The sequence below is a fragment of the Sminthopsis crassicaudata genome, chromosome 5, assembly GCF_048593235.1.
Source record: "Sminthopsis crassicaudata isolate SCR6 chromosome 5, ASM4859323v1, whole genome shotgun sequence".
NCBI lineage: Eukaryota > Metazoa > Chordata > Mammalia > Dasyuromorphia > Dasyuridae > Sminthopsis > Sminthopsis crassicaudata.
In genome coordinates this window covers 67,880,269-68,168,626 of record NC_133621.1, presented here as the reverse complement: position 1 = coordinate 68,168,626, position 288,358 = coordinate 67,880,269, and the positions used below count along the sequence as shown (strand labels likewise).

The window sequence follows — 288,358 nt, the reverse complement described above, 5'->3', positions numbered from 1 at the left end:
AGAGGACACTGTGTTAGGTGGGGAAGGTACAAAGATGCAAATCAATAGTCTTTGCTAAGGTTGTCAATCAGCCTCTATTTCGGATCGATTTCCCTAGTGTTCAGGTAATAATCACTTTGAGCAAAATAGAACTCAGAAATCATGAATACCAAAACCAATATTTGATAGATGAAGGAAGAAACTGAGGTTTCTTCAATGGGGTTAAATGAGTTAATCCAGTGGCAAGTAGAACAGTCAAAATTTGACTCTAGGCGCTCTGAAGTCCAAGGAGGTGCTATTTCCTCTGTGAAACACACAGCCTTATCAGAGACGTTGATTACTTCTTAGATTAGGCCCTAAAACCTAAGGTGGTAGTTGTGGGAGTGGAGAGAAGACTGAAATTTGAGATACTGCCAAGGCAGAAAGGGCCAGATTTGGCAACTTATTGCATATGTGGGCAAGAGAGTGAGAAGTTGAAGATAATACCAAAATTAGGAAACTAGAAGACTCAACGGATGGTGGCACTTTTGACAGAAATAAGGAAATCTGAGAGAGTTTAAGGGAAAATATAATGAGTTTTATTTGGAATAGATAGAGTATAAATCTAAGATAGCCAGTTTGAAATGGCCCACTGAGTAACTGATGGTGGGGACTAAAGCCTGGAGCTGGATAGAGAGATTTTGGAATGGTCTAAGTTAATCAGAGTTTACACTCTCAAATGCATCTTCTTTTCACTCCCACAGATATCACCTTAGCTTAGACCCTCATCCATTCCTCCAATTACTATGATCATCTCCTAATTGATCACCTCTGACTCAAGTCTCTTTCCATTCCAGTCCATCATAGACAATGCTGCCAAAGTCTTTTCTTTTAATTAAATCTAGCAGTACTTCTGCTAGAAGTAGAACTACTTCTAAATAACATAGAGACTAGTACTAAAGTACATAGAAAATTCTTATAGAAATGTATAGATTTATTACAAATTACAAGTGCTAATTGGATAATAGCTAATAGAGGCTGGTTTAAGTTGATTGATTTTTTTTAATTTTTTTTTTTTTTTTGGAGACTGTGGTTAAGTGACTTGCCCAGGGTCACACAGCTAGGAAGTGTTAAGTGTCTGAGAGCAGATTTGAACTCTGGTCCTCCTGAATTCAAGGCTGGTGCTCTATCCCCTGCGCCACCTAGCTGCCCCCCAAGTTGATTGATTAAAGAAAATTTATATGGGTCCTGACTTAACTTTCCAGCCTCTTTAGATATTATCCCCCTTCCTGAATACTATCATCCACAATACTATGGATCTCCCATCTGTGTCTTTCTCCACTTGTCCCATAGGCCTGAAATGCACTCCCTTCTTACATCTCCTCCTTCCTAATCCCTCCAACTACTAGTTCCCTCCCTCCCAAACTACTCTGTAATTAAGTCCTATATACATATACACATATATATATGTGTATATGTATATATGTATATATATGTATATATATATATATATATATATTTGTATTTATTCACTTCAAAAATATAAATTAAATGCATAAAATATGTAAAAGTGTTAGACCTACTTGTTAACTCATCCATTAGCATGAAAAACTCCCTAAACCTGAGACTGTTTCACTTAAATTTGTATTTTCAATACCTAGCACAGTGCTTGGTTATACAATAGGTATTTTTAAAAGTATCAACTAATGATTATGATTATAGATAGGTAACAAGAGCATTTATTAAGCATTTACTCATCCCAGGAACTATACTAAAAGTTGGAAATTCAAATACAAGCAAAAATAAAACAGTCCTACTTTTAAGGAACTAATATTCTAACCAAAGAAGACAATACAGAAAAGGTAGTGGGGCAAAGCTAAGAGCAATAAGGATTTGTATTTATATAGCATTTTGTATTTTGCAAAGTACTTTATGAACATTACTTTGAGCCTCACAACTACTCTGTAAGGTAAATATAACTAGGCATGTTTTATCGATGAGGAAACTGAAGCTATTTAGCCTGGAATAGTAGAAGAGATGGGATTTGAAATCAAGACTTTCTGGTAGGAAGGGCAGAACTCATTCCAATACTGAAATTATTAATAAATAATAATTAATAATAATAAATTTAATATCTAATTTCATTCCTGGATCAACTGCAGAATTGCTTTGACAAATGAAGCAATATCAACCCTAAGAATTCAAGTACTTTCTGACTACAGATTCAACACTCTCCCACTTCATATTCTCTAGGGAGGAAAAAAAAAAACTATCATAGAATCAAATGGAAAACTACTCCAAATCCTTTCTCCAGTTCCTGTAATTTTCTGACAACTCTGTTTTAAGATAAATCTGTCTTTTTTCCAAATCACCCATTACACAGTGTGCCCAGAAGCCATAGGGTGCCTCTTGATGGGAGAGAAAGGTCAGGAGGCAGTCAAAGTCACCGATTTCAGTTACTAAATAAACTAGGGCTGTGACTTGCAGAATGTCATAACAACTTCCAGAGCACCAATTTGTGGCTTTTCAAGAAGGACAAGTAGGTGTGGGTTTCAAGGGTGGCACAACCACCCCCCAAAAAAAACACCCTGAAATAACCACACAGATGTGTTGTGTTTACTGGCCGCTGCTTGGTGATGGCAAACTGTTTGCTTGCAACGAAAACAAGCATTCTCCCCTCACTTGCAACATAACCCGGGCATGCTATTATTTTCTTTGTAAAAAAAACAATGTGCCACCGCATGCTAAATTTTAACCAAATTGCTTCTGAAGCAAGGGTTGGACATTAGGGGAAAAGAAGAAGGAGCAGCAAGACATCAAGAAACAAAATTAATTTAATACAGTAATTTCATAATAGCACATCATATAATAATTCAACAAATATATCTATAGATAATATTAATGCCATTATATTATAATATAGTATGTTATTATTACATGTATTATTTAAATATATTTAAGTTTCTGATAGTTATCTGGTAATACAAAGACAAAAAGAAACAGTTCTTGCCTTCAAGGAACTGATAGTCTAAAATTTTAATCTCTGAGTTTGGATGTCAGCTTCCCTATATTAATATATAATATTATTATATGTAATATATAATATCAAATATAACAATATGTAATTATAATATTTATTACTATATCATTACATGTCATGTTATACATAAAATTACATATGATAATATGTGCTATTATATTATACATAATATATTATATATAATAGCATTATATATTTTATATTATATGTAATATTATACTATAGTATATATAATAATGTTATGTATATTATATAATAAATTATATATAAAATATGATATATAACAAAGCTGTGTTTGCTGAATTTTAGGCCATTCATGTTTAATTGCTGGGATGGCTTTTGTAAGGTGGTTTGCTTGACTCTCACCATGTTGACATTACGTCTGTTCTCCTTTCTTTCCCTTTGGCACTGTTTTCAAGTATTGTTCTTTCCCTTGTACGTGGGGCCAAGTAGCCTGAAATGCTGCCAAACGGTTTGTGGGGCAGAGCGCAATAAAACAATCTCCGGGTTGAGGGATGTCCAGCATTTACCCATATAAATTTCAGCAGAGGAGCCGGACTGACATAGTTCCAGTAAAGAACACTAGATGGCAGTCAAACATCATTTTATTGACAGCCCAATTTATTGACTAATATTAAAGCACATTTTTAACACATATTAGTTATATAAAACATCTTTTTTTCTTAATTATTCCAAGAACCTTGCATGAATCTGTAGGTGTTACCTGGTTAGTATTTGACATTTCAAATAAAAATGAAATACAAGTATATCAACATTCAGAAATGAATCATACTTTTCATTTCAATATAAAAGGCATAGTTTTGGGTGTGTGTGTGTGTGTGTGTGTGTGTGTGTGTGTGTGTGTGTGTGTGTGTGTGTGTGTGTGTGTGTGTGTGTGTGTGTGTGTGTGTTTTTAAATAACACAACATATCAAGTCTGGGTTCGAGCTTCTTTATCTTATAACCCCAATTAAGAAATAATGTATATTCCTGGTATCCCACAACCACCAGACGGATACATATCTAAAGATCTCAAAGTGACCTTGAGAGTGAAAGCTATTAATCATTGCCTCAGAGATCTAGAGAGAGAAAGTAATCAAATCCAAAACCTTCAAATTACCAAAAAAAAAGGCCCCAGAGAGGCAAAGAATCTTTAAAACTGCTTTGAAATAGTGGAAGGATATTCGCTTATCTGTCCAGTTTAAGTTTCTCAGAAGGAGAGGATAGGAGCTCCACAGCCCACTGAGCACGCCCTAGGTGGGCAATGCCTTAACCTACCTAGTCAAGTCTCGAGTCATAAGCAAGTCCTCTTTTACTTCCATTCAAAGTGCCTTATTTATTTGTTATTCTAACATCGAACCCACAAATCTAAGGAAAACTGAGAGCTTCCAAGCCATCAGAACTGCTTTCTGCTCAGCCATCGCTGAGAGGAGAGAACGTGAAGAAGAGGAGTCCCACCTTCCTCATCACCACGAGCAAGAGCTGCTGACTAAGAAGACTTAGGTGCTCCATGTCTGGCACGTGCTCCTTGTGAGCAGTCTATCTCCAGAGCTTAGTAAAGTGCTTTGCACATATTAAGTGCTTCAGAAATGCTTTAATCATTCATTCATCCAAATCTGCAAAACGAATATGGAAGCCTAGCCATAATTGTCTGATAAGGTATCTATATTTCTTATTTCAACTAAAGTAAGAGAAACCTAACTATAATTATTTTTTATTAAAGCTTTTTATTTTCAAAATATATGCATGGATAATTTTTCAACGTTAGCCTTTGCAAAACCCTGTGTTTCAATTTTCCCTCCCCTTCCGCCAGCCCCTCCCCTAGATGGCAAGTAGCCCAATATATGTTAAACATGGTAGAAATACAAATTAAATCCAAAATATGCATACATATTTATACAATTATCTTAGCTATAATTATTTCAAGCAAGATGGGTGACACTGTACCCAGAAAGCTGTTTTTCTGCCTACTCTTTATTCTCTGAATACTCCCGGCTTTCACTTTCACTGGAGAAAATGTGTACTTACAATAGTATTTCCACATATTGTATCAAGCAATCAAGCAACAAAGAGTTGTTAATTGTTTACTCTATACCAGGCGCTACATTGAATGCTGGAGATACAAATTCAAAGAAATTAACAATTACTACTCTCAAGGAGGTGCTTTCCAAAGGAACAATGAATTATGTTAAATAATAGAACCCTCCTTTTTCGTCTATCTCCCCCCCCATTTCCTCCACATACACACACATAAAATAGTGGGGAAAATTCAGGGTTTGGATTAGAAAAGGAGAATTCAGATATTTTCTCTATCACTGTCCGTTTGAGTTTGAGTTTGAGTTTGAGTTTGACCAAATTACTTAAATTATTTTATCAGGGGGATTATTCTGGGGCCCTCAAATCTCCAACGGTCTTATAAGTAGATTTCAAGGACACTTCAAGGACATCGTAGATGAGGAAATTAATTCCCAATTGATAGTTAGCATTTCCTTTAATTATTCAAAAACGTGATCCTGACAAGTGGTCCCTGGGCTTCAGCAACCTGCCAATAGGGACAAAAAAAAATCATACACACATATATCTACATATTAAGAATTCCTAGCTTAGATGATCTCTGTGTCCTTTTCTATTTCTATATTTATAATTTTCCCTCCTTCAACTTCTCACATACTTTCTTTTTCTACTTGAAACAAAATCAATTGTTTTATACTGACATATATTGAATTATTAGACATGATTGTTAGAGATCATTAGCTACCTCAAGCTCAGATGAGGAAGCATTTCACGACAGAGAGATGCTCCGCTTCATGCTACAGAAGTGGGGAAATACAGGTGAAGAATATTGCATTTGCTGTCAGAAAAGATCATAGTATTGATTAATTTTGCTTAATTGCTTTTCCCATTACATGAGAGGATTCATCTGGCGGGTAGCTGGGGGAGAAGTATGTTTGGAGACAATTTTGATGCAAAACCAGAAGGCAGAACTTAAAAATAAATAAATTAAAGCTTGAATGAATACCTGTCTATCCTTATTCCATAAGGCAATAAACCTTGAAGGCACTGCTGGAAAGAAAGATTTAAGCTCAACTGTGCTGCCCCAAAAATGACCTTCTGTAACACCATTCCCAACAACACCAAGGCAGTGAGGGTTAAAGTTCTTTGGCAAGGAAAGTGAGCCAGTTGGTTTGTTTTTTTTTTTTTTTTTTTTTTTTTTTTTTTTTCTGTAATAATCATAGGTCCAACTGGGAATAAATAAAATTTCTGCATGAAGATTTAATTGCTCTTGATAACCTGGCTTCACTGGTATAACACAAAGGGACCTACAGTTATAAAACTTCTGTTAAGATATCTCTACTCTGGCTTTACTAGCTAAGCAATTGGCTTGAGTTTCAGCACCATTACCATATATAGATAGAAAGCTGCCTCACAAGAAACAGTGAAAGATTATAAGGTCTGAGTCAGTATTTGGGGCCAGGGAGGGGCCTGCATGAATGGATGTTGCTGGGGTCACCAAATGAAGCCTGTTTTTATCAAACATTATTACTAAAAGTGTGCAACTACAGATGATTCAAAAGATAAGTCAGAAAAAGGAAGTGTTGCAAACATTGGAGATTACCGAAACTCCAACAGAAAGGGAATAACTATATCTTAAAGTTCCTTCAAAGATTCCAGTGAACTCTAGAAAATAGATTTTTCTTTCCTTTAATATAGGGATACTCGACTGTTTGTCTGACATTGACCCCTATGGGATTAAAGTTAAACCTCAAGACCCTTAAATATTTTTTAAAATATATAGGATTGAGGGCAGCTAGGTGGCACAGTGGATAAAACACCAGGCCTGAAGTCAGGAGGACCTGAGTTCAAATCTGGTCAAACACTTAACACTTCCTAGCTGTGTGACCCTGGGCAAGTTACTTAGCCCCAATTGCCTCAGGGGGAAAAATATATATATATATATATATATATATGTATATACACACATATATGTAGGATTAAGATGAAAGCCAATTATATTAAAATACAGTTATTAAATATAACAGTCATGAAGAGCCAAACACTACTAAATGACTAAACAACAACAAAGGACAATGTTATCTGGTTGCTCCTGCTAGACTTATTCCCTGTTAGTTTCACATGGATTATCTATTTTTGCATGTGGACATAGCATACGGTCCCTATTGGGCAACCTTCTCTGCTGATCTTTCCTAGCCACTGATCAACATTGCTCCACTGACCTCTTGACCATTAGTCGTGACTGCCAGGTACAACTCCACTGAGCATGAGATTTATAGAAGTATAAATTCAGCATTAAAGGAGACTCAGGTTATCTAATCTAACTGTCTTATTTATACACATGTTAAGTGATGGTGGTAGTTGGCCAAATTGGAATTTTGAACCCGTCTTCCCTTGTTTCCAGTGCACTAGATTGCTATCTCCCTGTCTCAAGTGTTCAGCTGAGGTGGTACTTTTTCGTCATGGGAGGAGGCTGTTACTATTTTAGTTTAAAACAGAGGCCTTTTGCTGCAATCTCATTAGGTCACAAGCTCATGAGTCTAGTGTGAATTCCTTAGGACAATCCAGAGAATGTCTCAGTCTTAGTATCTCCAGCAGTACCTAGCACAGAGTAGGGACTTAATAAATGCTTTGTGACTTGATTTGATTATCTTTTTTTTTTTTTTAAGAAAGAGAAAACCCAAAAATGTCAGTAATTAGATTAGAAGGATCGCTAAGAAATTTTTCTTCCCATATGAAAGATCGATCTGTTCTCTGACATGGATATTACCTCTCCAGAAGGAGATTCTTCATCCTGGACACCAAGTTTTATGTTGTTTTATTTTTGTAACTATAAAACAGTTGAAAATAATTATACCTTAAAGCTGAAGTGTATTTTTTAATCACTATTCCTGTTTCCTAAGGTCAGAAGTCTCATAGTGATATAGGGTTAGAAAATCCTCATGGCTCCCTGTTTAGTTGATGGTTGCTAAATGGAACAGAATCAGCATTCTTTTTGAAGCTAGCCTGCCACCAAATTGCCAACTCTCTGGGTTTGGGCTCTACAGTTTTTTTTAATCCCGAGATCTTTAGGTCTCCCATGAAAGAGAGGAAATGAACAGGAAAAAAAAAATTAGTAACAATCTCAATATCATGATCTCTCTAGCCATATTCTTAGTTGTCTTACTGTCTTTGATAAGTATATATGCTGCCAACAATGAGCCAGTCCATACGTTATCATTGTCTCCATTTTGCATTCATTATCTCTATTTTTCAAATAAAGAAACAAAATAATTACTCCTCAAGATGATAGAGGGCAAAGCAAAAAAGCTCAGAACTCTAAGCAACCACTCCAGCAAGGATTAAAAAAAAAAAAAAAAAAAAAAAAGATACCAGATCCAGTAGTATGAAAAAATTCAAGGAAAACTACAATAAATTCATTTTGTCACCGCAGAAGGGATTAGTTAGTCAGAAAAGCTTGGCCCAGAAATATAGCTTAAGTAAGCTTTACACTTTGGGAACAGGAAAGCCAGTAAAGGCTAGAGGCTAAAGCTATACACTAGGAACACAAAAACAGAAACTTCAAATAGGTTCTATCTAGCCAAGAATATCTAGAATTCTCCTGACCCCAAACTAAGGTTCTGGAGTATTTAAGGCTTGGACTAGAAGGCTAAAAATTATGGCTTTTCTGGATCACATTGCCCCAGTACAGTCTGTCTCTGATGCATTCTGGATGGAAATGCTTTTAAGGTTCTTGAAGCATACAGAATTTATGATCCAAGTGCCCTATAATAAAGATTAGAATCCAAGAATGCCCTACCATTTGTTTGGTTATACACAGAGCCTAGCCCTGATGGAAAGTCCCAAGTCAGGAAGACTTGGAAAATGAATTACCTTTCTCTAAAAGGCTGCCTGACAAATTGAGGAGTAGCTAAATAAGTTTTGTGCTAAAAGAAATAGATGGTTTCAAAAAATACAGGGAAAGACATAAATTGATGCAGAGTGAAGTGAGCAGGAAAACAATTTATATTATAAACAACTATATTATTTTTTAAAATTGAACAGTTTTGAGGACTTTTTAAATTGATGAAAAACAATATAGGAAGAATCAAGAGAATAATTTATAAAATAAATAACATTGAAAAATGTAAAACTTGTGACCAATATAATTACCATTCATGATTCCAGAAGACCAGTGATGAAACATGCTATCCCTCAGAGAAGATGGAAGAAGGTATAATCTAAAGAGTAGAACAAAAAGAAATAAATAAAGGGTAAGAATTTATGAATGGGGCTTGGGTGAGGTAAAAATAAGAAAAACATGAAATTGAAGTTGTATCAAAAATAGATTTCTAATATTGAACAAATTCTTCATTCACTAAAATCCACTTCTTTGCAAAGAGTAGGATGGGGCTAATGAGGGTAAAATGTATAAAAGTATAAAATAAAAGGAAATACACAATTAATGAAAACAAGTGAACATGGATAAGATGAACTCACTCATAAAATGGAAGAGGATAGGAAAATGAATACAAATCAAAATCAAACACTATAATTTATAAGAAATACATTGGAAAAAAATAGGAAATATTAAAATAAGGACAAAGGTGTGTGGCAGGGGATGGGGAGGGGGGAAATGCATGCATTTGATAAAAAGGTGGAGGGTAGTAATCATGACCTCAAACAAAGGGATAGTAAAAGCAGACTTAGTTAAGAGATAAACAAGAAAAATATATGATGCTTGAAGGATTATAGATAATGAATTAGCATTAATATTTAGCATATAAGCATAATGTGTAAATGCTTCCAGGATTTATAAGAAGAAATTATAAGACAATTAATCTAGGTGGCACAGTAGATAGAGTGCCAGATCTAGAGTCAGGAACACTTGTCTTCCTGAGTTCAAACCTAGCCTCAGATACTTACTAGTTGTGTGACTTTAAGCAGGACACTTAATCCTTTTGCCTCCGTTTCCTCATCTATGAATGAGCTGGAGAAGAAAATGGTAAACTACTCTATTCTCTTTGACAAGAAAACCCCAAATGGAGTTACAAAGAGTTAGACATGAGAGAAAAATGACTGAAAAACAATAACCATACACCTTCTCCCATGGACAAATATAACCAAAAGATAAATAAGGATCTGATAAAACTTTTTTTTTCTTTTTTCTTTTCCTGAGGCTGGGGTTAAGTGACTTGCCCAGGGTCACACAGCTAGGAAGTGTTAAGTGTCTGAGACCAGATTTGAACTTGGGTCCTCCTGAATTCAAGGTCGGTGCTCTATCCACTGCGCCACCTAGCTGCCCCCTGAATAAAACTTGAAAAAACTGATTAGAAAATGGACACTATTGCTCACTAGTTATAAATGAGATTAAAAAAAAAAAAAAAAAAAGAATATACATATGAATAGCAAAGACTTGTTCATGGCATTCTCACAAAAACAACATGTAACAAGATATAAAACTTCACAAACTAATATAAAAAAGCAGAAATGTTAAATATGTTTTTACTAACCATGATGTATAAAGTCATGTTCATTAAAAGGCATTAAAATCAATTGGAGACTAAGTAACTTAATTCTAAAGAACAAATCTTATAATAAATAGAAAATTTTATCAAAAGAAGTGAAAATCCAAAACATCATATTGGTAGATAAAACTAAAAACTTTTTAACCAGCAAAATAGAGAAATCATTAACTAGTCTGATTTTTTTAAAAGCAATAGGAAAAATAGATTGTTGTTCTAACATGAAAAAATAAATTATATAAAAAAAGAAGAAATAGAGGAAATTATTAGAAATTATTTTGTCAAACCATATTCTAAAAAAGTAACAATTTAAATTAAATGGATAAATATTTATAAATTATTCTTTTAAAAAATGATTGACAGTAGAGAAAGAAAATTTAATTAATTCAGATTCAGAAAAAGAAATTGAATGAGCTATTAGTGAATTTCCAAAGTGAAAAAAGACCAGATATATTTACAAGTAAATTCTATCAAATGTTCAAAGAATTAATTCTAATATTATATTAATTTTTTGCAAAAATAGCAAAAGAATGAATTTTGCCAAATATGATATTAATACCTAAACCAATAAGAGACAAATCAAATTAAAATTAGTAAGTATGAATAGTAATGCAAAATTTATCGAAATGTTAATCAAGTTTATAGCAATAATCAAACAAAAATTTTACCAGGGATCAAGGGGCCAATCAGTGACCAAAGAAGTGACAAAAAAAAGTTCCTAAGTAGCCCCAGCACTTCCAGCTTTGGTAAAATAGAAAGGAGACATAAAAAAAGACAAACAGATTCTATTATTAGGAAAACTATAATTTTTAAAAAGTCTTCTGTGAATTTGAGAAAAGCAATTCCTCCAACCACAAGTAAGTTCATTTCTATGAACATCTTTCTTACATTATATATCTTTTCTTGCTCTATATTTTCTTGCTTGGGATATTTGCTTAGTAATAGTACATGTTGAAGTACTTGAATATTTTATAGTCATAAGAATCATTAAACTAATTCTCCACTAATGGTGAGTTAAGGCAGCTGACTTCTTACAGCTCTTCCAGTGAGATTTCCCATCTTAGAGCATATTTACTAGCTTGAGGAGGGCATGGTACTTTAAGATTGTTTTTATCTGCAATTTCTCTGATTTTCAGTGATTTTAAAGTATTTCAAATATTGATTGCATTTCTTATTTTTAAAATTATTTAAATGATTAAAGTAATTATTTATTGGAGAGTGGTTCTTATGAATTCCCTATAAATTCAAACATCAGACTATTATCAATGATTTTATGTAAATACTTTCCTCAGTCCATATATTTTATTCTAATTCTAGCTTCATTGGCTTTATTTGTGCAAAAGTATAGCTACAGAAATAGATTTAATTCTGTCTTCCAAGAACCAAGCTAGCTAAGTACATAGATTCACCACTAGTATGCTGGTCATTTGATGATTAATTAATTCCTTGGGCATGGCAACTTATGAAAGAAAGAAAACTAGGAAATGTCCCTTAGTCCTATTCAGATTCCTATTCTTTCATGTGATGATGACATGATGGCAAAAAAAAAAAAGGAACAGAATGTGCAAAGAATTCATTTTAGACCATCTATAAATAATAATAGCTGTCACTATAAATGTAAGATCTTTGTTCTATAATCAGTAAGGGGACATATTATTATAAGAACTGAATTGCATAAATCATGAAATTCTTACTATAAATAAACAAAAAGACTAAAGGAAATCACAGCTAAATTGGAAGGATGGCTCACAAACTCTCCTTGGAAATGGAAATACATAAATGCAAAGACTGAGTTAGTTTATTATGCATCCAAAGGCTACAAAGAACATCCTTTCATGGAACGTTTGACCCTCTCATAAATGCAATTCTTGTGACAAGTATTTGCAAACAAAACTAACATGAAAATAATTATGGTTTATTCAACAAAATCTATTGCAGAACCTAAACCTAAGGTAGAAGAAAGTCTATGAAGACCTTGGTGAAGCCCTCCAAGCTTAAATTATATCTAGTTTGAGACCTTAGTGAAAAGGTCAAAGAAGTCAAAGGGAAGGCTAGAAAAAAAAATCATGTTGCAATATGGTTCAGAAGAAGGAAATGGTAGAGGCCAAAAACTTATAAACCATAGAATGATCTCATGCCTTTGCATCAAAAATACCATCCTAAAGAAAAGAATTAGAAGGTCCTGGATATGCTGATCACTATATGGCATCATAAAAAAATGAACCAGCAGGAAATGACTCATTACTGAAGTGGAAGATACTCCTGAGTCAGCTGTCTGTTTTTCAGGATCCAGTCTGGTTGGGTATAGAATCAAATAAATATAAAGCTAGAAAGAATAATAGTGAGAAAAAGGTAATTAAAACAACTAAAACAACTCTAACTTGACTAATTTAAACATCTTATTGATAATTAAAAAATAAGAAATGTGTGGAAAAGAAGACATCAATCAAAATTATCATACTTGCAAATCACAGTTTAACATATGGATCATTTGCAATAATTAGACCAAGAGAACCTAAAAAGTTCTCTAGCCAAAAAACACAAGATTTACTCATCAGGTAAGGAAATATAGAAGCCAAGGCAACACTGATTGAGAATATGAAGTCGTTTATAAAATCTTACAGAGATAGATTATAGAAGATTATGAGTGTGAATAGAAAAAAAGGGAAAGCCAGCTGAAAGAAAGCTTTGCAAAATAAAGAACTATGAGGATTTCTGTAATAAATTTCTTCCATCAATGATGGTGAAGCCAGGACATTTCGACTCTAACTTTAAGTTCCTGGTGTGCTGTAGGAGGAAGTAGAAAGGACAAGAAATAAAATGAAGATGCAAAGAGTAGTTGGACCACACCAAGAATCCATAAAGGTCTTTTCTGGAGGAAGAAGAGTTTTGAGGCCATTGAAACCCTCAAGAAGAGAATGGGAAACAAAGTACTTTTAGAGGAAAATGAAATATTTTTATTTATATGTCTTCACCCAACCACTCAAAAAAAGATATCTGAGGAAATAACTACTTTCTCATAGGCTTCTTTCCTATTTCTACAAAATCTTTATAAGAATAACTGACCAAAATCAAGGATGAAGATGAGAAGAAAATAGAATTTCAAAGGGAATATTACATAGTAGAGCACATCTTTGCCATCATAAGATTTAATAGAAGATGCTCTTATTGCTTATTTTGGTCAAATAAAATGGAGCATTAAGCAATCACCCACATGAATTTTGCCCTTCAAAAGAAAAGATTTGGATAAGAATAACTCTCCAATCAATAAAATTTTACTTATTAAATACCAGGAAAAACTTTCAGTGTTATTATGTGTGTGTACACACAAACACATACATACACAATGCTAATTAAATTTTCTTAAGATTTAAATCAAACTACATTACAAATTCAATAAACATTTATTAAGAACCTACTATGTGTCAGGTACTATGCTAAATGCTAGGTTTACAAAAAAGAAGTAAAAGAAAATTCCTTCCTTCAAGGAATTAACAATTCATCCTTAGAATTTTGAAATGATGCTTAAAAATAAAATGCCCATTTTTCTTTTCATTTTTTGATTTTTTTTCCTTTACATTCTGAAACTACTGTTTACATTTGCTGCTGACTTTTTGCTTATAGAAATAATTTTGATAAAAGACATTTTGGATCCCATGTAAGGTTGTGTCCCTACTAGTACTATATCCCAAGAAGCATACTAATGAGCTAATTTCCCCTAGAAGGCTGAGAACTTGAAGTTCACATTGCAAATGAACTAGAGGAACCTAAGAGTGAGACCTCAGTGTATCTGATTTGGAATGTTTAAGATAACTTGACCACTATGTGGCTGTTGCCTACTTTGTCCAATAGGAATAACAACCACCCCATATCTGGGTCTTCCCACTGATCATCCCACACTTCCTTCTTAGGCTTGCCTATAACTTAAACACCATCTGTGAAGCCTTTCCTGATCCCCCAACTGCCAGTGTCCTCCCTCCTAAGCTAACTTGTATTTAATTACTTTTACATATCTTCATGTTGTTGTTATTCTATCATTCCAGTCGTATCTGACTCTTTGTGACCCCATTTGGAGTTTTCTTGGCAGAGATACCAGGATAGTTTGCCATTTCTTTCTCCACATCATTTTACAGATAAGGAAACTGAGGCAACAGGATTAAATAATTTGCCCAGAATAACATAGCTAATAAGTGTCTGACTTTGTATTTGAATTCAGGAAGGTGAATCTTCCTAACTCTAGGCTCAGCATTCTATCTACTATGCCATATAGCCACCTCTTAATTAAAATTAAGCCCCCGTAATTTAAAGACTTTCCTTTATCACTTATTACTCCATCATATTTCTTTCCAACTTTGTTCCCATTTCTAGTCTTCTACTTTCCCTCCTGTTTTCCTCCAATCATTCTTCTACTAAGTGTTTCCTTATGAACAGGAATCTTATTTCTTAGCTCAGTAATAAGCTTACTTACATTACTAAATGTTCTCATAGGTCTAGAGCTTGAGGAATATGGGCTGGTAATTTCTGATCAAAGTTACTTTGACTATTATTTTCCCAGAACCATACATAAGTAAAGAAGGATGAGTGTTAGGATTCTTACAAGGTGCTAAGTCGGTTGTCTAATTTAGCATGGTATTTAACAGTTCTCTACTTCAGGGTTCACACCTCTCACTCCTTTAAAAGAGCACATAAAAGGACAAGCCCACTGGAAGCTCGAGGAGATTCAGAGTCAAGATTCATTCCCACTTCTACCTTTGTGCTGGCTGGAGACATTCCGACAAGAGCTCTCGGGAACCAAGGAGAGGAAGGCCTCCAGAAAACTAGCTGAGCCCCAAGTGAAGGAGATAAGATTTTGGAAGAAACAGTAAAGGATTTGGACTTTAACTCCTGGCTGCATTTGGAGTAATTATTGAACTGAACTGAAACTAAGGCTGCCTCCAGAAGCTCCCCAAGAAACCATTTCACAGAGAACGATTATAATTTAGAGAAGAGAACATTACAGATGAGTTTAGATGAAACTAGGATGCAGCTCTCCCTACAATTATCCCTGCATGTGTACTGTCTTTCTGCTTATTTTTAATCATGAATGGGTATGACCTGAGTCCTGTTGAAGACCTTAGATTACAAAGGCCAAAGTCTCCCATTGCATGCAGGGCCATCTTCAGTCTTCTTATCTATCTCTTGACACTGGACCCAAATGATTCTGGAAGGGAAAGTGAGGCAGGTGACCATGCCCAGCCCTCCCTCACTGAAATCCAATTCATTTGCATGTCATGGTATCACATCCCCGCCTCCCTCCATGTCATGGTTCTCTTGGAGGATAAGAGACAAACAACAATTCCCTAGAACATCTATGCTTCTCTTAGTATAGTGGAAAGGATAGAGAACCTCCCTACTCAGTACTCCAAGCTCCTTATTGCCTTTGAGATTAAGCACAAAATCCTATTTGTCATTCAAAGCCCTTCATAACTTAGCCCTCTCCCACCTGTCCAGTCTTCCTACTCTCTGCTATGGATTCTTCAGTGCAGAAACTAGCCTCAAATACAGTGTTCCATCACTGGGCTCTGAGTATTTTCTCTGGATGGACATCCCTACCTGGAATGCTCTCTCCCATCTCTGCCTCTTGACTTCTTTGGCTTTCTTTAAGTCCCAACTAAAAGCCTATCTGCAACAAGAAGAACCCTTAATTCTAATGCCTTCTCTCGTTTATTTCCTTCCTATTTATGCTGCATATATGTTGAACAAATTTGTGTGCTTGTTTCCTCCCCTCCAGATTGTTACTCCTCCAGAACATCTTTTGTCTCTTTTTGTATCTCCAACCTTTGGTATAGCTTTAGGCACATAATAAGTACTTAATAAATATTTATTGACTGATTTTGAGTGAGGAAGAAATGGGTTCTAACCACATCTCAGATGCTTACTAGCTGAGCGATCTTGGAAGTTATTGTCTCTTTATCTTTACCTTTAACCTTTTTATCTTGTATTGATCTTTTGGGGATCCATTCAACATGGCCTTCTTTCAGATCTCTTGGCTTCTCTATGGAATGGAATCACAGTGAAATATCATAGGATCCCTCAGGTCAATAGAGGGGTATACAAGAGGAGCTACAATATATTGCCACTTATGAATTGCATAGTAAAAGTGTCATAAAGGGATATATCATCAGAGATATGTATTTTGGGAAAAAACATGGGTCAGCCAAGTAGCAGGGAAAGACAAATGTGCCAGTAAACTATTAAAATTCAAAAATGACCTAATTTCACACCACTTTTTATACACTTCCTTATGACAACAATTTTGCTAATAAATATTTCTGTGGCTTCTAAAGATAAATACAATTGTCAGTCATAAAGTGGCCATCATAACCCTCTGGAAAGGAATTCTGAGTTACAACTAACCACTTCCTCCTCCCACCAGAAGCCTTAGTTTTCTAGGCCATGGATAATAAGATGTTTTAGGGATATTGAACCTCATTGATTAAAAAATTGTTTTCAAGAGACATTTAATATAAAGGCTAGGAAGAAAATAGACTTTCAGGAAAATATCTAAATCTGTCAAAAATTATAAACCCATTAAAAATGACTTTTACAAATTGAGAAAATAAAGTTTAATTTAAAAATTGTCTTAAGGATATGATAAACCTACAGTTAAGATGTCTATTGTGGAGGGGTAGAACTTGACAGAAGATCATGTCAAATTTCCCTACTACTACTATTACTACTACTACTACTACTACTACTACTACTACTACTACTACTATTACTACTACTACTACCTATTACTACTACTACTACTACTACTACTACTACTACTACTACTACTACTACTCTATTCCTCTCCATCTACTACTACTACTACTACATCTACTACTACTACTACTCTATCTTCCTCTCCTGAGTTCAAATTCAGACACTTGCTAGCTATGTAACCCTGGCTATCTGCTTCAGTTTCTTAAACTGTAAAATAAGGATTAATACTAACACCTACCTCCCAGGATTGCTGTGAAGGTCAAATGATATGATATTTGTAAAATGCTTAGCACATGGTAGGTATTTCATAAATGTTCTTTTCCTTGCCCCTTGACACTGACACTTCAAGGGAATCCTGGGTAGCTGTGAGACCTCAGAGCCTTGGGTACATAGCTGAACTTTTTCCAAATTCTTTTACACATTCATTGTTATCCATTTCTCCAAGAGGTCTTATTTCATTTCATTAGTGAGAGGGAAGAGAAAGTTCTTTTACCCCCATTCCATGGGATCAGAAGCTATGAAAGTGACAATTGACTATTAAAATATTGCCAAGAATAGTTAAGTACGCTGGCTCCAAAAAATCAGTCAGCTGATCTGAGATAGGACTTTAGCCTAACAGATCTATTTGATGAAAGGCATTGCATGGTCACAGAGATTGTCCACAGTAAGAAGTTCAAGGAAAACCCAGCTGAGAGCTGATTCCCAACTAATCTCCCATAAGCATGAGTATTTTATGAAAACTAAGTCAATAACAACAACAAATAGTAAGTGAAACAAGACTATAATCAATATCTCTGGTAAAGTCTTCTGGGAAACTAGGCTTAGCCCACTTTTTAAGATTTTTATCAATAATTTGGGTAAAGGTACAAATAAAATATGTATTGAATTTGTAGAAGACACAAATTTAGGAAGGATATTCAACGTGGAGGATACAGAATAAAGGTTCAAAAATCTATATATCTCAACTTGCTAGCATAGGGTGAAATCTAGTAAGAGGAAAGTAAAAAAAAAAAAAAAAAAAAAAAAAAAAAAGGACAAAGGTTTTTTATTAGCATTATGACTGCCATTACCTACTGCTTTTCATCTCATATCAGCAGGGCAAGCGGAACATCTAGGTAGAAAAATGGAGAGAGTGTTGGACTTGAGCCAGGAAGGCTTGAGTTCAAATTCTACCTGCAGCACTCACTAGCTATGTGACCCTGGGCAAGTCCTTTCATCTCTCTCATTCTCCGGGTCCTCATTTTTGAAGAGATAGAGATTGGATTCAATACTGCTTTTGCAGTTCTAAACCTATGATCCTAGGATTTCGAAATCTAAAGTGTCTGTTAGAGGAATCATCTTCATTTTTCTGCTTGGTTCCCTTTGCCCTTCATTCCCAGGCCCCCAGCTGCCTCAGAAAGGAAACATCTGTTCATCCTGTATTCTTCTGAATGCTTTTCAGGGAGTAAATCAAGGTCTAATTTCTTTCATTTCTTGTTGTCACCAATGTCACAGATAATGTGACTATTTTAAAGGAAGGCTAGCCTGAGCCAGAAACATTTCATTTAAAGACACTTGGTTTCCTGATGCAGTTTGAAGCTTGGACCCAGGGCAGGAAGTTTGCCTCTCTCTGTGAACTCTGTGGGCTGCTGTGGTGATTGGGGTGGAAGCTCTGTCCCTTGTACACTTCAGTCGGAGCACTTGGGTTCTTTCCCTGAGGACCTAAATGCTGAGGTCGTGAGAAGTCTTCCAGAGCTCTAACATCTCTTAGAAGTCTATGAATGGAAATTCTTCCCCTTTCTATCTCCCTCACTCCACCCACTTATCCCCAAGCTCAGCCATGGAATACTTAATACGGAAATGCTTGTAGGGATAGAATTTCGCCTTTGGAAATCATAGGAATTTAAATGTCAACAATTTAATACAAGTCTCTGTGAACCTAGAAAAAACAGAGATAAACATTCTGTGTGTGTATCTGTGTGTGTGTGTGTGTGTGTGTGTGTGTGTGTGTGTGTGTACTGGCAATTACTGAGGACTCACAGCATTGTAGCATAAACATTGCCAAAGGACACAACTTTAACTCCTGGCCACGTGGGCCCTTGATCAAGTTCTTTGACCACTCTAAGAGGGTTGGTTTAGATGACCACTAGGGTCCCTTTTAGCTCTTGACCCAGTGACTGTAGGATCCTCCAGGAGGAATAAATTTGCTTTTGGTTCCAAGAAACAATTTGTCAACCCAAAGTCCAGGGTATCAAGTATTTATTGAATCATCAGGATCATATCTACTATTACTGTTACTATCAGCTCACATTTATAGAGGGCTTTAAAGCTTTTTCTCTTTTGATCCTTATAGCAAGCCTGTGAAGTAACTGCTATCATTATCCCTATTTTACAGCTGAGAAAAATGAGGATCAATAAGGTTAAATGGATTGACCAAAGTCACATAATGAAGTATCAAAAGCAAGATGTCAGCCTAGGTCTTTTTGATTCAAGATCAGTGTAAATTTACTATTCAGTTCTTTCTTTCAAGGCAAAGGTATGCTTTGTTTTGGTGAAGATATTATTAGTATTGATGAAATCAGTGATTAAAACCACCCCCTCCATGGTCCCTTCACCAACTCGTATTCACACAGAAGTTTGAGTCACTCAGGAAAAATTAACTATTATCTTATCTGGAATTCAGAAGCCCTTCATCTTGTGTTTTCCTTAAAATCAGTCAGTAGGCTTAAATGACTTTTAGCAAAGGCATTTACTCAGATAATATAGGGGAAGGAAAAGGAATAAGCTTATATAGTGCCAGGTATTATGCTAGCACCTCACAAGTATCTTATTTATTCCTCATAAACTTCTGTAAGGTAGTACTATTATTATACCCATTTTACAATTGAGTAAACTGAAGCAAACAGAGGTTAAGTGGTTAGTCCAGAGTCACACCAGTAAGTAGCTAGTCACACAGCTAGTAAGTGTCTGAGGCTGAATTTGAACTCAAGTCTTCCTAACTCCATGTTCATTACTCTATCCATAGTACCACTTAGCTATCAAGAACAGTTGATATAAAACATTCTATCACAATTCTTTTCCTGAAAACATAAGGTCCTAAATTCTTCTCTGGTGGAAGGGGTCACCCTCATTGATGTTGTTGATCAGTAGTCACAGGCTCTACAACCTGAAGATGATCCTATAACTGAAAATTTGACTATTTTATTGCTGAACTGAATCAGCCGTTGAAATTCCACTGAAAGGCCTCAGTGCTGTTGTTTGCTTGTTTGAGAAGAATTCACATTTTATAAAGAGATCATCACTTTGCTTATACATTAAAAACTTCATCAGATATAACTAGCTTTAGATTTAAATATCCTTAAATTTAAATTATAAATATCTTTATAATTATCAGCTGACGTTATGGGGCAACCCCTATTTTACATTAGAACCGTGGATTTAGGGCTGGAAAGGGCTTTAGAAGACATGTAATATAATTATTACAAATGAGGAAAGTCAAGGTAAAAGAGACCAAGTGACTGGGCCAAAGTAATATGGACAGTAAGTGGCAGACCTGGAATTTGAAACCAGAGTCTCTCACTCCAAATTCAGCACCTTTTGCATTGTACCCTATTACTCCTTTAGAAATATTGTAGTAATAATGAGAAAACCATAGGGATTTATGCTCAGGGCCTCTAGTCCTAATGAGTAAAACACCCCTCTATGTTTACAAGGCAAGGACTTACAGATAAAGAAGCTCAGCACAAAAAGAGCCTACTAAGTGACTAGGGAGAACAGTGAGAATAGAATCAGAAGCTAAGGCTTCCTAAGTAGGAGCAGTGGTAGGTAATGGCAACCAATCAGTCAGTCAACAAGTATTTTTTTTAAGTCAGTCTTCCTATGTGCCAGGTGTCTGCCCAAGCAAAATATTTACAGCTGTTGGGGAAGTGGAAAAGAGCTATGAAGAAAAATCATAGTTATTTTACCTTGTCACAGCCCTTTCCCTGAAATATATAAGCCTTCTCTTAGGCTGATCTCCCTTCTTGTAGGAGCACATGGGACATTAAAATCTTGGGGACCTGAAAATAATGGGGCTGCAAAGGTCTCGCTTAGATTATTCCTTTTTAAATAATGATATTGTGGCGCAGGAGAAGCATAAGACCATGACAAGCCAGCCATGTGCAAAAGCTGTGACTAGTTGACGCCCTGACTCCCTAGAATGGAGTGTATCAGAATGGTGATCTCACCAAAGAACTCCAGCCCTCTCACTCACCTCAACATGACAGTTTAGAGAGGTGCCAGAGCAAGCAGAGCCGCCCAACCCTGTGGAAGGATGACACACCTCAGCTCCTACTAAGACATCTGTCCCCTAAGGCAGTGGATTTCTGGAAATGAAAGTGTGATGAGCAGCACAGGACAGAAAGCACTGAAGCCAGAGGAATTGGGTGCAAATTCCACCTCTGACACTTCTTCCTGGGACAAAGTCATTTGTATTCAACTATTTCGTACTTATTCTCTATGTACTTATATACATTCTTGTAAAATATAGTCGAAGATTCGTTTCTCATGCTTGCATGGAAAGCACCTAGTATAGTATCTGGCAAATGGTAGGCACTTACTAAATGCTTGCTGATTGATTGATTGATTGATTAGCAATGGCTAACAATATTCTCATCTGTAAAATGAAAGTTACAACAGACAGCTTCTGTCAGATAATCTTTTACAGAGGTCTCTTTTTTCTTATGTCACATGCCAGTATTTAAGAGTTTTGAGACCCACCATAAGCAGGCTGGCATGGAAATGGATACACAAAAAAGGGGAAGAGCAAGGTTTATATTTCCTACAAAATATGTCTCGAATTGAGTTAAATAAAAAAATACAATCCACCAAATTTCTCCAAGAAAAACTTAAAGGTGGGGTGTACATTTCAGACATGGCAACTGTGTGGGTAAATTCGTCTTGCTGAACAATGATTTTTTTTGTTACAAGGGAAGACTTTGAGGGTGAGGGGACAGGCAAAAATTAAGTTAGGGAGAACTAGCAATATCAATGTCAAAAAAATTTAAGTGTTTCTTCAAAAAATAACATAAAATGCACAGAAAACAGTTCAGAGACAAACAGCTGAAATTGTTCATTTGGAATAAAGTTTTCTTTTTAAATAACAAACCATGTATGTAAGTGAAGCTGATAACTTCATACATGTACTTCTCTTTTTCTGTTCTTCTTTGTATATGGAAATGATCATGTTTATTAAAGTCTGTTGACACCAAAAATGATTTCTTAAGTGAGAAACTTTGCCGGGGTGAAGGGGAGATGTGTGTCAGGATTCACATGTGATAGAAATAGGACTCAAATAATGAATTAATGAAGAAAGCAAATGTACAGAGATACTTTCATTAGGGAGAGGTCTCTGCCACATTCACTGCCGATGAGTCATGTCTTTTTGCCCCATGGAGAGGCTAAGGAACAACTATTCCTTTTTTTCACGGTGGATATGGGGGTGGGGAAGTGAGAATGAGAGCCTAAAGAGCTGGCACAATTTGTATCTTACAGAAAATATAGACATAGTTCCCTAGGACAAAAGTTCTGAGCCTTTTTTTTGTGAGTAACAAGCCCTCTGGCGGCCTGATAAAGTCTATGACTCCTTTTTGATAATAATAGTTTTAAATGAATAATATAAAATAGTTAGGATTACAAAGGAAGTCAACTATGTTCAAGTATACTTATCAAAATGATTTTTTAAAAATTCACAGCCCTCAGGTTAAGAAACCTCTGGGAATGTTGTAGGAGCAAACAGATATAACAGGTCCTTTAGTGATTATGACCCCAAATGAGAATAGTTTGTAATCTTATTTTTCATTTAAATACTAATAATAATAGCCCATCTTTATACAGCTCTTTATAACTTGTATATGAACAAGGCCTCGGCTGAAAGATTATGGAGGCAATCAGTGCCTGAAGAGGCTATGGCCAAACCAGTACAACGTGTATATACATATATATATATATATATATATATAGTCTTGCTTTTCAGTTAGATCAAGATAATGTCATGTCAACAGACATTTATTAAACACCTACTATGTGTCAAGAATTGTGCCAAGTCCTGTAGACCCAACAAAATGACATTTTGCATTACATGGCATTTTATATCTACCAGGTGTTACATATACATATTTCAGCTAATCCTCAACCCTGGGAAATAGGCAGTAATGATTATCCCATTTTATGCAAGAAGAATTGAGACTTTGAACACCTAACTTTTCTCAAAGTCACATATCTAACACATAACAGAGATGGTCAAAGAACATAAGCAAAATACCTTCAAAAGAAAACTGCAAACTACCAACAATTGTAAGAAATAATGCTTTAAATCATTAATAATAAGATAAATATGAATCAAAAACATCTCATGTTTCACTTTCCACAAGCAAAGTGGCAATGATTACACAAAAGATGGGGATGGTCAGCATTTGAGAAGTTTGGGGAAGATAGAAAATTAATGCATACTACAAAATGAATACATGGAGGGGTTGGGGAGGAGTAATAACTAGGAAACTTAGGGAAAGGTTCTTGAAGAGGTACCGACTTGAGCTGATCCCAGAGTAAAGCTGACAATTCCAAAAGTGGAAAGTGAGGAGGAAGAACATTCCAAACTTGCAAAAACATAAGGCAGAAAGAAATAAAATATAGTGTATGAAGAACAATAAGCAAGCTAATTTGATTGGAGAGTAGTGTGTGACCAGAATTAGGTTTTGGTTATCAAGAACAGGAAAATGACCAAAAGTGTCATTGTCATAATAAACAAATATGGATGGAACTTTTAAAGGACTCAAATTAACAAGGACATTAATCATCCATGATGCAGTTTTTAGCCTTACAATTATTTTCTAGCCTAATCTGTGATTTCATTGCCACAGAGAATTCCCAGTGAGTCAGCTCCCTCAATCAATGCATTTTCTCTGCAACTTGTCCTCTTAGAGAATTCCTGGAACATTGAAAAGTAAAATGATTCATCCAGGGTCACATAATCAGTATATGTCAGGGACAAAATTTGAATCAATATCTTCCTATCTTTCAGACCAGCTCCCTATCCACATATATCTATTGATATATGTATACAAATCATCAATATGGCCTTACAACATAGAGCCACAATTTGTGGTAGCTATATAGGCAGTGGAAAAATAGTAGATAGATAGATAGGACAGACAGATAGATAGATAGATAGATAGATAGATAGATAGATAGATAGATAGATAGATAGATGATATAGAGATATATGCTAGATAGATGAATGGATGGATAGATAGAGAGATAGATGGATATATGGATGGATGGAAAAATAAATAGATAAATAGATGGATACATGGATGGATGGATGGATGGATGGATAGATAGATAGACAGACAGACAGATAGATGTGTGTGTCACACACATATATTGTTCCCCATGGGTTTTTTTTAATTTATAACTAGTATCTCTAGCACAGATGAAGCCTGGGAAAAGAAATCCAAGAGTAAAGACAGGAATCATATGAGGCTGAGTTTTGTAGCTGGTAATGATTCTCTTGGGCTAGATTGCACACCCCTTTATCAGCATGCCTAATTCTCCATTGGACTGATTTTTACCTCCTCATTCTTCAGCTTAACTGTTAATTGTAAAGATCCCTCTTAATACAATTTGATATTTGATTCTAGTCTAGTCAGAGAATAGTTTAAACAGGTTAAATCATTAAACTGAGATTCATGGTGAGTCATCACAAAGGATTGAGAATTCCCATCTCCCCTTCTACCATTCTTTTGAATAGCCTCACTCAATATAAACACGCATTACTAAAAATAAAAAATACCAAAAGGGGTGTCTGTCTAAAAGAAGTAAAGTTATTATAATCAAAGGTCAGAACAGAGAATCCCCTCCCTTCCCTTCCCCCAGAAGAACACTATTAAAATAACTTTTGTAGCTTATGACAGTACTCCCTTGCAAGTATCATTCAACTGACATCTGAAACCAATATAAGTGGGGAGGCTAATGGTTCAGAGGAGCTAATTCCGTAGCATATCCAAAGACAAGGGTGTCCACTGGCTAAAATCACAAAGATGCAGTGTAGAATTTATCAAGAATCTCACAGTTGGCAGTCTACTCATTGTGGGACATGCACCTGTGAAATTAAATCCCGGTGGACATTGCCAGTAATTTGAAGGTAATATTGGAGGTCTTAGCTAGAGTTCAGAGATGAACAAGCACTTCAGGTGCCTAATCAGGGTGGGACTCTCCCTCTGATGTCATCTGGCATAAGATGAAAATGAAGAAGGAAAAAAATGCAGTAAGGGAAAATTACAAATATAGTAAATTCAGTATCTAAGAGTTTTCTGAAGTCTTTGCAAGATTGAACAAGACCCTCCAAAAAGAAGGGTGGGAAGAAATAGGGAGGGGATGGGAAGAAAGTTATAAATAATGAAAATCTAATTAAAATAGCATTTCAGGCAGGTCTGAACAATCAAATTAGCAAAAATTAATCATCATAAACTAGATACTAAATTTTAACTTCATGTTATGATGAAAAAATCAACACAAATATTACAAATATATTCATAAAAATTACAGAGTAATTAATATTTCAGTGCATTTTTTTATTTCTTTAGCATGATGTGGAAGAAAAATATTAATCTATTGAAGTGAATTTGAATTGATTGAACTACATCAATTAAAAGGCTAACCTCCAGACTTCTTCATGAAGCTATCAAAGAGTGTAGAAAAGGAGTGTGTTATATATTTTAGGGGTTTGAGGCAATATCCACCTAACCAATTCCACGAGAAAAAAAAGAGTAAAAAAATCAATGCTTTTATATATACTCAAAAACATCCTTACCTATAAAATGAGAATGTTAAATTAAGTAAACCTTGAGGTTAAGGTTTCAGTTTTAAGTCTGTGATGATATACTTTATGTTGTATATCTACATTTTTTCAGCTAATTGAGCCAAGAGGTAGGCTAAAAATCAGTATCAAAAGAACATAGAATGAGTGGTTTATGGGGAAAGTCAGAAAGAAGGTTTTTGCTTCCTGAAAAAAAAGAACATCTATAGGTAAAATATAATAAAAATGAATCAAAACATAAAATACAAGAAGATAAATGAAATAATATTTATATTAATATAGCCAAACTAGTCTTAATCTCTAAGAATATATTGTTTTTAAATATCCATTTCCTAAAATCTAAGGATTTGACATTATACCAGTAACATAACTAAAGCACAAGATAAATCTAAATTTCTAAATTAAAGTACTGTGAAATTCTCTATTACCAAAGAAGAGGCTTTGTATATTTGCAGATTCATAATCCTTTAATTTCTTCTTGAATTAGAATGAGACAAATACTCAGATTTAAATATTCATTTGTGGGAAAAGAGGGATCTATGATCTACTGTTGTCAAAGACCTAGTTCCCACTGCTTCCTGATCCCTAGCCAGCCAAATCCCAAGGTTTGGTTTCCTGACATCCAAATGTTACCATTTCATCTCCTGGCTTGGGTCTTTGCAAATTGGCTTTACTTGCCAAAAAGAAAATGAGCTTTTCTTTCTCCCTTACTCTAGTTCTCTAGGGAGAATACAAAGTCCTTCTTGGTGAGTGTTTTTGTTACTGGCCTAAAGAAAGAAAAGGAAAATCTACATGTGTAGAGAAGTCTTAATCTAGGTTTTAATATCTGATCATACTTTCTTGTTTTTCCAAGTGAACCCCTTTGTCTTCAAAAGTCAGTGGGCCCAAGGTCTGGATTATAAAACTTTAATTAGGAATTCCTGTCCCAGGGAAAATTCAATTGGATGTATAATCATGTTTTGCCCAAATGCAACTGGGCCATCAGAGAGGAAAACTATCTCCCAGAGAATCTGACCCATATCCTGGTTGCAGAGACAATGGTTTTCAATATCCTCCAATTCCAAGAAGAAAAGAAGAGCCATTGAAAGAGAAAAAAAAAGAAGCAAAAGGAAAAAAAATCCCAAGCAATGGGATACAAGGGTGATTGTGGCACAGTGTCAAGAAAAAAATCACATGCTTAAAGGAAGAAATGTGCCCACTGGTGTCATGCTTGGGACAAATTCTTAATTGCCTCACCCTCATCCAGTCTAGGTGACTGGATGATAGAGCAAACATTTGGCTTCTAGCTAAAATAGCTATGGTTTGACAATGTCTACATTCTGCCTGGTTCCTAAGCCTCCACCCAGGTGCTATAGCTTCAGGTTCATATCACACTTCCTTGTTTGTCCCTCTCTCCCAACAGGTCAGCTCCAAGGTTGGAGACCAATTTTGATGCAAATGGTTAGGATCCTAGTAAATTTCCATCATGACCCATTGGATGTCAATCAAAAAAAGCCCTTTCCCATCTCCCATTCAAAGGTTCCTCCTTAAGATTCCTCTGGCACTAACCAAGCAGCATTGTGCTTCATCATCCTAGAAGATTCAATGACCTTTCTCTCTTGGCCTTCACTCATAGCTCCTGGATGGTTTTTCTAAAGCAAAGTCACTAGTAGTGAATGTTACACCTGGTTCTGCCCTTTGTGGTGGAGCTGGTTTCTTCATTATACCCCGTGTGTTAAGGGCATTAGAATTGGACTAAAAAGCCTTAACAAATTGTGACTCCACCACTTAATGGGTTACCAAGACAACTTTCCCAGAGTGATTCCTTTTTGGCTCTTCTCCAATTCTGGGCAGCTAGGTGGTGGAGTGGACTTGGGGCTAGCAGAGATATGGCTTCATATCTTACCTCAGTCACTTATTGCGCGAACCCGGATAAGCCATTCCAGCTCTCTCAACTTAAGTTTCTTCATCTGTAAAATGGGGCTGTTATAATAATAGCTCTTAGCATACAAGGCTGTTGGGAGGATCAAATGAGACAATTTATGTAAAGTGCTCCCCAAATTTTAAAGTGTGATATGACTGTTAGCTATTATTATTATTATTCAAACTTGATCCCCAGGAGACATTTCTACAAGTTCCTCTTTGGAGGTCTTTAGGTCCGTCCCCAGCTCACCTAGCAGAACTCATATAACAAATATATCTATAGATTTATGACAATTGATTCCCATTTCAAGACAGTTAGTTCCACCTTTCCCACATATTCTCAGGTATATCAATCAACAAGCATTTATTAAGCACCTATGTTCTAAGCACTAGAGATGTAAAGACAAACACTGTTCTATTACTCATGCTCTCTCTCCATGGGAATGGCGTTAGAATTCCCATCTAATTCAGGTTTATAATAGAAAAATATGTTTAATGTACAGCCAATAATGTTCCTCTTGGTAAGGTAAGGTCATGATGCCACAGAAAGTCACTTGAAAAGTTAAATAATCTTTCCCAGACAACAAGCAATTTCCCCTAGTCTGTATTGCTATTGACCTTTTAAATTAGGTACTAAAAAAATTAATAAGCACTTACTTAAACCTTCAAGGAATTAAATTTCCTGTCTTTATTTTATCAAGGCTATTCTTGGAGACAGAAAATTGAATTTATCCACATTAACTTTAGCCACTCTCTTTTAGCCTGTTCAACTTGCCTTTTCTGACCAGTAAGTAAATCCCTTTGGAAAACAGGAGAGGCTGTAGCAAAACCCGACTGAGGCATAAATTGGGAGCAGCAGACTTTCTCAGTTCCCCAGGCCATCCCCAGATCTCTCTTATAAGCTTGACCTGAGGAAGTTCTCTTGGTTTTCATCTTAGTGAATTATTCTGCTAGTCTCTGTTTCATTTCTGCTTCTGGTTTGATGTTCAGTAGTAACTAAGCACTAGGTAAACCTGAGACTTGGTTGTGGTTGGCTATTGAAATTTCTACCCCACTAGCAGTGGTATGTGACATTTCATCTTCCAATTTGCAATAGGGAAGCAGATTCTAGTACCCCTGTCCTTGTCCTCTGAGTGAAGAATGCAGTTGTATATAAGTTCTTTTAACTTCCAGAAGAGCTTAGGCAAATAGTTAAGGAAAATGGACCCAGTTGGAATACTTATCTTAAGTTCCTATTCCACAAACAAGAAGAGCAAACTATTGTATGATCTAGCCCACTAAATAAACCAGAGAATTGCTTAGAATCCCTCAATTTGAGAATTCACTGTGAAATATGATGATGGAAGATGCTAGGCACCAGGAGGGAGTCCCTAGCACTGGGAGGTCAGCAGCCCACAGCTGCAGGGGCGGGGGGGGGAAGGTAGTCTTTCTGTTAGTCCATTTGTTTAAATCAAGCAGCCTAGTTTCCATCTTGAATGCAACAGGAAATGGAAACAGGATGAAATGTGATATTATAGTAAAATAAGAGCAAGTATTGATGTGAAAAAAAGAATTGGGCTCTAAGACTACTTCCTATATTTTCTTGTTGTTCCATCAAAAATAATGCAATGTCTTTGAGCCTCAGTCTCAATCATTCCTCAATATTCTTTTTGGGGGTCAAAAATAATTTCACTTCTCTTATCTTCTTTATAGATCTTACCATATTTTGTACCATCACATGTTTCCTGGCATTTTTCAAAGGATTCAAAACTATTAAAGGTATAGAAAATCAACCTTCTCGGGGAGAAAGTTTAAAGCTAATTTAGACTAGAGGAGGAAAACAGGATGAAAAAAGCTATATTTAATTATTTTAATAGCTATCATATTCATATCATCAGAAAGATGTATAGAACATAGGACCCCTCTATTTTTGGTTCCAGATTTGACACTACTTAGCTGCATAATCTTCAGCATGTCACATCCATTCTTTAGACATGTTTATAAAAATATACCTTCCTTTATTGTTGCAAAGATCAAATGAGATCATATTTGTAAAATTTGCCTGGGATGTAGTAAATACTCTGTTAATGATAGTTCTTGTTATTATTAAGTATCATCAGTGTATCTAGTTATGTTGTTGTGTTCGTTATTTAGAGGGGCAGTTTGTATTATATGTATCATAAAAATTCACACTTCTTTGTATATGCCATCCCCCATGAGAAAAGTAACTCTTTGAGGGCAGGAACCATATATTTGCCTTTCTTTATATTGCCAGTCCTTGGCACAATACGTGGTACATAGTAAGCACTTAATAAATGTATGTTGACTGGTAGAAAGAATAGTAAAGTTAAAACTACAGGTATATATTGTATCTCAGTTTCTCTGAGTATCAGTTTCCTCATTTGTAAAATATAGGTAATCACCCCTGCCCTACCCTCTCCACAAAGGTTATGAGAATCAAAGGAGCACATGTGTTCTCTAATAAAATGCTCCTCTGATGTGCCATCAGGGCATGGAGGTGAACCTGAATTTGGGGGGTTCCTTCAACAAAGCAAAAACTCTATCAGGTCCAACTTTGTTGGAAAATATTCAGGAATAGGTCCTGTGACCCTAATACATTATGGTGGAGCTGTGAACTGATTCTGGAGAGCAATTTGGAACTTTGCCCAAAGGGTTATCAAACTGTATATACCCTTTGATCCAGCAGTGCTCCTGGCTTGTATGCCAAAGAGATCTTAAGATCTTAAGAGGGAAAGGGACCTGTATGTGCAAAAATGTTTGTGGCAGCCCTTTTTGTAGTGGCAAGAACCCGGAAACTGAGTGGATGCCCATCAGCTGGACAATGGCTGAATAAGTTATGGTATATGAATGTTGTGGAATGTTGTTGTTCAATGAGAAATGACCAGCAGAATGATTTCAGAGAAGCCTGGAGAGACATGAACTGATACTAAGTGAAGTGAAATGAAGCAACAAGATTTTGTGTTGATCAATTCTGATGGACGTGGCTCTCTTCAACATTGAGATGATTCAGACCAATTTCAATGGTCTTGTGATGAAGGATTTTCGCTCTTTCTATTGTTGTTTGCTTGCATTTTGTTTTCTTTCTCATTTTTTTTCCCTTTTGGATCTGATTTTTCTTGTGCAGCATGATAATTGTGGAAATATGTATAGAGAAATTGCAGATGTTTACATATATTGGATTACTTGCTGCCTAGGGGAGGGGAGAGGAAGGAAGGGAAAACAATTAGGACACAGGGTTTTGTAGGATTGAATGTCAAAATTATCCATGTATACATTTTGAAAATAAAAAAGCTATAATTAAAAAAAAAAGAATGGGTTCCATGATGGACTCTGCTGTCTGAAAACTAGTCAAACTAAATTTGGAGAAACTTGGTGCCAAACTGTCTGTAGAATGATGAATTTTTTGGCCAAGCAGTTCTTGAAGATTACCTAAGTCACTGACGGATTTTAATTTTGTCAATACAAGAAATAATCACACTGACCAAGTTACATTTCTGATCTCTTACAGAGGCCAGCCCTAAGAAGTAATCCAGGAGCTTCTCCTGGGTGGCCACATTCACCAACTCAAACCACATGCCTCTTCTTACATCATCCTCGAACTGCCCTTCCACATTGTGACTTTCCCCATCATGGTTACCATGTGTGATGGGTTGGTTTAAGAAATTAAATGAAGATTTGGAAGGAACTTCGTGGAAGCCACAAAGGGAACACAAAGGACAAAAGAGGACACAAAAAAGTTTAGAAACTAAAAAATGCATAAAATATGACTATATAGCATTATATAATATCAACCCAAATTTTACAATAAGGTACTATAAACAGCCCATAAAAGAAAAAGAAAAATTCAGATTTCTTTTCGAATATGAAGGAAGAATCAAAAGGTTTTATGTGGATTTTCCAGATGACAGAGTTCTTGCTCTCCTAATCCCTGCAATGTAGAAGGGATAACCAGACTTCTCTATGTGTTGCCCCTCTCCATTATAAATTAGCTTCCTTTTGCCTCTCTTTGTATCCCCAGGGCTTAGCATGTGCTTGGCATACTGTGGGCGCTTGTTTCTTAAATAGCAGCAAAGCTTTTGGACCATTCTTAGAAATACAGTAGATAGCAATAATAATTCAAATGTTTACATCAATTAAATTTTTTTCTAGAAAATTATCCTATCATCCCCCTGAAAATGATATTGTTATCTCCATTTTTGGTTGAGGAAACTAGCTGAGAGAGTACCCAGGGTTACCCAACTGGTAGTGTCTGAGCCAGGCTTCAAAGTCAAGCCTTATGACCCCAAGGCCAGCAGTCTTTCCTTTTCAAAAGAGTTTATAAAGTAGTTTTGCTCTACTTTGTAAATGACTATAAGTCTCTATCTTACCACTGAAGACAAGACAAAATGAAAAAAGAGGAGGAAAAGAAGGAGAAGTTAAGGAGACAAAAAGACAGAGAAGCAGAGAGAGACAAACACAGAAAGAAATGGAAAGAGATGGGAAGACAAAGAGGGAATGAGGAAGAGAGAGAAAGGAGAGGGAAGTTAGAAACAGGGAAGGAAAAAGAAAGGGAAAGGAAAGGAGAAACAGAAAGAGAGAGAAAAGGAGGGGAGGAGAGAAAAGGAAAGAAAGTAGGAGTGAAAGATGAAGGACAGAAAGAAAGGGGGAGGAAAGAAGAGAGGGAGAGAGAGGTAAGGGGAAAGAGAAGAAAAGAGAAGGAAGAAAGAAGAGAGGAAGAGAGACAGAGAGGAAGGGAATGAGACAGAGAAAGAGAAAAGGAGGGGGAAGAAGAGAGGGAAGGAAAAAGGGAGAGAGGGAAGAAAAAAGGAAAGAGGGAAGGAGAGAGGAAGAATAAAAGAGAGAGGATAGAAGAAAGAGAGAGACAGAGAGAGAACAAGAAAGAGAGAGAGAGAGAGAAAAGGGATAATAGGAGGAGGAAAGGAAAGGAGAGAGGGAGACAAATTTACCATCATTAAATAGCAAGATGGGATAAAGGTCTAAATGAATGTCAACAACCTTGAATATGCAACCTTCAAAATGCAGCGACTATGGAATTCTGACAATATTAACAACAACCATTTCCTTCTTATGCCACTTTAACATAACATGCTGGCTCTTTTGCCACAAGTCACGTTAATATTTGACAAGGTAATACTGATGTACATTACAGCGCTGTTTCTGATTAGTCATCCAGCTTAAAAAGCTGTAGCCTCCAAACTATCTCAGCTTTTTAGCCAATGATGTCATTAAGTATTTCTTGTAACATCTCAAAAGGTCTGCATTCATCTCTGCCACTGTATGGCAGCCTAACCTTCCCTCCTGCATTAACTCAAAGAAGAAAATTGCATTTATTGTCTTGTACCACTTAAAATACTAAAAGTCTCAGTAGTTCTAAAGATCCTCCAGGTAGTTCTTAGATAGATAGATAGATAGATAGATAGATAGATAGATAGATAGATAGATAGATAGATATAGATATGTATCTCTGTGTATATATATGTAAAAGTAATAATACATATTTGAAATGTATGAAATGAAAGCAATAATATATATTTAAAGCACTATGAGGAAAGTGAGAAATGAAGAAGCTCTTCCAAGGTCACACAGGGCCAGGATTTGTATTATGTACATCCCAGGCTCTGTCCACTGGAAACATGCTACCTTTTGGGTTACATTCTTAGAGCTAGAAGAAAATTATTTCCTTAAAAGGTCAGACGGACTTACACCATTCCTTATGTTCAAAATCTTTAGGGAAAGATCCAGCAGCTTAATTTAGGCTTTTTGTTATTAATTTAGCAAGTTGATCAAGGAACCAACCCTTGATGGAATTAAGAGGAGATAACCATCTTGAGAGGAGAACTGATTGTAGCCAGTTAGAGAGGGACATGCAGCAGAGCCAAGAGCAGACCTGGGCCTAGTCCCCTTCTACATTAGGGTCAGAAAAACATTTCAGTTGGCATGCGTTCACAACCAAAAAGTATCTGGGGAGGATGAAGCCACATGACCCAGCTTCCTGCTTCTCTTTCCACAGAAAAGGAAGCAACTAGAGGAAATTCATTTCCTTAGTTCTGTCCTCACCTGAGAGGAAAATATCTACTAAACTCCTCTCTAACAGTCCATTTAACCAGTATATGGAGAAAACCTGGGGTCAGAAAAACTCATCTTTCTGAGTTCAAATCTGGCTTCAGATACTTACTGTGTGACCCTGGGCAAGCCACTTTACCCTATTTGCCTCGATTTTGTCATCTATAAAATGAGCTAGAGAAGGAAGTGGCAAATCCCTCCAGTAATTCTGCCAAAACCCTACATGGGGTCATGAAGTCAGACATCACTGAAATTATGAACAACAAGAATAATAACAAAATGCCAAGTTAGAATTCTGCCATTCTTGACCACTCTTGGTTTCCCCAAATTTCTGCTGGGTTATCTACTCTATTCTTTCTCTTATTTTTGCTTTCTTCACTGTCTTTTGCTTCTTCTTTATTATAGTTTAGTATATTGTTTCCTTCACTAGCATCCTATTCCAGTGCTTCATCATAGTATGAAGACAGCCCTGTGCCTTCAAAAGCTATGCTCACAGAGAGTAAGACCTGGCAGGTTTTATCAAGATGGAAACATTTTGAATTCAGGCCTGGCAAGTAACTTAGCTTAATTAAGTTTATAGAGGCTGATTATGAGGCATATTTTTTGATCATAGGGACTCAGAACCATATACTCAATATGGAGGAGATAAGATTTATATAGGCACAGGATTGGCTCCCACCAGTGACATAATAAATTCAAAGACTGATTTTATCCATATCCTTTTTTCCCACTGGGTATAGGTCTCAATATTTGCCACATCCAAATTTGATGTTTACCTATATGCCACAAAATTTAAAAAGTTAGATAGCAGTGCTATTATATATTAATCCTTTACATGCTTGAAGCCTATTATTCAGGAACCACTCAGGTCTTTCTTCCCCAGACTCAATAATTCTAGTTGCTTTGATCTTTGCTCATTGATCTCATTACCTAATCCTTTAATCACTTTTGTGGTTCTCCTCTAAACTCTTTCCAAGTTTACCAAGTCCTACTAATTTAGAGGTTCTCTGGACTGCATATTCTATATTCTGCCTTTTTTTTTTTTTTTTAGACCTGTAATTTCAATGGCATAGGGAACTCCCCACTAGGAGCTTTTCTGCATGGATGTGGATTGCCAAATTGGTTGTAATTTAGCCTTAAAGAGTTTTACTGTGGAGAATTGAGAAGTTAGGTGAGTCACTGTGCCCCAGAAAGGATTAAATGCAATAAATCTTCTTAACTGGCTCTAGGTACAAGGTCTACCCAGATTGTCATTGCAATAGTCCTAACTAGCTCCAAGGGCCATAGTCTCAAGTCTCTGACCCTTGAAGGTTTCTAAGATATATAGGTTAGAATTGTCTCTCCAGAATTTCCCAGACCAAAATAGTCCTTTCTGGCAACCAGTTTTCCACAAATGTGAGGCACTATTTATTTTATTAATATAAAGTTAGGTGATGTAAAATCTAGGTGATGTAGTGGTAGAGTGATAGTCTTGAAGTCAGAAAGATCTGAGTTCAATATTGCTTCAAAAACTTACTTGCTGTGATGTTAGGATTATTAAGTGAGAACTCAGGTTTTCTGGACAATTACAAGGTGAGAACTCAGGTTGACTTGATAGAGGGGGCAAGCTCATTGGCTGGGGTGGTTCTTCCCAGAAGCCCTTGCATTATCCCACGCCCATTCTCTGGGAGAATAAAAGAGAGGACTCTCAGAGAAAGAAGAAGACTCTCTGCATTACATCAGGCCTGACGGGGCTCTCTGCAGGAAGGGAAGTCACTTCTTTGGACAAGAGTTAACAGCAACTGCCTGGAGACAACGGTTCGTTACAGGAAGAAGAATCTGTTGGAGAGATTTGAGTAGACACAGCAGATCTCTTCCCAGAGAGCGATCCAGCAGCTTCTGGAGACGACAGCTCGCTACAATTGGCGCCCAACGTGGGGCAAGGACATTTGCTTATCCTGACAAGAAGAGCTAGTCCAGACCTTTGCAATTTGGCGCCCGAACAGGGACAGACACAGTCCTGATTCCAGTGGAAAAGCTTCCGATCTAGATCTCAGTCTCTCTGACCCAGAACCGTGAGTAACGAGGAAACTTTGTTAAAGATTAAGTGAGTGTGCTAATAGATAAATAAGGAACTTAACTTGTTAAGGGCTAAACCAGGAATCTCTTATAGTGAAATGGGGCAAACACCTTCTGTTCAAGGAAAATGTTTAGAGAGCATCATCAAGGTTATGAAAAGCCAAGGATTGATTATAATTTTGGAAGAGATTACTGAACTTTTAAGAACTGTGAAGGTTATATGTCCTTGTTTCTCTCTGGAAAAAGAATTGGATCCAGATGAGTGGAAATTAGTAGGAGAGCAATTAGGTGAACACTACAATTGTCTTTGTGACATTTTACCCTTTGGTTCCAGACCAAACTCAGTTTCCAAAGATACAATTCATACCTACAATTTAATCCAAATGGCTTTAAAAAATGTTATTCTAAAGGAAGAGATGAAGGAGCAAAATGGGGAGGTGTCAACTAAACTAGGTGAAAAGGATGAATCAGATAACAATGAAGTTAAGTACAATTCTGAGCAACAGCAACAGGAGCACCTCCCATCTCCTCCCTCAATTAACCCTTCAGGGGTGGAGCAAGAAGGAGGAGAGGAAGAAGCAGAAACACAAACAGAATTGCCTGTGAAGCAGCCTAAGCCTATGACAAGATTAGAAAAAGCATTGGTTAAAGCTAAGAGAGAAGGACAGGATATAAGTGATTTTATACATGCATATCCTGTGATTGAAAATACTGACTCTGTAGGTAAAAAAAGGAGAAGATATGCACCTTTAGATTTGAATAAAATTAAGGATTTGAAAAAAGGTTGTACCCTTTATGGGGCTACATCAGCTTATGTCAAAATGTTACTAGATGGTTTGTCTTATGAAGTCCTAACCCCAAATGATTGGGACTCCTTTTCAATCCACTCAACAGAATGAATTATTTGCTATCATGCTAGCTCTCACTTATTACCCAGGAGACGTAAATATAATTACTGATTCAGCCTATTCAGTAGGTGTAGTACAAAGAATTGCCACAGCCCAAATAAAATTTGCAGCCTCCAATATTTATCAGCTCTTTAAGGAACTTCAAGAGCAAGTGAGAAAACATCCAGGCAAGATTTATATCTTGCATGTCCACTCACATAGTGGACTTCCAGGTCCCATTTTTGATGGAAATTCAAAGGCAGATAGCCTTCTAACCATGTTAGCCAGTAGTCCTTTATTTCAGGAAGCACAAGAATCTCATTCTAAATATCATCAGGCTGCTCGAGCTTTACGTTTACAATTTGGAATCACAAGAGAGGAAGCTAGGAGCATAGTAAAAAGCTGTACAGCTTGTCTTCCTTTCCACGCTCCTACACTCCCTCCAGGGAAGAATCCTCGTGGTTTGAGACCCAATGAAATCTGGCAAATGGATGTGACCCATTATAAATCTTTTGGTCGTCTATCTTTTATTCATGTTGTGGTAGACACCTTTTCAGGATTCACATTTGCAATGCCAGCAGCAAAAGAGACAGCCCGAGTGGTCACTGAATTCCTTATACAGGCTTTTGCAATTATGGGTGTGCCACAAGCAATAAAAACAGACAATGGACCTGCATATACGTCCAAACATTTTACACACTTTTGTGCACAGTATAAGATTTTACATACCACGGGCATACCCTTTAATCCTCAAGGGCAGGCAATAGTAGAGAGAAGAAACAGAGATATTAAGACACTCCTCCAAAAACAAAAGAAAGGGGGAGCCACAGGTAGCCCTAGGGAACTTCTAAATTTAGTTCTCTATACCATTAATTTTCTAATTTTTGACAAAGATGCACTGGCTCCAGCAGACAGGTTTTATAACCCACCAGAAGGGCAGTGTCCAGTGAGAGCATCTCCACTGTCCTTAGATAATCGCCAGGTGATGTGGAGAGATCCAGAAAGTGGTGAATGGAAGGGACCAGATAGGTTAACTGCCTGGGGGAGAGGGTTTGCTTGTATTTCTTCAGCAGGAGAAGGAATCAGATGGGTGCCAACAAGTCATATTCGCCTTGTCCATCAGAGAGAGACAGAAAAAGAGAAAGACCTCAAAATAAAGGAGAAGATCTAAGAAACATCTGACACTGAAAGAGCATGGATAATAAGAAGACTGTTAAAGAACTTTAAAACCAGCAGGAATCATTGGACTTCCTCACACAAGATGAGACTAATGGACAATGGACTTATGGACATTTATAAATTTTCAATTATGTTATATACTTCTAGCATGTGTTATGTTACTATGTTACTATATGCTTATGTAATTTATGTAATTATCTGTAATACTTCCCATATTGATGGATTTATGTTTCAAGGTCATGACTGTCCTATGTTCTAAATCAAAAGAAAGGGGGAGATGTTAGGATTATTAAGTGAGAACTCAGGTTTTCTGGACAATTACAAGGTGAGAACTCAGGTTGACTTGATAGAGGGGGCAAGCTCATTGGCTGGGGTGGTTCTTCCCAGAAGCCCTTGCATTATCCCACGCCCATTCTCTGGGAGAATAAAAGAGAGGACTCTCAGAGAAAGAAGAAGACTCTCTGCATTACATCAGGCCTGACGGGGCTCTCTGCAGGAAGGGAAGTCACTTCTTTGGACAAGAGTTAACAGCAACTGCCTGGAGACAACGGTTCGTTACAGGAAGAAGAATCTGTTGGAGAGATTTGAGTAGACACAGCAGATCTCTTCCCAGAGAGCGATCCAGCAGCTTCTGGAGACGACAGCTCGCTACAATGTATGACCATGAGTAAGTCATCCATCACTTCTGTTTGCCTCAGTTCTCTTATCTTTAAATGGGGTTAATAATAGCACCTTACCACAAAAAGTTGCTTTGAGTGAGGATCAAATAAGATATCAAATGCTTTGCATATCTTAAAGTATTATAAAAATCCTAGCTATTATTATTATCATTATTAAATTAGCATTGTTATTCTATTTTGGAGTATAAGCTTCTTAAAGGCAGAACAATCTGACTTTCTTAAAATATGTATCCCCAGCACTTATCACAATGTCTGAAACATAGCATTTAGCAAATGCTTTTCATTTATTCATTCAAGAAAAAAAGTTTATATAACAATTCGAGGTGACTAAAAAAGATAAAAACATGCCTCTTTGAAGCTATGGGAAATTTTACACATTATGGACATCTTGTTAAGGCCCTGCTCTACTTGGGCAGGAGCTGCAGTTGTCAGATAAGATGGACTCTTATGTGCCATAATGATTTTTTTAAAAATGTGTTTGTTTTTAGTAGTTGTTCAAGGCTGAGTTTTCATCATTTGTATTCTTTTTGTTCTTGTTGAGTTGCTTCAGTCATGTTTGAATCCTTGTGATCTTTTTGGTAAAGATACTACAGTGGTTTGCCATTTCCTTCTCCAATTCATTTTGCAGCTGAGAAAACAGAAGCAAACAGGGTGAAGTGACTTGCCTGGGGTCACACAGCTAGTAAGTGTGTGAGACCAGATTTGAAGTCATGAACATGAGTCTTCCTGATTCTAAGCCCAGTGCTCTGAGCACTGTTTTAGCTAGCTGCCCTAAGTGTGCTCTTTTCTGGCTTATTTTAATACAACATTTCCATAGCATTTCAAAGTTTACAAAGTGTTTTTCCCTCAACAACTCTTGGAAGTAGGTAGGGTAGATACTTCTATGCACTTCATAACCAAAGAAAACCTAAAATTATCCCAGAAAGATGAGGTAACCCCAGTTATCCTCCACCACTAACACATACACAGTCCAGATCTCAGTATTGAGGTGTCATTGGTCTTTATGATGTAAAGAAAGAGAAACTACATTTGGAATGAAAATCTGAGTTCGAATTCCAGTTCTACCATTTGCTAGCTCTATAACCTTGGATTTTGCTAACCTTCTCTTGGCCTCAGTTTTCTCATGGGTAAAATGATACACAGTGATTAGAATGTTCTACTTGAAGTCAGGCGAATCTAGGAATTCAAATTCTGCCTACAACATTACCTCTGTGACCCTGGACAAATCACTGAATCTCCCATCCTCAGTTTCCCCTTCTGAAAAATGGAATAGCAACAGTCCCTACCAAACAAATGACTGAAAAGATCAAATGAATTAACAAACCAGAAGGGTTTTGAAAACCTTAAATCACCTCAGAGATACTAGTTATTGCTTTTGTTGTTATTATCTATGGTTCTTTGTGGTTCTAAATCTTATAACTGCTACTATCTTTTTTACAAATGAAAATGAAAACTCAGAGAAATAAAGTGACTTTCATAGGATCATACAGATTGAAATCATTAGGAGCAGGATTGAACTGGGATCTCTTGACCTTAAATATAATATTCTATATTATACTACTACACTGTGAGATCTCTACAATCCACACGCCTATTTTTGTCAAATGTGAATATATCTCAATAATCCTCCATTGTTGGATTAAGAGTTTCATGAGCAACAATCCATGCAAATCTAAACTTGACAATATGAGCCCCTTGAATTTATGTAAAAGCTACCCCCTAATGCTATCTATCTATATTTATTTACTTTAGGAATGGCACAGGAATTATACTGTTATTCCCCTCTTAGCTAGACACTGATATCCATCTCTATCCAACACTGTTGAAAGGAGTCCACTTTTACTTTGTTCCAATCCTTAAGTTAACCTCCTGCATTTCAAATAATCATTGAGCCCTCCATTCTCTTCATCAAAAAGGACAACCACCTTTAAAGCATGCTCTTGTACTTCTAGGCCTTTCTGTCCACATTATTACCACACCATCCTTTAAATGTTTTCTCCATCAATTAGAATGTGAGCACTTTAAAAATAAGACCATAGATAGGTAGATAGATAGACAAATATATATATATATATATATATATATCCCAAGTGCTTAGCACAGTACTTGGCAGATAGTAAGTTCTTAATGAATTCCTTTTTCATTCACTAATTTATATGAAAGAGGCAGAGAACAGGAAATAGAGGTAAAAGAGGAAGAAAAAGTGAGATAAAGAAAGAGAGCCAGAGAGACTTGTATTAAAAAGGAAGTAGAAGCATTCATTCCCTATTTATTCATTTAACTATACATTCATTAATTCAGACTCATTATTATTTAACACTATGTTCCACTGAATACAGAAATGGTACCCATGGATTAAATCATAGCTCTTCTAATACCTGTGTGACTTTAAGTGAGTCATTTAACTACTATAAATCACAGTTTCTTCATTTGTAATATGGTGAAGTAGGACAACAACTAACCACTGGTCATTCTAACAAGGTTAAAGCCTCTCAGTCATTTCTTTATTTGTGGTTCTGTGTGAGCTAGTATTTAAGTCAGATGGCTCATCTGTTATCTATCTAAAACCTAGCACATAATAGATGCTTAATAAATACTTTTTAGTTCATTCATTCATTATTTTTGGCTTTAGCCATGTCAGTTATCCATATAAGGAATAGGAATAGGAAGAGAATAAGCATTTATTACTGTATACCAAGCACTGCATAGTATACAAGTACTTTACAACTATTATCTTATTTGAGCCTTACAACATTGCTGTGATATAAATGCTATTATCTTCATTTTTTATTTGAGGAAACTGAGGCAGATAGCAGTTAAATGCCTTGCCCAGGAGCACACAGCTAGTAAGTGTCTGAGGCTGGATTTGAACTCAGATCTTTCCAAATCCAGACTCAATGCTCTATCCATTGTACTATTCACTGGCCTCAATTACATGTATTAACTGTTGTTCAAATTTCATCTATCTAATTTTTCTGCTTTTTAAAAACAAATCTAGAAATCTCAAAGATGATTAAAATTTTAGAGTATTTAAAACATGATAGTCACTAACTACAGAGGTAAGAAACAGATGTGTTAATGCAATAGCTCTTATGATTACTGACAGGAAATTCAATATACATTTACTCACTATGCATTTATTAAACATCTACTTTGGACAAGAATATGATACTGGCTGGGGAAAGAAAGAGAAAAAAGATATAACTTCAAGAAGTTTTCATGCTATTTTAACTTTTTTTGGTTATATTTTTGAAGTACTTTCCCCATCAATTATTGGATAAACAAGATCTGCATATATGAGTTACTGTCAAATTGCTGGCCACTGATTTAAATTCTTTGAATATTAGAAATAACATTCACATCTCTTTGTAATCAATATCAAATTGCGGTACTTTAGTCCCTGAAATAAACATTGCATTGACAATAAATTCTGCTTAGACATAATGACTTGTGCATGATCTTACTTTAATAGTTGTATGGTCTATTTAAATTGAAACATATATTGAAAGATACAGTATGTCCTAGTTGAAAATTCAACTTAATTAGTATAAACCTTCTGTGATTTATTTGGCAAATTGTTTAAGGAAGTCTTAACGTTTGTAATCTTTGGGAAATGAGACTACTTCTTGGAATATCATAATGTGTTCTTGTATTAGTCATCTCCTTTCCCCTAGATTTACATTTCTCCATTGTATCATTCTATGATTCTTTTCTGACTCAAATACCATAAAGTGTTTGTTTCTGGATAGTGCCCAGCACTGTGCTTATACACTTAAAATGACTATTGAACAGTTTAGTTGCTTAAAATTATTTAACATCTAAGACTAGGCTTTCATCTTAAATGTTATGAGTAACTTGATGATCCGGACCAGTAAAATAGCTGGTCAGACCAGTTCCAGTGGTTTGTTTTCATGATCTGACTGCACTGAACAAGTATACTGATTCTTTTATTCTCAAATGGGCACAGACTTAAGAGACCTTGGATGACTTTATGGATACTTGCAAGTGATACCAAATTACTGTTAATTAGAATTTTCTGAGACACAACATATTTGGCTTATTAAATAACTCAGTGGTTTCTAGGATTATTGGTAATGAGATCAAAATCATTCAGATCCCCATTAGATCTCTGATTAAACTAGAAGTAATTAAATAACATTTTCTTTTGTTTCTAAGGAAAAACAAGTATCTTTAGTCTTTAATATTTTGTTCCAATTACAATATACAAATATACAGAATACAAGTAATTACAGAATGAGGATAGGCCATAAAATGCTTAACTTCTAAAATGTAAGCATTTCAGTTTTTAATATTACATATGATGAAATTCACCTCAACCAAACAATGCATATATTTTAAGAGAGGCATTTCTATCAGTTAAGATTCTGACTTTATAAGAAAAAAGGTTTGAGTAGTATTGCAAAATTATAGGAACCATAGGTCAATCATAAAAGAGTATAGCTTATTGGGGCAATATACAAACTTGGTAGTCATATATATATATATATATATATATATATATATATATATATATATATATATATATATATATATATATATATATATATATATATATATATATATATATATATATATATATATATATATATATATATATATATATATATATATACATATATATGTAAATTTAATCTAGGAAAAGAAAAAGAGAAGAAGTGTAATGAAATGGAATTCAGACCATTTATGCAATCAATATGTAAAGCAACACATATAACCAAAAATCAGAAAACTCTGAAATTCAAATTAGTAATGATACAGAGTCCTAAGAAGCATCAAATAATTGTGTTTCATGGAAAAACAAAAACAACAACAAAACAAAATCCATGACATAACTCTACAATAATGTAGAAATATTACCTTGGAGTTCCAAAGACTTCTGCCTACTGGATGCCAACATAAAATCCTTTATCAATATAATCTATAATTGGTAAAAATAAATAAATAAATAAATAAATGAAATAAAAAAACCTGCTCTTCCAGAACCCTGAAAAGTACTTTTTTCTTTGCATTTTAAAATTTTTATTTGTAGAATAAAACAAGCATTTCTATAACATAGTATAATTTTAAAAGTGATTGCCTATGAAACTATAAATCTATTATGTACAATTTATTGTTTCTTTTAAATATATAATAAAGCTGTCATATAAATTTCTTTCTTTTTTCCCTCCCCTGCTAAAGATGATTACAATGAGACACAAATATGATGTGTTTACATATGTATATGTGTGTGTGTGTATATGTGTATATATAGAGCGATGTATATATATGCAAAATCATTCTATATATACTTCTATTTATCAGTTTTTTCTCTGAATGCAGAGAAATGAATGCACTCTTTCTTCACATGTCCTTTGTGGTTAATTAGGTATACTTAATTATAGCCAAGGTTTATATTCTTCTCTAAAATATATTGTTCTCTGGGTGTAGGTTTCTTGAGGGGCTTCCGAAGGTGGACTTCGTTTTAGTTCAGTGTAATCACCCCAAATGCAGCCAGGAGTTAAAGTCCAAATCCTTTATTGTCTCCTTCAAAGTCTTATCTCTTTTGCTGGGGCCCATTTAGCTTTCTTAGAGGCCTATCTCTCTCCTTGGTTCCGAGAGCTCCTGCCTTTAGTCCTTTGCTTCTGCCAGCTTCTGTCTCTAGCTCCCTCCAAATGTCTCTGAATCCAAAGGTTTGTACTTCAGTCTCCAGCCAGCACAAAGGTAGAAGATGGAATGAATCTGTCTCTTCCTCCGAGAGCCTCTAGTGGGCTTCTATGTCTGGCCCTGAGAGCTTCTTGCTTATATGTTGCACACTGAGTACACACCAATCGTTATATCACTAGGAAATCATTATTTGTTGTAGGATTAAATCAATGCTAAACTAGATTAACCACTGTCTCCTCAATTCCACTCAGTACCTTGTTTCAAGTTCTGGCCCACAACATCTCCTTGTAGGATCAGATCAATCATACTGAATCATGCTAAATTAGATAATTATTGTATCTATCAATTCCACTATCTTAGTACCGTATAAGAATCCTTAACACCAAGGGATACTTTTGACTATCCTCTGAAAAATTTGAGATAGTTTCTGATGAGAATCAGATTTAGAATCAGATTTATAATAATCTTTATATGTTTTCAAGTGTTGGTACATTAACTAGAAGTGTGAAACTGAAAATTCTGGGGGGGGGGGTTTAAGTTTATTTTACTCTAAAAAGAAAACACATGCATATCACACTTCAGTTTTGTGGTTTCAATAGAGATGCTAGTACTTTTTTCTTTCTACCTACAACAGATCAAATAACATTATAATTAAAATTTCAAAATAACAAAAAGATTGTTAAGTCCTACATTGTAACTCTCTTCTTCCAATCAATAAGTAATATGACATTTCAGTACAATATGAAAGTTTAAATAAGCTCTTGAGTCTATTTCAATAAATAGAACAATTTAAGGGCATATGTGGGAATAGCATAGGATTAGAGTTCAGATAGCTATTACTCAATTTTCTTTTTTTCTCCTCTTTCAAATGTCTAATCTTATCTGAGGTACTTAGCAATATGACCCTGGGCAAATATCCTAATAATTCTGAGTTTCCGTTTACTAATGGTAATTACCATGATATTACAAATGGTAAAAATAATAATAATAATAAAGATTTACATAATCTATATTTTAAGGTCTACAAAGTGGTTTAAATTATCTGGGAGACTACATGGCATAATGGATAGAGATCTGATCTAGAAGATTGAGATTCAGGTTCTACCTTTGATACATTCTGTCTATGTGACTATGAGCAGGTGATTTAACCTCTCAATGCTCTCTATATAAATTCTCAATGACTCTAAGTCTAAGTGAAGCCGATGACCTACATTGCTGAGGGAATGTCCCAATCCAGAGTTCCCTATGCTAATAAAGTCAGAGGTATGGTTCTTTTCCCTCTGTAATATCTACCCTTCCTAAATCACAAGTTCTGAGGGTCATAGGAGAATGCTTAAGTGAAAAGTTGCAATCCCCTTAAGGCCAGGGTCTTTGTTTTAAGTCATCTTCATAAATCTAGCCAGCAATGTACCTTGCACATGAGCAGCACTTAATAAATTTGTGCTGAACCAAATTGAATTGAAAGCATTTTTATACTCTAAAGCATCAAAAAAAGAGAATTGTATTATTTATTACCTCTTGCCTAAAGAACTTAACTATCCTTTCTCTAACTCCTGACATATGAATTCTAACAGCCAAGTTATTGTTAACAGCAGCCTTTACCATTGCTCAGTTTCTTGAGTTACTCAAAATTAGTTAAATGAGCAGAGAAATGATATTAGTTTATAAACATTAACCACAAGCTCTCAGCAAGGCCATCATTTCCTGTACTCAGTGACTCTGATTTCTAATAATAACTCCTGTGCTATTTGGCTGCTTATGTCTGGCATACTCTTCATTCTTATTTGGGAAGGCACGCTGCCTTTTACAGCTAAAGAAACAGAAAGTCAGGAGACCTGACTGAAGGAGCTGGAGTGTCTGGGCTGCTGGAAAGGATTTCCATCTGAAAGTGGAAAAGGAATGTTCATGCCCAGTGTAGACAACACCCTCCAGACTAAGGAGGAGAAAAATGGAGAAGCTATTCATGGAAAGAAGGGAGCAGAGACATTTGGAGAGGTCTAACTACATGTTGCTCATATTTACAGCCAGAATTCAAACAGTGGTATACAATTAGAGATGGAAAAGTTCTAGTAGTGGCCAGGGGCATACCAGGATGTTCTTCTGTGGTTTTTTCCCAAATTACTTTTAAATAACTAGACGAATGACAATTTAACCACGCCTTGGTGCAGGTTGGTCCTATACACTCAAAACTAGATTTAAGCTAGATTGGTGTCAAACTTCCGCAAACTTCAAAGATTTAAGATTCAAATATCCAAGGATTTCTTTTTTCAGCAAACTTAACTCTGAGTGTTCTATTGATTATAACGGTATGCTGAAAATATCATTAAATAGACACTTCCCCACATGCAAAAAATCCAGATGATGTCCCTTCACTTCAGGAGTTCTTAATCTCTGAAGTTAAAAAAAATTAATAATTGTATTTCAATACTATTGGTTTCCTTTGTAATCCTATGTATCTTATTTTAAACATTTGAAAATATTATTCTTAGAAGGAATCCAGAAGCTTCACCAGATTGCCAAAGGGGTCTATGATACACACAAAGTTAAGAACTCCTGCTTTGTTGTTTAGTAAATTCAAAATGAACAAATCTTCTGCTATTCTGCTTGCTATACCTGTTACAATAGGGGAATTGGCCAACAAGGGCCAGTTTGGGGAGCCTGCATAAAAGGTAATCTACCAACAGAGCCTATGTGAATGTTTAGGAAATCTGCTTCTGGAAATTTGTGGTAACAAGGAATGGAAAGACCTGAGTCTCTATTTCAGAGCGTGCTCAGATATTCTGTGGTTATTTCTTAACTGCTTATTAGTGAAGAGACTGCTTTTAATTGACCACTGAGCCAGAACTAAGTGCACATATAAAAAGCACCAACCAGGTACATTTTGCTCTACTTCCTGGTCATGATGAAAATAAGAACTTTTCTAAGCTTCCAAGTATGAAGAGAAATGGAGTGTTCATCACTTTATATACATATAACCCCAACCCATTATCCGATCTCAGGACCTCATCATCCCTTTCTTGGACTGTGTTAATAGTCTCCTAAATGATCTTGCCTTTAGTTTCTCCTTTATCCAATATATCTTTAGGCAACTGCCAAAATAACCTTGCTAGGATGATTTCAGAGAGGCCTGAAGAGACTTACATGAACTGATGCTAAGTGAAATGAGCAGAACCAAGAGATCATTGTACACAGCAACAACAAGACTATGATGATCAATTCTGATGGATGTGTCTCTAATCAACAATGAGATGATTCAAGACAATTCCAATGGTCTTGTGATGAAGAGAGTCATTTGCACCCAGAGAGAGGACTGTGGGAACTGAGTATGGATCACAACATAGTATTTTCACTCTTTTTTTTTTATTGTTGCTTGCTTGAATTTTGTTTTACTTATCCTTTTTTTTTTTCTTTTTGATCTTTTTTTTTCTGCAGCACTGTAATTATGGAAATATGTATAAAAGAATTACACATGTTTAACTTATATTGGTCTACTTGCCATCTAGGGGAGGGGGTGGGGGAAAGGAAGGAAAACTTTGGAACACAAGATATTGCAAGGGTGAATGCTAAAAATTATCCATGCATATGTTTTGAAAATAAAAAAAAAACTTTAATAAAAAGTGTGAAAAAAATCTTGCTAAAACATAATTCTGACCATGTCACTCCTACCTCTTTCAAAGACCTGCATTAGTCTTTATTGTCTCTATGATACAAACTCCTTAGCTTGTTATCTAAAGCCCCTCCGTGACCTTGCTCAGAGCTATCTTTCTAGGCTCCTTAAGGGTAGGAGTTATTTCTTTGTATTTATATCTCTAGCATCATAATGCCTAGAACATAGAAAGTGCCAGATATATACCTGTTGATTTATTTATTGGATTTAGGGCTATTTGGACATTTAAGCAAATTCATATTAGTTCAATTCAATAATTAAGTTTCTACTATGTGTGAAGCATTATGTTAGGAATACAAAATTGAAAAAATCTACATAATCTGTGACCTCAAAAAGTTTACAATTTACTAATTTAGATATTATATGTTTAAAGACAAGGACTTTTTGTTCAGTTTTATCTGACTTTTCATGTCCCCACTTGGAGTTTTCTTGGCAAAGATACTGGAGTGGTTTGCGATTTCCTTCTCCAAGTTCATTTTACAAATGGGGAAATGAGGCAAATAAGGTTAAGTGATTTGCTCAGGGTCACACAATTAGTGTCTGAGGCCAGATTTGAATTCAGGAAGATGAGTCTTCCTGACTCCAAGCTCAGCACTCTATTCCCTGTGCTACCTAGCTGCTTCTATTGTTATTTTACAGATGAGGAAACCAAGGCAGATGGAGGTTAAGTGGCTTGCCTAAGGTTACAAAGCTAATATTTGAGGTCAGATTAAATTCAAAGTCTTCCTGACTCCACTCTGTGCTTTGTCCACTATCACACCTTGCTACCTCTGAAAATACAGGGAGAAAAAGCCTAGGACCAATCTCAGGGAGGGAAAGGCAAAGAGGATCATATTCAGGGAGCAGGAAAAAACTGACAAACCAATAAAGAATGGTCAGACAAATAGGAGAAGAATTGAAAGGAAGGCTGCAGATGCCAAGGGAGGAAAACATATCTAGAAAGAAGGAATGCATAGTTAGCAGTGTTGGGTGCTTCTAAAAGTCTAGGAAGGATAAGGATTTAAGAAAAGACTATTAGATTTCTCAATGAGGTCACTTGTAAGCTTACAGGGAGCAGTTTCCATAGAGAATGGGTTCTGAAACCATGCCATGAGGAATCTTCATCAGGCTGCCCTACAGATATCTTAAAATCAACATAAAATCATCTTATTTTCTCCCAAATCCAAGCTTCCCCACGTCCTTGGGCATTATCAGTCTTCCAATGACCCAGGTTTGCAACCTTGACATCATTCTTGACTTGTCTCCATCTTCCACATCTGGTCATATGCCCATTCTAGAGTACTGTCTCGCTTCTCTCACAAACATCTATCATCTTCACTATACTCATATGCCCTCTATGCTAGCTCAGGCCTTCATTACTTCTCTCTTAGACTATTACGAAATCCGTTTCCTGATTTTCCTGCTTTCAATCCCCACCACTGCCCCCATCTTTAATTCATCCTTCACAAAGCTGCAAACTGATATTGCTAAACCCCAGATCAGACTATCTCACTTCCTTACTAAAAAAATCTTCAAAAGTTCCCCAGTATCATTTAAGATCCAGGACAATATGGCTTCCACTTACCCTTTCAGTCTTAATTTCATTGTTCTCTTTCCTGTACTCTCTATTCCATTTAAAGTGGTCTGCTTTCTGTTCCCCATAAATAACATTCCACTTCCTGCCTCAGTGCCTCTGCATATGTCTGGAATGTGCCACTTCTTCAACTCTTCCCCTTAAAATTCCTATCTTCCTTCAAAGTATTGCTCCATGCTTCCTATTAAAAGGCTTTCCCAATTCTCTCAGTTGTCAATATTCTCTTTCACAATTATTTTGTGCAATGGGTCTGTCGTGTAGTAGGTATTTAATATTTCTTTGTTGACTGACTATATGGTTTTCTGTGGGTAAGGATCTTTGTATCCTTGACATCTAGCACAGTGCTTTGTTAAATAGCTAAAAATTGTTTGTTGAATGGATGCTGTTGAATGGATACTGAGGAATTGACAGGAATGGTAAATACAGATAGCTATATAGATAAGTAAATTCTTGGGAATTCTTCAGTGAAAAGAGACAATATAAGCCAATAATCTGAGGAGATGGCAAATCAAGGGAAGATTTGGAAGATTAGTGGAGACTGGATACTTTTGTGGACAGCAAAAAAAGGAATTAGGAGATAGGGAGAGATGTTAGACTTTTAGAGAAAGAAAGAAGAGAATTAGGACTAACTTCCTTTCTCTGATAATTATATGGGCTGTTCATGAGCTCTTTCCCATGAGCTTCAGAATTTCTGGGTGATATTGTCCCAACCATTGTCATTACTGGGAGTTTTCTAGTATAGCTGCATGCCAATATAGCCCTGAATGACTCACTAAGAAAGAAACTGATAAGGAAAGCATAAAAATTTGGTATCAAAATCAAGGAAATACAGAAAAGAGAAAGATGGGGAAAGAAAGGGAGAGAGTGATTAGTGGTTAATGGTTCAGCACAGCTCCAAGATTCCTAATAGACAGACCTACTCTGGCTTCAGCTTTAGAACACTAAGAGTCTTTTCCTCAGTGCCATGAATCTTTGCCATGTTAAAAGTGACACTTTTCCAGTATCATGGAAATATAGTAAGAAAGATCAAACTGGAGATGCACCAAGGAGAATTTGTGATTCCAGGATCATTGAGGAGAGAGCTGCTTCTGATGTGCTACTCACCTTATAGACATATGGAGAACAACTAACATGACTACAATGCACCTCAGTTCCTGTATGGTCATCCTGCCACTAATGATTGTGTTATTTTCTCCTCCTTTACAACAGGAGGTTGAAGGAAGGTTTATCAAGCAAGGAAGCAAATATTCTGATTCCCTCTTACAATTCAGGAGGTGCAGGTAGCTGGTTTGGAATTTCATTCGGGGAATGAGGAAGACCGTATAGACAGATGAAAAAACAGCTCAGCTCTTTGAGCCTGCTGCTTCATCCCCATATAGACATTTGTTTACTACACTATGCATTCTGAGACATCTGTTAAAATGCCTAAAAGAAGGGAGCTTTCAAAGAGAAGAGGAGGAGCTAAGAGTAAACTAGAACTGTAGTAAGAAAAAACACAGAACTGGGAAGACTGGGCATGAAGACCGTCATAATACTTGTAACACTCTTTAACTCTCAATAATCTGATCGGAAAAGTAGAAGGATTGTTTAAAGACAGCATCTTGATTCTTTAAAAAAAGGAATAAGTTGAATTAAAATTCATTAATCTTTAAGAAAATTAACAGAAATCCCTAAGATTTCACAAAACACTACTTTTGTATTCCAGTTAAATCTCAAAAAGTAACACCCCACCCCTTCCACTGTTGGAGAGCTAATGTGATCTGTGTTGCAACTAATAAAAGATAAGGGAAACTTTCTTAACACATTTGTCTGAGGTTCATATAGCATTAAACTAAACATACTAGCATTGGGCAATGTACATAGAAAAACATGGTTTCACTACTTCAGTCCAGATGTTCACTGCTTCATAAATTGCTAGATGATCTCAAGTTCGTTTTATTTATTTATTTTTAACACGACTGCTTTCAAGTTAGAGTGGGGAGACCCTGGATCCTGGCCTTCTCTGGTGGGAGGTTTTCTCTCCACACTGTACACTTCAATATAGCACAGAGAAACAGTTTTGTCATGAAACTAAACTTTACTATAATGTGAAGGAATTTCATTGTATAAATTTTACTCAATTGAGGGACTATAAATACAATTTCAGATTATTCAGTCAGAATAACCCAAATTTAAAGCATGTAATTGTACCATTGCCTCTACAGATGACAGCATAGGTGAAAAGTATTGGATCTCTATGCTAATCATTCTCTTTCCAGTTGCCACTTATCATCACTTCCTATTTTTTTAAGTGTCCTATTTGGACCCCCAAATCAACAGTTTGACAGAGACCTCTGACTCTAGTACTGTGAAGTCCTATCTTCTCACCAATATTCCCTATAATTTTAAAAAGTTAATTGGGTGACTGCTCTATGAGCTGGAAACTAGGCAAATTAAGGATATATAAATAAAGTTTAGAATTAAAATTAAGCAAAATTTCCAGCAAAAATAATTTTGCATCCCTAAGGTGAGAAGATTACTGTATCCTTACTGTAGAATTTGATACTTGTGGGATTTTGAATGAATTACTTAGCTTCTCTGTGCTTTACCTCATTCAACAGCAAAATATAAAGGTGTTAATAGATAATCTTTGAGATTTCTTCTAGTTCTAAAATGCATGATCATTGTTATTGTATATGTTATACATAGAAGTAAATTTGGTATTGTGGGTCTGTGATTACATCAGTGTAGGAGAATTACTGTTGTATAAATGCAGAAGGGCAATACATTAGGAATGAATGTACATTATTAAGTACTCGCTTATAGGCCAAGCACTGGGCTATGTGATAAGAAAAGCAAAAAAGTCCCTGTTCTCAAGAAACTTAGGGAAAGGCAATATATAGAGAGGAGTAGTGACCAGAAAGATATGTTTTGGTTTAAAAAGTCACAGGAATGGTGAGTGAAGACACAGAACAACTGATAGATCCCTTCCAATAATCTGTTGATAGATTATTTTTTCCCAGAACTTCAGGTAATGAGGAAGGGGGAAAATGGTAGGAAGCTGATATCCATAGGCAGGGAATCAAAGAAAATAGGTAAAAAGGAATATGCTGAGCATGGGTAAAATTAGATATGGAGAACTCTCATCACTTAGGAGCCCAGGGACTAGAGATCAGAGCTGGAGCACTTCACATCTGAGTCAGAGACTGCTCCTAGTTTGCATGAGGCCATGAAAAGTTAAGTGACTTACCTGTGAACACATTATGTGTCAGAGGCAACAGTAAGACTAATGCCTACTTGAATCCAAGGCCCAGCCCTCTACATACTAATCCATAAATGAAAAAGATTTATATTTTAACATAGCCAAACCAATCCTTTTTCCTATTAGCTAAAAGAAAAAAAAAAAGTGACCCTTATCAATATATAAAAACTTTTTTTTTCAGTATTATAATTATCTCACTAAAGCAGATTCAAGAAGTTTCCTTTCCTTTAGTCTAGCACCAAGGGAATGGAAATTTATGGGTGGAAGGGTTTTAAGAAGGAGATAAAAAGTAATTTTGGAACACTGGTCACTGTGGAGATACAGCAAGGGGAGTGGAATGGGGAGATGTCACATGAGTAGGGTTTAGACAAAGACAAGTATTAAAACACTGAGCCAAGGGGAAGAGATCTAATTCCCCCAAAAAAGAATTAATATTAATTATCCACATTTTAGGAAAGGCCTAAGGTTTTTTTTTTAGTGATTTCCCTGGAGTTATTCAAGAGTAATGCATAAGATAGTGAGAGAAAATCCTGAAACCTCCCTTAGGGCTCAGGCTCCTTAGGGATGAAACCAGATACATGTAAGACCAAATTTGGAAAACCTATCTGTGATTTTACTTAAAAGGGTCCCATCACCTCTTCAATCCCCATTCACTCATTCTTTCTTATGTGCTCTAATTAGATGGAAGGGATGTAGGATAAATGCAAATTTGCCAGTGGCCTGGATCTATGTGTATGCCGAAAACAGACCACCTAGGCTCCAATAAAAAATAAACTAAAACCAAGCTTGTTGTGATTTAGTATGATTTAATCTAAATAGGCCCATTAGCTCCCTTTTCTGATTACAATGGAGATTCCTTTTCAGGTGTAGGTTTAACTAAATGGACACTGAGGTTCCTTCCCACTCCATATTCTATAGTTTTCTGTGTAGTAAACTATTATTACTAACCTCTTTACCTTGAATTCACCATCTTTTATTTCCCTCTAACTTCTGGTTTTATTTATTGATATTTCGTGTTTATCATCCTTATGATGGCATTTTTCTTTTCATGAATGCTAAATCACTTTGCATTTTCTAAAGGTCTTCATCTATCTATCTATCTATATCTATATATGTATTTATATATTGCAAATACTTTGACTAAAATCTATCATCACAAAATTTACAGATATTGAAATCCTATTGTATACCAAAGGCCACTACACAAAATAGTGGATTATATAGCCTTCTATTGACTAAGAAATATTTTGTATTTGAATATCAAATATGTAAATGCAGAACATAAAAAAGTATTTAAAATTTGGTTTAACATTTTTATCATTGATTTGGTTAAAGGCATAAAGAACTTGCCTATCAACTCTGCCAATACTAAAGCTTAAAAGGGGGGAGGTAACACATTAGAAAATAAATTCAAGATTCCAAAAACACTTGAAAGGCCAGAGCAATAGGCTAAATCTAAAAATATGCATTCCATAGGAATACATGGAAAGCCTTAAGCTTGGATTCAAAAAATAAGCTTCACAAGTACAAGATGGGGGAAGCGTGGTAGGTCAATAGTTGGTATTAAATATTTGAAGGTTTAAGTGTACTATAAGGTCAGCATGAGACGGCAGTGCATTATGGCAGCCAAAAAAGCTTATGAAATCTTGAGCACAGTTTTACAGAAGTGATAGTTCTATTGTACTCTGAACTTGTCAGATCTTCTCTGGAGTATCATATTTGTCCTGGATATTACAGTTTAAGTTCAGTATTGATAAGCTGGAAAGTATCCAGAGAAAGGCAACTGTATAGTGAAGGATCTTTATTTCCCATCAGATCAGTCAGCTAATAAACTTTTGTTGTTTATTATGTGTTAGCCATTGTGCTAGTCACTGAGAATACAAATAAGAAAAAGAAAGGCAGTCTTTGCTCTCAACAAGCTTACAATCTAATGGGGAAAGATACCATACAAAAGGAAGCTGAAAAGAGGAATTTATGGGAATGTTGGGGGGAAGAAGTTGATCTATCTGATTATGGAGAAGTATGGTAAAGTCCAGTCCAGATACTGCATCTTATAGAAAATGAATTGCTGCCCTGGGCACACTCTTTAAATGGAAACTTCCCTGGGAGATATTCTTTACTCTGGCTTTCAGCCCTCTAATCAGAGGGATAGACAATACTGAAGAAGTGAAATTACCAACGCTGATGTAATCTCACAGGATGACAAATCTCCAGGTGATAAAGTTTTCTGAAAGCATGATCATGGTAGAGTCTAGTAAGTGCATTTGATAAAAAATGAATTGATAGATCTAAGGAACTCGACATATTAGCCTAAAGAAAAAGAAGGCTAAAGAGGATATGACATCTGGTTTCAAGTTTTTTAAGTGATTTCACAAGAGGGAAGGATTAGACCTGTTTTCTGTAATTCAGGAACAATTGATGGGCATTTTAAAGAAACCAGTGTTCTTCTCAACTTTCTTAGTTACTTGTTGATTCTATGTTTGTTAATGGTTCCATCTTTCACCTAGCTGCACGTGGTCATTTCTGACTCCTCTCACCATTCTTCCCTCCACAATCCAATCAAGTACCAAGTCTTATTAATCCAACCTCCACAATATCTCTTGAAGCTATTTCCTCCTTTCATATGGCCAATTTTCCTGCTCAGTTTCCCAGCAGTAATCTATCCTGCACTCTATTACCAGATTAATCTTCCCAGTGGACAAATACAATCAAGTTACTGAACCACTTTAAAAAACAAACAAACAAAAGATAGCTATGATTTGCATGCCAATTATAGTTTAAACTCTTATCCTACTATTCTGTCCCCTCCACAGTCTAGCACCAACCTGTCTTTTCAGTCTTATCTAATGGTACTCCCCTTCTTCATATACTCTAAGTTCCATTTAATATCTGTAGTAGTCAACAACCCACAATCATGTTCTTAGCTTTCCCTCTTCTGCGCTTTTACCCTATGACTAGAATGCCCATCTCTTCCATTAACAATCTTAGCTGCAAGTAGTAACTGTCACCATTGAACCTGATGGCTCTTGATCAAAAATGACTTGAAAGTTGATACTGTTGTAGTGGGTAAAATGTGAATCTGAATTAAACTTCAAAATATAAACATGGGGCCATATTACTGAACTTTAAATTCATTCTGTTTTGTGATATTATGAAAGGTATAAGAGAATATTTTATAATAAATTTAAGGGAAGAAGAATTTGTGTCTGAATCTGTTAAGATATAAATTCGTCCTTTCTTCATGCTTAGCTATAGTCTCGAAATTTAAGAAATGTACAATATATTAACAGAGTGAAACATAATGTAAAGAACATTGGACCTGGATTTATAAGACAAGGTTCCAAATAAAGATAGATCTAAATAATCAGAGAAATAATTGCTTGTGGGCAGGTTAAGCCATGTAACAAAAATGAAAATGCTATTTCAATTAATTTACTAATTTAGTACTGCAACAAACTATCAAAGGATTACTTTATAGAAATGGAAAAAACCCATAAAATTCTTCTGGAGGAATAAAAGGTCAAGAATCTCAAAGGAATTAATGAAAGAAAAAAGTGAGGGAGGAAGGGTCTTGCAGTACCAGGTCTTAAATTATTTTACAAACCCCCAACCAAAAATTAAACTCGAAATACAAAAATTAAAAGGAGAAATCAATAAAATTGAAAGTAAAAAAACTATTGAATTAATAAATAAAACCAAGAGTTGGTTTTATGAAAAAGCCAATAAAATAGATAAACCTTTGGTAAATTTGATCAAAAAAAAGAAAGAGGAAAATCAAATTGATAGTCTTACAAATGAAAAGGGGGATCTTTCCACCAATGAAGAGGAAATTAGAGAAATAATAAGGAGTTACTTTGCCCAACTTTATGCCAATAAATTTGATAACTTAAGTGAAATGGATGACTTCCTCCAAAAATATAGGCTCCCTAGATTAACAGAGGAGGAGATAAATTGCTTAAATAGTCCCATTTCAGAAAAAGAAATAGAACAAGCTATTAATCAACTCCCCAGGAAAAAATCCCCAGGGCCAGATGGATTCACATGTGAATTCTACCAAACATTTAAAGAACAATTAGCCCCAATGTTATATAAATTATTTGAAAAAATAGGGGATGAAGGAGTCCTACCAAATTCCTTTTATGACACAGACATGGTACTGATACCTAAACCTGGTAGATCGAAAACTGAGAAAGAAAATTATAGACCAATCTCCTTAATGAATATTGATGCTAAAATCTTAAATAAGATATTAGCAAAAAGACTTCAGAAAATCATCTCCAAGATAATACACTATGATCAAGTAGGATTTATTCCAGGAATGCAGGGCTGGTTTAATATTAGGAAAACTGTTGTGGGTCTGCTTCCCTGCAGCTTCACTGGAAACTGAAAGTTTCTTACTGCGCGCCTCACGCTATCACCAGCCTTCGGACGTCTCCGGCCCCGCTCCGGAGACAGGAGCGGGGAATAAGCAAACAGAGAGCCAACGTGTAGCAGAACTGGTCCTTATTGTCTGCACCCAAAATGTCTCCCCGAGTTGCCGCTGGCAATTCCTCTTATAGAGGTTCTCGGACCCTCCCCGAAACCTCCCATCGTGGGCGGGGCCAGCTCCCTTATCAATGCCTAGTCGGGTTTCTCCTTTTATGGCCAGGCGACTCATAGCTCTACGCATCCACAGACACGTAGCTCTATTAATCAACCCGGAGCAATATTCTGGAGTTGACTGACATTAGGGCGGCTCCCTTCCGCACAGAGAAGATCGGTTCTAGGCCCTTTACAATTCCCCCTTTTTGTTTAAAAAGAGGACGGTCTAATACAGCCATCACAACTCGGAAGGACATAGATGGAGGTAGAGCACCAGGAATATCAATTATAAAAATTATCAAAATGGAAAATATTCAGAGCACCAGAAATCGAAACACAAATAGATAATATCGAAATACATATACAACATTAGGCTCATTGATCAGGGGTTGATTACAAATCTCCTTTGGCATTTAAGACATTAGATGCCTTCAGTTCTGTCAGAGACCGACGTAGTGCAAAAAGTATGGCTCGAATCATCAAAGGCAAAAAACACAACATAAACAGTACAAGGACGAGGGCAACACACCCGAGAATTAACCAGTGAATTACATTGTGATAGTCAAGCCCATTCAATCATGCCATCAACGAGGAGGTCGATTCCTCCCATTGCTTATTGAAATCAATTGTCACATTATCCAATCCATTTATAATTTTGTCAAGGGCCATTAATTCATTTTGTAAAGACGTTTGCATAGAAGCATTACGTAAAAGACGTTCAAGATATGCATAATCAGAGGAATTATATAACACAGGTAATATACGAGGCACGATATAAAAAGCTACAAGTAAGTTTCACATATTGGGACAACAAAGCTTGTTGTTTCACTAACTCCAAGGAAACATATTGCAGTTGAGTTATTTGAGAAATCAGCATAGAGTCTATGGCCTCCTGGTGTCTCCAGGCCAAGTCATTTTCAGTCATGTACTTCTGCAGCTTCTCCGCCACAATAGTTAATTGTGTATTCAGTTCTCTTATCTGGAATTCCTCTGAGATACTCAGAGCTAAGGCCGCCAGTGATAAAAACATACTGCCACCTTCCCGTTTTCCTCTGTGGTGCAGATTTTTCAACAGTCCTTGAAGAACCCCTTCTGCTTTGGTTATCTTATAGTTTGAGTTCAAACATATCAGGAACAATGCATTACCCAGAGTCCACAATTGTCCTTCAAAGCTATAACACAATGTACTATTTGGAAAAACTCCCCCTCTGCAAGTGGAGTTCTTGTTGCTAAAAACCCGATGCCATTGGGTAAAAGTCAACTCCCTGTCCTGATTATTAGATATATGTAACTGCATTTTTATCCTATTTGTAACTAATCCCACTTTCCACAGATGTGGCTGCAGGACATGATTAGAATAGAATACAGGAGCAATTAGTTGAGAGTGAGAATCGGCATTCCGATCCCAAAACGTCAAGTTCACAGTGCCATCTTGCAAAGATATGCTTTTCCTCATTAGTCCTGTACTGTATTCCCTTAATTGTCCAAAAACTACACCCAACTTTGAGTCTATACAACTCGGCAAATCAGTACGTTGCTGTCTCACAGCATTCATTGTATTTTTCCCATGTATTTCCTTCATCTGAACCATCATACTGGTACTTATATTATTTAACTCATCATTACTGTGTAGCAGATGACTTCTATTCAGCCTTTTCATGGTTGCACACCAATCATTCCCTTGTCCCTCAAGAACTATGCACAGTGGCAAGTGGGTTGTCATAAAAGTTAAGCTGTCTTTACTTTGTTTAAACATTTGAGGTTGTCGTTCTGGGAACCCTGAGTAAATATGTGAGCCTACCAAGAATGAGCCATTACCAGTCAATTTTAAAGGGATACTTTCATGAACCCATGTCATCATTCGTAATTTGGGAAGATTAGGAGTTATAGCCCAATGAGTTGGTGCCTTAGCCGCGTGTAGAGTATACATTGGAATCATACCCTTGCCATCTTGTTTCTTACCCTCCGAAGGAGGGCGTGGGGTGATAGGGGGACTCTTCAATAAAAATATAACCCCGCTGTTAAAGGCTAAGGTCTTTTACCCAATTTCATTGGTGATAATCGCGTCATAGCAGGATGCCCTCTAGGTATCATTGACTCGCTCAACTGACACTATCAAACATAATAAAAAGGCTGCACCATCAAATGACTGAACTCTACCTTTAAAAGGGAAGCAAGTCTGAATCTGATTAACCCTAGAGTGTTTAAAGCAGGTAGTATTTTTCCCTAGTAAACTTCCAAACCTTTCTCCAAAATCCTTCTTCCAAACTCTATGCGGCAGCACCAGCAGTTCGGTAGGATGTTCATGTAGAGGAACATTAATTATAACTGAAATATTCGTAATTGCTAGTGTCAGACCTATCTTCCATAGGTGATTCTGAATATGCCCTTCCACTATGGGTGTTGGTGCAACCAGTACCGGTGCCTCATCTGTCTCCCCATTCTAAAAGCTGATATTAACTTCTGGCAAAAAGGGCCCTTTACGAAACACGCCCGTGGACAAAGGTGAAAATAAAGGCGAGTTCATAACCAGGGTACAAGGGGGAAGGGGACTTTCAACTTTATCTTCTATCTCATGTTCCACGTGAGGAACAGCCAACATTTCAACTATCATCTCGCTAGTCAAGTCATTTAGGTCGCTCGTTTTGAGGGATGATTGCTTAATTCTAAAAGGTTCCAGCATAATGCATGAACTTATCTTTAAGTTATATGTCAGGCATAAAGGGACATCCTGAGTAATGAAAGTGAGCTTCTTAAAATGTTCCTTCCATACTTTTGATTCTTTGTACGCCCCCATCCCTTCCAAAAAGGAAACATTTCCTAACGTGGCTAATGGTATAGGCTGATGATGCCAAGTGACCATTTGAAAACTAGACAAATCTGCAATCATATTTCTCTCCTCACTCTTCACCCCTCCTATCAGGCTACTTAATCCTAACAACATGCATGCAATTTGATTCATTTGCATTTGAGTTTCTCGTCTTCCTTCTCTTCTCTTTGCTCGTTGGGTTCGGTTTTTTCCATTTCTCCTCCTTTCTCCTCTGCCCCGATGGATTCGTCTTCTTTTTCTCGTACCAACCTGGTCCTTCTGATCGGGATCCATCTTTTCTCCTTTTCCCCTGTTGAGACACAAACAAATCCTTTGCCTCTCACAATAACTTTGTAAGGGCCTTTCCAAACGTTATTCTCATCTTTATACATTATCTTTTCCAATCTTAATTCTTTGGAATCATTTTCCGATTTTTCTGTCATTGATTTTCTTTCTGGTTTATTACCCATGGTATTTTCAACTAAAGCCTTCATGGCCGGGGTTAATCCCTCATCGTCAAATTTCAAAAAATTGATAGTGAAGAGAGCTTTATCAATATCTTGTTGAGTTATTTTCTTGCATCCCATTCCCCCTTTTTGTTTAATGAGCATAGTTTTTAAGGTTCTGTTCATTCTAGTTAATTTTCTTATCATGTCTATAGACAAAGAAGGATTTTTGCCAAAAATTTATATAAGGGTTTGGCACATACATCTGTGTAGGTGCGGGGTACGGAAGGGCTTCACTAGTTGACTCGTTCCGTATCGTCTGTATCTTGACAGTTCTTTATTAATTGTCTATGCCCAGAGAGGGAGCCACTCTTCTCTGGAGCACAAACATCTCTAGGAATGGCTAGTTCCTAGCATCTAGTGTCAAAAATATACAGAGTTCATGGAACGGTCAAGTTCCCATAATTTGGAAGCTGAGGCCTGTTAGATTTGAGTGAGCTTATAATCCTAATATGAAATTTTTAATTTCTTAATCATTTGGCCTTAAGATCACGAAAATAATAAGAGGACTGAGCTAGTGGGGTGAAATTAGAGTAAATTAATTTCATTTTCCAATACATATGACAATTACACATACATAATTACAAAAAGAACAATAATAATAATATGGGTATGGCTAAACTATTAAAATAAATGGTAGCGCTACCTGATCTAAATAAGAAATCATACCAATGGTGGTTAGTATCCGATGTTACTAAATGAGAGGCCTCGATAAGTTGTCCTGCAGCTATAAGAGTCTGTATTTGATGTTCATTTAATGCGCGCTGATTAGACTCTAATAGTTTCTTCATAACTTAAGATCTGTTTAGGATATCCATATATATGAAGTAAAGCAAAGTAATCAGGTAAGACAAAAGGTAATACATGAAATTAACACATAACAGCCCATATCTTAACTTGACAATACACAATAGTTCCAGTACACCAAAAAAAAAGTACACATAGCATTTTCAGGTCATTGTTTTTCCATGCTTCTGGTAAATTAAACATATAATCCCACATTGCAACAATCTCTGAGCATTTTCTTTTTGTATCTAGGTATACATATTTTGTAAAGAGCATTTGGTCCACTTAAATAATTTACTAATATTTCCAGTAAAACCCAAACTAGTAATAATACTATCATCAAAAATCTGTAGAAATTGGCCTTGATATTATAATGTATTTTGGTGGAGTAGGATCGTCGTGGGCAACTATTTGAGCATTTACAGTCAAAGCCTGAGAAACATCTTGTCCAGCACTGCGCAGTCTGCTGGCCAAGATCTCAAGGTCTATTGAATTAACTATACCGAAACCAGTTCCAGCACCACCAAATAAAGTGTCATACCAGGTTCTTTTCTTTCTAACACAATTCATCAGAGGAGGAAAAGTTACATTATTGGTACAAGTTTTAGGAACTCTTATGATTGATGGAGGATGTTTTGTAGGAGGGGGAGGTGTCAGTAATAGATATTTTATCTAATAGTGAGGTTTCAATACCTCTATCAAGATTTTACATGCACAGTTTATCAGTTGCTTTTCAATGTTTGTCTCAGCTTGTTCTCTGCATTCAGTTGGGAAGTCCACACCCTCAGAGTCCACTCTCTTTCCTATGTAGCACTGCTGTATCTGGATCTGGAACAGTCCTTTCCAGCTCAGGGTCAGCTTGTCCTCCTTCCACGTCCTAACCAGGACCCCTTCTCCAAGCTAGAACTCATGCACTGTTGAAACCCTAAGGGAGAAGTCTGAGCAATAAGCCTGTTTAGTTGTAAAGTTTTCAGATGTTAAAGTAAAGACATAACATATTTCCTTAAAAACAAATCCTTGGTTTCAAATATTGGATATAAGGAAGAATTTTGAATCCCTTTAAATCAGTTTGCTTTCTTCAACCAGAAACAGCTGCAGCTTCCTATTGCTGCTCTAGCCCTGCAAAAATACGTTCCGTCTCACAGTCACCTCTCCGTGACTACCTTTTCCAACAAGTTCCTTCTTTTCCCCACTGATTTCTTCTTGAAATCATTTGCTCCCACTAATAAATCCTTCTTAAATCACCTCTATTCTCCTGTCCCATCTCTCTGTTTCTCTCTTCCCAATGCCTACTTGCTCAAACTTTCTCTGACATACTTTAAACACTTCCAAACCAATAACTCTTCTGACTAGATGCTTCATTTAAACTATTAATTAATTTTGCAAATCAATCTCTCTTGTCCCTTTTCTTTAATCACCTTTTTTTTTTAAACTTTAAACTTCAAGATTCATAACCCATAATGATAACAAGTTACCCAATGTTTCAGAAGCAAACCAAATAGTTTTTTTTTTTTTTTTTTTTTTTTTTTTTTTTTTTTTCTTCTGCCTGAGTGCTTCAAGGCCACTAGTAAGAAGCTTCCCAGGCGGTATTAAGCAGATAAGATTGTAATGCCATTACTCCCCTTTTAGCTTTGAAAATCTGCTTTTCAGAGAAAACTTTCCCACCAGTTTAAAATAGTCAAGTTTTTTTTTTTTTGTTTTACTTACAAATTGGTACAACAGGTTAAAAAGTTTAAAATCACAAACAATTTTTAAGACCAATACATTTTGAACCACTCTGAAAGAATTACTATTCTGAATGAATTTCAATTTCCACAATTCAGCCTGTTATTTTTCTAAGCCTGTAACACAGAGGCTGAATTCTTATCTCTTATGAGCTTGCTAACTTTTAACACAGAACAAAAAATTCAAAGCAGACAAACATACACAGACAGACCAGAGCTCTATTTTTTCTATCCAGGCTCTGCATGCTTTTAAGTTAAGATCCACTCCATTCTTTTTACGGAGTTTATATAGCTATGAAGCATATACTCCTGAATCTGTTGGCTCGATATGGGCTTTAACTATTTTTTGTCCCATGCCTCATCTAACTGCGTCTAAGCAGTCAGGCTGTTTGCTTCTTCTTGATTCTAAAAATCAAGGAGCGCGTCTTTTTACTTACCTTTCCTTGTTCCAGCGAATACACTGCCCAGGTCCCTGTTCAAGGTGCCACTTGTTGTGGGTCTGCTTCCCTGCAGCTTCACTGGAAACTGAAAGTTTCTTACTGCGCGCCTCACGCTATCACCAGCCTTCGGACGTCTCCGGCCCCGCTCCGGAGACAGGAGCGGGGAATAAGCAAACAGAGAGCCAACGTGTAGCAGAACTGGTCTTTATTGTCTGCACCCAAAATGTCTCCCCGAGTTGCCGCTGGCAATTCCTCTTATAGAGGTTCTCGGACCCTCCCCGAAACCTCCCATCGTGGGCGGGGCCAGCTCCCTTATCAATGCCTAGTCGGGTTTCTCCTTTTATGGCCAGGCGACTCATAGCTCTACGCATCCACAGACACGTAGCTCTATTAATCAACCCGGAGCAACATTCTGGAGTTGACTGACATTAGGGCGGCTCCCTTCCGCACAGAGAAGATCGGTTCTAGGCCCTTTACAGAAAACTATTAATATAATTGACCATATTAATAATCAAATTAATAAGAACCATATGATCATCTCAATAGATGCAGAAAAAGCATTTGACAAAATCCAACATCCATTCCTACTAAAAACTCTTGAGAGTATAGGAATAAATGGATTATTCCTTAGAATAATCAGGAGTATATATTTAAGACCGTCAGTAAGCATAATATGCAATAGAAATAAACTGCAACCTTTCCCAGTAAGATCAGGAGTGAAACAAGGTTGCCCACTATCACCATTACTATTCAATATAGTACTAGAAACGCTAGCCTCGGCAATAAGAGCCGAGAAAGAGATTCAAGGAATTAGAGTAGGAAATGAGGAAATTAAACTATCACTTTTTGCAGATGACATGATGGTATACTTAGAGAACCCCAAAGACTCTGCTAAAAAGCTACTAGAAATAATTCAAAATTTCAGCAAAGTGGCAGGATACAAAATAAATCCACATAAATCCTCGGCATTTTTATATATCACTAACAAAATGCAACAGCAAGAGATACAAAGAGAAATTCCATTCCAAACAAATGTTGAGAGTATAAAATATTTGGGAATCCATCTACCAAAGAAAAGTCAGGAATTATATGAGAAAAATTACAAAACACTTGCCACAAAAATAAAATCAGATTTAAATAATTGGAAAGACATTCAGTGCTCTTGGATAGGCCGAGCGAATATAATAAAGATGACAATACTCCCCAAACTAATCTATTTATTTAGTGCTATACCAATCAGACTCCCAAGAAACTATTTTAATGACCTAGAAAAAATAACAACAAAATTCATATGGAAGAATAAAAGGTCAAGAATTGCAAGGGAACTAATGAAAAAAAACTCAGAGGAAGGTGGTCTAAGTGTACCTGATCTAAAGCTATATTATATAGCAGCAATCACCAAAACCATTTGGTATTGGCTAAGAAATAGACCGGTAGATCAGTGGAACAGATTAGATACAAAGGACAAAAAAGGGTACATCTATAGCAATCTAATCTTTGACAAACCCAAAGATTCCAACATTAGGGATAAAAATTCATTATTCGGAAAAAACTGTTGGGAAAACTGGAAATTAGTATGGCAGAAATTAGATATGGATCCACACTTAACACCATATACCAAGATAAGATCAAAATGGGTCCATGATTTAGGCATAAAGAGGGAGATAATAAATAGATTAGAGGAACAGAGGATAATCTACCTCTCAGACTTGTGGAGGAGGAAGGAATTTATGACCAGAGGAGAACTAGAGATCATTATTGATCACAAAATAGAAGATTTTGATTACATCAAACTAAAAAGTTTCTGTACAAATAATACTAATGCAAACAAGATTAGAAGGGAAGTAACAAATTGGGAAAATATTTTTAAAAACAAAGGTTCTGACAAAGGTCTCATTTCCAAAATATATAGAGAACTGACCATAATTTATAAGAAACCAAACCATTCTCCAATTGATAAATGGTCAAAGGATATGAACAGACAATTCTCAGAGGAAGAAATTGAAACTATATCCACTCACATGAAAGAGTGTTCCAAATCACTACTGATCAGAGAAATGCAAATTAAGACCACTCTGAGATACCACTACACACCTGTCAGATTGGCTAAGATGACAGGAACAAATAATGACAAATGTTGGAGGGGATGTGGGGAAATTGGGACACTAATACATTGCTGGTGGAGTTGTGAAAGAATCCAGCCATTCTGGAGAGCAATCTGGAATTATGCCCAAAAAGTTATCAAACTGTGCATACCCTTTGACCCAGCAGCGCTACTACTGGGATTATATCCCAAAGAAATACTAAAGAGCGGAAAGAGACATATATGTGCCAAAATGTTTGTGGCAGCTCTTTTTGTTGTAGCTAGAAACTGGAAGATGAATGGATGTCCATCAGTTGGAGAATGGTTGGGTAAATTGTGGTATATGAAAGTTATGGAATATTATTGCTCAGTAAGAAATGACCAGCAGGAGGAATACAGAGAGGGTTGGAGAGACTAAAATCAACTGATGCTGAGTGAAATGAGCAGAACCAGAAGATCACTGTATACTTCAACAACGATACTGTATGAGGATGTATTCTGATGGAAGTGGAAATCTTCAACATAAAGAAGATCCAACTCACTTCCAGTTGATCAATGATGGACAGAGGTAGATACACCCAGAGAAGAAACACTGGGAGGGGAATGTAAATTGTTAGCACTAATATCTGTCTGCCCAGGTTGCATGTACCTTCGGATTCTAATGTTTATTGTGCAACAAGAAAATGATATTCACACACATGTATTGTACTTAGACTATATTGTAACACATGTAAAATGTATGGTATTGCCTGTCGTCGGGGGGAGGGAATAAGGGAGGGGGGGTAATTTGGAAAAATGAATACAAGGGATAATATTATAAAATATATATATATATAATAAAAAAAAATTTAAAAAAAATTATTTTACAAAGCTGTAATTATTAAGGCAATTTGATAGTAGTTATGAAATAGGAAGGAAGATTAGTAGAGCATATTCTATATACCATATATTGAAATAAAAGCACAGTAGTCTAATGTTTGATAGATAAAAAGATCACTAGTGAGGCAAGTACTCACATCAGGAAAAATGGAAAATGGTCTGATAGAAACTAGGTATAGATTGTCAAACCTCATAAAAAGTGATATTATAAGCAAATTAGAAGAGCAAAGAGGAAATTATCTATCCTATTTATGGATATGTGAAAAATCATGATCAGACAAGTGATGAGAAGATCAAAGAAGGTAAAATGGACAATTTTGGTTATATAAAATTTAAAAGTTTTTGCAGAACAAAACTAACTCTGCTAAAATAGAAAATAAGCAGGTAAATAAAAACATTTGTTTCAAGTTTCTCTAATAAAGGACACATTTTTTAGATTTGTAGATGTGAGCATAAAGCCATTAAAAGGCCAATTACAGAGGAAGAAATCCAAGCTATCACTCGCCTTATGAAAAAAAATGTTTTAAAACATAACAGAAAAATACAAATTAAAACTGCTGAAATTTTACCTCACACCCATCAGATTTTCAAAGTTGAAAAAAAGAAAAATGAAAAATGCTAGAAGAGCTGTAGGAAAATGGACATATTAAATGCATTGTTGGTAGAAATGAAAACTGGTTTGTCTATAGTGGAAAACAATTTGGAACCACACCCCCAAAGTACTAAACTGTGTATAACCTGTAACCCAACAATACCACTACTAAGTTGATACAGAAAAGAGATCAAAGATATAGGGGAAAAGCTTTTTGGTACCAAACTATTTATAGCAACTCTTTTTGTAATGGCAAAGAACTAGGAACTTAGGGGTTGCCAATCAATTGGGGAAATGGATAAACAAACTATTATACCACAAGAAATTATGAAGGGAATGATTTCAACAAAACTGGGAAGACATGTAGTTTGATTCAGAATGAGCTGAGAAATTAAAAAACAATAATACATATAGGCAAAACAACTTTGAAACACTTAGGAACTCTAAAAACAATAACTAACCACAGTACCAGTGCAATTATAATGAAATATATTACCGAGAGAGAGATAGAGAGAGAGAGAGAGAGAGAGAGAGAGAGACAGAGAGAGAGAGAGAGAAGAGAGACAGAGAGAGAGAGAGAGAGAGAGAGAGAGAGAGAGAGAGAGAGAGAGAGAGAGAGAGAGAGAGAGAGAGAGAGAAGAGAGACAGAGAGAGAGAGAGAGAAGAGAGACAGAGAGAGAGAGAGAGAGAGAGAGAGAGAGAGAGAGAGAGAGAGAGAGAGAGAGAGAGAGAGAGAGAGAGAGAGAGAGAGAGAGAGAGAGAGAGGACTCAGCACAGATTGAGCTAAATTTTGGAGGGCCATGGCCAATAAGAGAATTGTTTTGCTTGACAAAACTTTTTTAAAAACATGTCTAGCTAAAAGATTCCAGTTTCATAACTGTTTTTCCTGTGCTGTTAGTGTTGTTGCTAATTTTGTTTCAAAATCTTTAAATCCAAGGATCTATATTCTGGTAGCTTTACCACTGGGACATATATTTGCAAATGCCATTTATTCTCTTCTAATAATAGCTGACATTTTACAAAGTTAAAGTTTGCAGAGTACATTGTATACATTATTGCAATTGTTCCTCAAGACGAGTCTCCCCATTTTATGGGAGAAGAAACAAACTGCTGCTGGAAAGTTTAAATCATTTGCATAGTTGGTATTTCTCAGACATAATGAACCTACAAGTATATGACTCCATTCATATTACATAGCCATCAGAGCTCATTCCTAGTATTCTCATAAGATTTCCATTTTTTAATGCATTTAAACAAAGAGTTTTTGTTTTTTCCTGAGGCTGGGGTTAAGTGACTTGCCCAGGGTCACACAGTTAGGACGTGTTAAGTATCTGAGACCACATTTGAACTCGGGTCCTCCTGAATTCAGGGCTGGTGCTCTGTCCACTGCGCCACCTAGCTGCCCCTAGAAATTGGTTTTCAAAGTTTAGGAGACAGCGCAAGAAGGCCACGACTCTCCAAATAACTCAGCTTCAGTTCCGCGGGATGGTCTCGTGCCAGGGCGATAAGTTTGGAGTAACTGTTTCTGTGTGACCTTGGAATTCATTCAGTTTCAGTCCCTTTATCTAAAATGTATCTACCAGAAGTCTCCTAATGAATACTATTTCCTTGCTTTTTGAGAAACCGACCTAAGGATTTAAAAAAAGTAATAGTTTGGACTGAGGAGAGGACACAGAACTTTTTCTTGGGTCACTCGGTGAGTCCATGAGCACTCATCAGGAGCTAGCACGGGGCGAACCTCCATGGGAGGGGGAAGGGAGACAGGAGTTTCCTATCTGTCCGAACGTACAATCATTCCCACTAGGGTTGTGGGGGAGAGCGCGGCCAGCAGCTGCTGCCTCCGGCCTCAGTTTCCCCATCCTGCTTTAGAAGGGGCCTGGAGCCCGGGTCAGAGCCCTCCGGCGCCTTTATTCCGGGGCTAAAAGGGGCCCGCTCCAACCTTTCTCCCATTTCTCTCTTTTTGACTCCAGCTCCTCAGCCCAGTTAACTCCCAGTTCTGACACGGACTCAAGCTGAGAGGCTCTGGCTTCGGACCTGGCGCCCTATTTCGGGGCCAGGAGCCTCCTCCGCTGCTCCCCGAGATCCGAGCCCGTTAGACTTTGACAGACGGGGAAACAGAGGCCGGGAAGCCCGACGCGGCCCGGCAGAGTGGGAGCGGCCGCTCCCTCCCGCCACTTCCTTTGTCCGCCCCCCCTCCCCCCCGCCGGCTCCTCCTAGTCCTCCTCCTAGTCCTCCTCCTAAGCCTCCGGCGGAGCGGCTGACGCGGCCCGGGAGGAATGTGTTTCCGGAGGGAGAGCGGGGCTGGGCCCGCGAGGGGAGGGGGGGCGGAGGGAACAGCGACGGGAAGGGGGCGGGAAGGAGGCGGGAGGACGGAGGGGAAGAGAATGCGGAATGGCTGGTGGAAGGAGGAGGGCGGTGCCCGGGGGGAAAGGGGCCTCGAGGCGGCGGCTTCCTGAGGAGGAGGTGGCCGAGGGAGGGACTCGCCCCTCCCCCCTCGCCCTGGAGGAGGAGCCGGAGCTGGACCCCGAGCTGCCACCACCGCCCGCCCGCCCGCCCGCCCTCCGGGAGAGCCGGGGAAGCTGCTCGGAGCGGCCGTGGCAGCGAGAGAAGCAGGCCGGGCCCGGAGCACGCGGCCCGCCGCCCGAGCCTGCGTGTCCCACAGAGTCCCGCGTGGACGGCGGCGAGGTGAGCGGAACCCCGAAAAGGGGGGAGGGGCGGGGAGGCGGCGGGCAGCGCGGAGCTGCCCCGGCCGGGCGGGACCGAGGGAGAACTGCCCCGGCCGGCCGCGCTCTTTGTGTGGGGAAGGAGCGGGCGCTGTGGGGGTGGGGACTGCCGGGCCTCCTCCGCATAAGGCAAAGAATTCCTGCCCTGGGACCGGGAGGCGAGCCTGCTGTGCGCTGGGTCCGGGCCCCGGCCTCCGCCCCTCCGGACTCGTCCTGCTTCTCCTCTGCTTCTGTCCACCTTCTGCCTCCCTCTCCCTCTACTTCTCCCCACCTTCTCCCCTTTTCCTTTACTTCTCCCCCACCTTCTCCCTTTTTCCTTTACTTCTCCCCACCTTCTCCCTTTTTCCTTTACTTCCCCCCCACCTTCTCCCTTTTTCCTTTACTTCTCCCCACCTTCTCCCTCTTTTCCTTTACTTCTCCCCCACCTTCTCCCTTTTTCCTTTACTTCTCCCCACCTTCTCCCTCTTTTCCTTTACTTCTCCCCACCTTCTCCCTCTTTTCCTTTACTTCTCCCCACCTTCTCCCTTTTTCCTTTACTTCTCCCCACCTTCTCCCTCTTTTCCTTTACTTCTCCCCCACCTTCTCCCTTTTTCCTTTACTTCTCCCCACCTTCTCCCTCTTTTCCTTTACTTCTCCCCACCTTCTCCCTCTTTTCCTTTACTTCTCCCCACCTTCTCCCTTTTTCCTTTACTTCTCCCCACCTTCTCCCTCTTTTCCTTTACTTCTCCCCCACCTTCTCCCTCTTTTCCTTTACTTCTCCCCACCTTCTCCCTTTTTCCTTTACTTCTCCCCACCTTCTCCCGTTTTCCTTTACTTCTCCCCCACCTTCTCCCTTTTTCCTTTACTTCTCCCCACCTTCTCCCTCTTTTCCTTTACTTCTCCCCACCTTCTCCCTTTTTCCTTTACTTCCCCCCCACCTTCTCCCTTTTTCCTTTACTTCTCCCCACCTTCTCCCTCTTTTCCTTTACTTCTCCCCACCTTCTCCCTTTTTCCGTTACTTCTCCCCCACCTTCTCCCTTTTTCCTTTACTTCTCCCTCTTTTCCTTTACTTCTCCCCCACCTTCTCCCTTTTTCCTTTACTTCTCCCGACCTTCTCCCTCTTTTCCTTTACTTCTCCCCACCTTCTCCCTTTTTCCTTTACTTCTCCCCCACCTTCTCCCTCTTTTCTTTACTTCTCCCCCACCTTCTCCCTCTTTTCCTTTACTTCTCCCCACCTTCTCCCTTTTTCCTTTACTTCTCCCCCACCTTCTCCCTTTTTCCTTTACTTCTCCCTCTTTTCCTTTACTTCTCCCCCACCTTCTCCCTTTTTCCTTTACTTCTCCCGACCTTCTCCCTCTTTTCCTTTACTTCTCCCCACCTTCTCCCTTTTTCCTTTACTTCTCCCCCACCTTCTCCCTTTTTTCTTTACTTCTCCCCCCACTTCTCCCTCTTTTCCTTTACTTCTCCCCACTTTCTCTTTTTTCCTTTATTTTTCCCTCACCTTCTTCCTCTCCTGTTTCTCCCTCCCTCCCCACATCTTTTCCTCTATCCCCTCCCTTTTCTTTTGGTCATTTCCTCTCTTATCCACCCCCATTTTCTTCCAGTTTTCTTCAGCTCCCACATCATCTCCCAGTCTTTTCCTTTTTTCCACGCCCATCCCCCCTCCCCCAGTTCCCTGTTTTTTACTCTTCCTCTTTCTTCACCTCGACTTCCCTTGGACCTGGAGAACTCTTGTCAAAGCTTCTCTGTTCACTATGTCCCCTGCCTAGGGAATTGAGAATCTTCCCCGTTGGCCCCCTAGGATAGAAAGACCTGATGCATTTTCCCCTTTTTATGCTGAGATGGGTCCCCCTGGCCTGCTTAGTTGTAGATGATTTTTGTGGCAGTTTTGCTGGGAGCTGTAGACTGTGGTTCCTGATGAGCTCTATATAATAAAATGTGTCATTTATAAAGATCTTTTTGCATTTTATGGTTTAAGATGCCAACATTGATTGTCCTAACTGGACACCTTTTGGATTTAAAGTAAGATTTTTGGACATGCTCAGATGAGAGGTGAAATCAGAAATTAAAGATTGAAGAATTTTTTGCAAAGAACTTGATGTCTGTGAAGTTGGTAACTTTATTACCTTGAGAGCTTAAAGTTTAAGCAGCCTTAGATCTTCTTGATATACTTTTCATTGTCTCCTACTTTTATGATTTAAAAAGTTCTTTGGCCTAGAAAATGTCAGCAGTGCTGAGGAAATTTACCCTTAAAATTTCCAATGCCTTTATTTATTTATTTATTATCATGGGCCCTAAGAGTATATGAATGTTTATATGGGTATAAGACTAAACCTGACACATAAAAAGTTAATAGATAATGAAGATGAATATTAACAACAACTTTGGCATGTTTTTGCAAAATTAATTAGATTTATATGCGTAAGAATACAAACTTTGTTTAACTGTAGACAAAAATAAGCACAAACTTTGCTAAACTATAGTCAAAAAAAATGTCAGTAATGGATTATTATACCCAAAACTTTCATAATACTAAATTTTATTTTGTTTTTGGTACTGGGCTATGATTTCATCAATGTGAGAACACCCTCCACTGAAACAAATCAGCAACTTCTCTATAATTTATAATCTTTAAGTATTGTATGGAGACTGAGACTGTTAAATGACTTGCCTGAAATTGCTGAGCCAGTATGTGTCTGAAGCTAGACTTGAACCTAGTCTTCCTGAAGCTAAAGCTGACCCAACTCACTGAATGTTCCATGTTGCTTTCTGATCTTAAAATGTAGGATAGGGAGACTTAATTGCTACAAACTTGCTATTACTTGAGTCACAATTTCTTCATCTATAAAATTAAATTGGACTATCTGATATCAAAGGTTCCTTTTAGCTTTATAATATACTGTGTTCTTATTTGTATATGTCATCCTTCCATGCTCCCTTAGATTATCAATTCCTTACAATGGGAACTGCTTACTATTCATTTCTTGTCATTGTATCACAACCAGAATTGAATACTTTTAAGTCACAAAATTGGGCCCATTTTTTGGAGTTTCTCAGAAAAAAAAACTTTCAGACTTTTTTTTTTTAATATCAAAGTAATTCATAAATAATGGTTTCCTGAGTATACATTTTACAAACTAAAAATTTTTGAGTGGGAAGGAATTGCTAGATTGTTAGTATCTATCGTGTTTCAAGACAAAATAATACTTTTCTAAGGGATTTTTTTTAAAAATAGTGTTTTTCCCCAATTATATGTTAAGACAGTTTTTAGAATTCATTTTTACAAGATTTTGAGTTAATAATTTTTCTCCCTCTTTTTCCCCTCTGCTTTAACTTTAGTTAAAGCAATTTTTATTAGGGAAGCAATTTGATATAGGTTTTACATGTGTTGTCATGTAAGACATATTTCCATATTAGTCACAGTTGTGAAAGAAGACATAGTCAAAAAGAAAAAAACCGGGAAAAAGGATAAAGCAGGTGAAAATAGTATGCTTTGATCTGCATTCAGGATCCAGAAGCTGTTTACTTGGATGTGCATAGCATTTTTCTTCTTGAATCCTTTGTACCTGTCTTGGATCATTATATTGCTGAGTATATCTGAATCATTCATAGTTTTAACATCTTCACAATGTTGCTGATTCTCTGCAATATTTCTGCCTATTTCATTTTGTATCAGTTTGTACAAATCTTTTTCCAGGTTTTTCTGAAATCTGCCTGTTTATCATTTCTTATTGTACAATACTTTCCATTACATTCATATACCACAGCTTGTTCAGCCATTTCCCAATGGCATCCTCTCAATTTCTAATATTTTGCCTCCCTGAAAAGGGCCATTCTAAATATATTTACGCATGCTGGTCTTTATTCTCCTTTTTGGGGGGAGGCGGATTTCTTTGGGATAACACCCTAGTAGTGGTGTTGCTGAGTCAAAGAATATGCAGTTTGGTTGTCTTTTGGGCATAGTTCCAAATTCTGTTCACAATTCCACCAACAGCATATTCATTAGTGTTCCAAATTTTCCACATCCTCTCCAACATTTTATATATATATATTTTTTGTCATATTAGCCAGTCTGAAAAGTGTGAGATAGTACTTTCCGAGTTGCTGTAATTTGCATTTCTCTAATCAGCAGTGATTTAGAACATTTCTTCATATGCCTATAGATTTGATTTCTTCATCTGAAAATTGCCTATTCATATAAATTTGACTGTCAGTTGGAGAATAGCTTGTATTCTTATAAATTTGGTTCAGCTTTATATATATTTGAGAAATGAGGCCTTCATCAAAGATACTTGCTGTAAAGATTGTTTCCAGCTTTCTGCTTTCTCTCTACTCTTGGTTGCATTGGTTTTGTTTATGTAAAAACTTCTTAATTTAATATAATCAAAATTATCTATTTTTCATTTGGTAATGCTTTATCTTTTGTTTGGTCATAAGCCTGTAACTTACTTAATTTCTTTAAGAATATGAATACTATGCCACTTTGTGTATTTATGTTTATTATTGATATTATTTTTAGTATGTTTAGTATTAATATTGTCTATGGCATTTTCTAACAAGATGTAGGTTCTTTTCTCATCTGCTTTTGCTTTATGTGAGATCAGTATTGCTATCCCTGCTTTTTTTACTTCAGCAGAAGCATAATAGATTTTGCTCCAGCCTTTTCCCTTTACTTGGTGTGTTTCTGTTTCAAGTGTATTTCTTGTTAAAAACAAACAAACACACACAGGATTCTGGTTTTTGATCCACTCTGCTATTTGCTTTCTTTTTTTAATGGGAGAGTTTATTCCATTCACATTTGTTTGTCCTCTCTCTTCTTTCACCCATTCTTTCAACATTATTTTCCTTTTGAATACCACTTCCCCAGCCTGCCCTTTCTTCTCCCCCTTACTTGATTCTCTTTCCCTCTACTTCTCCTTTACTGTCTTCTTTTCCTCTACTTTTCCCTCTTCATTCCTTTACTTCTTCCTCAGTTTTTCCTTCTGTTCCTCTACTTTGGGTAAGGTAGCTTTCTGTAGTCAATTGACTAGCCATTGCCCACCCTCCCATTTTCCCCTCCTGTAATAGTATTTTCACACCTTTTCATATGAAATAATTTACTCCACAGAAGGGTGAAAATAGTTCAGCTCCTTTGAATCCCCTATATATTTTCTTTTCTCTTCAGGTTTCTCTTGGGTCTTGATATTGGAGATTGAAATTTTTGTTCAATTTTGGTCTTCTCTGTATGAAAGCTTGTTTCTTTCTGGCCACTTGCAATGTTTTTTCCTTGACCTGAGAGTTTTGTAATTTGGTTACAGTATTCCTTGGAATTTTTATTTTGGTATCTCTTTCCTACATTGATTGGTAGATTCTTTCAATGCTTTTTTTTCACCTTTGTTTCCAGTATATCAGGGTAGTTTTCCTTGATCATTTCTTGAACGATGCTGTCCAGGTCCTCCTTTTGATTTTGGGTAGTCCAGGGATAATGACATTAGCTCTCTTGGGTGTATTTTCCAGATCAGTTATTTTTTCAGTGAGGTATTTTACATTTTCTTCCATTTCTTCAATTCTTTCTAATTTGTTTGATTGATTCATGTTGCTTCATGGAGACATTAGCTTTTACTTGTCCAATTCTAACTTTTAAGAAGTTATTTTCCTCAATTAACTTTTGTGCTTCTTTTTCCATTTGGCCAAATCTGCTTTTTTGGAATTGTTTTCTTCAGTAGATTTTTATATATCTTTTTTCATTTGGTCAGTTATATATACTTTTTAAAGCAGTTTTCTTTTTCTGAGTTGTTGACTTTTTTTCATAATTCTCTTGCATCACTCTTATTTCTTTTCCTAATTTTTCTTTTACCTCTTTTATATGGTTTTAAGTTCCTTTTTGAGCTCTTCATTGAGTTCTTTCTGGGATTCAGGCTATTTCTCATTTTCATTTGGGGAATTTGCCCATAGATGTTTTGACATTGTTGCCTTCTTCTGTGTTTGCGTCTTAATCTTGCTTGCCACCATCATCACTTTCTATGATCAGATTTTTTTGTTGTTGCTTTTTACTTATCTTTTTCTTTTCTTTTATTTTTGAGCTCTGCTGTCAGGAAAGAAGAGACACTGTTTCAGGAGTGGTCCTCAGACTTTTTAAATAGGGGGCCAGTTCACTGTCCCTCAGACTGTGGGAGGGCCGGACTATAGTAAAAATAAAAACTCACACTGTCTCCACCCCTCAGCCCATTTGCCATAACCCGGCGGGCCGCCAAAAAAAAAAAAACCATCCTCAGCACAGCATCTGGCCTGAGGGCCATAGTTTGAGAACCCCTGGTTTTAGGCATCTTGTGCCATGGGCCATGAAGTGCTGACTGTTTACCTAGTGCTACCCTGATGTTGCCCTGAGGCCGACAGGGGGACCCTTGTGTCTGGTGCTGCACTGAGGGGGTGAGGTGGAGGGTGGCTAGCACTGTTGGAATCTGTAGGAGTCTGGCAGCTTACTAGGTATTGAGTTGGAGTCCTTGTGGTAATGGTGTCTAGCACCCCACCGTGTGCTGAGGCCAAGGAGTATTTCAATGTTTTCCCAGGGGTACACTGAAGCATGTGGCAGATTGGACCTGGAAGCTGCCTGTTTGGTTAGACACCTGGAGAGTGGCATCTACCTGAAATACATCGAAGTCTGGCTATGGGAGGTTGCTTATTTCTCCTTATTGCCATTTATTTCTCAGTGATGGAGTCTCTACTGTATTTAATTCAATTCAACAGCAAGAAAAAAAAAAATGAACCAAGGCATTTCTAGGCACCAGGAATACATTAATCAGTCCCTAGCTTTTAAAAGTTTTACAATCTAATGGGAAATGAGGAATAAAATGAGATAGGATATATACAAAATCTAAGAACATGAAGTAAGAAGGAATCTTAATTTTGAGGTAGTCTAGCCTTATTTTATAAAGGAAGAGAACTTTCCCAAGCTAGCAATCTTGGAATTTACCGGCTAGATTTCTTTCTTAAGGACCATCCCTTAAGCCAGGATCTTCATTTCTTAACTATCCCTCATCACTGAAAGAGTTTGGCATCAGTCAAACTGAAACCTAGGAAAGACCTTAGCTTAAAAATGCATTGTTCTCCCACTTCATCCAGGGCTATCTCCAGTTGTCCTCTCTCAATCTGGCCACTGAACCCAGATGTCTCCAGAGGAAAGAGTGAGTGAGGCTGGACTTTGCACAGCCCTCCTTCCCTTAAATCCAATTCACTTGCAAATCATGGAATTACCTTCCTGAAGTCTTGGTGCTCTTAGAGATGAAAGAATTAACTACACAGGAAAAAAATAGGTTAAACAACTTGCCCAAAGTCACAAGCTAGTTTATAGAAGAGAGGTTTCCTGGTTCCTAGCTCAGTTCTTCACAATTTTGGCCACTTAAACAATTTTAAATGGCTCATATAAGGAAATGTTTAAAGTGCGAAATTGACAAGTACAGTTATTACAAGTCACTTTTTAGGATCCTAATTAAGCTGATTTTTGTAAGATTGAAACTTACATAAAAATGTTATTATTTGATCTTGTTGGAATATTAAATGGTAAACAGACAAGCAAAAATATAGTTTTAATTCCATTTGATTAGAAATGTAGGAAAATACATTTGCATGGCTTGGACTTGCTTCTAGAGATAAAGAAATATTGTTAATATTTAATTTTACAAAGATGAAATTTTTTTCCTTCAGAATAGACACGTGGTTTCCCTGTAAAAATTTAGACCACCTGAAATAACAGGAAAATTAACCATTATCACCTAGCTTAATAATCTTAATAAGTGATGTAGATTTCTTCATTCTTTTCTCTTATAATTAATCTTCATCCTTAAAATTACCAATGCAGAAAAAAAATAGTTCCATTCTATGTTCCTACAATGGTAGATAAAAGGGGCAATCTAATTGTTTTATTGAGGCAGCTGAATTTGTTGCTTCAAGTGCTAATTTAGAAAATATATCTCTGTAGAGATTGATCTGAAATAATGCACTGATTTTTCTATGTATTTGGAACAATGGAAATGACTTTGTAGTTAGTAATCTGAATCATTTTAAAATTTGGATCTCGAAGTCAAAAGTTTTCTATCACACCCTAATAAATTAAGTACTTTCTTTAAATTTAATCCTTAACTTCACAGTTTAGAATTATTTTTAGCTAATTGTTACTTTGTAGAAAACTGTGAAGTTACGAAAAATAATACTAATTGTATATTTTCATATAATCTTGGGACATTGTTCCTTGTTTTAAAAAAAAAACAGTATCAAAGGGAAGATTATTGTACACAGACAAAATTGTTTCTAGGAATTATCTTCAAAATTTAGGAATATGATGAGTTTTTTAGGCTCCAAAAAATTAAAAACAAAAGAGGGAGGAAAAAAGACAATCTAGTTGTATAGAACAATGATCCTCTTCCAAATCAAATCAAGATTCAAATTTAGCAGATAGCCAAGGAATACAAAAAATGCATACCAAAAAAAATATGGAAATACTGGGGGGGAGGGAGAACTGAGTAGCTTTTGAGGCCATTTACCAGGTGTACAGAAGCCTGGATGACTCTCAGCTTTTTTCCCTACATTATCCATTCCTTTCACTTTTCTTTTTTATTAGTCCAGTAGTGGAATTCAAGTTAAAAGCTGTTGGGTTTATGATGCTTCAGGGTTCTTATCACTGCTCATATTGAGTAGCACTAATGCTACAAATATTTTCTTTTTTTTTTTAGAATAACATAAATTAGATACTTTGAACATATAAACAGGTTATGAAATAACTTGAAATGAAACCTTAAAATTCAAATTATTTACATTTTGATTAGACAAATTGATACAAATTTCAAGAAAATTACATCAATTTAATTTCTGTATCAATAGGTAATTTCTTTTTCTTTGTTTTTTTGACATATGATCATAGGTGATTTCCTTTATCTTTTAAAATCTTCATATCTGCTTTTAACATGCTATAATTTTTTTAATCCACTTCTCAATTATTGGACATTTTGATTGTTTCTAATTTTTACTATTACAAATGTTAAAATCTGTGAACATTTTTGTATGTAGTAACCTTTTTCTTTTCATTAATATTCTTAGAATATTATCACAAAACAGGATCATAAGCTGAAAGAAAAAATAAGTTCTAATTTAACAAATTCTGTGGAATAAATTTTTAAGTTATAGTATCAGAAGAGAATAAACTACTTTCCATAATTAGGTCTGTAGTTCAATAAAGCATGTCATTCTTAGATTTCAAATAACTTATGTGAGTACTTTTATGCCACATTAACTTTTTAAAGTATTAATTATGTACTTAGTACTTAGAAAATGTTTCCTTAGAGTTTAGAATGTTACCTAAAGAACTGTTGGAGAACAAAATAATAATTTAGGTTTATAAAGCATTTTGTTCACAACAGCCTCAAAAGAGAAGTAATTCAAGTATTGTTATCATTTCACATATGAAAAAACTAAGAGCAGACTTAGAATTTTCTATATCTTGCCCAGGCTCATCTACCCAACTAGTTGTGTTAACTACAATTCAGGTCCTTCTGCTCCAAGACAATGCTCTTTTTTTTACTCTACCATATTTTCTCAGGAACAATGCAGATTATTAACTAAATTAGCCTTTTGTTAATTGAAAAATAAGTAGGTCTAACTGTATTTCAATAAGCAACATATAGGACACAGTCAATTTTTTTTTAGTCTGTAGAAAGAAGTTAAACCTAGGGTGAATATCTGAAAAATAAAAGCACTAGAGAATATGCCATCACACTTGAAAAGTCAGTATTCTCTACTCTTGACTCATAAAAAATGTAGTTTTTAAGTAATCTGTCTCAAGAGCCCTCCTTTTGAACAAAACAGTATCATTTATTATAAGTTTAAGTCAAAATTCTTTTAATTAATGGCAGTCAATTTATATGTGGTTAAATTTAATATAAGGTGCTATTTTCACCAAGTATACTGCCTTAGCTTGCTGTGTATATTAGGCATTTCAAAATAGAAACAAGTTAAGATGCCTTTATATAGGAAAAAAAATACTTTTCTGAAATATGTATAATTGAGAACTGCCATAAGAATTAATTTGAAATAGTTCCTTATTTAGTAAGAAGAAAATAAGGAAGATATTCCTGAAGCTTATGCCTACATGTTTTTTTCTTTTCCTCTCCTCATCCCTTGTTCTCTGTTCATCTTTCAGAGCTCTTGCTCAGAACTGCCCATTTCATTCAGATCTTAGGACCAGTCAAGAGTGAGGGTCTTCTTCCCTGAATCACACACTTAAACCTTCTGTATCCATTTGGTCTCTGGGTTCCTCAGCCCTAGTCCCATCTTGCTCTTAGACCTTACATTATCCCCTCTAGTGAGAAACTCATGGACCTACTCTTAATTTCTGTCCTGTACTATAATCAGTGAAGGAGATGATTGTGGGTATGGGTTTCTTCTAATAGACAAGTAAATCTTTAATCTTTTACATGCCAAGTCAAGGTTTCTCTTCCTATGGATTACTGTCCTCTAGAAGTATTGATGATTCACTAAAACATGTATAACTTAACTTCTACTTTTATTGATTCATGATTTCATAAGCATGACTATTGCCTTTACTGAAATAGATAATAATACAGAAGTGCCTTTTTATGCTACAAAAGAGATTTTTGTCCATATTTTCCATGGATCAATAGTAGACACTAAAGAGCTTCCTCTGGTTCTTTTAATTATTTATCATAGAATAAAGATCTACAGGCCACAGAAAGCACTGCCTTCTGGCATTAAAAGCAAGTGCTTTTTGGTTAAAAATAAAGATGGTGAGAGGTAGAGCTAAAATGATCACATAGTATTAAAAATACAGCATAAAACTCCTCTAAATAGCTTTAGAAAATGCATAAAACCAAGTCCTAATAAGAAAATGTAAGAAAAAGATGCAGTGAGCTATTTTTCCAGTTTAGTAGGGAGACAGGTCTGAGACAAGGTCTGGCCAGAAGAATGGGGCCTTCCCTACATGAACCATTCCACCACCCTGATACTAAAAAGACAAGAGATCCTAAATCTATACCAGGACCTTGTATAAGATGTGGGAACAGATGCCAATTAATGATCTTGGTTGGTGCTTACTATCAATTTCTGGGTCATAGATCCCCAGGGTATATTGAGGAGGGGACCTGTACTCAGAGAAGGAGTGTGGTACAAGTTCAGATCTGCTTCAGATCCTAGCACCAGAGGGTCCCAACTTGTAACTCATTCTAAAAAGCCTGCAAAATAATCAGAGTAGGTATCCCAGACCAAAAAATCTTATAGCTCCCTTATTCTGAACCAGCTATTTTTTAGCTGGTTCACAGTGGTTAAGTCCAGCAATATTATCATGCCTACATTCCTGTTGCTCAACCCTTCCCAAGAGAGCAGTGATCAGACTTGAAATAAAAGAGAAAAAGAAATCAAAAAAGATATGAGAACCATAGAAGAGACGATTGGAAATAAAATTAACAACATAGAATATGAGAAACAAAATTTTGCCCAAGCCATAGATTTCCTGAAAATTAGAATAGACCAAACAGAAAGCAAATGAGATAACAAGAAATGCTAAAATAAAATTAGACTGAAAAAATAGAGGAAAATATAAATATATCTTACAGCAAAAACAGTTGACTTGTTAAACAAATTGAAAATGGATTGTTATGGGTCATTTTAGATCAATAAACCTGAAAGTTATCACAGAGTCTAGACAGGTTTAAAAAAATCTGCCCACATCTTTTAAAACAAGAGAGCACCTTAGAAATAAAATATATTCCTCACCTGCTTAAAGAAACCCAAAATGAAAGCATCCAGAAATAACACAGACAAAATCCAGACTTTCTGGTCAAAGAAAAGCTATCACAAGCTTTCAGAAAAGAAAAAAATTCAAATACTTAACATAGTTCTGGTAAGTATCACAGGCTTTAGAAGTCACCACTTTTGAGGAAAAGAGTTTGGAATATATATATATATATATATATACACACACACACACACACACACACACACACACACACACACACACACACACACACACACACACATATACATATACATATATATACCAGAAGGCAAAGAATATAGACTTAAAAACAGGAATGAGTTGTTCAGCAAAACTGAGTATAATTCTAATAGGAAGTAATGATATATGATTTTCCTTTTGAAAATTATTGTCTTCAAGGATCATAGAGAGTGTCTAATTAGATAGAAAGCTCCACAGTGGATGTATTATATATTCATGACTTTAAAAGGAGAATGGGAAAAGAGATGAAAGATGTTCCCCCAACCCCTTCCTCCTTATGTGTATAGACTTCTACTTGGTTATGAGATAATTTTCCCTAACTTGACTTGTCATTTGAACTGGTTAAGGGAAGGAAGGTTACATATATACATGGGAAAGGGTGAATTAGAGGGAAAGGTAAATTAAGGGGAAAATAGCAAAACTAACTCTAAGAATATTGTGTGTGTTTGTGTGTGCACACATATATCAGTCACAAAGATTTGGGAACTGAGAAACTGCTCATCATTTGGGGAATGACTGGATAAGTGATGGAACATAAACATGCTATAAGAAATGTTGAAGGAAATGATTTCAGAAAAAACTTGTGAAAACTTATTTGAACTGATGCAAACTGAAGTGAACAGAACCTGAAGAACAGTTTATGCAAAGAAAACAATATTGTAAAATTAAATAACTTTGAAAGACCTGGAAACTTTGATCAATGTAATGACCACTCAGGATTTCAGATGAGACATACTACTTCCCACCTAAAAGAAGTGAAAGATACAGAATATAAAATGAGGTGGGGTTTGTTTGTTTTTTCCTTAGAGAAAGAGGAAAATAAAATTTTTGCTAGTAGAAGAAAAGAACTATATACACATAATAGGCTTTTAATGTTGGCTTGATTTAAGGGAAAACTTCATGATAATTAGAACTGGGCAAAAGTGAAAAGGCCTGCATTGGGAGATAGAGAGTTCCTTTAAGGAGGTCTATAGCAAAATGCTGGTTAACCACTTGTCACATATATTATGACTAAAATTGTTTGAACTAGATGACTCCCAGGATGCCTTTCAAGTCTGAGATTCTAAGTTTTTTGAATGTGCTCTTTAATTTTAATGAGTTAATGCTAATACCTAGTTTTGTATTGCCTTCATTTGTATAGTCATAATGGCTATGTATATTATTCTTTTAGTTACACTTTCTTAACTTAGATACCTAACATTTAGCAAGTATGTGTAATGGTTTCCACTGTAAGCTTACTGAAATGAATTTGTGATCTCATCTGTGTGAATCCTCTTTTAGTGATGCAGATTGCAGTCTATCAATGCCTGCCTATTCATGCTCTCTTGTAAGTTCACCTGCTTGTGCAGTGATCCACCAGGCTGCTGAGTAGCTTTTTTCCCCCTTCTTCTGATACTTGGAGGATACCAGTGGAACATGAGTTATTCTGTTTTGTTTTCATATGTGACCAGTTCCATCTTCTTTTTGATCATATATTTTTTCATGATACTCTTTACTCTTGTTTTTATTTAATTATTGTGTTGCTGTCTATTGACATTTATCATGTCTCTCATTTAATTTTTCAGAGATTGTAGTATTAAGTGAGTTGGAGCCACATAGCAATCCAGTTGTAGGATGTTAGTACCACAAAGATAGGCTTTTGTTTCAAGAAGTTTGAGGTTATTAACAAAATATTTTTCCTCCACGACAACCTAATCTGATCTCCTGTTTAATTTGGAGCCCAATTTATTGAAGGTACATATGCACTAATGAATTAGTTGTATAATGACCATTATACAAGCATATGATGGACTAAGCATTCATTCATTTGATAGTTGAAGGTTTTTTTTTTTTTTCAGGTATTAAGAAGGTTCAAAATTTCTTCCACATCTTTGGTATAATTCCTTTCAGATACTTTTAATGAATTAATTAATTGATTTTTCAATATCCTCATATCACAGTTGTCAATTCCTGCTTAGATCTTGTCTAGATGCATTTCCATTAATCTCGCAATATCTTTTTATCTTGATTCTAACTAGTTTTATCCCAATTATTCTCTTCTGTTTATTAGGCAATACTACTGATAATCTTCTAGTGTCCTTTGTGTAAGATTTTATAAATAAGTTTTTAATCTGTTTTCTGTAACTACTGTAACTTTCCACTTTGCGAGTAAATTGTTTATTTACTCAAGCACTTTTTAAAATTCTGGCCTATCCATATGAAATTATTATAAGTATGTTATTGATCATATTCCATTTAACATTGTCAATAATGTACTTAAATAGGGCAGGTTGTGGTTGTTTCAATGGTATACTGTTTCTTAGGTAGATCATGGATATTGAGCTGGAAGCCTGAAAGAAATAAAGGGACATGTCCAGAAACATGCTGATGATTAATGGAAAGGCCAGGATTGAATTTAGGTCATTTAACTCCAAATTCAATTCTCTTTCTACTACCACTTGATGTCTTCTCTCATTTTCATTTTTGTTCTTCTAGTTTTGTTTTTTAAAAACTTTTCTAGTTTTTCTCTAACAAGTCAGTAGTCTGGTTATAAAAACTGATTCAGAAATGGCTCCTTGATCAGTAATGAATGGTTTCCTGTCTGTAAAAATGTAATCATTTTCAATTTTTTTATGCTATTCAGTGCCACTTGTTTCTGTTTTGTGTTGTAAAGAAAATACTAATGATATGTAGGCATTTGGCTTCTCTAATTTAGAAGTTTTTAGCCTCTTTCATGCCTTATTCCTAATCTGTAATCTGTATTATCTCCATCAGCATTTGTTCTTATCTTTGCATTGAAGTCACCAAATATCAATGTTGATTTAATTTAGAGGATGTTATTGAATTCTTCATAGAATTTCTTTATTTCTTCATCCTTTACAATAGATCTTGTTATATAAGGTAGAATTATTTTCACTGGGGTATTTTTGTGAATATTAATTATGAGTACTAAAAATCTGAGATGACCAACTATCCATTGATAAGATATTGCTTTTTGGCTTTGGACACATGATGAAACTATCTGCTAACTACCTTGCCTTACAAGGAGAAAATAGTATTTCCAAAATACTATAGTTACAGCTATTTACCTATGATAGAAATGTTCTTCCCATCCTCCTCTCCCATTCTGTTCCATCCTTGCTTATCTTTTAAAGTCCAATTTAATTGCTACTTATTTCAGAAAGACTTTTCTGATCCCCCCAATAGTTAACAAATGTTTGTTGAATTGAATTTTATCCTATTATAGATTAAAAAGGATTTTGTCGGTTGGCCTAAGAATCTAATCATTATGTATAGTATTTCTTTGGGAAAATTATGAATTCCACATCTTATTTTTAAATTAACTTTTGGGAAATGATTTTTTATCATCAGTTTAGGATTAGCTATAATGTGGTCTACTGGGCATTAACATATGAGAGCAAAGATTGAAAATTAACTGGAACTAGAGGTGTTTAACAAGACATCAAATTTCTATCATTGTTTTCAAAGAATTTGGAACTAAGAAGAGACTTGAGTTGTCTTGCTTAAGCCTGTGTCCTCTTGATGGCTAAAACAAAGCTTTTCCAACCACGCCATGATTCTGAAAGTAGGAAAGGAGACTACTATGGTATAGTGGAAGGAATGTTGGCCTGATAGTCCAATGTGATTCATTTTTGGACCTTGCATGTCCAAAGGAAGTCCTTTCCTTCTTGGAACCTCAGTGACATCTTTAAGATAAGGAACTGGAACTATTGATTTTTTTGGTCCCTCCCAAATCTAGTCATCTATGAAGAATTAAATAAATTTATCTACACATTTCAGCTAATTAGGAAAACCTATTCAAGGAAGTGGGCTTTCTCAAGCTTTTCAATTTCTTAGGCTTCTTATAACTGAGAGTTACAAAGGAACATAAGATATATGGTCCAAGGGGAAAGACTTCTTGATTCTCTTATTCTCTCATAAATGAAGAAAGAAAATTTGCTGGTGAAAGAAAAAATTGGTAGCTTTGCATAAATAATGCAGGTAGTTGATTTACATTGATTTTGTCTTTTATTGATTTCTAGATTAGATTTGTGGGACCTAAAACCTTTTGCTTAAATTTGTCTGGTTCTTTGGGCAAGAGCCAAGAGCTAGTTCCATTTATGTTGTAGGTTCAAAAGTACAGTCAGGCTTTATAAGTTACATATATAAGTTTACAAGTCATATAAGATGTTTTAAAATAAAAGGACTTTAGTGAGCATCTAATCAAATATCTGCATTTTGCTAATGAGAAAATTGAGTCTTAGGTTAGGAAAATTGTTCAGTGATAAATATGGAATATGTATAGAAGAATTGCACATGCTTAATATATATTGGATTACTATCTAGGTGAGGGGATTGGAACAAAGGAGGGAGACACATTTGGAACACAGTTTTGCAAGAGTGAATTTTGAAAACTATCTTTACATATATTTTGAAAATAAAAAGCTATTATTAAAAAAAAAGAAAATAAAATTTCTCAGCATCATAAAAGAAGTATCAAAGAGATTTGAATTCCTATTTCAACTCTACATTCTGTTTCCTTTTAATGATGGTATTCAAATAGGCCACAAGATGGTGATATTAAGCCTTAAGAAAAAAAAAAAAAAGTAAAACCTTTTTTCTTAAAATGATTTGTGATTATAAGCTTGAACTCTGAACAAATAAAAATAAGCACTAGACTTGAATCCCAGAGAAAACCATACGCCACAGAAGCAATTTTATTGCTGTATTCCAATTCCTTTTCCATGTCCCCATGAAACTTTGTTCTTTTGGTGGGTTTAGATACATATACACAAAAGGATATGTGTGTTTACCTCTTTCTTTACAAAAATTGAATGTAACATTTCCCAGTTTTTCCAGAACAGGTTTTTTTGGAGGGAGGGGGTGTTGGGGGAAGTGGAGGAAGGGGAAGGAACAGTTACTAGTGAAAATAAAGGAATAAAGAATTTCAAAATGGTTGATGTTTCCAAAGATAATATATAAATCAAGAAATTTTTGTAACATATTCTATTCTTGTCCACAGATTATTTAGACCATCAGTAGCCTTTGAAACTTGTGCCTCCTCCAAGGCACAACAAAGGAGATAATAAATTAGTGGCACAGCCAGGACTATCCCTTTGAAAAACTGGAGGAAATAAAGGATTTCAAATTAGAATTGTTGAATTCAAATGATGATCCTGCCACTTGTTATTTGTATGATCTTGAGCTCTATACCTTTCTGTGCCTCTTCATCTGCAGAATAAGGATATCTGAAACGTTTCTTCTACCTCCAGTTATATGCTTCTATAACAGATAGTAGTTAGGTGGCATAGTGTCAGGAAGACTGGTTCAGTTCCAGCTTTAGAACTTACTTACCAAGGGTTATACAACAATATAGCAAATATACATAGACAAGCAGAACAAATTCAGTGGGATTGCATATAGTAAATTGCTTTTTATGCAATTCGCAATTGATTTTCCTTCTGCTCCTCTAATAGACCAGACATTTCTAACATAGGATCCATGATTTTTTTTTCTCGATAGTATTTTATTTTTCCAATTATATAATAGTTTTCAGTGTTCATTTTTATAAGATTCTGAGTTCCACATTTTCTCTCTCTTAGCTTCCCTTTCCTCAAAAAAGCAAGCAGTCTGATGTGGGTTATATATATAAACAATCATTTTAGGTATATTTCCGTATTAGTCATGTTGTGAAAGAGAATTCATAATAAGAGGGGAAAAACCAAAAGAAAGAAAAGGTGAACAACACAAAAAAGGTAAAAATAGTATCAATAATAATAATGCATTGTCTTCATATTTCTCTCATGAATCTAAATAAATAAATAAAAGATTAAGAAGCCCTGTTGCCATGCTAAATTTGAAAAATAAGTATTTTTAAAATTTGATATTTTGGTCAATATTTTATTTCTTATGCCTGGCACATAATTGGTACTTAATACTTGTTTATTAGTCATTGATGTACTACCATTATACTGCTTAGCTAGCTGCCTGTCAGAGAAATATATTGAAGGGAGTAAGGAAGAGGAGAGAGGATTTAGAAGTTATAGGATAACTATCTACAAGTACTTGAAAGACTGTCATGTGGAAGACCATATACTTGTAATGGTTGAAAGTTAAAAAGAGAAATATAAGTTTGATGAAAGGAAAAAGAAAACTTTTAACCCCCTTTTTTTTTTTAAAAGGGGGCTGTTTACCAGTGAGTGGGATAAGTTGAGTTCCCTTCTCCCTGTTCTCCTGTTTGTTGTCTGGATGATTTTTTTCTATATTTGGCTGGATTAGATAGTGTCCTTTCCAGCTTTGAAATTTTGTGATTCTGAGATCATCCCAGCTCCTTTTAAGAACTGTTTTATGGATGATATTTTTTATACCAGAGCAAGCCTGTGGAAGAGAGGTTTTAGTCTCCCTTCCCTTCTCCCTCGACTTGCTGATCTCTCAAAATCTCTGACTTCCAAGACTGTTCAGTTGTAGAACAGGTGCCAGTCTGCATTAAATTGAAGAAATCACAGGTCTTTACTAAAGAAAAATCTTTTATGCTTTTTGTTTACATGTAAATTGTGGTTAGTAATGTATTATAGCCTAATTAATTAAGCATAACATTCAGCTCTACTCTGCATTTTGAATCTTCTCCAGTTTTCAATATGCAGAAAGTATTCTTTTTGAAGTTTTTTTGTTTTGATTTGAATGTTCACTCTTATGCACATATTTCTGATCATTTTTTGCTTATGTATCGTAGTTTTCTACTCCATTGCAAGTTCTAAGAGAACGTGTTTTATTTGATTTTTTTTTTTCTTATCCCCAGTCCCAGGCATAATATGTTCTGTAATAATAAGTACTTAAGAAAATTGTTTTGAAGTTAACTTTCTAACTATCCTTTTTAACATTGTTTTAGTGGGGAAAAAAGTGTATATTTTATTTATGAGCCACATATATAAGTTTAAAGACAGGCCTGCTTTTCTTGGGTGATAATTTTAAATTAGTTGTCTAGGTAATGCTGTCCATTCCTTGAATGGAGAGAAGAGCAGGGAAGAGTTCTAAATGTTGCCACATTAGAGAAGGGCAAGGTATAAATGATCCATGTCTTCACAGTATAGCTTACTTATTTTGTTTATGATGTTATTAGATACTAAGGTTAACTACTACCAACTACCACTTATCTTTTAAATGAAAGTCTCCTGTAAACAAAGGGCTTAATCCAAAGCAATGCTCTGATGGAAAGTTGATTGTGGTTAATTTTGGGGGGATATGCAAATTTTTTTGAGTTACTCATCATACATAGCCACAGCTCCCTTCTTTAGAACCTATTCCTGCTTGCTGGATGTTTGTGGAAACCTTCACAGACCAAAAAATGGCTTTCATCCATACAAACAAATTCAAATTCATTATTTATTTAGAGTTGAATGGATACAGAAAGAAAACTAATGATTCGTTAAAAATTCACTTTCATTGGAAATAAATGGATGCAAAGTGATGAAGGGCATCCACTATGAGTAATCACTAACATTCAGAAAAACAAATGTAAGTCACTTAATTTAATATAGCACAGTCCTGATTTGCTTATTAGGATTTTCATATATTGATTTATTGATAGCTTCTTTTGCATAATAATCTCTTTTTAAGTTTTTGCAAAAACAGAAATTCTTGCACACAAGTATCTTATGTCTTTGGGGGTAGAGGAATACAGAATATATGTAAAAGAAACGCAGTGGTTGAGGGTGGATTGGAAGAATCAGGAAAGTCCAAATGCAAAAGGTGGCCCTTGATGAATCTTGAAGGGAGTAAGAGTTTCAAGAGGCAAAAATAACAGGAAAAAGTATTTTCAACATGAGAGGCAGCCTTTTCCTGCAGATTAATTGAGGCAGATGATGGAATGTTATACTCTAGGACACCAAGGAGATCTCTTTCTTGGATCTTAGAACATGTTTTGTTTTTTTAAGTGTGATGTGTAATTAATCTAAACATAAAAAAAAACTAGAGGCAGATTATAAAAAGTTTTAAATGGCAAACAGAAGAGGTTTTATTTTATCCAAAGTCAATGAGGAGCTGCCAGAGAATCTTCAGCAGGGGAGGGATAGGATCATACCTGCTCTTTAGGAATATCAGTTTGGCATTTGCTTGGAGCATGAATTTTTGATTATTGGTTGCAAGGATAGCCATTAGGAGTCTATTGCAATTTCGATTTGCAACTATTGCAAACTTCTCCAGGGGAGAAGTAGGAAAAGCCATGATTTGGCAGTTGATTGTATGAGGGTAGGGAGCAATGACTAAGGGAGAGTGTAAGGATGATCCCTAGGTTGCAAACCTCAATAGCTAGCAAGAAAATGGCACCCTTAAGAGAAATAGGAAATGTAGAGATGAGCTTAGGGGCTAAGATCAAAAGCTTCGTCTTACACACATCATTTGAAATGCCATAGGACATCTGGGGATATGACACCAGCAAGTAATGGATATGTAGTGCTCGGGTAAGAGATGAGGAATGGAGATGTAGATCAGGGAATCATCTACATGGAGATGAAAGTTGAGTCTAGGGGAGCTTCCCCAGTGGGGAAGAGTATGTATAAAGAGAAGAGTTAAAGGGCCTAGGACAGATTTCAGAAATGTTGTATCTTCAAGTACTTAAAAGGCTCTCATGGAAAGAAGGATTTTACTTATTTTGTTTGGCCCCAGAGGGTGAAACTAGGAAGATGTAAAGAAAAACCATTTAACACTGAACTGCCCATCACTAAGGGTCTTCAAGCAAATGGGGAAATGTACTACAATATAGGCTAGACTAGATTGAGGAAAAGATTTATTACAAATAAAAAAAAATTGTATGATTCTCTAGTCCCTTGGGGTTTTCAACTTAGGTTTAAAGGTTTAGTGTGGGAAAGAATGCTTTGAGTTTTAGACTTTTACTTTTATACTTTAAAAGTATTAGTTAGTCATTAATTGACAATTCCACTGGCATGTAAAAGTCACCTAATATTTATTCTTGGAGAGGAATAGCATCAGCCCATCCCAAAATATTAGAAAGGTGGGTTTGTAAAGATTTTTGTGACTTCCCCTTATATCCTGCAAATCAGTCTAAGCTTTTTGCTTAACCGGGTCCTAGTTGAGCATCATATAGATAAAAACAATCCTCTTCCAAATAAACCTAAAAAATGGAGAAAATTACCCTAAAAATTAATAGATCAAATTCCTGAACAATTCCTCAATATTACAAAGATTAGTGATAACAATTTAAATTGATGCCAACAGCTTAAGCTAATAGAAAGTTTTAACATGAACATACCCAACATAGAACCTCATAGGACTTATATGACTCTTTTATTTCTATATAGTCATCTCCATCTGCCTTTCTCTACCCTCTTTATATCTATCTCTTCCACCACACTTATCTATATTGTTTTCTCCCACCTATATCCTTAACCACTACTAGTTTCTCTTCTCCAGTTTCCCCCACATCCTCCTGTAAATTCTCTATACATTTTTGCCCATGTGCAAATATATGTGTTTGCTTATTTTGAGTATCTTATGTATCTATTTGGGTTTCTCTATTCTTGGCTTTTTTTTAATGTCATTAATCAAAATTCACTTGCTTTGATTGCCTTGACTTCTTCCTCTGGGTCTTTTAGACTTTGAATTAATAGTTGTTAATGTTGTGCTACAGTGAATCAATCCAATTATTCATTATTTGTTTTATGTTTGGCATAAAGTATATAGAAAGAAACTTCAGGCTATCTCTTAGTAAGCTAAAGACAATAGATTTAATGGGTTGTACCATCACAGGATATGAGAAAAAATAATAAAGATTAGTAAATTTACCCATAGTTTCTCCAGAAGTTAGTTTTATTTACAAAATTAAAAATTAGCTAGCCTAATATATGTATGAATGTAGAAGAAACCAGTAAAGAAAAAATGTTTATGTAAGCATATTTTACTTCATTATAGAACGCAAATATGAAAAGCTTAAATTGCACTTTAATTTATCCTAAGTGAAAAAAAGGCTTTATAGAGTTGAATGCAGAACCAAAATATCACTTCTGGAAAATCACAGGCTTCTTATTTTAAAACCTAAGTAAGTGAATTGTTGTTCACTTGTTTCAATTACGTCCAACTTTTAATGACCCCATTTGAAATTTTCTTGGCAAAGATACTAGAATGATTTACCATTTCCCTCTCCAGCTCATTTTCAAATGAGGAAACTGAGGCGAACAAAGTTAAGTGACTGGCCAGGGAATCACTAAGGCTAGATTTAAACTCAGGAAGAGAAAATTTTCTGACTCTAGGGCTGGTATTCTATCCACTGAACCACCTAGCTGCTTTCTAGATGAGGAAGTCTTTAAAAAAAAGTTTAGTCCTTTGTTTTTGAAGAGGATTGATGACATCACAGGTGATTTCTTGATTTGTGCATGAATTGGATTTAAGTGAGGCAAAGTTACACAAAGTGGTCAGTCTCACTCTGTCTTTCAGAATCATCACAGGCCAATGATAAGGCAAAAGTTCTGAGAACTGGTAATGGCCAGGAATGTGGAGATGATCTTGGTATTTCTGATGCCCTTCACAGCATCTTCTTCAGCTGCTGTCACAGCTGTTGGAACAAATTGTTCAGTTGTTCATTTCACTGGAGGGATGTCTTTACATGTTGGTACATCTCCCTAACTTCTGATAGGTTTGAGGCCTGTTGGTTGCCCCCAACATGGTTTAGCTCATCTGCCATGATGGGTTTTATCCACTATGGCTACTGCATATGCTACTGCTTCTTGGAACCATGGGTGAAATTTGGCTGAAAGAGTATACCACAAGTGGATTTGTCAAAGGATAATAGGATCATAAATGTAGAATTAAACTTGGGGACCTTCAAATTTAGCCTCTCCATTTTACAGATGAAGAAAGGTTACAGAGTATCTTAGAGCACTAGGCTTGGAGTCAGCAAGAGTAATCTAAATAAATAGAAAACTGGCCTCAGATACTCACTGGCTGTGTACAAATATTCCAGAGTTTATCCCAAAATATCAGTCAATGACTGAATATGGCAATTTAATACGTATCTGCCTCACTTTAAACAAGGGATATGTTTTGGAAAGTTGACGCTACACCAAATCATCTTAAGGACAGCGGAAGAGCTTGGTATTTAAAGGAATCTTACAGTGAATTATTATTATTGGGGGGGGGGGAGAGAAATAGGGGGAGATCATAGCACTCTTTCAGTTTTTGAAAAGTGTCATGGGGATTGGATTAGATGTGAAAAACTTGTTGGGTAAATGAAATAGAATAGAAAAAGGGGTCATAAGGGTTGAGGAACTAAGTTGCTATGAGAAAAAGATGTTAGTTAATATTTAAGACCATATGAAGATTGAAAGTAGTATTATTTCCATTTTGCAAGTAAAGAAACTGAAGGTAACAAAAAATAAGTGACTTGCTTATGGTTATACAGCAGTAGGTATTGGAGCTGGGACTTATTCCTTTACTTCCTTCAGCCTGTTTCCTCATTTGAAAAGTGAGAAGGCTGCATCCTGGGATCTCTGAGGTCCCCCACAACTTTGGACTTGTCCCCTTATCATTCTACACAGGAACAAATCCGCAAGCCTAAAATCTAATGGGTCAATGTTCCTTATTACAATATTTGCTCTCTGTGCTCTGAGGACATGAGTTGGTAAGCAGGATGTCAAAAATAATCTCCTAGTCTAAGAACATAGTATCAATACCCTCCTCAACTAGGGAGAAGCAGTCATGTGAGAGACAGGGAATCATGACACAGACTTCATTACTTCCTCAGGACAGAGTGACTAATGTTTGGTGGAATGGTCAGGATTCCAGTCATGCTTATAATGAGAAGACCCACCTAATCATTGAGCTCCCAGAGAATTAGAGCCTCTTGCTAACGTTCACCTGTAGGTTTGGGTCTTTGTTTGTTATTGAAGCACTGCAGATCCATTGGAGCTATTTCTGCCCCCCAGAGTATCTGGAATAACAGTGTAGTAGGGGTCCCTTGGAAGGGGACATTCTCCACTTTGAGAACCAGAAAGTGGCCTTCAGTGAGGTGGTTTTGGAGGCTCTGCGTAGCAAGTGAGATAATAAGACCTTTGGTGGCCCTAAGCCAGGTAATAGAAGCCTTTGTGGCCTTGTCAAAGGCACCAGCCAAGTTGACAATCCCCTTCATGGTAATTTCCATTCCTTAACAGGGAAAAGACAAACCAAAGAAGCATTCCAATCTACAGATGGTATAGTAGTTGTAAGTCTTCCCAGATAAGGGCAGATATTTTAGATGCAAGGATGAATTATAAAAATTGACAAAATGCATAGAATAAAATAAATATTTTAGCAGTTTATACAGAATAGTTAGAAAATAGGATATTCTAGTTAGCCAATTATTCATTTAACAAGGGTTACTATATATAATATGTATTATCAGAGGATTTTCAGAAAATTAGAATGAAAAACATTGTAGCTACAGCACATCATTTCTTGGTATCCTGTAGTGTCTCAAAATCATTAGTTGGATTATCAATTAATAAAATTTTTGAGTATTATGAATAGAGATAATTGAATAGTGTCTGTGCGGTCCTTTTGCATAACCTGGAAAGTGTTCCTTTTTTTTTTTTTTTAATAGCTTTTTAATTACCAGATATATGCATAGGTAATTTTACAGCATTGACAGTTGCCAAACCTTTTGTTCCAATTTTTCCCCTCCCTCCCCCATCCCTTCCCCAAGATGGCAGGTTGACCAATACATGTTAAATAAATTAAATACAATATATGTATACATGTCCAAACAGTTATTTTGCTGTACAAAAAGAATCGGACTTTGGAATAGTGTACAATTAGCCTGTGAAGGAAATCCAAAATGTAGGCGGACAAAATTAGAGGGATTGGGAATTCTATGTAGTGGTTCACAGTCATCTCCCAGAGTCCCTTCCCTGGGTGTAGCTGCTTTAGTTCATTACTGCTCTATTGGAACTGATTTGGTTCATCTCATTGTTGAAGAGGGCCATGTCCATCAGAATTGATTATCATACAGTATTGTTGTTGAAATATACAACGATCTCCTGGTCCTGCTCATTTCATTTAGTGTCAGTTCCTGAAAGTGCTCTTTTAAATAAACATGTTATCAATTTGTTTAGTTACAATATATCTTAAATTGTAAGCCTTTAGGAAAGTTAATACCTGTGTCAAATCCAATTCTGTGCATCCAGTGTTCAGGATAATTTTTTTTCTACTCCTGTTTTTCTTTGTATCATTTATTGACCTTTTTCCCATCTAGGCAATTGAAACACTTTGGGAATGATATATTCATCTTAAATATTCAAGTTTGCCAAATCAGAATTGTGCTTTCAAATAATTCAGCTGTTTTCAATTACTCTGTCTTATGAAATCATTAGGAGAGATAATAGAATGGGAGATTTTAAAGAATTTTATTATTTTAGCCTATATTATTACTTATATGATTTACATTTTATTTTACAGATGAGTTTACAACTAATTTTCTGGGTTGGACTGGTCAGTTGCTCAATCTGTCAAGTACTCAGCCAAACAGGTAAGCTAATCTATTCTTTATTTCACTCCAGAATTTGACTAAAGAGAACCGCTTTTTTTGGAAACCCTGTTTGAGCGCTTGTTTCATTGACACACAGGATCCTTCTCCTCCCAGCTTTTTTCTCTCCTTTCTGCTTGACATTCTGTCCCCTCCCCTTCGCTGGCTGATTCATCAGCCAAACTTCTGTGGTCTCTGATCTTCTCAGCTCTTAGGTTTTTCTTCTCCCCATTTGTGATATACTATGGGACTTGCATGTCTCAGGCTTTTCCATTTCTCTCTAGTAGCATGATGTTGTCTTTGGAGTTGAAGGACCTGGGTTCAAATCTCACTCTTAATACCACTTAGGAAACTTAGGGGAAGTCAGTGATTCCTAGACTGCAGCCTTCTCATTTGTACTTCTAGCTCTACATGTATAACCAAATGACCCCCTGCTTCCTCATGCAGATTTCCAAACTCCTTAGTGGTCCAGTACAGCTTTCTCCTAAAAAGTGACCAACCACAGTGCTTCCCAGCCTGGCCTGGCTCAAACCCTAGAAATAGCACAATGTAGTAGAAAGCACACTCTGAAATGTAGGTAAAAGTATTTATTAAGCTCTGTGATTCAGTCACTATGTTGAGTGTTGGGACTGCAAATACAAGCAGAAAGACAGTCTGCCTCCAAGGAGCTTACACTTTACTGAAGACAAGATGTGGTGCAGGAGGAAGAGAAGCAGGGAGAAAAGAAGGTGCCTAGGAGAAGAACTTCAGTCTCAAGAGAAAAGAAAGCATGCTTCCCTGAACATCCTTACTAAATTGGAGTTTCAGGGAGGAACAAGCCAATCAGAGGGAGGAGCTACAAGAGCAAAGGATGACTCCCAGGGTGTGAAGTTCAATATGAGAGTGAGTTTCCAGAATTAAGCTTCTGGGACATTGTAAAGAAAGATCAGGAGTGCAACTTGGAAAGGAATTATGTACATGGGAGATATAAGAATAAAATACTACAATAAGAAGAAAGTAAGAAGAAAAGAGTGAAAGAATATATGTTCAGGAGAAACTGAAAGGGAAGAAAAACAAAAAGAATTATGTGAAGATCATATTATCACATCAAGAAGCCAATCAAAATCTAGGTCAGAAAGTATCCTGAGACTAGGGAAGTAAAGATCAGGAATATGCCTGGGTCCACAGATATGAATAGAAATCCAAGTTGGTGACTATGAGTATGGTTTATTTCAAATTTTAAATATCCTTTTTCTGCATATACATATATCTGGTCATTGCTCTGTAGAGAGTTTTAAGAGCAAAATAAACCATATTTATAATTATGGAAAGCCAACATTCTTTCATTAAAACTTCCCAAGCCTTACTTTTAGATAATCATTTCATATGTTTTTCTTCTAGTTCTGTTTACTTCATCCTGCACCAACTCATACTTCCTTAATTCATTCCCTCTTATGCCAACCATTTGTCTTTGTATTACTCATGTTTTGTCATTTATTATATTCTTATGGCATAATTTTTGTATCCATTCCTCAATCAACGTCTGATCCTTAATAAGTGATTACTTTAAATTTTTTCTAGTTTTTGTTTTGTTTTGTTTACCATAAATAGTGTTGCTATGAGTACATTGGGATCTGTATTTCTGTTTTTGACCTCTTGGCTAATCTGTGACTAGTCCCGCTAGAAGAATGTATTCATAAGGAAGTGGTTGTTTAGAAGTATCTCTTTAGTGTCTTAATCCTGAATCAAGTTTTTCTCCTCTCCCTTCTCACTGAAGCTGCTGAATATCAGTACATATGCCCATTGGGTTTGGAGGATCTTAATATTTTTTTTAAATTTATTTTATTTTAAAAAACAGAAAAGAAATACAAAACAAAATTAAACAAAACAGAAGAGAACATTGTCATGTGCTTAGAACATCAGGGAGAATTCAAAATTCATAACAACAAATTACCAGATCAAGAAAAGTACAGATATTAGTAGAAATTATTATTCATGAATGTCCATCTTTTCTTTACTTCCTTATAAATTGTTCTTTTGTTTTATGCTGTGCACCTTTTCTACCTTATTCTTTTTTTCTTCTTTTTATCCCCACCCCCCCCACCCCTAAGCAGTCTATAACTATAAGGATAAGAAAGTATATATTTATGTATACATATGTAGTTATATATGCATACACAGCACCCCCTCCCACCTACGCATATATCTCTTCTGCCTCTGCTGACTTTGCTTTAATTCTGCTTCTAAATTGCCTTTCTATTACTTAATCTCTCTCCACTCATGGATCCCTTCCCTTGTTTTTTCTCACCCTTTGCTTTCCTCTTCACCCATCCCTCCCCCTTTACTTCTTATAGATCTTGGAGGATGCTATACCCTTCATAGTATAAATGTAGTGTTGCCTATTGAACCCATTCCCTATGTGAGTAGATTTTCACCACTATAAGCCCTCCTCCCTCTCCCCCTCCCGGCAATGGCCTCGGTTTATTCTCCCTCTGCACCTTATTTGTATAACATGGTTACAATTTTTACCTTAATTCTGTCCCCAATCTTTCTTTTAAGCTACCCTATTGTTGATATCCACCTTAAACATACATTTCCCATGTTAAAAAAATTAATAATTTGTCCATGTTGAGTTCCTTGAAATTGAAATATGTTAAATTTTCTGTATTAAGCTTGGGTTTGGTTGATAGAAAGTCCTGAAAACCTGCAAGCTTGTTGAATGCCATTTTTCTTCATTCAATATTATAATTTTGCTGGATATAATATTTTTGGCCATAGGCTTAGTTCTTTAGATTTTCAGTAGATGTGATTGCAGAACTTGCAGTTTTTTATTGTAGTTGCTAATAAGTCTTGTACAATTCTAATTGTAATTCCAGCATATTTGAATTGTTTTTTCTTGTTTCTTCTAAAATTTTCTCTTTGATCTAGGGGCGGGGGGTGAAGTTGGGCAATAATATTCCTATGTGTTTTCCACAAAGGATTTCTTTGAGATAGTGATTAATGGATTTTTTCTATTTCTACTTTGCTCTCATGCTCTATCTATTACTCCAGGACAGTTTTCTAGGATTATTTCCTGCATTATTGTATCAAGGTTCTCTTTTTGGTCACAACTTTCAGGCAGTCCAATTATTATTATATTTTCTCTTCTTGATCTGTTGTTTTTCTTATAAGATGTTTCACATTCTGTTCTAGTTTCTCATTCTTTATAATCTGTTTTGTTATTTCTTGATCTTGCATAGCTTCACTGGTCTTCCCTTGCCCAATTCTAATTTTCAAAGAGTTATTTTCATCTTTGAGACTCTACCTCCTTATCTAATTAGTTAACTTATTTTTATTTAAGTTTTTCCTCAATCTTTCTTATTTGATTTTTGAATTCTTTTTTGAGTTCTTCAGTAAATTCTCTCTGGGCAGGGAGCCATTTCACACTACTCTTTGAGATAGAAGCTTTTTTCACTAGTGTTCTGCTCTGAAGATGAGTTCCGATCTTTCCTATTCCCATACTGTGTTTCTATGATGGGGTTCTTTCTTCTTTGCTGGTTCATTTTTTTTAAAATAAGGGGTATTAATGTCCATATGAGCCTCAGGGCTGCCATGTAGTTGGAATCCCTGTTGCACTCTTTCCCTAATGCTCTCTTCCTTTCCTTTTGTTCATCAGTGTCTAATGCAAAAAAGTCAAGATTTTCTTTCCGGAGTGGAAGGATGATGGGGAGGGCATTTTAGAAAAATCTCTTTAGCCTTAGGGATCCAGAGACAGAAAGCAGCATACTTCTCCCTTTCTTTTACCCTAGTCCCTTCCCATACAGGTTTCTCCTGATGGGTCTGAGTAAGATGAACATCCCCTCCCCCATGTAGATATAGGGGGGCAGACAAGGATTGTGGGACAGAAGATTGCAATGTGGCTACAGACCCAGGCCTTCTGCTCAGCTTGTACAGCCCTATCTGGAGGTGGAAATTGATGGAGAATATGTGATAAGGGCCTTAGGGACTAGCAGTTTACACTTCTAATACACAAAGGCTTCTTGTTGTCAGAGATTTCATTATTTGTTCTGTGGATTTAATTATAATTGGTAAATAGCTGGCATAGAATTCTTCCCTACATAACATCTTCTTTACCAGTCCTGCTAAATAAATTATTGGCAGTAATATGCTGCACCATATTTTTAGCCAGCAAGTTCCTTTGAATAATGTGAAAGATTTGAGACAGGGTTGCTTCATGATTTTAATCCATACACCCATGACTACTTAAGAATTACCAGAAAAATATTGATGTTAAAAGAGCTGTGTCAGGAAACAGCATAGAATAAGGGAATTGAGAATCCATAGTTCCTGGGGAAAATAACAAGTTCGTTATCTCATTGTGACATTTATCCTTGTAAACTAAATTCATCTTATCGGAAAATCATAGACTCATAGATGTCAAGCTGCAGGAAATTCAGAGACTATCTAATTTGGCCCTCTTTTTTGAGGAAAATGAGACCAGGGAGTAAATGTCAGCTCTGGGATTTGAAAACAGATCTTATAACTCTAGAGACAAGGATGGTCTTTCCATTGTTCCATTCATAATCCAACATTATTGTAGTTTTTATTTTATAATATTTTAAATTAAAATGACTTGGGTTCTTTTGGACAGGTGGAAATGATTGCTTAAAAGCAAATGCAAAATCATGTGGAGAATGTATACAAGCAGGACCAAATTGTGGATGGTGTACAAACTCTGTAAGTAGTATAAATTGCAATTAGTTTTTGACATGAAACATGAATTATAGTACTTTCATATATATATATATGTGTATATATATTCATTAAGCTTGATTTTTTTTTTAAATTTTGTTTTTGTCTTTGTTTTGGGGGCAGAAGGGAGATAACTGCTACCATATTCCTTGTGTAGACATTAGCTTTGTGTGCCTCTAAAATGACATCCTTTCTCGGTATGTCTTGAATATTCCTTCTGTTCTTCAGCATAGTTCATATCTTTTACAATAACTTTCCTTCTAACTAAATTTAATTATGAACTCTCAGAAATCTCCAACTTGGTCAATAAAATTATCTATTAAATGTGTATCCATATCTGGTCAACTATTAAGTTTTCATAGAGCATTTTTTTTTTATCTCTGCTTTGTCCCCATCACTTTTTATCTTGTTTTATTTATGCTTTGTACGTGGCATGAATATAATAGATGAATATAAATCACTAAAAGGAAGGATCTTCTCATTTTTTTTCACCTTTATATTGCTAGCACCTAACATTTTGCACAGGGCAGATGTTTGATAAATGTTTCTTGAATTTTAACTTACTTAAGCTAATAAGAGTATATATCCCATGTAGCATAAAACCCAAGATTTATTTGCATTTGACTTTGAAATATCTTAGATATTTTTACTTTTGTTACAAATGAAGGATCCTAATTACATTTGATTTGCTTTAACTGAAACTTAATTTTCATTTTCTATGTATGCAACATTAATGATGAAAATATCAGTCCAGAAGTGGGATAAAGCAGTAGAAGAAAGCTTAAGGGTTGCTAAGACCATATTACACAAGCACATCACACCAGATTGCACGCTTTGACTATTGTAAACATAGTTACTCAAAGAACCTAAATCTTTTTACCCTTCGCTCCACTTGGTAAAACTGGGAATGACATGGAATTTATAGAAGGCTGGAGTTTTCTCTAGTCCATCATCCCAGTATACTTGTGAGCATATAGTTTGGTCTTCCTTTGCCTATCCTGGCTATAACAAGCTATTTCTAAAGGAGCCATTCTTATTCTCTAAACCTCCAATTATTTCAGGCATGTATAGTTGGAAACTGCCCAGAACCTTGTTCCTCCCCTGTTGAGAGTACTTGTGGCAACCAACTGTTTATCATTCACAGAGTGATAGTTTAAAGACTTAGCATATTCAACACAATTTACATTTTTTATTATCCAGTCTCCGTAGGACAGGAGAAGCTATAATTGAGGATTATCCCTACCAAACTATTTCTGAAATAATTCACAGTTGGTTATTGTTAATGATATTAAATCATTAAATCATATTTCAAAGAAAAAAGTCATTTTTTTATGAGCTATGTATATAGTCTTAACACTTTTATGTGTTAGTGTTTTGAAAACTTACTTCACCAGTGTACTTTTTTGCTGTGGAGGATAATTATAGTGTGATGATGCCTAGAAAAATGGAGGTTAAGTTTAGCTGACCTTCTGTTCTTTTAATTATGTAGATATTCTTAAACCGTCTCTCCTTTCAAATTCTATTTATATTCAAGGTTTTTTTCCCCCATACAAACTAATTCGTAAAAGCTAATCTATTTTGCCTTTTCTATTCTCTGTGATAGTTCTGCCTCAGTATGCCTTATGCAGTGATATATTTTATGGATGTTTAACAGATACTATTAATTGATAATGATGATACATTTATGTAGCACTTGCTATGTGCCAGTGTTTTATACTTAGTCTCTCATTTGATCTCAAAACTCATGGGAGGTTAAGATGCTATTATTAACTCCATTTTAGAATTGAGGAAAATGACTTGTTCAGAGTCACACAACTAAATATCTGAGGTCAGAATTGAATTCAGGTTTTCCTGATTCCAGGCCTGGCATTGTTTTTACAGTGCCACTTAGCTGCCTCATTGAATCAGTAGGTATTAGAAAACAATGAATCTAAGATTTATTTAGGTTTTATATTTCTAGAAAAATAGAAAATGGGAATAGGATTGTTAAAAACATATACTAATCTTTGGAATGCTATATTTTTAAATTCATACTTTCTATGGAATAAATAGACATTTTTCTTTTTTTAGGTAAAAAGTTTTGCTGATTTTTTTTTAATGTTGCTGGCATTTACTAGTAAATCCTGTCCCCAACCTACTCAATTGAATGTTTTTCTGTTTGACAAAATTTGCCTCATTCACACTTGTAATTAACTATTTCTCTGCTGAGAAAAGAAAAATAGTCCCCTGGAGCCAAGATTGGTCAATGCATTGGCTTGAATTTTGATGTCTTTTCTTACTACTTTTCTTTAATTTATGGTTCATGTGTATATTCTCTTGGTTCTGCTTACTTAAGTCAAACTCTTCAGTTTGCTTGAGACTTCTGAAGATTTTCCAAATTTGTTATTTTCACAAGAATTATTTTCTTTCTCTATCCAAAGTACGGACATTCATATCTGGGGCGGGGGAACTTGTTTAAAAGCCAAAAAATTAAGTAAACAGTTACAAACTATTGAATCTTTTGTGTAATGATTAATATCACAGCTTGTGATTTTTACTCTTAATTCTTAAATATTCATTTAAAATATTATTTTTAGTCATTTTTACAAGAAGGAATGCCTACTTCTGCTCGGTGCGATGACTTAGAAGCATTAGAAAAAAAAGGCTGCCGTCCACAGGATATAGAAAATCCTCGAGGCAATAAAACTATCCGTAAAAATAAAAATGTGACAAATCGCAGTAAAGGTACAGCAGAAAAACTCCAGCCTGAAGACATTACCCAAATCCAACCACAGCAGCTAACTTTGAAGTTACGTTCAGGTACGTGAGTCTTTAACTCCAGTGTCATTGAAATTTTCATTGCCATCCCAAATTTATAGGTGCTGCTTAGGATTAAAATCAATAGTCAGAATAAAATCAATAAAATAAAATGAAGTGAGTTGTCATTCATTTAGGGACAAAGAACATACTGAATTTTAGGAATTAAGGCACTTAATAGATTCAATTCAGAGATCTCAGTAGCTCTTAAATTTAATATATCAGAAGAATATTTCTTTTATCAGTAATATTAGTATTCATGTTTCAATGAAATAGATCCCCTCTCTTAGATACAGCCTTACTACCATGCCTTTAGTAGATGGCTTTATGATTTACTGTTACCAAAAAAGTTGTCATTCACTTAATTAATTTATTGGACTTTTCAGTTCTGCTGATAAGCTTTCAGAATAAGCTTTGGAACATCTTCATACCACAGTAAGATGTCCAACTCTGTAGAGAAGATAATAAATAGATTTTACAGGGAAAGTGTAAAATGAGTGAATCATTCTTCCCTCAGGGAGTTTATGGTTACTAAGAATTTACTGCTGTCTTTTTACAGAGTCACTTTTTTAGAAGTGTTTTAATATCTGTATTAGTGACAGTATTAAAACTATAAACTTTCAGTAGAAATGATATATTTGATATGAAGTAAAAGTAATATTGATTTATCAAATTATTTTCATTTTTCCTTTTGCTATACTTTGGGTTTCTAATAACTTGAATTGATTTCTTTTTATAACATTGTTTTATTAGGAGAACCACAAACATTTGCATTAAAATTCAAGAGAGCTGAAGACTACCCTATTGACCTCTATTATCTTATGGATCTCTCTTACTCTATGAAAGATGACTTGGAGAATGTGAAGAGTCTTGGAACAGATCTAATGTATGAGATGAAAAGAATCACTTCAGATTTCCGAATTGGTAAGAAAGTCAGAAAGGTAAAAATAAGTTTGATTTTAATTCTGCCATATAGAAATCATGCTTCTTTTCATAGTATACCTATAAAATCTTTTGGGTTTTTTTGTTTGTTTGTTTGTTTTTGTTTGTTTTTGTTTTTTATTAATTTTTATAATTATAACATTTTCTTTGACAGTACATATGCATAGGTAAATTTTTTTTTTTTTTTTTTACATTATCCCTTGTACTCCCTTCTGTTCTGAGTTTTTCCCCTCCTTCCCTCCACCCCCACCCCTAGATGGCAGGCATTCCCATACATATTAAATATCTTATAGTATATGCTTGGTACAATATATATATGTGCAGAACCGAATTTTTTTGTTGTTGTTGTTGTTGTTGCAAAGAAAGGATTGTATTCGCAAGGTAAAAATAATCTCACCCATAAAATCTTAAAAATAAACAGTGGTACTTTTTTCACCAAGACAGAACCAGAATCCTTTTACCATGTATCTTTTAGTGCTCAAAATTCTTACCTATTAGACACTAAGATACCTTTCAGACCTAGACTTCTATTTCACAGCAATCTCATTTCTGATTTGTCATATTTGCCACTTCACACATTCATTTTATGTCTTCCTAAAATTCTTACTTCCATACATGTAACTGGAGCACCAAGGATCATATATTATGTTGCCAACCATTATATTGCCAAAATACATTTTAAAATCTCACAGCAGCGGTTTGAAAAATCTAACTCTTGTCTGTCTGTCTGTCTCTCTCTCAAAATGTATTGATTGAGGAAATGCTATTCTTCCAAAAAAATTTTTTTTTCCTGATTAAAAATCTGATGGATTTGGGATAAAGTAGGGCTGAGAACATTTGGAACTAGCTATCCATTTTTGCTTTTATCATATAGCAAACATTATTATTATACACAAGATCTAAACTAAGCTTTTTGTGATGAGAAAACCAAGAATTTCCCAGATTTTCTTGTTATTTTTTTTTAAAGTTTAGACTCACATCAAACAAAATTCATATTGTAATTTAAATGTAAAAACACATTTCCTCACCAGTGTGCATTTCTTGTTGATTGGCTGGTTGTTAAGAGGCAGGGACATGTTGACTCAAACACTACAGGTGGTCCCTAGTTATTGTAAGGTTTAGACCCATGGACATTTTCCCAATAGGATTCGGCTCCTTTGTGGAGAAGACCGTGATGCCGTACATCAGCACCACACCGGCCAAGCTCAGGAACCCCTGCACGGGCGACCAGAACTGCACCAGCCCCTTTAGCTACAAGAATGTGCTCAGCCTTACAGACAAGGGGGAGGTGTTTAACGAGCTTGTGGGGAAGCAGCACATTTCCGGCAATTTGGACTCTCCAGAAGGGGGATTTGATGCAATCATGCAGGTTGCAGTCTGTGGGGTAAGTAGTTAAGTGTCTATAATTAGTTACTGCTCCATTCTCAGTCAGCCAGAATAATAGAGGTGCACCCATATTATACCTGGGCCTTCCTGGGATGGGTACTTTTGGTGCCATATAGGTAGTGTGAGAAGAGCATCCTTGTAGCTCTTTTTTTTTTTTTTTTTTTTTTTTTTTTTTTTTTTTTTAATAGGCCCAGGTGTCCTGATATTATGGAACTTCTTCCTTTCTGGCTTTGTGATATCAAAAGAGCTTTGGAAGAACAAAATCTTTGCGACTTAATCCTTAAGATTAATTTTTATTTTTATGTGTGTGCTATAAGAAGAATCAAAGTACCAAATAATACTTTGTACCTGATATCTTCATAAATCAATAAAATCTTTTTTTTTTTTTTTTTTTTTTTTTTTATACTTTGTGTGTGCCTGTTTGTATGTTTAATACTGTTTTGCTTTTGGGGTTGTTTTTCTTTTAACAACTATATGGTCTTTGTCTTGTTTGTTAGTAGGATAGGAAAGGCACCTGGGAATGAAGGGGAAAGAGTAGAGATGAAGAAAAAGCTCAAAGAACTGAAAGTTTTAAACATGTATGTTGGGTTATTTTTTGTTTTGTCTTAAACATTCCTTTGCTTTTTTTTTTTCCTTTCCAAGTCATTAATTGGCTGGAGAAATGTTACACGACTATTGGTTTTTTCCACTGATGCCGGTTTTCACTTTGCTGGAGATGGTAAACTTGGTGGAATTGTTTTACCAAATGATGGAAGATGTCACCTAGAAAATAATGTATACACAATGAGCCATTATTATGTGAGTGCTGAATTTCTTATTAGATTTGTTGACATTCCATTTAAGAATGTTTGCATGGATGGTGGGCAATGTAAATTATGGATTTTTATATTTTATATATGTATAACATATATTTTTTTATATATAGATACTAAACTAGAGAATTTGGTAGAATTACCTACATTGAGCTGATACTTTACATATCATATATCATATAATTTCTTTCTTTCAAAAATTAGTGGAAAAATCAGTATGAATTAATAGTACATATTAACCAAATACTGATCCTTTATTTTCTAGGATTATCCTTCTATTGCTCACCTTGTCCAAAAACTAAGTGAAAATAACATTCAAACAATTTTTGCAGTTACAGAAGAATTTCAGGCTGTTTACAAGGTAAATACGGAGTGGTTATGTGTGCTTTATATAAGTTAAAATAAGGTATATATGATTAGCTCTTTATTGTAAATTAAACTGTAGGAAACTACATTTAAGGCAGACTGGATAAAGCTACAAATTGTGACTTAGTCACCTTTTCAAAAATTCTTTATGTCTGGCTTCCAAATATTTAGACTATTCATCTGAGTTAATTCTCCATGGCATTTAGTATGTATTCAAAACAGGTGTTAGATGTTTTTAGTACATAGTAGCATAATAAATGCATTTATGCTTTACATATGTTTTATATTTTACATTCTGTTCCCTCTCTGTTAAGGAACTGAAGAATTTGATCCCCAAGTCAGCAGTAGGAACATTGTCTGCAAATTCCAGCAATGTAATCCAGTTGATCATTGATGCATACAATGTAAGTAATTGAAATTAATTTGTATTTATACTCATTTCTGGGGTTATCACTTCAAAAACAAAGAAATTCCTCTCATCTCCTGTGTCTAAGATAAGAAGACTATAGAGAGTCTGGAAAATTGAGGCACTGTCAAAACACTTGGGGGAAAAAAAAAATCGATTTCCTCAGCTTAATCAGTATTTCCTTAGTCTAACTGTAGTAAAAATATCAGACAAAAGTATCTTTTTTTTTTTTAAGAATAATTACTCAGGGGGGAAAATCTGAGTATTTAAAGATTGGCATTCTTACTATCAGTCAAGTACTAGAAAATACAACTTTCATTCATATTCTAGCTTCACCCCAAAGGATATTTGCCTTCAGCTTGAAATAAAATGTACTTCCTGATTCTATTGAAAGAAGACTATGGAAGGGATCTTTGTCCAGTTCTCCTTTGCTTTTTTACAGAGGACACAGCTTCCTGTTTCAAAGAATTGTTATGTCTCACCTGTACCTTTTGTTTTTGCTTTTGGGAGAAGATTGCTTTAAAATGGAAAAAAAAAATTTCTTCTTTTATGGTTCTGTTCCACATCCCAGTTCCAATATATTTTTTAAGGATATAATAAACATGGTTGCTTAACAAATATTTGTTAATTAATTAATTTGTAATCATTGATAGAAAACAGCAATAGAATAGAAATATATTCTTTCAAGGAATCCCTTTTAGTTAGATTTCAAATAATTTGTGGAAAAGGATTTTTTTTTGGTGAACCAAAATCCATTGAATTTAATAAATTTGTATATATCTTTGGTTATACATTACACTTATTTTTGGCTAAAATTTATCTTTATTTTAGTCCTTATCTTCAGAAGTCATTCTGGAAAACAGCAAATTGCCAGAAGGAGTAACAATAAATTACAAATCTTACTGCAAGAATGGAGTGAATGGGACAGGAGAAAATGGAAGAAAATGTTCCAATATTTCCATTGGTGATGAGGTGGGTGAGGATTACTCATTTAAAATTGGGTATTGGTTAGGTGATAAAATAGACACACAGCAATGACATAGTTATTCATTCTTCCCCTTATAGGTTCGATTTGAGATTAGTATAACATCCAACAAATGTCCTAAGAAAGACACGGAAACCATCAAAATTAAACCTCTAGGTTTCACTGAAGAAGTAGAGATTACACTTCAGTTTATCTGTGAATGTGAGTGCCAGAGTGAAGGCATTCCAAATAGTCCAGAGTGTCATGAAGGAAATGGAACATTTGAATGCGGGGCCTGCCGGTAAGTAGAGGCCTGGTGTGGGAGAAAAGCTGGTGGGGGATGCATACATCTTTCTTGTTTCTTGAGAAGCAGGGAATCTTTCATTTTTGGCTTTGTGTCTCTAATACTTTGTAACAAGTGCTTACTAAGAGCTTGTTGAACTGAATTTATTTGTTGAATTATTACTCTTAAAGCTATTCACATAATATTCTGTTTGTCTGTTTCCAAAGAACATAAAAAAAACCCTATGGTGACAATAAGTAGTTTACTTGGCTGGGGAAATACTGTTACATATAAACCAATTAACTAATAAAACTACTTTTATAGTTTGTATTTCTTTTCTGGATTTTTTAAAAATTGAGATAGGAATGAGCATTTTCTCTAACAAAATAATGAGTTGAATTTTTGGAAACCATTTATATTTATATGTGCATGTATGTATGTATATATATGTAAATACTTATACTAATTGAAAGAAAACAATAATTTTCTTATGAAGCTCATTAGGTATTTTTTAACTCAAAAAAGCAAAGCTCTTAGGAAGATGAATATATTCTAAAATCAGTTTGTATACTTAAAATATTAGAAGTAGGAAGCATCAGTAAATCAGCAAGGATTTATTAAATGCCTAATAGATGCCAGACACTGTGGTAAGTGCTGGAGATACAAATTCAATGAATGAAATCATTCCCACTCATAAAGATCTTACACATTCTATTAGGGAAAACAAGTACATAAATAAGAATATAAAAAGAATACAGAGGAATTGGGGGAGAGGGCATTCCAGACTGTTAGGAGAAAAAGTCTTGTATAGATGGTTCTTTAGCCACTCTTGAAGGAAGATAAGTCTCTGGGAGACAGAAAGAATGAGGAACGAGAGCATTCCAGGTAGAGGGATCTTCCAGAACAAAGGCATAAGGTAGAAGATGGAGTGTGATCTGGGAGGAATAGAGAAAAGACCTGTTTGACTTAGATCAGTCTCATTCTAAACTACAAATATAAGTGATAAAAACAAGAAAGAAAAATATTACTTCTATAATTTATCCTCATATTTTTTGAAAGCATTGTAAATACACTTTGAATTTTCAGAAATATGGCATCTCATTTCCAGTGATCTGTAGGTATTATAAATTTTGTTATTTACTATAATACTATTACTTATAGCAGGCAGCAGCTTAGACATAAAATTGTATTACTTGGGAAATATTTTCATTCTCATGCTTATCACTGCATTATAATCAAACTTCCAATAACTTTAAGCATCAGTGGCAAAAAAATATATATTGCTTATGGTTTCAGTCTGACTTTAAAATGCTGATACATTCTATATTTGATTTCCTTAGGACTAGGAGTAAAAGACTTGTCTTGATTTGTAAGACTGGTCTAAATAAAGAGGATCTCAAAGAAGATCCTCTCCCAGAGCTACTGTTAGTGTTATTTCCCACCATTTTAATTTCCATTATCATCGAGACTTCTACATGATTCATTCTTAAATAAATTCTTCTTAGAATTTTTTATTTCATAGAGTTTATTCATGGATACTATTCTTTCTTTAGGTGCAACGAGGGACGTGTTGGTAGACATTGTGAATGTAGTACAGATGAAGTAAACAGTGAAGACATGGATGCTTACTGCAGGAAAGAAAACAGTTCTGAAATTTGCAGCAACAATGGAGAATGTGTCTGTGGACAATGTGTTTGTAGAAAGAGGGATAATACAAATGAAATTTATTCTGGCAAATTTTGTGAATGTGACAATTTCAACTGTGATAGATCCAATGGATTGATTTGTGGAGGTGAGAATGACTTCTGGAGTTGTATTCTATAATTGATCTTATTTGAGGGGACAATAGAGGTGCTTAACTTGGTAGAAAGGTGGTAGGTTCTCTGGGATAAAGGTAACTTTCTATATTGGTTAAACTCTTGCCTTCTGATGTCCCTATATAGTGGCAATGGACAGAAATCTTTTAATGCTTGTGTAATTGTAATACTGTTATGTGAAATTTTGAATTGCAGGAAATGGTGTTTGCAAGTGTCGAGTATGTGAGTGTAACCCCAATTACACTGGCAGTGCCTGTGATTGTTCTTTGGATACATCTTCATGTATGGCATCAAATGGGCAGATCTGCAATGGCCGAGGAATATGTGTATGTGGTTCCTGTAAATGCACTGATTCTAAATTCCAAGGGGCCACTTGTGAGATGTGTCAGACTTGCCTTGGTGTCTGTGCTGAGCACAAGTGAGTGTTTCTTAATAAGTGTAGCTCTTCATGGGTTCTGTCAAACATTCTTATCACTTGAAATAAAAGGTTTAAAGTTAAAGATTAGATTAAAAATTAGATGTGTAAGACCAATCTAGAATGCTTATCTAAAGTATTCTCCTTAAATTATTTTCCTCTAATTTAAAGGTAAAGTAACAAAATAACACTATAACATTTTGGTTCCATTTCCCATTCAATCAGAGCAGCCACATAATTTGAAGTTAAAAACTTTACTTATACACAGAAGCTGAAAACTAATATAGTTTTAAGATAGTGCCAGGTGATCGTGTATGCCACAATTCAGCAGTTTACATAACACGTGATTCCCTTTTTTTTTATTATTATTTATTTTAAGCTTTTTATTTACAAGACATATGAATGGGTAATTTTTCAACATTGACCCTTGCAAAACCTTCTGTTCCAGCTTTTCTCCTCCTTCCCTCTACTCCCTTCCTTAAATGGCAAGTAGACCAATACATATTAAATATGTTAAATACAATATATGTATACATATTTATAAAATTATCTTGCTGCACAAGAAAAATCGCATTTAGAAATAAGGTAAAAACCTGAGAAGGAAAACAAAAATGCAAGCGGGAAATAACAGAAGGAGTGGAAATGCTATGTTGTAGTCCACACACATTTCCCATAATTCTTTCACTGGGTGTAATTGGTTCTCTTCATTACTGAACAGTTGGGACTGATTTGGTTCATTTCATTGTTGGAGAGGGCCATGTCCATCAGAATTGATCATTATATAGTATTGTTGTTGAAGTATAAAATGATCTCCTGGTCCTGCTCATTTCACTTGCCCTCAGTTCATGTCTCTCCAGGCCTTTCTGAAATCATCCTACTGGTCATTTCTTACAGAACAATAATACTCCAGAACACTCATATACCACAATTTATTCAGCCATTCTCCAATTGATGGGTATCCATTCATTTTCCACATGATTCCCTTTTAAAAGTATGCATCATTGACTTTTTTTTTTAGACAAACCATTGGCTTTGCTCGTCAAGGAACCTACCAAGGATGATAAGCACTATCTATTTTAACATTAATTCCTTTTCTGATTAAGCTAAAAATTTTAAAATTCAGAAATTTCAAATTATTATTCATATTTGAGGAGAATTTTTTCAAATATATTTAAAATATTACAAATTTGTGTCTTCACAGAGAATGTGTTCAGTGCAGAGCTTTTGATAAAGGAGAAAAAAAAGACACATGTGCAGAAGAGTGTCCTTACTTCAACATTACCAAAGTAAAAAGTCGAGAAGACCTACCCCAGCCTGGCCAGCGGGAGGCTCTGTCCCACTGTAAAGAGAAGGATGTTGATGATTGCTGGTTCTATTTTACATATTCGGTCAATGGAAACAATGAAGTTGTTGTTCATGTGGTGGAGACACCAGGTATGACTCATGGTTTCAGAAGGTCACTCTGCATTGTTTCTCATTTTTCATTCATATTTGTCTGTTACTAGATTTTTCAGTGTTCAGAGAAGATTCCCAAAATATAGTTTGAAGGGGATTTTTTTTGTGCAATTCTTTTTTTTTTAAAGGTTTGTAAAACATTTTTTTCTTTATATATATATATATTCATTTTTTTCAAAAATATTCATTTCTTTATGAGTTATTTTGGGAGAGAAAAATCAGAACAGAAAGGAAAACCACAAGAGAAGGGAAAAAAAACACAGAAGAAAAAGGAAAAAAAAAAAAAAGTCAAATATGTGTTGATTTACATTGTTTCCATATTTCTCTCTGGATGCAGATGCCTTCAATGTTAAATCTTTTTTTCCCCCATTTATACCTCTGTGTTGAGTATTGTTTCCTTAGATTTCCTTCCTTCTCTATTGATAGAAGATATAAAGGGACCAATATTTTCCTCCCATCACAACAGACGAGTCTTTTTCCTCCATTTTCATCATCAGTAGAATTTTGAATGAATGAATGAATGAATGAAGCAAGCACAACACTGCTAAGTGTTGAAGATTAAAATGGAAAAGTTAGTCCTTGCTCTTATTAGATACAAAGGAAATCCCTGTATTCAGGCGGTTGAATGCTTCAACCTCATTGTTACAAAAACTCACCCTGAGAAAGGAAGATTAAAATTCAAAGAAAGGAAAAGTTTTCCATGGCATTTTCATGTTGTAGCATAACATTCCTGGCTTTACTTTGATCTCCCCCCGCCCCTTTCTTTTTCACTTTGTAGAGTGTCCCACTGGTCCAGACATCATTCCCATTGTAGCTGGAGTGGTTGCAGGAATTGTGCTAATTGGTCTTGCATTGTTGCTGATTTGGAAATTGCTAATGATAATACATGACAGAAGAGAATTTGCTAAATTTGAAAAGGAGAAAATGAATGCAAAATGGGACGCGGTGAGTTGAATGCTATTCATAAAGTGAATCTTAATATTTCTAAAATTATTCTTTACATATTTGAAATTTTATTCCAAAATATCTTTTTATTCTTTAAAAAAAAAATCCATAACTTTAAGGACAATTTATATTTAGAAATGACCAAAGAATACATTCTATTGTAATAAACAATGAAAGTTTGTCTTTAGATTTTGATTAACCAATTATCTTATATTGTGCTATGTAATAGTGCATTTTCCAAAAATGCCTAATCCTGAGTATATTAAAATTAAAAGGGAGGAATGTCTATTAAAAATATATGATCTTAGAGATTTGTCTTTTTTGGGAGGTGGGGATAAACAAAACATCAAAATTGGGTTTTGATATAGACCATACAGAGAACTATGTTCAGGAAGACTCATCTGTTTGAAAATCAAAAGAGAAAATTAGTCTGGTCATTCTGACCTGGACTCAGAGCACTGGCTGGGGAGGGGTATTGAATTGCCTTGGCCTTCTGTGAAATATGCAGCCACCATTATAGAGGGTTATAATGTAACTTTCATTTCATTATCTTGTTAGAGAGTTTGTATTTTTGGTGCTCACTTTAATATGTTTTCGTATGTAGTGAGACTTTTCTTCCTGTGATATTTGAGATTGTGACTTTATTTTCTTATTATTGAAATCATTAGAAATTGACTTTTTTTTTCACTTCAGCAAGAAAATCCGATTTACAAGAGTCCTATTAATAATTTCAAGAATCCAAACTATGGACGTAAAGCTGGTCTCTAAATTTCCGTTCGTATTTTCTTTCTATTTTCTGCCTTTTCTTTGCATGTGAAATTGATTCTGACTTTCACTGCACTGTGTGTCCTCCTGTCACTCTTCAGGCCTTTGCCAGCGTGGCTTTAACAGTCCTGATGCTTTTCTTTTGCCCTTTTTGGAAGGTGTGTGTGCGCCAGAAAGCTCTCACAGGCTTTATTCCTAATTGCAAATTACAATTTAACTTAAAGATCAGTGATATACTTTTTGTAAATGAAACCACAGGATTTAGAAGAGATCTTCAAGTAGGTCTATTCCCTTATTATATAGACAGGGACAGCGGGGTAGCAAAGTGAATAGAACTGGAATTAGGAAGGCCTGTGTTCAAATCCATCCTCAGAAATGTAACGGCTGTGGGACCGTAGGAAAGCCACTTAACTTCTGTTTAAGTTCTTCATCTTTAAAATAATAATAGTACCTGCCTTCCATGGTTGTTGTGAGGTTCAAATGAGATCATATTTGTAAAGGACTTAGCACCATATCTAGCACATCATAAGCTCTATGTAAATGTTAATTATAAATTGGAAACTATCAGTTGAAATTGTTTGGAAAGGAATCTTTATAATAGTAATTTGAAAACTTTGTGTTTGTGTTTGTATGGGCTTGAGATGGATTTCATTTGATACATTCTTTAAATCCAGGCAATAACCAAGGCAAGCTCCGTTAGTGAATTTATTTTTCACTTGACTGACATATTTACTAAATTTTAATGTAAGCTTTTAAAATTCATGAACATATGCAGCTTGCTCTGTACACTCAGACTATTAATTATATGAGCTAAAAATAGAACAGTTATCTTGAAAATATCACACTCAATTGAGAGAGAAAACATGCAAATAACTTTACAGACAAATTAAACATACAGGATGAATTGAAAATCAACCAATAGAAATAATTACAAAGAATTGGGAATGGTTTCTTATAGAAGATTGGCTTTTAGCCAGCACTTACAGGAATTCTGTAAAGGAGGTGGGAGAGTATTCCAGGTATGGGGGACAGCCCCCAAAAATGGCCAGAGTTGGCCAGTGGAGAATTCTATGTGAGGAGCAGCAAGGAAACCAGTGTCACTGGATTGCAAAATTATGTGGTAGGTTGCAAATATAAGAAAAGGAGGAAAGGTGAGCGGGATGGAGTGAGCAAGATCCCCTTATTCTGGAACCAATGTTTTTTCTGATTCACACGCTACCTCTTATGGTCAAGGACAGAAAAAATAGGTTTATGTATAATAATAGATCTTGTTGAAAATTTGTACCTAGATCAGAAAAATATTGATGGGGCAGCTACTGAGATGTAGAAATAGTTTTCATATTTGTACCCCCTCTTGTATGGTATTTTGATTTACCTGTAGAATGATAAATTAGCAGAAATGATTGTTTAATAAATTCTTATGAATTTTTTGTTAGCTATATTGAAGTATCAATTTGTTAAAAGTAATTACTTCTTAGATGTTTCTTGAGTTTCTCAGCTAGTTTAAAAATTTTTCAGATCAACAACTTAATCTTGGTAGTAGAGAATTCTTTTCAAGTTCATACATTTCAATATGTTTTGTTTCTGTCATATAATTTAGTGGAAAAAAAAGTATCAAGCTGGGATTTAGGAAAACTTAAGTCACTAAACATTCTTTTAACTCAGGGGAAGACACTACATTTTTCTAGAACTTAGATTTTTGAGGCTCAGATTTCAGAGTTAGAAAGGACTGAATGTATAGTACTTTGAGAAAATAATAATTTTATTTATAAGTAGATCAATACACAATCTTTTGCTTAAAATGTTCAATCTATAGAATTTGAGAGTTCTTTGATTTTTGTTTGTCTTTTGATTAATGAATGTAATCTTAGCAAGTGACTATGTAAAAAGATATTCCTAGATATCATTTCTCAGACTAATAGGAGCAACAGTAGAAACTGGTAGGGGACATCAAACAAGTAAAGAGAAAGAGAATAGTGAAGAACTTTGTAAATATAGAGCCAGAATGTCAAGAGTGTTTTGAGGGAGTTGTGAAGCTTCAAGAGAACTATGTAAAGATCCACTATTAATCAAGATATAGACTCCTAGAGTTTGGGTGGAACAGAGAGATCAAGAAGTTTTTCTTCCCTGGATAGATTTTATTTAAATAGAAAAACAATGTAAATCAATCCAAGTGGCTGGTGTAATTGTTTTTCACTTATTCATTCAAAGAAAAAGAATCTTTATTGTAGTACATTGCCAAGAATCTTTGGTTTAATTTTTGTGATGTTAACATCTTGTTCCCCATTTCTACCCATCTGCCTTTCTTTCTACCTAACAGAAACTAGTCTGGATTATTTTTAGTTTTTTTTGAATTTAAACCAGGCCTAATGGTTTCATTTGGACAGGCATGTGCTCTTAGTTTAATTTGACCTGCTAACTTTGCATGTTAGGTTTTTTGCTCATTTGGCTTTACCTTGAAAATATTCAGCGAAATGTTTGACTATGCAATTACTTTTTCTTGTAAGGCAAGAAAACTTCACTAAACTGTTCCCTGTGAGTCAGTCAATATTGTCCAAATATGATTTAACTTTTCTATGAAACATTGTCAGATTACCAGTATAATTATAAATGGACTGGAAGCAGCTACAAAATAAGTTCTTTGCTTTGTGATCTGCTATTTTTTAAAGCTAGCATATTTAAAACACTGAACTATATTTTTCTTTACTAAAATAGATTTTTAAAATATTTTGGGGTTTTTTTATGATTTAAATTTCCCCTGCATTATTTTTTCCTCTCCCAGAGAATTCTTTAAAATCAATATAAATTAGCAAAAAAAAAAAAAAAAAAATTTGATAGTATATTCAGTGTGGAACCTTCTATCTCTGCACAATGAGAAAGGGGATCAAATCTCTTATTTGGTACCAACTTTTTAACTTTTTTTTTTTTCTGAGACAATTGGGGTTAAGTGTCCAGGTTTACACAGCTAGGAAGTATTAAGTGTCTGAGGCCAGATTTGAACAGACTTCAGGGCTGATGCTCTATCCACTGTGCCATCTAGCTGCCCTGAACCTTATTTTTTTTAAGTTATTAAATTATTATAAATGAGATATTGTATTTATTTGTTTTTTGTTTTTTACAATATCTCTGTAAGAAAAAACAATCACTTTCCTTATTTGCAAGAGGAGGAATAGGAGAATAAGTTTAGATAATTTGGACAAAATAGCTTGGTAAAATCAACAGTACTACTTTGGTTTTCTAACTTGCACAGTGTAAATTCCTGCCCATCCACTTCATTCTTTGTTAAATGGTATTCTATACATATACATGTATAGAATACCATTTTTATAAGGACCTTATTAAATACATGGTCTGACTTTGAATGTCTATGACATGTTAACTCAGCTACTCATCTGAATTATTGTGGTTGATTTCATAGACTATTATAGATTTTTTTTGATGATTGTGTGTGTGTGTGTGTGTGTGTGTGTGTGTGTGTGTGTGTGTGTGTGAGTACTATCTTTTTATGTCATTTTCCTGTGTATCTAATCTTATAAATTCCCAACTCCCCATGTATTCATATATCATCTTGCAGATTTGTCACCCAAAGAGACCTACATAAACATTTCACTGAAATTACCAAAACAATATTTTTTGAAGTTATTTCTAAACACATTTTTTAAAAAACAATATCTCTATTGCTTCTAAAGAGTACATTCTACAGCATTAGAAACCATGTGCATCCTCAGATAACCCTGTGGTCTCCAGTTAGTCTTCTACTACTTCTCAAAAGAAAAGAGCAAATCTATGCACAAGTCTAATTGAAGCTACTGTTTAAATGGGATCCATGGTGTTTCTTCTTCTTCATAAAAATGTAGTTGCCTGTGCATGCTGGGAGTTCCCACAATTGGGAAAATGTGCCAATATTGTGATTTTTAGATCTCTTACCAGGATATGACTATTAAAAAGAAACACTTTAATAAATTTTATGAAGAATGATGTAATTATCATCATACTCGCCTTTGTAATCCAGTGACATTACTTAGTCTTTATGATTTTTAGGGTAGATTTATCCTAAAGTTTCCTGAACTCTCTAAACATATTGGGAAACTCTCATTGTCCCCCTCAAAATTTGAAGGAGTTTCTTATCCTACAGGTGGAGGAACCATTAATAATTTAGATGTCTCTCCATTCATTCACTCAATAAATGTTGATTGAGTGAATCCTATGAGTAGGATTCCATGTCCAGTAATAGTATAAGCACCAATATAGTCATCCAAACCAAGTCATGCATAAAAGAGGCCACCGAGGAAATACTGGCAGGAGGTACATTTCTTGCTCATGATACTTAAGTATACCCCTTAGGGAAGAGTGAATGAAGTCTGAATGTGTTTGAAGTAGCATTGATTATGTTTGAATGCCTTTAAATTGTTTTAAATTGATGTTTAAAAAAAAAACTACCACTGTCCCTTTTCAGTACCAGCTTCTAACCACCCCCAACACTGCCACCAGTGAAATCTTCCCTTGATACAAGGGACAGTTAAGGCAAATCAAACATGGGGGACATAGAATATACCATCCCATATCCATTGTCTGCCTCTTTACTGGGAGGAAGCAAGTATGTTTCATCATTTGTCGTCTGGAATCAAAAACTGTTATTACATTAATCTGAATTCTGATATCTTTTAGTATTCTCTATATTTTTGTGATCCTTATGTATTGTTCCCTTGGTTCTGCTGCTTACTTTATTCTGCACCAGTTTGTGCCTCCAACAAGTTTCTTTAAATTCTTTACCTTTGTCAATTTGAATAACTTTTTATTCAACCAACAGAAAAAAGCTTTGGTTCTGTTATCTTTTATTAATGCTCATTCCTGATTAAAGAAAATGTAACAGTTGGTTTTATGTGGTGTCCTAACAAATAGCTTAACTTCACAATATGATTAATTTATTTTCTCCTCTTTCTTTTTTAGGGTGAAAATCCAATTTACAAGAGTGCAGTGACAACTGTGGTCAACCCCAAGTATGAGGGCAAATGAACACGCTTAAGCAAGTCCACAATCTTGTCTGCAGGGGCAGTTTTTATAGTCACAATAAGATAGCTTTAGAGCAATACCGCAGTGGTTTTACTAACTCATACATGTATGTGTTTCCTATGCAGGTTCTGAAAATGTACAGTATGTATAATTTTTTTTTCAAATAGTTATAATCAGTGCCAGGGACTGACAGAAAACTTGAGATAGGATCTTGATCCTAGTCAGCTGAGGTCACATTGTGCCTTTTGACCTTTTCCCTCCTGAGTAACATGTTGTCTTTAGGAAAAATAAGATACTGCTAACAATACTTTGAGAGGGAATTGGTTAAAGTTATCAGCATGATGAGGTCTATCCATTAAGTATTAAATGGAATTTTAGCTTTACAAAAATATCAGGGCTTGAATTTGCAAATACATTGAATCCAAAGTAATTACTTAGCTATTAGCTTAGCTAGAAATATTGCTTTTGAACTTATCTTATTGAGATTTGCCTGTGAGGTGCCTCTGATTGATTATGTTGCTGGAACTTAAGTAAGTTGAGAATCAAATGCCTAAATTTTTTTTTTAATATTTAATTAGTATTTTCCTACTGTCTACAGGAGAACTAAAAAATGTGGAATGAATTGGAAATATTAGAAAGGGGAAAAATAGCTTTAAAAAAAATCTATGTGCTTTTTTCAAGAGTTACTGGTGCTTGGTAACTTTATGCCTTTATTTGTAAATTCAAGCTGGGGCCTATTTACTGCAAACTGTCCTGCAAAGCAGTCCTTGAAAAATATTTACATAAAGGCCTTAATTCATGTGGTGTCTGCTGACTGGGGACTTTTTAGTTTAAAATGCTTTTATTTTATTTTATTTTGTTTTGTTGAAAGCCTGGTGCTTTTGGTCACCATTTCTAATCTTTTAATGTATTTGATTACCATTTTTTGTAAAATTTTGTATTGACACTTTTCTTTTGCCACCTGAGCTGTAAATTCTGCCTTTTCAGCAAACACAAGAGGTTTTACTGTGATGCACAAGAAGATCATTGCTCTCCTCTCTTATTTTTCACAAGTGCCATAACAGAACATTGTACATTTGCTCTGGTCATTTGAATTGCCCATCTTGTTCCCTACTAGTCACGTTCTTGTTTTAAGTGCCTTTTTGTTTTAACAGTTGTTCACTTTTTACAGTGCTATTGAAGTTATTTATTGAATAAAAATGCCTAAAATACCCAAATTAGGTTTATTCTCTTTGTATCATATGTTTTTCTCTCTCCCACCCAAAAATGTTTGACAGGTTGGACAAGGGGAGATAGTGTTAATGCCTAAGAATGCATCCTGAGGTTGTGTTACTGGGGTACTGCAGAATGAGTTCCCAACTTGCTTTGTAAGTGTTGTGTAGACCTGGAGTAGGAAACAAAGCAGTTTTTCAAGCTGGCACAGATGCACCCCCAAAAGGAAGAGTGACCCTTTGTGTTCTGGGACAACCCTGCTAACTTTTTGCAAGGTATTCAAATGGAGCAGATTGAAGAAGAGAGGAAATGGGGAGAAAATCCTGGATAGGAGAAGACAAAAAGGCAAATGGAAATTGTGAGCTCATCTGTCCAAGAATGTTATAGAAGGCATTCCTGGCATCGGATGGGAGAAAGGATTTAGATGACATCTAAAGTTCTTTCCAATTCTGAGATTCAACATAACAGCTGTTCTGTGTCCAGCTGCCCTCTTTTTCTTAAGTGTAGCCTATTCATCAAATGTGCTACAGAGCATACGGTTTATGAAGTGTATGCCACAAGAAGCCATGAAGGAGCACTCCTCAGAAAATCTGATATGGGGATGAAAAAAAAAAAAGGTTCAGCTATTTCACTCTTACGCAGCAAAGCATATGGTGTGAGATGTTCTTGTAAAGCCTTTTCTAGCTATGTTACCAACCTTTCCCCCAATTATGTTAAATATTAAATTCTTTGCCTCGTTTTTATTTACAGGCTAATCAAACGCTAATCTTATTACATGTCTGGTTGAATATTCATTGTATCTCTCTTGGACATGTTTCTCTTTTTCTTTCCAATGCAAGTGGTCTTGATACTTTGTTATGGGAGGTAAATCACACCTCACAAATTGATAGTTTGCTTATTTTTCTAAGTAGATTGTAGGATTTTATAAAATTCTTTAATGTCCTTGGTTTTAATTTTTCATTTATGTTAATTAATTTAGAAATATCACTTTTTACTATATCCACTATATCAACTTTGAATGTTCAGTTATTTAGATCTGCCTTTGTTTTGTTATTTTATAGATGTCCTCCTATTGGTCCTGTATATTTCTGTATGTTAATTCCCAAATACTTGATAGTTTCTGTTGGTATTTTTTTTTTAATTTTTATTAGTAAGAATGTAGATGATTTTATATGTGTTTATCTTATATTCTACAACAGCCTCTCTTGATTTTAGGGTTTCCTACTTCATGAGCCAGTGTCCTGAATTGAGGCTAGGTCAACTTCACTGGACGGACAATGCTTTGTGCTGTTCCCTCAGGACTTGTGTCTCCACAGGGTGCCTCTGAACATTGGTGTAGGGTGGGAATTGGGAGGGCCTGGAATCGAGGTAAAAGTGGTGGCCAGTCTTGTGTTTTGATTAAGTAGAGGCAATAGGTCATGTAAGCCAGGGGTCAGGTGCTTCAGCATGTGGGCCAGGCTGGAAGCCTTGCTGAGAACAATCTTCTGTCTCAGCCAACTGAGGCTGGCTGCCGATAGAGCCTGAGTCAGAGCATGGGCCCAGGCCTGTGGCTGCAGGACTCCCCTGGGGTCTCTGTGTACCCGTGTGATGTATGTAAGAGGGCAGAGCTCCCAGTGTGGCCAGCATGCCGAGTGAATCTGCAGCTCCTTAGTGATCTGTTGGTGGGGAGCCTAGTTCCTGATGACCAGCCGTGGTCAGCCAGCACCCACCACGTTTGTGTGATCTCCCAGAGCTAAGCATAATGGTGTTTTCGGTGCCATAGCAATTGCTTGTGGGCGTTCTCTGGTATTGCTTTGTTCTCTTCACGTAAGTTTTCCAATTTTCCTGAATCGTTTCTACTTGTTGTTCATTATGGAACAATTAATAATCTGTTACGTTTAAATATCATATACTAATTCAGCTATTCCCTGCTGTTTTGGACATATACTTTATAATGCTGCTATGTATGTTTTTACATATAGAAGGCCTTTCTTAATGCTATCACTTTCTTGGGCATATACATGCAGTAGTGAGATTTCAGTATAATCAGATGGTAGTTAATTAAGTTAGTACCTTTTTAAAGTTTTTTATTGATACCTCCTATTTCTTACATCATAGTTATACCAAATATCCTTTCCCTTCTCTCTCCCAGAGACCCATCCCATTTAACCAACAGTAATTTTCAAAAAAGAAAAAACAGTAAAACCAACTGATAAATTGAAAAAGTTCAAAAATGTATGTGGTGTAACTTGAATGATACATCTTACAGCATAGTAATACTCCATCACATTCTTGTACCATAATTTGTTTAGCTATGCCCAGTTAATAGGCATCTACTATATTTTCAATTTAGGTATCATAAACATTTTGGAGCATATGGAAACTTACTTACTATCAAAGGCATCCTTAAGTCCAGCAGTGGAGTCTTTGGTCCGAAGGGTACGGACATTTTAGTCACCTTAGTTGCATAATACATCACTGCTTTGCAAAATGGTTGTACAATTTCACACTCCACCACAAATGTATTGATGTGCCTATCATTCCATTGACTTGTATTTCTCTTATTAGTAGTAACTTAGAACATTCATTTATTTGGTTGTGAAAATTTTTCAGTTCTTTTTTCTTCATAATTTAGCCCCAGTTTCCAGCACATATCTGTTAAGTGTTTATTGAACATTTCAACTTCATATTCCATAAGGTATCTCATGTTCAACATGGATAAAACTGAAATAGCTTTTCCCTCCAAATCCCCACAACAACCATTCCTAGTCAGTCACATAGGTTCACAAACTTATCCTTGATGGCACATATCCCGTCAATTACCAAATATCTTCCCCCCTTTATAATATCTTGCATCTGTCCTCTCTTTTATATTCACATGGCCATCATCTAGTTTAGCCTAATCACCTAGATTACTGTAATAGCTTATTGGGGGAGAGGGGTTGTGTGGCAGTCAGGGTTAAGTGACTTACCCAGGACCACAAAGCTAGTAAGAGTCAAATGTCTGAAGTTGGATTTAAACTCAGGTCCTCCTGACTCCAGAACTGGTTACTCACATTCTGTCAGAAGAGACAGCTTGCAGCCCAGTCCCGAGTATAAGCAAAAGACAAAACCGATTTGAGGTAGATTTTGGGGGCAATGGTATTAGCATGTGTAAGGGCAAGAAAAACTTCATATAGATGATGCTTCAACAAAATTTATAAGGAAACAAAGGATTCTAGGAGGTAGAGAGAAGGCAGGGACATCTAGGTATGAAGAACATGAAAGTGCAAAGGCCCAGAGTGTGGGAACACAGCAAGGCAATCATTCTGGCTGCACTTTGGGAAAGGGAGCAAATGCATGATATGAACAAAGGAGGCTGAAGTCAGGTGGTAAGAGCTTTAAAATTTAAAGAGGAGCTTAAATTTTATATTTGATCCTAGAAGCAGTAGGAAGGCATCAGCACTACCTGAGGAGAGGGTAAATAGATCAGATGTGATTTCAGCTTTGGTAGCTGTGGAAACAATAGACTATGGAGAGAAAAGAATGACTTATGGTAAAGTGATTTGAGTCAAAGGCTATTACAGGGAGCAGCTATGTTCAAAGCAACTTTTTTGTGTGTGAGATTTCTCATGGGGTGGGAGGGGGGTCAGAAAGTGTTTTTGTTTTTCTTTTTACTTGGTGTTTGGAGATTACACTTACAATTGAATCAAGTCCCTTTGTGCCCAGAGTATGAAGAGCTGGGATATGTGCTTCTTGTTTATAGATGGAAGTATTTCTCTAACAAGGGTTTTTAGAAAACAGACCTGCCATAAAGGGGAAGGGGACAGCTTTTTCCATATAATCTCAGAATAATAAGCATTAAGATATTTTTCTTTTGTTTGGATAAAGAATAAGAATAAAACAAGTTTTTTAAAATGTCATTTGAGAGCCTAGATGAGGTAAGTATGATACTGAGGGATTAAAAAAGAATTGAAAAGGATGCTTCCACATCCCTGGACTTTCCTGAAGAATTGACAGCTTTGTCATTTTTTTAAAAATTGCTCTTATTTCTTTCTTTAATTATTTTTGCTGAGGCAGTTGGGGTTAAGTAACTTGCCCAGGGTCACATAGCCAAGAAATGTAAAGTGTCAGATTTGAACTCAGGGCCTCTTGACTTGAAGGCTGGTGCTCTATCCACTGCCACCTAGCTGCCCCCAGCTTTCACATTTTTAAAAAGATTTCCTTTTTTTCTTCTTAATAATTATCCTCATTGCTTAATACAAGTTAAAATCATTTTCCATGATTATTCCCATTTAGCTTTTAAGCTCTTTCAAATAAAGAGCCATGAGTTTCCTAGTTTTACTCAGTTTAGGAGGGTATTCTGCAAACACAAATTGAGAATTTAATATTTAATATGTGAACAAAATTGGGCTTCTAATTTGTGTATTTCCCCCTCAAGGCAAAACAAAAAAACAAAAACCCTAACCAAAAAACCTTTCAAAATTACTCCTAAAAGTACAAGCTTATCATTGTTGATAATATGACACTGAATAGTGGCATTTCCCAAAATATATTTTCACAGATATTATTTCACAATTACACCTAATAGATTTTAATAGTTTATACTTCCTCAAAGTACAACAAATCTGATGATGTAAACTACATAGAAGAATGACCATTTGAATATTTTCTCAACTGTAGTATACCTTGTCTTTTGTGGCATGCAGTTTTTTCCTGGAAGTAAAATGTGAATCTGAAAATAAAGCAAGAGGTAGGTAGCTATGATTTTTGAAAATTCACATTCTAGGATCTTTATCAACATTTAAATGTATGTTATTGCTCATGGACAAATTAGGTATTGTTTCTTGAGATTTTGCAAAGCCCTCTTAAGTGAACTTCCACTCTCAAATATAAATCCTTTCTTTGGAAACTACTAAATTCAAATATTTCTGTCAGATATTTAACTAATTTAGACTTGTAAATAATCACATATCTGCTAACAAGAAGCTATCTAAAACACAGAACTGGCAGTGACTCCTTTAAAGGTTCTATGATCAATACAAGATCAAGCAGAATTCCTGTATATCCCCAGTAATTTACCACCTTCTCATGTCCTGGCCACTGTTATTGGTAAAACTTATCATATTATGTAATTATCTAATTTTTGTAGCTATTTGCTGCTTTTCTTGGTGCTATGATGAACTTGAGGGGCCTAATATCAATTGATAGCTTGTCCTTGAAGAGGACCAGAAGTGCCCAGAAGCCACTTGCATTTATCTAGAAAGTGTTCTGTGAATGTTTAGTTAATGAATGTTAAGAGCTCTGGATAAAAGTTATCTTCTAAATTACTATCACTGATATCCTTTTGAGTGTGAGGGTGCTGAGAGTTGCCTCTACTAACCAAGTTTTTTGTTTTTGTTTTCTCTCCTCACTTCATATTCTTAGTCTTCATGTGCTGACTCTTACTAAATACTTTCAGATCATTTCAGAAATAGAAAGCTTTTATGCATGACCCTGCTACAATGCAAGTAAAATTGCTGGAAAGATCATTTAGAACTATTATTTCCCCGTAATAGAAAAGTTTCCTGAGGGCAAAGACTGTCTCCTAATATAATGGTATCATTAGTGCCTAGCACATAGTAGGTATGTAATAAATAAAACACTTAGTGATTGGTTGGTTGATTCTTTTCCCAAAGTTTATATTTCTTTTGGTGATACCAACATTCTTCCAGGATCTCCACCAAGAAATCTTGGGATCATTGTGGTTCTTCCTTCTTGTTATGACAGAAATAATCTGCAACAAGTAGTGTCATTTATTGCCTTGAAACGTCTGCAAGATTAGTTTCTTCCCTTCTGCTCACAGCTTACTCCCAGGTCTCCATCATTTCATGCCAGATTACTTCCTAAGTGATCTCCTATCTCTTCTGCTCTTCTCTTTAAATTATGCTTAATTCTTTTCCCCGTTGTGCCCTTTTTTAATCCCTTGATAGAATTCTTCTTTATTTTGTTTTGTTACCTACCGTCACTTCCATGCCGTAATGATACTGAATGAAATAGGACTTTGTAGAGGATATCATATTTCAAATTAACAAATTACAGAATGTGGCACACTTCCCTAAAGGTTAGGAATTAATGTCTTTTCTAAGCAAAATTACTTTGATGCAATAAAGAAATAATTTTCAAATTTAAAATGCCAAAAAAGAGTTTAATTTTTAAGGATTAAATTTTCACTTTGGTTGATATTTTCTACTGCCAATAAAGTCTTACTAAAAATATTCTGCCAACATTATTTGATTTAACAAAAAAATATCATAAAGATTTCTGGAAAAAATGCATTGATCTCAGTACTATAGTTTCAAATTACATGCCTTGGTGTTTCGTAGTTTAAATTTCATTAGCATATTTAGCAGCAATATATGAAACAGTAGTTTGTTGATATCATAAAATAAATATAATTACCTGAGTATATCTCCTTTTTCCTACTGAAGGAATTGTTCACAGGAGTAAAATATCTCTGGCTGTCTGTAATTTGGATGGTAATTCACTTCCCTTTTCTGCTTATAATTAAAAAAAAAAAAAAAAGTACATTGTCATTACATTAAAAGAAAATAAACCAACAATGGGGAAGAGTGTTCAATTAAGACTTTAAATCCTTTGTGACTAATAGTCCCTTTTTTAATGTATCTCAAACATTTTTTAAATAACTTATTTCCCCCAGTTACATGTAAAAATGATTTTAATGGCATTTTACACATACATAGTTTTCAACATTCACCTTTGCAAAATCTTGTGTTGCAGGGTTTTTTCCCTCCCTTCCCCTTTTCTGGTCTCAGACACTTGACTGTGATCCGAGGCAAGTCCTTTAACCCTGCTTGCCTCAGTTTCCTCATCTGTACAATGAGCTGGAGAAGGAGTGGCAAACTACTGCAGTATCTTTGCCAAGAAAGCCCCCGTGGGATCATGGAGAGTTAGACACAAGTTAATATCTGAATGAATAATAAAGGATCAATCTGAAAAGCAGAATAACTTGTGGCAGAGCATTTCTTTACATAAGGAGACAAGCTTTTCATCAGGATGTTAAAATTTACAGCCCAGATATAATCTATCCAATCCTCCACTTCACTTATTCAATTCTGGTATACACAAAAGTTAGTTTACCAAGCCAATAACAAGGCCTATTTAACCCATGATGAAGATGGTAAGTAATGCTATTATTACCATAGAACCATATCCAGTAGCATTGTTTCCAATGAGAATGTGAAAAGAGGCCTATTTGAGATGCCAAAAACATCCTAATATACGAGGATCTTCTTTGGTGACTTCCCCATCTCTGAGCTTGGTGCCTTTCATTGTAAAAGGGGTTTCAAATATTGGGAAAGCAGAGGATGGAAAAGGGCAGCAGCAGCCAGCCAAAGAGAATTCCTGCCTGAATAGGATGATAGTATTTAGAACCAAAAAGGACCATAAAGGTATAGAAAGAATGCATGCAATTCAGAGGCATGTGTTGTGCCCTTCAGAAGGTGAGGAAGAGAGGAATTGAGAATCTTCTGCCACTGTAACTCATCTCCAGCTTCATCCTCCAAATCATCTTCTTTTATTCCCTTTTCCTTCTTCCCACAAGCTCCAAGGATTGGTAGTCTGCTTCCCACCTTTCCTATTCCTCCATAGAAAAGGATGGAACCAACACTCTCTAAATCCCCTTCCTCTTCTGTCTTGGAAACCATTACACAGATCTTCATGTATTTTCTAAGTTTTTATAGCTTACCCAACTGGGAACAAGGAGTTAAATGGTTTTCTTTTGTTTTGTTTTTTTCATGTTATTGAAAGAAAAAAGGTTTGAAAGTGCCTCTGAATGTGGAAAAACTGGGACATGGTTGGTGGAGTTGTAAAATGATCCAAGCATTCTGGAGAACAATCTGGAGCTATGCCCAAAGGGCTACAAAACTGCATACCTTTGATCCAAAATTATACTACTGTCTCTGTGTCCCAAAGAGATCATAAAAGAGGTAAAAGGACCCACATGGGCAAAAATGTAGCAGCCCTTTTTCAACTGGCAATGAACTGGAAACTGAGTGGATGCCCATCAATTGGAGAATGGCTGAATGTTATGGTATTTGAATATTATGGAATATTACTCTCTAAGAGAACATTGTACATGGCAACAACAAGAAGTGATGATCAATTGTGATGGACTTGGTTCTTTCCAACAAGGAGGTGATTCAAGGCAATTAGACTTAGGATGGAAAGTGCCATCTACATTCAAAGAACTATGGAGACTGTAGATCACAGTATAGTTATTTTCAACTTTTTTGTTGTTTTTGCTTTATTATTTTCTTATTTTCTTGTGCAGCATGATAAATGGGAACATATGTTTAGAAAAATTGCACATGTTTAACTGTCCAGGAAAGGAGAAAGTGGGAACAGAGGGAGAGGAATATGCAATACAAGTTATTGCAGGGATGAATGTTGAAAACTCTACTTGCATGTATTTTGAAAAAATTTTAAATATTATAAAGAAATAAAGGTGGATCTGATAAATTAGGATAGGCATGGGGGGAGGGGAGAGAGAGCATATTCTGCAGAAGCAGATTTCATAAGGATTAAAAGAGAATGCTTGGGGTATCCCAGCTGGGATGGCCATTCCAAAGGCTCATGTAAGTCAGATGAACCTAAGTCACTATATTTATGTTCTCCTTTACACTTATCAATCACAGGAATGAGTACATGACATTAAGGCTTACTACAAACTAATTTTTTTGTTTCTCCCTAATTAAATACCTTTTCACAATATCCCAATATCCCACAATATAAAATATTATATTCTAAATTACCTGCCAAGAATTAATGGAGGAAAATGCCTGTCCCTGAGGCAGTTCTTTCTGTCCAGCTGAGGTGTTTTCACTTGCTGATTTATAGTGAAGCACTTCAAGGAGGAAACTTGTTTTTTTTCCTTTGGAAAAAATTGCTCTATAGCTTCAGATAGAAAAATAGGTGAAATGAGACATTCCATTTTGTTATGATACTCAGTCAATTAGTTTTATCTAAAGATAGTTTTGAGCAAGAGAAAAGAAAGGAGATATTGGCAAGGGGGTAGCTGCATCTTTTCCTCACTGGTTTGCGAGCCTGGGCAGACACAAAGACTGGCTGCCCAAGATCTGGACTCTGGCTCACTGTTTGGGAGAGAAGAGGGGCTAATCAGAGTACACAGCAGGTTCCGCATTTTCCATCCCAGGGGGTCAGGCCACAGGATCACAGACACTGGAGATCAGTGGAACTGACCTACTCCCAAACCAAGAACAATCTGGGACTCTGGGAAACTACTTGTATCCTTTGCTCTTTAACTCCAAAGAGTTGCTGGGTCTTAAAAGCAAGTACATATCAGCAAGACTAGATTATGGAAGAAACCTCTAAGTATAAATGCCCCAGTCAAAATTTATAGAAATAAATCACTGAAGATATATAGGATGATGCTTCAGTCATAGTGTCAGTGAGCTTACAAATATTCCTTTTCTATCTATAGCTGCTTTGATAAGATAATATTTACCTTTCTTATAAAATGGAAATGAAGGGCTCTTTTTTGCTCTGCTTGTATATGGTGAGTTGTGCTTAACCTGACTTTCCCTTCCGTCTTTCAGTATATCTGCATTGATGGATAAAGGAGAAAAGCAAAGTTGCCTGGTGTCTTCTCTTTGACCCTGTCCATCCCTAGCACCCTAGCATCCTCCACATCGCTGACTTGTACTTTCTATCATGTGTCCTCCTTGCCTCATCCATATATATATATATATATATATATATATATATATATATATATATATATATATATATATGTCTCTTTTCCTATGACCTCATGGAACCTCAACCCTGGGAACTCTTTGGTTCGAGTGCTCATTCTGGCCTGTGCCGGGGTCAGACACGAATGAGGAGGAGGGTAGCTATCCTTCCAATACCTGCCTCTCAGGACTGTTTGGAGAGGACAGCGCAAGTGAGTGCAATGTTTAATGTCATGAATTCAAATCCTGCCTTGGACATTTGCCAGATGTTTGACCTGGACTAGTCACTTAACTTCTCTCAGCTTCAGTTTCCCCACCTGTAAAATGGAGATAACCATAATCTCTATCACAGTTTTGTTGCAAGAGGTCAAATAAGGTGGTGTTATCTGAAATGCTCCACAAGCCTTTGATCATTATGTAAATGTAACTAATTGTTCATCAATTTATTATTAGCCACTCTTTGAGTAGTTAGTTGGAAGAACTGCAATATCTAAGAATATTTCTGCCTTAGGAACTATTAAAGATAGCCCCTTCTAGGCCCCAAAGTAAATCAGTTTAGTTTTATAACATATAAATTTATCAAGCACTTATTCCATGCATTTGCTAAGCTTTGGAGATACAAGTATAAATAAAAACAAAAACAGACCCCCTCAATCAAGGAACTTAAATTACCTGCTCATAGAAGGAGACAACATATATAAGGAAGCTGAGAAGCATGAGGGCAGGGAAGAAAGTCACCAACCTAATGGAGAAGTTCAAAATCATGGGCTGCCTAGATAGAATTCTGATAATGCCCAGAGGAAAAGTATCTCCAAATAAGAAAGGATAAAGGAGAAGGGAGAAAATTCTAGGCAGGGAGGATAGCAAAATGTTTGGAGTGAAGAGATAGATTGTCTTATATAAACAATAGCAGGCCAATGGACAGCAGAATATGTGAGGGTAAGGGAGAAAGAAGTAGCGTGATAAAAGGCTTTGAACACCAACAGATTTTATATTAATCCTGAAAGTAATGAGAAGGGAGTGTAGTTTTTTGAGTAGAGAGGCAATACAGAAAGAATCGCACTTTAGGAAGATCAGTCTGATTACTGAGTACAAGATGTTCTTAAATGGAGAAAGACTCAAGGCAGAAGAGCTACCCAATGGGCTACTGCAAAAAGTTCAGAAGTGAGATAATTAAGGGCCTCCATCAAGCTGGTGGCAGTGTCAGAGGAGAGAAGGGGCTCAAAAGGAAGTGGTTGGGTGGAGTAAGAGGGAGGAAGCAAGGGTTAAATCAAGGTTATGAATCTGGGTGACTGGAAAACAGTAAGAAAGGATCATTTTGGGGGAAGACATAAGTTTACTTTTGGACATATTCAGTTTAAGACAGAAGTGTATCAGAAGAAGTGTACTACAACAATCTCAAACCAGCTCACAAGCTGTTTAATTTTCAGTGTGAGTGTTTACACCTTGGAAATTGGAATTTGAGATTGGATTTATTGTTTTCTTGATTGCCTAGAATTAAGGAAATGAGAGAGAACACAAAACTAATGCAAATTAAACAGAGAGCAAGTTGTTAAATATATACCAGCACACTCCTGGTTTAAGATGTCTGTATGTTATCCAGTTCAAGATATTCAACAGGCAGTTGGAGATGTGAGATTAAAGGTCAGGATAGAACTTAATGCTAGATAAATAAATCAGAATCATTTGCTTAGAAATGATAATCAAATCCATGGAAACTGATGAGATATCTCATCAATCAAAAAGAGAAAGGACAGAGAATCAGGGAACACCCACAGCTGAGGGGCACCACACAGAAGACGACCAAGAAGGAAAGATCTGATAAGTAAAAGGAGAATCAGGAGAAAGGGCGCCCTACCAACTAGAGAGAAGAGAATATCAATTAGAGGGTGAGTAGCTAAGTCAGGGACTTGCAGGAAGGCAAAAAGGACAAGGACTGAGAAAAGGTCATGAGAGATGGAGTTTAAGCTATCTGCTAACTCGGGAGACAGGGTTGGGAAGCCAGAGTAGAGATTTTAGGAGAGAGGGGAAGGAGGTCTTGATAGCAGATGACCTTCTCGAGGAGCTGTCACAAAAGGGAGGAGGATAGGGGATGACAGCTGGTGGAGACGGAGGAGTCTTGGGCAGGGTCTCAACCAAGCCATGTCCTCACTGGGTATCATGAGCATCCCAGTGACTGGGAATGGTTGCTGTGAGATCCTCAGTTTAGGAATAATGGGAATATAATATGCTTACAAGAAGAGATATGAGTCTAAACTAAAGGATACAATGTATGAATTTTTTTCCAAATTGTTTTCATTATGGGGGCCTAGGAGGTCCCAGGAAAAGTGAGAAAAATCCCTGCCAAAGGGGCGGAAATAGGGCCCCATTTTTTTTGACTCAAGTCTTGGGACCCCAAGGGGCTACCTTTGTATTATCAATAAACTGTACCAGCTTCATTAAACTCTGACCAATTATTCAAAGGTTGATATTTTTTATTCTTGATCCAGGAAATATTTTTTCCTTTACTTACCCTGTAATTGCCCCTTTTTAATGCACTCATTTTCTTGCCATCTTCCCACTCTTTTCTATTCCCTTTGAAGTTTCTTCTATTGTAGTGATTGTTAGCTTAAATGGATATCCCCACTTCTAAGTGGTGTCCTGATTATCACTTTTACTAAGAAGGGGCTGGATGGTCCCAAGTCTGCCCTCTTTTTTTCCAATTTTTGCAAGGAGTCATCCTAAGCAGCAACAGAAAGTTTGGGGTGGGACAGGCAGGAAAATGAAAAGAAACCAAACCTGAAAAATTTCATTTTCTCTTCTCCTCTCCTCTCTCTCTCTCTCTCTCTCTCTCTCTCTCTCTCTCTCTCTCTCTCTCACACACACACACACACACACACACACACACACACACACTCATATCATTTTATATCGTGCCTACTGTGTGCCAAGCACAATACTAAAAGCATTTTTACAAAATATTATCTCCCTCTCTCCAGAGGATTTTTCCAAAATCTATATATCTAGACAAAATTGTCTCTTCTGAGTTTCCATTTCTGGCTTCATTGCCTGCCTGCTGGGACATCTCTCCCTGGAGAGCCCCACTGGCTCAGTCAAGCTCAGTCGAAGACAGAATCTCTAGCTTCCCTTCTAGAGCTGACTTCTAAATTTTCTCTTTCTGCTGAGAACACCTTTGTCCTTTCAGTGATCCAAGTTCTCAGTCCAGGAATTGCTCTCAATACCTAACTCTCCCTTAGTCCCCATTCTAGTACTATCTGATGTTCTAGCTCCTTATCATCTCTTGCATTATCTTCTCTGCACTTTTGTTGTGCACTTCTTTCAGTCATGTCTGTCTCTTCATAATTCCATTTGGGGTTTTCGTGGCAGAATTCCTGGACTGGTTTGCCATTTCCTTCTCCAGGTTATTTTTCAGATGAAGAAACTGAGGCAAACAGGGTGAAGTGACTTGCCCAGGGTCACACAGCTAGAAAGTATCTGAGTTCGGATTTGAATTCAGGTGTTCTTGACTCTAGGCCTGGTATTTTATCTATTGCACTAATTGCTCCTTCTCTCCACTTACATGACCAAAACCCTTATTCAAGCCCCAGCCTATCCATCTGATTAATGTCCCTTCTTCCAGCCTATCTTCCCTCTAACTCATTGCTCACACATCTGCCAAAATAATTTAAGATAGAGTAGAGCAGAAGAGGCATAGCATATTAGCCAGACTAAGGAAAGGGATGAAGGAGAATTTTATTTGGTGGGGTTTATTGAGGACATCTGACCATACTTGTGAGCCGTTGAGAAGGAACCTGTGAGGAAAGATTGAAGATGCATAATGAATTGCTAGTGCTAGATCAGAAGGATATCTGATCAAATGAACAAAGAGAATTAGTTTATAAAGATGGGAAAGACTGGATGTTAACAGGAAGGAAGAGAGGTAAGAAGGGGAAGAATTATAAAGATGTTTTAGAGAGTTTTGGAATTGTAAGGGTCAGATTTTGAATTGGGGAAGGGAAATGTAGTTAGACTTAAAGAGATCTTCAATGTACAGGGAATCATATTCATGCCAGACTTACTCTTTCCTAGTATCTGAAGTCATACTCCCTCAATCCTTGTCCAAACTCTTTGTACCACATGCATCATGAACCACCCCTAAAACCAATCTGTTGTCAAGTCTTGTGTGTATACACTGTAATCCAGAGATATTGGCCCACTTTCTAATCTTCACTAATCAGTGACCATTACTCTTCCTTACCAAATTTCTTTCTTGGCGGAAAAGATTCTTGGGATACATCCATCTGTGATAATTTTGCATTGTCTTTTTTGTCCTTTAGTAAACCTATATTTATTTCCAAAGAAATAAAAGGAGATATAATTCAATGCTTTAAAAAGTCCAGTCTTTCATTAGTGGGAGTAGTTAGACCAGTATATAACTTCATTGCTTTATTAGAGTGTGTCTTCATGAATTTCTGTTGCTGTTGACTAAACAATTATTCCAATACAACTTAACAAAGTTGTAACTAGTTCTTTTTAAAATAATAATAGCTTTTTATTTTTCAAAAAACATACAAAGATTCACCCTTGCAAAATTTGTGTTCCTAAATTTTTCTCTCTCCCTTCCCCTTTCCCCCCCTCCCCAAGATAGCAAGCAATCTGATATAGGCTAGATTTGTGCAATTCTTCTAAATATATTTCCATATTCATCATGCTAAGCAAAAACCAAAAAATCAGATTAAAAGGAGGGGAAAAACCATGAGAAATGAAAAAAACAACAACAAGCAAACAACAAAGAAAAAGGTGAAAATACCATGCTTTGATCCATACTCAGTCCCCATAGTTCTCTCTCTGGTTGCAGATGCCTTTTTCCATCACAAGACTATGGGAACTGCCCTGAATCATGTCATTATTGAGAAGAGCCATGTCTATCAGAATTAATCATCACATAATCTATGGCTGTGTACAATAATCTCTTGCTTTTACTCACTTCACTTAGCATCAGTTCATGTAAATCTCTCCAGGCTTCTGAAATCATCCTGCTGATTATTTCTTATAGAACAATAATATTCCATTACATTCATATGTCATAACTTATTCAGTCATTCCCCAACTGAGGAGAATCCACTCAGTTTCTAGTTCCTTACTACTACAAAAAGGGCTGCTACAAACATTTTTGCATATGTGGGTCTTTTCTCCTCTTTTATGATCTTTTTGGGATATAGACCCAGTAGACTGCTGGATTAAAAAGAGAGTTTTATAGCCCTTTGGGCACATTCCAAATTGCTCTCCAGAATGGTTGATCAGTTTACAATTTCATCAACAATGTTTTAGTGTCCCAATAACTAGAAGTTCTAATCTTTGTACTCCTAAATCTATCTTATTTGAATTTGTCTTACAATTGTCTTCCTATCTACTGACTCCCTCACTACTGCCTACAAACATACCCATCTCCAAACAAAACCTCATTTGATCCTTCCTCCCCTCACACTAGCCATCATGCTATATCTCTTCTGTCTTTTATGATTAATTTTGCTGAAGAAAAATGACCGTAATAAGTGCCTCTACTTTCTCATCTCTTTCTTCTTAATTCACCAAAATCTGAGATCCAATCTCATTATTTAACTATTCAGTGATTTCCTGTCAAATCCAGTGGCATTTTCTCAATCCTTATTCTTGATCTCTGCAGCCTCTGACACTGTTATACTCGGTTCTCTCCAGATTATTGGGACACTGCTTTCTCTTGGTTCTCTTTTTACCCTTTGGATCACCCTTTCATAGTCTCCTCTGATAGAACCTCACCCAGGTCACATCTGAAAACCAACCATAAGTATTCTACAAGGCTCCATCTCCTGGCTTCCCTCACTTCTTTGAAGTTTCAGTTAAGATCCTACCTTCAAAAGGAAGCCTTTCTCATCTATCTAACCCTATCAATTCCAATATCTTCTCTCTTAATTATTTCCTATTTATCCAATATAATCTTCTTTGTACATATTTGTTTATTGTTTCTGTAATTAAATTGGGAATCCCTCAAGGTCAGGAACTGTTGTTCATCCCTTTTTTTTTTTTTAGATCTTAGTACAGTGCCTGGCTTGTATTAAAAAATACTTACTGACAGTCTCTCTTACCAGAGATTTTATTTTGTTGAAGAAGCTTTGAGGAAGGCACAGTTTTTGTTGAAACATCTGTCCATGCTGGAGTTAAAGTGACTTCTTTTGTGTCCTTTAATAAATCATCTATGCTTATCTCTAAAGAGATTTAAAAAGGGATTTCATTCAGTACTTTATATGACTTCATTGGTAAATAAGACTTGCCGAGACAGAATAACTCCAATTCCTCCTTGGCTTAGTAGCCAGCTTCTCTTGCCTACCAATAATTTCAGTCACAATTTATCAAGGCTACACCTGGAGATGTTCTATACTTTGACTTTTTGAATGTATTTAATTTCTTTGATTTGTATATCATTTATTTTTTGTATATTTCTTAACACTACCTCCTAGATTATATACCTGTAGGTGTTCTACACAACTAATCTTATCACTTTATCATCAAAACATGAATCACAACATTTACTGAAGACCAGGAGTGGTCATGTAAACCTAGTGTCTGAAGGGACCAAAAGTTAGACATCATTTAGAAGCCATGCTTCCCCCTAGATTAGAATGTTCTTGTCTGAAGTAAAACAAGCCTTTAGAAGTATTGCTGTTCTTCAACCATTAATATGGAAGGAGAAGAGAGAGAGATGGGAGGTAATAAGCTTCACTCTACTCTGCCTTTGTTAGAATTTAATTCAAGGATCTGTATTTTAAAAAGGTATATGAAAACATGCCATAGAAAGTACATTGAAAGAATCAAGGCTCTTAGTGACATGAAGAAAGGGTTTGTTGGGAACATCATATTTGTCATCAAATACTGTTATGAAACACGATTTAGGTATCTTATATGGCCCAGAGAACTAAAATCAGTGAATATAATTTGTGGGTTGGTAGATTTTAGCTCAGAATAATTCTGATTTAAGCCTAAAGCAGAACTATTAAAAAGTGGAACTGACTGCTTCAAGAGGAAATTAATTCCCTTCACAGAAAACATTCAAGCAGAAACACACAGAGATGTCAAATAGGGGATTTACGCATCCAGGAGAGAATTAACTAAACTCTACATTATCATGTTTAAGATTTTGTGAAAGCAACAAACCTAGGTCTAGAATCTAGTTCTTTGCTTTTTTCACAGGTTGCACCTTTCAATATATTATAAGCTCCATAATGAAAAGAAATTCACTTTATCTTCTATTTCTCCCTCCCCCCCACATAAATATTGCTGTTTGATTAATTATTAGGAAATAAATCATTCAAGAAAAAAGCCAATGCTTTTTGTTCATTTTTTCATTATTAGTTTAAAAAAGCACTATACTTTTCATTCATTTCAAGTTCTAGATCTTATTTTGCCACCCTTAACTCTAAATGAATTTCAAAATTGTACCATTATAATTCCCTACTTACCAACTACTCTGTCTAAGTCTAATTGTTTTATTAGACTTGTAATTGAGGGAATCACATCTGGAATTCTTGAAGGTTCTTCTTTTTCTTTATCAGCTATGATGAAAGGAAAAAAGGAAATTGACATTGTCAGAGATGAAACAAAATTATTAACTGATTATCTACACACCTTTTAACTTTTACATAAAAGCATGTATGTATGCAAACAAATCACGACACTAATTGACCTCCGTGAAGTTTCATTACTTGTATTTTTTATAAAACAACAAATGATATTAAATCAGTAAGCTCCTAATGCATAGCCCCAGCTTTGTCTTTATTTTGTGAAATTTAGGGTTCATAAAGGAGACACTTTCTAGGGAACAATCAAGTCATAAATCAGAAGTAAAACATAAGGGCCACAAAAGAACAGGAAAAGGAAGAAAAAATATCCAGTTTCTATTGGCCACGCTGTGCAGTGTAAGGTAACAATTATCTAAGGTTGAGGGGCAAAAACTATGATAAATATAACTGATTATTTAAGGGGAGTTTTGAGGACTGGTGTTTTAAGTGACAGAAAAAAAAATCCTTATGAAATTTCAGGCAACTTCAAGCAATGGTTGAAACACACAAAGGGAAAAAAAAACATATTTCAATTGTGAATTCAGTTAATTCTATGATTTTGGCAATCAGGAAATTGGTTTGGAGATTAAGGTTTTAGCTGACTCATTTTATGCCTGACCCACATAGAATGATGAGATTAAGGCTTTGAATTAATGAAATAGAGGGGTCCGAAGAACTTGACAAATCAGGATAAGAGGCTGTAAGTCTTTACTCAAAAGACCAAGGGATGGCTTGACTCTGACTTCAGTTAGAAAGAAAGCTTGGCAAACACGCTTTCTAAATTTTCTATTTTTATTCATTTTAATCCTTTAAATATGTTTAACTTGTTCAATATGGATTTAATAGATTGTATAATATGATGGAAATTTGAATTTGAAAAAAAATCAAAACTGAATATGCTTCAACATTTGTAGTTTAGATTAAAATGATAAAGGATAGAGTTCCATTGATGGCTATGAGTGTACCACTTCAAAGCTGGTACCTATTGAATTTGATGTATCCTCATTGAACTAATATATTGTAAGATACTGACCTAAAAGAACTATTTCATATGAATGACCTGAACACCTATATCTGGAAAACAATGGAATTCTTAGGTGGGGGGAGGGGGGAACCATTAACACATCTGTTGTGAAAACTGTGAAGAATCAAATGTTTTCTTCCTAATTTGTCCATTGATTTATTTTTTTTCTCTTATATTAAAATCCATAACTGAGTATCCAACCATATAGTCTCTCTAATATTTCTAACTTGTGAAAAGATGATATTCTGTGCTAATAGATCACCTAACACAAACTAAAATATCTATATTAACTATTTTCTTTCTATGTTTGATAGATTATTAAACCCATGGAGATAAGTTGTATAAAGATTTTTACTCATAATTTGTAGACTCAGAGGAATAAGAGAGAGCTCTTATCAAATTACCTCTTATTTTTCTAAGGATATTACAAACCAAAGGAAAATATAATGGTTAACAAAAACAATATTGATTCTCATTTATGCACCAAAAAATAAACTTCTAATTAATGCATTTTAAACTATTTAAGTTTTTATTAAAATCATACTTACTACTACTTGTGCTAGGTTGATTATCTTGATCTTTCCACTCTGGCAAAAGGCTTTGGCCTTCAAACTCACCCGTTTTCTTGGCTATAAGAAATATATAGACTCTGAGTTCGATAACAGGGGGAAAATCCCTGTCTAAACACATCTACTATAAAAACTGTGGAGAAGAATCAGAAGTTTTCTCCTTAAATAAGTCCATTGACTTATTTTTTTTTCCTCTTAAAAGTCTTTAACTGAGTATCCAAACATAGCCCCTCTAATATTTCTAAGTTGTGAATAGATGATATTCTGTGTTATTATATCACCTAACACACACCAAACCAAAATAAGCTATCTTCACTATTTTCTTTCAATGTTTGATAGGCTATCAAACCCATGGGATAAGTATTATATAAAGATTTTTACTCATAATTTGTAGACTCAGAGGATCTGAAAGAGTCCTTATCAAATTTTCTCCTATTTTTCTTAAGATATCTATCCCACACCAAAGAAAACATTCATGGTTTAACAAAAACAATTAAGATTGGTACTTATTTTTACATAAAAGAACAAACTTCTTATTAACATATTTTAAACTATTTAAAATTTTATTAAAATCATACTTACTATTTATTGTGTCAAGTTGACTATCTTGCTGTTTACTCTCTGGCAAAAAGCTTTGTTCTTCAAACGCACCCATTTTTTTGGCTGCAAGAAATATTCATTCTGAGCTCAGGGTTGGAGAGGTAGGATAGGTGGGGAAAAGAGGATAGTAGAGGAAATCTGTCTAAATACATCTACTGTGATAATTGGAGAAGGATTAAGTATTTCACCCTTCATTTATCAGTTGACTTTTTTTTTTTTTTCAAAATCTATAACAAAGTACTCAGCCATATATGTCCCTTTAATATTTCTAAGTTGTGAATAGATATTCAATGAATTCTATGAATCACCTGAAATAGGTATATTCAAATTTTTTTTCAAGTTTTCTTAGGTTTTCAAAGTCAAAGCAAATTTACAGGAACAATATCTTGAGAAAGATTTTCACCTGTGATCTCTGGACTCAGAAATAATTGTACTTGGAAAAAGATCACTGTCAAATTTCTTTCTATCTTTTTAAGACTATTCTAAACCAAAGAAAAATATTAAGTTTTAATAAAAAATAAGAGTGGTATTAATTTATGCACCAAAGAACAAACACCTTTTGCTTAATATCTTTTAAACTATTTAGGATTTTATTGATATACTTACTAATTGTATTATGCTGAATATCTTGCCTTTCCAAATCTGCCCTTCTTTGGCCTTGAGTCTCACTATCCATTTCATTGTCTACAAGAAAAAGTCACTCTGTTTATTTAACAAGAAAAATATCTAAATTAACTGTGAAAATTGTGGAGAAGAATGAAATGTTTTCCTGCTCATTTATCAACTGGTTATTTTCTTAAACTCTATAATTGTGTTCTCAGTCATAGAGCCAATTCCAAGTTGTAAATGGATTAAATTCTACATATCATGAGGCATTAGTATAGGATACATTGTTATGAGAGAACAATATAACTATAAAATATTAAGATGAACTTTTTCTCTTTTTATTCCAATTTATTTCTTTTTCAGTTCCAGATTTCTCTTCTCTCTTTCCATCATCTCTCTATTTAAAAGAACCCATTATGAACAATAAAATCTTGCAAAAAATTCAGCATTAGCCATATAAAAAAAAAAAAGAAAAAAAAAAGAAATTAGAAAAATATGCTTCAATTTGTATTCTGAGTCCATCAGTTCTCTATCTGGAGTAGATAACATTATTCATCATGAGTCTTTTGAAATTGTGATGGGACATTGTGTTACTAAGTTACTAAGTATTTCACAGTTCAATGTATTTACAACATTACTGTCACTATGCAAATTTTTCTTCTGGTTCTGTTTGTTTTATTTTGTATCAGTTCATATAAGTCTTTTCAGGTTTTTCTGAAACCATCCCCTTCCGCATTTCTTATAGCACAATAGTATTCCATCACAGCAGATCTCTTCCCAGAGAGCGATCCAGCAGCTTCTGGAGACGACAGCTCGCTACATAATCATGTACTATAACTTAATCATTGTCCAATTTATAAGCATGCTCTCTCAGTTTCCAATTCTTTGCAACCACATCCTTTTCTTTATTTTAAATTGTAGATCTATGACAATGAGACACAACTAAGCCTAGCAAGTAGCTTAACAATAAAGGAATGATTTTCATGGGTAGCTTGAAGTATGAGATTATAGTCAATAGCTGAGAAACAAATACATTTTTCCTACTCTTCAGGGGACATTTTCTGTCAAAGTAAAGCTTAAAGACTAAAATTCACATTTATTAATCAAAGAAATAAATATATTTCTTGTAGTAGTGACTACATCATCTTGAGCAAACTAACTTGTTTGGCTTTTATATAGCTCTTTAAAGTTCATCTGAAGGCAATCTTTGGCCTTTCCCTTTTCCTGAACTACATATGAGATGCTTTAATTCACCCAACAAAAGTAAACTATGTTAACATGACTATTTTGGAAAAAGCTGAGACATTTATTTCCTCATTTTATTTGTCTATCTTTTTTCCCTTCTGAAAACACATAACTGAGCACCCAGAAAGGTCTGTCCTCACTTTTTTAAATTTATGAATACATCTGATGAGAGATAGCATGGAGCACTGGACAGAGCTATGATCTTGGAGTCAAGAGGTACATGGAAGATTGGATGGAGTAATGATCTTGGAATCAGAAAAACTTCAGTTCTATTCCTACCTCCACCTTGGCTAAAGAGGTGGGAGGGAACAAGCATTTTTTAAGCACTTCCAATGTGACAGGGACTGTGCTAAGAATTTTTCAGATAGAATCTCAACTTGATTTTCACGTAGGATATTCTATTATCATCCCAATTTTATAGTTGAGAAAACTGAGGCAGATAGAGATTGAATGAAATGCAAGGATCATAAAGCCAGTAGATATCTGAGGCTGGTTTTATATTCAGATCTTCTAATAGACTCCTGGGCCATCTATTCACATGCTTTGGGTCATGTACCTGCTTCTATATCACTGCTCAGTATCCCAGGCAATTCTCTGAGATTCCAAATTCTACCAAAGTTTGGCTCTGTCCTGTTAAAAGGAACTTTCTCACCAGGACTCGCTATATTTATGAAATCATTGCATATAATTGAGCATGCATGGTTCAGTCTTATGACTTTCTGGCCATATCTGAAGGACATATTAGATTCCAATTTTTTAATTTTTTCTAAGCTATCAAAGACCAAGGTACACCTTCAAGATAAAATAATGATAAGGCTTTGACACATTAATGAGCTAAAAAAATTCTCTCAATATGATTTGAAAAGATTGACTGTTATATACTTACTAATTAGATTAACTTGGCTGGGAAACAGGTCAGGCAAAGAAATTTTCTTTTCAGCATCATCCTCTGCATGCCCTACAAAATCAGGTACTTTTAGTCAATTTGATAATGAAAAAACTCTTTAAATAAGCCTATTGTGATAAGTTTGGAAATGGATGAGACATTTCTTTTTTTTCCCATTTAATCAATTTGTTTATTTCCTCTTTTAAAAATATAAAATTCAGTACTCTGGAAGGTTCATCTGATCATTTTAGTGTTTACACATGTTGCAAGAATATTGACAATGAAAACTCATCAGAGAATGTTTGACAACAAAGTAAAAAAAAAGAATTTTCACGTGTCTGATGAAATCATATAGCAAATGTTAGATGATTTTCAATTGTAGTAGCAGGCTATCTTGACATCTGTTGGAGCTCAAAGCAAAGCAACAAACAAACTATGCCTTCCTTACAGATAACTTCATTCTTCAAAATAAGAAGGGAAGTGATGAGTCAAGAACTAGTTAATGAAATAGCAGAGATGAGGATACCTGGAGGGAAAGTCTTCATTCTACTCTTTATTTTCATAATAGAAAAGAGAAAAAAATATACTCAATATTCCATAAATTTTTAGAGAACAGATTCTTAATGGTAAAGAAAGGCTTTCTAGGACTCCATGGAAAATCTACAAGAGAGACAAAACTAAGTTGGTGGAGTAGAGGCAGCAACCCAGCTGAAATCTCCCAACATTTCTCTCCAAACAACTTTAATATAATTTCTCAAACCAAATTCTGGGACACCAGAACCAACAAAAGGTCAGATTGAGACATTTTCCCATCCTAAAACAACTTTAGGAGGTTGGCAGGAGAGGTGGCTGTAACAGGTGCAGCTTCAGGAGCTCTCAGCCCAGAATGGTAAGGGGGTCAGACAACTGGTAAGGAAAAAAATTACATGGACTCTTTACTGATACTTGCTGCAGGATGTGTTGCTATTTGGCAACTCTGATCTCATACAAAAGTTCTAAGTCAAAGTTATAGGTCTAAGTTCCAGGGAGGAGAAGAGTGCTTATGATTGATCACAAAGGAGCAGGGGCCCCTGGTAGCAGTTCCAAAACCATAAGAAGCACTAGCATTTGTGATTTTAGGAAAGAAGGGGATCTGATCATAGTTCCAAGGCAGAGGAGAACATTGTACATAGTAACAGCAAGATTATGTGATGACTAACTATGATAGACTTAGTTCTTCTTTGCAATACAGTGATCTAAGACAATTCCAACAGACTTGGGATAGAAAATGCAATCTGTACCAGAGAGAGAACTATGAAGACTGAATGTGGGAAGTAAACATACCATTTTTACTTTTTTTTCTGGTATGCTTTTTTTCCTTGTGGTTTTTCCCCTTTGTTCTATTTTTCTTTCATAACATGACTAATATGGAAACATGTATAACCTATATCAGATTGTTTGCTTTCTTAGGGAGAGGGGAGTTAAGAAAAGGAGGGAGAAAAAATATAACTCAAAATCTTACAAATATGAATGTTAGTTTTCAAATTTTCATCTTTACATGTAATTGAAATTTTTTAAAAATGAGACCAAGAAATAATAAAACAAAATTTTGTTCTTTATGAACAAAAATATAGAAGATAATGTAAGACATATCATAAAAGAAACAGATCAAAAACCAAAAAACCTAAACCAAAAAAAAATCTTGACACAATCATTAATACAATAAATAATTCAATAAAATAATCCTAAAGTATTAGAACCAGAGAGAAAAGTAGAAATTAAAAAAAAAAAAAACCTCAATCACCACCTGAAAGAGATCCTATGAAGAAAACCTACGAAGAACATAACAGCCAAATTCCAGAACCCCCAGGTCAGAGAGAGAATATTATGTGCAACAAGAAAAAAAAAAATCAAATACCACAGAGCCAAAATTAGAATCACATAAGACCTAATAGTGGTTACATTAAGAAACTGTTGGTCTTGGAACACTATATATTGAAGAGCAAAAGAACTGAGGTAGATGAAAATCTCATACCCAGCAAAGTTAAGTATAATCCTAAATGAAAACAAAAAAAAGACATTCAACGAAATGCTTGACTTTCAGGATTTTGTTGCAAAAAGACTTGAATTTAATAAAAAATTTGACATATAAAATCCAAGAGAAATATAAAGCAAATACCAAATTACAAGGGATTCAATAAGGACTAGCCAGCTATATTTTTTATGTGGAAATGTAAATCACATATTTAAGATTGTCATTAGTAATTGAGCAGTTTAAAAGAAAGACTGAGGTAGAGCTGAGTATGATGTGATTCTAAAATGCAAAACCTTGTAGGAAAAAGTAAAAAAAAGTAATTATCATATATAAATGAGGTACAAAAACTGACACTGAGGAATCAGATGAGGGTGGAAGACTGGTCCTTCTGGAACCCTACTTTAATCAGGAATGGATTAGAGAGAGATGTGCATATATAACACACCCAGAAATGTGTAATAATGGGAGTAGAGTTAGGTTAAGTAATTATGATGTTCTATTTCTGTAGATCGTTTTCTTGGGGGCAGGTTTCTTGGGGAGCTTCTGGAGGCAGTCTTAGTTTCAGTTCAGTTCAATAATCCCAAATCCATGCAGGAGTTAAAATCCGGATCTTTTATTGTGTCTTTCAAAGTCTTGAATCTTTTCCTGCGATCTGGCTAGCTTTAATAGAGGCCTATCTCTATTGGTTCCCCAATGAGCTCTTGTCAGAATGTTTCCAGTCAGTTTGAAGGTAGGCATGGGAATAAATCAGACTCCACCTTCAAGAGTGTGGGATTGTGGGTTTCCCAGAAGTCAATCCTAGTTGTGACTCTCCCGGAAGTCCATGAGCAGACTTTTCCTTTAGACTTGTAAATCTCCTGGACTTCTGAATCCTGGCTCTGAATGTCCTTGAGCTTCCCTGAAGTTCTCCCCTTTACTCAATCTGGACTGACTCTCCCCACTGAATCTTGGCTCCTTATAACTTCCCAGAGAACGGGCTTATAGGTAATCCCTGGGCTTGTGGGAGCTCCTTAAAGGACCAATGAGTGAACTCCTTTAAAGGTATAAATTCCTTTACAGGTGTGAACTAAGAATCCTAACATCTCCCCTTTTCTTTTGATTTAGAACATAGGGTGGTCATAACCTTGAAACAAGTATACATAAATCCATCAATATGGGAGGTATTACACATAATTACATAAATTACATAAACACATAGTAGCATAACACATGATAGAAGTGATGTAACAAATAACATAAATCAACATGAAGAATTTATACATGTCCATAAGTCCTAGAAATAGTCCAAAAGGAATCCATTGTCCATTAGTTTTTGTGCCAGGAATCCAATAATTCTTGCAAGTTTTGAAGTCCTGCAATAATCTTATCAATAATTTTTCATCTCAAGGAATCCAATGATCCCTGCTGGTTTTCAAGTCCTTTAACAGTCTTATCTTGTGTTAGGGAATCCAATGATTCCTGCAGATTTTGTTCTCCTTTGTTTTCAGATTTTTCTCTTTTTCTGTCTCTCTCCAGGTGCTTGTTGCCACCCATCTGTTTCCTTCTCTGTCTGTTAAAATACAAGCAAACCCTCTCTCCCAGGCAGTTAACCTATCTAATTCCCTTCTAGGAACTGTTTGCACTGGACACTGCCCTGTTGGTTTAAAAAACCTGTATTCTCCCCAAGTGTAATCCCTTTCTGTTGTCTGATTACCTTTTGGCTGGTTGATCACATCAGAGTCCTGACCTTTTAAAGGAACTTTGGGTATAACCTCAGCTGCCATCATGCCCCATCTATCTTTTGACTGATATCTTGGAGCTGGACTCCACCTCTCATTTCCCTGGGTCAATCTGCATTCTGAGGCCCAGTGGAAATCCTTGTGGCATTTTGGACATGGAGTTTTAGGTCTTCTCTCAGCCTGTCTTCTCACTCTATCTCCATATCTACACTGAGCTCTTAGATGTCCAACTTTTCTACATTGAAAACATCTATGAGTTTTTCTAGAAGTCCCTTGCTAAGAGGGACCCTGTCTTTCCATGTTCATTATTGTCTGGGTATAATAAGCATTTGTGCCTACTGTGGCACAGCATCTTATGATCTCCTCTAAAGAAGCATCTTTGTGTAGTCCGCAAATAATTCTTTTGCAAACCTCATTAGCATTTTCCATAGCCAAATATCTAGTTATTATTTCTGTAGATGCATTCTCTCCAGTGGTTCTTGTGACAGCAGTTTGCAGACATCCCACAGAATCCGCAAAAGGTTAATTGGGACCTTGTTTTATTTTTGTGATGGCTTCCCCTAGATCTTTCTGTCCGGGGAGGGAACCCCAAGCTTTTATTGCAGCCTTAGAAATTTGCTCATATACTGTTATGGGATAATAAATCTGTTCTGAATTCTCTCCATACCTTCCTTCACCTGCTAATTGGTCAAAAGTTAATTGTGTGTTAACTCCTATTTCCCTATTGGGTCTGACTTGAATCCTACATATTTCATGATACTCCAAAAGCCACAACAAGTTTTGTCCAGGTTCTAAACATGTCCTTGCTATCAATTTCCAATTATTCGGGGTTAGGATTTCATAACCTAGACTATCTAGTAACATCTTAACATAAGATCATGTAGCCCCATAAAGAGTAAAACCTTTTTTAAATCCTTAATTTTATCCAAATCAAAAGGAGTGTATCTTCTTTTTTGACCAGAAGAGTCAATCTCTTCAATCACAGGGTATGCATGTATAAAATCACTTACATCCTATCCTTCTCTCTCAGTCTTAACCAATGCTTTTTCTAATCTTGTCATAGGCTGCTTCACAGGCGATTCTGTTTGTCTTCCCCTCCTCCTTCTTCCTCCACCCATGAAGGGTTAATTGAGGGAGGAGATGGGAAATGCTCCTGTTGCTCAGAATTGTACTTAACTCCATTGTGATCTGAGATTCATCCTTTTCACCTAATTTAGTTGGATCCTCCCCCTTCTGTTCTTTCTTCCTTTTCTTTAGTCTAACACTTTTTAAAGCCACTTGGATTAAATTGTACATATGAAGTGTATCTTTGGAAATTGAGTTTGGATTGAAATTGTAATGTTCACTTAGTTGCTCTCCTACTAATTCCCACTCATCTAGATCCATTTTTTTTCCATAGAAAAACAAGGACATATGACCTGCACAGTTTTTAAAAGTTCAGTGATCTCCTCCAAAATTATAATCAATCCTTGGCTTTTCATAACCTTGGCAATGCTCTTTAAACATTTTCCTTGAAAAGAAATAGAAGGCTGTTTTCTAAAAATTTGCTCCATTTCGCTGAAATTCTACTTTAGCTCTTTAACAAAGTTTCCTTGTTACTCACCCTTATTTCTGGGTCAGAGAGACTTTTCCACTGGATCAGGATACTGTCTGTCCTACGTTCTAGTTGTGAATCTCCTGGAAGTCCATGAGCAGGCTTTTCCTTTAGACTTGTGAATCCCCTGGACTTGCAAATCCACTGAATCCTGGCTCTGAATCTCCTCAAGCTTCCTGAAGTTCACCCCTTGACTCAATCCAGACTGACTCTCTCCACTGAATCTTGGCTCCTTATATCCTCCCAGAGAATGGGCTTGTGGGTACTCCCTGGGCTTGTAGGAGCTCCTTAAAGAACCAATGAGCTAACTCCTTTAAAGGTGTGAACTAAGTGTATAAGTATCTTGTAAGAATCCTAACAAGTAATAGGAGGGCAAAGTAGCAGGTAGAATCTTAATTCTATATGGGGGGTCAGAAGAAATAGGGAAAAGATAACACAAACTAGGAAAACTACATTATATTTCCACCATATTAATCATTATTTTAGACTATTTAAAGTAACTAGACAGTATAAAGCTAGAATATTGCTATGATATAGGAAATGATGAGTTGGTAGAAAAATATGGGAAAACCTGGACTTTTGAAGGATAGTATTATCCACCTGTTGAGAAAGAGTGAACCAACAAGTATAATACAGTCCTATATATTTATATATGAAGGTATATGTGAGAAAAATCAGATCATTGTACACAATAACAGCAATATTGTAAGGATGATCAAATGTAAAAGACTCATCTACTCTAATCAGTTCAATGACCCAAAACAATTTTAAGAGAATTTTATAATGAAATATATTATCCATCTCCAGAGAGAGAAGTGGTAAATTCTGAGTGCAATCTGAAGCAGAATTTTCTTAAAAGGATTGGATTGGAAAGAGTTGCTATATAAATGCTTATTCCTTCCCTTTTCCCTTCTCTTCTAATTAGCACCCATTTGTATTATTGGAATCAGTTCTTAGTGCCACATTTTAGAAAGAACACTGTAAAGCTAGGGAATATCCAGAAGTGGTGGCCAAGATAGTGACCAAGAAGGTGACAGTTCTCAAGGTCATACTATATATAATAATCAGTTAAAAGAACTGGAGCAATTAAGCCTGAAGAAGGGAAAATTTATGGGAGGATAAGATAACTTTCTTCAAATATCTGAAGCCCTGATAAATGGAAAAGACACAGCTTGTTCTGCTTAGTTCCAGAGAATTACCAAGAGCAACATTAGGAGATGCAAATTAAAATCTCATATAAAGAAACGTTTCCTAACAAACTAGAACGCTCCAAAAGTCAAATAAGGTATTTAAGCAAAGGTGTAATCACTATATATAAATGTCATAGATAGGATTCAATCTAGTTGACCAGATCACCTCTGAAATCCTTTCTAGTTCTGAAATTTTGTGAATCTGTAATTTAATCTCATTTACTCAATTTTTAGTCTGATAGTCCTAAAATATTCAAATTCAGATGCAAAACAAAGGTTAATAATGACAGAGTTGAATCATGAAACAAGATGTCAATAAAAAGTTCTTGATTAATACAGTATAATGAAGGACTATTCCCTATTCCTGAGTAAGTTCACTCTGTCCTTTAGTTGACTTCTCAAGGAAAGTTCTTTTATATTTGGCTTCTAAAACATATGAGTCATTTGTGATAGCTAATTTGTACTTTAAAATCTCACAACATATTAATACATAGTTTAAAAACTTTTAACATTATTGTACTTACAACTGATAATTTCTGTTTGGTCATCTTCACTTCCTTGAGTTTCCCGTGATTTGTTTCGTGTCAATTCTAGGTGGATAGGAAAAAAACTTTCATTATTAACTTTTAACAATTTCCTGATTATAAAATTAATAATCATAATTGATACTTATATAAAATTTCAAAACTTGGAAAGAATTTTTACAGATATTTCATTCAACCCTCATAACAACACTCTGAAGTGCTACAAAATTTATAGTATTAATTTTATAGCTAGGGAAACTAAGGCTCAGAGAGGCTTAGCAACTTGCCCAAGATCAGACAGCTAACTAATTAAAGTGAAGAAGAATCTTAATTCAGGTCTTCCTGATTCATAGCCACTTCTCTGTCCACTATACTATGCTGTCTCATCCTTAGAGAAAAAACTTTTCAGTTTAAAATTACCACCATATTCATTACATTAGATTCAATTAGCATATTCAGGAGAAAAAATATTTAAATGTTTGTATAGTGGAAACTCTAGGGGGAAAAAAAGATGCTTCTCTCTTCTAAAATTTTTTTCTCATAAGATACATATAATTTACTCAGAAATACTTCCATTAACTTGTGAATAGTGACATATTATATCAGTGACAAACAAGGTTCATCTGTAAAATATGGGAATTGGGACTAAGTGAAGCAAGATGTCTGTCTGAACAAGAACTCTGGATCCCTTTCATCAATCTTAAGGAAGCAAGAAATGAGCAAAAGTAAAAATATATATAAACTAAAAGAAGAGAAAGGAAAATCCTAATTATAAGGGGCCTTTAAATGGGCGGACACAGTGCATGGGGAGATTGAGTGGTCCGGAAGTAATTTCTGTGGATATTAGGACTGCCCTTGGGTGGGATCCTGGCCATATTGAGATAGCTTCGTAATGGGTGACTCTCTCGCTGACTGGCTGTGTGTGTGACCTCACAGGCCCTATGTAAGCCCACTGTAGGCAGCAGTTGCTCTCTTTAACCTGGCGCTCTTCACCCTGGCTCCCTAACCTGGGTGGCCAAGCCAAGATGGGTAGCCAAAAGAGGTAAGGAGTTTGGTAGTGAACACGTGGGTCTTCTGACCAGGTGTTCACTTGGGAACCAACAAGTCAGGGCATCAGTCAGGGCATTATGTGAGTAGGTATAATAAAGGCTTTTAAGATTACATGTGGCTGTTCTTGAGCGGGCTACCAGTTATTAAGCTATAGATTCAAGAGATTGTGGCCAGAGACCTTTGAAGGCCTCAGAGGAGGCGAGCTGGGTAGAGTTCACACTGCTAAGCACAGTGGTCAAAGGTACTCTGGTGGGTCTAGGACAGACTAGTAATTGTAACTGCCAGGAGAGCACGTTATACCTAATTAGAAATTTTTTTCCTGAAAAAACCTAAGAAACTGAAGAAATGAACCAGCAAATGAAAAAACATATAACTATAGTAAAGTAATACTTTATAATAGTAAAATAGTAAAAAAAAAATAGTAAAGATAAAAGATTGCCAGCAAAAATGTCCACAAGATGATGATAATTCTTAACTATACTAGAAGAAAAAGAATAGCGTCACGATTGTTCAGAATTGGAAAGCCTTATTAAAGATTTGGAGCACAACAAACAAAATTGGAATTCTTAATGAAAAATCTAAAAGAACACAAGCTAGAAAATTTTAACAAAGAAATAGATAATCTAAAAAAATGAAGGAATGGATCTCAAAAATGCAATCTAGCACAAGATCAGTGATGCAAAACAGAAGTGTAACACTGCTTCTAAAGTCATAGAATTAAAAACAGCGGTACAGTGGTTAAAGTACAAATCCTAATGTCAGAAGGACTGGTGTTCAAATCCAGCCTCATTGTGTGAACCTATGCAAATCACTTAAGCCTGATTGTCTCAAAAAAAACAAAACAAAACAAAAAGATAGGATCATAGGTTTAGAGCAAAAAGTGACCTTTGAGTCCAACCTTCTCATTTTACAAATAAGAAAATTGAAAGCCTGGGAGAATAAGTAGCTTGCATGAGGTCAAATAAATAGCATCAGAGACAAGAACCCAGAGTTCCTAACCTTAAAATAAGTACATTTTCTACTGTAAGCCAGGACTCAGAAAACTTAAGACTCATTGGCTTCTTTAAAAAAAAAAAAAAAAAAAAAAAAAAAAAGAAGAAGAAGAAGAACAACAACAACAACAACAACAACAACAACAACATAATAATAATAAAATAAATAATTATGCTCAAGGAAATCAAGGAAGGGAGGCAGAACCAAGATGGCAGAATAAAGGCAGGAACTCACCCAGTCTCTCCCCCAAACTGCTCCAAATTTCTTTAAATAATGACTCTAAACAAATTTTAGAGCATCAGAACATCCAGGAAAATGGAGTAGAACATTTTCCAGAGAAAGAAACTTAGAATTTCAGCAGAAAAGGTAGGAGTCCACTGTGCAGCCCCAGACTCAAACTTGATCTCTGAATACAGCAGCAGTACTGGTGCCTTCCAGACCTCTCAGCCCAGAGACACCAAACAGGAGCTGCAAGGTCAGCAGGAAAGGTCTGTGAAACCAGAATGGGACCCAGAGCACAATCCGAGTGCAGGCCCAGGCCCAGGCCCAGCCCCAGCCCTAGCTATAGCTCCCACCCAGATCCCAGTTTCAGCAAGGGAGGACCTCTGAAACAGCAGCAGTGCTGGAACTCTCAGTCCAGGAACACCAGGGATGGCTCAGAAGGTCAGTGGAGAGGGTCTGTGGCAACAGGGTGTGAGTCTGGCGTGCAGTCCCAGTGGAGCTTCAGCCCTAGAGGTGGGACACACCTTACAGCTCCAAGGCAGAAAAGAGTGATTGTGGTCTGGTCACTAGGAAGGATTTCTGAAAACAGCTGCACAAAACCCCGGAAGTCTAGGACAATGCCCCCTCCACCCTGGAAACAGAGCTCTGCTTTAACCAAGAGATAAAAGCAGAGTAATAGGCTAGGAAAATGAGCAGAAAACAACAAAAGTTTCTGATCAATGAAAGTTATTATAGTGACAAAAAGGAACAAGACATACACTCAGGAGATAACAAAGTCAAAGCTCCTATATCCAAAGCCTCCAAGAAAAATAAGAATTGGACTCAGACCATACAAGAGCTCAAAAGGGACTTTGAAAATCAAGTAAGAGAGGGGCATCTAGGTGGTACAAGTGGATAGAGCAGGAGCCCTGAAGTCAGGAGGATATGAGTTCAAATGTGACCTCACACACAACACTTCCTAGCTATGTGACCCTGGGCAAGACACTTAACCCCAATTGCCTCAGGGGGAAAAAAAAGAGATAGAAGAAAAATTAGGTAATGGGATGACTAGCTGTAAAGAACTTTGGTATTCTCAGTAGTACAAGCATCCACAACTACTATGAAGGACTTATAAGGAGGAGTCCTATCCATACTCAGAGAAAGAATTAATTGAGTCTGAATACAGATTGAATCATTCTCTAATATTCTTCATGTCTCTATTTTTAAGTTATTTTTTCTTGAGTATAGGAAATCTACGTTTTCTTTCTTTTAAAAAAAATATTTACTTATTTGCAAAGCATATGCATGGGTAATTTTTCCAACATTGACCTTTGCAAAAACCTTTTGTTCCAAATTTTCCTCTCCTTCCTCCTATCCCCTTCCCCTAGCTGGCAGGTAGTCCAAAACATGTTAAATATGTTGAAATACATATTAAATCCAATATATGTATACATATTTATACAGTTATCTTGCTGCACAAGAAAAGTCAGATCAAGAAGGAAGGAAAAGAAAAACTGAGAAAGAAAACAAAACGCAAGCAAATAACAACAGAGACTGTGAGAATGCTATTTTGTGTTCCACAATCTGTTCGCACTGTTCTCTCTCTGCGTGTAGATGGCTCTCTGTCACTGAACAAGTGGAACTGGTTTGAATCCTCTCATTGTTGAAGAGAGCCATGTCCATCAGAACTGATCATTGAATAGTCTTGTTGCCGAGTATAATGGAGATCTAAGTTTTCTTTCACAACTTTTATGGAAATATTTTACATAACTTCACATGTGGTTTCTTAATTGTGCATGGGTATAAGGGAGAGAACTTGGAACTCAAAAATCTTAAAAACAAATGAAAAAAATTGTTTTGAATGTAACTGGGGGAAAATATTAAAGAAAAATAAAGAAAAAAAGGAAATCAAAGAAGAAAATTCTCTAGAAGTATCAGACTCAAAGGGTAAAAATTCAATAGAATTCATATGATAATAGAAAGGTATCTAGTTTTAGCTCACTGAGAAATATGGTATTCAAGCACCAAAGTAATCATGTTAAAGAAAAAAATATTGCAAGTGACAAAGAAACAATGACTCATGTAAAAAGGAACTCCAGGTAGAACTGAGCAAAACTGCTCACCAAAAGGATAAAAACAGAACTAAGATATATGGAAAAGCAAAGGAAAATGTCTTGTAACCAGAGATAATATTTTTTCAAATTACATGTAATCATACTGAGAAAAAAAACACTACACATTTCTTTCCAAGGGAAAAAACTGATTTGGGAAATATCTTTAATATGTAAATGAAATATACAAAAGAAACTCATAAAGGACAAATAATTTTGAACATCCAAATAGGTGTTTATATACTAAAATGGGAAGACATAAATACTGTCCTTTGGGTTACAAACTAGAGGATAAAAGCAGGAAGAGGCTTAGTCTTTCCTGAAATCAAGACATCACAAGTGAAAGTGTTTCAAATATAGAGATGGGGGGCAGGGAGGGAGGATAAGAAAAGAAGAGGGTAGCTCATAAACTACACTTTAATCAGGGAGGACAAGGGAAAAATAAAGGGAGAATGAAGGAATGAGGATGCTAGACTGAAATAGAGAAGTGAAGGAGCTTTGGAGTCAGAGGGTGAGATTAATTTCAAAAGAAAGAGAAGAGAAATCCTTTGATTTAGGTCTGAGCTGAAATTATTGAAACACAAAAGGAAAGGTAGGAGATTAAAACTGGATTATTCCAAGCAACAAAAACTACAGGCACCCAGAACTAATTTCTTAGAGAAATGTTATGACAGGGTTTGTGGAAGGAAAAACAAGCATTCCCATTAATGTGAATTTTAATAGGATGGTGTTGCCCATGAAGAGAATAGCAGAATGGGTTAGAAAGAAAAACTTGATTTGATCTAAGAAAGAGATTTACAATATAAAAATTCACAGACACTTGAAACAAAGAGTAAGCTTTAAGCTAAACAACCATGGCTAAACAATCTACCCTCGAAAATTTCAAGCTGAGGCTGAAGACAGGGGGCAATGTCCATAGGAGACTCTGCATCTGGTTAAGCGACCAGGCAAGCAGCATCTGAGAATGCAGCCAGCGTCTGGTTGGACAGTCTCCAGAGCAGCACTGCCGGAGAGCCGCTCCACCATGCTCTGTTCAGGCCCATTCATTGTGTGTGGGCTTCTCCATGCAAAGACCCCAGTTTCATGATCTGTTCATGGTCATGCCTTGTTCTTCTAGGGAGTCACTCTTTTCAATGATGCTGTGTGCACCTTTCAGAATGTGTTTCCCAACTTCCTGGGAGAAATATTTTATTGCTACTTTTTTAAAATAGCCATTTCATTAAATGAGTTTGCTTTGAACTACTGTTAACTCAAGCCTGACTACCACCACCACCACCTCAAGCAGTTTCTCTCTACTCTGAATGGAGGGCTGGAGAGTAGACAGCCAATCCTCCCAATGCCTGAGTAGTTGCCTGCCATGCACTCTTTCTATCCAACACTTTTTTGGAAAGACTTTCAGCAGACATTGACTGCACTAACTTAACTCTTTCCTCCAAGAAATGTAGAGGCTATATACACTTCCTTTTAATCTTCACTCTCCACATGATCCAAATTCAGTAAGGTGATACTTTCCTGTGACTCACAACAACCAGGGAAATGTGTTGAGGAAAAGAGGGAGCTTTTTTGTTGTAGTTATTTGTTTTATTTCTTGCCTTCATCACAAGCAGTGCCTCTTTCCACTTTCTCTATTACAGATAAGGAAACTATAATTTCTCCAGTTTTCAGATGCAGAACCCTGTTATTACATTTTCTTTCCTTTTCCTTTTCTTTTCTATACTTGATACAACATTCTGTCACCACTCCCTCCCCCCATTTCTTTCTCTTTAATGTCTTTTGACTTTGTTTTTTTCCTTTCTATTTTTATTTCTGTCACAAGTTTATTAAGTGTTCATTATTTTATGCTGCATTACTGTGGCAACATTCTAGTTGACTCCAACATCTTCCCATTCTAATCCTCCCTAACAAAGCTACTAAAAATAATCTTTCCCAAATAATATTTTCAATGTTATTTCACTAACTAAGAATCTAAGGGAGTCTCTACTACTTCACACTGAATCCACATTTCTCATGGCTCAGCAGTCCTTTCAGACTCAGAGCTCCTACTGGAAGTCTTTTGCATTTCCAACATGCCTAACCCTCTCTAATCTTACTAAATTCTTTTTCTGTTAATTCCCCTGCATATGATAGCCATCCTTGGCATATGACTTTCTTTCTCCCTTTGTCCATGTCATTTTCTTTATTTGAATTATACCCTCTTCTCCTGACAATCCATCTTTCTTAATTTCTTTCAAATCAGATTCAAAAGACTTCCCTAGGAAACTTTAGTTGAACTCTCTCTGTTCAACCCTGTTCACACTACTTTTCATTAGCTCTTCAGTATCTTATTTTAATTATGGACAATACTATTATTCACTTCATGATGTTATTTTCTAAATGTTCTTGAGTCATTTCCAATGTATCTATGTTTTTATTTCTAAAACTAGATTTAATATCATTAAGAGCAAGAACCATACCTCCTATTCTCTTTGTATCTTTTCTTATCTCTTCCACTGAATTGTTCACCAAACTCATAAATGCCCATTCAAACCCCTATTGAGTCACAGAATTGCCTCATAATAAAATGATATGCCTGGTACTTAATTCAAATAAAGAATAAATAACAATCTAGGGAAGAAAGCATAAGCAATAAAGTAAATTATGTAATGCAAGTAGAGAATAAATGTATATGCTTGGTGTATATAGATGAAATTGTGAAAATAATGGATTTGTTAGGTTGAGATTATCTATATCAAAAAATGATGTGAATGGTTCTGTTTTAATTCATCACAAAATATAAAATTTTAGAGAGTTGAATAATTTTCTAAAATTGTTTGCAAAAATGCATCAATAGTCAAATTTCTACAATTTTAACTTTATTCTTATTGGATTCTATAAGACTGCTTAATTTTGTTTTCTAGAGCAGCCAATTCAATTAATCTTAAAAAAATAGTAGGCAATCTCTCTCTTCATATAAATATGCATATATATATATATACACACACACACATACATATGTGTATTTATAAAATATACATATATATTGTCTTATTCTAATTCATCCAGAATTTAAATTGACAGATTTAAATTGAATTGTCTAGAATTTAAATTGATAAAAGGGTTAGAGGTAGATTGCGTATCCAACCAACAAAAAAACATTCAAAAACTATTCTATGAAGTATAGATTTAATCATTTTTCTTCTTAAGATACTAGATTTATATTAAAAATGCAACATTGTATTAATATATTTATCTTAAAATAAAAGTGTAGGCTATATAAAAAGCAAAATAAATCACATTGTATCCACTCATATAAAATCAATCTTTCAGATACAATTTTAAAACCTATTAACTATTTTCCATGCTTCACCTTCAAATCACATAAACTTCTTCTCACATATAATATGCCTACAAATACATTCTAAATAGTAACCATATGTACATTCACCAGGGTTAGATATATAATAAGGCTTGCGCAAGTACAGAAAAGACTACAAGAGAATGATATGGCCCTAGAAATTGTGGCTTATAAATCTTCACAACTTTTTCTCTAGTGCAAGTTAATTTTTTTTTTTACTCAAGCTAATCTTCATATCTGATGTAGAGATAATCTGATTACAGAATCTGTTCATTATATTAAATATCAAAATTATTTCAATTCAATTTCATTCAATTCAGTTTTTTACTATGTTCAAAGTTCTTATTAGGTTGGGATTAGAATCTATTTTATTTTCCTTTAATATTCTATTTATTCAGTTTTCTTATTAGGAGATCTTAGTTTTATGGTGTGTGTGGGGGTGTGCTGAATGTGTGTGTTTAAGAGTTAACTAGATAATAGGTTATTCATTGCCAGGATACCTTCCCATGGGATTTACATTTGTGGCAGTATTCATTTTGCAAAAGAAGAGAGAAATGTGATTACCTTGAGGGTCCTTTCTGAGGGGAAGAATCCATACTTCAATATGAGGCTTTAGTAACAACAATAACAAAAAATTTCAAATTAGGTATATTAAATACACAAATTTTAAAAATACATATTTTATTATATTATGCATATATGCTTTAAGATAACTGTATAACATATGAATTATATAAAACATTATTTCATATAATGCTTCAATTTTCAAATCATATTTATTACTTTATTTTAGGTTTACAATAATCTCATTAGATAAGCAGGATAGACATGATAATCTATATTTTACGTTTAGGAAACTAAGACTTAGAAGTTGAATAATTTGTCCAAGATGACCTCAGTAGCAGTATACTGAAATATATATATATATATATATATATATATATATATATATATATATATATATATGTGTGTGTGTGTGTGTGTGTGTGTGTTTGTGTATATAATATATGTATATGTATGTATGTATGTATATTATATGTATATGGACCAGTATAAACCCCATAAAAGACCCAGTAACTTTTTGTTAAGCAAAATGAAATTTAGAATTAGCAAATTTTACTGACTTAAAAAACAGCACTGAAGATAGCTTGTCCTAACTCTATCTTACTGTTTCCCGTTGAACAAGCTACAAGCTCTCTGGATTTAGTTTCCTCCATTTAAAAAAACTGAGTCTGGTTGATCTAACAAAGTACCCTTTTATCAAGTATTTAGATGAAGCCATAAAAGTTATGCTTATCATGTATTCAGATGATATGAGGCTTGGGGAGGAGGGTGGCTAACACACTGGATTACAGTTGTCAAGGGGGAGATTCAACAACAACAAAAAAGATTTCATTATTAATAATATCAATAATAAAATAAATATAAATAATTGGTTGGTTGTTGATTAATTATTATTAATAATAATATATTAACTAAATCAAATATAACATTCACAGGCATACCTTGTTTTTGCTTTATTGCACTTCACAGATAACTATTTTATTTTTTATAAACTGAAGATTTGCAGCAACCTTGTATCAAACAAATCTATTAGTGCCATTTTCCCAAAAGCACGTGTTCATATTATGTCTCTATATCACATTTTGATAATTCTCACATGTTTCAAACTTTTTCATTATTATCATATCTGTTAGATCAATAATCTTTGATGTTACCATTATAATTGTTTTGACAAGAGTCCACTAACTGTGCCTATATAAAACAAAGAAATCAATCAATAAGCATTGTGTGTATTTTGAATGTTCCACCAATCATTCCCCCTATCTCTCTCCCTTTCCTTAGACCTCCCTAGTTCCTGAAACATGACATAATATTGAAATCAGGTCAGTTGATAACCCTACAAAGGCCCCTAAGTGTTCAAGTGAAAGAAAGAGATGATCAATGCAATTACCTTAAGATATTACCATAATTAGTCTAACCTTCAGCAACCACCATCCTGATTAGTCAGCAACCATCAACATAGAGGTAAGATTAGCTAAAAGATTATTACTTACTGAAGTCATAATACTGAAGTCATGATAACATCCATAAGGGTGGAGAGCCATAGATAGAAAAGTTCTTCCACAAGCTGAGGATTTCAATATTATATAATTTAATAAGGGGCAGCTGGGTGACTGCTAGAAATAGAAAACTGGGCTGGAGTTAGGAGGCCCTGAGTTTAAATCTGGCCTCAGATATTTACTAGCTGTAAGACCGTTGGCAAATCAGTAACCTCAATGTGCTTCAGTTTCCTTAACTATTCAACAGGGATTAGAACAGTACCCATCTTGCAGATTGTGGTGAGGATCAAAGGAGATGATGTTGGTAAATCACACAGTCTAATGCCTGGCATTTAGCAGGCACTATATAAATGCTTATTCCTCTCCCTTCTCCCCCACTCAATACGAGTTAACAGGATGACATGGCTAATGCTATCTAAGGCTATATCAAGGACCACCTAATGTCCAGAACGAGGGTGGTAATAATTCTGGTATTCTTTACCCCAATCAGAACACATCTGGTGTGCTGTGTCCAGATCTGGGTGCCACATTTTAGGAAATAAATAAACTGCAGGACATCTAGAAGGCAGCGATGGTGCAAGGCAACTTATGGCCTACCAGGATCAGTTGAAGGTACTGGGGATGTTTAGCCTGGAGAAGACAAAAAGGTACAATATCAAGAGGCCAAAGGTGGAAGCTTCAAAGGCCGGTTGCCCCTTGATTTAGACAAAAGTCATTTCAACAGAGAGCTGTCCAAAAGGGGAAGAGGCTGCCTTGGGAGGTGATGGGTTCTCCTCCATTGGGATCTCAAGTTATAGACTATGCACTTCCACTTGTGACAATCCCTGATTCTAGAAAACTGATAGTCACCTCAGGAGGCTATACTTCTCCCAATGGGCTTCCTGCTAAAATCCCTTCTTTACCCTTATCACCAGTGAGCTTTTTTCCCACAACTCTTTTCACACCCTCCTCACCTCCAGCTGCATAGAGTGGTATGGTGGGAGGTGACATCATCACACACTCACAACCTAAGAAACCAAATATCCCATACAGCTTAGGGAGGCCAACCTCCACTATACCTACAGATTACTTACTATAATAGAATCACTATATTCTTCGGTCACTTAGGCAATCACTGTTTGACTAGTTGTTCCTTTAAGGATGAAATGGCTAGGGAGTGGTTAGAAACATTCTGTAATAGGAAACTACTACAAATGAAACTTCTTTCCTTCCAGTTCCCAAAAAAAAAGTCAATCAGTCCATCCATCCCTTTTCCTGCCCTTCAATTTGAAGCTTGACTACCAAGTGATTCTGGTTCAAGACCTCATGGACATGAGATTTCTGTAAACATTGTGGCTATGATCATACATTAGTAGGATTTATTTCCTTTGACTGGAAAGTACTTTAAGACTCAGAAAAATACCAAGATTTTTTTTTCAGCACTTGATTTTCTCCATGTCCAGTCATATTAAATGTCAAGTAGCAAATCATTTGCAGGATCCCATGGAAGGATCATGCTTCAAGCAGCATAATTTAAGGCTTTTGTTTTGGGTTATGTCACTGTTGACATCAGCTGCTAAGATTCCAAGTTGGTATTGTTGCCCCAATACCTGTAATTATGAAATATCTTCATTAAGACTTCATCAAGACACTTTTCTACCACACTAATGCTATGATTTCTTTATCAACCTCGTCTCCTAGTCCCCAATCCCAGAGGATCATCAATATTCCCTTATCTGAAAATCCAGAGGTTCCCAGAGAAAATGCAAAAGAAATTTATCTGGCTTTCCATTTACCTTCTCTGTTGGAACCAATGGGTTAATAGAAAAAAGTAGAGGACTATAATTTTGTCACGATTACTAGATCCTCAATGTAATAACTGAGACTTTCCTATCTTTTACAGTTATCTAAAATTGCTGGCTCAGATTATTACATTTTTCAATTTGGATTTATGGGGAACATGTAATTTATTCATAAAGAACAGAATGATAAATGGAATAATCCTTTCAAGACACTTTGAATGTGGGGTCCTGTCTTTTAGGTCACCCAAAAGTCTTAATGGTCTTTCAGAAGTTCACAAATTCAATCTTTCTAGATATATCATGGAGTAATGGTCTAGATCAGTCTGCACAGTGGCTCATATCCCTTTAAGAGGAGATAAATAATAGGGTTCATCTGTAGGGAACTTGGTCTTTGTTTGAAAAACTGATCTTTTCTCCTCTCCAAATGTGATTTATAGTCTGAAGCGTCTTTCCCTGCTTCTGTGTTTCTCTTGCTGCGAACTGGCCACCATGGAGCCAATATTGTAATCATGAGCAAGTTACTTAACCTTTTTAAGTCCCAATGACTTCTGTAAAATAAGGATAACATGACTCAGAAAATCTCACAGGGCTGCAATAAAGGCCAAAGGAAATAATGTATGTTTAACAATGGCTATTCTAAGTCACAAATGTGCGGGTAGACTGGCATCCTGTGCGCCTCTTAATAAAGAGTATGCACAACTAGACATTTCTGAATAGTCCCTAGAAGCCCTACCCCCACTGTAGGGATGGAGTACTCTTTTGAAAAAGGTTGGCTCCTAAGCAGGGTGAGCCTTCTACTCGAAAGAGACCACTTTGCCCTCTTCTGACCATGCGGCTGGAATGAATAGTTCTCTATTGGATTTCCCTTGCTGAAAGGGATAGGGATCTTCTTCTCCTTCCTCTCTCCTTGAAGCCTAGGGTGCTTGCTCTTGCATGGAAACAAAAGCATATCTTTGTGTAAATAAGTCTGAAAATGGATCTCAAAGTCCTGGATGCCTCTTTTGTATTTCTTTCCCTTAGCACACAAGACTTCTGAACAGTGAGAATGAGGGACAAACTTTTCAAACCTACGGGCCACCTTGAGAGTGTTTGGGAATTGGTGGATTCTTTAGTCTGAGGCTCTGAAAAAGATGCTCCCTAGCTATAACTTCTTAGAGAAGTCATTACCAATAGGAAATTATGCCATATATGTGAGGCTGGCCAAAGGATCTAATCCTTGAGTTAAGTGTTCAGATGGTGCTATAGATCTAAGCTAAAAGTGAAACACCTATTTAGTTATGCCATAAAGTAGTTTATAGTTAAAGCATTAACTTCTGGGGAAGAATATGCTAGAAATGTTGGATTATTGTATGTCAATGTGTGCTTATAAGTTTTTGTTTTAAGAATTCTTTTGGGTTTTTTCTCTAAGAGTTTGATTATTTTGACCTTTTAGTCCTCAGCTATATTTCCAATATAGTTTCTGCCTTCACTTATACATCTTATATTGAGAGTTATTTGCAAACTTTAAAGTATCACAACATCAATTACAATTATTATAATATTCTTTAAAGTCTGACTCTGATGTCTCTTCAAAGTATGGAGATGACCCTTGGTCAAAGATTATACCAGTGGAATACAAATTCTTGCAGATAACATTCTGGAAATTTTTCACAAATTGTATTAGTATCAGTCTCTTTCCAAGAGCCAATCTCATTAAACTTGAAGAAATTCATCAATAGTGTACTGGCCACTAGACATGAAAAAATTTCATAAATAGCACAATGACTACTAAATTCTTTGGCCATGAGAACGCATGAAATTAAAAATACCAAAAAAAGTCCTAGTTCAGTACAGCTCTCTCTGATTTCTGTAATGTTGGAGATGGATGAAAAGACAGCATAAGATGCTAAGAATCACATGGTTTTTAGGCTATATATAAACATTAACTCTAGGTAGTCTAAATGTCCAGTAATCAAGTGGACATACTTCTAAATGAACTAAATCATAATAAGCTTGGTATTCTCACAACAAATAAAATCAGAAAACAAAAGTTGGGACAAAGAGAAAAAGTGACTCACAAGTTTTGTTTGGTGAGACAAATGATTGGCTTGATTTGCCCAAAGGCAATAAGAAAAATTCATGGGACATTTAGTCCTTGGTCATGGGACATTTGTATTACAGTGTCATTATGAACATCTTCAAAAAGACCAACATCAAGATAATTAAGAGTTCATATACTATCTGTTGCTAGATGAAGATGAAATTTTTTTCTTACTTTAGATATATTCAATATGACCCTCCAAATTAAATCAACATATACTTTAATATTTGGTGACTTCAATAAAAAGGTAGGAATAGAGGATTTTGGAAACTGTGTCTCAAGACCAAGAAGAGAAATAACCAAACTTACATAAATCTTATACTTTTATATCAAGTATATTTTCTTTAAGGGGCTGGGGCAGCTAGGTAGTACAGAAGATAGAGCATCAGCCCTGAAATCAGGAGGACTTGAATTCAAATGTGATCTCAAACACTTAACACTTCCTAGCCATGTGACCCTGGACAAGTCACTTAACCCCTCCAAAATAAAAAAGTTAAGGGGCTCTGATTATGATGAGCTTGGACCACTACTATGAAAAATTAAATAGTCTCCTAGTTCTTCTTTCTTCATGTTGTATCAGTGCATACAAGTTTTACAATATTTTCAAAGGTACTCCTTGGTGAAGATATAAGGAGGAAATTGAAAACTTTCACAAAGAAAAATATTGTTTAGCAGACCACAGTGACACAATTGACCAAAATATATGTAAAATTCAATAACTATCTGTGTATGTTGTTCATGGACTCTAAGAAGCATTTGATGCTATAGAGTAGAATGCCATATTAAAGGCTTTCCTCTAACAAATTGATAAGACTATAGATGACTGCAAATACGAGTAATTTTCACATCAGATACATATCTATATATACACATATAGTACACATACATATATGTATATGTATATAAATGAGAAGGAATTTAATTGAAGCTTCAAACTAGACCTCTTTAAATAAGCTGTTAAGGTTGCTCAAAAGGGAAATTAATAAAAGAATAGATATTGGCATAGACCATCAGTATGCCAGAATGAGAATGTAAACTACAAAATGTAAACTACCTTGAGTAAAGTTAAAACAGCAAAAGGAGATCTAACTATCCAATGGGAAAACCTGCACATGACCCTGGGCCATCCATGGCACCCTATCTTCTTTGTCCTATTTCTATATACCTGACATGGCCTGGAGTTGGTGTGAGCATCCATAACACCATTTTGTATTCCTGCCGCCAAGAATGAAGTCTCAAAAGTAAACTCCCTCAAAAATCTAATAAACCCAAAAATATTTACAATCAAGCAGGATGGCCTTTCTTTCTTCAGTATCTCAGTATTGTTTTGGAGTGTCTGCATCCTTACAATTGGCATATCAGTGCAAAACACATCAACCCCCTTACATTTAGCCTTACAGTTAATGTCGCTGGCAAGATACCTTACCCCTACAACTGATATGAATCAGTCACCACAATAAAGTTACTTAAAGACCTTGGAAACCATCTCAGCTAATCAATTCCTTGCTAAGTGGAGAGATAGAGAAACCAGGGATAACACTGTTTAAGAATGAAGACAATTTATAAAATGTTATAGAGAAGAATGGTGAAAGATGAGCAATGTTGCTTCATAAAGAGCAGTAGAAGAAAAAACAAATTTGCAAAAAGCTTTAGAGTCAATTAAGCCAGATGTCTCTGAGGATATTTAAGAAACACATTAAAAATACGTTAAGAAATACATGTGACGGGCAGCTAGGTGGCGCAGAGGATAGATCACCAGCCTTGAATTCAGGAGGATCGAGTTCAAATTTGATCTCAGACACTTAACATTTCCTAGATGTGTGTCCCTGGACAAGTCACTTAACCCCAGCCTGGGGGGGGGGGGGGGGGAGACGGGAATATATATATACACACACACATATATATCTTTGGGATACAAGCCCAGTAGAAAGAAAGAAAGAAAGAAAGAAAGAAAGAAAGAAAGAAAGAAAGAAAGAAAGAAAGAAAGAAAGAAAGAAAGAAAGAAAGAAAGAAAGAAAGAAAGAAAGAAAGAAAGAAAGAAAGAAAGAAAGAAAGAAAGAAAGAAAGAAAGAAAGAAAGAAAGAAAGAAAGAAAGAAAGAAAGAAAGAAAGAAAGAAAGAAAGAAAGAAAGAAAGAAAGAAAGAAAGAAAGAAAGAAAGAAAGAAAGAAAGAAAGAAAGAAAGAAAGAAGGAAAGAAGGAAGGAAGGAAGGAAGGAAGGAAGGAAGGAAGGAAGGAAGGAAGGAAGGAAGGAAGGAAGGAAGGAAGGAAGGAAGGAAGGAAGGAAGGAAGGAAGGAAGGAAGGAAGGAAGGAAGGAAGGAAGGAAGGAAGGAAGGAAGGAAGGAAGGAAGGAAGGAAGGAAGGAAGGAAGGAAGGAAGGAAGGAAGGAAGGAAGGAAGGAAGGAAGGGAAAGAAAGAAAGACATGTGAGGAACTGATGCCGAGTGAAATGAGCAGAACCAGGAGATCATTATATACTTCAACAACGATACCGTATGAGGATGGATTCTGATGGAAGTGGATGCCTTCAACAAAGAGAAGATCTAATTCAGATGCAACTGATCAATGATAGAATCAGCTACACCCAGAGAAGGAACACTGGGAAATGAGTGTAAACTGTTTGCATTTTTGTTTTTCTTCCCAGGTTACTTTTACCTTCTGAATCCAATTCTTCCTGTGCAACAAAAAAAAAAAATCGGTTCTGCACACATATATTATATCTAGGACATACTATAACATATTTAACATGTATGGGACTGCCTGCCATCTAGGGGAGAGGGTAGAAGGAAGGAGAGGAAAATTTGGAACAGAAGGGAGGGCAAGGGATAATGTTGTAAAAAATTACCCATGCATATATACTGTCAAAAAAAATTATAATTATAAAATTAATAAAAAATTTTAATTTAATTAAAAAAAGAAATACATGTGAAGAATATCACAGCAAATGGATGCAAAACAAAAAAATGTGAATATTTCTATAATGAACTATATCAAAAACAAAGGATAGAGCACTTTCTAGTAGCATGACTATAAATAACACTCCTGTTAGCAGACATTGCTGTTTGCAGATTCACAACTTTCTGGGATAAGTAGTACTTAGAATTTTTTCTCAAAGAGAAGCAGTAAAGAAATAAGGTCTTACAGAAGAAAAAGCAAAGAGGAGAAGAGTAGATAGATAAGACCTAACAAACAGAAGGACCATACAAGGATTACAAACAGGCCTCAAATCTGTTGAAGAATTAGGGGATGTCTAATCCAAGTGTATAAAGATTTCCTCTGGTATAAGGGGTGGATGAGAATAGTTTTTCCAATAACCATGAAGGTGACTGGAGCAGGTGTTATGGAGCACTCAGAGCTTGGCCAGACATAAAAGACACTGAAGTTATCCACTGCATCCCAGGCCATCATTATTAGTCCTGCCACTGGTCTCTGGAAAAAAAGAGTAGGGCTGACGACTTTGTGCAACTCTGCCTCACTTAAATCCAATAGACTTCAAGATATCACAATCCATGATGTCATTTGTCCTATTAGAAGAAGCAAAGGACAGACAATTGGAGGTCACACAATTTGCAGTGATTGTTAAGATTTCTGAAAGAGAGGCTATCAAATAATTGAGAAAAAGTCTCACTATCACCAGTGTTGTTCCCCTTCCTCCAAGCAATCTCATTAACAAAAAAAAACAGTTGAGTAGAACCACCATATATCTTGTTTATATCTTATTTGCATTTAGTTGTTTGCATGTGATTTCCCCCCAAAAGTTCTTTATTTAAATATTTAAAATATTTCATGTTGAATACTTTTTTTTGATGGCTTAATAGATTAGTATTCCCTTGACTAGGATTGAAAAAGGGACATCCTATACTTTTCCCTTGAAAAGGGAAATGACTTTATTACTAATTGAGATAGTTTATAATCTTTAGGTCCCTAAGCATCTCACTGAGCAACCTAAAAATATGAAAATTAAAAGTTTTATTATTAATTTGAATTAGGAAAATTTATATTTACATATTTATTCAAGATATTTAAGTGGTAATTCATAACAAAGTGTTTTTATGCTAATGTAAAACATTTCAATAGCGTTCATTTGTGTCTTATTCTTTATGACCCAAATGGAATGTTCTTGGCAAAGAAAGTTTGTAGCTCGCCATCTCATTCTCCAGTTGATTAAGGCAAACAGGGGTGAAGTGAAGGATTAAGGTCACACAATTAGTGACTATCTGAGATTGGATTTTAACTCTGATCTTCCTGACTCCAGGCCCAGAGCTCTACCTACAACCAGCTAGCTGCCTCCATTTAATAATTAGAGCTAACCCAAAGTGGAATTGACTAAGGAGGTAATAGGTACCTCGTTTAGGAGGCTTTGTAAGTAGAGGTTTAGTGGAAAATGTAGTATAAGGGTCTTCTGATTATGTGTGCATTGGACTGGATGACCTCTAAGATCCCTTCCAAGCTGAAGATTCTATATTATACCATACCTTAGCTGGAGCACTCTCAGCCACATTTTGTCCAGGAATAAGAGAGAGCAGTTGAGTAACTGGAATTTTAGGTACGGATATCAGCCTTTTTTCACTTTTCACCAAAGACTTTTTTTTCCTTTTAATAGTTTTACAAGAACGTACTTTTTTCCCTTTGGTGGATAATTTATCCTTATTCTCAAGGATTTTCTGGGATGGCTTTTCTGTAATGTGATGATTTCAGTTTTTTATTATACATTTTTACCCTCTAAGAGAGATAAGCTAGCAATGATTCTCTTTTGTCTTTTCTGTGCTTTAGAATTAAAATATATCTAGTATTAACTAAGAAAATATGAAAAAAGCATTCTTATTTGAAACTGATGAAAACTCCTAAGAGAATGCTAATTAAATAATTATGCCTGTAGGATCCCTTAATTCACAGATTTTTTTTAAAAATGGATGCATGCTAAAAAAAAAAAAAAGAAAAAGAAAAAAAAAGTAATAAAATTGGGAGCAAGCCATTCTTAAGTAAAACACTAATAAGTCACAGATAATTAGACATTTGCCCAATGAAGGGTTAAGATAAAAACTGGGGTATGTGGGAGGATCTTTCTCAATCCCCTTTTCAATACTGCAGTTTAGAAGAGAACCCCTATCTCACATGTCTCCAGAAGTTTTAGCTTCTTAAGAGTCAGCTGAGTTTGTTTTTCTCAGAATGTTCTCTCTCCCCATGCTATTGTCTTCACTTCACCCGTAGACACACTATATTTCTAGAAATTCTATGCAATATTTGAGATAAAGAACATATCCAACCCTATTTTATACAAAAGTTGTCTTCCTCTCAACCAAGAACCTTGCCTCATATTTTACGGAAAAAAAAATATTGAGGCCTTTCACTGAAAACTCTTTTCCCTCCTTTTGTCATATCATCTAAATACCCTTTATCTATCTCTTTCTTTACTCCTATCTCACCATGAAAAAGTGGTTCTTCTCTTTACCAAGGAAAATTCTTCACCATGAATAAGTGGTCTCATTCCATCCTGTCATCTCCAACAGATTGCCTTCTCTATCATTCCCACTCTCAATTATCTACAATGTTTCTCTCCTGCCTACAGACATACTCATGTCTCCACCATCCTCAAAAAAATCCTCACTCAGGCCATCTAATATCTCAGTGATAATCTCTCCTCCCTCTTGGAAAGGCTGGTTATTAGCTGCCTCTACTTTCTTTCTTCTCACTTTCTTAGCAGCTCTCTACAGTCTGGCTTCTAACCTTATATAACTGAAACCAAACTAATGATCTCTTGACTGCCAAATCTAATGGCTTTTTTTTCCCAATTTTCATCCTTTTTGCTCTTTCTTCACCTTTTGACACTGTCAGTAACCCTCTTCTCTTTTCTCTACTTTTCTACCCTTTCTTTTTTCTCTAGATTTTTGTGACCTCTTCACTTCTCGGTCTACTTTGCTGAAGACTCATCTGTGTCCCAAGAGGTTCTCTTCCACTCTGGTTTTGGTGGTAGATAATGGTCTTTTGTAGGCAAACCTGGCTGCAGACTATGGGCAAATTTTAAAATTCATCCTGTCTTTGTTAAACATAAACATATCTCATCACATCTGCACTGATGTAATATTAAGCCAGATGATAATATCCGAGCAATATTTGTTTAAAATTAGAGAACTAAAGCTGTAAGTAATCAGTGAATAAACATTTTATTGAGCAGCAATTATGTGCCAAGCACTGTGCTAAGCAATAGACATACAAAGAAAGGTAAAAACCAGTCCCTGCAGTTGAGGAGCTAACATCCTAATAGAAGAGACAATTTGAAAATAACAGGTATGTATAAACAAGTTGAACATAGGATAAATTGCAAATAATAAACAGAAGAAAAGCTCTAGAATTAAAGATTAAGAAAAGCTTCCTAAGCCTAACTTTTCCCACTTGAGACCCCTTTTCATGAGAGAAATTTTTACATGACTGTATATATAAAATAGGTATATAAATCAAACATTGAAAACAAATCATAACTTTGTAATCCCATATTCAGGTACATAATCCCATGTGGGGTCATAACCTACAGTTTAAGGAGCTTTGCTATAGAATATTAGATTTAAAAATTTATCCATGGTTATTCCAGTTTGCCTACTTTAGTCCATCATCAGCCCTGATGTGGAAGAGAGACCACAGTGGAACAGAACCTCCTGGGACACAGGTGATAGAAGGGTGGTAAAAAGCCACAGAGCCCTTTCTGGTATCATAAAAATGGATTGAAGGATAAAGGGTAGAAAAGTAGATAATTGGAGGAAAGGATAAGAAAACAAAAGAAAAAATTATAAATCTGAATTAGATGAGAACTGGGATTTCTGCAGTTGCTGATCAGGTTACCACTAAATTCTAAAGCTGTTGTTAACTGAGTTGCCCTGAAGCACCCACAATAAAATTGTTACTTCTGGCACGACATATTGCTCCTACCTCTGCAATCCAGGCAGAGACATCCCTTTCCTTCCTTCTTTCATTCCCTGCTTGTTAAGGATTTGGGAGTTTCAAAAAACTTAGATGGGTCCTTTCTTCACTCTGTATTCCACTTTGCTCCACACCAAGCTGGTCAATACTGAGTACCATGTGAAAAATTCCAGCCCACCCTTTCACCCAGCACCCCATGAAAAAGTCTGTATAAAAAATTCTCTTCCCAACCCCCAACTTTTCCTTGCTTCTGAACAGCCAGACCAACTTATCCACATACCCATGTATACACACCTTCATAGTTCCAGCTTCTGCCTGATTTAGTATCTATAAACTCCATAGTCTTACAATCTTGGGTGATGAGAAACCCCAGTCACTTATCATCCAAAGTCATGCTGTGTCAACTGAGCACTATCACAGTTACAGAATCCAGTAGCTAATTAGCTGATGATGTACCTTCCCAAGCATCTTCCTAGTAATCTTTAAAAACCACCTCTCTAGCCAGATTGGTAATTTCTTTCAGAGTAAATGGTGGGCGAGATTGTAGGAGAATTGTCTTTATGAGAAGCACCTGGCATCCCTTGCACCTGGCAACCAGTTCTTTCCTTTCTTAGGTCATGAATGTGTCTCTTGCTCTTGGTCAGGGTCCAGGAACCTAGGTCTTATGTACTAGGTTCCACTGAGAGTAGAATCTCTCTCTAGGGTATTGCTGTTCTGTATGTATCTATGGGAGATTGGAGGGATTCTGAAACTGATTGTGGTTGATAAGCAGGATGAGAATTATCCAAGCTAAACTTTTTTCATACTTTTTCTGAAATGTCATGACTTATGACCTATGCATATCTATTAGTGGAAGCATTTTACTACAGAAGAGAAAGAGCCTGTTAAAGAAAGCTTCTTTCTCAAGAATTTTCCCAATAATTCTTCTCATTCCCCAAATTGCAGACAATCCCTAATCCAAGCCCCTCAAAACTTTCATAATTGCTATTTTTACAGTAAATTTCAAATTGTTCATGCTAACAGGAAGCAATGTTGTAGAAATTCATTAAAAACAAAAAATAAGCAAATATTCTTTGTCTTTAGTTTGGCTCTGAGTAGAGGGATAGGGGAAAGAATAATATTACCAGAGGAAATTTTAGTAGTATAAAAACAAAAGAGTTCAATAAAATTTTCTTTAAAAAAAAAAAGTAAGGTGATACCATTTGAGGAGAAAAAATTAAGCAGCACCAATACAAGATGAGGAGCATTTAATTGCAACTAACTATATACTAGTAGACCCGGAAAAAAATTCTTAGTCTTAATGAAAAAGATAAAGTCCATAATTAGGCTCTCTTTTTACAATATATGCCTATCACAAATGAATTCTCGGTCTCTGAAAGAGATACTTAAATAAGAGTAAAAATTGTAGGAAGCATTTAATAGCTTTCTCATGATACTCAGAATTGGTCAGATTTTTTTTCCCTCAACTGTTGTGTTCAGATTTGGAGAATTCATTAACAGCAAAAAAAGATAATGATTAAAATAACTAGCATTATTTAATCTATCTTTAAAATATTGAAGAACTACTTAGAATTTTTAACACTGTACTTAAATTCATATATCAGAGCTTATGACAGCAATAAATAGCTATTCTCCATCTCTTCTGACAATGGACTAATAAGAGGTCAAATTATAACAAGGAAAATATGCTAGACATAAGGAGAATTTCCAAATAGTGAGAACTGTTACATATTCAAATAGATTATTCAAGAGAGATGGTAGAATCTCCCCTAGAATTTTCAAAAGCAAAACAGATTTCATTTGTAGAAAGTGATCTTTCCTTTTCATTTATTACTACATGAGCTTCTAAATCCTTTCTAACCCAAGAACCCATATATAGATGGGCTTCATGTAGAAGTTATGTGAAAGTTTAGGCAGAATTTGAATATTTATCCAGCACCAGATGTGTCTTAAGATGTATACTAAATTTCATAGCTATCAAATATCTTTTTATAAATAACTCCCTTTTAAAAGAAAAAATATATATTTAACCACCAGTGATAGAAATTCAACAAAATTAATGCCTCCTGTTGGCCATGAAGACCATCTTTAAGGCATGAAAGGGTCAGGACCTGCAACCATGTTCATACCAATGAACTCTTGGTAAAGTAAAGAGTAAAGTAGTAAAGTAATGAAATACTTTGTCACATACAACCTTTGGCTGTTAAAAGTCAACTTGTTTGGTTAAATCTCTGCCAATAAGTCATATACTATGATCAAATAAATTGCTAAATGTTGTAAAGCTTAAACAATTTTATTTTATTGTACAGCAATACCATGCATCTTTGAGGTGGGTCTCTCCTTACTTCATTCCCTTCCACTCTCTGCAGGTTTGGAAGACTTTCCAAAATATTTCAGAAATTCTATTAGGATCTAAGGAGTAACCCAAAATGAATTTTGATGAATAATACTGTGTCACTGTGCTTAAATTTTCTGAAATTTTATCTTATTTAATAATATTCAATTCCTTTTTTCAAGGGTCAAAAATTATTTCTACCTAGGAATTCTGAAATAATCTGCTTGAATTTGATTAATAGATGTAAACTTAAGAAAACATTGCAAGGACAAGCTATTCATGAAATGCTGTGGTTCCTGCTATACTTCGTATCCTTCACTCTGCCTCTTACCCTGCACCTTCATGCATTATGACTTTCTCCAATTTGCCCCAATCTCATCACTTTTAATATCCAGTTGTGATGCAAAAATTCTACAAAAATTTATGAGTGCTGGTAATAGCAGTACACTCATCAACCTTTTTACCATGCTAACATGAAAACATTTTCAAGCCCTCATAAAATGAAGATACCTATTCAGTGTAATCACAAAACAACTTTACAGTGATTTATAATGATTTCATGATGAAATTCAGAGAAATGATTATGTTGAAGCCATTTTTTACATGAGCATAATTCATAGAGCATTTAAAAACATTTTTGAAATAGTTACTGTATTACAGGTTTTGCTAATTCCTGTTATCAGGGAGCTACAAAACATTAAAGATAGAAGCCTAACAAATTCAATAGTATTAATTTTTTTTGATCTTTAAGTATTTTGTGTATGGTAACTTGTTTATTTTATTTATGATAACACCTCATTTTTCAAAATACATGCAAAGATAGTTTTAAGCATACACCCTTGCAAAATCTTGTGTTCCAAATTTTATCTCCCCTTTACCTACCTTCCCCTAGACAGCAAGTAGGTTAAATGTGAAATTTTTCTAAACATATTTCCACATTTATCAGATTGCACAAGAAAAATCAGATCAAAAGGAAAAAAAAATAAGAAAAAAAAAAAGCAAGACAAAAATACTATGTTGTGATCCACATTCAGCCTTCATAATCCTCTGGATGCAGATGGCTCTCCCCATCACAAATGTATGGGAATTGGCCTGAATCACCTAATTGTTGAAAAGAGCCATGTCCATCACAGTTGATCATCACATAATCTTGCTGTTGCTGTATGTTCTACTCCCATAGCATCAGTTCCTATAAGTTTCTCCAGGCCTTTCTGAAATCATTCTGCCAATCCTTTTAGAATATTTCATAACATTCATATACTCTAACTTATTCAGCCATTCTCCAACTGATGGGCATCCACTCAATTTCCAGTTTCTGGCCACTACAAAAAGGGCTGCTACAAATATTTTTGCACATGTGGGTCCTTTTCCCCTTTTTATGATCTCTTTGGGATACAAGTCCAGTAGAGACACTGCTGGATCAAGGGCCATGCAGAGTTTGATAGCCCTTTGGTTATAGTCCCATATTGCTCTCCAGAATGGTTGGATCAGTTCACAACTCCACCAACCAATGTATTAGTGTCCCAGTTTTCCCACATCCCCTCCAACATTTATCATTCTTTTCCTGTCATCTTAGTCAACCTGAGAGGTGTAAAGTGTTGCCTCAGAATTGTCTTAGTTTGCATTTCTTTAATCAATAATGATTTAGAGCATTTTTTCATATGATTAGAAATGGCTTAAATTTCTTCAACCTGAAAATTGGCTATTTATATCCTTTGGCCATTTATCAAATGAGGAATGACTTGTATTTTATAAATTTGAGTCAATTCTCTATATATTTTAGAAATGAGGCCTTTATCAGAAACACTGGATGTAAAAATTTCCCCCAGCTTTCTGCTTCCCTTCTAATCTTGGCTATATCCATTTTGTTTGTCTAAAAATTTTTAAATATAATAAAAATTATACATTTTGCATTTCATAATGTTCTTATTTGGCCATAAATTTCTTTCTTCTCCACAAATCTGAGGGGTAGACCATCCCTTATTGTCCTAATTTGCTTATAGTATCACCCTTTATTATATTATGATTTTGATGATTGCTGCTTTATAAAATATAGATCTAGTATAGCTAAGCCAGTAGTGTTAATTCTATAGAACAATTCTCTAGCATATGCTATTTTAAAATACAAATAACCCTCAAGGCACTGAGTAGAACATTTTAAAAATTCTGACCATGATCAGTAGAATGATCATCATTTATTCTTCATCAAACCTAATTAGGTTAGCAAATTTGGAACTTTTGAAGATGTGTATTATGCATGGAAATAAATAACTAATATTTTTTGTTTTCCTGACATCTTACCCACCCTTTTAGTAATTATAAAGCTAAAAATCTCTTGTCTCCAAAGATAATGTATAAAAATTGAAGATACATCAATGCTTACTTATCCAACAGCTGGAAGTACTGACATAGATGATATTTGTGGAATGACAAAATTATCAATGGCAAGATTTTCAGTTCAGTTACTTTAATGTAAGATGACATTTTATAGGTTCACAAACTAGTAGGTATCTGCTAAGCAATATTTACTCACCAATGAAGAGGAAGGATATAAATGAAAGGGCTGAAGTGTTCAGCTGCATTGGGGGAGAAAGAAAAAAGTAAGAGGATTATGAGGTATTTGGAGGGGAAGGAGGACAATGCCTATTAGAGTCTGTGCATTTTGGGCAGTAAAGTTTGAAAATAAGTAAAAGACAAAAATTAACAGAATATTGTTATTAAATGGAAAACTATAAGAAGACCTGGGTATAAAGAGAACATAAATAAATAGCAAAATGCATTGGAGAGATTACACACATCAGTGAGATCTTTAATCCAAGTTATTCTGCTTGGTAGGCAGTGCAAAGAGAAGTTTTGAATCCATTTGAATTCTCCAATTTCTTTTTAAAATTCAGCTTTTATAATGACCAAGCCAAGAAGCTTCTTCTCTTCAACATTATTTTTTTAATTTAGCTATTTTTTAAATCTTCATATCTTTGCCTTCTCTGATTGTTCTCTCCCAAGTGATAAGGTAAGTAATGGTTGTTCAGAACATTTTAAAGCTGTGATAGGAACAATTCCTGCTATCCTTTATGTTTGATAAGGCTTTATGTTTGAAGGATTATGTGAGGGGAGGAATGGAAAGATTAATAAAAATAATTTTTTTACCTTTCTTCTGCTTTTTTGGTATTTGTATCCTGCAAAAAACACAATAAGCTAGAGTGAATTTTACAAATATACACGATAAAAATAAAATATTTATTATCAGTTCATTTATACTACAACTCATAACACTTTTCATTTAGGGTAGCAATTATCATAGGCTAATCAGTATAACAATTAAAGAATTTTTAAATTTAAAGAGCTCCTAAAGATAATCTCATCTATCCTGCTGATTATTTCCAGGCCAGAATAATTTTCTGCACACCACACTATTGTGTGATGAATGAATATGGCAGATGTTGTCAGATTCTCCTATTGGACAATCCTAGTTATTAGTTATTACATTCTTTGGAAACCATTCAGATCAAAAAAATGCTATTTAGTAAAAGTACTCTATCCATGTGTTGTTGGCTTTTAATTATTATGGTAAATCTTCAAACCTTCTCTGAGATGACTCTCAGAACTCTGATTTTTAACTAAATTTTCTTAACTTCTCTCTTGATTCTTATCCTGTAAGAACCAGAAAGGAAAATTTTAAATGCTCTTTACAAATCCTACTTCAGCCACCAAGAAAATCTCAAATATCCTATCACTGCATCTCTCTCATACTCTACTAAATTTGTTCATCTTCATCACAACTTCTAATTCTTTGAATCCTCCCTTACAGTCTCAGTCCATCATTCAGTGATCATACAAGATGGCCACTGAAGTCAGCCTTCAAACTGTGATTTTATGTATGATATACTGTCTTACAAGATTCATTGGGGTTAGGAGGAAATTGGTTTGAGAGTTTTTCTCCTTTAATTAGCCTTTCTGCTAATATTTTATTTCTTAAATTAATTATCATCACCTAATCTAATGAGTCATTTAATAGAAAGAAGTGTAAAGTCAGAGGATCTTAGCTAAAGATATAAAGGAAAAAAAATCTCAGAAATCATGCCTAACACCTTGGTTTTACAGATGAGAAAGCTAAGATAAAAAAGCAAGCTGTCTGAGCACTCACTCTGCGGCCTGACACTGCCTGAGTTAAAATGAAGATTGAGAGGATACTGCTATGTGAGGTAAGACAATTTCTGGTTAGACATTTCTTTACCAACATACATCTCTCAAGAATTCCTTAGGTTTTGAGGTAATATACTTCTCTAAATCTGCATGCAATATTCTCTGGATATAAGTGTCAGTGCATGTAGCCAAAATATATGAATTTTAAGCAAAAGATAGCATCAGCAGAACAGTGGCTACCAGTGTATAATATTTGCTATTATAAATAATATGAGATTTTCCTGAGGGTGGAGACTGTTTCCACTTCTTTTTCTTGGTAACCCAACTGTTTAGCATGATGCCTTGTACATGAGATATTTTATAAATGTTTACTGAATGCCCACATATATGTGTGCATATGATATCTGTAGGTATATATGTATAATGTTCTTCTCTAAAGTGTAAAGTTCTCTGGGAGCAGGTTTCTTGGGAAGCTTCTGGAGGCAGCCTTCCTTTCAAGATCCTTTATTTTGTCCTTCAAAGTCTTGTCTCTTTTCCCGGGGGTTGGTTAGCTTTAGTAGAGGCCTATCTCTCTCCTTGGTTCCAAGAGCTCCCTCTGAATGTCTCCAAATCCAAAGGTTTGTCCTTCAGCCTACAGCCAGCTTCAACCTCTCATCCTCCCAATGTCTCCATCAGCACAAAGATGGAAGTTGAATGAATGTTCTCTGCCTCTGAGAGTGGGATTGTGGGTTTCTGACTTGTGAATCTCCCCAAAGTCCAAGAGTAGACTTGTCCTTTAGTGGGCTTGTGAACTCCTCTTTATATATGCCTTATAAATAAAGGTGTGAATGTGTGAATTTCTTTAAAGGTGTGAACTAAGTACATAAGCATCAGTACCTTGTATCAAGTTTTGGCCCATAACATATATGTAGTACATATTTACTTTTCCCCACACTTAGTTTCCTTTCAGAGAGATTTTTATTATACAGTTTTGACCTATTTTCAGGAGCAGCTATATTCATTAGGTACCATAAATCCTAACCATCCTTTTAGATCCAGCTCAGTTTGCATCTCCTCTTTGAAACCTTTTATGGATGTATGTCAAAAGAGGTTTTCTCTTCTCCATTTCTAGAGTTCTAACTCCATCATTTATTTGTTACTTATACAACTTACTTTCTAGTATCTAGTTATATAAAAGGCATCATGATACAATGGAGAAAAAGCTGGCATTGGAAGCAGGAAGACCTGAGGTGAACTCATGCTGCTAAGACAAATGACTATGGGACCTGGGAAAACTCATTTAATTCTATTAGTGTTTGTGATATCTTTAAATCATGAACTGCAGAGAAGATCCTGCCTGGCCATGGATATAGTTTTCTTATATGAGTATTGCCTATATCAATAAAGGAAGTCACCATGCCAATTGTTAGTAATATTTTCTTGTGTATTTCCCAAACTAGGTTATAAATTATTGGGAGGCAGAGCTCATATCAATTCCACTTTGTTTCAAGTATACTTCACCAGAGTTCTGGTTCTCTACAGAAAGACCCATTTTTTACTATTTTTAGACTCAATTCCCTATATATTTGTTATAAAATTTTTACTAGTTTGTTTCTTTTTTTCTAACTTTGACTACATGTTCTATTTATTTCAAATATAAAAGATGAGGGGATTGTTCTATTTCTTTATACAACCCAATTAGGTCCATCTAGAACAGTGGTCTCCAAAGAATGGGTTGCCATACTTCCACCCCCAATTATGGTATCACTAAAAGGTTTTATGTAATCATGGGGAGAATAGTCCCACCCCATATTTGATAAATATCCAATTGAGAGCCAAAAGCGGTTTAGCAACAATACAATTATACTTCTCCTTATACCCTTATTTCTTCCCCCTTACTCTGCTCTCCAAGTTATTAACCTTGCCCCTTTTAAGTCTTGTGCCAGACCCACATAGCCAATATAATCTGAGCTCCTACCCACAACAACCTAGAAGGTTATCATTGAGAAAATTTTGCCCCTCAGACTATATTGTGGTTGCCAACAGGCATATCTTGGAGGGTGGGCTCTGAACCATAGGAAAATAATCTAAGAAAGAGCCCTCTCTCTCCCTATTTTAGATAGAACAAAATAAGTTACAAAGGATAAGCATGAATAGATTGTGATCTGAATTATAGATAGCCTTACTTTCTTTCCATTCCCCTACCTCAACCTATTCATTTTCGAAACTTCCCTATTACTGTTGAGGTCCCTTTATACAACTTTAGTATCATCTGGACTCTTCATTTTCCCTCACTCCACACATCCAAATATGCAACCAGCTGTCAGATTATGTCATTTCAAGCTCCACACCTCTTGCATATGCCCAACACCCACATAATATATAATAGATAGCTTTATCAGGCCTCCATCAACTCTCATCTAAACCTTCCTCAATGGTCTCCAACCTCAAATATCTCCCTATTCCAATTTATACTTCAAATGCCAAAGTAATTTTCAAGTGCAGATATAATCATGTCATCCCCCTATTCAATAAACTCCAGTTGATGTTATCTATTGATTCAAGGATTGAATATTATTTCATTTTTATCTTTCTCTTAATTTTTGTATAAAATCCATTTTATATAATTATTAATACAATGGCCCACGCATATAATAGGTAAATATTTTATTTTTTTATTTATATATTTTTAAGAATATTTTATTAAAGTTATAAAAAAGTTTGAAGACTCCTGGTTTAGAGACTCACCTGAGATCAGGGAACTCATAGTTTTTAAATGATTTCATTGGCCTGCAGATACTTAAAAATTGAAATTCTCACAGGAAAACAGGCAGTAATAAGAATAAAATTAGGAGCATAAAGATAAAACAGAATAATTAAGAATAAAGCATGCAGTAATATAAAAACATAGTTTTTCCTGTACCTGTGGTGTTTTTGTTGGTTTTGGTTTTTTATCTTTTTTTGACTCGTCTTTTCCTTTTTTACCTTTCTTGAATTTTTTAGAAGTTATGCTTTCACTATCTTGTGTACTGCTTTTTCGAACATAGGCATTTGATTGTTCAAGTTCTTTCTTAGTTTTTTCAAGTTCCTGTTCAAAAATAGTTAGCAATTATTAGCAAGTTTTTTGTTCAGTTCTTCTACTCTATCTAAGATGTGTCTCAATCTCATCGTGCCTATCCACTTCAAACTTGGATTTTAGAAGTTCACATTTGCCTTGAAAGCACGGCCATTTCCTATGAGCTATCTAAAACTACTTTTTTTTATTTTATTATCAAAGCAAATGTAAAAATAAAAATAAAAAGAAGCTCAAAAATTGGTTCCTAGGGCTTGTTCCCTACAATCTACCAGCATTAACAAGAAACATTTGCAACAATGCTGTTGATTGATTTGCCAAGGTTATCTTAACCTAAGAATATCTAGGATAGCAGATATAAATCTTTTGCTTCTATCACTAATACAACTGATATGTTCCTCAAATAAATGAGCATTTGTTTATTACTAGGCTTACAAATAATTTCAATGAATTGTGAAAGAGGAAAGATTTGTACCAGAAAAAGTGAGGTCAATTCTATCAAGATAGAAAGTAAAAGTAATGTGGAAAATTAACTGATATTGGAGAGAGAGAGATAGAATTTTTAAATATATAGTCATTAAGAAATAGAATAAGATTTTTCTGTTTGGGGCAAAAGATATGCCAATTAAATCACTTTATAGAGAATTCCTTAATTTGCACACTGTAGTAAAGTCCTTTACCTCTAAAGCATCTTTCAATTGTTCCTGAAGAAATGTCTTCTCATTTTCCAAAGAAATTACTATTTTCTATAAAATAATAAGAAAATATTTATTTTATTTTTCTTCTTTATGCTCATACTTACTTTAGAATGCTTAAAAATATTATTTTTCTTGTTTTTAGATATGAGAAAATATTAATTATCTAATTTTTCTTTAATTGACTATTTTATTTTTTTAATTCATTAAAAATATAATTACTATATTTTAAAGCTAAAATGAGAATTATAGTCCTTAATTGTCACAGAAAGTTTTGGTGACATGACTTAATTGTAATAATGTTGACTTGAAAACATCAGGAGAGGTGACCTTAAGATATCTATCCTAGAAATGACTATTCCCACACTGACAAGAACTTATCATACCATTGCCTTGGTGTTTGAAACTTAAATCTATACAAACATCAAGGGACAAACAAACCACCACCACCACCACAAAAAACCAAGTTGAGATTCCTCCTTAGACATTGCATGATCTCAGGCAAATCAGTTCATCTCTCACTCAGAGGTACTGTCAATGGAAGATTATATGTGTCCATATGAGTATATTTCAAAGAGGCTCATAGGGATGCATTGATATTTCTATACTCTCTTTAAAGCATTCTTCTCCAGGAAGATTTTAATTCCTATCAGACAAGAGAGCCAGAAATTGAAACCACAAGGCTAACCACTCTGCACTACTTGCAGAGGAAGAACCAGACTAGAATGATAGCTATCTCCCATAAATATTGCTAATATAACTATCTCTTTTAAAAGCGAGTTTGTTATTTATTTTTAAAAATAATTTTTATTATTTTAAAATATACTTCAAATGCCAAAGTAATTTTCAAGTGCAGGTATAATCATCCCCCTATTCAATAAATAATGTTTAAAAATTTAAAATAAATAAAAAATTTTTTTTAAAAAATTTGAATTCTGAATTATCTTCTTCCCATCCCTTCCCAGCTCATTGAGAAGGAAAGAAACATGACCTCAATTATATATGTAAAATCATGCAAAACATTTCCATATTAGCTATGTTGCAACAAAAATAAGACAAGAAAAAATTAAAAAGTGAAAAAAAGCCTATATTTCGATCTGTACTCAAACTCCATTAGTTCTCTCTCTGGGAGGCAGATAAGCATTTCTTATCACAAATCTTTCAGAACTATCTTGGATCATTATATTGATCAAAGTGTCTAAGTCTTTCATCTGTTATCTTTTTAATGTAGTCCCAAAGCTATCTTTTTATTATCGTATTTTATTTTTCCAAACACATGCAAAGATAGTTTTCAACATTCACCTTTGCAAAACCTTGTATTCCAAATTTTTCTCCTTCTTGTCCCTCCTCCCCCTTTCTCAAGACAGCAAACAATCTAATATAGGTTAAATATATGCAGTTCTTCTAAACATATTTCCATATTTGTCATGCCAAGATATAGCTAAAGGCTTCCCACCAAATGCCATTTCTACCAAGATCATCACAAATAACAACTTAACTCATTTATTCAAGCTGATAGCAAAAAGAAATCAGAGAAGTTATGCAGATAAGAGAATATGAAGAGTAAATTAACTTTCTTCCTGGAAGCAAGCTATTATCTCTCTTCAACCAAAAAAGAGAGTCCCAGATCTCACCTAAGGGAGAATTCCCCAAAATCTTTAATATGGCAAACTAGGCACAGGGATATGATCATGGCACTAGCTCCTCTCTACACGTCAGCTTCCTAAAATCTTTCTGTTACAGGAATTTTTTTTCTTGAAAAGAATTTAGAACTGAGTACTTCCTCTTTCAAAGATGTAAGCCAAAATTATAAATTATTTCTTCTCCCAAACTGTCACCAATCCTATCCTTCAAATAGGAATGAAGCACTGAGAAGTTATTCACCATTGAAGAGACTCTAAGTAGAATGGGTTTGAGTCCTGCTGTCATTATCAACATATTAAACCAAACTCTCTAGTACATACTTTTCTTTAATACTGTTAACAGTTTACAGTGAAGTTTATTAAATGTCTTTTCTCCAAGAGAAACACAATTCAGGAAAACCTGATTAACTAAATCCCCAGTTTCATTGCTCTGTCATAGAGATCTCATGTAGTTCTCTGTTCCCTCAGTCTCCATCCTGGTTTTACCTTCAGCTCTGAAATATAAGAGCAAGTTTAGAAACACCCATCCAGAAGTCTAGAATTGTTCAGCTTTTATAGTCTGGATACAGAAAGCCTCAAAGTCCGGTGCCTTTATTAGGTGGATAAGTGATAGTTGCTGCTTTTCTGCTTTTTGATTCCATTATCCAACTTAGTCTTCTGGATTTGGGTTACATCCACAGTAGCCAATGAAAAAATTCAGTAAGAAATTCGCCCTCAAATAACTTCTTCCAATTGTTTCATCTTTGTCGATAGCATTACTAATTTCATTACAAGTAAACCTTAAAGATTTTCCCCTTCACCACCAAATTCTAACAACTTTTCTTTCAGAATTTATTTCATATCTGTTCCCTTATTAACACTTCCATTATCCTAGATATTTCTTCATTGCCAAAACCCACAAGCTTTTGGCCACCTTCAGAACCAAAGAAAGAACCCATTTTGAGACTTTTCTTCCTAATGTCAAATAATATGCAAACAAATATGTACAAAAAGGCTACAGACAGGCTAGGGAATAAGTAACAGGGGAAAAGAATTAAGAGAGTGAGGGAAAAGCTTCATATAAAAGATAGTTGGAACTTAAAAGAAGGCAGGGAATCCAGGAGGAGGAGAAGAGGGACAGTGTTCCAGGCATATGGGCAGTCAGCCAGAGATAAATTCACAGAATTTCAAAATCCCAAAGGTGAGGGTGATCTCAGCCACCATGGAGTATGACTCTGCTTGAATCTAAAACATGACCAGCAATCATCTCTCAGCCTTTACCTAGAGGCTTGGGGGTGGGAGTGGGGGGGGGAGGGAGTGTATATTGCTTCCCAGAGAAGCTCATAAAATATGTACAAAAACTTTTTTGATGATTACCCCCAAGAAGTTCAAGGATGCCTCCACTGTCCATCTCTATAAAATTAAGGAAACATTGTCCTGTAAAAATCACAGAGGGGTCTTTCTCTTAAATTATTGCTGACAAGATTCTTGCCAGAGTCCTCTTTATTAGGCTGATCCTTCACCTGGAAAATAGCCAAATAAAATTATTCCACTCACCATCAATATATATGGAATGTGTATAGCTTATCAACAACACAAAATTGAGTACACAACACGAAAATGACTACCCAGAATAATGGGTCCACATCAGAGAAGGTGCTCTAAGAGTTAAGTATTGTTGTAGCTCAAATGAAACATGAGATGCACATATTTAGAAACATCTCCATTCCAAATATTCATCTGGACTTTTATGCTGATCTGTGCTAGAACCTTCCAAGCTCCTATTGGTCTGATGAATTAGTCACACACACTGAATCTTGACTTCAACTTAATGGTATCATTTGGTCCTCTTATAAAATGAAGTACAACCAACTGTTGTCAAGTTCCCCCTCCCTCAACATCAGATCTAATCCAATCTCTTCACAAATTTCACTCATTATTCCTGGTTCTGCCCTTCAAGCACCAAGAGAATAATACTCATTTCTCTTTTCCATGACACCTTTCAGATATGTGAAGGTAATATAGAATTCCCTCTAAATATTCTTTTTGTGAAAAGTATATGTGTGTGTATATATCTATTTATCTAGCTATTTCTATGTATAACATATGATATGATCTCAAAGATTTTCATCATTCTTACTCTCGTTTGGGACTTATTCATGCCTTTCCTAATGACACTCAAAACCAAACAATATTAATCTGCTAGTGGTCAAATCTCTGGTGATAAATGTCTCCAACCTTAGGCAGAATGGTACTCAGACAACAAATATGGTTGGTCTGAAGCATTTCTAAGATAGGTATGATCTTAGCAATCTTAGAAATCAGATCATTTATATCTTATAAAAACATCAGTTCTTTAGTGTGGTTTTCTTGAGTTAATAAAAGCTACCATTTATATAGACTTTAAGGTTTGCAGAGCACTTTACATTCCTATATTATTTGATCCTCACTACAACCATGTGAGGTAGATACTATTATTATTTCTTTTTTATAGAGAAATGAAGTGACTTGTCCAGAGTTATACATTTTGTGTCTGAGCAATGATTTGAACTTCAGTTTTCCTAATTCCAAGTCCAACACCTTATCCACGATATCACCTATCTCCCTGATAGATGAGGATCTGTTGAAGGAAGAGAAAATGATTTAAGATGAGGGAGCCACCTTCTTTTTATCTAAGGGTTTGGACTAAACAAACCTTTTAAACTACTAGTGGAGTTTTAATTTACCAATTGTTAAGTCATTTATTTATATACATTGGTAGACTCATTTTTTTATATAGTTAAGATTCTTTTCTCAAGCTAACCTTGTTAACTATCACATAGAAATGGAAATAATCAACTTACTTAACTCAGAACTTCCCACTATAAACCTGAGAAGCCAACCATGAAGAAAATCTAACTTTATTCAACTTATAATTTAATAATTCTACCCACTTTCTAGGAAAGGTTTTTTATGCAGTATAGACTAACCCTGTAAAAACTATGTATCATAGGGAATATTCAAAATATCACCTTTTGTTTTGATTACAGTGTTTAGCAGCACAAAGAGTCTGCTACATTTAACAGTCAATCCTTTATTGCCTTTATCACCAGCTGTACTCTGACTCCCTGGCAATAATTAAGGAGTATTCCATATCCAAACAATTCTCCATCCAAAAATGGCAATCTTAACTTCACATAATCTGAGATTGTGTCATCAACTTAGATTGAAGGGTCTCAATACTCAACACAATTATTGTCATTGACTAGGGAAGGGAAGGGGTGAACTCATCATGTGCCATGAATCAAAATCTTTTTATTACATGCACAGACCGTGTACTATACTACTAATCCCAGATATTTAGTGCCAGTTAAATAATATTTAATTAAATTCCCACCAAGTTTAATCACAAATATTCAGTCTAATATTTCAGACATGATTAGGATAGCACATCTCCCTGCAATACAATTTGAATTCCATAATACAACTATGGCCTTTCAGGTTAATGAAAATGATTTCCAAGATGCCAAGGTCATCCATTACATTCTGGGCCACTGTCAGTCATTTTGACTTTTATTTTGCCATTGAACTTCGATGCATTTGGAAGAGACAGTCAGGCTGACAATTTTGTGCATCTCTGCCTCACTTAAATCAAATTCACGACACAAGGCAAGACATTACCCAGTGATGTCACCATCTTCAAAAAACAAAGAATAAACAACTGTATATTGTAGTGTAGATAATTGTAATTTTTCATCCTTTGAGTTTTTCTCTGATGGTTCCACAATCATAGTGTCTCATAAATCATAGTGTCCTTAACAGGACAAAAGCGTTTGTTCTACTATTCACAAGGTGGTGTCCTAATGTCTGTGCTAATTAGATTTAAGTGAAGCAGAATTAAACAAAGTCATCAGTTTTACTCTACCTTCCACAGTCCTTAAAGTCCAGTGGGCAAGATTAAAGTCATGATGACCTAGAATGCAGTGGATGACCTTGCTGTCTTTGATGTCTAAGGTCTAAGTACTCCACAGCACCTGCTTCAGGTGGTTAAAACAAGTTGTTCTCATCTGATCATTCTGCCAAAGGAAGTCTTCACATGCTTGTGGTAGATATTCCCCTAATTCAATGCTAGGTTTGAGCTCTGCCGGTTACCCTCAACCTGCTTTAGCCTGTCTGCTGATACAGGAATGTAGCCAATAGCATACAACAGCTTCCTGGAGCCACAGGCAGGAGTTGGGTGACAGGTGGACACCAAAAGTGAAGAAACAGCTTCAAGAAGGGTTTGGCAAGCCCTCTATCAAAGATGCTAGACCTCCCTAATACACCGTGAACACCACAATCTCCAGTGGATGAACTACAACAGAGATGTCAAGGTTATATTCTGAGGGCTTCTTGTGATCTTCAAAATTCCCAAATGCACCAGGATCAAATTAAAGTGTAAGAAAATAAATGAAACTAATGCTAATTCATGGGTTTCTAAGTCAATAGGTTTTGTTAAGGATCCATTTCCATTGTGAAACAAGGTCACTAATGATTTTGTTGACAAATCCAAGAGTTTTGTTTTCCATTCTCATCCTCCTGGATTTTTCTGTAGCATGACATTTTTAAGTACCCTTCTCCATCTTAATATTTTCTTTTCCCTTGATTTTAGTGGTGCTATAACCCTATCATTCTCCTCTCTTCTCTCTGCCAGTCCTGAAGTTAGAACATTTCATCTTCCCGAATTCAAATCTAGCTTCAGACACTTAGTAGCTGTGTGACCACGGGCAAGATACTTAATTCTGCTCAGTTTTTTCATCTGCAAAAAATGAACTGAAGAAGGAAAAATTACTCTAACATCTTTGAACCAAAAAAACCCCACCAACACCCCCCAAAAAAATGGGTCACAAGAGTCAGAAATGACTGAAAACAGTAATAACCATTCTCCAACATGGGCATCCCCCAATGTTTTATGCTTGGCCTTCTCTTTGTCTTAGTCTTCTTTCCTTCAATTATCTACTCAATTTTAATTATTGTATTAGCACTCTACATGTATGACTCCTTATAGTTTTTTTTTCAGTCCAATATATTCCAAGAATTCTAGTATTATATTCCCAACTTTCTGAAATCTCCACATATATTTCATCGCTCAAACTCAAAATATTCAAAACCAAATTTATCATTTCTCTCCCTCTATACCCACCTCCACTTTGCCCCCGCCACAAAATTTGTTAATCTGTTGTTGATACCACCATCCTTCCAAGCAGTCACCCAAATTGATGACACTTTAGAATCATCTTTGAAACTTTCTACTTCATCAAAGATTTCCTGCATTCACTTAATTTTACCTTTATATTATCTCTTCCTTCTGTCTTTTCCTTTCCACTCCCAATGTACTTCTCATTACTTTTCATCTAAACTCTTGCAACAGCCATGTAATTAGGTTTTCTGATACCAGTCTCTACAATTCAGCCATCTCACTACTGCACAAATAAGGTTGCTAATCACTAATCACTTCACTAGGATCATGTTCTCTGTTCAAAAGCCTTCACTCATCTTTTACTCCAGAGGAGTCAAACACATTGAAAGCCAATTTAGCCTAAATACTGCCCAAATTAAAATGTAATTGGTAACTATTTTAACAAAATAAAAATACAACTGAAAATAGATGCTCTCAATGTATGGTTTTCTAAGTAAAAATGAAGTTGGTAGGGTTTCATATGGTTTAGTGGTCCCTGTTTCTTTTTGAACAGTGGTCACTGTTAACTCCCTGCTGAATAAAGTATAAACTCATTGTCTGGACACTTAAATCTTTCACAATCTACCTTTAAAGTATTTTCTCATCTTATATGTCATCCAAACTAATCAACTCTTGTACTAATTGTGCTCTGCCCATCCTGTTCAGGGCTAGAACTGAGCAGATGCAAGATAACCTGGCACATAAGGAGAATTACCAATTGGACAATTCTCTATTAACATATGCTTGGAGAATGACCCTCCCCAACTATTCTGTGCTGGTTCTATCAGGGAGTGTGGACAAAGAAGGAAAAGAGAGAGATGAGAGGGTGGAGTAGGACAGGCAGGATCATTCTTTTGGTGGTGGAGAGAGAGGAAGGAGGTGTGGAGATTGCTAGATCTAATCCCCTGACTTTGACCCCAAAAGAACAAGAATAAAGAATTTGCTTATCCTGACTCAGGCTGATTCTAAGATATCCAGCATCAGTCACGACAATCCTGTATTGTTGTTCACGCAAATTTATACTTTACATAAGTCTTATAATGCAATCATATTATTGTTTTACAATATAATGAAACACTGAAACACCCCTATTTCAGTCAGATACCTACAGCCTTAAAGACTAAAGTAAATTTAATAAAAATAATGTGCAGAACTAAAACAAATTAACATAGTTTGCTTTTTCCATTTAATTTTTAATTTTGTTTCTATAGGAAATTCTTTAGCAGTTGACCGCATTTATGGTAAACCAAATACCTATCAATACAGTTATCAGCAGCAAAAAGACATGACCATCACTGACCACAAGGGAAACAGCACTGATACTTAGGGTTAGGACTAATAAAATAAATTTTATAAGCCAAATGTAATTTTTATGGACATCACAATTTCTAAAATTTAAAATTGTATGTATTTCAAAAAATGTGTATAGAAGCTTTGATAATAGTCATCAAAATTTGCTGAAACATAAAAGCCCTTTATAAAGCAAAATTAGCTTAAAGAATTGTCCCCCAATACCAGTATAAAAAAATACATTCCAAATTTTTATAATATATAAATATATGATATGATTTTTAATTCATACAGCTTTTTTCAGTAAGGTCACTACAAAAGTAAATATTTTTAAAAGCAAAGTATATTATCTGCATGTGATTTAGCTACTTGATAAATCATTCATGATTCATTTCCAGCTGTCACTGAAAATATTTCTAGAACACCTCAGTTCACCCATCAACTGATATGCGAAAGAAATGAATGCAAAACATTTAAACATCTCCTTAAACTAAACATAATTAAGGAAGCATGCTTTTATAAAACTGAAAAAAAGCCATATTGTATGTACTGAAGGCAGAGAAACTTAATACAAAAGTGAATATGTATTACCTGAGCTTGAAGTAGTTCTTCCTTTAATTTAGCAACATCGGAACTTGTTAAAATAATAGAAGATCTCTTCGAAAAGCTATAATTATAATTGTTTTTAAATAATCATTTTGCTTTTATTTTTTTGACAAAGATTTAAGAAAAGTGAAAACATTTAAATGTCAATGTATAAACTAACATTTTAAAATAATGTTTACTAATCAAAACCATATTGATCAGTTGGACAACCTTGGTCATTATAATTACACATTATTCAATTTCATATTTTTTACTCTATTCAAATATTCAAACTTTGTATATATTGGTAGCCATTCATTCAATTTATGAAAATAAATATTTATTAAATACAGTTATACTGTCTACTAAGGGTCAAGAATGATGTTCTGGGGACACTTGAGCTTGAAAGCAGAGAGGAAAGATGAAGAATAAGCTCAAGGCCTAAGTACAAGAACATAGAACTCTGAAAATGTAGCCATTGCTCTAAGCCTGAGAACAAAGCCTGATTCAGTTCTAGCCTTCAGCCCAATATGTATACCTGCAATGGAATAAATACAGCAGACCAGACCACAAGAAGCCCCAGGTTTAGTCACTGAACCTGTAGAACCTATCAGTGGACTAACAGTGACTGAGTCCAGTAGCTTCTATTGTAATACGACTATGCACAAGCCAAACCTGGATCAGAAACTTGCAGAGGTCTGACTAGGAGGACAGATAATAGGCCTCATCCTGGGTCATACCATTTTGACAGCACTAAAAACTTACAAGACCCCAACTGAGAACACAGAAGGAAGGGGGGGTATTCAAATGAGTGAAATCAGAAATGCATGTGGTACTGAATTTGAGATTAACCATTGTTGAAAATTATGAAATCAATAATGAAAATGTGTATGATATGAATAGCTTTCAAATAGTTTGAAAAAAATTATGAGCTATCCACCAATTCTTAATTTTTGTTTTAGGACAAGAAGTGTAGAAATTTCTTAACCATTTTTGTTGTAGTGTTGTTTAGTTGTTCAGTCATGTTTGACTCTGTGTGACTCCATGGACTGCAGAATAACAGGCCAGCTCCTTCCTCCTATCCTCCACTATCTCTCAGAGTCTCTCCAGGTCCATATTCATTATTTCCATGACACTATCCATCTCATCCTCTGCCATTCCTTTTTCCTTTTCAGTCCTATCTTCTCATTATTTAAGCTTCACTTGAATTAATTTCTTTAAGTCTTCTCTAGCACCACAATTCAAAAATGATAATTCTATAGCTCTCAACTTTCCTTATAGTACCAACTCTCACAGTCATACATTAGTACTAGAAAAACCATACCTTTGACTTTGTAGGCAAGGTGATATCTCTGCTTTTTAGTGTGCTTTCCAGATTTGCCATAGTTTTCTTTCTAAGGAGCAAGCATTTTTTAATTTCATGGCTGCAATCACTATCTGAGGTGATCTTTAAGCCCAAGAATATAAAACTTGATGCTACTTTCATTTCTTCTCTCTCTACATCCTAGGAAATGTTAGAACCGGTTGCCAGGATCTTGGAGGTTTTTTATTTTTGTTTTAGGGTAAGCTTCACGCAAGCTTTTATACTCTCTTCTTTCATCTCATCAAGAGGCTTCTTATTCTTCCTTCATTTTATGCTATCAAAGTGGTATCATCTGAATATCTAAGATTGTTGATATTTTTCCAGCAATTCCAACTTTTGATTCATCTGCCATGTACTGTGCATATAAGTTAATTAAACAAAATGACAATATGTAGCTTTGTCATACTTCTTTTCTAATACTAAACCAAACAGTTGTTTCATATTTAGTTCTGTTACTTCTTGGCTCACATACAAGTTCCTCAGGAGAAAAATAAGATGATATGTATTTAACCATTACTTTTGAAATATGTACTTGTTTCTTTTATGAAAGACAGAAAGAGAGTGACTAAAAGGTATGATAGAAAGAGATCACAGAGAAATGCAAAGCTGTGTAAGGAGAAAAAAATAAAGAAAGAAAACAAGGGATTTAAAAAAAAAAAGAAAGAAAAGAAAAAGGATGCATGGGAGATAGCCAGTGCAAAAGCTATAAGAAAACAGAAGACAAAGTATTGAGTGTGACAAGTACAAAGCACACCAATTTTACTAGACAACAGAGTAATGAGACTATATATAATAGGTTGAAATCAGGCTGTAACAGGCTTTAAACACTAAACAGTGAGCTTCCTATAAGCAGCAAGGAAACAATATGGTCAAATCTATACTAAAGGGGAAAAAAACACTGGTTACTGAATGGAAAATGGATTGGAAAGGGAAGATAATCAAGACAAGAGGTCAATTAGGAATCCACTTCAATAGTATAGATAAGAGGTAATGGAAGTGGAGAACAAGGATGGTAACTGTCTACTTGAAGAGAATGGAACATATGAAAGACATGAAAATTAAAATATAAAGACATGGCAACTAAAATTCTGGATTAAGGAGAGTGAGCAATCAAAGATAATGAGAATGTGACAAACCTGTGATCCCATGTGGCCAGTAGTTAATTCTCAAAAAAGAGAGGGAAGTTTACCTGGTAGAGGAATGGGTTTGGAATGAGGGGAAACTAAATTCTTTTGCTTCGGATATGCATTTGAAATTATCTATGAAAATTCCAATTTCCAATATCCAATAGATGATTGGATAACCTATAGTTAGATGTAGAAATTGTCTGGATAGAGATACTTAACCACATTGGAATCTGTGGAGGAGAGAGGAGGAGGAGACAGAGAGAGACAGAAAAAGAGAAACAGAGAGATAGAGACAGAGACAGAGAGGGAGGGAGGGAGAGAGATAGAAGAGGGAGAGAGGAGGGAATGAGAGAAAGAGAAGGAGGAAGGAAGGGAGGTAAGGAGAAGGAGAAAAGAGAACCCAAGAAAGAACCCTGAGGAAACCTATAGTTAGAGAAATATAATAGAAGATATAGAGAAAGAGAGACAGCTAGGTGGTGAAGTGGATAGAAATACCTAATCAGGAACACTTATTTTCCTTACTTAAAATCTGGCCTCAGATATTGACTAGCTGTGTGATGGTGGGCAAGACATTTTGTCTTGTTTGACTTGATTTTCTCATTTGTAAAATGAACTGGACAAAGAAATGGCAAACCACTCCATCATTTTTTATAAGAAAACCTCAATGGGGTCAAAAAGAATTGAACATGACTGAACAATATAGATGATGAATCAGCAAAGGAAACTAAAAGGAAATAGTCAGATGAATAAAAGAGCCAAGAGAATGTACTATCATGAAATCCCCGAGAGGCTAGTCAACAAAATCAAATTTTGCATAAAGGTCAAGAAGGATGAGAACTAAGAAAAAAGCCATCAGATGTGTTAGGTTTGTGTTATCACACAAGTAACAGCAAGAGAAAACTCCTATTTTATTTGTTTGACAACACATACTCTCTATGAAGCAATTTCTATATGGTCTGCTGTGCTTTCCTTGGAAATTTTCTCAGGGACATTTTAAAAGTCAAACAATTCAACAGGCAAATGCTTAATATAATTTTATAAAATTTTCTTCAACCACCTATAATCCCGTAATTAAGTGACCCCAAAGTTTGAAAGGGGCAGCTAAGGTGGCACAGTGAATAGTGTCCTGTCTGAAGTCAGGAAAACTCCTCCTCCTGAGTTCAAATCCAGCTTCAGACACTTCCTAGCTGTGCGACCCTAGTTCACCGGGTTTGCCTCAGTTTGATAAATACTTGATGACTGATTAAATGATTGATCATTTAATTTTGTGATTCACAAAAGTTTGCCTCCATAGTCCTCAAGACAAGACTCACTAGCTATCAACAATATTATTATTATTATTTATATGATTATATATTATATTAATATATGTTTTATAAGTAATAATGATAGGTGGCATTTTAAAAGTCCTTCAAGGTTTGCAAGATTCTTTACAAATATTACCTCATTGAATCCTTATAGAAATCCTGGGAGGTGCTGTTATTATCCTCATTTTACAAATGATGAAACTGAGACAAAGGTTAAATAACTTGCCCAGAATCACACCATTAGTATCTGAGGCTATAATTCAGGCCTTTCTAACTCCAAATTCAGGGCTCCATCTCTTGTGCCACCTAGCTGCCTTTTATTTAATGAATGCCTATTATCTAGAAGTTACCATGTTAACCCCTGGGAATAAAAAGATAAGTCACAGTCAAAAAGCTTATAACCAAATCACTAATAAAACAAGCCTCTTTGTTTTGGTGTCAGTAACATGTTTCCTCAGACATATTTTGTGTTGCAAAGAGTACAATAGAATGTTCCTTCAAGTGGAGTGGAAAAAACAGTGGATTCAGACCCAGAGACTTGAGTTCTAACCTTGGTTCTGTTCTTCCCTATGACCTTGGACAAGTAACTCTTTTATATTTCTCATTGGTTCATCTGTCTAAAGAATGCTTTGAAACACATGATCTTTATGTTAGATAATCTTCTAGAAAGAGTACAGGCCTGAAGTCAGGAAGACCCAAGTTTGAATCTAGCCTCAGATATTTACTAGGTTTGTGACCTTCATCTGTAAAACATGGAAAATAATAATAGCACCTACCTTCCATGGCACATAGTAGGCATTTAATAAATACTTGTTGATTAATTAATTGATCGGCCATATCAGGTCATAAATAACTGTCTCCATATCTTTCAGGACAGACTCATTACCTAAAATTCAATAAACATTATTATTATGAGAATAGTAAACATTATAAGGATTGAATGAGATAATATTTGTAAAATGTCTTCACAAATCTAAAGAGTGTTATATAAATTCTAGCTCTGCAGTTTAAAAATTCTTTGATCCTCTATGTTGCTGGAAGGTCTAAAGACAGAGGACAAAACTGTGGTGATTCAGGAAGCCAAGATTTAGTTCAACATAAGGAATAACTAAAGAATGCAGATTCCTTTAAGAAAAGAATATCACTTTTATCTTTATATCACTAGTACAAAGTTACCCAGTAATTGCTTATTGAATTAAATTGTTCAACAGATAGAGCTATCTGAAAATGGAATCATTTCCAGTCTTACATTTCTTATTGCCAATTAGACATCTTGAACTGGATGACCCAAAGATATTTTAAACTCAACACGTCCAAAATGGAACTTATCTTTCACTTTCCAAGCTTTCTTCTCTTCCTAACATCCCTATTGCTGATGTATCACCATTCTTCCAGGTACCCAGGCTTACAACATTGTGAACTGAAGTCTGATCTATTCTTCTTTCAGTTCATTTCTCTCATATACCTCCTTATCTCCTCTGGTACTGCCACCAGTCTGGTATAGGTCCTCATCACCTCATGCCTAGACTAGTTCCAATAGTCTGTTGTTGATCTCTCAAATCTCTCCCCTCTCCAATTCATTCTCCACTCAGGTGTCAAAATATCTTCCTGTAGCCCAGTTGTGACTATCACTCTTTCCCATTCAATAAACTCCAGTGACTCCCTGTTCCTTCCAGGATCAAATAAGCAATCCCCTGCTTGGCTTTGAAAGCCCTTCATCTCCTGCTTCCAGTCTAGCTTTCAAGTCGTCTTCTTTACATTTTGCTCTTCCTCCTCTATGATCCCAGAACACTGCTGTCCTGGTTGTTCTGCATGCAGGGCATTCCACCTTCTCATTCTAAGCACTTCGCTGATCATCTCTCCCCCTCCTTAGCACACTTCCCTCTTCAAGTTCTCTCCTTCACAATATTCCTGGCTTTTGTCAATTTTCATTTGAGATCCTACCTTCTATAAGAAGGCTTTCCCTTTACAAAAATAGGCAAAAAGCAGTCTTTGCTCTTAGGGAATTGCTTAATGGTGAAGACAACATGTAAAAAGATATATGTGTGTGCATACACACATGTCCGTGTGAGTATACAATGCATATATATATCTCATGAGCACAATAGATGTGTTTACATGTAATAAATACGTGTGTTGTGTGTGGCAAGATAAAACTTTCTGATGTGTACTGCGTGTATATAAAATACATGTGTGTACATGCATGGTTGTATACACACATGCATTTAGTGTTGTAGGAATACATGTTATAAAGACAACACATATATAGGTTGTATATACACATGTTGTATATATACAAGTGAGGTTGTTGTTTATCCTTCCTTCTAGAAAAAGATCATGATATCCGGGAGGAGGGGAAGGATACCATGACAAGCAAGTGAATTAAGAGTGAGGGAGGGCTGGGCAAAGTAACCTGCCTCACTTTCTCCTCCAGAGCAGAAAGACTGGAGAGGGCCCTGGATGAAATGGGAGATCTATCTAGATGCATAAATATGTACATAATAAGTATCTGCATTGTTGTCTCTTCCTTTAAACATACTATGAGATGCATTAAGAACAGAAACTATTTTTGCTTTTGCCAACCCAATCTTCTTCATGATAATTGTTTTCTGTCACTGGAGGTATTCTAGCAAGGACCGAATGATCATTTCTCAGCAAAGTTGTAGGAAGGATTTATGTAACAATATTCTAAGGATCCACAAGATGGCAATATTTCCCAAAGATTTTTTTTTCTTTTTCTTTTTCTTTTTTTAACTAAAGCCAATGAGGTGAAGTAAATGAGGCTTTTTTAATTAACAATGTATAATATAAGAAAATACTGTAAGAAGCCAAAGGAAATTGAAAAGCAATAAAGATGATGGTTTATGTGAGAAAAAGAAAACCACTTGGAAAGAACTTGTTTCACTCTTTCTTTGAATTATTATTTCTCAGAAAGACCACCTTTCACAGGAAATTAAACATATAATAAGATGAAACACCTTCACTTGACTATTCACAAATATTAATAAAATTGAGCACTAAGTCTATGCTCGTCGCTGCGATAGATACACAAGGACTAGTCTTTCAATTCAATTCAATTCAGCAAATATCTACTAATAGCAACTATATGCAAGATATAATTCTAGAAATCTGGAAATGCCAAGGCAAAGAGGGAAAAGGGGGAAAAAGGAAGAGATGAGGGAACTTGTACAACACAGGGACTCACAAATAGGTGAGCTTTCCCTGCAGCCTCTGCCATTTCTTCTTAGATGTTCTTTCTTGATCTTTGGAATTCTTTAAAGCTCAGATCATGTACTACCTACTACAATGATGTCTTTTCTGAATCCTCAAGAGTTTGTACATACTTCATCTTCTGAAATTATTTTGCATCTAGTTTCTACACAAATCCATAGTTTATGAACCATTAGCAGCTTTTTCAGTAATGTCTGACTCTTCATAACTCCATTGGGATTTTCTTGGCAAAGATACTGTTCTGTTTGCCATTTCCTTCTCCAGCTCATTTTATAGATGAAAAAACTGAGGCAAACATGACTTGCCCAGAGTCATACAGCTAGTTAAGTATATGAGGCTGGATTTGAACTTTCTGATTCTAGGGCCAGCACACTTCCCCTACACCACCTAGCTGCCTATTATGAGATAGTACTTAATGCATGTCTTTCAAATAAGTGGCTACAAGTGCCTCCTCAGTACAATAAAGACAGCATGGCATAATGTGTCCAAGAATGTGGATTCTAATTTTTGCCTTTGAGGCATACTGGCTATGTGACTTAGGTGAAATCAAATTCCTCCCAGTGACCCTGTCACCTGACTAAGTTGCCAATTCAGGTGCTAAACTTTCTTATACAAGGAAAGTTCTCTATACCAATACAAATAGGAGTTTGCTTAAAAAATGTTTGCAGTAATTCTTGATGTGTGATCAAACAAAACATTAAAAATACCTATTTGCTTAGAATACTCTACAAGACCCTTGGGAAGATACATAGTTTACATAAATTCCTGCCCTCAGGGAATCTGCACCCTCATTTGGAATGGAAAGAAAGTGACAGAGAAGATAAAAAATACTAATTACTAGCACATACAACTATAATACACAAATTATGTGATAAGTATATTTTTAGGCTACAAACCTAAGATCTATATGAGATGTAGTACAGGAGGAGTATATGCCAGCAGGAAGTTCACAGAGGGCTTCCTAGAAGAGGTGGCATTTGAATTAAGCTTTAAAGGATTGAGTGGGGCCAAGACAGATAGAGAGGGAGAACATTTCAGTCTAGAACATATGAGTCTAGGTAATAATAATAATAAGGTACATAATCATGAGAGTTCATGGTCAAGTGGGATAATGGTAGAGTTCAGCTAGAATGCAAAGTGCATGGAAACAATGTGAATCCATTTTTAAAAAATTATCTTTTATCCTTACTTCTTACCTCTCTAGATCTCCATTTTTAATTGAGTCTCTAGATGAAGTCTTTTCTGATTTTTTCCTTTGCACCTCCAAGAGTATCTTTTCTCTCTGTAGCAATTGCTAAATAATGATAAAATCAGAACAATCACAGGTTATATCAAATCCTTATATGGTGTTATCACGAGATAAGTTTTTGTTTCTATTTTATGTTTTTTATTTCAATATGAAACTGGAAGAAAAAGAGGGAATATTGAAAAGTCATTCCTTCCTAGGTCCATTTCGGTCTATCTCAAGGACCTTTTATTTTATTTACCTACTCAATCAACTCAAATTTTCCCATGAACTAAAGGGATAAAGGTGAATATGAAGTTAAGATACACCTAGGAAGACGGAGGATTCCTTCTGTTCATGTATCTGCTGATTAATCTAGAGCAGGGGTTCTCAAACTACTGGCCTGGGAGCCAGATGTGGCCGGCTGAAGACATTTATGCGGCCCAACAGGTTATGGCAAATGGGCTGAGGGGTGGAGACAGAGTGTGAGTTTTTGTTTTTACTATAGTCCGGCCCTCCCACAGTCTGAGGGACAGTGAACTGGCCCCCTATTTAAAAAGTTTTGAGGACCACTGATTCTAGAGGGTCACTACTACAGTGCCCCTGTCCTTTGAACAGAGGCCAAATTTCAGTAAGTCAGTTCAAGGAGTATTGGGCTGGAAGTCAAGAGATCTGGACTCTAGTTCTTGCTGTCATACTCTAAATTTATATTTTCTTCTCTGTAAATCTAAGTACATGAGAAAAGTAGTCCATAAGATCCTTTCTGACTCAACAACCCATGGGTGAGGCTTCTTACCTTAGCTCAGCATTAATTTCAGAAAATAATTAAATCAACTTTTCTCTGATTTGGGCCAAGTAATTTCCCTTTCCTTAAAAGCATCTATTTTGCTGCGAGAGTTACCACTCCACCTTCACCTCTCAGTAATCAGACTACTTATATGCCAAATATGACTTAACTGACCTGGTTACCCATGGCAGCTATCAAATGTCTACTTCCTGTAGGAAGCATTGTCTGGCTCCAAGGTAATCTTAGGGTCTCCCAACACAGGATGGTATCCTATTCTATTCTCCTCCCTCCTCAACTTCTCCCTTTCTACAGAGGGTTCCTTTCATGCCACTTAGTCTATAGAATAGTTTGCAGTATTTGACCAAGAGCAAAATTTCTAGTTATGGGCTTGCTAGGAGCAAGCATGTTGTAGGAGCACAACATTTGATGTGCAGTATAATAGAAGCTATGCTATGGTGAAGTGTGTTATAGTATTATTTTACTGTATATACTGTTGCATGTCTTTCAAGGAAGTCACATAACAAAATTAGTTTGGTAGACTACAAACTTTACTTGGATGTAATGATGAAGCAGGGACTTTAGTACTGTAGATATGCCCCTCCGCTCATGAAAAATACCACTTCTCCCCACTTCTCAAGATTTGTAACTTTTTTGTCTGTGTTTTCTCATTAAACCCTCCATAAAAATACCTACCCAGAATACTGGGGACTTCATTCTTTAATTGTCTGGTATATTGATAGGTATATGCTATTCTAATGTTTTCATTACTTAACCAGTGTGCTCTTTTTCTCATCCATATGTATCTTCAACACTTATCTTTTTCACATTGATTCTTGTGCACCATCACTGGTAACACTGTAGACTGATTATAATACCTAACATATAACTTTCAGCAATAACAGACTTATAAATGTTATAGGCATATGAGAAAACAGTCAATGGTTTTAATATTCTAGGAAAAAGAATCAGTCTTTCACTGAAGTTATGTTATATTAATACAGAAGTTAGAGTGGATTGCCAACATCACTCCCAGCAAAATGCCAGATAGGCATTTACCCCTTAAAGTACCCCTCCCCTACAATGATAAATTCACTGCGTCAAGACTATCCAAAATTCATTATTTCCTATTAAATAACACAGTGCCCCAAAATGACAATAAGCCCCAATTTTCTAGTCCTTTTGGTTCATCCAACATAGACAAATCTCTGTCCATTCCTTTGGTTTTTCATTTAGTCTACAGTGGTGAGTTCATCAACGTCAGAAAGTCCTGGTGTACATCTTATGTCCTCAGAATAAAGTCTACAAGGCCTATCATTATATTCTGTTATGTCAGTTTTAGGGGAATTTTTTCATGATAATAGCAATATCCTCTTAAGGGGGGATATAAGTTAGAAAGAACCTTTTAAATTAAAAGGAAAAAACACAAATTTCCATTTTAAAAAAAACATGCTTTATGAGAATAATTACCTTCTTTTACCTATTTCTAGTTCACTATTGGGCAGGTAAATGGAGAATCCAGCCTGGAATCAGGAGGATTTGGCTTCAGATTCAGCCTTATACACTTAATAGCAGTGTGATCTTGGCAAGTCACTTAATTCTATTTGCTTCAGTTTCCTCAGTTGTAAATAAAAACATTTGTAAAACTTCCTCATTTCTTCTCTTAAGAAAATGGCAAACCACTCCAATATTTTTGCCAAGAAAACTCCAAATGGTGTGACAAAGAGTTGGACACAACTGAAAAATAACTCAACCAAATCATTTTATTCATTCCTTCCTTCAGTCATTAAAAGAATATTTTCAGGTTCACCTACTTTGTAAAAGTATTATGTTATTATGTATATTTTTAAAACCTTTCAACATTCAACATTACAAAATTCACAAAAATTATGCATTAAAGCAGGCCAGCATATATATATATATATATGTATATATATATATATATATATATATATATATATATAGCTTATATAATATGTTATTAAAAGGTGGCAAGGAAGGGTGTATCAGAAATGCTATGTAAAAATAATATTTAAATAGTGCTTTAAGTTTTGCAAATCACTTCTAAAAATATTAGTTTCATCCTCACAACCATTTTGTGTAGTTGTATTATTATTATTCTCATTTTATAGTTGAGGAAACTGAGGCAGATAAAAGTAAAATGACTTTCCTAGAATCATATGGTTAATAAAGAATTTGAAGCTAGACTCAGATCTCCATGAGGCCAGGTCTAGAATTTTATCCATTGTACTACCTAGGTGCCTCCAATAAGCATTTATTAAGCACCTTTTGTGTTTCAGGAAATGTTCTAGGTGCTAGAAATACAAAGAAAAAGAAGGTGTCTCTGCTTACATAAGTCTCTGCTTATATTTTCCTGGTGGGGAAAGGACATCTATATAAATCATCTTTTACCTGGACTATTGCAATGGGTTTTCCAATTGCTTTCCATGCCTCCATGCTCTTTTTATACCAATCCATCCTCTATTCAGCTGCCCATAGTAATCTTAAAGCTCAGGTCTGCTCACATTACTCTGACCCATCCCCTCACTTTATAAACTCCAGGGACTCTTGGAGTAAACAGCAGGTCCTTTTTGGCCTTTAGAGATCTTCATAATGACTCTTTACTACTTTATAGTCTTCTTTCATTGAATCTCCCTCTATGCACTCTAGCATCCAGGTATGTGGCCTAATTTCTAATCCTCAGACACAACACACCATCTCCATGGCGAATGCCTTTGCATTGGATGATCCTTGAAGCTGCAATGTTCTTCTCCTCACATCTACTTCCTAGCTTCCTGGACTACTTTCAAGACAACTCAAATGCTAATTTCTGCAGGAAGCCTTCCCTGGCCCTCTTGTTTCTAGTCCCTTTCCCCTTAGCGTTACCTCCTACTTACCTGTACATAGTTTCTTTGCATAGGTATAGCATATTGTCCTCACCCCCTTTAGAATGGAAGCTCCTTTGGGACAGGGATCATAAATTAGCCTTTCTTTGCATCCCCAAAACATCATGATGACTAGCACAAGGTAATTGCTTAATAAATACTGAAAGAATTGCTTCCTTATAATTGGCAAGAATGAGGGGTAAGGGATAAAAGGGGAGAGATATTGTAGACTTGTAACTTGGTTTAAGAAATTCCAGGTGAGAAAATTTTCTCTACAAATTACAGATCAGCTATTGTTCTGCAGCTTACAGTCTTAAGAGAATTACTTGAGGTACTAAAACTTAGTAACTTAATCAGGGCTGACCAACCATTAGATTTATTAAGTGCCTATTCTATGCAAGTTATTAAGACATATGTTAAAAGGAAAGAGAACTGACCTCAAAGCTAGGAAAATTTAGATTCAAGTCTTATATCACATATATAAATATAGATATAATATGTCCTATACAAAGAATAATAAATCATACATATCATATATAATATGTAATTTTTGACATGCTATGCCTAGTTATATGAGACAGGACTTGAGTCCAAGTCTTCCCAACTCTGAGGTCAACTCTCTTTTTCCCTATAATTTGTGTGCTAATGACTTGCAAGTTGTAAGCATTTAATAAAATGTTAAATGAATAAAAGCTATTTTAGATGACAGAACAATTATTATTTTTTTAAAGTTTTGTTGTTCAGTTGTACCTGACTGCAACCTTGTGGATCATTGCAAATTAGGATCCCACGACTATAAAAATGTCTGAGGTTGCTTTTGAACTCAGTTCTTCCCGACTCCAGGACCAAAACTCTACTCACTGAGCCACCTAGTTGACTCTTTTTTTAAGTTTACCTAATAATCAATGTTAAGTGAATAAAAATATTAACCTGAGATAGTGGCATCGTTTTATTTCATGATTTTTAAAGCAGAACTGTTTCCAAAAAATGTTAGGGACAACTAAAACATTTTTCAAAATATCTTTTTGATGCCCTACCCCCCCCAAAGTACTATTTTCATTGTTATTTTTAAACTCTAAAATCATACTAACCTCTATTTTTTCTGGACCCTTGATTTTTTTGAGTTCATTCTCTAAGATAAATTTTTCTTCTGTTACTATATCTAAATCATTTTGAGTCATCTTGTATTTCTAAAAGCAAATGTTATATTGTTATATGACAATGTAAAACTTGCACATCTCAAATTATAGTTAAGATAAATAGTAATAAGAAATTAATGAAAAAACAAGTATGTTTAATGTTTTATTTTTTAAATAAGCAGTTAATTTAGGTCCCAAGTTACCTTTGTTTGGAGGCAGAACCTAATCAGGGTTTGCATTTCAAAAACAAAGATTTTGAAAACCCACGGTCACTCATACACTATAATGAAATATAATTTTGCAGGAATATTACTACATTAAATTTTTTTAGAAAATAGTACATTTTGGGACTTACTTTTTAAAATTACCATGTCCATTTAAAACATTAAAACAATGTATAACACTGAGAATAAGAGAAGTTGAACAAAACTATGAGGAAAAGACAGATGCATTTTTTGAATCCTATGTATAAATCTCACTTGGAAGTATCTAAAATTTACTTTTTTATTCTGGTCATTTTCATCAGGTTTGTTATAATATCTTCAATAGGTTAACATTACTTATCTTATTCATTAGTTATAGTAAGCTGGAAGAATTTAGCATATAACTTCTCACTAAACAACACTATTTGTTATTATCCCCCCTGCTAAAAATTGCCTATACATGCTGAAACAGTGAAAAAAGGGAAAGCAATTATATAATTAAGAATTTTTTTTGAAGAAAAGAGTTTGTCAAAGTTGGCTTATTTTCATACACACATTTATCATTAGTTAATCAAAGTATCTTTTTCAAGCACTTGTCACCTCTTGGAGTCTGGATTTAAAATAAACATAAACAGTGCTTAATAATGTAATATTCAAAGTTATGGTATATGAATGTTATGGAATATTATTGTTCTATAAGAAATGATCAGCAGGATGATTTCAGAGAAACCTGGAGAGACTTGCATGAACTGATGCTGAGTAAAATGATAATAACGAAGAGAACATTGTACACAGCAACAACAAGATTATATGTGATGATCAACTGTGATAGACTTGGCTCTTTTCAAAAATGAGTTGATTCAGGCCAATTCCAATAGACTTATGATAGAAAGAGGACTGTGGGGATCAAATATGGAGCACCACATAGATTTTCATCTTTTCTGTTGTTTGCTTTTTTTCTTTCTAATTTTTTCCCTTTTTGATCTGATTTTTCTTGTGCAGCATAAATATAGAAATATATATAGAAGTACTGCACATGTTTAACATATATTGGATTACTTGTCATCTAAGGAGGGGTGGGCAGAAGGGAGGGTTTTGGAACACAAGGTTTTACAAGGATGAATGTTGAAAAACATCTTTGCATGCATTTTGAAAATAAAAACTATTATTAAAAAAAATAATAAAACATTGCATTAATCTACAAAAAAAAAAAAGAATGCTATATTCGCTCTGTTACTCCCTGAATCTCAGAGGGATCAAAGGAAGTCTATCACACTTTTAAAACAGCACTATATGAGGTCCCTTTGAATTCTAGATCTATGATCCTACTAACAATGAAGAAATTCCAAATATATTCATATAGATATTTCATTTCTTCAAATGAAATTTTATGAAATAAACTAGTAAATATAAGTGGCACTGAGAACATCATCACATCTTATATGTCAGCAATATATAGTTTAGTTTCTAAAATAAGTCATGGAAAAACAGAATTTGTAGCCTAAGAACAGAAAAAAGAGACAGATCCCTAATTAAAGAGGACATTGTACCAAATTAGAGAAATTTTACATTGGATATAGCACAATATTAACTGTATAATGTACTAGTTCAATAACTTTAGAAATATCCTGAATATCAGATCAGAGATTTATTCACATCTAAAATTTAGTAATGTTAAGAAATAACTTTTAATACAGGTTAGATTTTTGATAGATTTTTACCAAATAACTAGAGAGCCTTGTATATTTTAAAACAATTCTAAGAACTGTTGAATGTATCAAGAGCAATGTGCTGCTGATGCACTTACTACAGGAAATAAGACAATTTCAATTTGAATGTAAAGCATACTTACAAACTCAAGGGATTCTAGGTCATTCATCACTCTGGAGAGAAAAAACAAATTTCATAAATAAAATATTCTCCATTAATAATTACTGCATAAAGAGAATTGTATAAATATGATTATACATATTGAATTTAACATATATTTTAACATGTATACCATATATTGGATTGCTTGCCATCTAGGGGATGGAGTGGGGGGGGGGTGGAAGAAGGGGAAAATCAGAAACACAAGGCTATGCAAGGGTCAATGCTGACAAATTATCCATGCATATGTTTTGGAAAAACAAAAACAAAAACAAAAAAACTGTAATTAAAAATAAATAAATAAATAAAAATTTTTAAAGGAACAGAACCTCACCTCCCCCCCAAAAAAATATAATAATTACTGCATAAAACCTTAAGTTTACACAGAAGCAGATTTCTGAATATTCTAAATTAAATTTAAATGTGCCACTAACATTCAAGTAATTAGGTTTCTTAATCAAATTTATGGACTAGTGTTTTTCTTTTTCTCCTGATCTCTCCTATTTGCCTAAAAAGTAAACTTACTAACACTCCTGCCATAATAATGTCATGGGGCATATAAAAGTTAATATTTAAATTGGACAATTTTACTTTGGTGACTAAAGTACTAAAATAATTTATTGATACATTTTAAGAGTCATACTGAAACATCATACAGTGCTATCTACCATCATCTTTCATTAACTAAACTTGGTTTTTTGGTATGAGTGTCTGAATTTGTTAAAACAGTATGTTAAACTCAAGTTCATTAATTTGATTCTTGTGTATTCTACTTAGGTCAATTGTTTTGATCACATATAGGCTATAGAAAATATAGTATTATAGCAACAAGAAGATTATATGATGAGCAATTCTGATGGACATGGCTCTTTTCAACAATGAGATAATTCAGGCCAGTTCCAATGATTTTGTGATGATGAGAACCATCTACACCCAGAGAGAGGACTGTGGGAACTAACTTAAGTGTGGATCACAACATAATATTTTCATCCTTGTTATTGTTGTTTGCTTGCATTTTATCTTCTTTCTCACTTTTTTCCTTTTTGATTTGATTTTTCTTGTGCAGCAAGATAATTGTATAAATATGTATATACATATATTGGATTTAACATATATTTTTGCCATATTTAACACATATTGGATAACTTGACATCTAGGGGAGAAAATAAGGGGAAGGGGAGAAAATTGGAATACAAAGTTTTGTAAGGGTTAATGGTGAAAAATTATCCATGCATATGTTTTGAAAATAAAAAGCTTTAATAAAAAACCCTACAAATAAATAAAAAGTTATAACGGAAAAAGTGGAAGGAGAAGGAAAAACAATAACAAAAATATTTATTAAAAAAAATCAGACAGCAAAATTAGGGTTTTTTTAAGTTCTTTATATTATGTTTCTTGCAATTGCAGGAAAGGAAAAAAAAATTAAAGGCAAAGGAAAAACTTTGAAACTCAAAATCTTACAAAAAATGAATTTAATGAATTTAAAACTATTTTATATGTAATTACAAAAAATAATATACTATTAAGTGAAAAAGAAAAAAATTAAAAACTCCTAGGGGATATTATCTCTTATTTTTGACTTCTAATCCCTAGCTTCAAGCATGAGAACATGCAGTAAAAACTTAAAACTTTGTTATTGAAAGATACAATGAAACTACTTTTCACTGAAAAATAAGCCTTTGGGACTTTAAAGCCATCAATTCTTTCTGTACTTAACTTTTAGGAGTAATACAAAAAAAAAAAAAAAAACAAGGGTTTATTAAAAGAAAATAACTAAAAAAGCAAAAAGTATAGTATTGGATTAACACCAACAACTAACTGCATGATGACTCTTCCTTTGAATCCCAGACATCCCTGCCTGATCTCCAAAGATGAGATCTACATCTTGTCACAATTTCTTTCTAAACTCTTTTAAGATATTTTGCACCTGAGCTAAGGGAAAATGTTACAAGGATACTGCCAATATTCTTTTCCATTTATCCCCTCTTTGGGTTATAAAACCAAAGGAACAGTGAATGATTCGTTGCATAGAGCATTTTATTTCTGCCTGAACATTTCCTAGTTGTCTTACTGAAGGGGCTTTCCATATTTCCTGTAATTGAGTTTCTAGGTCTGGGTAACAAATTGGCAGTTCAGGCTGCCTATGCAAAGCCTTCTGTTGATGCATCTACAAAGGTAAGAGTCTGACAAATAATAATTGTTTTATGTATCTTTCCAAGAAAACATAATGATAAATTTATTGCATAGTCACTTTATGCATATCAGTGTAAGACCCAACATTGATTGGTCACACACAAAATGAAAACACAAAATATAATGCAGACAGGTGTTTTGTTGTTTTTGTTTTTTTTTTCCCATCCCAAGCCTATGAAATGACAAGAAGTCTTTTCAAAGGAAAAGGAAACATAAAATCTGAAGACTCTAGGAAATATTTGTCTGCACACATTTCCTAGCTTCACCAAGGGACAAGGGTTAGTCACTTCCAGTTTGAAAATAATAGAGAATGAATAGGTTTAGATAATGAGTTATGTTTTAGAAAAATTAAGTTGGAGATATTTGGAAATAGAGATAGAGATAGGAAGTTGAATAGGAGTTGAATATAAATCTAGAGCCCAGGAGAGAGATGAGAACTCAAAACATAGTTTGGAAGTCATTTCCTTAGTGAAAATGATTGAATCAACAGGACTCAAGCAGATCACTACAGAGAAAATGTAGAGAAGAGAGCCTAGCACAGGACTCTAAGCTACACTCACACATAGGGAATGGATCACTTATCTTGCAAAAGCTGATGAGAATAATAGTTTAAACAGGTAGTAAGAGAATCAGGAAATAGAAATATTATAAAGTATTATAAATATCAGTAGTGTTAATACTGAAAAGAATTCAAAAAGGGTGAGATTTAAGAAAACACTGAGAAAACTATCTCTGAGTATGAATGGGAGGGGACCCATGACAAGAATATTGTTCTAGAGTGGGTATGCAAGTGGACATCTATCCCAGGTTCAAGGTACTCTTTTCAATCTGTACCTGTAAAAACTAAATTACCTCTCTTTGTGTCTCCATTGCTTAGCATAGTAAGTGCTTAAGGAATGCTATTGACTGAGTGGCTCATTTATAAAATGAGATTGAACATTGAAAATGTCCTCCAAGGGCCACTGTAGCCCTAGATCAATGATCTGTGACAAATTAACAAACAGAACATTATTCTGCCATTAAAAGTTACAAAAATAATGTGAACATTTAGAGAAATCTTAGATCTAGATGTAGCAAAACACACAAAAAATTGAAATTATAATAATTTATACATATCAATTATAGCTAAACAAAAGTTAGGTTTATCACTCATAAAGTATCTGAAGAGGTTACAGTTTGTTATTTTTGTTGCTCTTCCTGGTTGGTTGGTTTTTTATTATGAGATTGATTCAATATACATCAGAATAAGAAAGTTACTACAAATACAGTTAAAATTATCAGTCATAAAAAAAATTTACTTATCTGAATAACTAAAGCTTACCGTTGCAACTTAGTTGTTTGTTTATCGAATATTTTAAACATTTCTTGAAACTGAAGATACACTGATTCAGTAGATTCTGAGGATGAAATAATGAAAACCAAAGATTTTTTAAAAGCTCAATAAATGTCATATCTCATGAGGAAAGCATGTTGAACCCAATACTGTTTAACTCATTTGGTGTTAAAATGAGCAAAACCAGACACATGGACAGAGAAGATAGTATAGACATATATGCAAAAAAAAAAGTTTATTAAGGAATGTTTATGGCTAATCTGTTGATATGGCATCAGGCAAAAGTCTAGAATGTTAATGATGTATAGTAACATTTGATGTTGAAAGATCAACATATCTTACAGAAGAAGTCTGACAAGCAAGACTAATAATTGAAGTTTTCAATGTATCAACTGATTCAAAGGCTAGGATAAGATGCAGTGCCTAGCACATAGTAAGCATTTAATATCTGTTGATTGATTTATGTTGTTTTTAAAAAGGGAAAGGAAGGTCCATATTGTCAGATGTTAACAAAACTCATTCTTTCAAGAGATTATATTCTTTTCCCTACTGTTATTTCCTAGCTAAGGGGGAAAAATTATAAGATTATGTTCTCAGGTACATATCTGCACATCTGAGGAAGAATTAACTCCTAAGTTAATTTATACAATGATTCACCTAACTTGGACTGACTTCTTAGCTTCCTTAGGTAACCCTACATATACAAATAAATTAAGGTTCTCCAAATTCATTCATTCCTATCATTATTCCCTTGAAATGGGAAATGCTAGGGAGTGACATAAGATTCACACATGAATTCTGACTTAACCATTGGAAGTTTACCAAGGCTATCTATATCAGCAACTCACCACCCAAAAATAGGATTCCCAATATGAGAGTTTGTTATGCCTTCTCTGAGTTTGATCTGAATACCCTGGGCTTAGACAAATGTCTTCCTGGATGAATGGAAATCACTGGTTGATGGACAGCATTGGGTCGATAATTAAGAAAAGTGTCCTAGGGATTTCAGATGTCAGATGCTAACCACTGGAGATACAATGAAAGGCCAAAATATGCCCTCAAGGAGCTCATATTCTAAAGGCAATACAACATATAAAAATTGTATACAAAATGTATACTGTGTATAGCTTTATAAGCTGTATTTACCAGCACAACTAGTGGAGCCCTGACAGGTATTTGCTCTACTGAGCCTTTGATAGAGAAACAAATTAGGATATGATTACCACATTCCATCTTCTGTCCTAAATGGTTTAAAGCCCCCTCATTTGGAGTAGACAAAAATCTACCTTAGAGTCAGGGGTTCTGAGTCAAAAGGGACTCAAATGGCTGAGTAGCACTTCTCAGTTGTCTCCATTAAAAGATTCAACTTTTTAGCGAGTCTTTTTCTTGAACTCACAAAGAACTTGGTTCAACTGAGTCAAAATATAGCATTTGGAAAGGGAACGGCAATAACTGTGAGTCAGAGTGCATTTAAAGATAATGAGCAAACAAGGAAAACTGAAAGAGAAAGGGGGAAGATGGTAGAAAGTAAAAAAATAAGGAGGAAAGTTGAAGAAGGGAAAACAGGGAAGACATAATAAAGATAAAGAGATGAATGAAGGAGGAGAAAAGAGAGAGACAAGAAAGGTAGGGGAAAGAGAATGAAACAATGAGGCAAGCTGAGAGGAAAAGAGGAAGATAGTGGATAGGGAGAAATAAAAAAGGAGAAGCAGAAAAAGGCAGGAATAAAGAACAAAGATGGAGGATGGAAGAAGAAGAAGGCAAAGACAAAAGATGAAAGAGGGAGGAGAAATAGAAGAGGGAAAATAGAGAAGAAAGAGAAGAGAAAAAAGGAGCAGCATAGGGAAACGGAGAAACAGTGCATTCAAGAGCAAGACTTGTTTGACTTAACTTCATTTTTTTCTGACAAAATGATTAGACTGTTATATGAGGAGAATGCCATAGAGATAATATAGTTAGAATTTAAGTGAGGCATGTGTCAAAACTTTGGATGGAGAAAAGTGGGCTGAGAGTACAGTTAGATGGATTTGGAACCTGAAAGACCAGACACAAATAAAGATCTGGAGGACTACTTTGTAAAGCATTTCAGATCAGGTATAGGGTAAGTTAGATATTTTCTAAGATCAACCATTTAGATCAATATCAACTCTGAAATTCAATGATCACCTGATTTATGAAATATTGCATAGAAAAGAATTACTAGAAAGTATGTTATATATAATTCATTTGAGCCTCACAACAACCTTTTGAGGTAGACTGGGCAAGTATTGTTACTATTAAGTTATAGATGAGGAAACTGAGGATAAGAGATTTTAAATGAATTGTCCGAAGTCCCATAGCTAGTAAGTGGCAAAATGAAGTCTTAAATTCATATACTGATTTTGAAATGTCATTCTATTTTTGTCACCTTCTTTGGTGAATAGATTTTATAGAATTCCAAAGTAGAAATGTGCCCCAAAAGGACATCAAAAGAAACCTATATTGATCAAGAATTCCAAGTTCCTCATATAACAAACTGAGGGTCTCAGAATGATTGTGTAACTTGCCAAAACTCCCACAGGTAGTTGGCAAAACGATTATCTTGACTCTCAGAGTTCAGAATCATATTGTCTCCAATAAATTAAAAAGTATTGTGACACTATTTCTAAATGTCAGTTTGGCATTATATACTACTATATAATTTCTACCTATCTTTCAGGGCTATTCATTAAACCATAAAGTGCTATGTGTAGAGGAGTGATTATTATTGACATTGCAATTACTGTAACTAACATGATAGTAAACTATGGAGTTAGGGCAGCTAGGTGGCACAGTAGACAGAGGTTCAGGCCCAAAGTCAGGAAAACTCATCTTCCTGAATTCAAATTTGACAGCTACATGACCCTGGGCAAATACTTAACCCTGTTTGCCTTACTTCCTCATCTGTAAAATGAGCTGGGGAAGGAAATTGCAAACCACTCCAATACCTTTGCCAAGAAAACCACAATCATGAAGAGTCGAAGACAGTTGAAATGACCAAAAAACAACAAAATACAGAGCTAAATTAAATCAACAAACTATAGTATAGTGAAGCAATTTTTTTTCTTTTTTTTTTTATTCATTTTTCCAAATTATCCCCTCCCTCCCTCCACTCCCTCCCCCCCCCCCATGGCAGGGAAGCAATTTTAAACTCACCTGGTGAAAATACATTATCCACAATGTTCTTGATACTTTCTATGAACTCATCATTTTCAAAATTTGCACTAAAGTCTGGAAGAAAATGAAATTTTCATCATTTTACTACTATGTACAGCTTTTTAAAAGTAATTATAGGGATAGGGAATGGATCTGTGATTTTATTGGTATAGCAAACTCCCAGGTAAGAAAACCCCCTCTCTGCCCATGCAGGCCAGGACCTTCTCTGCAACTGAGATAACTTTAGACAAGTGCCCAGAAATCAAGAGGCTTGCCCAGAGTCACATAGGCAGGGTGTATTAGAGGAAGATTTTGACTTAGGTCAAGGCTGGTCCTCTAACCACTATACCGTACTATTATTTTTGTAGGATATATAAAAGAAATAACAGACACAGTCCTTACTATCAGACGGTTTATACTCTCGTTGTTAAAATTAATGCATATGAAGCACAAGGATAATGTATATTTGTCTGAGAGATCATAATGGACTATCTAGAAAAGGGAGAAATCATAGAGGACCTTGAAACATAGCATAGCATTTGGAGAGGCAAAAAGACGACAAAGAGATTTTAAAAAGAAAGGGCAACATGAACCCCAAAAAGCAAGGCAAGGAGACCCCAACCATCATTCTCTAAGGGCTCTGTCTTGGGTCCATTTCTCTACTCCTACTTCTCTATACTGATGATTCATCCGCTTCAATGGGCATTGATCACTAATTTCTCTCCTGAATTCTACTGCCATATCACCAATTGTTTGTTGAATATTGTTAACTGAATGTCCTATTGTGATCCCAAACACATTATGTTAAATATCCTAAATCTTTTCATATTATACCTGATCCTCTTCCAAACTTCTCAATTTCTACTGAATATTCTACCACCCTTCTAGTCTCTCAGGTTTGAAACCTTGAAGTTATTCTTGACTCTTCACTCCATTTACCACCTCTATCTAACCTTTGGTCACATCTCGTTAGTAAGTCTATCTCTCACATATGCCCCCTTTTTTCCAATCTCACAGCTACACTCCTCATTCAAGGCTTCAACATTATTGTAGAAGTCTGCTAGCATTTATGGTGCATTTATACAGCATCTACTACGTGCCAAGCACCACAGTGCTAAATGCTTTACAGTTATAATTTTTTCATTTGCTCCTCACAATAACCTGGAAGGTACCATTATTCTTCCATTTTATAGATGAGGAAACAAAGGCTGAGGTAGATTGACTTGTCACAGTTACTAATTTGAACCCAGGTCTTCCTAGTTCTAGATCTTGTGTTCTATCTACTCCAATAATTGGTCAATTAATAAATTGGTTTCCTTTTTTCCTATCTCTTGTTTCCAATCTATCCCTTATACAACTGTCAGGAAAATCATCCTAAAGATTTGATTATGTAAATCCCATGCTAATAAAGACAAAAATGAACAAAAAAAATCATGCCTAAAATATACTCAACTCTGTCTCTCAGAATCTGTGTCTCCTTTTAAAGCTCACAAGAAGAGTCCAGAGTTGAGCATTAAAATTCCTAGGAAAGTATACTTTCCTAAGCTGCTTTCAGGGAATGAATCCTGTTCATGTTACTTTGGTTTAATGGGGTTACATTATAGTACAACCACTAGAAGCAGTCTTTCCTCTTAGCACTGGAATAAGAAAAAAATAATAAATACATAATAAAACATCTATTAAGTGTTTGTGCCACCACAAATCAGAATCAATATCAAAACACCAAAACCATACCCGACCCCAATACCATAAATTTAGAAACAATGGCTTATTGAGTTCTCCAGCAAGGGAACCCCACCCACATGGGAAGAGACTTCCTAAAGGGGAAAAAAAAAAAAAGGCAAAGCTTACATAGGTTTCAATTTAGACAGGTGGTGAATTAGATATAGGGTACCTCAGGATTGTTCAAGACTATTTCTGGGAGGATTCCTCCTCCTGGGAAGCAAAGGGGAGGTGGTAAACTCTGATTGGATAGGCCAACTTCTGAAGGCTAGTAGCAGGAGAGGGTATTCTTCAGATTAGCTATCTCTTATAATTCACTCTGATAGTGACAGGAACAGTCCTTGCTGTGTTAGTCATAAAGAAGGTAATAGACAGGGTGGAGGTTGTAATACAAATAGGGTCAGGAAAAATAGAGGAACTGCAAACAAAATAAATTTGTTTTAGTTTTCACTGCTACCCACAATTCCCCTCTTTAAAAACTACTGATAGTCTCACAATTGTTTTTAATGATTCCTAAATCAGTATCAGTTAAATAAAAATGATAAACAACTGACAGAATAGGGAATAGATCCATAACACACATAAAACAAGCAAAAATACAATAGAATGAATAAAGAAATCCAATGTAGCTGTAACTTTAGGGGTGTCAAGTCCTTTGACAAAATTTATGATCTTCAGGTATCTGGCAAGCACCTCCTATACACCTTTCAAACATCTATGGGTGGATCAGGGCAGGTTTGTGGAGATATTTTCTTGACTTTCTTTAGGTACCAGTTCACTGGTGAAGGTTCTCTGCTAAAGTTTCCTAGGGATGAATAAGTTAGTAAAACCTTATAAAACCTAATCAAATTGATTTTTATGATAATTAGTTCATGTGGTGATAACCAGCTCAGTTCTTGTGAAACTTCCCTTATAAACAAACCTGTCAAATAGACTAAATAAAAAGTTAATTTATATTTGCTTCCTAATATAGCAATTCAGAGTGCTTGGGCATATCAACAACAAGATTCATTGTATTTTTTTAAATTACTGTTTTATCTGGCAAGATTAAAGGGATTTGCTAAGAAAGAAATGAAAGATATAATTCTAACAACTTCAAGACTGAACCCTCCAGGCCCAAGCCTAAGGACACATGCACAAAATGACTTAAAATAAGTGCAACAGCATACAACATCCTTTGTTCTGTTAAATTTCAAATAATAATTAAATTTTTGGAATAGCCAATTACTCAAAAAAGTTCTACATTATTCATAGGGCATCATAGTCAGACTCAGGATTAATCAGATGGGAACTATTCCTCTTCAAAAAGGAAATTACACAATGGGGAAACTGAGCCAAGAGGATCTTACCTTTGCCCGTATAAAGTTCTCCCTTAACTTTCCCAGACGTAGACATCCACCTGAAGCAGTTTTCAGATTACACTACCTTTGAGTAATTGTGGCATTTCATTCAAATGGTGGCTTACTGACTTAATGGTAATTTAGGCATTTATACTTGAATTCAAAATTCAGATCAATAAAAATTTCAGTCCTAAGAGATTTTGCCTCAAATATCAAGTTTCATTTGTAGCTCAGTTTTAATTGTAGCTCAGAGCTAGGTATAGTTTTTATTTCCCTCATGTTGTTGCGTTAATACTTAACAGTAAAAAATTTACTAGTCCTTTCTTTTAAAAAATCACTCAATATAATTTTCTTCTTTTTGAGTTAAAACTCATCCTGGTGCAAAAATCAATCACTTGAAATTAAGGAAATAATTACATTCTGGAATTCCACAAAGATGGTAAATATATGATCACTCAAAACCCAGAAAAAAACACTACTTCCAGACATAATTTTATAATTTTCTTAATCACAAAACATCAGATAAAACATTTCTATACCATAGCAAATTCCTTCTTTCAGTTTGACAAAGGGTATTTGTGACAGAAAAGGGGATCCCATTTTCTCAGTGAGCCAACTGATTATTTTAGAATTTCATAACATTTAGCAAGTGTTTTTTTACAGGGCCAATAATATTTTATGACTTTGCCCCAGTAGGCCAAAGAACCCAGAAAGTTTAGTAGGAAAGTTTTAATAAGATGATTTTACAAGGTCATCTTTTTTCTTCCAATTTCCATAAAGCAATTATTATTTTTCCTTTTGAAAATATACCTAATCCTTGAAAGTTTTAACATTATCAAAATAGTTTAGTAACAATAATTTCACATATGCAGATCAAAAGGAGTAAATCTTTCCAATGATGCAATTGGATCATCTTCTTAACAATATTTCTTATACAATGATGATTTCCCAAAATTCACAATAAAAGAAAATTTGAAATACAATAATAACATACACAATTACTATGTTTCAAAGCAACCAACTCTGTTGGACGTATTTCCAAATTATCTTATATAGAAAATAACTTCATTCTTTTAATTACTTTTTGTCATTCTATTCTGATTACATTCAACACTAGTAGAGAATAATTTTGATCCAATTATACCTTTAACAAAACTTAACTTTTGGAGATTCTAAATATATTGTCTTAAATGCAAATATTAAGTATCTTTTTTATTAAGGCCTGATTTACTTATAGAGGATCAAACATTATAATTATCATAACAGAATACATCTCATACAAAATGAAAAATTCAATCATATCTGGATCTATTCTCACAAATAGTATAAAGAATCTAAATTTTTTCAAAGGCCATTTAACACTAGTACTACACATTATAGAACTCACTACTTTTTGACAAGCTGTATTCTCACTCTCTTTTAGGGTCTAATAAAAATTTTTGTATTCCTCTCACAGGACTAAAATATACCTGTAAGGAGAGACTTTTGGCATGCTATCCTCAAATAATTCATGTTGCAATTATATTTCTCTATTTTCTATAACACAAAAAACACATAAAATTTCTCATCTCCTTATTTCAAAGAAGTAAATTTTTTAAAAAATGTTTCCTTAAACTGTTCTTTCCTAACCCCAAATCTTTTACTTTCAAATCCTCCATTCACAGTAAATGTAAAGAGACTTCAACTTTAATTTTCTACCTATTCTCATATCATCTCTACTTGCTTAAATTTTCTTAGTTCTCTTTTTATATCCTTCCAGTGGACTTTGATTAAAGACCTTCAGAACTTCCCCCTTCTTGTTTCTTTAATGTTCTGATTTGATGCTTCTTTTACTTTCTTCTACTTTCTTAATTCTATCTCAACCTTATTTTTCAATTACATCCCAAACTATGTATGGAACTTTTCTTCACTCCACTGAATTTCTTCTTTATAATTTTATGCAAGTTTTTATTAAACTATACCAATCAATTGCAAAACTGTTATCTTTTTGAAGTTAATAACCCTAAAGGTATTATTAGCAGCTTCATTTTTAGAGGTGAAGAAAATGAAGCAGGTAAAAGTTAAGTGGCTTGCCCAGGATCACACAGCTAATAAGTATATGAGTTTGAATTCAGGTCTTCCTAACTCCAGGCCTTGCTTTTTTAATTACTTCACCGCCTAGCTTTCTCTAGGAGCTAATTAGCAGCAATTAGTCAAATTAGAGTTAAGAATAATTATCAAATCCTATAAAGAGGATAAGAGAGATTAGGATCAAGAAAATCCATAATATTTGAAAATTAAGAGCAGTAATTTACTTAGAGAAAGTCATTTCAGTTGAGTGATGCTATCAGAAGGCAGATCACAAGGCTAAGATTTAGAAAGGTAAAATTGACTGAGCCCTAGTAATTGTGGATATTCAGTAAAAATGCACAAAATATTTTTGGGGGCCAACCATTCAAGGATTTATGAATTTTCCTTAATGTACTATAGTCAAGTTCTAATTTCTTTTTAGTCTGAGGTTTTATCAAATGATTTGCTAAATCTAAGAAAATTATGTTTTCAGTATTCCCGATTTCCTAGTTTAGTAATCACATCAAAAAAGAAATAAGGTTGCTTTGCCCTGACTTGTTATTAATAAACAAATCTTGGTCACTGATCCTATTTCTAGATTTAATTGTGATGTTTAAGAGCCAATGAATCCCTTCAATTAGGATGTTAAGATTACAGGGCGTCATAGGAAAGGGGCATCTCTCATGAACCTAGACAAATTCAAACAAGCTACTGCAACAACCCAAGTTTCCTCCAGGAAGTTCATCAACTCACCTTTTCTTATAAGCTTTAGAAATGCTTTACCATAATGAATTTTTATTGTAGTCACCTAAAATTTCTCCACCCTCTTGCAGTTATTGTCTCATTTCACTGATTTAGCTTTAAACACAAGAAGTTCTTTTTAAATTATTATTATCTATTAATCCTTGTTTAGAGAACATTGTGAATATTGGTTGATCCCCAGTAACTAGGAATTGCTTCTGAGATACCTGGCAATTAAGAATGAGGAGCCTGGTAAGAGGAGCCTACTGGATTCACAGTAAACTATGAGATAGCCCACTTCTTTTATTTTGTGTGCTTTCTCTTCCTGGACTTCCAAAGAAGAATGCAAAAAAAGAGAAAAGAGAAATGATATCTCTTCTCTATTTTTAAGGGTATTTGAGGAGGAGGGAAACATGGCAAGAAGTCTAAGATTGCCTGAGTTAAGCTGAGACTGGAATTTCTGACCTGAATTCCTATATGCCATCATTTGTATTTCCTTTTCTGAGTAATGGTCTGATAGTACCAATCCAGAGAATGGGTTATTTCCAAGACTGAAGTTATCTCTTGGGAATAATTCCCGAGTTTAAGTATTTCCAAGTGCAAGAATTGGGTATTTTTACCCAAGAAAATATTTCCTCAACAAGTGTGAAATTTGGAGAAAGTAGAAGACTTTTCAAAGGTAACAAGACCAAAATAATGATGGCTAAGTAGATCTAGACCAACCCTTTATGATAACAGTGCAACTCCAAATGAGTAGGAAATCCCCACCTTCCAGAAGAATATACTAAGTATAATGTACTCTTTTGTATTTTATGATTTTTATATTTGTTCAATCTATCAATCAATCAACAAGCATTTGTTAAATATCTACTTAGCACCGGGAACTATGCCAAGTACCAAGGAGACAAGTGAAAGTGAAATCACCTCAGCCTTCAAGATTATTCAAATAGTCTAAGGCATTTTTAACCAGCAGAGGGCACTATTCCAGCAGAATCTGTTATATAGGTGAGGGAAAAATTCACCTTTGGAATTTGGAGTTAAGTCACTCCTCTTAAATTCTTTCCTACCAACAGGTGGAATGGTAAGACTTCTAAGTAACTGCCATCTCTCTTTCCCCAGAAAGCTCAAGTAGAATTAAATTCAGCCTTTTAGGGAATTTATCAGAATTTAATGAGATTTTCTCTTTTGCTTAGAACATTTAATAAGCAAAGCAAACTTCATCATTTTAGAGAAGAGGAATGGGATCTCTGTCCTGATATCCACATATCATGATCTCTCTTGCAGCTCCTTCCATTTTAAATTTAAAAATACAAGTATATAACAACATTTATGATAATGGTTTTATATAATCAAAAGATTAAACTAGAAAAGTAAACATTATGAAATCAGAAATTTAAAATAAATCAAAAAACAAAGGGAAAATAAAACTTTAGAGGGAGTACCAACATTTGCAGGCAAAAAAGTCAAGAGGGATAAAATCTTTCACATCTTTCCTATAGCAATTACAATCACTAATTCCTTTGCAAAAAGTATCAAAGAAAAGCCTGAGAGATTTGCCATCTCCCAGAATTGAAAGTGGCTTCTCTCATCAGAGCCCCCACAGGCACGATCCAGTCAGTGTCTACTTGGATTGAGCTCTGTCCATCTCTCCAATTCTATTGCAATCGTGTTCTCCTTATGTGCTCTTTGCTCCTCCTCTGCTCCTGACCAAAATTGCTAGTGAGACTACCAAACAAATTGCTTAGTATTCTGCTCATACAACTGGATAAAAGAAACTCCTTAACTTTCAATTCCAATTCCAGCTCTCACCTCATGATAAAATTTCTGCCAGAGAAGAGGATACTACCTTTCTACCTGGACTGATTCCCAGAAATTCACACAGCTATCCTGAAACGTCTCCTTACCTGAAGGGAAATTGGTTCTACTACCAAGCTGCAAACATATATACATATAAAGAACACAAATATCCAAAACACAAATACAAATACAAAGTTACTTTAGGGAGAAGGTAATGGCAGCTAGGTGCCCAAAAAAGAAAAAAAAAAAAAAAAAGGCTGCATCAGGATGATAACACCTGAACTGAGTTTTGAAGGAAACAAGGGACTCAACAAATCCTGGACAAAAGGACCGTTGTGAGTAACAGCAATATCCAGATTTCATATTTTATTTATAAGTATACATTTGAGTTTGTCAATATTTTTACAAAGTTATATAGTAACTTGTCACTAATTTTAAATAGAAATATCTATTTATCATGAGAAAATAAAGCCATATTAGAAATTTTTAGAACTTTTACTCATGATTTTTACTACAATATTCAAAAGCAATATTAATGAAAAAATTGTCACCTTCAATCATCTTCATTATGTCTTGATAAATCAAAGTTGTTTCTGATTGGCTGTCCCTGTCAAAGTTTACCACAATGAAACCTAATTTAATACATAAATATTAAGAGTTGAAGTTACATTTAACTGTATTTGCTGTTCAGTCTAAGAAGTGCTATGGATACACATTTACAAAAAAGAAAAATAAAAATGTTTTATGAAAATTCTGTTAGTAACTTTTTTAAAAAGTAATAAAATGAGAAACAAGTAAAGTTTATGTCCATAAAGGTAATGTCTAATCCAAACTATGATTCAAAATTAAGAATGCAAACAAAATAAACAATGGCCAATGTGTAATCAACAAGAACAGAAAACTTTTTGAAAACCAAAAATAAAACTCAAAATTTAACTAAGCAAATCTTGGCAATTACGTATGTTATGAATCAAGAATTCAAATATGCAGGCAATCCAAGCTTTTTTCTCCTTTTGTCTCTAATTCTCTGTAAGTTAATGGGACAAGGGAGTTTGAAATTGCCAGTCAATAAAAATAAAAAAAAATCTTATTGATTTTGCTCTACTTGTTAAGCCTTTAAAAAAAAAAATCATTCCTACTTACCTTCTACTGAGTAGAGAGTCTATAATAAGTAACCTCAGGCTATATATAGACCATTTGGCTCTGGGAAGCTATCGTTCTATATATGTTTGGTGTAATGCAGTTGTTTATAAAAGTAAATTCTAAATGGATAAATAACCAATCAAAAGATGGAGAAGAAACAGAACACAAAAAGGCATATTTCTGTCCATTTATTAATTCATTCACTTATTCAATTAATATTTATTGAGTGGATATTATTTGCACAGTTTTCTTTTGGGAATACCAAAAAAGTACACAGTTCTTGCCCTCAAAAAGAAGTTATAATCTCACCAGGAAGACCAAATAAATGCATGAAAAGTCAGAAATAATGAGCAGGCATGGCTAGGTGCCAAGCTAGATAAGACAGGTAAGGGTGAACATGAGAACAGTAGGAAGGAGTTAAAAAGAAAGGACACTGCAGAGACAAGCACTCAAGAGGCAAAAACAACAACAACAAAAAAAAAACCCAAAACATAAAGCCTCAATAAAACTTTAAGGGTAAGAATCTCAGAAGTCAAAAGTTTTAACTAAGTTAGGCTAGGCAGAATGCTCAAATAGAACTGTTCAGAAAAAATTGTCAGCTGTATCTCTGAAGAATGTAGGCAAAATTGCCTTGATTCCTTAACATCAATAAAGAAGATATTTATTTAATAGATATTCAATTAATTACTATGTGTTAAGCATACTTACACCTAAAGGAGGTATGACAAGAGTGCCAAGAGATGATGAAAGATAAAGGAGATAAAGAAAAAAGTCACATAGGAGAAGAACCAGGAGAAAAGAGGCTACTAAGTCTAAAGGGGAAGAGAATATTCAAAAGAAGGGAATGATCAATGGTGTCAAAATTTGCAGAAAAGACAGAGAGGATAAGGAGTGGGGGAAAATGCTCAAATTAAAGGGAGAAGCTTAAGGGGATGAACAGCAGGTAAAGATTAATTCAATAGTCCAGGTAGTGTAGATGGAAAATAAGAGCAGTAGAATGAATGAAAAGGAGTTGATGGAAAGAGGAAATGTTTGATTTTATATTTCTATTTACCATGTTTACCAAGTAAATATTCAGCTCACTTTCTCAAATGCCTTAAATATCTGTTATTGAATGTTTACTTTTGGGGGGAGGATGATTCCTCCCAAATTTGATAGGTAAATCATTTTGGGTAAAAGCATGAGGTTTTTTGTTTTGTTTTGTTTTGTTTTTTCCCCCCAGAATATGTCCCATAACTTTCTTTTCAGTTTTTGGTACATACAGAATAATCTTGTATAATGTGAAATTTTTATTGAAAGGCCTTCCTCTTTTGCTGCTTAAGAAATTTATTGTTATTGAAACTGCTAAATTTAACCATTTGCATCTTGGAATTTGAAGTGTAATGATTTAAATCATTATTACTATTGTTGTTGAAACAATTCTGTAGATTCTTTTGATTGGTGCTTTGTTTTCTGTATACAGAGTTTTTGGCAATTTTCCTGTGTTTTTTTATGCTTTGTGATACTCAGTTTTTTGGGTTTTAATCTTTTAAGTTCTGGGAGAACTGTGACCTTTAAGTACATCCTGTCTTTGAAATGAATGTCTTTGGCTCATATAGAAAACAAGTAACTTTTTAATGTTGCCTTTTGCTTCTCTTCTGCCAGATTTTCTTCTATCGCAATGATTTTTGTATTCCAAATCTATTTGTTTCTCTTTTACTACTTTAGAAAACAAAGTTTTCTAATCTATTGTGTTTTTTATTTCTGAATTATAAATTGACATGTATTGATTACTAATTTCACTTCTTTCTTGAACCATTCTGAAAATGTTGTTATTCTATTCTATCTTAGGATTTTCACAAAATTCTGATTTTGTTAGGAATTTCTCTTTTCAAAATGGGTCCATGATTTAGGCATAAAGAATGAGATCATAAATAGATTAGAGGAACAGAGGATAATCTACCTCTCAGACCTGTGGAGGAGGAAGGAATTTATGACCAGAGGAAAACTAGAGATCATTATTGATCACAAAATAGAAGATTTTGATTACATCAAACTAAAAAGTTTCTGTACAAACAATACTAATGCAAACAAGATTAGAAGGGAAGTAATAAATTGGGAAAATATTTTTACAGTTAAAGGTTCTGATAAAGGTCTCATTTCCAAAATATATAGAGAACTGACCCTAATTTATAAGAAATCAAACCATTCTCCAATTGATAAATGGTCAAAGGATATGAACAGACAATTCTCAGATGATGAAATTGAAATTATATCCACTCATATGAAAGAGTGTTCCAAATCACTACTGATCAGAAAAATGCAAATTAAGACAACTCTGAGATACCACTACACGACTGTCAGATTGGCTAAGATGACAGGAACAAATAATGATGAATGTTGGAGGGGATGTGGGAAAACTGGGACACTAATACATTGTTGGTGGAGCTGTGAAAGAATCCGGCCATTCTGGAGAGCAATCTGGAACTATGCCCAAAAATTATCAAACTGTGCATACCCTTTGATCCAGCATTGATTGCTGCTATTGGGCTTATATCCCAAAGAAATACTGAGGAGGGGAAAGGGACCTGTATGTGCCAAAATGTTTGTGGCAGCCCTTTTTGTAGTGGCTAGAAACTGGAAGATGAATGGATGTCCATCAATTGGAGAATGGTTGGGTAAATTGTGGTATATGAAGGTTATGGAATATTATTGCTCTGTAAGCAATGACCAGCAGGATGAATACAGAGAGGCTTGGAGAGACTTACATGATCTAATACTGAGGGAAATGAACAGAACCAGGAGATCATTATACACTTCAACAATGATACTGTATGAGGATATATTCTGATGGAAGTGGATATCTTCAACATAGAGAAGAGCTAATTCAGTTCCAATTGATCAATGATGGACAGAATCAGCTACACCCAGAGAAGGAACACTGGGAAATGAGTGTAAACTGTTTGCACTTTTGTTTTTCTTCCCAGGTTATTTTTACCTTTTGAATCCAATTCTTCCTGTGCAATAAGAAATTCAGTTCCGCACACATATATTGTATCTAGAATATACTATAACACATTTAAACATGTATGGAACTGTCTGCCATCTAGGGGAGGGGGTGGAGGGAAGGAGAGGGAAATTCGGAACAGAAGTGAGTACAAGGGATAATGTTGTAAAAAATTACCCATGCATATGTACTAGCAAAAAAAAAAAGTTATAATTATAAAATTATTTTTAAAAATTAAATAAATAAAAGAATTAGCACTTTCTAAATCACTATTAATCAGAGAAATGCAAATTAAGACAACTCTTGAGATACCACTACACACCTGTCAAATTGGCTAAGATGACATAAAAAGATAATGACGAATGTTAAAAGGGATGTGGGAAAACTGGGACACTAATACATTGCTGGTGGAATTGTGAAGGGATCCAGTCATTCTGGAGAGCAATTGGAACTATGCTTAAAAAGTTAACAAGCTGTGCATATCCTCTGAACCAGCAGTGTTTCTGAGTTCTTAAAGGAGGGAAAGGGACCCACAAAAATGTTTGTGGAAGCCCTTTTTGTAGTGGCAAGAAACTGGAAACTGAATGAATGCCCATCAGTTGAAGAATTACTAAATAAGTCATGGTATATGAATATTGTAGAAGATTATTGTTCTATAAGAAATGATCAGCAGGAAGATTTTAGAGAGGCCTAGCTAGACTTACATGAACTGATGCTAAATGAAATGAGCAGAACCAGGAGATCATTGTACATGGCAACAAGATTATTCGATCAATTCTAATGGACGTGGATATTTTCAACAATGAGATGATTCAGATCAGTTCCAATAATCATGTGATGAAGAGATCCAGCAACACCCAGAGAGAGGACTATGGGAACTATGGGACCACAACATAGCATTTTCACTCTTTCTGTTGTTGTTTGCTTGTTTTCTTTCTCAGTTTTTTTTCTTTTTTGATCAGATTTTTCTTGTGCAGCAAGATAACTGTATAAATATGTATACATATATTGGATTTAACATATATTTTAACATATTTAATATGTATTAGACTACCTGACATCTAGGAGTGAAGGGAAGGAGAGGGAAATTTGGAACACAAAGTTTTGCAAGGATCAGTGTTGAAAAATTATCCATGCATATGTTTTATTAAATAAAAAGCTTTAATTAAAAAAAAAGAAAAGAAAATTACACATAAAAAAAGAATTAGCACATATTTTCTTCTATGTGCTGTGTGTGGGATTCTATATGTTTTATATTTTATGTTCTGGGTTCTTTATTAAGTTTTTTCCTAATCAAATTCTGAGTGCCTCAGTCATTTTCTTATATTACCCTAATTACTCACTTTCTAATTCCTCTCCCCTCCTTTATTAATGAATATATTAGATCTAGACTAAAAATCTTCCTCAATGTCTTCTCATACTGGAGGAATTAGGGGGTCACAAGCCTAAATTCCTGAATTAAATAAGTCTCTTGGGACATTGCTTTAGTCCCAATTGGATGACAGTTGCCTTTCTCTCAGGCTCCACCCAGCTTATATTGTATACTGACTTTCCTCCTTTCTTTCTTTAATTGGACTAAATCAACATCTGCAGCTTTTTGTAGTGAGTCTGAGGGACAGTAGAATGTTACAGGCAGAATATCTGCAATGGCTCTCTAACCTAGGTGGCCTTGTAAAAAAAAAAAAAGAAAGAAAAAGAAAGAAAGAAAGAAAGAAAAGACAACATGCATACACACAAAATAAACAAACAAAACAATACATTGTCCAAACTCTTTCTTCACATGGTTAATCAGAATAGTGTCTTCCAGTTGTTGAGGATGGGAGGCAGATAAGACATGAGCTGTGTTGGCAAAATCTCTGTATCAGAAGTGAGAGGGGGAAGAGAAATACATTCTCAATATAAGTCCCAAGCACAAGCCAAAAAGTCTTTTTTGTGCATTCCTGCTTGAAACCTGGAAGTGGAGGAAAAATGTTGAGAACATGTTTTAAAAATTAATTGATTCATAAGGATTTTATCTAGTTGGAGTAAAAAAAAATTTTATCCAGTGGATTTAGCTATAATTGCTAAATATCTAGTATTTAATTTCTTTTGAATGGGGATGAGGGGGGAACGGATTTTGAAGAATTTTAGGGATCTGAACAAAGTATTTAATTCGTCATCTTTTGATTCCAAGTGTAAGAAATATTTCAAAGGAAAACTTAATTATATTCAATGATATGGAGAACAAGGGAGAGGGAGAAGTTGAAGTTTTCTTGCTTGGCTTACTGGGTGATGCCATTTATAAAAAATATGGAATTTAAGAGGAGAAGGAAAGTTAGGAGCAAAGTTTCAAAATATATCCAGGTATATATACCTAAAAGACATGAAAATGAAGATGTGGAGCAAGGCAGGAGAAGTCACATAGATATATAAACATTTAGGATCATCTTCATGTAGATGATAATTGGATGAGAGCACATGAAGCAGATAAGGCTAGAGGTTAGAGAAAAAGAGTGAAAGAGAGCCAAGAAAAAAAAGCTGTATTTAGGGAGCTAGAACTAAAAAAGGAAACCAAATTCAAAGAAGTGGTAGGAATAATAGGAGAATGCAAAGCACAAAAACTTAATGGAAAGTTTAGAAAAAAAATTAATTGGTCAACAATAACAAATGATGCAGGGAGATTTAAAAAAAAGCAGTGAGGACTGAAAATTTGGCCATTAAATATTCACTGATGATCTTTTAGAAAATTATTAGACTGAAGATAGGGAAGATGTTAGGCAGCAAAAGAGCAAATAAAAGCTGAAGAACTTAAGGCAGTAAATGTAGATTGTTCTTTCAAAAAGTTTAGTGGTAAAAACAAAAGGAGACAGAGAGAATGATACAATGGAATCAAGTAAAGGTTTATTTTAGACTAATATTTGAAAGTGTTTGTAAACCAAAGAAAGGGAAAGGAGCCAGTGAAAAAACAATATAAAATCACAAAACTAGGAGATGGTTGATGAAAGTAAGTCTTGGAGGAGGCAGAAAGTAATGAAATCAAGGATACAAATTGAGGGATTAGCTTTGTTAAGGATATATGTTCCTTTGAAACAGAAAAGGAAGAATAGACAGATGTAAAAACATCATCTCAGACAGCAAGTTCCAGTAAAATAGAATTGTGTCAAAAGCATGATGACAGATTCATGCCTAGATAGGAAATACATACTTAGTGACACTCATTGAAAGTCGATTTCTCCAAATATCTGCAGTGGAGTGGATTGTCAATATGGACACACTTAAAATATGAAGATTCAGAAACACAGCAAATAGCTATGCTAGTGATACAACTGAATCACAGTCTCAGTAAGTCACTCTCCACTGGAAGCAATTAGTCAGAACCAATAAGAAAAATCATCATATATATTCTTAAAGCTTGTGATATGTTCTAGTCATCTCTGTTTTGTTGAAAGGGACTGCTATAGGGGAAAAGTGGGAAAATCACAATCAAGATGCTCAAAGAACTATGTGATCAAGAGATCCTTTAGTCTCTGAGATCCCTAATTCTGATATCTGAAGTGAATACTTAGAAACAGCTGAGTAACTTTTCTGAATAGTTAAATTGCTAGGAGTGATAGTTTTTGCTGAAAACCAGCACTGGACTAAACCAGCACCATATTATTTAAGCTTTTAACTAAAAAGTATGGTTCTGAGGTTTTCTTGTCTCCACTTCCCATTCTGGGAAAAAAAGTTCATCTCCTCAGGACTTAGGGTTAGGATGGGATGAGGATCATGAGTATAGTTGAGAAAATTAGAGAACAAACACTGCTATCTCCTTCAAAGTACCTTCCCTTATCCTTCCTCCTCCCTCCACTACCCAAACAGAAACAAGTCTCTTCCTCCTCTGAACACAAATTGGGTTTTTTACACCTCTTTCAGTGCTGCTTTATCACATTTTGTGGTCACAGAGCCAGGAGTCAAACATGCATATGTTTTACCTATCCTGCTAGAGTTCTAAGTTCTGTAAATGTTGTGTATTATTCCTATTTATATCATCCAGAGCATCTGGTACATTGCAGGCACTCAATAAATACTTGCTGAACAAATGAGATGATTTTTTAAAATAGTAAAGTAAAAGTCCAGGTGAACTTAGTATGAATTTGTAGTGGAACCCATCAGTACAATTATGTGACTACCTTCTATCAACCCTTACAGTCCAAAAAAAAAGCCAAAAAATTATGCAATGATAGAAGATAGGAGATGTTGGAGCTAGAGACACAGTCAAGTGCTGAAAGTTTCACAAAGAAGCAACTCTAGATATATTAAAGAAGCTATGGCATGCTGATCACATGTTCTAGTTTATATAACTGACCCAAAGATTTGCTGTCAAAGTGTAACTTCAGCACTAATTACATCTTTCCATAGTCGCAATGTAATGATATTTACAATTCACTTACTGCTTATGTTTTGCAGCTACAGCTCTTCGGGTGGCCTTCGGCACTGTACAAAAGCGATTCCTTAATTTTTCAAGTTTTTGCAAAAGGTCTATCACTTGATTAATACTTGAAGATACTGCTTTATCTGGCAAAGGTAGCTCCCAGTCTGAAATATTTTGTTCTTTAACTAACTAAAATAACAAAAATTGAATCAGATACTTTAAAGTTACTATACCTTGGGTTCTCCCCCAAATATTTTATTAACCATAACAAAAGTATTCTTGGAATACTATTCTTACCTGTAGTAATAGCCAGATGTTAAATATGCTATAAACTCGTAAGCAAACATGCAACAAAAGTTACTACTAAGTTTAAAACTAAATTGTTATTAGAGAAACATTTTAATTTTAATAATATTTTATTTTTTCCCCAGTTACAGGTCAAGAAAATTTTTAGCATTCATTTTTACAAGATTTTGAGTTCCAAATTTTTCTCCTTTCCTCCTTTCTTCCAAAGATGATACTTTAATACAATTTATACATATACTGAGGTAAAACATTTTCATGTTAATCACAGCTATGAAAGGGAAAAAAAGATCAAAAGAAAAAACCATGAGAAAGAATAAAATGAGTGAAAAAATATATGTATCTATCTGCACTCAGAGGTCATAAGTTCTTTATCCACATCCAGATGTGGATAGCATTTTCTTTCATGAGTCTTTTGTACTTGTCTTATATCACTGTGTTTCTAAAGATCCAAGTCATTCATAGTTGATCATTACACCATATTGCTGATATTGTATTCAATGTTTTCTTGGTTCTGCTCATTTCACTTTATATCAGTTTATACAAGTCTTTCCCCTCCCTTCTTCCAAGGATGATAGGTAGTTTGATAGCTTATACATATACTACCATATGAAATATTTCCATGTTAAATCATAGTTATGAAAGAAACAAATCAAAAGAAAAAAATGAGAAAGAATAAAATGAGTGAAAAAAATATATGCATTTTTATCTGGATGTGGATAGCATTTTCTTTCATGACTCCTTTGTATTTGTTTTAGATCACTGTGTTTCTAAGACCTGAGTCCTTCATAGTTGATCATCATACCATGTTGTTTCTATTGTATACAATGTTTTCCTGGTTCTGCTCATTTCACTTTGAATCAGTTTGTACAAATCTTTCAGATTTTTCTGAAGTCTGGTTAATCATTTCTTATTGCAAAGTAGTATTCCATTGCATTCATATACCAGTTTGTTCAGCTATTCCCCAACTGATGAGTATCCCCTCAGTTTCCAATTTCTTGCCACTGTGAAAAGGGCTGCTTTAAATATTTTTGCACATATAGGTATTTTCTCTTTTTATGAGATTTGGGGGGGGGGATATAAATCTAATAGTGATAATGCTAGATCAAAGGGTTACATAGCATAGTTGCCCTTTGGTCATAATTCCAAACGGCTCTCCAGAATGGTTATATCATTTTACATTACACCAATAGGGCAAATAATACCCCAATTTTCCCACATCCTCTCCAATATTTATCATTTTCCTTTTTCTGTATATTAGCCAATCTGATAGGTGTGATGTGGTATCTCAGAATTGTTTTAATTTAGACAAATATTTTTAAAAAGGAAAATGACAACAGGATCAAGTGAATACTTCCCAGTATATTTGTTCCTTTGGTAAAACAGCATCAGAATCATATACAACTTCTGATTTGAGAAAATAAAAGATTATATATGAGAATATATATATTATATATGAGAATATATATATGTTATATATATTATATATGAGAATATATATGTTATATATTATTTATATGAGAAGATAAATCAATCTTTAATCTCTCTACTAGATACTTTCCTATTACTTAACAGTCATAATGAAACACAAATTAAAGTATTGGTAAGTGATAAAAAAAAATTTGCTTTCCCAAAATTCTTTTTGAGAATCTCTTCATTTTGGCAATTCACAGCTGGATACCTTATATAAAAACTACTGAAACTAATCAGATGCCTTGAGTCATGTCAAATCACCCCTTCATCTATTTGAGACCCTTTCCAAAAAGCTAATAATGGAGTTTTAAGAGGGCAGACCCACAGAGCAGGAGGACCTCAGCCCTGATTTGCTGACCATCATTTACCTGATACCCTAACACATAACCATGTTTTATAGTTTTTCACAAAAAGAAGTTAGAAACTACTAGACTCTTTCACAAGTAATGTGTTTTGTATTACATAGCTAGGAACAGAGGGAAAAATGGGGGAAATTAATTCAGTCAGTTTTGTGCTGAATATTTTGTGCACTGCAATGTGTTTTAGACACTATATGGGACACAAAAATATATAGCAACAAGGAGGTCTTTTGCCCTTAAGTAGCAGTTGAAAATATACAACAAATAAATGAAAAGTTAATCATACAAGAGGTATTTCAATTTAAAATTTCAAGCTTCAAATTATTTTAATGGCATTTTTGCTATCAAAATATCTGCTTAAAACTACCATGTGAAAACTTAAGTGGAACCCAATATCTCACATATCCTACAAAAAATATTTCAAAGCAATCAAAAGGATAAAAGAAATACAGAACCCTTATCTTCCATCCAATTCAAAATTACACATGAAGATAATCAACAGCCTGCAAGCACTCCAACAAAGGATGGAACAAGAGAAGCAAGGCATATTCATGCTTACGTCAAATAGCCTATGAGAACTATGAGCAGAACTCAACAAGAAAGCTGGAACTTCATCTTCTCTTAAGAGCCTCAGAAACCTGGAGTGCTCTGAGAGAACATGATTTATGTGCAATTATCAGAATTTGAGGCGTGTGAAATCTTAGAGCAGCAATGGGCAGGAAGGCAGCTTCCACAAATCACGTCAAGATATTCCTTAGAGAATTCAAAGCTGGAGAAAAGGCCACAACTCAGAGGCTTGTTGTACATGTCGGTCTGAGGCCAGGATGATCTTGTACAAATAGCTGGAGTCTCTCAGGATCACAGCAAGAAATAGCACTGATTCCCAGGCAGAGATTGTGGAAGAAAAAAAGGAAACAGAGACAGGCCGAAGCCAACAGCTACAATGGGCTACCAGAAAAAGAGTTGGTCTGATCCCATTCATTCATTCCATCCAGAATGCATGGCAGTGGCATTCAGACTTCAAGAGGACAGAACTAAGCATTCCCTTCAAAACCCATCCAAGAATAGAAGAGGGGATAGCAGAGGAGTAGAGTATGAGTATTGCCTTAGTATGAAGTCTAAAATTGAGGCTGGAGATATCCTTAATACTATGGGTTAATTAAAATCTGAGAGCATATCCCACAAGAGAGTAGTCCCACAGCAAGAATAAGGAAACCCTCAGAGGAAGGAATGATTCCAAGAATGACTGAGCAAAAATGGCAAGGCAAAAGCTAGGCAACAAACAACATCTAATACCCTATACCAAGATAAAGTCGAAATGTGTTCAAGAACTATAGAAACTGAATGTGAATCAAAGCATAGTATTTTTACCTTGTTTTGTTATTGTTTGTTTGTCTTTCTCATTTTTTTCCCCTTTGATTTGATTTTTCTTGTGCAGCATAATAAATATGGAAATATATTTACAAGAATTGCACATGTTTAAGACTTTAGGGGATTGTTAGCTGTCTGGAGGAAGGAGGGATTGGGAGAGAGAGGGAGAAAATTTTGGAACAAAAGATTTTGCAAAGGTAAATATTGAAAACTATATTTGCATATTTTTGGAAAAATAAAATAATATTAAAGAAAAAAAAAGCTTTCATTAATAAATGGTTTCTTCTTGGCATATATACAATCATAGGTAAATTTTTAAATTTCTACAAATATCTCAAAATGCAGGGAAGGAAGTATGGTAGGAAATATTGTTCATAATGCTAATTAATATACATAGATGAAAGGAAGAAGTGGTTTAGTTAGTGAATACTTCCAGAGCAGAAAATCCACAATTAAAAAAAAATGTTACTATGTAACAGTAATATATGGCCAAAGAGTATTTAGGAAACATTAACTGACTATACTAAATTTGCTTAAGGTTTTTTAATGCCCAAAGTGTAAAACAAGTATCATAATCACTTAAAGTTCTTATATTTACCTCTTCTACATGATATACTTCCCGTTGAAACCACTTTAAAGGAAAAAAAGAATATTAATTACTAACATGTTAAAATTATGTCTTGAAACAAAATATAAAGGTTAAGAGGAGAGGGGAAAAATAGCAAAATGAATATCTCTGTCTATGCATTGAGGTATGTATCCCAGAGAAATTATAGCTTCCCTGATCAAATAAATCACAAGCCACTACAGAATGCATATAGGCAATAACATTCAGGGGCAGCTAATGGAGGCTTTCATATGTTTTTAAAAACGTAATATGAAAAATTGATAAATATTTTTGTTAAAAGAACCTTCCCAACAACACAATGTAGAAATCCTTGTTCTTTCTCCCACCAGGAACAACAGTTCTCCTAGTCCAACCCTCTAGAAATCAAGTTCCCCTTATCCTGGGAGAATTATCCCATAGGTGAGTGATCTATTCCAGACTATATCTAGCTGTCCTCAGTCAGTCTTACCCATCTAGCCAGAAAACCAGGAGCAGAGGGATCTTGTTATATATGTCCTACTAAATTAACCTTCCATTCCATTCCCACCCCACATCCTTCCATCTAGGACTATATACAGCAATCAAATGAGTGCTTTCATTGCAACTGGCAAGGGCATGAAAATCAACTATCACAGTTTCACTCACAATTTCTGTACCTCCTTAGGCCAAAAATTCTTCCCTTGTCTTCCAATTTCCTTGCACTTGCTAATACAGCAAGTATTTTTAAATTAAAATTATTAAAATTATAATTAATTTTATCTATTTAATTTAAATTTATTGATTAATTTAATAATTTAATTAAATTATTAAAATTAAAATATAATCTCCTTGAAGACAAGAATAGTATCATTTTAATTTCTATCCCCAGTGTCTGCCTACCACTACATAGTACACAACAGATACTAAATACAGGGTTTAGTTATCAATTCATACATAATTTTATATTCTTACCTTTGTGAATTTTTTTACAAATATATTTATATAAATGTTTTGTACAAGTTTTGTAAATACCGGCAACAATTCTGGTAATTACCTTAAAAAGAGATTCCAATATCTGGTGGGGGAAAGCATATGATCAATAAATATGATTCCAATACCAGCCTTCAAAATGCAAAATATGTGACATTGTATTTATTTCAAGTCTATAACAATTCTCTATTAAGCGAAAATCTACCTTGTCATGACAATATAGAATAATAATAATAATAATAGCAATTATTATAAATACTTAAATATTTCCAAAAATTTTTATAAATATTATCTCATTTGATTCTCACAACAATCCTGAAAGTAGGTGCCATTATGAGGCAGTAAAGGGTTAAGGGACTTATCCAGTATCACATAGTCAATAAAGATTAGAGGTCAGATTTGAACTCTAAGCTCTACTGCTCTATCCAATGCAAAACTAGAATTAGAACTTAGGTTCTCTAGAATGAAATTTAGCACATTTTCTACTATACTGTATTCTTCCTTTCTTAATTCATTCTTCCTACAGCTGCTAAAATAATGTTCCAAATAATAAACATATCTAACCATATCATTTACCTGATCAAAAAACCTCCAAAGCTTCCTACTGAGTATAGCAAAAAAATAAAAAAAATTAAAAAAATAAAAAAACTCTTTATTCTGGCATTTATTTTCCTGTATTATGACTTTAACCTATATTTATTAGTCTCAGCTCCATGCAAATTAGTCTTTACAAGCTTTTCTGTCAATTTGCCCTATCTTAGCCTATATGTTTGCACATTCATTAGGTATCAACCATTTCTAGAATCCCATAGCAACTGTTTCAATCTGTTTCTTCCTTTGAGGTTCAGCTTGTGTATCACCCCGTCCTAATTTCACCAGATGACACTCTCCCCATTTGGACACAGAACTTTCTATTTTGTGCCTTACTTATCTGTAAGCATTTTTTCTCCCATTCTTCCTCCATTAAATTAGAAATCTCTTGAACTGAAGATCCCAACTCAGTCAAGCAATCAGTCAACAATCATTTTTTTTAAGTGCTTGCTATAAGCCAGGCATAATACTAAGCCTTGAGATACAAAAGAAAGTAAAGAAAAGTCCCTGCCTAGATACATTTTAATGGTGAAGACAGCAAGTAATATGTAATATAGAGAGTAGATGGAAAATAATCTGAAAGACAAAGGTGTGAGAACCAGGAAAACCTTCTACAAAAAGGGGGTCTTAAATTGAGTCTTGAATGAAGTCAGGAAAACCAAGAGGCTGAGGTAAAAGAGTTGAGCATTCCAGTCACTGAAATGCCATGAAAACAAGGACTAGAAATAACTGCAAGTAGGCCAGTGTAGCTAGCTAGACAAATACTATGCTCTTTTAAGTTTCAATTAGAGCCTAGAGGTTCTAGCAAGAAGTCACTAAACTTCACTGAACAGGGTGAGGACATGTACAGAATTATGCTCTAGAAAGTTCACTTCAGCAGATAAATGGAAGATGGATCATCATTTTCTACGTTTTTCTAAAGAAAATTTAAAATGTTTTAATTTTTTGCAATTCACAGAGGATAAATACCTGCTGTTCTTCTTTAACTGCTTCTTCAAGCTGTTTTGCAAGTGATGTACAGAATAACAAGAATGAAGTCATATCTTCTGCTTCTGTCTGAAAGAAAGTTAATGAAGTTATAGATTATATTGCACAATACATAGAATACCAGTTATAGTCAGAAAGACTTGGGTTCGAATCTGACCCTAAACACTTTCTAGTTTTGAGACTGTGAGCACTTAATCCAGTTTGCCTGTATTACCATCTGTAAAATGGTGATAATAATCTCACCTCTCCCAGAGATGTTGTGAGGGATCAAATAAGATAATATTTGTAAAGCACTTAGCACAGTACTTGATACATAGTAAGCATTATATGAATGTTAATTATTATTATTATTACTATTTTAAGTTACACTATAAATTATATGTAATATGTACATGCATATTACATGTAAAAATGTATTATAAATATATAGTATTATTATTACTATTATTTAGTTAAATGTAATTGTTATCAACTATATCTTTTTAAATATTATAAACATAATGTCAAGGATCTACTACTCCCTAGTATTCAGAGAGAAAACAGACTAAAACTAACTTCTGTCACCACAAATAAGGCTCCAGTCAACTGATACTTACCCAATCCCACAGCTAGCAAACTCTTAACTCCCATTTTTCCTCATGTTATGATGTAAAGTTATAGAAATAACTTTGAAAATCCCATCCACTGCTATTATATTCCCTTACATCTCCACCTAGTTTAGACTTCGCTCTCTCCAGGCTCTCTCCTCCTTTGGAAAGTCATAAAAGTAGTACATCGCAGAACCATAATTTTAACTCAAATTTTATGACTCAGAACTTAGTGCTCCAATTTCAGTAATGCACCATTACAAAATATATGTGCATACATTATAAATGAATATATGCAATATACAAGTGTCATACATATATATTACACATATATACATATATGTCTATAAATATCTATATAGAGAAATAAATACATGCACATATAGATGTCAATCATGCACATGTATATTTCTTACCCACAGAATTAATCCTGGTGATTCAAAACCCTTACCACTGAGATATATCATAACTTAGCTATCACTAAAATATTTGTCAAGTTAGGAATTCGGGGCTAATGGTTCTAGTTGCAATCTAAAGAAAATGGGGCTTAGAGCCTTCAAAATCATAAATAGTACTGACCAAAGGGCCTAATTACAAGTGAGTTTTAAAAGATAGTTAACATTAAGCTTAAACAAGTACATCTTCATTGGATAAGTGCCTGAGATACACAATAATAGGACAAAGCAAACAGTATGCAATAATAGAGCAAATAATGTGTAAGTTGGCCAGCTCTATCTCATAATGTGATCAATCAATAAGCATTTATTAAGCCCTATTTTGTGTCACTATGTTTTACTAGAAACACAAAGACAAAATCAAAACAGGCCAAGCCCTCAAGAAGTTTACATTCTAACAGGAAACACAATATATATATAGAAGGCTAAACACAAGATAGATATAAAACATCCACAACATAACTTTGGAAGGGTAAGTGCTCTCATGATGAAAGAGAGGATAAGAACAGGACTCCAGTATATGATGATATTAAGCTGAGTCTTAAAGGAAACCAGGTAAGAAGAGATAATCTATGAAGGCATTGGGGTGGGGTGGGGGAAGTGTCAGACATTGTTATTATTGTTACTGATGGAGTATTAGGTATTAGAAACTGCAATTGAGGCTGAAACATACTCTGTGTGTGTGTGTGTGTGTGTGTGTGTGTGTGTGTGTGTGTGTGTGTTGAGGACCACACTTACGTGTGATGGAGTAGGTCAATTCTTCAAGAGCCTCCACAGCTGTGAATCATACATAACACACTTAAAGTTATTGCAAAGCAGCCTTTACTGACACAGATTTTGCTTGTGAATTAAGAATGAAATAAATTGGGGGCAAGAGAGAAGAGGAGAGAGGTCAGAGAATGCAACTGCCCTCATTCTGCTTATATTGTCATCCTCTCACGTGAAGAGATCTATTTTGTTAGTCAGAATTAGAGCCCCAGCAGCTATTAGCAATTTGCTCCCGTTAACATGTATGGATGAGAGTAATGTGTAAAAAAGCTAATAAGATCATAATAATAGCTAACATGTATAGAGCACTTTGTTTACAAAATACATGTTATTTCAATATATTTCAATAATTCTTACAACCATGTGAAATCGGTGCTAGTATCCCATTTTGCTGAGGCTCAGAAAGCTTAAGTTTCTCCAGAGTCATATAGCTACCAAATATCCAATATAGAATTCAAACTCAGGTCTCCCTGACTCAGCATTCTATCCACTAGGTCACCCAGGAGGGAATCCACTGTGAAGAACTTTAAGCCAAACCACAAAGGAGTTCATCTAGTAAGGGAAGAGGGGAAGAGAATTAGTCTCCCTGGTCCATGCTAACGAGACTTATCTTCTAAGCTTCAGGGGCCACCATCCTTGTCCATGTGTTCTCTAGTCTTATACAAAGTGTTTGGATCACCAAGCAAAAAAGGATCCTTCTTTTTACATATTTGCCAACAGATAAGTAAGTCAATTTCCCAATGGCAGAGGTCTTTAGTGGTACTTAAGAAGAATCATAATAATACAAAGAAAAATAGGACAGAAAGAATGACTCCTTTCTCGGAGGGAAAACCCACACTCTTACCTTCTGGTGAGGGGAAGGAATGTGGCCCCAAAGCTATGCCAACAGGACTGGCAATAGTAGTAACCTGGTCAAGAAATCTCCTGGACTCCAACTAGAGATCTCATTATACATGGTAACATTCACTTATCCTCGGTAGTCAAGCTCAATATTACTTAATGTGTACCTCCTGCTAACTCTGGAGCAAGAATTCAGCTACTCCAAATGTTCTGGCAAGCCAGTTCACCTTTCAGTTAGAGGTGTACTTGATTTCCTAAGAGGCTGCCCCTTCATTAGAGGCTAGTACCTGCAGAACCTATTGTCATGGAAGTGGACATAATAAAATTGTAGTTACTATTTCACTAACAGGATGAGTCTAGCAATGATATGGGAATACAATGGAGATAAAAGAATTCTAGGTTTAAAGGAAGACGAAATAATTGCTGAACTCATATACTATCTATTAGATCATTCAACACCCCTCCCCCTCATATCTCCCATTCTCTGATTATCAGAGGTGCTGAGGAGAACTTTTTAATTGTTTGATGAGATTTCACTTTCCTGTGTACTGTGAAGATTCTCCTATATTGTAAAATCACCCAGCATGACAACTAATAATCATAGTTCAAAGTGCTGGTACTAATCATCTCTTCTAAATACTACATAACTCCATTTATGCATTTCTAATATCTTGAGATCTATATTGTTTTCCAAGGGTGTTCTATGTTCCATATTCTTATGATGATGTACTTAAAAGTAGTGCTGCATGGTCAATCAAATTGTTATTAGAACTAGTCAGTGCTTTAAGACATGCCATGTAACTGGACAATGTGGTTAGAGACTTCTTTCAGAGTCATGGTAGTATTGGATTCTTGTATTTCTTTCAGGCTCATTAGTTTTCTCTCACTGATAATATTTGTAACTTTAAAAATCACCTTAAGCAATAACTTCCTTCCTTAAAAAGTAGATCACCAGAGAATGATAAATATACATTTTCTTCCTACTCACATACAGACTCTGAATATATTCTCATTAAAATATAAGAAAGCCCTTCAGTAAAGTGCTGTAAGTTTCCATGGAAACAACCATAATACTTTAAGTTAACTTGAGGCCGATCCTGTGCCCCAGTGAATATTCCCTGGCTGCGGCCAAATCAATCCTAATGCAGAAGCTTCCTCTAACATCCTCCTCATTTTACAAGGAAAAGCATTAGAAGAGTAGTTTTAATAGTTTTTACAATTTCAAACTAAGATGAGCTCAGAGAAGAAGTCAAGGGTGGCAGGTTTAACAAAACCTTTGTTAGTGCTTTTCAAATCAACTACTGTCACCTGACAGCCTAACCTCAAATGCCAATTATAAAGTTAAGGAAAAGAGACAGTGACCATATTTCTCTCATCTACTGACAAATAAGCACTCACTTAATGCTGGTTGATTGCTAATAATTGATGACTAAAGATTTTTTTGTGTGTAAGGAACATAAAAGGCAGTATAAGATAGTGGCTAGAGAACCAGCTTTGATCAGGTCCTTCCATAAAACTTCTGATTGTGTGATTTTAACTTCCCTAGACCTAAGATTTCTTATCTGTAAAATAAGGGGGCTAGACTAATTTGTCTCTTCCAGCTTTAGATCTGTGATTCTGATTCCCACAGCAACTATTCCAAACTTCTTTTTCTCTACTCAATCTTTCCATACCATTTCCTCCCTAGTATCTCTCAGCCATGGACCTTGCCTTATACTTTACTGAAAAAATAAGAGACAATTTGCCATAAATTCCCTCTTCTCTCTTCCTCTACATCTCAAATCCCCTGGATGTAATCCCTCATTCCCTCCTACTTTACTCTAGTCTCTGAAGAAGTTGTAACATTCTTGCCAAGGCTAATCCCTCAACATGGAATCTTGATTCCATCCTATCCCATCTTTTACAGCAGATTACCCCCAAAATTATCTTTTTATCTAACCTTCAATTTTTCCTTAGATGCCATTTCTTTCCTTGGTCTACAAACATGCTTAAATCTCCTTCATCTGGTGAGGTGGTAAAGTGGGTAGGAAATGAGGGGGAGGATGGACCTCTCTATATCATCCTGTAACATGTCTCTGTGTGTGTGTGTGTGTGTGTGTGTATGTATGTGTGTGTGAATAAAATCACCTCAAACAATCTCTGAACTGAAATTGCTCTTGATTTATCAATGATCTATTAATTGTCAAATATGAACTTTTTCTCTGTTCTTATCCTTCTTAACTTTTATTCTATAGTTGACACTGTTGGCAAACTTCTCTTCCTCCATATATTCTCTAGATAATATAGTCAAGCCATGCTTGTGTGCGCCATTATGCCATAATTACATGACTGGGATCTAGTGAAATGCAATAAATAGTGCAAAAAAGTAAGAGGTTTAACCCAACTGAAAATACCTTTTCTTTGTCTATTTATTTGTGTGTGTGTCAATCTCTTTATCAATGTGGACATCCCTGGAAAGTATGCTACCAAAGAGAACTTATCCACAGCATTAACAACTTCTCCATTTGCTGATAGTTCCACATTTGGATGGCATAGTACTGGATGATAGAGGAACTGTGTTTTCTTGGTTAATTGTTAGGCCAAACTTAGCACAAGCAGTAGAGAATTGATCCATACTTTGCTGCATCTCAGGTTCAGAAGCTGCATGAGTGCACAATCATTTGCAAATCAAAAACTCATCCATCAACACTCCCTCCAGTTTACTTGTGGCTTGTAGTCTTTTCAAGTTGAAGAATTTACTATCACTGCAGTAGCTGACTGATGCCATGTTTATCCTCATTGATATTTGAAACATGGCTGAAAACATTGCTCCTAGGTTTATCCTTTTCAGTAAAATAGAAATCTGAAGATACTTATGTCCAAAGACTGACTTTCATTAGTAAATTAATGAAATTCTATTTCACCTTCTTTGACATTCATTAATTTAAAATTTTAATTAAGAATCACAATAAAATTATAATCCTAGAGATAGAGTATTGAAAAGGATCTCAGAAGTCATCTAGTTCAGCATGCATCAAAACATGAATCCTAAGAATCAGTCAATGTACCTCAATAGATTACATACTAGACTCGGGATTGGAAAACCCATATTTCTAAGAGAAATGACTAAGACCTTAGCAAATTTTTTTTTCTTAAAAGTATTTTTATTGATTTTTAATGTAACATATGTGCATATATATCCCTTTCTCCCTCCCCTCTCTCAGAAAGCCATCAACCACAACAACCTATTTTTTAAAAGGAGAGAAAAAATTTCTAATCAATACATCTAAAAATGCTAATGTTATATGCAATGTTGCTCCTCCACTTCAGCAAAGGAGCTAGAAGTATGTCTTCTCATATATCCTTTTTTTTAATTATAGCTTTTTATTTACAAGATATATGCATGGGTAATTTTTCAGCATTGACAATTGCAAAACCTTTTGTTCCAATTTTCCCCCCTTCCCCCCACCACCTTCCTCAGATGGCAGGTAGACCAATATATGTTAAATATGTTAAAGTATAAAGTAAAGTTAAACACAATATATGTATATATGTCCAAGCAGTTATTTTGCTGCACAAAAAGAATCAGACTTTGAAATAATTAACCTATGAAGAAAATCAAAAATGCAGGCGGACAAAAATAGAGGGATTGGGAATTCTATGTAGTGGTTCACACTCATTTCCCTGAGTTCTTTCACTGGGTATAGCTGGTTCAATTCATTACTGTTCTATTGGAGCTGTCATATTTCCTTTTTGGAGCACGATTTGGTCATTATATTTCTGTAACATTTGGTTTAGATTACTTTGTGATTATGTTTTTCTTTTTACATTACTGTATTTATGTTTCCTGGCTGTGTTTACTTCCCATTGTCTTAGTTCATATAAATTTATGCTTCATGTTTATCATGTTTTGTCATTTTTTATAGCACAGTAATATTCCACTATATTCATGTACTAGTTTGTTTAGTCATTTCTTAGCTGATGACTATCTACTTTATTTCCAATTCTTTGTTACAAATATAGTGGTACCTTGATACTCATCATAAGTAGATCTCCAGTCTGCAACCTAATCATTCCTTCCCACCAATTCCCCAAAAGGACAAGTAAGTCTTCCAGCTACAAAGAAGCAAGCAGTCCAGCCCAACCAGGGCTCCTCATTTTTAGAACTTACTTTCAAAGAGGAACCACCCCCCACACACATCCAAGCTTCCTTGGGAAGGAGGGGAAAAGAGAGGCTTGGATGTGAAGGCAGAAATCATGATCCCCTGCCCACCACCACCCCAGGACTCTGGCCACAGCCAGGGACTTGGGGGCTACCAGGAATCCTGGATTCTTCACCACCTGGGTTTCTGCCACTAAAACTCCCACCACAGCCAATATTTCTGTTTCTGCTAAGAATGCTGGCCACTCTAAGTCCCTTCCTAGTATTACTGTGTTGGGAACCAGGATCCAACATCCTCAATACATGCAACTTCAGCATAATGGGCTCTAACCTGACTGTCCTATGTACCACAACTTTCATTGCGGAGTTGGTAATGAAGGCTATTAAATTTTATCCTGGGATGCTATTAGCCTGAAGCATTTCTTCAATATATTAGGTTTTTCTTTGGTTATTCTTTCTGTGTATTTCCTTGCTATTTTTCTCCCACCCATAGTCTTATGAATCCTGTTAAGGATTGAAAAATTGCAAGTTCACTACTCACTGCTGAGGAGTGAACCAATGGAGGTAGCTGACAAAGATGTGTCCTATATCCTGGTACTTCCCTATTATCTCTTGACTCTTCACCAACTGGAACTATAGGTATAGAGCCCTCAGCTCAAACGCATGAATTGAAGATAGGTAACAGAGACAATATGGACTCCCTAACTTTCCCTTAGAATCCCTTGGATTCACCAAGCAGGCAACCAGCTCTAGCCAGAGTCCCTAGCCTACATCATGAAATGCTTGCCTTTCAGCTAAGAGCCCTCAATACAGAGATCTGTGGAAATCACATAGACTTCAGCCCTTAGCCCAAAGCTTTCACTATCAGGAGAAGTAACAGAATATAATTAGGATTGGTGAACAAGAAGTTAAGAGCAGCCATGCAGAACCTTCACTCTTGAAGAGGAGAAGGGGAGAACTGTAATCATGATGGCAGGCAGACAGGATGTGAACCTAATAGTGCCATCTTTGGCTGAATCTTAGTTTTATCTGGCAATCACCTTGTGAAGATTGTTTTAAGTTCAATTGTTGATCTTTTTCTCTTTTAGGCATATTTCTTGTTTTTTAAAAAGAAGCTAGATTTGACCATTTTAATACACCATTAGATACCACTTTGATAGAAACATTGTCTTTCACTCTTTCAAATCACTTCAAAAAAAAAAAAAAAAAAAAAAAAAAACAACTTTTCCATCAATGTCTCTGCAAGCAGTTCAGTTTTTAAAACCCAAACATATGATTTAGACTTATCCCCATTAAATTCCATTTTATTGGATTTGGCCTATCAATTTGACCTTTTAAGGTTGTTGGGTTTCTTTTTTTTTTATTCTTCTCTGTGATTCAAATTGTTAACTATCTCTTCCATCTAATGTTCAAGATTGATAAGAATGGCATCTATATCCATCAAAATCACTAATAAAAAAAAAAAAAAAGCATGTATCCTAACAAAGCTGGGCTAGATCTAAAACATTCCACTAGAGATTTCCCTCCAGGTTGATACTGACACAACTCAAGGAATTCAGTCATTCAACCAATCCTTAATCCATTTAAACATACTACTTTACAAAGATGTAGTATTACAAGGATCTTAGCTTTATATGAGAGACCTTAAGATTCCTTGCTGAAATCCAGTGATGTCTGTGTCATTCCCCTGACTTATCACTCTAGTAATGTTAGAAATTCAAAACAAAATTAGTTTGGCATGAGTAGTTCCTGATGAAGACATACTAGCTACTAATTCCCCTTGTAAATGTTTACAAAAATGTTCTTTAATATTATGTCCCAAAATTTTATCAGGAATCAAAATCAAGCTCACCAGTTTTTGTAATTTGCAAAACTATCATTTCTTTTTGAGGGTGAGGAAGAAAGAATTCAGGATTATTGCAGGTGTCTAGTTCTATAAAATGTCTTCTGTTCTATAAACTTTTTCAAAGATAACAGATTAACAATAATATCAATAATTTTTTAATTGAATTGGCAGATGCTATGAAGGTACTCCTGGCCAAATTACCATAATCTGTCTTCCAATGCACTTCTTCCAACTTGTTGAATTCATGTTCCAACACAACTGGTAGGGACTGAGGGGGGAGACAGAGTGGGGAGAATGAATAACTGCCAAAATATTATAGGGAATTCATAGACTAGGCTAGCTGGCATTAACAAAACCATTCAAGAAGCTGAGTAGAACCAGTCAACTCACTTTGAAGCAGCTCAGTATCAAACAGATCTCTCTTATAGCATATCTATTTTGAACTAGATTTTTCATCCTCCCGAACTTTCACAACTAATTACTCAGTGATTGTGAAAGGGTTGGATGAGTTTTAACAAAAAATATTCTGGATTTGTTAAAAACAGAGGGTCACTTCAAGAACATGGCCAAAGGGGAAGTCTTACAAGTCAAACAAAAGGACCTAAGAATCTAGATTACCTCAGTGCCCTAGATTTCAGAAAAGTTATAATATCACTACAAGTCAAGGCCCGGAAACTTCACTTTCTGGTAATGAAGAATATAACACGTTTCCAAAACTATTTGGTGATCTACCTATTTCATTAAAAAATAAATTCTGTTGAGAATATTTTCATATTTTCATTTAGACTTTAATCAGTCAACAAGCATTTAAGCCCATACTATGTGCCACTCACTGAGTTTAGCACTGAGAATACAAAGAAAGGCTAAAATATCCCCTGCACTCAAGAAGCTCAGATAACAGGGGATAACAATATATAAAATGACTAGGTGCCAACAGTAAGGGAAGAAATTAGCAGATGAGGAAATTGAGGCCTTTTTACAGGACATTAGAAATTATCTCTCTTGAAGTAATCCAGAGAAACCAAGTGGCAGAGATGAAAGGGCAGAGAATTACAGAAATGTAGGACAACTTGTGCAAAGGCATCAAGAGATGGAGTGTGGTGTCTGATAACTGCAGGCAATCCAGTGAAGCTGAATCAATAAATTACAAGTCAAAAAGTAAAAAGAGTGGTCAAGTTGAAATAAAGTTTTAAATGACCCCAAGAAATTTATATTGGATCTCTGAAGGGAGTCATTGGAGCTCAATAGGCAGGAAGTCACAAATCATACCTGCACTTTAGGAAAATTATTTTTGCAGCTGAATGAAAGATGGATGAGAGTAAGGGAAAAATTAAGTCAGAAAAGTCATTTGGAAGGCATTTACCACAGTTTAAATCAGAGATGACCATAGCCTAGAATTGTGGTTGCCTGACTACAGAGAAAGAATGTGAGAAATGTTATGAATGAAGAGACATCAAAATTTGGATAATTGAGAGGACATGCTGCTCTTGATAATAATTGAAAGAGAAGAGAATTGGAGGTGAATGGTAATGAATTCTGCTTTGTACATGTTAAGTTTGAAATGCCCCTAGAAAATTTAGTGCAAAATGTCCAAGAAGCAATTGGTGATCAGGTATGGTGGCATATACTGTAATACCTGCCAAAAGGGGAAACTGTGGTTGATGGATCACTTGCGTTCAGGGTACTTGGCTGCAATTGGTCTACACTCAAAAGTTCTACACCAATATGGTGAAATCCCTGGCATAGTAGAAGGCTACCACATAAACTAGTTCAGGTCGAAAAATGGAGCAGACTAGAGATTTCATGCTTATCAGTATCAGAGGGGCCATGAATGGCTGCTGCATTGCCAGTCTGGCAAGGAGGGGAAATGCAGAATTTTTTTTAAAAAGCACTTGGTGAAGCTTCACTGCATCTCAGGAGAGAGCTTAAGGTTGTATATACAGATCTAGAAATCATCTGCATAGAGATGAACTCATGGAAACTGCTATGGTCACCAAATAAACTTCAAATCTAGTATCCGAATTTGAATGAAAAGATAACAGTTTTCAAATTTTTATTTTTATTTATAAGAAGGTTATAAGTATTCATCTTAGCAAACATGCATGAAAATACACATCAGTAATATCAATCTAAAAAAATAAACATTTCACAGATATACCATATAAATTTATTAATTATATAGATGTTACCAAAATTTTTCTTAGCTTCGTAATTAAGTTTGTATTTAATCATACCTCCATAATACTTTTACAAACAATAACATTTTCAATTATTTTAATAGTACATTATAACAAAGCCCAACCTTAAAGAACACAAAATTTTCTTGTAATGTCTATTCAGATAATAGGCAGTCTCTGCTACCTACACCCTGGATAATCATGCTATGCTCTGATTAACGATATAAAACCTGGACAAATACAAAACTATTTCTGAGCATTTTTGAGTAACATGAACAAATTACAATTGTTTCCTTCCCTTATTATTTCCCTGTAGTCATATTTCCTTTTCCTTATAATTTCTGCCTCAGTAAACACTCCTTGCAATAGTATTCCTTGAGTGTCAGAATTAACATGTTAGCAATTAGGCAACAACCACCTGGAAATAAAGAAGCAGAAACCAAAGTGGGAGAATAGCAGGCATAAACTAAAAAAGTCCATCTAGGTTGTTATCAGGGTATCTAAGATAAGCGAAAAGACCTGAGACAAGCAGGAAGACTAGCTGTTGGGCACAGGCTAAAAGATAGTAGAGTCCTTTTGAGGATATAGAAACAAAAAATGAAGACTACTAAGGGAGTTAACTGTCTACCTAAAATTCTTCAACGCTTCAGCATTTTTATTAAAACTTCCAGGATGCTCTTTCTTTGACTTAATGTGGTGATACAATCACAGGCTCGAATCACCACACCTGTTTTTGACTCAACTTTTATTGTCAAGCAATGGGTATATACACTATCCTTTCACTCAGAACATCTTCTTGGACCTTAAGACTGTACTTTATGAGTAAGGGGGGGAAAGAGAAAAGGTACAAGATCTATAATAATTCCAGGGAATTCTCGTAGGTCTTTGTCTATTCATAATTAGCAACTATAGGTAGTCTGGATCTTAGATATAACTCAGGATCTAAATAAGCATTGTAGCAGACTATTATGAGTTCAGGTAGCCCAGATGGAAGAGCATCAAACTGACTACCTAAAGAGAGGGAAGTGAACTGCTGCCCTATCTGCCAATTTCGGGGGGAAGATTGCTTATGAAGAGGTTGTAAAAATAGAAGCTGGAACTGACTCCTTGATTAACTTCTAAGGAAGGAATGATGATTAGCTCCCTATTTGTTTGAAGTCTGGATACATGTAAGGAAGATAAGTTAGACTGGTCAGCCTCAATTCTCTGTTACTGACTATGAGAATGAGGCAAGTAAAGGTAAAATATGAATATAAATCAGTTTTATGTGTGTGTGTGTGTGTGTGTGTGTGTGTTCTAGATAGATGAGCGTACAATATTAGAATACAATTCCTGAATAAGCAACAGGGAAGCCCAGTTTTTGTGATAGGTTTAACAACAGATATACTTCTGAAATATGCCCCCAATAGACTGAAAATGATTTGTCATAAAAAGGTAAACCTTCACCTAAAAGACTGAATAGAAAAGCTTAGCAATGAAATAAATTGGAGACTCCAGTTGGGAGTTTGAGAAAGAAGACCAAGAGTGAGAAAATTTACTGTAAGAAGTGATAGTCACAGTGTGAAACCTAGCAAAGAGCAGGAATTGAGCCAACTTAAGGCTCCAATAACTTAAACATAGCACTCTACCCAAAGAATGAAAGAAAGGCTATAGTAAAATTTAATGTCAGAACCTCTTATTACTAAAGCAGATTTGACCAGAGTAGCAATAATACTGCACACTGAAAATACAGACTTTATGTAATATGTAATTACAGTCATCAGAGAACATCAGAGAGCATCAGTCCTTAAACAACCCATGGGTCTACACTGAAGAAACATGAGAATGACGAGAACATTACTCACCAAACTTCATCAGAAAAAGATGCCCAGACCTATTCAAGATGGGTCTTCTGTCCCTGAAATACAGACATCACATCTGCTTAAGAGGACAAACTCTTTAAGGTCTAAGAATAATTGTTGGCACTAAGAGAATGGGTTGAGGATCCAATGTTAGCAGAAGCTAAATCTACAAGATTGTCCCAATTGTTCTCTACAACTCTGAGATGGCTAGGATCCCTGTAAGAGTCCTTTAAATGGGCGGGCGCAGCGCAACAGGAGATTTGAGTGGCCCAGAAGTAATCTCTGTGGATATAGGACTGCCCTGTGGGCGAGATCTTGTCCATATTGAGATAGCTTCGTAATGGGTGATGCCTCTCTCGCTGATTGGCTGTCAGATAGCAGTCGCTCTCTTTAACCTGGCTCCCTAGCCTGGGGTAGCTGAGCCAAGCTATGGATAGCCCAGAGAGGTAAGGAATTTGGTAGTGAACACGTGGGTCTTCAGACCAGGTGTTCACTAGGTAACTAACAAGTCAGGGTATCAAGTCAGGGCATTATGTGAGTAGGTATAATAAAAGCTTTTAAGATTACACGAGGCTGTTCTTGAGCGTGCTACCAGTTATTAAACTATAGATTCAAGAAATCATTGCCAGAGACCTTTGAAGGCCTCAGAGGCGGCGAGCTGGGTAGAGTTCATACTGCAAAGATCAGTGATCAAAGGTACTCTGTTGGGCATAGGGTAGACTAGTAATTGTAACTGCCAGGAGTTCATGTTACAGATCCCTGCTTCAGATTTAGCATCAATAAAATCTTTTTCTTCTAATCATGAGTGCCACCATCTCTTTGCTCTAGTCATGAGGGTCATTTTTGAGATGAGCTTTGCTGCTTATTGACTATTGCACTTTGATAAATTCTAAAAAATCAAGCACTGTCATCACCATGAGTCAGAAGCTCTGCTTTGGAGACCCCATTTCAGAAAGCATGCAACATAAATCAGATATGATCAGCAGAGTGTTTGGAGATGTGGACATTTGTGGCACATCAGTTGTCTTAATCACAGCATGATATACTACAAGGAGGCACCAATTACATTTATGAGTTAACATGGAGCCCAAAATTAGAGGGAATGACTATACCCTTTATAGCAGAGCAGCTTAACATGTGCCAGGAAGTCAATCTATGTGCTGTAGACAGAAGCATCATATTCCCAACAATCAAGTCTTTGGATTAACATTAGCAGTAGGTGGAAGTGAGAGGTTATATTTAGGGACAAAAAACATGTAAAATTCATATGTGATATTTAACATGTATGGGCCTACTAGCCATCTAGGGGAGGGGGGAGGGGGAAGGAGAGGAAAAGTCAGAACAGACTTTTTGCAAGGGTCAACGGTGAAAAATTACCTATGCATATATCTTGTAAATAAAAAGCTTTAATTAAAAAAATTCATATGTGAGCAATCATGAATCTGCCACAAACCAAGATAGGTACCATGCCCAAGAACCTCCTAAGACTGGTTTCTCATGAAGGGAGTGATAGATGAAATTAACTGGATGGTTTTTCTTAAAAGATTCTTAGAAAAGAAGGGAATGTCAACAACCTCTTCAGGGCTTTACAGTAGAGCATAATATCAGGAAGGTCTGGCTAGCAGTTTGAATATTATTAGCACATTAACTTCACAATAGATTTTATGAGAGCATACATCATATCAAACAAGGACTACCCAATCCACTTCAAGCAAGCTTTTATACATGGATCTAACTTAATTGCAGCAACTGTCATGTCTAATAAGATAGTTGAGGGAACTCTGTTCTTAACTGAAGTTTGATCTATATGTACTCTAGAGGGATCCTTACACCACAGTATCTCAATTTATAGCCAATGAAATATACCAAATACACCAAGTCCAGATACCCTGTTGTTGATATCTACTGAAAAGTCAACTCCCACCCTATTGGAGAGAATATCACTGGCACAATGTTAAGTGTATACCCTGGAAAGTTGTTATTTAAAAAGCTGTGGTTCCTTCTCATCAAGGGAACTCCTAATGCATTATTTGAGCATACCTCAAATTAGTGTGCCAGGGAATTGCTCCAAGTTCAACCACTGGATGGATTTTTAGTGCAAAATCGTAGACAGCATTTTCCAGGAGCAAACACAGAAATAAGTAAGAATAAGTAAAAATCTGTTTAGGGAAGTGTTCCCAGTTCATCCAAGAAAACAAAACACCATGATTAAGATAATCATTGCTCCTTATTCTAGAAGATTATACTGTGAGAGTGTTTTTTTTTATTGTATTTAGAATTTTTTCCACAGTATATATGCATGAGTAATTTTTTATAATATTATCCCTTGTATTCATTTTTCCAAATTATCCCCCCTCCCTCTAATCCCTCCCCTTGATGACAGGCAATCCCATACATTTTACATGTGTTACAGTATAACCTAGATACAATATATGTGTGTAAATACCATTTTCTTGTTGCACATTAAGTATTAGATTCCAAAGGTATAAGTAACCTGGGTACATAGACAGTAGTGCTAACAATTTACATTCGCTTCCCAGTGTTCCTTCTCTGGGTATAGTTATTTCTGTCCATTATTGATCAACTGGAAGTGAGTTGAATCTTCTTTATGTTGAAGATATCCACTTCCATCAGAATATATCTTCATACAGCATTGAAGTGTACAGAGATCTTCTGGTTCTATTCATTTCACTCAGCATCAGTTGATGTAAGTCTCTCCAAGCCTCTCTGTATTGCTCCTGCTGGTCATTTCTTACAGAGCAATAATATTCCATAACCTTCATATGCCATAATTTACCCAACCATTCTCCAATTGATGGACATCCATTCATCTTCCAGTTTCTAGCTACTACAAAAAGAAATGCAAAACATTTTGGCACATACAGGTCCCTTTCCCCTCCTCAGTATTTCTTTGGGATATAAGCCCAATAGCAGCAATGCTGGATCAAAGGGTATGCAGTTTGATAACTTTTTGGGCATAGTTCCAAATTGCTCCTGTGAGAGTGTTTTAAGTGGATTCAAGTCAATCAGAGAATGGGGAGCAAAAGAGAGCATGATAGTGGAAATTGCTACAATCATGATCAGAATAGAATCCCTTCCGGACAAGCCTCCTTAATCTTGTCCATAAACATGTACAGTTTGCAAAGTCCACTCTCTTCTCATATAGAACACACAAGTCTACAGTATGAAGGTGAGATGATGCCTCTATTGTCTCAATGTATTAAAACCTATTGTGCACCCATATGAAGTAATTCTTTGTCCAGATGTACCTATATCTGTTTGCATGAATTTATGCAATGGTCTTGAATCAGCAATTTACCTAGCAAGGGATTCTGTGTCACAACTAAAAGTAGTTATTGATTCTGATCCATGTTATGTTGTAATGTCTAGAATGGATTTTAGGTCATCCATACAAGGCTTTTCCTATATTTGGATTGTTCAGTCACCTGTTTCTATTCAGAAATTCAGAATTGTGTGGGAGTCCCCTTATTCCAACTTGATGTACCTTAAAACTACTGGTCATACTGAACAAGAATTGATGTTCCATGTTGATCTCAAGTTGGGTTGTATTCATATGGGGAGAAATGCAAAACTACCTTTGTTGCAGGAATCCAGAAATCCAAATGGGAACAAGTGTCAATCCTATCCAAGAATATAACTTATGTATCAAAGAGAGAACAGTAATTCCAGATATTAACAAATTTTCATCAGGAAGATAGGGAACCATATAAAAACTCTTCCTCTACTTCAACTACACTAAATACATCTCAACAATATGGTCAGAGAATAAGTTCCAGTCGGATATATAGTTAGGATCTGGTTAGGCTATAAACTAGATTTATCATAAAATTGGACTAAGTAATGCATTCAGAAATAGTAAATGCAGACGACACTACTCAATTCCCATATAATGACTTAGTTGTACTACATCATTCAACCAAAACCCAGCACACCGAAAAAAGGGAGAATTATTCAACAGACAATCTCTTAAGTAATTTAGAGAACTACATATAGTGTTCAGAGGGCAATTATCTTTATCAATCAACCATTTATTCTACTGTTTAACTCACTTTTAATCTAAGATTACCAGTATATATCTCACAAATATATTCCTTCAAACCTGTTGCAAACTCAGAAAGGATTACCTCTAAATTATTCTGGCTTGTGAGAAATCAAATTCTTTGGACTACCTTAAGGACATTCCCTGCAGAATCTCAAGTCACAGTCCCCATCATAAGGAGGTCAAGGCTGAAATATAAAGACCTCCATCTCAAGGTGCTATTTAGATAAAATGAAACTTAAGATTTAAGAGGGAAAAAAGAATAATTATCTCTTGCATGCTACTATTCAATTAGGTCTAAGTGAGGTTTAGAAGATACAGAATTGATAACCTATAGATCGGCTTAATTAGGAAATTGATCTATCCAGTGTCTAAAATGAAGTTTAACAGCACAGCTGCTTATAGATTCTAGTGTTCAGGAATGTTAAATTGAACTGACTAAAAAGTAATTTCAAGGGGATCTATCATTGAAGGAGTACCTAGACAATCCGAAGGAACTATAGTTTCCTGCTATCAGTGTGGACAAGGATAAGACACTGTATCCCACTAGCAAGATACTTCCCTGTCACAAATGAGGAAAACTTTCTTCTCCCAGACTGTTTTGCACTTTTTCTGCACTGGTTAATTTGTAGAAACGAACACAAGGCCAAGATGTGAGGAAGGATAGTGTAGCCTGAGAAGGATGTTCCCCATGTATATAGTATATTTGAAGCTCTATAATCAACAGTTTCTGTAGTTTAAAATTATCAAGATAAAGAGAGTAATGAACCAGGACTTCAGTCCTTAAAATAAATCCTCCACTTCTGGTGTTATATATACCTGGAGGTTATGTTCTCTCTTTCTCTGCATACATACATACACACACACACACACACACACACACAGAGAAAGAGAGACAGAGAGAGAGAGAGAGGGGGGGGGAATATAGATATTACTTTGTGAATCCATAAAAACATCCCTGTTAATTTACTACATGCCCCAATAATTTCATTTCTGTCTTGTTAAATTGTGAAATTTTTAATGGAACAAATAGTTTATGCTAAAATAGGTTCTAAAGTTCAATTCAAACCAATCTAGCCTGTTGGACAAAATTCCAGACATAAAATAGGATATTATTGAGCCAAACCACCATTCCCTGGTCCAGAAGGTCTTGAAACACTGAATTCATGGACCTCAGAAAAATTGTAGGACTGAACAATCCAAATAACTTCCAATATTCAAAACACACAAAACCCAGTCAGCTTTTACTCCTTACCCATTCATATTATGGTTGGGTTTTACTCACTCCAGAGATGAATATAATTCAAGTATCAAGGGTAAAGAATAGTGATCCCAGATATTATCAAATTTTCATCAGGGAGATAGAAAGCTATTTAAAAAAAATTCTTCCTCTGCCTCAGAGACACTAAACACATCTCAACAATGTGGTCAGAGAAGGCATTTTAGTCAGGTATATAGTTAAGATCTGGTTAGACTACAAACTGGATTTATCATGAAGTTGGGCTAAGTAATGCATTCAGCAATGGTAAATGAAGATGACTCTACTCAATTCCCATATGATAGTTTGGTTGTGCTATACTAGTCAATCAAATCCCAGCACCACTGAGAAAAGGGAGGCAGGAAGTACAGGTTTTACTCAGAAGTAGGGGACTATTTTACCTAACCTCTGGTGGCCAATCGCAGGTCTGTTCACTCTGCAAAAGGGAGAGAGACAGTAGCTACCTGAGACTTTAATGACACTTTTAATATCTATAAAGGCTTTGCTATCTTCAAGTGGCAGATTGAATCACACCAAAGTCTGAAGATCAGTTTTATGTCCTGGATAGGCTTGAGACCCAAAATATGAGAATATCTCCATGAATATGACCCTCTTTGGTAATGTCACCAAAGAAAAAGATGCTCTTTTTTGAAAAAAAAAAAAAAGGGGGGGGGGAATATCATTAATTTAAGATATGAATCATGACCAAAAGATCCACAAGCAGAATGACACAAAAGGCCAGGCAAGACTTGCCTCCCAATGAAAACTAATGCAAAACCATTCATTATAATGAAGAACAGTAGTTCTCTGAATGTTAACACCCTGCTAGGCTATATCATACAAGACAACAGATAAACATCTGTTTCAGTCTCAATTTCATTTGATAACTCTAAGAATAGTTTGCTTCCCCGACACATACTCAGGAGAAGCAGTATTGCCTGATTCCAGATTTCTCATAAATTTATGAGCTAACCCAGCATGACTCCTGGTCTCTCAGTGAACTTCAAGGTAAACCACACCAGCAACTGAGACATCAAACAGCATTAATATTTTCTATGCTATACAGGGGCAAATGACTAACCCAGGATTTCCAGCTTCCCTACAGACCTCTAGACTTCTAGGAGTCAGCCAGAGATTCTCACAACCAGTACCAACAACATGTTATCTCTGAGTTATTGGGAAGAAGCAAGGTCATTTGTTTAAGGCCACAAGTATTAGAAAGTATTTGATGACATATTTCTTAATATCAAAATGCTTATTATTTTATTGTTTCTGTGCTAATTATTCGAAGGTATTATATTTGTTAACAACAACTAGTTTTGAGAAGTTGACAGTGGGTGGGATAAAATAAACCAAAAGAGTAATTTGAATTCATATTTCAAGGCAAAGCTAAGAATAATGGGAAGGCAATGCATAGGAATACAAAATCTCCAAAACCCAGTCACATCCCTGTTAAAGGTTGCAATGGAGATCAGAATCTAACAAATGAGAAAAGCCACCTGTGAAGAATCTGACATCCTGTCTACTGCCAAGAAAAGTATTGCAATTCCCAAAGAAGAACTGATATTCTGTTTCCTTGTTAAAAAGGTTGAATTTATGAGTGAAGAAAGCCGTGGAAAGAGAAAACACACTCTGTCTTTTATAATGAGACAAAATTTTAGTTTTACTAGAGAAAGCCCAGGAGGTTAGAGAGAGAAAAAGTAGTTCAGCTAATTATAAAACCAGGGCAAAAAGTATGTTTACTCACCCTATACCCAGCAGCAAGGAGACAAGAAGAGAGAAAATTCTCATATTATATCCCAAACAGGAACCACTTTTTATTAACTTTTCCACAAAGAAACTCCCTAAAGAAAGAAACTATTTCTAGGAGAAGATCAATCCCAAGCTATAGTGTGAAATATACCACCATCACTTGAGGAACAAGCTATGAATTATGGATCTGTGAAGCAGATTAAAACAGACAAGGTTTAATGTCTACTCAAAAGAACGATTATTTAAGAAGCTGCTGAGGCATCTATAGAGAATGCAGAGCACCTGATCAGAATTTTGCAAAAAGGCTCACTCAGAAGAAAACAATAACGTTTCCCCAGATGACTAATATATAAGCACTACATGAATCCATAGAAATGAATGCCGAACCTGTACAATACATACTGTCCTACTTATTATAACTGAACTGTATAGGACTCCATCTAACATGCATGAAATGATGACAGCTTCCCAAGGAGCTTCCTCTCTGATTATTAAGAAAGGAACATTACTACCATTGAAGAAATCAGGATGGAATATGGTAGGATCAAGAAATGGCAACTGACCTGATCAAAAACTGCATTCACTCACCACTGCAGAGTCTCCAGAAGCCCAGTAATCAAGATTTTTTACTCCCAAAATTAGGGCTTTGAATATAGGGATTAATCACTTTATATCATTGATATCTGTTACTAATATCAATGAAAACAGGAACAATATTCAAGCCACTGATGGTAAATCTGACTCTAAACAAAAAGAATCTCTTTGAGAAGGAATATGTGAATGCTTTTATCTTCTTGAAGATCACCTTCATGCTTAAACTGCACCAAACAGCTGTAGATTAAGAGGTCTAGCCACAAAAGCCCTGGTTTCCCTGAAGGAACAGGAGGAAAGACTACTGGAAATCTAATCTGTCCCCCAAATTACACTGAACACCTGGCCATCTGTTACTACATAAAATGCTTCCAAACTATGTTTTGCAATAAACTAATGGTAAATCTCTGATTTAGTTATTTGTTATCAGGCACTAATAGAAGTTCTTCTAGGTTTCACAAGGCCGCAAGAGTCATTAGAAGATTAGCTCATCTAAACACTCTGCTCCCTTTGCTTCTCTTTGTTCCTTATCATCAGATTGCTCCATGCCACTCCAATGTTTTTAACAAAGACAGTCAATTTTGTTTTCTTTGTTTTACAGTATTATTATGTACAGATGTTCAGGTAATTATATATTTCTAGTAAACTGAAAACTGAAATTCAGAGTTTCTGTGCACACTGCATTCAAAGACAAGCAAATGCTTACCATGATCTAATTTGTAATTTGTGATATCATTTAGCCGACATTGATACAACACTCTGAACAATAACAGTATATATTTACTTAATATTTTTAAAGTTTGCAAACATTTTGCATACATTATCTAATTTGATCCTCACAATAACCCTGTGAACCTCACAGGGTGCTATTATTATTCCCATTTTGCAGAAGAGAAAACTAATGTTCAGAGGCTAACTTAACTAGGATAACTCAGCTATTAAGAGTCTGAGGTAGGATCCAAACCCAGTTCTTTCTTCCTAACTCAAAGTTCAACACTTTAACCCCCTATGTCACATTGCCCTTGAAGGAAAAGGAAACCAAGTCTTCATATTATTTACTGCCTAATAGATCAAAGAGAAAGCTATTACTTTGTTTCTAATTAGCATCAGATAAAAAAAGAAGTTAACATATTAAATTATAGTAAACATAGTTTCTAAAGAACACATATTTGGGACAGCTAGGTGGTGCAGTGGATAGAGCACCAGCCCTGAAGTCAGGAGGATCTGAGTTCAAATGTGACCTCAGATACTTAACACTTCCTAGCTGTGTGAACCTGGGTGAGTCACATAATCCCAACTATTAAAATGAAAAACCTGAATTTCTAGGAATGCTTCATGCTTTTCCTTTCTTAGGAATAAGAGCACACATTCTTCACACAAGAAAACATGGGTAACTCCTGGTATCCTTCAAACCCATAAACTAAGCAAAGTTCCACTTTGTCCATTCCAGAGTTTAGCTTTCTTCAAACCCAATAGGTCATACCAGGTACTTTAAAAGTTCCTTCTTGTATCCCCACAGCTATATTTGCCATTAAATGTATTTGCTATGACAGTAAAGAATGTATCAGGAATAGGGTGCTCCATAGCTCTGGGCAGGGACTGTTGCCTGGAAGCCTGCAATATTAGGATCAAATGCTAAATTCATTGTAAAGATAATGTCTACTTATATGAAAATTCTATGGTCCTAGCAAGCAGGAAATGAAAACTGGATAATTGTTTAGATACTGGATAATTGGAAAACTGGATAACTTTGCTCTATTTTCAAAGTGGAAGCCAGCCTTTCCTAACTGAATTTTTAGAATTAACAGTCCATGAAATTAAAACAGTTAAGTGACCTGGTCACTGGCAGAATTCATTATCTTTAAATAGGCACACAAATTTGCATATTTTAAAGAAATAGGGATGACTGCCTTGCATTGGCTTCTTTTCCACTGTTTACTTTTCTATTTGTTTCACATTATTTCACTAGTATGAACAATTCCAATGTTGTTTAACATTCAAATAGTAAGTGTTAAAATATACTTAAGTCCATGGAGGATGAGTTTTTTGGATTACTGATTTGGAATGATGTGAGTATTCTTCAATTATTATAACTGCTACTAGGGTGGCACAAGCTCTCTGAAAGTCACCACTTTCAAGGCAATAACAAACATATATATGATACCTAAAGGCTCCACTTATAGCTTGCATCCAAAATACTTGGGAACCTGGAATTTTCATGTCAAGGATAAAAAGCAAATGGATCATAAGGCAAAGCTAAGGTTAGTTTAGAAAATAGAAGCAAAGAAAGTTTAACTCTCCTTTATTTAAAGTATCAAGCAAAGCCTAAACAGTTATACTATATATGTGTGTGTGTGTGTGTGTGTGTGTGTGTGTGTGTGTGTGTGTTATTACCATTGCACATCTACTTTTATCAGATGGGCTGAAAAAGTATAGATGATGCACTACTAATATGGCCATGACTAAAATTAGGTCTCAATGCAGAGAATTTGGAAGTTATGTCCATTTAAGTGAATTTCTTTTGCACAAGTATATTCTAAATCCTCTAAAATTTGATCCACTAGAGCAAGGGTAATTCCATGCCAAATTTTGCCTTAGTATCTAAAAGGAATTGGCTTATTTTATCAAGGTTTCTTGTTAAGCATCTCAGTTCTAAACAGGGTCACAAAAATCTCTAAGACACCCCATCATGTTGTCCAAAATTAAGAGTTGTCCAAAGAACATCTGAATGAGTAACTTGCTACGTAAGGAAATATACTACAAAGACCATCTTATACTGTTCAGTGGGAAATCTCATGAAAAAAATATGAAAACAATTTGCTTTTGTAACAGTAACCCTAAGAAGTTCTCACCTACCTAGCAAAAAAAAATCTGAGAGATTCCAAGTATTTTCTGAGGATAGGATCATTGCTTCCAACTGCAATCTAAAAGGTTTTTACAGCATTGTTCATTCTTCAGATCTGAGACAACTTTTATCACAGTTCCACAATCTTTGGACTCTTAACTATCCAAAAGGCTTAAGTATTGCAAGCATCTCTGCCAGGACAAGCCATCCATTTGTAAAGCCACACAATACCTGGTACAGAGTTTACAGGGACCAGTGTTTAGGCAGCCCAGTGAGGGTACGGATAATCCCTGCCTAGTTCTAAGGAGGCAATGTAGATTATAAATAAGCACAAACTGAAAAGGTCATGCCAGGGTGATAGGAGAATGCCTACTGATTGCCAGGATCAAAAGGCTGAGAAAAATGGAAATAATGATAAGAATGCAAAACCATTCTGAGCTGTTGTCTGTAAAAGATTAAGAAGCAAAAATTTGAAAGGATGCCAGGGAGTTATCTAACTCAATTTGATTCCCCAAAGTCTTTTATTGTGGTTGCTTGTGTTGCTCACCTTCTACCAGCACTTGCCAATAGTATTAAAGTGGGCTCCACCAAGCCTCACCCAGATTCAACTTTGCACCTCTGACACAAAAAAACCTACAATTTCCAAGTCAATAGAACTACCCATTTTTCATGCAGTCTCTAAATTCCCCCACTATCCCCTTCTTTTTTAAGCTTTAATAAAACAAATTTTGCCCATCCAAGAACATATCTCTCAAATATAACATTGTTCCTATGGAACTAATTATTTCTTGAAATGTTGTTTGTCCTCAAGTCAATTTTTAGTGGAATCAATTAATGACACTGAACAAGACATGCTTGTCCATGCCATGAGGCACTATGGGTTATGAACTAAGATGATCCCACATTCCTGCACAAATAGAATTTTAATTCTTAGAAAAGGTAGACAACTGATTATTGCAATTATAGAAACTAACTAAGCACACCAGGACTACATGATTATTGACCATCCTAATCTTAGAAGCAGTGTGGTATAGTAAAAAGAGCAGAGAATTTAGTATTAGAAGGTCTGGATTCAAGTTCTACTTCTGCCATTTACTAGTGATGTAACCTTGGGTAAGTTATATAAAGTTTCTGAGTCTGAATATTATCTATTGTCCTGCCTATATTATACATTTACTGAAATCAACCGAGATAGTAAATATAAAAGTCTTCTTTAAACAGGGAAGGGCTATTTACTTAGTTATGTCATTGTTTTAAAATGATTTAAAATCTTGAAGATTTGTCTATAGACAGTGAAAAGGAGCACATTATTTTGTGTAATGAAAAAGTCTTTTCTCTGGGAATCACTGGAAAGAAAGTTGTAAATTATCTGGCTGAAGAATTCTTAATATTTTTCCAAAAGGACATTTTTAAATTTACTCAAGTCTTATGATTATTTTTAGATAGAAGAGGGGATATAATGCAACAAACAGAAGACAGTAGAGAAGTAAAGCATAGATTTTGGCTGTGAATCCTTACAAGCCACAGACAAGACAGCAGCCAATCCCTCCTCACAAAGAATTTTTTGCAAGCCATAAGAAGAAAGGTAAACCATGTAAGGCAAATTTCAAGCTCAAGTGATAACCTTATGATTAACCTATCAAGAATCACTGACCTAACTAAGAACTGTGAAACCCAAGGAAATTATCTTTTATTTTGGAAGATTGTTGCTGAATGTCCTAGAAGAGGACATTTCTATCACACTGTGGGATAAAGTACAGACCTAAAAACTTATAAACAACCAATGGAGAAGGAAGTAAAATGGTGGATCCTGATGATCAGTCTTTGAAAGACAGCTGACAGGTAAAAAGAAGACACTGAAAGAAATAATTATCTAGTCAACCAGAAAATCTTGTCAAGGGGCAGCACAGAAGATCTCGATAGATAATATTCCCAAAGTATTACTTAGGTAACCAATGGATCCTGGATATATATCAGTCCAACTATCTAGACCTGAGTGATTTTAGAAATACAGATTATTGAATTCTGATTACGGAAAATGACAGTTTCACCAGGACATCTTTTTGCCAGAATTAGCACTATCAAGTTTTCCAGCAAGATTGGTATTCCAAGTGTTCTGGGTGAGGGCTCATTCTGTTTATAAACATGGACTCCATAAGAAAACTTTTGCCATTATTACTCTTAATGCCTTGGCAACAAAGATTACATATACATACAAGTGGCTTTTCTCCTCCTTCTGGACTTATTTTCTCTACTGACACTTCTTGTGCGACATCAAGTCCATAAGTTTTTTCTAAAGAAGAAGAAATCTGCCAAACAAAAACAATAAAATAACATGATTACAAAATTATAATACCAATTAAAATATATCTAATACAAACATATAACTAACCATCTATTTTGCAAAGGCAGTTATCTATTCTAGTGCCACATAGTTAATTCTCTCTAATCACATATTTCATATTTAATGTAATCATTTGAGTTTACTAAAAGGTATTCATTTCATCTTAGTCTATTTCATTACCTCCAAACCACTGATACTTAAACACTTTTAGATTTTGTATCTATCAAGCAAGAAAGCAAGAATTTATTAAGTTCCTACTGTGTGCAAGGATGCAAAAACAAAACTGAAACTGTTCCTGCCCTCAAGTAATTTAGAATTTTATTCCCAAATAAAATGTATCTGTATTCTACCTACAATTCTAAAGGAAGTGGCCAAATAAACCAGGTTTTTTAAATTCATGAAAAAATAGAACAGGATCTCTGAAAAACAAGAGTTAATAAGATATACTCAGAAATAAAAGACTAAAACGGTAATTATTTTTAAGAATTTCTTACCTCCTTAAGACGTTTAGTAACTTGCTTGACAATTTGCTCATCATCTAGAATATTATCTGAATTTTCAGATGGAATAGCAATGGCATGCTTTAGCATTGATTCTGCTACAGGTGGAGGAGCAAGGATCATTGATTCATTTTCATGGATACCTCTTATGCTACTTTTTTTCCTTGTTTTATACACTCCTGATGAAAGAGTTGAAGCTTTTTTAGAAGCTGAATCTGAATTTTCTATGCCTAGAGAAAAAGTTGCAGTTTTAGGTTTTGATAACTTCATTTTGGTTTTTTTGTATCTTCCAAAGTTTAGATGGTAGGTTCCTTTTCTTCCTATGAAAAGATTAAAATAATATGAGAAAACCATTTTAACTACTAAGAAAGTTATCCTTTTCTTAATGCACTATATTAAAAATTTTAATTTTAATGCAATGAATCCAATTTTCTCAACATCTTAATTATTTACTCAGTGTAATTAAGCAGCTCTAAGTTAACTTTTTCAAAACAGCAGGATACATATTAGTAATGAATCATAAGCCCAGCAAAAGTGACTGATCTACTTTAAGAACTTGTATTAAGTATCAGTAGAATATTGGTTTTTTGTATGTGTAATTTGTATGTGCATCTTCTATAGTTGAGGAGAAGAAAGAAGAGATAAAAACGATTCCAGATTAATAAACACCTAAAGCACATTACATATACCTGTATGAATTTTGCATAATAAATAGCATTTATATAGTACCTGTTAAGTGCCAGCCACTGTACTAAGTGCTTTACAAATATTACCTCACTGGATCTTTATAACAACCCTCGGAGATGGGTGCTCCACTTTCCTTATTAAGAAATTGAAACAAAGAAAGCTTAATCAACTCGCCCAGAGTCAACTAGCTAGAAAGTATCTGAGGCTGAATTTGAATTGAAGTCTTCCTAACTACAGGCCAAGCATTCTATCCACTGCATATATACATAGCCATATGTATGTATCTATGTAAATGCATACATTGAATTATACAAAACTATGCAGGGTCAAAGTTTACCATTTCAAATTTTTTTAGTACTCTTCTCCCTACCTGAGAAGCATGAATCTGTACCAATTAGCAAGAAGGTAAAGGGGTATCTCTTCTCAACCAAATAAATGCTAAAGCTAAGGAAGTAAATTACTATACTAGCTAACCTATATATACTAGAAAAAAAAATGAAAAGTAAAACTTTTAGAAGTTCTTCAAAAGGAGATACTGAGACATAAATCATAACCATATAATAATAATGCAGCCATATGCCAATGTGTTATATGCAATATATATAGTATAATATACCATATTACAGATATAACATATTTCCCCCGTTCATGCAAAAAAAAGCTACAACCAAACAAAATATATATCAAAGAATCCCAGAGTTGGAAGACACATCAACAAGAGTGTGCTGGTAACTATTTAACAAGTGACTCTCCAAAAAAAAAAAAAGTACTCATGACATACTTAAATTTAATCTGCATAATTAATATTTTTCCATCATGAGTATAAATAATAAAAAAAAATCAAGTTCTGATTTGTAGCTTACTATTATCTGATATGTACTGGGTCCAGCCCAGCCCAGAAGAAAGCCCTTTAATACAAATAATTAAATTTTTTCTTTACAACATTATTGATAAGTGGCCAATCAGCCTTTGTCATGAGTCCTTTCAAGTTCCTCACAAGCTATTTCCTTTCTACTTTTGAAAAGTTAGCATAGTTAGGAAGTCTAAGTCAAAATTTGCCTTTCTGAAACTTCTACTTGGTTTAATTCTGTTCCCTTAAAAAAGGGAAGGGGCTACATATCTAATTCTAAATCTCTAGTTTCTTCAATTGATATGTGTATGACATTACAATGATTCTCAAAATATTTACATTAGAGGATCTTAATTAAGGGAGTCTATAAACTTAAAAAAAAATTTGCTGTTTTTCAATGTAATATTATATACATACAAACTGAAAGAAATCACAGGAATTACAAAGCAAAAGTTTAAAATTCAATCCTTCTTCATAACCTTATGTATTTAAATTGAGTCATTTTTTTTCTGAGTAGGTCCATAGTCTTTTTTTCTACTGCTAAGGGGTCCATGACACCAAAAAAATTAAGAACATATGCAATGAATGAATACTTTATAGTTTTTACCCTATGAGGAAGTAGAAATATTATGATCTGCTTAATACAGATAAAGAAACTGAGGCTCAGAAATGCTTCTTGTGGTCACACTGTAAAACTCTGTAGAAAATTTAAGATTAATTAGGAATAGATTATATACTGGAGAGAGAATTTAGAAGGGAGAATATGAAGGAAAAAGAAAGAATACATATTAACAACCAAGAAGTGATCACTTGAGCAGGGGTTCATTCTAAATTATATATTAAGTAAAATTTCAGAGAATATAAGATGACTCTACACAAAAATTGCCCAGAAAAATAAAGTCATTTCACTTTATGTAAATTTGCCTATGCTATCAATCCATGGTGGACACACTTAAATGAATGGGTAAACTACAAGGTAATACCACAAAAGATTAAATCCAATATAGACTAATTCAATTTAATGAACAATATTGTACTGTTGGTACTGAACAATTTTAAATACTGAATTCATCACTTTTCAACTAGATAATACTTTCTACCTTTTTTTTTTTTTTTTTTTTTTTGGCTGGGGCAATTGGGGCTAAGTGACTTGCCCAGGTCACACAGGTAGGAAGTATTACATGTCTGGGGCCAGATTTGCATTCAGGTCCTCCTGACTTCAGGACGGGTGCTCTATCCACTGCACCACTTAGATGCCCCTACATTTTCAATATATCTATAAACACAAAGATATAGAAAAATGCTGAAAGTACATATAAGACAATAAAATCTTATTCGACAATGGGCAAAGTTGATGAAGTATTACCATTGCAACAAAATCCTACAAAGCAAGTGAAATACAAAATACAACACAAGTAATTAGTATAAGACAATCACCCCAAAAAATCTTCAAATGGATAAACAACAAAAGAATGAGTTCAAAAAATCATGAAAAGAAATGGAACTAGAATTAAAATATACTAAGATGATCAGGAAAAAGTTACGAAAATAATGAGCAATATAAAGAAAATTGAAAATCTGAAAAGACAGGCAGAAATGAGGTGAAGTCCTTAGGAATGCTATAGCAACAATCCATAAGTTATTGCTATTAACTTCAAAAATGTTTTATCATCAAAGAGTCTGGGAGGCCATCTCTCATCTGACTCAGAAAATGAGCACTTCTTCATTTCATGAAAGAAGAATGTGGATCATTGTTAGTCCCCATTACCAAGCTTCCCACAGTTGCGTTGACCCCAATCCCATGATTTCATTTACCTTGTTCTGTTCTTTGTTCTGTACTCTCCGACTCCACTTCTCACAGTTTTTCCTACAATTTTACCTGTATGCTCCTTGCTCTTTGCTATCTTCCTCTCTTAGAATTTAGCCTGCTTTAATTGGCATTATAATTACAATTATAATAAAATTTTATCTCAATTTAGAAATTAGCAAAGCTGGGGCAGCTAGGTGGCACAGTGGATAGAGCACTAGCCCTGAAGTCAGGAGGGCCGGAGTTCAAATATGACCTCAGACACTTTATACTTCCTAGCTGTGTGACCCTGGGCAAGTCACTTAATCCCAATAGTCTCAGCAAAAAGAAAAGAAAAAAAGAAAGTAGCAAAGTTTCCAAAATTCCTTTGGGATACCTATGACACCTGTCTGGAACCCCAGTATATTCTAGGGATCCACTTATACCCTGAATCCTAACAAGCAACAAATAATAACAAAAAGAAAATTATAGATAATACAGAAAAAAATAGGGAAAATAGATCGAATACTGAATTAGAAAATAGATGGGTAAAAGTAATAGTTCCGAAGGAAGGAAAGATGCAGAAATCTAAGAATTACTTGAATCCCAAAAATTTTAAATAAGAAAAATATCTGAGTAATACATTATAAGAAATCATTTAAAAAAAAAAACTTTACAGTATCAAAAACAAATGATGATATACAGAAAGAATTCACAGAACTCTCACAAGAAAAACATAAGTAAATATTCTTCTAAATGCATTATAGTTAAATTCTACAAAAATAAGACCAGTATCAAACAAGTTGCTGGAAAAAAAAATAAAAGCTATAATCTGATAATAGGCATAAATCAGAATTATACAAGTTTTTTTAATTAAGATCAGAAACCAGTGAAGAAACTGCAACAGCTATTTTAAAAATAAACTTAAATCACAATACTAGGATAAGAATATAGCAAAACAGTATGTTGTTTGAAGGTAAAGATACAGAGATTTGCAAAATACTGTGACTTTGAAAAATTCACAAAAATAGGCAATTCAAAGAAATTTCTGAAACCCAATCAGGCCTAGAGCCAAAAAGCAAAATATTTAAATTTACATTTATCAAAGTAACATATATTAGTTGGCAAAAATGGAAAAAAACAAAATAAAACAAAAACAAAAAAACAAAAAAAAAACATGATTTTGGGGGGTCATGAATATAGTGAGACCTGCAGATCCCTTTGTTTAATGTTTTTAAATGAATAAAATATATAAGATTACAAAATAAATCAATGATACTGAAATACTTATTTTTGCCCATCCAAGTTCAAGGACTCCCTTAAATCTTATGCCAAGTAACCCTGCTTTTAGAGTATTATACCAGATACTGGCTAAACCAATATGCAGGCCTGTTGGTCACATAAACAACAAAAAAAAAATGATAGCAGACAAGAAAATTTAATCCCAAATTGACAGGAAAGAAAAAAAGACATCTGACCAGAGAGTTCAGTACTCTTCTGAATTAAGTGATTAGAAGACTTAAACTCCCAAATTAGCTGTAAAGTAGGACTAACATATAAGTGTCAGATTTATAGTCAGGACATGTTTGGTTAGAAATTCTCCAGATACAGAAGATCAAGGGAAGCCTGAGTTCCACTTCCAGGTAACAGGAATGTCTGGTGAAGATAATCATAGTTTTATTAACTATGTAGTTTACATTCTTAGTTTTACTAATGAGAATATAGCTATGATTTAGCAAAATAAGTATTTTAACAAATCTCAATGGAATGAAAATTGGGCATTTATATGATTCTAACTGAATAGAATTGGATCTATTTCATCAACTAGGGGAATCAATGGTTCTTTCATTGGGTTGCCAGGGGTTCTCAAACTACAGCCCATGGGCCAGATGCCTCCTGATGAGGACGTTTATGTGGCCTGCCAGATTATGGCAAATGGCTGAGGAGCGGAGACAGAGTGTGAGGTTTTGTTTTTACAATAGTCCAGCCCTCCAACAGTCTGAGGGACAGTGAACTGGCCCCTATTTAAAAAGTTTGAGGACCACTGGGTTGGACTATGCTAAGTGTTGGTCATGAAAATACAAAAATTAAAATCCCTGCCTCAAAGGAGCTTATATGCTAACTATGGAAACAAACATATAGAGAGAATTCCAATACTAACCCAGGAGTCAGTAATGGCAGCGAAATCAAATTATCACTGTGCACCTATAGATCTGGCATTATTTCATCAATACATTGATCAGACTACTTCAAGAACAAGTGGTTATAATTGCCAGGAAGCTAAAATGGGGAATTTAAATTTGTGTAAAAATTCTATAGGGTGCCAAGCAGAGATTTTGACAGCCCATTTCTGACAAAGACTAAAATTTACATAGGCTCATGATGAAACTTTCTGGGGAAATAGGTAAAACACCAAGAATGCCAGAAATGGAAAATGGTGGATATGATGGGGAAGGAAGCTGAACGAGATGAGGTGAGATCTTTCAAGACAGTTGTGAAAGTCAGTAAGGCTTCATCTACTTCAGAGTTTGAGTAGGCCTGAAGGACTTTAAAGACTGAGTCAAGGGCATACTTAAGTCCCCTTCCTGCTGTCCTCCCATGACATCATTTTCTCCCTATTTCAGTCAAATATGGGCAACTATGTGTTTATCCATCAAGTTCAACTTCTCGGGTAGACCTTGAGTTTAGAATGTAAGATGCTCAGCCAATGAGGATGAGGGTCAGTGGTGGGAGGGGGTGTTTGCCTTAAGGATTAAAGGTGTTAATCCTGCCCTGAAGGCGGCGATTCCTCCCTTCAGGACTCCGGATTCTTGGGAGAATTTACAATAAAAACTTTGCTTTGCTTCTAGGGCTCTCTCCAGCTTTTTTTAAATAGTCCTATTTAAAAAACCACACAAAGTTATTATAATATATGATGTAACATTCCCTAAAGGGAATTGCCTAAAATGAGGATGCAACTTTGGGCTTGGAGGCTAACCTAAGGTAACACTAAAACTTTCTCTGATTAAGGAAACTTGCCCTTTATAACAAAGTGGGCCAAACAGGCTATCAGCCAACCGATTTATAAACTAGGCAACTAAGCGTACCAAAAGAATAGGAATGGGCATTTTGTGGTAAACTCCTGAACAGAACTGTTTCAGATGGACTGTGGAGTGTTTTGATGGCCAGACCTAAAGAGAAATGGTGAGTGAATATTTTCCTTTAGAACGCTTATAATGGACAGGAATGGATGGGTTGTCACTTGTTTGGAAGGAAAAAACACCAGTGAGAATATGGAGTTGCATATTTACAAAGAATATAGATGGAATCAGAGATAGCCCAAATCCACAAGTGCCTTTGATCAAGCTCCTGAGCAGACCGAAGGCCTATTTTAGGAATGCCCCCCCCCCAAAAAAAATTAGTCTTTTTCTCTGCACTCTTCTTGTTGTCATATTGTCAACCCCCATCAATATCACTCTATCAATGACTTCAAAGGAAAGGGAGATGTTGACTGTCTTGACTTGAGCAATGTTTCTCTTCTACTGGTGAAACAGTTTCCTTATCTTCAAGTTGAGGCAACATAAATTCAGATGCAATATACATGCTATTATTTATCAGTTCTTAAGGGCACTGAGGGTAAAGTGGCCATACACCACCATAGGTGGTGAGAGCGGGAAATCATCAGTGATGGATGTGTGATAAGAATTGAAAATAAAAATAAAAAGATACGGGAAAGGACTGGCTTTCATCCTCTTATTCCTAGTGCCCATTAGCAACGATGCCCCGCCCTTAGGAGCTGGATAGGGATGCTCAGCTCCAGAGTTCAGTCATCTATTTCACTTTAAGGGGAAATGGAATATTTTATCCCATTATCTCCCGTTTGGGGGTAGAGACAAAGAACAGTTCTCTTGAGGAAGAAGGAGAAAAGGAAGAGGTGAAAGAAGGGGAGGGCGGGAAGGGGAAAAGGGAGGAGGGAGGAGAAAAGGATCGCGTAAGAGAGAGGAGGAAGGCGGGGCGGCCCGAGGACAACGGCCGCCCGCCCAGGGACTCTCCTCGAGGCCCGCAGTCCCCGACACCTCCAGGTTTCTACCTGTTCGAAGGGATTTGACCCAAGTACCAGAATACCAGCAGGGCGTCTGATGGACAAGACGCTGGAAGAGGCCCGATTTCAGGGGACGAGGCTCATGCGAGGTGTCGGGTTTCGGGGCCTATCTAGCCCTCCCCAAGGCGGGCTTCCCGCAGCCCTCCATGCCTGGGCCCCGGCCCGCCCTTCAGCAGTCATCCGGGCTGACAAGGGCAGGCCGACAACGGCTGCCAGCGCTCTGTGCGCATGCGTGCCACGGCCTAGGGCACTCCTTAGTCAATCGCTGCGGGGGAGGGGGAAGGAAAGAGTAGGCGGACCTCACGCCGGAGGTGGGGGATGGAGCTCACGCCCCTAGCCGCGCACCTCGCCCCTGGCGCTGGGGCAGATGGCACCTCTGGCCTCCCACGGAGGCGGCGGAGGTATTTCCTATCCATTAGGCTGTTAGAGGGCGGCGGGGCAATAATGGGCCTCCTGGCCCTTCCAGCGGTTTGGGTCATCTTGGCCTACGGCTTTTGGACCCACACCCGCAAGCCACGATAGAAATGATGAAAGTGTGAAAGTCAGTGAAGAAGCGGCCTAGAGCCCAGAAGGAATGTCTCCGCCGCTGGAACGCCCTCTATAGGAAATCTGGAATTACTGCGCGGAAATCGTTCTTTCCATGCCCCGCCCCCGCCAGCTTTCCATTCTTAAAGCTCTGGTGTGACCGAGAACCTCCCCTCAAAAAATCCTTACGAAACTTCCAACGACTCCTAGAGCGAGCTTCAAAGCCAGAGCCTGCGAATCCTTGGGGGAGGGGGAAGGTTTTTTTTTAATTGTGGTAATTACTTTGCAGCATATTTGGTGCCCCTGTGTATTTTATGCATTAAAAAAATTAATTCTGAGAAGGGGTCCCCAGGCTTCACTAGTGTGAAAGGTTAGGGATCCTTATCCAAAATAAAGTCAAATGTTTAGTCTGAGTTACGGTTCCCACCCGCTTTTCTAATCTTATGTCATGTTCTGGCTCTCCAAGAACTCCAGTTTTGGTCTTAAATCGAATTGGTCTGGTGGCTGTTCTTGTAAACAAGCCGTCTTCCACCTCCATGGCTCTCCGGGGCTCTCAAACTACAGCCCGTGGGCAGCTGAGGACGTTTATGCGCCTGCCGGGTTCTGGCAAATGGGCTGAGGGGCGGAGACAGAGTGTGAGCTTTTGTTTTTACTGTAGTCCCGCCCTCCGACATCTGAGGGACAGTGAACTGGCCCCCTATTTAACAAGTTTGAGGACCACTGCGTGGTGATCCTCCTTGCTGGATGCTCAGCAAAAGGCCTTTCTTGATCCCTGCTCCCATCTCTGCCTTTTAAAATGTCTTATTTACTGATCATCATCTGGGGGAAAAAATGAGCTGGAGGAGGAAACCACTCCAGCATCTTTACCAAGAAAGTCCCAAATGGGGGCATGAAGAGTTGGGACTTGACTGAAACAAATCAATAAAGCAGATTGTACCTCTAGTACCATCATCCTCATCATCATCAACTCATAGTCATCACCATCATCACCATCATCTCATCATCTTTAGTCTTTACACACCCTTTAAGGTGTGTCAATTAGTTTGCATGTGTTACTTTATTTGATTCTCACAATTGGATGAAGCTGGGAATAACAGCTCTTACCTCCCAAAGATGTCACAAAGATTAAATGATACATTTGTAAAGTGCCTGACAAACCTTAAAATGCTAAAGAAATACCAGTAATTCTTGTTTCAGTGATTTTTCAATCTCATCTGACTTTTCATGACCCCACTTGAGGTTCTCTTGTCAAATATACTAGAGGAGTTTATCATTTCCTTCTCCAACTCATTTTACAGATGAGGAACTGAGGCAAACAGGGTTAAGTGACTTGCCTAGAGACATCCAGTTGAGACATATCTTCAACTGGACTTTAACTCAAGTAGATGAGTTTTCTTGAGTCCGCGCCTGGCACTCTATCCACTGTGTCACTAGCTGTTTTTTATAACTGAGCGAGATTACCTAAGATCCTACACCTAGTAAGGAAGACGGAATAGGAAGTGAGAATTTTCTGACGTTTAAGTCCCAGTTTCTATTCACTGTCTAAGCCAGTTGCCTCCCAGGGTTGTCAATGTTGGTTTGGTTTTATTATGGTTTTTTTGCTTGGTACAATCTCTTACACAGAATAAGTAACAGTCACTTAATATTGATTTAATTGGATTGTGAGATGAGGTCAACACCTGGATACCCTCCTCCTCAGCCTTTCCACTTAACAAATCTCTCAGCCCTAGCAGCTGGTGCCACTTTTCCTAGAATGAGAACTTCCAAGTAGAGCATGTGATGAAAGATCAATCGGTCAGTTGAAGTCACTTTTTTTTTTTTATTAAAAAAGTTAAGGGGGGGAGGGGTGACAGAATAAGGAGAGATTATTAGCATGGAAAAGTTCCTAATAGCAAACAATATCACATGTAAAACTTAAAATGTCTCATTTTATTTCTTAAAGACAGTCCTTCCTCACCACTTCCCCCCCAATCCCCTGAAAATTTTCTCTAATATTTCTCTAATAAAATTTCTGAGAAGAACTAGTCTGGATTTTCCCTTATGTCTGTCACATTGTACCTTGTAATTTAGTCACATGTATGCATGTTTTATTTCCCTCTATTAGATTGTAATGCAAAGAAAAGAGGAGAAGATGGTCAGCACTTTCAAAGGCTGCACAGATGTCAATGAAGGGTAAGAACTGATCTAGATTTAGACAGTGAAAGAACTCTAGTAACGAGATAGGTATTTCATTGAAGTAAATGGAAATCAAAGGCAAATTACAAAGAATTGAAGAGTCCTAGAAGAAAAAAAATGTAATTAAATTAACAAGTATAAAATTTAGCCATGGGCCTCTTGTTATTTCATCATGCTTAGCTAACATTAAATGTAGGCTGAGATGGTGAAATACAGTGATTTCCCCACTTTTATACATACATATGTGTATATATGTGTTTGTTTAATCATTTTTAATTGTTCCTCACTCTTCATGCTCTATTTGGAGTTTTCTTAGCAAAGATACTGAAGGGATTTCCCATGTTCTTTTCCAGCTCCTTTTACAGATGAAGAAACTGAAACAAGGTCTTTAAGGTTTGACATGAATAACAATTCTTGGTTGATTGGTGAGTTAATTGGTATAGAAGATAAGCAGCATTCGGTACCATACCTGACTAAATTGTCTTCCTAACATTTCTATGGAAATGTAAACTAGGACTGTTCTCTTGGGTCAAGCCTTCTATTTTCCTTATATCAGATGGGTAGCAAGAAAAGCACTACCAGGTCTGGAAGAAATCCTATAAGTTTATCCTCAGAATGTATTATATATGGAAGAATCACATTAGAAAAAATACAAATGTGATTGATAGTTATTACATACGTTAAAAGTGTTTTCTTATTTGAGAGTGCCCTCTGGCTGTAGTTAGAACAGCATTCACCATCAATCATTTATACTAACTACAATTTTTTTAAATTTAGTATTTTATTTTTCCCCACTTCCATATAAAAACAATTTTTAGCATTTGTTTTTAAAACTTTGAGTTTCAGATTTTCTTCTTTTCTCTCTCCCATTGTCATTGGGAGAATGACAATTGTCATTGAGAATGCAAGCAATTCAGGGCAGCTATTTGGTGTAGTGGATAGAGCACCAACCCTGAAGTCAGGAGGACCTGAGTTCAAATGTGACCTCAGACACTTAATACTTCCTGGCTGTATGACCCTGGGCAAGTCACTTAACACCAATTGCTTCAAGAAAAAAAAAAGGAGAGAGAATGAAAGCAATTCAGTATAGGTTATACATGTGTAATCATGCAAAAAAAAAAAAATTCCATAATAGTCATAAAAAAAACAACAGATTTACCTCCAAAAAATACCCTCGAAAAAAAATAAAATTTAAAAAGTATGCATTCAGACTCCATTAGTTTTTCCTCTGGATGTGAATAGCATTTTTCATCATAAGTCCTTCAAAGTTATCTTGGATCATTTTATTACTGAGAATAGTTTTTTCATTTATAGCTGATCATCTTAAAATATTGCTGTTACTTTGTACACAGTACATTTCACTTTGTATCAGCTCATGGAAGTCTTTCCAGATTTTCCCGGGAGCATCCTGCTCATTATTTCTTAGGGTACAATAATATTCCATCACAGTCGGATACCAGAGTTTATTTAACCATTCCCCAATTAATGGGCATCTCTGAAATTTCCAGTTCTTTATCCCCAGAAAAGAGCTGTTATAAGTATATTTTTCCATTTTAATAAATCTCTTTTGGGACACAGACCTAGTAGTGGTATTTAGGCCAAAGGGTATGCATGCTTTTATCACCATTTAGGCATACTTCCAATTTGCTCTGCGGAATAGTTAGATCAGTTCACAACTCTCCTAATAGTGCATTAAATGTCTCATTTTCCTCACATCCCCTCCAACATTTTGCCAATTCCCTTTTCCATCTAATTAACTAGTGGCATAAGTATGTGGTAGTGTTTTAGAATTTTTTTTTTATTTTTCATTTTTCCAGTCAATAGAGAGTGTTTTTTTTTTTCATATGGCTATAGATAGCTATGACTACTTCATCTGAAAACTGTTCATATCCTTTGATCATGGGGAATGACTTATTTTATAAATTTGACTCAATTCTCTATATGTTTGAGAAATGAGACTTATCAGAGAAACTTGCTTTAAATTTTTTTTTAGTCAAAATTACTCTTGCAGTTACAGTTAGTATTTCTTCCTTATTTATTCTATTCTCTCTCCTTTCATCCTGTCTCCCTTCAAAAGTGTTTTGCTTTTGATTACCTTCTCTAATTTGCCCTTCCTTCTATCACCTATCACCTAATCCCTTTCCCTTCCTAGTATCCTGAAGGGAAAAATAGATTTCTATACCCAATAGATATGTTATTCCCTCTTTGAGCCAATTCTGGTGAGAATAAGGTTCATTCCTTATCTCTCACCTCTTCCTCTCCATTGTAATTTTTTTTGCCTCTTTTATGTGTGAGAATTTACCCCATTCTACCTCTCCCTTTCCTTTCTCCTAGTACATTTCTCTCTCACCCATTAATTTTATTATTTTTAGATATTATCCCTTGATACTAATATCTGTGCCTTCTGTCTATATAAACTTCTAACTGCCTTAATATAGCTTTGCCTTCTTTTAAAAACTGCCTATTCATATGAAGGCTATGGAATATTATTGCTCTGTAAGAAATGACCAGCAGGATGAATTCAGAAAGGCTTGGAGAGACTTGCAGGAACTGATGCTGAGTGAAATGAGCAGAACCAGAAGATCACTGTGCACTTCAACAACAATACTGTGTGGGGATATGTTCTGATGGAAGTGGATATCTTCAACATAAAGAAGATCCAACTCACTTCCAGCTGATCAATGATGGACAGAGACAGCTACACCCAGAGAGGGAACATTGGGAATTGAATGTAAAATATTAGCACTACTGTCTATCTACCCAGGTTATTTATACCTTCGGAATCCAATACTTAACGTGCAACAAGAAAATTGGATTTACACATATATATTATATCTAGGTTATACTGTAACACATGTAAAATGTATGAGATTGCCTGTCATCTAGGGGAGGAAGTAGAGGGAGGGAAGGGAAAATCTGGAAAAATGAATACAAGGGATAATGTTATAAAAAAAATTACTCATGCATATGTACTGTCAAAAAAATGTATAATTATAAAATTAATATAAAAAAAACCTCCCTATTCATCCCCTTTGACCACTTATCAACTAGGAAATAGCTCATATTCTTATAAATTTGATTCAATTCTCCAGATAGTTTGGATATTTAGTCTTCTTGTACCTTTTGTATTCTCTATGACTTCTCAAATGTCATTTTCTCAATATTTCTGGGATCATCTATAAGTTGCAGGAAACTAGAAAATAATTCATCTGGGCTTGGAGTCTTAAAATGATTTATAACTACCTTGTCCTCTAATTTCCTTTTAGTATTGTTTTTTCCAACCATTTTCTTCTACATTCTATCATGTTCTTTCTTTCATTTTGAAATTCATGCCTCACTCATAGATTTTTTTAATTTGTGGAAGAATACATAAAGAGAGTTTTAATGCAGAATTTTAAATGAGGAAATCAAAAGAGGAAGAAAAGAGACAGGAAAGCTTTTTGAGAAACTTGAGATATTAAGATAGTGCAGATCTATAATTATGAGGGTCTGGTAGTAATAGGATAAATAGGAAGCAATGGATCTAAGAAAAAGGGACCATACTTTGTTGTATGCATAGTAGGCACTAAGCATTACCTATCTTTCAAGATTCTCGTCAGGATCACATGATACAACATGTACTATAAAGTACTTTACAAATATATGCGTGTGTATATATATATATATATATGTATATATATATATATTTATGTACACACACATATACACATATATGTCTATATATTATGTATAAAATCTTATAAATTCAGAAATAAGAGGGCAAGGAGATAAGATAGAGGAAAGGATGACAAAGGAACTGTTAGAAGGGTGGTTAGATTAAGCAATAAGAGAGCTAGATAATGATTAAAATTAACTGAAAAGTGGAGAGAAAGAGTCAAAAGGGGTGAGAAGAATAGCTAGGGAAAGTAGGAAGGAGGAAAATACACAAGTAATTATAATTTAGAAAGTGAATGAGATGCATTTCTCCATAAAACAGAAATAAATAGCAGATTAAAAAACTGAATTCAATAATTTATTGCTTTCAAGAAAACATTATAAAAGTGAAATATACACAAAGATAAAACAGGAGTAGAATTTGTTATGTTCAAAAAAAAAGTATAGTAATCCTGATCTTGGACAAACCTAAAGTTAAAAATAGATTTAATCAAAAGCAAAAAATAGAGAAACTATACTATATATATCAGCAATATTATTCAATATTGTTTTAGGCCATTTAAAATGCCTAGATTGTATAAAATATCTGAGTATATACTTGCCAAAATAGACAGAGGAATTATCTGAACATAGACATAAAACATCCTTTATAGAAATAAATTCAAATCTAAATAACTGAAGTAATATTTATTGTTCCTGGGAAGGTAAAGCCAATATAAGTTTTTAAATGACACTTTTATTTAAATAATCTATTCAATGTCATGTCAATTAAATTACTAAAAAGTTAATTTAATTAGGAAAAAATAGTAACAAAGTTTATTTGGAAGAGTAAAATGTCAGGAACTTCAAAGAAAACAGGAAAAAATAAGTAAAAGAAGCAGATTTTAAATGATATTTTGAAGGAGAACATTGGTGAAATATAAAAAGATAACCGTGATTATTTTAAATTAAAATCTTCTTATATAAATAGAACCTATGTATCCAAGAATAAAAGCAATGCAGAAAATTGGGCAGCAAAATGCTGGATGTGATTCAATTGGAATGCTATTGTGATATGAGAAATGATAAGCCAATTAATTTAGAAAAACATGGAGATCTGGCCCTGTAAAGGAAGATACTATTCACCCTCTGAGGTACAGATGACAAATGAAAATAAGCATAATATAATCTTACATATATGTGGATGAGTGCATATATGCATATGTTTATAGAAATCCAAATATGGATATCCATGCTTGATTGTTCCCTTTGGAGGTAGAGGAGAAAGAGGAGAAAAAAAGTAAAAAGTTCACAGAAAAACCAAACAAAAGAAACGAACAAGGAAACAAAAACTGGGCAGCTTTGAAAACAATGTGTAGTGTTTATTATATAAGTTTTCTTGAAAGGGAAATACATTATTTTATATTGAATCTGCTGTGTACATAAGCAATTTTTTTCTTTTCTCACTTTTATTTAAGTTTAAAATAAAAAAAAAATTAAATTAAAAAAGAAGCAAGTGTCAGAACCATTCTAGGGGTTAGATTCCATTCTACCTTATGTCTCATTTTATCCACATTTATTCTTATAACCACAATTTTATCACATTAAAAAAAACCAAACAAACCCAAATCTACAACAATGACAACCTAATGATGATAACCACTTTAGGTGTTTACTAGCTGAGTGCCTCTAGGCAAATCATTTACCTCTCCAAGCTACAGTTATCTCTTCTGTAAAATAAAAATTATGATAGTAGCACTTAATTCATGGCTCTGTTGATAGAATCAAATAAATTAATGTATGAAAAGTACTTTCTAAATCTTAAGGTATATTTAAATGTCAGCTATTATTTCTTAGAATAGCCCTTATAAGCAACTAATTGAGTACTACAATGATAATGGTCCTGATTCAATTACTAAGGAAACATTATAAAGATATATATATATATATATATATATATATATACACACACACACACACACACACACACACACACACACACACACACACAGAGAATATATCTGATTTAAGAATAAAAGCATATCTTGTGATTGAAGATTCTGATTCTTCAGGTCAAGCCAGGAGCAGATACACTCCTTTTGATCTGGAAATTATCAAAGATCTGAAAAAGGCTTGTACTTTTTTATGGAGCTATATCATCTTATGTTAAGACGGTATTAGAGAATTTGGCTTATTAAATTCTAACCCCTAATGATTGGAAATCTATAGCAAGGAAATGTTTAGAACCTATACAAAATTTGTTGTGGCTTTCAGAGAATGGTGCATAATTCGCCATAATTGATCAAAAGTGACTGATATTTTAACTCTAGTTTGCCTATTTCATTGATCAACTAGCAGGTATAGGTCAGTATGCAGACACTTTAGTGCAAAATAATTACCCTTTGATAGCATATGAACAAATTGTAGCTGCTTCCATCAAAGCATGGGCACCCAGGAAAGCAAGATAGGGGGAAGCCCTCACAAAAATAGATCAGGGTCCAAATGAACTTTTTGCTGATTTTGTGGGAAGTCTGCAGACAGCTGTCATTCAAACTATTGGTGAAAATGCAGCAACAGGAATAATGATAAAACAACTTGCTAAAGAAAATGCTACTGAGGTTTGTAGAAGAATTATACTAGGACTATTCAAAGATGCTCCTTTAGAGAAGATCATAAGACGCTGTGCCACAGTGGGCACAAATGCCTTTTATACCTAGACTATGATGCGGAACATAGGAAGACAGTCCCTTTTGGCAAGAGACTTCCAGAGAGACTCAACAATGCTTTCAATGTGGTAAAGTAGAGCATCTGAAAGCTCAATGTTCGCATAGAGATACAATGAGAATACAGAGTGACAGAACAAGATCCAAAACCTTATGTCTAAAATGCAACAGAGGCTTCCATTGGGCATCAGAATGTAGATTGCCTCAGGGAGGGAAATGAGAGGCTGGGCCCAGCTCCAGGGCCCCAGGTAAAAAACAGGTGGGACTTGAGGACAGCTGAGGTTACACCCAGAGAGTCTTTAGAAGTTTAATACTCAAGACATGATCCATCAGAGGAAAAGCAATCAGATGGAGAAAAGGGATTACAATTGGGGAGGATATAGATTTTAATAACACGACAGAAGCGCAGTGTCCAGTGCAAGCAGCTCCAATATAATCACCACATGATAAGGAGAGATCCTGGAAAGTGGTGAATACAAGGGACTAGATAGGTTAACTGCTTAGGGGAGAGGGTTTGCTTGTATCTCTATAGATGGAGAAGGAATCAGATGGGTGCCAATGAGCCCTATTCGCCTTGTCCATCAGAGAGAAACAAAAACACAAAAACCTCAAAACAAAGGAGAAAACTCAAGAAACATCGAGTTCCATCTCTGACTACATGTGCCACTGAAAAAGCATGACTATTAACTCAATGTGTATGGCAATGGACTCATGAACATCAAAAATTGTTGCTAAGACTGTTAACAGAACTTCAAAATCAGCAGAAAGTATTGGGACATGATAAGACTGATGCAGGACTTCAAAATCTGCAAAAATCATTGGATTCCCTGACACATGATAAGACTATTGCAAGACTTCAAAACTTGCAGGAATCATTGCATTCCCTGACACATGAAATAATGAACAATAGATTGGTTTTGGACTATTTCTAGGACTTATGGACATGTATAATTCCTCATGTTGATTCATATTGTTTGTTACATCACTACTAGCCTGTGTTATATTACTATGTGCTTGTGTAATACCTCCCATGCTGATGAATTTATATATACCTGTTTCAAGTGAGACCCTTCAGAAACCCACAAACAAAATCTGATTTGACTCCCCATTTCCCTTTGGTATTTTCACCTCCCTTTTTGAGAAGTTAGGGAGGACGTGATCACCTATGTTCTAAAACAAAAGAAAGCGGGAGATGTAATGGTCCAGAACTCTGGAGAAATGCACTTGAAACAAGGATTCTTACAATAAGGTATTAGTGGAATTAATAAATCAATGGTTATCTAGTTTAGCATGTGAGTTCTCTAGTTCAGTATGATTGATTTAATACTACAACAAGGTGTTAATTCAGTGGAATTGATAAGACAATGGTTATCTAGTTTACATATACTTAGTACTTAGCATGGTGCTATAATAGTTCTACAATTGATGTAATAGAGTATTTAAACTGAGGACAAAGTCAGCCACAGAGATTCCATTTTTGATCAGCCTTGTAGTGGCTCTCTTGCCTCCTGCACTTTGAGAGAGACTGGTTCAGACTGGGAGACTGAGGAGACAGTAAAAACTTTGGACTCTATTCCTAACCGTTCTCATGGTTATTATTCTGTTGAGAACAAGGCTGGTTCTGAAACTTCCAGAAAACCAGCCAGAATATTACACATTACTATTCTTGAACCACAATCTTTTCTCTTCATCTTGTACTGGTGTCCCAATTGAAACTTGTCCAAATTCTGGTCCTACTTGTCCTTCAGATCTTTTCTTCAAATGTTCAATTTTAGCCAATTAATACATACTTCTCATCTATAGCATTTGACATACCTCCCAATGAACACTTCCTGTCTGTGCAATGGGCCCTATCCCAAACCTAACAAAAGCCTTAACTAGGTGGTGAAGTGGATGGCTCATCTTCCTGATTTCAGATTAAAAGCTGTGTGACCCTGAGCAAATCATTTAACCCTGTTTGCTTCAGTTTTCTCATCTGTAAATAAGCTGGAGAAAGAAAAGACAAACATTCCAATATCTCTGCCAGGAAAAACACAAAAGGGTTCATGAAGAGTCAGTCATGACTGTAATGACTGGACAACATCTGACAAGTGATACAATTAAGATTGTATCTGGATTTCTGAAGTTTTACTATATTTTAGAAATAACTATCTTAATATGAAAATGATATTTAAAATAAGCTGTGTTCAATCTGATGGAGATCAGGAGAGCATGATAAAAATGTTTTGAATCATAAATATATCTCTATGTGTCATATCCTCCCCCAAGATTAAAATCTATAAATGGAGCATGGTCTTTGAAACAATAGAAGGAACATCAATCAATCAATCATATACATATACATACTTGTCTATAAATATGCACATATACATGTATATACATATATGTTTATATTTTTATTTTATTTTACTTTGGTTATTTTGTTATACTGTTTGTATTTGTATATTTTGTTATATAACATCATTTTCTGTACAAAGTAGGAAAGGGGTATTACTAAAAAAATTGTGTTACAAAAGTACTGCTGGGTTTATGACTTGGTTCATTTAAGCCATGTTCCATTTGATTTACAAGTCATTCCTTTAGAATGTCTCATTTTGATGTTCAGTTGGAACCAGCAATGAGTAGTGACCAGTCCTCCATAAAGGCAAGGAATTTCTGGGGCAGTGCCTGGAAGAAGAGTAAGAGTAGGATTTGAATCATAATTCAGGAATTTAAATCCTGGATGCACTCTTTTACTATGGTAAATAATAATCTCTTACTGAGAAAGATTATAATCTAACCAGAAGATGATCTCTACGATCACTAAGGAGGTTCCTACAGTGCACTATCCTCAGGATTCTAGGGAGCACTCTAGTGAGTAGTAGTTCTTATTAACACTATTACCTCATGAGCTTCCACAGGTATAATTCCTATTAACAAATAAGCCAAGTTAAGTACATTAACTCTATACCCAAAAATATTCACTAAACAGAAGTCAAAGCAAGAATAACAATTACATAATATTCAAGAGGTACTCACAGCTGCTATAATAGGATGGTGTATATAGGGGCCATCCCCATCCCCACCTGACTCTTAAAATCAACTCAGAGTAGTTCTGCCTCCATCGTAGCCATCCACCAAAGAGAAAGAGAGAGAGAGAAAAAGATAGAGAAAAATAATTTCTTTTGTATGCACATTCAGTTCTGATCCAGCACCCGCTGGTTCTATAAGTCTCCTAGCTCTACAGTTAATTAGGGGAATTTTTTTTTTTTGCATTACACAGTACCAGCCTTTGAGTCAGCATGGCTAGAAATAAACTAAGCCCATGATTTCTTGGGACTAAATTCCACCTCTAGTAGTCACTATGTACATGACCTTAGCTAAATCACAACTGAGAAGCCTCAGTTTTCTCATCTATAAAATGGATATAATGCCTTTAGTGCCTAAACATTTATTATGAGAATCAAATGAGATAATAAGGTTTTGTGCCTTTCTTTGTGTCCTCAATGCATAACACAGTGGCTGGCACATAGTAAGCACATAATGGTTGTTCTTTGACTTAATGTGTATGTAAACCCCTTTGTAACATATAAAGTTAGGAACTTCAGGAATAGGAACTTAATGAATGCTTGTTGAATTAAATATCCCTCATCATATAATATAAGAAGAGCCTTCATGTTTCTGCTTGTCAAAATCATTTTGAATCTTGGCTCTGTCATCTGTCATTGTACTTAGTCATTTCTTACACACTCCAGTTTGATACTAGTGCCTTTCTATCTTCATTCAGTCACTGATAAAAATGTTGAATTGGTTAGGACCAAGCCCATCATCACTTTGTTTCTTTGCTTTCTCCTCTCTGGGGTCCCTTTTACCCTCTACTCCCCTAAGATATTGCCTTCAAACCTCTATCCCCAACTCACTTTCTCCAGGAAATTTTTATCTCACCCAACTCAGAATATTCCTCTACTCTATAGTCTTTTAACTTGTGGACTTGATTTGTCTCTATCTTGTCTTGTAAATGTTTTTGGGTAGCTCGAGAAGAGGGTAATGCAGTGAGAATACTCATCCACATAAACATTGTTTTCCCAACTAGGATGTAAATGTATGTAAGAAAAGAGGGAGCCTAATTGTTAGAATTCTTACAAGGTGCTAAGTCAGTGGAATTGATAGAGGCAATGGTTGTTTAGCAGCATGCTTAACAGTTCTCTAGATGTACTTAGTACTTACTACAGTTCCACAAGATTCACACCTTTAAGAGAGCATATATAAACTAGGAACCTCAACCAGGATCAACTTTGAGAGATTCACAAGTCAGAGAAGGCAGTCAGGCAGAATGAAGGAAGACAGAGAAGTGATTGGCAGGCTTTCCTGTGGAGAACATTGAAATCAAGATCTGGAAGGCCTCCATAAAAGCTAGCCTAGCCCCAAGTGAAGAAGACAAGATTTTGACTTAAGCAATAAAGGATTTGGACTTTAATCCCTGGCTGAATTTGAGGTGATTATTACTTTGAACTGAAACTAAGGCTGCTCCCAGAAGCCCCCCAAGAAACCTGCTCCCAGAGAACATTGCATTTTAGAGAAGAATATTACACCTAATGTGTAGAGAGAACAACCAGTGAGGAGCATCATTATCCCCCTATCATTCTCCAGGGAATACTTTTGTTCCTTCCAGGAAGAGAATCAGGAGATAAGGGATGGAGGTCATGCCACTCTCCTCAGAGAAAAAGGGTATTTATTAGTCTAGAATTATATCTATCTGTTTCCTTAAATATTTTTAGTCTAGGGCCTAACTTCTATTGCCATGGTTCTCCTGGTTCACTACTTCATATAGAGTCTTATAACTGAATGTGAAGGGTCACAAAATTGTGAATTATGAGTAAATGTTTGATTTATATAACTATTTTATATACCAATATATCTGAAATCACCTGTGTACCAGGTATATACCTGTATACATAGGGTCACAAAAATTTCTTGAGTGAAAAGGGGTCACAAGTGGAAAAAGTTTAAGAAAGTCGTTGGGATATGATCGAGTTTGAGCAAACTCTAATCACTTAATCATTATTGTTAAGGGAAGAAGAACCCCAAGCTCTATATCCAAAGCCTGACCTCTTCTCACTAAATACCAGTTTCATAATGAACATACATAGTGAAAATATCCAAGAAACCCATTTATCCAAACCATAGCAAAGTAGAATCAGAGAAAGTATACATAAGAGAATATATACCAATAATACAGAGTACAGGAACTCTCCTTTTGGAAGCAAGATAACTCAACAAAACCAAGTGGTATTGTCCTTGATCTCATCCAAGTAGAAGTTCTCTCACACCCCTTGTTCAACAAGCTAGAAACAGGGAAGATGGAGAAGGCTCGCTCCTCCCAAGCTTCCCAGGGTCTTTTCCATCAGCAGCCTGACATGGACTTGGCCTCTAATCTTCCTTCTCAAAGTTGGAAGCCAGAATCACCCAGAGCAACTCAACACCATAGGAGTCCTTAAGGTGGCCTGCCCTGAGAGAGTCCAGAGGTGATTGGCTAAAAATGGAAGCTCCAGAACCTCTCAATAACTCCCCCCCATTTGTCCCTCAGGGCAAGGTCTTCAATTCCTACCAATGAAGAAAGAATCCCATACCTATGGGCTTTGGAACAGGGGTTATATGTAGAAAGGGTAGAGAGACTGGCTTGTAAATTTTTTGTACCTATACATACTGTCAACTATACTATTCTGCATTTCCCATAGCTTTTAATATAGGCAGAACAAGCTTTCAAAAATATCTACTAATTCTATTTTGACAAATACCATGATTTTATTACCATAAGGAGCTCCCTATAAGGAAATTCCCTCCACCAATGCAAATAAGCAACTGCTTTATAACTTAGCATTTTACAGAATTGCTTAATTAGTGTATATCAGAAGCAAGACTTGAACCCAGATCTGCCTGACTGCAAAACTAGTTATATGCACCATATTGCTTTCAATTGTTAATGATAATGAGGATTATTTGGGATGGGTGCTAGGAGTAGTAACTTCAGCTTTCATGATATACAATGGAATGCCACTTTAATAATTTGATACAGCTCCAAGATCCTGGTTAGTCTGAATGGCCTTTATAGTTCTAGGGTGTTAAAATGTTAATCCTGGTAGAAATCTCTCTAGAAAAGCACTTCCTTTCCTTCTCATTGAAGGAAGGGAGGGAGGAAGGAAGGAAATGAATGTAGGAAGAAAGGGAAGAGAAAAGAAAGAAGAATAGGAAAAGAAAGGCTCTATATACTTCAAGATATTTATAGTAGCATATTTTGTAGTAGCAAAGAATTGGAAGCAAAGTAGATGTTCTCTGAGTAGAGAATGACTCAACAAATTGTGATACATGAACATAATGGAACATTACTGTGCTGTTAAAAAAAAAAAAAAAGGACAAGTATGAAGTAGCTAGCTGGCACAGTGAATAGAGCACCAGCCCTGGAATCAGGAGGACCCAAATTCAAATCTGGCATCAGACAACTTAACATTTTACTAGCTTTGTGACCCTGGTTATTAAGTCACTTAACCCCAATTGCCTTGGGAAAAAAAAAGGCCAAGAAAGAAAAAGTATGATGAATGTTACAGAGAAACATAGCATGGTTTAGATGAACATATGCAAAGTAAAGTAAATGGAACCAAGAAAACTATACACAATGGCTATAAAAATGCAAACAGAAAGAACAATTACAAATTAATTTTAAAATGTTGCAAAATTAAAAAGAACTGAGTCAAAAAATATCTCTCCCCACAATTTGGCAGAGATAGAGAGACCATGAGTGGGAAATATTGCAGATATTATTTATTTCTTTTCTATGAATTGAACAATTTGCTGAGTTTTTTTTCTTTTAAAAATTTTTTATTATAAAAGATGACTCTGGGAGAAGGGAGAGAGAATTACTAGAGGAAAACAAAAGATACTGAAAAAAAAATGTATTTTAAAATAACTCTAAAAAGATGATTTTGTTCCAGCTTCTTATCATTAATATAAAATGTCAATATGTTATAATAATTCTTTCATGTTATTTATAAATATTTATATGTCTTTCATGTTATTCATAAATAACATCATCTCAAAAAGCTGCAAAGAATAGTAGAAGAAACAATATGCAGAAAGCTTCATATGAGATCTAATTGAATCAGATCATCCCAAAAGTATTTCAAGGTAAAACTGGAAGAAAGTTAATAGAGGAAAAAATGGGACAAATCTGTCAGAATCTCAGTTAACAAATTATTTTCATCCTTAATGACAATGGAACCAACACATTTGAAGTCTAAGATATAGTCTAAATAGAAATGGCACTTCAAAAAAAATACAAAAAAGGAGAGAGAAAATGTACCATATCAAATATATATATAGAAGACAATATATTTTTAAAGGACATTTGTGATTCACAAATGGTATTAACAGAACAGGTGATCAAGAAGACATCAATAGCTTCTCATTTCAATAAAATCCTCCCCAGGCATTTGGGGTTACGTGACTAGAGAGGGTCACACAGCTAGGAAGTGTTGTGTCTGAGACCCGATTTGAACTCAGCTTTGTTCTGGGCCAGAACTCTGAACTTGAAAAAAGGATTCTTACAAAGTGCTAAGTCAGTGGAATTGATGAGACAATGGTTATATAGTTTATTAATTCTTTTATTTATTTTTTATTTTTTTTTAATTTATTATATATTTTTTTATAATATTATCCCTTGTATTCATTTTTCCAAATTATCCCCCCCTCCCTCTACTCCCTCCCCCCGATGACAGGCAATCCCATACATTTTACATGTGTTACAGTATAACCTAGATACAATACATGTGTGTGAATATCATTTTCTTGTTGCACAATAAACATTAGATTCCGAAGGTACATGTAACCTGGGCAGACAGATATTAGTGCTAACAATTTACATTCACTTCCCAGTGTTCCTTCTCTGGGTGTAGTTGTTTCTGTCCATCACTGATCAACTGGAAGTGAGTTGGCTCTTCTTTATGTTGAAGATTTCCACTTCCATCAGAATACATCCTCATACAGTATTGTTGTTGAAGTGTACAGTGATCTTCTGGTTCTGCTCATTTCACTCAGCAACAGTTGATTTAAGTCTCTCCAAGCCTCTCTGTATTCATCCTTCTGGTCATTTCTTACAGAACAATAATATTCCATAACCTTCATATACCACAATTTACCCAACCATTCTCCAAGTGATGGACATCCATTCATCTTCCAGTTTCTAGCTACAACAAAAAGAGCTGCCACAAACATTTTGGCACATATATGTCTCTTTCTGCTCTTTAGTATTTCTTTGGGATATAAGCCCAGTAGTAGTCCTGCTGGGTCAAAGGGTATGCACAGTTTGATAACTTTTTGGGCATAATTCCAGATTGCTCTCCAGAATGGTTGGATTCTTTCACAACTCCACCAGCAATGTATTAGTGTCCCAGTTTTCCCACATCCCCTCCAACATTGGTTATATAGTTTAGCATGGTTCAGTATGATTGATTTAATCTTTTTAATAATGATCTTTTTATTTTTATTTATTTATTTTTTGAGGCTGGGGTTACGTGACTTGCCCAGGGTCACACATCTAGGAAGTGTTAAGTGTCTGAGATCAGATTTGAACTCAGGTCCTCCTGAATTCAAGGATGGTGCTCTATCAACTGCGCCACCTAGCTGCCTCCTGATTGATTTAATCTTGCAACAAATAATGGTTTCCTAGTGATATAATGACTGGTGTATACTCAGTGTGGAGCATATAAGCAGGGACTGAGAGCCACAGAGGACAAGCTTACGGAAGCAAAGACAAAGGACTGGAAGCAGGAGCTTAAACTCTCAAGGGGAGAAATTCAATCTAATCCTCCATCTTCCTGGTGGCTGGCCTGGCCTCCTGCACTTCCCCTACTAAGACCAACGCCAGACTAAAATGCTCTCCAGAAAGCTGCCCAACATCAGGCAAAGAGATAATTAAGGATTTGGACTTTAACCCCTAACTACTCTTGTGGTGATTACTGAACTGAAATGAAGGCTGCCTCAAAGACCCCCAAGAAATCAAACCAGAGAACATTACACAGCTCCTGACTACAAGGCTGATGCTCTATCCGCTACATCAACTAGCTGCCCCCCTAATTCCAATCTCTCCCCTCCCATTCCATTCTCCACAAAGCCTTCAAAATAATCTCCCTAAAGCCCAGTGCTCAAAAATATATATATATATATGAATACCTAACTCTACCCCTAGGATAAAATATAAACACTCTATTTTTATATTTTTATATTTAATAGTCCTTCACAGGCTGACTCAAATATACCTTTCTAGATTCATTTTTATATAATTCCCTTTCATATGCTCTATATTATAGCCAAACTTGCCTATTTCCTGTTCCCCAAATTCAGTATTCCATCTTCTACTTCCCTACCTTTGCACATACTCATCTCTTAGAAATCCTTTCTCTCTTAGAATTCTTAGATTTCTAATTTAAGCCTTATCCATGTGCTACTTCCTATTTTAAAAAACCTTTCATGATCCCCCTAATTATTATTTCTTTTTCACATCTCATATTATTTTGTATTTGTTTATTGGCATGCTTGTGTGTGTGTGTGTGTGTGTGTTTATAACATTCTTGAGAAGAATGTCACTTCCTTGAGGACATAGACTGTTTTTTGTTTTACCTATTGTCTTGAATGTCTAATGTATAGGAGACATTTAACAAATATTTGTTGAAATGAAAGAATGCCATTACTTTGAATTTATTTTGAATTTATATGTATATAACTTATATGTGTGTCACTTCTTTTCCCATCAACTTTTGAGGTCAAGGACTGTTTTGCTCTCGTTTTTATATCCTCACTGATTAGCAATGTGCCAGGTATATAGTAAGTGTTTAAAAAACACTTGCTGAATTTAGTTGAATGTTGAGTTCATAGAAATATTCTCCTTTCTTCTAAATCCCTCTACCATTTTATTCTTTATATCTTATTGCATTGTCTTAGTAGGCCTCGTTTCCCAAACATTGCAGTGTTTCTGTAACCACTATGTCACCTCTAGCAACTATTTTAATTGAAAATAATTTGTAGACAATTCATCCATTAATGATAGTATCAAATAATCTAGTCAAATTTTGGTCTTATTTTCCTTCAGAACTTTCTTCCAAAATAAATCATAAATTGCCCTTAACTAAGCTTATTTTTTCCCATTATTAAGTTTATGTCACACGTTTCCATTCTTGGCAACTGAACCACTGCAAAAATGTCATTCAGAATCATATTCAGGGACATTACAGTCAAGGCTCAGAGAATATATATTTTCTACATGTGAGAATTTGGTGATTTCTCTGAATTGTTACTGAACAATAAATCATCCTTAGAATGGTTCCAAGAACTTCTATAAAAGAGACCTACTGGCTTTTTTTCCCTGAGATATTAAAGAACCAAACAGATGCTATAAATGTTAACAGTGATAATCACATGCGTAGCTACCCAATTAAACTATGCAAAGTTTGGAGGTCCAAAAAAAGGAAATAACTTTCCAAGATGTATGGTAAGAATATGCTCAGGAGCAGGAAGTTTGACAAGAACTCTGCAACAATTTTTTGTTAGAATCGGGATTTAAATTTATGCTTATAAGAACTTTTTTTTTTACCTTTCTTTGTCTCATTTCTACCCCTATGTATTTCTGTGCTTTCTGTTCACTTAAAACAGAAGTGGAAAACAAATGTTAGAAATTGGTTTAATTGGTAATTGGGGGGAAAAATAAAATATTATATATTTGAAAAAAAAATTCAAATGGTCTTATCAATTTGACACTTTCTTCCACTGATGCTAATTGCAACCCATCTGTGCCTGTTCATCCTGGGTAATTTTTGTCTATAAGCCTTCTTAAGAGTTTGCTACAATGGGTCCATACAATGTGCTCAAAGCATTCCTTGTTTTCTTCTGATATGATTTTCCCCACTTCCTAAGCCCAATCTCATATGGCAGCAATGATAATAGAGAGAAAAAAATCTAAAGGATATTTTGTCTAATATCTAAATTTCTAAAGAATAGAGAGAAGAATGGTAAATGGTAACATAGCAAAAGACTGAACTGTGGGAAAGGATTTGAATCAAAAGCTGGAGATAAACAGGTCATCATCCACATCTTGCATTACCATTTTACCCTGGAATAAGAAAACTAAAACACAGTAGAAAGTTTGCATAGCTCCTTTTACTTACTAACTAACATAAGCCAGTTGCTTCACAGCTCTAAGTTTTGGTTTCCTCACCAAAAATTAAGATAGTTGCAACAATAAATATCCAAAATCTCTCCCAGCAAAATTATAAATTTAACCCAGTTCCTTGAATTCTCAACCCAAAATCCTTTCCACTGCACCTGGCTCAGAGGCAAGCATACAGCCACTGAGTATTTGAAGTCAAATTTGAATTCAGATGTTCCTGACTCACCAGGAGCAATGCGATATCTACTGCACCACAGACTTTCTCTAGGAATATACATATACACATATATTGAATATATGCATGTTAATACTGTTTATATCTTTTGCACTTCTTTGCAGTAGCTGCATTTGTGTTTATCCAAGCACAGTCTTTGAATCCACTTTGTGGATAATGGCACAGGTTTTTTGATGGCTAGCTTGGAAGTGGAGTTTGTAATCATTAATAAAATGACTTTATTGTTGTTCAATCATTCAGTAGTGTCTGACTCTTTGTGACCTCATGGACCACATGGTCCATGAGATTTTCTTAAATACTAGTGGTTTGCTATTTCCTTCTTCTATGGATTAAGTTAAATAGGCTAAGTGAAATGCCCAAGGGCACACAAGAAAGAAATGTCTGAGACTGGATTTGAATTCAGGTCATATTGACTCCAGGTCCAGTGCTTTATACATTGAGCCTTCTAGAATGACTATAAGTGACCCTTAAGCATATTGAACTCATGGCTCTGAACCTCATAAGTACCATCCCAACTTAGGAACCTACAGATTCTTTTATATTGAGAGTACTTCCAAGGCCAAAAGGAATTCTGTGGATTGAATCTTTTTTTTAATATTATCTATAGTTATTTTATTTTTTTAATTAATTGATTAATTAATTAAATTACTTTTTACAAAAATTTTATGCATAAGTAATTTTCCAGCATTGAGAATTGCAAAACCTTTTGTTTTAACTTTTCCCCTCCTTCCCCCCACCCCTTCCCCCAGATGGCAGGTTGACCAATACATATTAAATATGCTAAAGTATAAGTTAAATACAGTATATGTCTACATATCCAAACAGTTATTTTGCTGTACAAAAAGAATCAGACTTTGAAACAGTGTACAATTAGCCTGTGAAGGAAATAAAAAATGTAGGCAGACAAAAAATAAAGGGATTGGGAATTCTATGTAGTGGTTCATAGTTAACTCCCAGAGTTCTTTTGCTGGATATAACTGGTTCAGTTTATTACTGCTGTTTTGGAATTGATTTGCTTCATCCCATTGTTGGAGAGGGCCTCGTCCATCAGAATTGATCATCAGAGTATTGTTGTTGAAGTATATAATGATCTCCTGGTCCTGCTTATTTCACTTAGCATCAGTTCATGTAAGTCTCTCCAGGCCTTTCTGAAATCATCCTGTTGATCATTTCTTACAGAACAATAATATTCCATAATATTCATATAC

At 35.3% G+C, this 288,358-nt stretch overlaps 2 protein-coding genes across 3 annotated transcripts; one reads left to right on the top strand and one right to left on the bottom strand.

Moving 5' to 3' along the window:
• The first annotated feature begins 69,859 nt into the window (after nucleotides 1-69,859).
• On the top strand, nucleotides 69,860-119,895 carry ITGB1 (integrin subunit beta 1). 2 transcript variants are annotated; one of them, XM_074267068.1, is made up of 16 exons: nucleotides 69,860-70,096; nucleotides 95,537-95,606; nucleotides 100,213-100,298; nucleotides 102,890-103,112; nucleotides 103,863-104,033; nucleotides 105,197-105,435; nucleotides 106,080-106,235; nucleotides 106,515-106,610; nucleotides 106,930-107,019; nucleotides 107,853-107,993; nucleotides 108,087-108,286; nucleotides 109,822-110,060; nucleotides 110,281-110,503; nucleotides 111,702-111,934; nucleotides 112,734-112,900; nucleotides 118,616-119,895. In XM_074267068.1, exons 2-16 carry the CDS (start codon nucleotides 95,537-95,539, stop codon nucleotides 118,679-118,681), a joined length of 2,400 nt encoding a protein of 799 aa, XP_074123169.1. In that variant the 5' UTR covers nucleotides 69,860-70,096; the 3' UTR covers nucleotides 118,682-119,895. The 2 variants fall into 2 exon arrangements, with proteins under 2 accessions (XP_074123169.1, XP_074123168.1); XM_074267067.1 differs by lacking the exon at nucleotides 69,860-70,096 and adding an exon at nucleotides 76,662-76,766 and having other exon boundaries at nucleotides 95,464-95,606.
• Nucleotides 119,896-149,147: 29,252 nt separating this feature from the next.
• On the bottom strand, nucleotides 149,148-266,761 carry CCDC7 (coiled-coil domain containing 7). Its single transcript, XM_074267070.1, has 20 exons — nucleotides 266,681-266,761; nucleotides 259,256-259,581; nucleotides 258,634-258,726; nucleotides 233,239-233,325; nucleotides 231,743-231,763; nucleotides 230,701-230,733; nucleotides 226,616-226,785; nucleotides 218,626-218,681; nucleotides 210,426-210,500; nucleotides 207,240-207,315; nucleotides 203,709-203,739; nucleotides 201,606-201,704; nucleotides 196,817-196,914; nucleotides 188,599-188,674; nucleotides 179,884-179,949; nucleotides 179,054-179,218; nucleotides 175,156-175,184; nucleotides 174,542-174,584; nucleotides 157,401-157,446; nucleotides 149,148-149,213 (listed from the first exon to the last, which is right to left on the bottom strand). The coding sequence occupies exons 2-18, from the start codon at nucleotides 259,529-259,531 to the stop codon at nucleotides 174,581-174,583; spliced, it is 1,455 nt and encodes a 484-aa protein (XP_074123171.1). The 5' UTR covers nucleotides 259,532-259,581; nucleotides 266,681-266,761; the 3' UTR covers nucleotides 149,148-149,213; nucleotides 157,401-157,446; nucleotides 174,542-174,580.
• Between the last annotated feature and the right edge of the window lie 21,597 nt (nucleotides 266,762-288,358).

Excerpts from the sequence above, each read along its gene's own strand:
- ITGB1 (XM_074267067.1), top strand. The coding sequence starts at position 95,465 with ATGGGAGATTTTAAAGAATTTTATTATTTTAGCCTATATTATTACTTA. Across the intron at positions 103,113-103,862 it reads AACTTTGAAGTTACGTTCAG|GAGAACCACAAACATTTGCA; the intron begins GTACGTGAGTCT and ends TTGTTTTATTAG. Across the intron at positions 112,901-118,615 it reads TGAATGCAAAATGGGACGCG|GGTGAAAATCCAATTTACAA; the intron begins GTGAGTTGAATG and ends TTTCTTTTTTAG.
- CCDC7 (XM_074267070.1), bottom strand. The coding sequence starts at position 259,531 with ATGAAGTTATCAAAACCTAAAACTGCAACTTTTTCTCTAGGCATAGAA. Across the intron at positions 258,727-259,255 it reads TTACTAAACGTCTTAAGGAG|ATTTCTTCTTCTTTAGAAAA; the intron begins GTAAGAAATTCT and ends TTTGTTTGGCAG. Across the intron at positions 179,219-179,883 it reads AATTGAAAGATGCTTTAGAG|GAACTTGAAAAAACTAAGAA; the intron begins GTAAAGGACTTT and ends ATTTTTGAACAG.